Source organism: Caretta caretta, chromosome 13, assembly GCF_965140235.1.
Source record: "Caretta caretta isolate rCarCar2 chromosome 13, rCarCar1.hap1, whole genome shotgun sequence".
NCBI classification, from domain to species: domain Eukaryota; kingdom Metazoa; phylum Chordata; order Testudines; family Cheloniidae; genus Caretta; species Caretta caretta.
The window spans coordinates 10,454,200-10,742,557 of record NC_134218.1 but is presented as its reverse complement, the minus strand read 5'-3'; the positions used below and the strand labels follow the sequence as shown (position 1 = coordinate 10,742,557).

General features: G+C 41.4%; 2 protein-coding genes across 10 annotated transcripts; one reads left to right on the top strand and one right to left on the bottom strand.

Moving 5' to 3' along the window:
* The first annotated feature begins 49,616 nt into the window (after positions 1-49,616).
* Positions 49,617-216,745, top strand: PHACTR3 (phosphatase and actin regulator 3). Of its 5 annotated transcripts, XM_075118742.1 has the most exons (14): positions 49,954-50,069; positions 56,723-56,784; positions 140,162-140,323; positions 143,470-143,547; positions 148,172-148,351; positions 154,370-154,570; positions 160,028-160,295; positions 161,805-162,052; positions 170,725-170,878; positions 198,374-198,429; positions 202,962-203,023; positions 204,295-204,435; positions 207,458-207,534; positions 212,645-216,745. In XM_075118742.1, the coding sequence occupies exons 3-14, from the start codon at positions 140,167-140,169 to the stop codon at positions 212,658-212,660; spliced, it is 1,638 nt and encodes a 545-aa protein (XP_074974843.1). In that variant the 5' UTR covers positions 49,954-50,069; positions 56,723-56,784; positions 140,162-140,166; the 3' UTR covers positions 212,661-216,745. The 5 variants fall into 5 exon arrangements, with proteins under 5 accessions (XP_048676166.2, XP_048676169.2, XP_048676165.2 ...); XM_048820209.2 differs by lacking the exon at positions 56,723-56,784 and having other exon boundaries at positions 49,617-50,069; positions 160,031-160,295; XM_048820212.2 differs by lacking the exon at positions 56,723-56,784 and having other exon boundaries at positions 49,618-50,069; positions 160,121-160,295.
* A 6,716-nt stretch (positions 216,746-223,461) lies between these two features.
* Positions 223,462-284,460, bottom strand: SYCP2 (synaptonemal complex protein 2). Of its 5 annotated transcripts, XM_048820504.2 has the most exons (46): positions 284,374-284,460; positions 283,006-283,051; positions 280,857-280,997; positions 278,515-278,643; positions 277,372-277,476; positions 275,718-275,742; positions 273,140-273,225; positions 272,107-272,195; positions 270,858-270,892; positions 270,005-270,147; positions 269,875-269,927; positions 267,753-267,798; positions 267,419-267,514; positions 264,125-264,185; positions 262,932-263,080; positions 261,356-261,430; positions 259,905-260,060; positions 258,185-258,284; positions 256,665-256,840; positions 254,968-255,063; positions 254,780-254,858; positions 254,605-254,662; positions 254,202-254,338; positions 253,708-254,084; positions 252,882-253,006; positions 251,271-251,307; positions 250,503-250,576; positions 250,341-250,398; positions 249,450-249,505; positions 248,868-248,916; positions 248,328-248,502; positions 243,133-243,200; positions 241,528-241,710; positions 238,072-238,273; positions 236,812-237,065; positions 233,944-234,129; positions 233,181-233,271; positions 232,064-232,216; positions 230,718-230,798; positions 229,375-229,502; positions 227,669-227,763; positions 227,486-227,585; positions 226,397-226,455; positions 225,958-226,036; positions 224,283-224,339; positions 223,462-223,910 (listed from the first exon to the last, which is right to left on the bottom strand). In XM_048820504.2, the coding sequence occupies exons 2-46, from the start codon at positions 283,027-283,029 to the stop codon at positions 223,839-223,841; spliced, it is 4,818 nt and encodes a 1,605-aa protein (XP_048676461.1). In that variant the 5' UTR covers positions 283,030-283,051; positions 284,374-284,460; the 3' UTR covers positions 223,462-223,838. The 5 variants fall into 5 exon arrangements, with proteins under 5 accessions (XP_048676461.1, XP_074974838.1, XP_074974839.1 ...); XM_075118737.1 differs by lacking the exons at positions 250,503-250,576; positions 251,271-251,307; positions 273,140-273,225; ... (2 more) ...; positions 283,006-283,051; positions 284,374-284,460 and having other exon boundaries at positions 277,372-277,457; XM_075118738.1 differs by lacking the exons at positions 250,503-250,576; positions 251,271-251,307; positions 273,140-273,225; ... (2 more) ...; positions 283,006-283,051; positions 284,374-284,460 and having other exon boundaries at positions 254,780-254,855; positions 277,372-277,457.
* Between the last annotated feature and the right edge of the window lie 3,898 nt (positions 284,461-288,358).

The window sequence follows — 288,358 nt, the reverse complement described above, 5'->3', positions numbered from 1 at the left end:
TATAGTTGGATAGGTTAACAATATTGCTGGGTGGGTTGAGGGAACCATTGCTGTGGCCCCTTGTGGCATGTAGTAGTTTATAAAGTTTAGTGTCCTTTTTCTTTTGTAGAGAAGCAAAGTGTGTGTTGTAAATGGCTTGTCTAAATGGCCCAAATTGATTATCATGCACATTGTAAGGAGAGTGATCACTTTAGATAAGCTATTACCAGCAGGAGAGTGGGGTGGGAGGAGGTATTTTTTCATGCTTTGTGTGTATATAAAAAGATCTTCTACACTTTCCACAGTATGCATCCGATGAAGTGAGCTGTAGCTCACGAAAGCTTATGCTCAAATAAATTGGTTAGTCTCTAAGGTGCCACAAGTACTCCTTTTCTTTTTGAGAACTGGACACAGTATTCCAGCAGTGGTTGCATCAGTGCCAAATACAGAAGAAGAATAACTTCTTTACTCTTACTTGAGATTCCCCTCTTTGTGCATACAAGGATGATATTAGCCCCTTTGGCCACATCTCATTGCACTGGGAGCTCATGCACAACTGATTATCCACCACGACCCCCAAATCTTTTTCAGAGTCACTGCTTCCCATGGTGGAGTCCCCCATCCGATAAGCATGGCCTACATTCTTTGATCTTGGGTGCAAATACAGTGCAGTACTGTGTTAAACGTAAACTACTAAAAAATAAAGGGAAACCTGCATTTTTCTTCCGCATAGTAATGTTTCAAAGCTGTATTAAGTCAATGTTCAGTTGTAAACTTTTGAAAGAACAACTATAGCGTTTTGTTCAGAGTTACAAACATTTCAGAGTTACGAACAAACTCCATTCCCGAGGTGTTCATAACTCTGAGGTTCTACTTTATTAAACAAACGCCTTTAAATGACATGGGTACATCCAAAGGAAAGTACAACTGTGTGTGTCTGAGAACTGTAGGTCTCCTAATAACTTGTCTTGCTTATTCACCACAGGCCAGATCCTCAGCTAGTGTAAAGTGAACTAGCACTAAGCTCAGAGTAGCTGAGGATCTAGCCCATTTGAATTTCCCATATAGAATAATACCACACACACGGACACACAGCAAAATACATCAGTGCACACCCACAGTAGATCCTCTCTAATCCAGAGCAACGATTGGACAAGCCACTGCAGGTTATACAAATATTTTCAAATTAGCTAGTTTGTGAATAAATGCTATTATAAAAAAATCATGGATACTGCATTGCACAAGGTACTGTTTTTAATTTATTCTGAAAAGCGTAGTTTGGTTTTAATTATTTAGAATCATACTTCACAGTGGAGTAGTAACTCTACTGTAGCAGATTTTGTATAAAAAATCTCCCCAGTATGAGACCTCAGGACAGCTATTTCCTATCATGATTGCTGAGAAATGGGGCAAGTTTCTTTTTAAAAGAGAATGATCCATTTTGCAAACGGAAATTTGAAATTTTCTGGAATTTGATTTCTCAGTGAAACTTTTCAACACAAGTTTTTCTTTTTCACTGAAACAATTCACCAAAATCAAACACACATTCATGAATGTTTCGGTTGACCATAGCCTGTATTTTCAGTGAAAAAACAATTAGGGCTGAAAATGCCACCCAGCTGTTTCTTACAGAAGCCATGTCCCTAGTGGCTTATTTCTAAGGCTGGAGCAAGAATATTTTGTGTCCTAGGTGAAACTTCCACCTTATGCCCTCCCTCCCCTTGCACTGCTTCATTACGGTACAAAGTGGCAATGACAATATCAATATGACAAATTTCAACAACCTACACACGCATATCTGCACATAAATACATACACTCAAATACTTAACGTACACACACAATTGACACAAAGTATTAGCGAAATGATGCAGCAGCACTTGCCAGTGTCTTAGATCTGAAACAACTCAACAACAATAGTTAGCTTCAGTCGACAACCTCCGAAAAGTAGTAAACTTAGCATTATAAACAGCCTGTCAGAACGGATAACGGCTGCACGCGATGCGAAAAATGACGTCACACACACACGCACCCACGCACACATTCTGGGTATACAGAGGGGGAGGTTTCCATGTTTGGTAACTATAATGCCTCATGATGCCTGCTTGTCTCTGCATTGACCAGCTGTGGCTCCAGGTGAGCACTTCCCATAGAAATCCTGAGATGGGTAAACTGCCCCAGGAAATTTAAAAATGTCCTGGGCCAAATGTAGAATAAGGGGGGCAGGCAGGGGTCTCCGAGGCTGCTCACTATGGGGAGCTGGGACACCAGCGGGAAGGCTGCGGGGGGTATGGGGGGGCCCACAGGCAGAGGCAGCGGCAGGTACCCAGGTATCCTCAGACTTTGGGCAAGGAGTCCCGCTCCATCCCCCTAGCGCTCACCTGCAGCTCCCTTCTGGTCTCGCCATGGCCCTGCTCAGCGAAGAGTCCCGCCTTTGGGGGACGAGCCTGGCCCACCTCGTGGGCCCGCGGGGGCTGTGCTGCGCCCCAGAGCAGGCCAGGCCCCATGCTCCCCTCCCCTGAGGGGGCCAGCCTGGCTCCCCCCAGGGCCAGATTAACTTTTTGTGGGCCCAGCACCAAACATATTTGTGAGCCCCCTGAGGAATGAAGAGGCCAGGGGCAAGAGCACGGCGGGCAGGGTGGATTTGATTTAAATCATTACTTAAATCACTAGTTAGGAAGACTTGATTTAATCATGGATTTTCTACATAAAAGTGCATTCTTGTTGGTTGTTACAACCTTAACACATATTCTTCACAACTTAGATATGGATGTAGCTTTCATTTTTAGAAGGTACACACTGCACATTGTTAAACCGTGATTTATTTTGAAAACTTTTCAGATAAGTTTTACAGCTATATCAGAAAATGAATGATTGTTTAGTTATTTCATTTATCAAAGATAATTGAAGCAGATATTTATGAAGTCACTGGGAGGTGAACTATCTCCAATTCAAGAGGTTAATCATTAATATTTGGAGGATTTTCTTGCCAGGCTGTATTAGGAGGAGAACACCACCAGACAGACATTTAAATTGTTTTACTTAACTAAAACAACAACGTTAAGTATTCTGGATTTTTTTCTTCAACAGCAAACATAATATTTTAACAAAAAAGCATATGTCCCTCACTTCTCACATGTATCTCCAGACTTCTTCTCCTTGGCCAGATCTATTCTGCCCCCAACAATCTTTTATTCATTGAACTTTCTGAAACTTTTCACTTTTAAAGAGAGGTAAGGGGTTGACCCTGTGTACACAAATTTGCAGAGGGACAATAGATTTGAGGTCTGTTATTTCTCACCTCTATACATTATTTATTTATTTAAAAACATTTTTGCTATTAACAAGCATGTTACCTCTGGAGACACAAATCCACAGTTTGAGAACTGCAAAACTAAGCATCTCTGATGGTATCTTCTAGACTGAGCACTGAGTCCCATTGGGTAGATAGAAAAATTAACCTAAATAATCTATACAGAAGCCTGTGGAACCCCATAAAATTGGGTCCGTAATCCATGAACTATTAGAACTCATTTACAAAACTTTTCTTAAACATTACATGAATATATTGTCTCATACTATAGAATTAGAATTTATAATCCCTATTCCATGATATAATGTATCTTAATTAAAACTATCTTTAGATAGTTTTCTCCCCCTCAAAAATCTGATTTAAATTAAAAAAAATCCACTTTTTTTAAAGTCATTGATTTTATTTCACCCTGATAGCTGGGCATGGTGGGGGGGAAGGATTGGTCCCCAGCTGAAGCGAGGCAGGGGGCCAGGGGCAAGATGAGCACACTGGGTCATGGGGGGAGGATTAGTCCCTGCTGATTGGAGCAAGGCAGGGGCTGGGGGCAAAAGCACAGCAGGGTGGGAGTTAGGGTTGGTCCTTGGAGCAAGGGAGGGGCCGGGAGTAAACTGCAAGCGCAGCAGGGCTGTGGAGGGGATAAACAGGATCCCCCCCTCACCCCTGCCCACATAGAGCGGGTACCTACCTTCTCCCTGGTTCTAGCCCATTCTCTTCGTCTCTCTCTGCACCAAGGTGAGGGTGGGGGTGCAGGGTCTGGGAGTTAGGGTGCAGGTGCAGACTGGGGGTTGGGGTGCAGGGTCTGGCCAGGAACTAGAATGAGGGAGGGGGCTCAGGGTTGGGGCAGGATTTGGGTGTGGAGTGCTTGCCTGGGGCAGCTCCCCTTCGGTGCAAGAGGTGCAGGTGGGTATGGGGGGGGGTACAGGAGCTCCCATTTCATGCTCAGGGTGGCGGTGGGGATGTGCAGGAGTCAGGGCATGAGGTGGGGGGGCTGGGTATATGTGGGGGTGCAGGAGTCAGGACTGGGGGCTGGGTGTGTGTGAGGGGGTTCAGGAGTCAGGGCATGGGGGGCTGGGTATTTGTGGGGGGTGCAGGAGTCAGGGCAGAGGACTGGGAGGGTACAAAGGGGATGCAGGAGTCAGGGCTGGGGTCATGGGTGTGTGAGGGAGTGCAGGAGTCAGGTCTGGGAGGTGTGGGGGGTGCAGGAGTCAGGGCAGAGGGCTGGGGAGGTGTGAGAGGGGTGCAGGAATCAGGGCAGAGGCCTGGGGGGGTGCAGGAGTCAGGGCAGAGGCCTGGGGTTGGAGGAGTCAGGGCAGAGGGCTGGGGGTGTGGGCTAGGGTCATGGGGATGCTCCCAGCCCCCTGCCCTGAGCGGCTCAGGGAGGGAGAGGGAGTGAGAGGGGGAGGCGGGAACCCAGCCCGCTGGGGGAAGAGGCGGGGGAGGGGGAAGCTTGTCTGCCAGCATGGCCTGCCCTGTTGAAGCAGGACAGAGCCCTGGGAGCTGCAGCACTAAGCTTCTGCCCCCGCAGGGGAGAGCAGGGGATGGAGAAGAGCGGCAGCTGGGGCCCCTTCAGAGTGTGGGGCTGGTGCCATGGTAAATCTGCCCGCCGCAGTGAAAGTTGAGCCCGAGCTGGGCCCCGCCCCACCAGTCCGTCCCCCGGCTCCGTGCACTGCACGGCAGCCAGGCAGCACCCGTGCTCGTTGAAGAGAAGACAAGTTAAAATGTAAAAAAAATTTGTCACCGCTTTTTGGCACCCCCAAATCTTGGCGCCCTAGGCGATCGCCTAGTTCGCCTAATGGTTGCACCGGCCCTGCTTATTTCCCATGAAAGCAGAAATCGTCTCAAATATCACAACTGTGGCATGCTAAGAGGCTGGCTTTGGAATGATTTCCTAAAATGCAGCAACAGTGTGGTGTGCCATATGAATCAAACGTATATCTAGAAATCTCTCATACATAGAGAGTGCTGTGTTTGGCTACCATGCAAATATAAACTAGGGATCCCTCAACAAGATGTTTTACTTCTATTTATTGCTAGATTGACTGGATATAATTTGCTTCTAGCTCTTGAAATGTATTGCTTACAGCTGAAGCTGTCTTTTTCCTTTGAATTGTTAACCTGTCCTAACGCTTATTTCATTTCTGAATAAAGCCCTGCATTGGTAGTCATAAAAGAAAAGGCTGCCAGAGCAGTCACTTTTTTCACCTAGTAAACCATCTGTACACTCTGATCTGCCAGCAAAAGACCATGAAGAGCCAAAAAACTGGAATGTTGAGATTTTTAGTAACATGCTTCCACTGTCTCTTTCCAGGAGAGAATATTGCAGTCAGGGACAGATGCTCACCATGAAACTAAAAATTCATTCTTTGGTTACAGCTGGGAGCTCCTAGTGGTCTGAATACAGCTCTGAGAGCCATGAAGTCTTGAGTTCTAATTCCAGCTATGCCACTGACTTCTGTGTTCTTACCCATACCAATCAGCCTCTTTGCCTTTGTTTTCTTAACTAAACAACAGGATAACAACTTACTCCTATTATTATTATTTGTTATTGTTAATGCAGTTGCACCTAGGAGTCCCAGTCTTGGACTAGGGCCCCATGGCGCTAGGTGTTGTACACACACAGACCAAAATGACAGCCCCTGCCCCAGAGAGAGGCTTTGTGAAAACTACTCAATGTCAGTATGACACTTTGAAAATGAAAAGTGCTAGATATTTTTACTGGGTGAGCAACGTTGTAACAACAGATACTGCAATGATGATGACAAGTACAGTATAAAAACCTGAATAGAGTAGGTGAATTGTTAAAGTAATAAAAGGAAAATGATTCACACTGACTATTATCTGATATAGTATGTGAGTTTGTTAGAACATGCTTGTAGTTGAGGTGTAACATCTCTTAAACCTGGAATATTTCAGTGATAGGAAGAAAATGGATCTTCTGATAAAAAAATTTCACTGAAAAACTGAAATTCAAAAAAGCTTTCTATAATTGGTTGCATTCCACCCCCACCCCCACTTTTTCCTGTTTTTATTAACGACATGGACAATGGGAGTGGGGAGTATGCTTATAAAATTTGCCAAAGATGGGTTGCAAGCACTTTGGAGGACAGGATTAGAATTCAAAATGACCTTGACAAATTGGAGAACTGGTCTGAATCCAGCAAGATGACATTTAATACAGAGAAGTGCAAAGTACTTCACTTTGGACAGAAAAATCAAATACACAACCATGAAGTGTGGAATAACTGGCTAGGTAGCAGAACTGCTGAAAAGGATCTGGGGGTTATAGTGGATTGCAAATTGCATATGAGTCAACAATGTGATGCACCTGCAAAAAAGGCTAATATTCTGGGGTGTATTAACAGGCGTGTCATACATAAGACGTGGGAGGTAATTGTCCTGGTCTACTTGGCTCTGGTGAGACCTCAGTTGGAGTACTGTGTTCAATTCTGGGCGGACACACCCAAGAGAGTCCAGAGGAGAGCAACAAAAATGATAAAAAGTTTAGAAAACCTGGACTGTGAGGAGGGGGTTAAAAAAACGGGGCATCTTTAGTCTTGAGAAAAGGGGGACCTGGTAACAGTCTTCAAATATGTTAAGGGCTGTTAAAAAGAGGACAGTGGTCAATTATTCTCCATGTCCACTGCAGGAAGTAATGGGCTTAATCTGCAGCAGGGGGGAGATTTAGGTAAAAATCTTTTAACTATACATGGAGCTAAACTCTGGAACAAGGCTCCAAAGGAATGTGTGGAATCCCTGTCATTGGAGGTTTTTAAAAACAGGTTGGACAAAAACCTGTTAGGGATGGTCTAGGTTCACTTGGTCCTGCCGCAGTGCAGGGGGTGGACTTAATGAGTTCTCAAAGTTCCTTAGAGCTCTACATTTCTATGATTTTAGTGTCCCCCATTGTGGGGCTATTCGTGTGCTTAAAGTTAGAGATCTTTAAATGTCTTGCTGAATGCAGGATCTGAGAGATATTTGTTCTGCTATGTACTTGGCCAGAAGAGAGAACATGAGTGAAGAAATGAACTCAGCTCTCACAACTCCGCTGCACTGTTAAGAAATTTATACAGAGAGTTTCTCTCAAACAATCTATGGCCATGTTGGTTTTTCCTTTGATAAGACAGGAGTCAGACTATCACCATCAACTAGATAAAATAACACAAGAAGAACAAAGCCAGTAGGGAAGAAAATATTGCCAAAATTGTAAGAATTAATACCTGGAAGTAATTTTAATTGTTTTGCACTACACCTTTAAATATTCCATACCAAAACTGGCTAGAGGAATATCCAATCTCCGCTTTGATTCTTTCCTGACAATATACTGGTAAGCCCTTCTCCAACCCTTCTCTTACAACTGAACACTCCTTCCTGAAAACTTTAGCTTAGCCTGCAGATGTTTAGACATCTTGAAGGTCATGACCAAAGAGTTCATGCATAGTGGCAAATGCTTTATCTAAAAACTTCATTTCTAGTTCTTTACAAGGTGTTCTATGACTACAGTAATTACAAGAGAAAAGATCAGATAATAAAAACAAGAACAAGAACTTAAACATTTTATAAAGTAACTGTATTAAGCTTCATCTACTCAAACATCACCAGAAGGTTTGGTGAGATGAAGTACCTGCTGCCGATTTGAAATGTGGGATGCAGTAGCCATGGTTGCTTGTCTCATAAAAATGTGTCTAGTCTACACTATTATCTACACCAGAGGTTCTCAAACTTCATTGCACTGCGACCCCCCTTCTGATAATAAAGTTACTACATGACCTCGGGGAGGGGGGGGGGCAGAGTGTCAGAGCCTGAGCCCTGCCTCTCTGGGTGGGGGGAAGGGGGCCACAGGTCAAGCCCAGCCGCCCCAAATAGGGGGAAAGGAGGCTGTAGCCCGAGCCCCACTGCCTCAGGTGGAGGCTTCAGCTTCAGCCCTGGGTCCCAGCAAGTCTAATGGTGGCCTGGCGACCCCATTAAAATGGCGTCCCAACCCACAGTTTGAGAACCACTGGTCTACACTACTGCGCTACATGAGTCCAGCTGTGCCACTGTAGCACATCTGGTGAAGACCTGCTATGCCGATGGGAGGGTGCTCTCTCATCGACATAATTACTTCATCTCAACGAGAGGCAGAAGCCATGTTGGCAGGATGGTGTGGACACCACTTTAAGCCTGTGTAACGTACATCACTCAGGGGGTGGCTTTTTCACACCCCTCAGTGATGGTAACTTACATCGAATTAAACGGTAGTGTAGACAAGCCCTATATAAATAAAATTTCTGAGGTTGAGAAAATATATTACCTCCTCATGTCTTGTCTCAAGGGTTGCTTTTCTTCCAGTAAAGATGCTATTTTAAGATTATAATTGGACCAGGCTCCAAAGAAGTCAAGTAAAAAAACCTAGCTGATCACCTGACCAAATGAACCACAGCTCTTATTAATGAAGGTAGCCAGAGTCTGAGTTGAATCATTTATGAGGATGTTAAGAAGGCTATACAGCATGATAAAGCGATGTCCTTTAATTTGTCACTTCTAACTGTGGCCATTTCCTTGACATAGTACATACTAATGTAACATTATAGCAAGAAGTGCCAAAGGTCTGCTTTTCCCTCTGATCTGTTGTGTCAGTTGTGGAAATTCAGGTTCTTCTTTGCAATGGCGATTGTTGACTGCTGACATTAAATACTGACTGTGAACGGCGCAAGCTACATCAGAGAGAAGAAGCTTCACACTTGTTGCCAATAGTGCTTAGTGGAAAGAGGGTGTACACATTGCACAGTGCTTCAGTGACTGGTTCGCCTGCTGAAGAGAGCTTCTAGGGGTCAATGAGAAGAATGAGCTACACTTAGTTGGAAGCGAGGAAACTCGGCGCTGATAAAAAGATCCGACCAAAGAGATGCAAAGCCAGAAAGGCAAAAAGTTGGCCTTACCCTAAAATCATGACAGCATGAAGCTCTGTCTACTGAAATATAAAGACTGCTCCCACCAACAAACATTTTAAAGTGCAGTCCTCTGAAAACTGTGTAGGGAGAGAGTTAATGAAGAGAGTGGAACCCTGCAGCGCTTGTGTAACCCGGCTTACACTTGCCCTGAAATCCTACAGATCAGAGCTCCAACAGACCATCCCCTCCTGATGTGGGATAGCTCCCCACTGTATTTTTTCTAGTGCTTTGCCTAGGCCATTTTTAATTGTCCCTAATGAAAGAGCTTCTACCCCTTCCTTGCAAGACGATTCTTTAGCCTAATATGTCTCACTGTCGGGACTTTTCTTCCTGATATTCATTTTAACAGTGGGGCACATGCACCCTGGAAAGATTTATTTGGATATGTTGAAAACAGCTAGTTGGTTTTAGAACATCTGTTTACTATATAGTTCCAATCCCTGTAAAACTTGTCTGTATGAATCTGTACCATGATGGTGCTAACAACAGCAGTTATTGGTATCCTGCTCAGCAAGACGCTCTATGACCTACCCATGTTTCCTCTGAAGACTGAGAAGTGAAACAAGCTGATGGTTTAATACTAAACTGCTCTGTCTAGTGGAAGAAAAGGCAGCTTGTCTCAACGGACGATCTGCCCGTAGGTTGATAACTTCAAAGTCAGTAAGGACATCAAGCATATTTGTTAAGCATCATGCTAAAAACATAGGACCCAATCTTGCAAGGGAGCTAGGCACCATCAGGGCCATATTGTGTACATGTGACAGCCACAAACTTGGATAACTCTGGTGACTGACCTGGAGATCACCTACGCTAAAAGCATGAGTATCTACAGCTTGAATTAAATTGCCAGGCTCTGTAACCAAACTGTAACAGACCCATATCCCCTGTACATCACATAACACACACTGACCAGTCAGGGGCAGATTAAAGTCTCCTGAGACCCTGGGCCAGAGCAAGTTGGGGGACCCCGGTGCCAAAACTGTGGCCCAACCCCACTGCTTCTGCGTGCAGCCCTGCCCCCATTCTGCCTCTTCCCACGCGGCTCTACACCCATTCCACCTAAGGCCCCAACCTGTTCTGCCCCTTCTCCCACAGCCACACCCCCATTCTGCCCTCGGCCCTGCCCCATTCCACCGCTTCCCCTGCGGCCCCGCCCCTGCTGGCTCCTTTCTGCTCCTCCCCTCCGCCCCCATGGCCCTGAGGCTGGAGAAGCTCTGTGCCCCCGCCTCGGCCCTGGGTTACACATCCGAGTGGCTCAAAAAAATTGAAACATTTTGCAAAAATGTTCGTAACCATTTTCCATTTTTTTTTTAAATCACAAGGCAGTTTAGATGATAAACATTCAACTAGCTCCGTACACAGCCCATGCACCAGGCAATCCCATGCCATCCTTATGCTCTGTGTGCTGCTCTTATGACAGGCCACCCCATGCTGCCATTGAACTTGCAATGCCCTCCCCAAACCTGATCATCAAGCACCTCTCCCTCCTCCAACAACTCCCTCCTAAAAAACCTCATTTTTGCAGGCTCACCTGGGAAAAGCAATGGTGGTGGGAGGAAATGTTACAATTGCAAGGAGCAGACATATCACAACCGTCACTGACCTGGATAAGAGCTCAGTTCCGCAAAGTGCTCAGAACACTGGCCAAGCCCTTGTGCCTATGTATGTGCTTCAGTCCAAGCATGTGCTTATACACTCTGATGGGCCACCGTGACGAGCACCTTCTGTACTGAGCCATAAATGTGATTCATTATCACTGTGCCTATGTCCCCCTTTCCCATACAATTAGGGCCTCACTTCTTGTGTCCAATCAATGGCTGGGAGGCAGGGAACTTGTCTGTACTTGTATCTGTGTGGTCCTAGCAGGACATAAAAATAAATAATGGATGATGATGATAATAATAATTAAAAGAAAACTTTCTATCTGAGATTGCCCTTAAATTTTTCAGCTCTCTGGTAGCTGTGCGAACGCAGTGGGAATCAATTAGGATTTATTTTGTCTACTTTTTTAAAGTTTAGAAATCTGAATTAAATTTAGCCCCTAAAGCTGGTTTGTTTGCTCTTATATAGTCTTTCCAGGTGAGAATCTGCTGTGCTGTCCAGGATTTATCATCCCCTTCAGCTTTTATAGGCTCCTGGAGCATTTCTTGCCAAGGCACTTCATTTCAGGTCAAGACTTCCCTTGGAGATCTTACTTAACACTGCAGCGCAAACTCCTATTTCCTAATCTTCCTGGTCTTGGGCACACTGTTTTTCCTTCATGTCAAATCATTGCTACTTCTGCCACAGAATGGTCAGAGAGCCCCCAGCAAAGCCTCAGCACAAACTCACAGGTCCTGTACCCTGGCTGTGAATCTTTCTCAATCAACAGACCCCAAGAACTAGTTAAGTATGAAGAAGAATAGGCTTCAGGGTCACACAAGCTTCAAGACAGCTTTAGTGGTCTAAAGGGAAATGTATAAACACTATTTATCAAGTCCAATTAAGATTCTGGCTCCATAGGATTGGCAGAGGGAAAACAGAAAATATTTTATGACTTGCCAGAGCATGCATTGTATTATATTCTGGAGTTTATAAACAGAATTACATTAACTCTTTAAGTTCATGGGAGTCAGTTCCTCTCAGCTGAGTTTGCATTCTTACTCTTTGCAAGCAATTTCCAACACTGACGCCAGTATTCTGAATTGCTGCACAAAAATCACAAAAATACTTCTCAGCGGTTAGGATTTAACATAGTATCAGCAGAGCTCTGCTGAGATCGCGCTTCCCTTCCCCCCAGTACCCAGCCCACTATCCTTAGGATCCAGCCACACACCAGAACTGGGCTCCCAGGCAATACACAGCAAGGTGATCATATACTTACTGTTAGAAAGGATCTCACTTTGAACAGCCTATTCGAAGGATGCCACCTCTACCCACTGCTCAAGTGAGAGTTAAAGCTCCTGTGGACTTTTCAAAAAGAGGAGGGAATAACTCTGCAATTGCCTAGCCAACATTCCCTCTTGCAATAATGCAGGTAGTATGCACGTACACAAGACCAGTTTTGGCCATACATCTAGACAATTCTTCAATTTGCACACAAAACACAGCAAGTGAGCACAGCTGCATTCCTCTTTATTCTAAAAGAAACTGAAACATTTAGCACACTGTATTTATGCATGTGTGCACACACACACACGTAACAGACTTCAGAAAAACTCCTCTAAGTGGGACACTGGAAACCATCTCTCACAATGTTGCTCCAAGTCTTGTGATAAACTAGGAAAATACAATAGAACCTCAGAGTTATGAACACCAGAATTATGAACTGACCAGTCAACCAAACACCTCATTTGGAACCAGAAATATGCAATCAGGCAGCAGCAGAGAGAGAGAGAGAGAGAGAGAGAGAGAGAGAGAGAGAGAGAAAAGCAAATACAGTACAATACTGTGTTAAATGTAAACTACCAAAAAAAAAAATAAAGAGAAAGTTCAAAAAAGATTTGACAAGGTAAGGAAACTGTTTCTGTGCGTCTTTCATTTAAATTAAGATGGTTAAAAGCAGCATTTTTCTTCTGCACAGTAAAATTTCAAAGCTGTATTACAGGGGCAGGCAAACTTTTTGGCCTGAGGGCCGCATCGGATTTCAGAAATTGTACGGAGGGCTGGTTAGGGGAGACCCTGCCTCCCCAAACAGCCAGGCGTGGCCCGGCCCTCACATCTATCCAACCCCCCCTGCTTCTCACCCCCAGGACTCCTGTCCCATCCAAGCCCGCCTCCCCCCCATTGCCTGGGACCCCTACCTCTTCAATCCCCCCCCCCCGCTCTCTGTCCTCTGCCCACCCCTAAACCCCCCCCATCCAACCCTCCCTCTCCTTCCTGACTGCCCCCCTGCCCCATCCAACCACCCCTTCTCCCTATCCGCCCCCGGACCCCCTGCCCCATCCAACTCCCCCTCTCCTTCCTGACTGCCCCCCTGGGACCCCTGCCCCATCCAACCACCCCTTCTCCCAGTCCCCTGACCTCCCCCAGAACCCCCACCCCTGCCTGCCCCCTGCCGCCCCAGCCAACCCCTCCTCTCATTCCTGACTGACACCCCCCCCGGGACCCCTGCCTCATCCAACCACCCCTTCTCCCATACCACCGCCGGAACCCCTGCCCCCATTCAACCGCCCTGTTCCCCGCCGTCTGACCACCCCGAACCCCAGCCCTCTATCCAACCCCCCTCCCCGCCCCCTTACAGCGCTGCCCGGAGCACCAGTGACTGGAGGTGCAGCTGCACCAGGACAGGCAGCTGCATCACCCGGCTAGAGCCAGCCTTGCACCGTGCAGCACAGAGCACTGGGTCAAGCCAGGCTCTGCAGCTGCGGTGCTCCAGGAGCCAGCGGCACAGTGAGCTGAGGCTGCGGGGGAGGGACGACAGCCGGGGAGGGGCCGGGGGCTAGCCTCCTGGGTAAGGAGCTCAGGGGCCGGGCAGAAAGGTCCGTAGTTTGCCGACCTCTGCTGTATTAAGTTGTAACCTTTTGAAAGAACAAGCATAACGTTTTGTTCAGAGTTATGAACAACCTCCATTCCTGAGGTGTTCGTAACTCTGAAGTTCTACTGTACAACCTAGATGGAGCTACTATAAAGTGGGTTCATGAGTGTTTCGAAAACAATTCACAGAGAGCATTTATCAGTGGTTCACAGTCAAGCTGGAAGAGCATATCAAGTGAAGTCCTGCAGGGACAAGGTCTGGGTCTGGTTCTGTTCAATATCTTCATCAATGTTTTAGATAATGGCATAGAGAGAGTACACTTATAAAGTTTGTGGACAATACCATGCTGGGAGGGTTTGTAAGTGCTCCGGAGGATAGGATTATAATTCAAAATGATCTGGACAAACTGGAGAAATGGTCTGAAGTAAATAGGATGAAATTCAATAAGGACAAATGCAAAGTACTCCACTTAGGAAGGACTAATCAGTTGCACACATACAAAATGGGAACGTGCTGCCTAGGAAGGAGTACTGCAGAAAGGGATCTGGGGGTCATAGTGGATCACAAGCTAAATATGAGTCAACAGTGTAATGCTGTTGCAGAAAAAGCAAACATCGTTCTGGGATGTATTAGCAGGAGTGTTGTAAGCAAGACACAAGAAGTAGTTGTTCTGCTCTACTCTGCCCTGATTAGGCCTCATGAGACTGGGGCACTGTGTCCAGTTCTGGGCACCACATTTCAGGAAGGAGCTGGACAAATTGGAGACAGTCCAGAGAAGAGCAACAAAAATAATTAAAGGTCTAGAAAACATGACCTATGAAAAACTGGTTTTATGTAGCCTGGAAAAGAAAAGACTGAGAGGGGACATGATAACAGTTTTCAAGTATGTAAAAGGTTGTTACAAGGAGGAGGAAGAAAAATTTTTTTTCTTAATCTCTGAGGATAGGACAAGCAGCAATGGACTTAAATTGCAGCAAGGGAGGTTTAGGTTGGACATTAGGAAAAACTTGCTTACTGTGAGGGTGGTTAAGCACTGAAATAAATTGCTTATGGAGGTCGTGGAATCTCTGTCATTGGAGATTTTTAAGAGCAGGTTGGACAAACACCCATCAGGGATGGTCTAGGTAATACTTAGTTCTGCCTTGAGTGCAGGGGACTGAACTAGAGAGCTCTCGAGGTCTGTTCCAGTCCTACGATTTATGATATTTGGTGTTTTTCTTAAAGTCCCCAATCCTGGAGTTAGGTGATTATGTCAGAATCACAGCTTTCTTTCTTTTTTTTTTAAATGAAGTTTCTAGACCTCAGCGTTGTGGAGAAAAACTCCAATGCCCCCAAAACCAGAAGACAAATTTAAAAAAGAAGCCAAATTGTATTATTTTTAAAATATGATTTTGGGGGTCTGGCTCATTATTATTGAAGGTTTGGGGTTGGAAGTTCTGCTTCCCCATTTTGGATAGCAACAGTCTGAGGTAGATTCTTTTTCGATAACAACAGGCTCTGCATTCTTTACAATGTGAAAAAATAATATTCCCAGGCAACAGAAATTTTCTGAACAAGTAACTTGCAAAAAGAAAAAAAACCTGGCTGCAGTTTCTGAAGATAATAATGTTGTCAGGGGCAGGTGTTCTATTTTTGCTGTTTTAACTTTGTAGAGTTAATTGAGCTTCCCACCCATATTCCCCCCAGGTGTCTCCCTGTACTACACACTCCACATGTTTTTGCTGTTATACAACACAGCCATCTTCCCCTAAATGTGTGATAGAGAGCTCGTAAAAAAACCAAACCAAAAAAAAAAAAACACCCCAACCAACAAACCCTGGAAGTTTATGTTCTCAGAAATAGCTCAAATAGTTTTTGAGAGAGTAACTGGGAACTGTGGCACAATAATGTTTGAAATGCTGTAGCAGCAAGTCTATACTCTGAAATCCAAGCCAACACTCTAACCCTCATTCCTACTAGGACCTTATTGTCCTCTCTACCTCAGGGGACGATTATTCTCATGACATGGATGAGGAGGGTAGAATTCCACAGCAGCATGCCCTCTTGCCCCAGGCCCTGTGGAGCTTCTCTGAGGGTGCTCTACTGAGTTTAGGTTGGCCAAGGACAGAGCATCATCTCCTGCCAAACCCATGGGACTCTAGTGGTGAAGTTAATGCTGACCGTCAGTGCTGCAAGGAAGCCCATTTACACATCTTCCTGTAAGAGAAAGATGAGAAAAAGAATGTACGGCTTTTATATTTCAGAGTGGTAGCTGTTAGGATATAGATATTCAGGCCTGTCTATAAAGGCCTATACTTTAAGAATGTAGGTATATGTTTATCATTTAGCTAGTTATAGAGGTATAAAAGAAAGAATCAAAATCACTGTCTGCTTGTGTAAGGGCCTTCTCTCACTGTGACAGTCTGAGGCCCTGTTCTTAAGCTAAGGCCTTTGGCTAAGCAGCAGGAGCAGCCATAAGCTGGGAAGCGTATGGTCACATCCTCACATTCCAAACTAGTCACATTGAAATAAGGAGCTATTGGGCTGTTAGGAATACAATCCTGTCCTGAAAATGCCCATCACCTCCAGAGAAAGGGAAGAGCCTAGAAGATGTAAAAGGAAACTTAGTTTGATAGCATCCTGTCTGGCAAGAACTCACTTATCAATAGCTGGGATGTGAAATTTCTTTGTTGTTCTATCACTGTAGTCCCCAGTTCCCTATTGTTTGTCTGTATAATCTCTGTCTGGTTCCATGGTTGTTTCTGTCTGCTGTATAATTAATTTTGCTGGGTGTAAACTAATTAAGGTGGTAGGATATAACTGGTTAAATAATCATATTACAATATGTTAGGATTGGTTAGTTAAATTTCAGTAAAATGATTGGTTAAGGTATAGCTAAGCAGAGCTCAAGTTTTACTATATAGTCTGCAAAAAGAAAAGGAGTACTTGTGGCACCTTAGAGACTAACAAATTTATTTGAGCATAAGCTTTCATGGGCTAAAACTCACTTCATCGGATGCATGCAGTGGAAAATACAGTAGGACGATTATATATTTATTATATATATATGTACACACACAGAGAACATGAAAAAATGGGTGTTGCCATATCCACTATAACAAGAGCGATCAGTTAAGGTGGGCTATTATCAGCAGGAGAAAAAAAACCTTTTGTCGTGATAATCAGGATGGCCCGTTTCCAACAGTTGACAAGAAGGTGTGAGTAACAGTAGGGGGAAAAAATAAGCATGGGGAAATTCTTTTACTTTGTGTAATGACCCATCCACTTCCAGTCTTTATTCAATCCTAATTTAATGATGTCCAGTTTGCAAATTAATTCCAATTCAACAGTTTCTCGTTGGAGTCTGTTTTTGAGGTTTTGTGGTTGAAGAATTGCAGCAAGTGCTGTTTTTGCATTGCACAGCTCACAGGAACCTCACCCCCTTTGGGAATATTTTGCATGTTCCATGCTCTCATGCTCAAAGTTAGGCCCATGGGCAGGTACCTTTCAAAATCACTGCCCAAATGCGCAAACTGGTCATAGTTGCCCAGCGGCTGTGTGTGGCTACACTTCTGGAAAATCAAGGTCAGACTATTTTACCTTCCTCGGTGAACGTATGAATAGAATGTATTTATATACATGGGGAAGGTCTATCATAGAATCATAGAATCATAGAATATCAGGGTTGGAAGGGACCTCAGGAGGTCATCTAGTCCAACCCCCTGCTCAAAAGCAGGACCCATACCCAATTAAATCATCCCAGCCAGGGCTTTGTCAAGCCTGACCTTAAAAACGTCTAAGGAAGGAGATTCCACCACCTCCCTAGGCAACGCATTCCAGTGTTTCACCACCCTCCTAGTGAAAAAGTTTTTCCTAATATCCAACCTGAACCTCCCCCACTGCAACTTGAGACCATTACTCCTTGACCTGTCCTCTTCCACCACTGAGAATAGTCTAGAACCATCCTCTCTGGAACCACCTCTCAGGTAGTTGAAAGCAGCTATCAAATCCCCCCTCATTCTTCTCTTCTGCAAACAAAACAATCCCAGTTCCCTCAGCCTCTCCTCATAACTCATGTGTTCCAGACCCCTAATCATTTTTGTTGCCCTTCGCTGGACTCTCTCCAATTTATCCACATCCTTCTTGTAGTGTGGGGCCCAAAACTGGACACAGTACTCCAGATGAGGCCTCACCAATGTCGAATAGAGGGGAACGATCACGTCCCTCGATCTGCTCGCTATGCCCCTACTTATACATCCCAAAATGCCATTGGCCTTCTTGGCAACAAGGGCACACTGCTGACTCATATCCAGCTTCTCATCCACTGTCACCCCTAGGTCCTTTTCCGCAGAACTGCTGCCTAGCGATTCGGTCCCTAGTCTGTAGCTGTGCATTGGGTTCTTCCGTCCTAAGTGCAGGACCCTGCACTTATCCTTATTGAACCTCATCAGATTTCTTTTGGCCCAATCCTCCAATTTGTCTAGGTCCCTCTGTATCCTATCCCTGCCCTCCAGTGTATCTACCACTCCTCTCAGTTTAGTATCATCCGCAAATTTGCTGAGAGTGCAATCCACACCATTCTCCAGATCATTTATGAAGATATTGAACAAAACCGGCCCAGGACCGACCCCTGGGGCACTCCACTTGACACTGGCTGCCAACTGGACATGGAGCCATTGATCACTACCCGTTGAGCCCGACAATCTAGCCAACTTTCTACCCACCTTATGGTGCATTTATCCAGCCCATACTTCCTTAACTTGCTGACAAGAATACTGTGGGAGACCGTGTCAAAAGCTTTGCTAAAGTCAAGAAACAATACATCCACTGCTTTCCCTTCATCCACAGAACCAGTAATCTCATCATAGAAGACGATTAGATTAGTCAGGCATGACCTTCCCTTGGTGAATCCATGCTGACTGTTCCTGATCACTTTCCTCTCATGTAAGTGCTTCAGGATTGATTCTATGGTCTGGGTTAACACAGGAGGTCAGACTAGGTGGTCAGAATGGTCTCTTCTGGCCTTAGAATCTATTAATCTATATATGAACCTCATTTATAAAGGAAAGCAAGTATAGCTCATTGGATTTCAGTCTCGAGGCTCTAGTGTGTCTTAAGATTCATAAGACTCAGGAATCACAAATACGGATATAAACTCCACTTGTACTTTTCGACATTTCTGTCCTTTGTTCTGTTTAAGATACTGACATTTCAATGCAAGGTCTTCAAAGGGGATCCTGTCGCACTAATGATAATGAGAGTTGCGCCTCTGGCTTCAGTGGAAGTAGGATCTGGCCTCAGTTCATGCTTTGCTAGCCTGCATGCCAATTAATGCGCCCAGGCAACGCCTCACAGCCAGGGCTGCATGTGAGCCCGGCGTGTGCAAAAGTGCCTTTTGAAGACTGGGCCTCAATGCTTTTGCATTTCTTAGCTACTGTGGGAGGACATGGACTTTATTCAACTGCCCAGGCTTTGTCAATCATTAGCCGCTAACCTGAATGGTGTTTATTTTAAGTAGCTTAAATAAATTGTTCTGGGCCTTAATTTTTTTAACTTTTTGTCACTTGGTTTAAACACAAGTAACACTCTCCACATGGTAAATGACTTTCTGACTTTGGCCTTTTGGCACTGGAAAAGCAAATTTAACTGTAAACTCCCGTCAGAACATGTGCTGTAATGCAGTTTCAGCTGTCACTTTGCCCTATTATACTCTTGATGCTCTGAGTTTATTCAAAGGCCATAAATAAATAGCCAGTTTCTTTAAAGTGTGAGAGATAGGGTGCTTGGAGGGCTGGGCAGCCTAGTGGTTATTGCACCTTACCTTTTGCCCCTCCTGATCCCTTGCCTTTCTGTCAGGGAAGTAGAGGTGCCCGCTTCCTGACCCTAAGCCAGGGATCTTCTGACCTCTACTTGCATCTGGGCTTCAACCCTCAAGGAGATGTGATTGGGGGACCCAGGCCCTCCCTGTGGGAAGCCACACTGGCAGGGTCCTTCTTGCAAAGAATGTAAGTCCACTCCCCTGGGCTACTAGTTCCAACCTATATATCCCTTCGTTTAGGATGTGGCCCCTATAGTCCAAACAGTCAATCGCTCAACAAGAGTCCAAGTGAGCAGGGTCCTGCAGGACCTGCTGGTTCTCAAAGGTGGGGGGGGGGGGGTGGTTACAGGCCCTACCTGCACTGTGGGTCCCCTTCTCAGGCTCAGCCTTCCGTCTGGGTTCCCAGAAAAGGATTCATCTCTCCTACTGCCCCCTCCACCACTCTTTGCCTGGGGTTCCGAACTCCTTCTAACCCACTGCTCCAGTCAGAGCATGCTCAGCAGGCACCGGGGGTGGGGGGTGGGGTGGCGGGGCAGGCTACCTGGGCCCAGTATTGCTTTGTAATCCCTTCAGGCCCAGCACGGGGTTTGTAAAACGCACCACAGTGTGGGTCTATTCAGAGAGGCGACTACAAAAGCGGCATTGTGGGGTTCCATGCTTCCCTCTCAGCAATTCCAGGTCAAATTTGCTGAGTTCGCATGGTTTATCTAACTTCCAGACTTGCAACCTCAGTTTGGGACCTAGAAGTCAAGCTAGGTTCTTTTTATTCTGTTCTTTCTGGTTCTTATGCCATGCACGCCACCAGGGGTTCTGCTTCTAACAACACCAGCATTTTTTTTAATCAGCTAATAAAATCATCCCAAGCACAGAACTTGGTGGTGAAGGGGGGACTTCAGCTACCCAGACATCTGTTGGGAAAATAACACAGCAGGGCACAGATTATCCAATAAGTTATTGGAATGTATTGGAGACCATTTTTTATTTCAGAAGGTGGAGACTAGGCGAGACGCTGTTCTAGATTTGATTTTGACAAATAGGGAGGAACTGGCTGAGAATTTGAAAGTGGAAGGCAGCTTGGGTGAAAGTGATCACGAAATGATAGAGGTCATGATTCTAAGGAATGGTAGGAGGGAGAACAGCAAAATAAAGACAATGGATTTCAAGAAGGCAGATGTTCGCAAACTCAGGGAGTTGGTAGGTAAGATCCCATGGGAAGCAAGTCTAAGGGGAAAAACAGTAGAAGACAGTTGGCAGTTTTTCCAGAGACATTATTAAGGGCACAAGAGCAAACTACCCCACTGCATAGGAAAGATAGGCAGTATGGCAAGAGACCACCCTGGCTTAACCAGATCTTCAATGATCTAAAAATCAAAAAAGAGTCCTACAAAAAGTGGAAATTAGGTCAAATTACAAAGGATGAATATAAACAAATAACGCAAGTATGTAGGGACAAAATTAGAAAGGCCAAGGCACAAAACGAGATGAGACTAGCTATAGACATAAAGGGTAACACGAAAACATTCTACAAATATTTTAGAAGTCAGAGGAAGATCAAGGACAAGGTAGGCCCGTTACTCAATGAGGCGGAAAAAATAATAACAGAAAATTGGAAATGACAGAGGTGCTTAATGAGTCTTTGTTTTGGCTTTTACCAAGAAGGTTGGTGGTGATTACACATCTAACGTAGTGAATGCCAGTGAAAATGAGGTAGGATCAGAATAGTAGGTTGTGGAGTATCTGTCATTGGAGATTTTTAAGAGCAGGTTAGACAAACACCAGTCAGGGATGGTCTAGATCAGGGGTGAGCAAACTTTTTGGCCCGAGGGCCACATTGGGGCTGCAAAACTGTGTGGAGGGCAAGGTAGGGAAGGCTGTGCCTTTGCAAACAGCCTGGCCCCCGCCCCCTATCCAACCCCTCACATTTCCCACCCCGACTGCCCCCCTCAGAGTCCCCAAACCATCCAACCCCCCCATGCTCCTTGTCCCCTGACCACACCCTCCTGGACCCCCCAGCCCCTAACCAACCCCCAGGCCTCCACCCCCTATCCAACCCTCCCTGCTCCCCGTCCCCTGACCCCCCCCGAGAACCTCTGCACCAACCACCCCCTGCTCCCTGCCTGCCCCGACCCCTATCCAAATCCCCGCCCCCTGACAGGCCCCCAGGACTCCCACGTTTATCCACCCCCCCATGCCCCATCCCCTGACCATCCCCCCAAACTTCCATCCCATCCAACCGCCCCCTACTCCCTGTCCCATGACTGCCCCCCCCCGGGACTCCCTGCCCCTTATTCAACCCCCCAGCCCCAGCCCCCTTATCATGTCACTCAGAGCAGCATGCCTGGCCACCCAGCCGGAGCCAGACACGCTGCCGCGCTGCTCTGCAGAAGCACGCAGCCCCGCCGCCCACAGCACTGCCCGCGCAGCGGCATAGCTGTGGGAGAGGGGGAGAGTGGGGGAGGGACCAGGAGCGAGCCTCCTCAGCCGGGAGCTCAGGGGCCGGGCAGGACGGTCCCGCGGGCCAGATGTGGCCTGCGGGCTGTAGTTTGCCCACTTCTGGTCTAGATAATACTTAATCCTGCCACGAGTGCAGGGGACTGGACTAGATGACCTCCCGAGGTCCCTTCCAGTTCTATGATTCTGTGAATAGTGACATTTCTACAACTGGACCTCGGTTAAGAATTCTAAGCTGGAATAGAACCCAGTGTATCCTCCTATGGTTGCAGTACTGACAGAACTAGCAAAACCTTAGTTGAGTATAGTGCCTCTGACTACACACTGGGAGTGGAGTTACGTAAGCAGGAACCATTCTGCCATAGGCACTTTTCTGACAGTACCCACACTGAAGATCTGCTGTGACAGAGACATGTTTTAACTGCAGGTCTGATGCTGAAAAGTTTGAACTCTGTAGCTGCTCCTTATCCTTAGGAGACAGGCCCCTTATGCTAACCATTGCAGGATAGCACACTGAATGCTACAGCCTGTCCTTGATGATTTGGCATATGGAACAGTGTTGGGAGACTCTACTACACATCGTCAGCAAGTCCTCCAAATCATTCCCACAGCAGGGAATGATTTTTGCCCCCTGACAAGCAGGGAACAATTTTAAAGGGATAGGACATAAAGGTATCAAGCTCTCACTGTCTGACAGCTCCATTTTAGAAATCTGCTGGGGAAAGACAAAATAAAAAGCCACAGATTCCTCTACCAGCAACGAGAGGGGGGGAAAAGACACTTTTGGGTGACAGTGGAAAAAAGAGATGGACCCAAACTAGGATTCTCCAAGAGCTCCCCAAAATCACAATGCAAACAAGTGGGGAGAGCCCCAAAGTGCTTAGACCATGGAGTGTAGGAAGGTCTGGATCTATTCAGATAGTATTTTCTTTTTTCCTTTACCACCTCAGAGCTATCTCATGTCTTTTAAACACATCCACAGTGAATCTGTCCCTGCTCTTGCTGAATCCTTCAGATGGATTGCCATTGATTCCAATACCAGAAGGACTCAGCTTTCCATGAATTACGTTACGTAGGATGGGCAGCAAGTTGGAATCCATTGAATTTACACAAAATTTCACCTCCAAATGAGAAAACACTGTGGGTTTCACGACCCCTTCCTGTGAAGTGTAGCCCAAAGAATATTTCCCATCGCTCAGTCTTTTTGTGGAAAAGGCCTGTGTACACTTACAAAAAAGCAGCAAAGAAAACATTTGTCATTACAATGAGCTCTTTTTCTGGCTATGATACAGTTTCTTGTGAAACCCTTAGAATCAGCAAGGACAAAAATGTTGATATGCAAAGTCTTCTTCAAGGGTAACACATTTTGGTATTCATAATAAAATACCTCAATCACTTTGGCTAATTTACTACATCTTGGGCAAAATGATTCTTTCGAAATGATGTGAAGAGATCTTCCTTATTTAATTTCAAGCCTGTACCATTAACACGCCCCTGTTTGGGAAAGATACAATCAAATAGTGCCCTCTAGTGGTTTACAGTAGTATTACCCTAAAGAGTTTCCCAAGCTGTAGAAGACTGGCTCAAAAAACCAACACAAGCAGATCAAAACATTGAACCATAAGTGACTGAAACACTTGTTGGCTCAAAAATGCAAAACCACTACCACAACTGGCAATTCCTGTTCAAAGCCTCTGAATATCAACTCACTGTCCAAGATAGTCCCACCAGCTCAGAGCTGAGGCTCGTTGCCAAGGCACAGCAAGGAGTTCTGGCTTTTGAATATCTGCTCTGTGCACGTGAACCAAATACAGGGCTCCAATCTCTAGGCTTGTTGACCCTACAGCTTTCATAACCATGAACAGGATGGTCATCAAAACAGAAAGGGTTTACACTCTCTCTGAATGGAAGGAAAACAAAGATCGCGATTGAACTCTCAACAGCTACGTTGAACTTTTCGGAAAGGAAAAGAAAAATGAAGAACCTTTAATAGACGCAGTCTTATGGCTTTGAACAGAGTTCTTTAGGTGAATGGCAACTGTGCCATCTTAATGAGAAATGCTCATTAGCTCAGGCCATTGCAGTTTAGGACCTGAGCTAAGGTGCTTTTATGCCCTTACGCCCGTGCGTATCTGAGTGCATCACAATTATTAATGTATTTAACCTCACAACACTTCTGTGAGGTAGGGAAGTGCTATCATCCCCATTTTGCAGATGGGGAATCGAGGCACAGAGAGACAAGGGCACGTCTACACTACAATAAAAGCCCTGTGGCACAGCCTCAGCTGGCCTGGGTCAGCTGACTTGCACTTGAGGGGTCAAGCTGCAAGGATATCAAATTGCAGTGTAGATGTTTGGGCTTGGGCTGGAGCCTGGGCTGTGAGATCCATTGAGACAGGAGGGTCTCAAACCCCAGGCTCTAGTCCATGCCTGAACATCTACACTTCTATTTTTAGCCCTGCAGCCTGAGCCCAAGTCAGCTGACCTGGGTTCTGAGACTTGGCAAAGAGTGTTTTTTATTGCAGCGTAGCCGTAAAGTAAGTGACTTGCCCAATGGTCACACGGGATGTCATTGGAAGAGCAGGGACCTGAATATAGGTTTCTAGAGTCCCAGTCTGAATCCTTAATCACATGACCCAAAGACCACTGGAGTCAAGGGCAGGGCTTAATTTGCACCAGGGCTTGCCAGGGCTCAGCTCCGGCACCTCTGGGCTTGGCAGTTCATAGCCCCGGCACCTCTGGGCTGGGTAATTCATAGCCCCAGCACCTCTGGGCTTGCCACATCAGTTATGAAAGTAAAAAAAAAAAAATTACTTAAGCCCCGGCACCTCTTTCATTACAAATTAAGCACCGGTCAAAGGCAGCCTTTCCACTGACTTCAGGACTTTGGATCAGGCCCACAGTACACAGTCTATACAGACAGAGTGTACAGTCTGGAGAACTAGGAGTCTATGTATCCCCCTCACTTACACTGGCATAAACCTGGTGTGAGAGGGGAATCAGAGAATCCCTAAGAGAATCAGAGCTTTACTGTTCTACAAACCCGAACACTTCTTCGAAAAACAAACATGGATTGTCACTAAAGGCTCTCCAGACCCTCTAAAACATCACTCCACCTCACTCTCAAATCTGAGGTGCTCTGCTGAGAGACACGCCCAGCAGACAACTGGTTCTCTGATCAGATCCAGGCCCTTTTTCCTCTCACCTGGTCTTCCTCCCAAATGAGGCAGCCCAGGCAGCTACCTTGCCTCTGACTCAGAGCTCTCCCCAGCAGCCGCCTCTGGAGCTGTGAGACACACATCCCAGGGGTCCAGATCTAGTCCAAACTGCTGACAAGGCTATACTGCAGCCTAAATTTGCCTCTCCAGCTGCCAGCTTATGGAGGGTGAAGTGACTGCTCAAGAGAACCCTGCCCCTTTGAGGGCATTTGTCTAATGCCCATTTCAACCTTGTGCAGCCGTGGACACCGGGCTCATTCCTAGGGACGCAGTCAGGGGGCTAATGTGAACGAGGCTGGGAATTGCGCAGACCATGGTCAGTGTGTCCCTTATGCATTAATACAGCAGGCTCCTGGCTCATGGAAGGTCCTTAACAGTCTTCCAGTCAGGCCTGAAGATTAAGAGAGCAGAATGGCCCATGTGCCTGGAAATCCTGAGACCACTAAAGCTCCAGTTACATTCTAGTGCATTCAATACATAGACAGTCGTATCATGTTAACATCCAAATGCTACTGATGAACCTCCTCACTTTTGCTATGTCTGGGACAACCTCTCTGTATCTTTATGTTGGGTATCCATGGGGGACTATTTGGGAATATGGGGGACTCTCAAGGAAAGTTCAGACAACACATGCAGCTGACAGGGACCTGCACCCCCTCCCCCTGCCCACCTCAAAGGCTGAATATATTGGGGTCTAAAAATAGCAATGTTAAAAGTTCAGCTAAGTCCTTTTGTTTATTTAAAAGGGTGGTTTTGTAAAAACTTTTGTATGCAGTGATCTACTTGGCCGTATTTTGAACACTAAACTAAATTCAACTCCCAAGATATTTGTCTCCCTGTCAGTATTTCACAGTACATCCCGCTCCACCAACACAGACAGCCAAGACGTGGAAAAGAAAAATTCTGGTTAAATCCAAGACAACCTTGTTTCTAAGAGTGTTCCAGAGCGATTCTTCATTTTCACTGACTAGCCCACATTCCATTATGCTGCCAAGCCAGAATAAGAGTTTAGGAAAATGTACTCTCTGAAAAAAACTCCCTCCATTATTTTTAGAGTAATTCAACACTACAACACAAAGAAACAGGGCTTCTGCAGCCACCAACATGACACTGCCCTTAAGCCTGTGATGATAAAAGTAAAGGAACAGTGAAGTGCACGCTTTTTTATATGGACTTTTTTACATTGTTTTATCTTTTTAAAAGCTTGAAAATAAACTCTCTTTTCCTACAGTTTGCCCTTCATTATTTTTCCTCCCTTTGTTTCTACTCCCCAGCCTAGTCTTCAGGCTTTGTAAAATAAACAGACGCTTTGGAACACCTAATATGAAGAGATTTCCTTCAAAATATTTTTTAAAAAGTTTCAGTGAAAACTGGTGTTTGTTTGCGCCCCAAACCTCTCCAGTAGTGGAAACCCAAACTCCAGAGCATCCCGCTTAGAGCATGATTCCCACAATGTGAAACTGACTAGGAACCTCCCCCCACCCCCAAAATCTGAAACCAATCAAACTAATTTCATTGTTCTAGGTGACTGAAATAAAAAGGGAACAAACAGTATATAATGGGGGGGGGGACATTTTTAAAAGACTCTTTTCATTTTAATAAAGAAGGTGCTTTTAGTAACAGAAATAAGGCTTTATGTTTGGAATATGATTTTTAACTCGACTGTGCTCCATTAGAAAAAGAATTCCACAACATGCGATGCTTTCCGCTTTGTAAGTTCTTAGGTGTTGGCCCGCATTTTGGGCCTTTGAAACACATGCCGAGAGCATTTGAACATTTGGTTCCTATAGGACTGGCAGTTAAGTTTCTTCATGTCATTTATTTGTAAAATAACTGGGCTGGAGAGGCTGAGGGGAGCCGAACAAAGTTCTCACAGCTAGAGGTTAACAAAGTCATCATAACATATTTAGCAAATGAAACTGAAAACTACAGTCATATAGAGCGTGGTGGGAAGAAATACAGTCCCAAGCTGGAATGTCACGAAGTACGCATTATGAGAAGTCCCACGCAACACAACAGGACAGCTCACAGACTCACACTGCATGAGGTTAAGTGTATGCGTGAGTCTTCACAGGATCAGGGCTTAAATACTTACAGCCAGATAATGGATAGCTTTGGGAGGTAGTGTGGTCCCATGGGTAACACAAAGGGGTTAAAACCAAGAGACAGAGTTTATTCCATTCACTAACAGTGTGATCTAGGCTAACCAGTTCATCTCTAGGCCCCGTTGTTTCCCTCTTTGTAAAATGGGGATAATACAGAGGTGGGCAAACTATGGCCCACAGGCCACATCCAGCCCGTGGGACCCTCCTGCCTGGCCCCTGAGCTCCTGGCTGGGGAGGCTAGACCCTGGCCCCTCCCCCGCAGCCTCACTTCGCCGTGACACCGGCGCAATGCTCTGTGTGGTGGGGCTGCAAGCTCCTGGGGCAACGCAGTTGCAGAGCCTGGCCTGACCCGGTGCTCTGTGCTGCGCGGTGCAAGGCTGGCTCCAGCCCAGCAGCACGGCTGTAGCAGCGCCAGCCACCAGTGCTCCAGGCAGCGCAGTAGGGGGCAGGGAGCGGGGGGTTGGATAGAGGGCAGGGTAGTTTGGCAGGGTGGTCAGGGGGTGGGGGGTTGATATGAGTCAGGGCGGTCAGAAGGGGGGGAACAGGGGGGTTGAACGGGGGCAGGGGTCCCAGGGGGGCAGTCAGGAACGAGAGGAGGGGTTGGATGGGGCGGCAGGGGGCAGTCAGGGGCGGAGGTTCTGGGGGTGGTCAGGGGATGGGGTGGGGTGGATGGGGCAGGGGTCCAGGGGCGGCGCCAGGGGGCGAGAAGCAGTGGGGGATGAATGGGGGTGGGGGCCGGGCCACGTCCCCCTCCCCTAATCGGCCCTCCATACAATTTCCAAAACCCGATGCGGCCCTCCGGCCAAAAAGTTTGGCCGCCCCTAGGATAATACATACCACTTGTGGTGAAACACTGACATATGCATGAATAAACCTCATGTGCTACACACCTAAACCATAAATAAGTGCCAAGTATTGTTACTATGTAGTCTTGGGGACAGAAAAGTAGGAGATTTCATTAAGTCTCACTAAAAGGGAAAACGGACAAGGGGAGACCCAGAAGATGGTGATAATTTAGAGTGCGTGTGTGTAAAAGTGGTGGCCTGTGGTGAGGTGAAGTGAGGTTTCAGGAGGAATTGGAATGAAGAGAACATGGATGCCTAGGATAAGGGCGCAGGAAGGTTGTCCAAGACGCAGCGGGGCTGGGGGGTGGGGAGGTTCACCAGCATTTGGATGTCAGAACGTTAGGCGTGTCCATGTATCGAATGCATTAGGATACAAGCCGAGCAATAGCTTCTAGGGTTTATAGGCACATGGGTCATTCTGCTCTCTTAATAAACAACCTGCATCCTTTAACCTGACTGCCCACTGATATCTATGTTAATCTGCTGGCGCCTCTCATTGTCACCCTCCAGAGAGAGAGAGTTTATGTTTAATTCCACCCATCTTTCAATTTCACCCAAAACTATTTATTGTTATTGGCACTGTTCATTTCACTGTGTTCCAGAAGCCAGGCCCATTGCACTTAAGGAAGTGTTTTCAGTGTTTCAGGCAAATTAATACAATCTAACATCAGAAAACTGGAAAAGAAAAGAAAATCAGGACAAATGGAAGTGACCGAAATCAATGAGGGCCCTCAACATATCACAGGATTGGGCCCCATAATTTAAACTGAAAAGGCATTAGTAATACCTGTCAGGATGTGGTTTGAATCAAATAATCCCTTGAATTGTTTCCATGATACATTTTATTTTCAGGTATTAGGCAAGAAGATGGGAAAATATTGTTGTGGCATTAGACACCACTGGGAAAGGTGTGATGTAATAAACTAAGAGAGAGAATACTGTACATTTGCATAGTACATTCCTGCCAAGAACCTCGAAGAGATTCACATACATTTGTTATTTAAGCCTTACAATATTCTGGGAAGGTTTCAGAGTAACAGCCGTGTTAGTCTGTATTCGCAAAAAGAAAAGGAGGACTTGTGGCACCTTAGAGACTAACCAATTTATTTGAGCATAAGCTTTCGTGAGCTACAGCTCACTTCATCGGATGCAATATTCTGGGAAGAATTTTACAGATTGTTGATGGACGCGCTGGGAGGCTAAGCCAGCCAAGAACTGATCCCAAGAGTCTTGAACCTCTGCATGACTTGCTGCCAGGGGTTAAAGAAAGAGAGAGTGGTGGGGAATTGCATTTCCCATCCTCAAATGCTCTTCTGGTGCGAAATAGCAGCATTCCCCCCTACATCTAGCCCTCCCTCCTCCTTGTCTGCTGCAGCAAAAATTTCCCCTCCTCTTTCAGTCTACTATAACCATAGCCTGTTTCTTTCCTTCCCCTCCCTCAAACACATGCTTACAACCAGAATATTTGACAACATGATTACACTGTCCAGCACAGTTACAAGCAATCTGGTGCCAGACTCTCAGCTGGTGTCAAAGGAACTTAAGCACATGCTTACTTGCTTTATGGAATGGGGCTCTCAAGGGAAATGCTGCATCTCTTTAGCCACATGCAACATGGGCTTGGAAAATGTGCATGCATTGGAGCAGAATGAGCCCAAAGCACATGTACAAATCCTTTGGACTTTAATAGAGAATGAGAAACTTGCTACAGAAGTTTTAAGACAACCTATAGAATTTCTATGGCAAGGCTGTAATCTTTTAAATTTTACACAGTAGTTTATAGTGTATAGAAAGGATCTCATCTTCTATTAACTCCAGCAGGTTTTTAAGAGCAATTTCCGTGGAACTCTATTATCTTCATCCCTCTTAAATCAGACATGAATTTTCCATTGGGAAATTTATTACAGGCATAATTCAGATGCACAATTGTGACGACGTAACCATAAAACAATAAATTTGGGCCCTGATTCTGCAAACACACATGCCTGGCATTTCTGGAAATCCCCACCAGATATCTGCATCTTTAGGCACCTAAATACATTGCAAAATCTGGCCCGTCCTCTCTCTGGGCATCAGTTCTCCCTCTCTAATGTGGGAATAATTGCACCTCCCTGCCTCGCAGTGGTGTTGTGAGGATAGATACCTAAAAAATCATGAGATATTCAGCTACTACAGTAGTGATAGACAGACAGGTTGGTGATCTTAGAATCATAGAATATCGGGGTTGGAAGGGACCTCAGGAGGTCATCTCGTCCAACCCCCCGCTCAAGGCAGGACCAATCCCCAAAGGCACAGTATGGGCGCTTGTGTGCCAGGTTAACATAATTAGTCTAAATGAAATTAATATCCCCTACTAGCAGAGCCTGACATGGTTCCACAGCTACTGGTGCATTAATGTTTCTATTTTAAAATATCCGAGCTAAGGAAAATTAGGGTTGAATATTCACTACTTTAGATGTCTGAGATAGATAAAGGTTAGATGGCAAAATTACCTTTAGATCAATCAAACAGTTTCCCAGGGCTCCCTGATAGCCATTTCACGCATTTCCTGTGTACAAAAATGCTTCATAAATGTATGCTCATAGTTCCATCTGATACCCTGTACAAGGAAATAAAGCACAAATTGCTGTGAAGGAAGCCATTACAGAGCACTTGCAGTATCACCCATTAGCCCCACAATTTTCTTGACAGCACAAAGGACCATATTGTGTTGCTGATATTTAAGCAGAGCTTCCCATTGATTTTAAGTGGAGAGTCCCATTGATTCAAATAGTGAGCTCTGCTTTAAAAAAAAAAAAAGATCTATGATACAATATGGCCCCAAGTAATTCCGTTGCACGGAATTTTGTGAAAAAATTGCCATACAAAACCTTTAAAGCTCTATGAGGTGTTTGTATTTTGAAGTATGTACAGGCTGTCAAATTCACAGAAACTGACAGAAGGCTCCTCTATTCAAAAAGTCCAGTAGGGGGTCGCTATCAAAATTTATGAAGTAAATTCTGTATCATTCAGATGTTCAGTACATAACCTCTTTTCAAATGTAGAGAGAGATTCATTTTAACAAGTTCAGTTCATAATGCATCAATAAACAGAATTTTTACAATAGCTACAAAGCCAACGGTGGGGGAGTGGAGAGAAAGGATAAAATATAAAAATAATTCATTTCTTCTGATTCTTGAACAAACAAGAATAACTCCATTCATCCATCTAGTGGTTTCCTCCGTGCATGACATGATTAGACTTGCAGTTTTCCAAACCTGATAACATATTTAAATTATTTTTTTCTTGTAAAAAATAAGTTTGGCAATTAATTGGGGGGGAGTATAGGAGCCTGATTTTAAAAAACAAGGGGCATGCAATCACATGTGCAGTATGGGCATTCAGTCACAATAAATGTGCCCACAAATGACCGGTAAGATTTACAAGAGCCAATTTCTGTGCAGAATAGCATGCACAAGTTAGACATGCAAATTATCCCAGGTCCCTAAATCCCAGATCAAGTTATGTGAAAATGTTACATTTTAAACCAGAAGATAAAGAATTAAGACCCTGATTCTGCAACAGGACCCATGCTGCCAATTTTCAATACTGGGGCCTAAAATATTTATATCACCAAACTTATTAATTTGATTTTGATAATACTTTCCCAGTGTGTAGGCACTTAGGTACTGTGGCAATAGAACAGACAGACCGAATTCCAGTCAGATCTGTCAAATAGCACAGAATTCATGCACAGTCATGGCAATTGTTCTTACAAATTAGCTTAACAGTTTTTCCATGTGCAATACTAAATTGGGCCGAAAAGTGTAAACCTGTAGAACACCCCAAGGGCAAACATCAAAGGGCCTGATTCACAGCCCATTAAAATCAGTAGGACTCTTTCTGTGGACTTCAAAGAGCTTTAGATCTGGGCTAAGTTGGATCTCTTTTTTTCCTTGTGTAGCCAGGTCCCTTGGTTTTAACAACATTTTTGTAATCTTCCGTGTGTGGTTGCTAATGTAAATTAGCATTTCTTCTTAACCTAATACAGCCTTAAATTTTGTACAGTGTCATTCACACAATAAATGAGTTGGGTACGACTGAAATACTAAGACTTTACAATGCATGTTTTACCTGACACACTCCACTGGGACAAGTTGGGAACTATACCCCTATGTCCCTTCTTGTTCAGGCTTTGCACGAGATTATGCAATGACCACAGAATGCTGGTCACAATTGGAGCTTTCTGCATGGTAGGCTGAGAGCTCCAAGACACGTGCAATGACCTGCAGACAGATGGTTATGGATCCTCTTATTTTTATGTCTACATTTATTTTCATAAATATGTTCCTCGCTAGTGTATTTCCAGGGCATTATAGCACTTCTGAAATAGGTAAAGCTGTTTATTCTCATGTTGCAAACGTAGTGAGGAAAAGGCTTTTGCAGTTTTTACCCATGCTAGCTAGACAAGGTACACCGGAGCAGGGAGATTAAGGTTTACCTCAACCAGCTAACATGGGTTAAAACTAGAACTGCCTTGTCTTTAGGGTTGCCAAGGGTCTGATTTTCGACCAGAATGCCCAGTCGAAAAGGGATCTTGGTGGCTCCGGTCAGCACCGCTGACCAGGCCATTAAAAGTCTGGTCTGCACAGCGGGGCTAAGGCAGGCTCCCTGCCAGCCATGGCTCCGCATGGCTCCTGGGAGCAGTGGCTTGTTCCCCCTCTGGTTCCTATGCATAGGGACAGCCAGGGGGCTCTGCATGCTGCCCCCACCCAAAGCGCTGGTTCCACAGCTCCCATTGGCTGGGAACCATGGGCAACTGGAGTTGCGTGGGCGGCACCTGTGGATGGGGCAGTGCGCAGAGCCGCCTGGCCACACCTCCGTGTAGGAGCTGGAGTGGGGACATGTAATCACGATTGGGAATTGGATATTCGACAAGCAGATTGGAAATCAAACTCCCAGTATCATAACTTGCATCTTTATTCTGACATGGTTATTTTTAGTGCAGGAAGGGGCTTTGTATTGACCACATGAGTTTAGCTCATAGTTCCCAAAACAATAGGGGTCTGTCAGGCAAGAAATGCTTCTTGTCCTTGCATAATACATACAGGTCTCTTGACACCATCAGCAGCATTAGATCACAGCATCTAGAAACATCACTTCTCCAGCACCCTCCACCAAAGTACTTTACAGACATTAATGCACTAAGGACCACAACCTCACCCCATGAGCAATGTGTCTCTCTTTACCAACAGAAGTTGGTCCAATAAAAGATATTACCTCACCCACCTTGTCTCTCCAATACCCTGGGACCGACACAGCTACAACAGCAGCACTTCAGGGTAACAGCCGTGTTAGTCTGTATTCGCAAAAAGAAAAGGAGGACTTGTGGCACCTTAGAGACTAACCAATTTATTTGAGCATAAGCTTTCGTGAGCTACAGCTCACTTCATCCGATGGTGCCACAAGTACTCCTTTTCTTTTAACAGCAGCACTGTATAGCATCCTCACTTAGCAGCAGTGGAATTGAGACACAAAAAGAGATAAAGTTACTTGCCAAAGGAAACATTGGCAAAGCTAAGAGCAGAACTTGAGTCTCTTGTGTTTTTAGGTATAAAACCAAATCCTGAAGAACACTGTGTTTCTGCTACTTTTCAGCACACGAGAATCAAAATTTTACCTCTTTTTCTGAAGCAATGGAAGTCTTTCCCTGAAAGGTTTTTGCACCATGGCATCTTGCAGACCTCACCGGAGGCAGCTCCTACCACTCTCACTGGGGACAAATAGCCCCTTGAATAGCCCCAATAGCTGCACTGACAAGGTCACTAGAGAGCTGCATCCAGTCATCCTGAGCTAAAGGGAGAGATATGTCAATACACAAGGGGAGAGATTTAGAAGTGGGGATTGCCAGAGATTCAAAAGGCTTCACATGTACCAGAATGGAATTTCAGACAATCATCATCATGATTTATGCTTTGGGGGGGCTGGAAATCACTTCACCCATAAAATGCTGCCAATTAGAATGCTTAGCATATTCTGTGCTGTGTGACCTCCCTGAATCTTCCTTGTCTGCATCTTGTTCCATCGCTAAGGCTATTCTTTTTCTGAGTACATTACGTACCATGCAAGACAGCATGAAAGAATTACTGTATGCATTTCCCCTGCAGCCACTTAAAGGACACCCCGATATGTCAAAGTATTGAAATGGCTTTAAAAAAACATACCAACGGTTGGCTCAGTGACAGATATTGGCCAGTTGTGTGTCATATTTCATGTCCCTCTGCAGAAGGAAGTTACATAATATTATATTTTTATTAATTATTAGTTATTATTAATTATTATTATAGCATTCTAGACTTCCCTGAGAAGGAGAACAAAAGAGAGGAGTCAGAAAACAGAAGCTTGGGGGTGTTTATCTCCCATAGCATAGGCACAAATAGACTGACGCAGTGTGTTACCTATATCAAATACAAATTATGATTACCATAGCTCTGTTAAAAAACAGAAGCCAGCACCTTTATTGGTTTACTAGTCACATGGGGCTTTGGGAAACTTATGCATTTGCTGACGGGATTAAGACATTTTGGCTGTGTGTGTGTGTGCACGTGTGTGCATGCATGTGTGTGTGTCTCTCTCTCTCATGTAATCATGATTGGGAATTGGATATTTGACAAGCAGATTGGAAATCAAACTCCCAGTATAACAACTTGCATCTTTATTCTGACATAGTTATCTTCAGCGCGGGAAGGGGGTTTGTATTGACCACATGAGTTTAGCTCACATGAGTTTAGCTCACACACCCCAAAACAATAGGGGTCTGTCAGGCAAGAAATGCCTCTTGTCCTTGCTGCTGATAGTGTCAAGAGACCTGTATGTTTTATGCATGAAATCACAGCATCTAGAAATACAACAATGTAACCTGAAAGTGTTTGCCTAACTGATTAGAGTCAGGTCTGTTGTCACAAAGCCTTCTCTGACACAGGGGTGCGTCTAACAACAGAACTGTTGTATGGATGATTTCAAGATAATTGAACTATTATGACTCCCCTTTCAGTCATGCTACAGTCCCCAGCTTTGGAGCTGTTGATTGGGGGACTCCGCTGATTCCATTTGGAACCAACCCAAACCTTTGTAGGTTTGAAATTTACTCTTGGAGGAAAAGCTGTTCCACAAACATGTTTCCTTTAACCTGCAGATGAAGCCCAGCTTTCCAAGTAACATGGCCGTATGGCCTCAGCACCACCAAAAAACCAAGCACATTTAACTGAAACACACTAAACTAGCAGAATTCTCTTTTAAAGGAAGTATGTTGTCGTGGCAACATACACATCAACTGTCCTTACACTATTAGCAAATATGGTACCTTTAAAAAATAATTGAGTTCAGTGGGTTTCTGTTAAGTCCAAAAGCATGCTTGTTTCCAAATGAGAAGTAACTATGAATTGTAAAGAGCCAGCAATACTTACTTTTACTCACTGTCCCAATCCTCCTGTGCATGCTCCTTATGTGGTTATGTTCCACTAAAGGAGACTTTATCAGCTTTATGACTCTGGAGAGTAGTGGCGATTAGTAGGTACGGAATTCAGTCCCTACCTGCTTTAAAACTAAACTGGAAATGTTTAAAAGTTATTGTTAACTACTCCCCTTCCACCATCAGCTGTCGCACGAGGGATGGGGAGTGGGAGCTGGAGCTGGTTAAATAGTGGGAACCAATTTGAGGTCTGTCCCCTCTCCACAGGTCTGCAAAGGTAGATCAGGAGCAGAAACCACCAGACAGAGAAGAGGCAGGAATGGCAATGCTAGCCCTGAGATTTAGTGTTAAAGACTCTCCCTGTTATAACAGACACAATAGGCATCATTCTTCTCTTACAACAGATTTGTACAAGATTATCTCCATTAACTCCACTGTGTTACCATTCAACTGAGTAGAGAATCGGATCAGGTCCTTCTAGGAAGTCATTTTAAAAACATACTAGTAAACTGATGGCAGACAGGCTGCTGGTTTAATCCTTGTTAAGAATTCTGCTCTGTTCTTATACTTTTGGTCACCAGTGAGCTGTACAGATTTCCCACCTTTGCTTCCATGAATTTAGACCTCACTAAGAACCCAGTCCTGTAAGGTACTGAGTGCCTCTTTCCTGTGAGGTGCTGAGAAACTCCCACTCCCATGGTCTTAATGGGATGTGAGTCTGCTTAGCATCTTGCAGGATCAGGATCCCAGAAGCCCCAACGTCAGATCCTGCTCCCACTGAGATCAAAGGAAACGTTGCCATTGAGTTCCCTAGGCACTAGATCAGGTTCCCAGGGAGGTCTGACTCTAAGAACTTCTAAGTTACTGGGCTCAATGCAGGAATAGCAAGGTGGAGTTCTGTGGTCTCTGTTAAAATATATGAGTGAAATCCTGACTGACCCCACTGAAGTGGGGAGCAAAACTCCTACTAACTTCAATGGTGCCAGGATCCTATGAATCTATGAATGTTGTATCGTAAATTCTACAGCATCCCTCTAAGTAGCACAGAGCACCAAGTTTTTCCTTCCCACATGTGATGACAATCAACTGACCTTTTCTGGATTTAATCTGAAAGAGATATAGGTTAGAATTAAACCAGACTTGATGGCAACGAGATGTCAATCCGCAAGCATTGTATAAACATTACAAATAATAAAAAGAGAGCAAAAAAGGACAAATCTGATCAGGGTATAAATGCCCACTTATCAAAACTGTGTCCTACGAAAATGTGAAATATGTTATTTCTGCAAAAATATAAACACTTCTAACATAAAGCATCAGCAAAACAAAGTTCATTTTAGTCCTTTTGTGTGTATGTTGTATTTCCAAATCAAAGTTACATGCTCAAAAATAGTTACTCAAAAAACTGGAACGTCTCTTTTATAAGTCAGCTTACCACTTGCAACCGGAAATCAAACATCCCTGCTATAATTACAATATGTTTCTGTCTCTCTGTCTTTCACCAGGTGCACATAGCAGATGGAATGTCAGACCTGCTGTCATACATGTGTGTGTGTGTGAGAGAGAGAGTGGACGTGTCACCAACTAGTGACAGCAGCTTGCATACAACAAACTAATATTACTGCACAAATAGAGCTGTTTGAACTATGGTGAAAATCTCTTGTGCTAATGTTAACATTTCAAATTTTCAGAAACAAAAAGTCAACCAGCTCTACATACCAGCAGGAGTGTTTGACTGGTTATCACTAGTTAAAATGTATTTTTATGTATCTGATTTCCTGAGCTACTCACCATTCTGCATTATAAGATACCCTCTTTGTTCCACAGTACACAGAGTAAAATGGAGACGGTCAAAATAATAAAGGGTTAGATCGCATCCATAAGTATTCTAGATGATGAAAAAGTATGTTTTCCATTTCAGCTAGCTCAGCAGAATGATCTTAATACGATTGAAAAGTTCCTTAACACCCACATAAATATAGTAACACATTCACAATCATGTTTAGCTGGTCATGTTGTAGCCCAGAAAGGAGCTCTCCTCCTCTTCTTTTCCAAGTCACAAATGTTTTCCAGTACAGAGCATTCACACATCAGCGTATCCTGGGATAGAACATTCACACACCAACCCTTAATCTAGTGCAAAATAAATAACAAACCAAACAAGATTTATTTCAGTGATATAAGACTCATATTTCTCTTTAACCAGTGAGGATATCTGATCATTCCACATTGCAGACATTCAACAAATCACTTTAATTTCTCCTTGATTGGAATGTTTAAAAGACCAAATTGCAATGTGTAGGAATTAACTCTCTAATGAACATAATGAACAGGGCTACATTCAACAATTGTCAGATGAAATTTGTGCTTAAATTCCAAGGATGATTATTAAAACTGGGCAGACTAATATATTTCTTTGATACATCAAGCAATATGTATAACTCGTAAACGACAAGACCACATCATGTCAGTGTTCCTTAATCATATTGAAGAATGTAGACATATATTATCATAGTAGCTTTTGTAAGAATAGTAGAGAGATTAATTCTTTGCAAGGTATTCAGTATGCCTGCCTGATAAGTTCCAGGCTCTAGATGTTCATCTGCACATAAATAGGATATATTTGAAAATGTCAAGTATTTTTTAAATCAAATTTCCATGTAAAGCAATATAAGATTTTGACCAAAACAGCCACATTTATCGGCGGATAAAAGCAGGAGAAAGTTCATCCTTAAATATTATACAAAACTTGATCTTCTTTCTGCAGCTCTTAGTGCGGAAGTCTATTGATGTTTTAAATTGATTTACTAACTACCACCAATGTCATTTCAGCTGCCTACATGAAAATGTTTGCTGAGTTGCAACAACTCAGAAGATTGCCGAGAGTTATAAAAAACAAAGGCCTAATAAGGAACCCAATATAAGCATTAGTCAAATGACTTTGGGAGGGGGGAAAATCAACTGCTTTCAGTTTTCTTAACATTGCTTACTTACAAACTTGAGAGTACTTTGTTGATTTCCATTTCCTAGATGGAAATTACCTGAGTGATGGTAACAAAAGCGTAAAGGCAATGACACCACGAGTTGATGCTTAGAAGAAGATAAGTACAAGGGGCTTCAAGAACCTAAGAAATTAAGAGCGGGTGGTAGTTTAAAACCAATAGTCATTGGCATTATTGATATCCTGTGATGACTATTCCAGAATCTTTGGCCCTGTGACATTGGAATGACTCTGTACCTCCATTTTACCTTGAAAAATTTAAAGTAAGCCCCCCTCCCAAAACATTTATTACTAGTTATTCGCAGCACTGTCTTGTTCCCATTGAAGCTAATGGGACTCTTGCCAACAACTTCAAGAGGAGCAGAAACAGACCTGTTTGCAGTTAACTTGAACATTTGCGAAGTGAGCATCACATAAATGACGGTGGTTCAGACTATCAAGAGTAACATTTTGTACGTGCCTTGCACATGTGAGAGTCGGACACATACAAAATGGCACCTTGGAAAATCTGAGCCAAAATCATGTGGAAAAGAAACATTTATGTAAAGGCTAATGTAGTATCTGGGATGAATGTCCCCTAGGATGCAGGGCCACAACCTATCCCCTGTCCCCAGGCCTGTATCTATCAATCTGGCCCTCACTCTTTAATAGGCTACTCATTTGTTTAGTGGAGCACTGAAGTGCATTACAAATTGAAAGCCTTAAACTGAACCGGTCTTCTTATTACTAGCAAGGTTCATATAGACCCTCTTTTTCTAATTCCAACATAATTAGCAACATAATTAGTAGTCAAAAACTCCCATGGGACTTGAATTATATGCTCTCCGCTTTACAGGGATGCAGTGCAGGTAGGGGAACTGTAAAAAAAATGGAAGACCAGGGAGGTGGTTCACAGGAAACCTTGAGAAACGTTCCCCCTGGGAGCTCCACTCAGCAGAGACAGCTGGAATGTTATGCTGCCCAAGGCTATTTGGCTGTTTTTGAGCTCCTAAAAGCCTCCACTGACTGGGAGAAGGTTCCGTTTACTGTACTGTAAGGATCTTTAACTATCCCAGTGTTTTACCCAGACATCAGTCCTTGCAGGACAGGGAAAACAGCTGCCTTTCTGTGCATGCGGAAAACTAAAGTGCCTACAGGCTGCACTATTAGCATGCCTATGAACAGAACTTTATGATTTTTCCATGCCATGTGCTGGATAGCTTGTGTTTGGAACAAAGGAATAAAGGAAGCACAAGCTACATGGCAAAAGGATTATAAAAGGCAGCTGCATCATCTCCATTTTGTCTTCAGTTCTGCTTCTTACCTCTGGAGGAACTTTGCTACACTGAAGCTCTGAACAAAGGACTGAATGACCCATCCAAGCTGTGGATGTACTTCAGAGACGTAACTTAAGCCAGCAGTTTATTCCATCACTGCTACAAGCCTGAACCGAGACTCGTCCCCTAATGCCCCTACTCTACTTGCACTATATTGATGACATCTTCATCATCTGGACCCATGGAAAAGAAGCCCTTGAGGAATTCCACCATGATTTCAACAATTTCCATCCCAACATCAACCTCAGCCTGGACCAGTCCACACAAGAGATCCACTTCCTGGACACTACGGTGCTAATAAGCAATGGTCACATAAACACCACCCTATACCGGAAACCTACTGACCGCTATTCCTACCTACATGCCTCCAGCTTTCACCCAGACCAGACCACACCACACGATCCATCGTCTACAGCCAAGCTCTACGATACAACCGCATTTGCTCCAACCCCTCAGACAGAGAAAAACACCTACAAGATCTCTATCAAGCATTCTTACAACGACCCATCACTCTCACAAATCTTGGGAGACAGGCCAGTCCTTGCCTACAGACAGCCCACCAACCTGAAGCAAATACTCACCAGCAACCACACACCACACAACAGAACCACTAACCCAGGAACCTATCCTTGCAACAAAGCCAGTTGCCAACTGTGTCCACATATCTATTCAGGGGACATCATCATAGGGCCTAGTCACATCAGCCACACTATCAGAGGCTCGTTCACCTGCACATCTACCAATGTGATATATGCCATCATGTGCCAGCCATGCCCCTCTGCCATGTACATTGGTCAAACTGGACAGTCTCTACGTAAAAGAATAAATGGACACAAGTCAGATGTCAAGAATTATAACATTCATAAACCAGTCGGAGAACACTTCAATCTCTCTGGTCACTCGATTACAGACCTAAAGGTCGCAATATTACAACAAAAAGACTTCAAAAACAGACTCCAACGAGAGACTGCTGAATTGGAATTAATTTGCAAATTGGATACAATTAACTTAGGCTTGAATAGAGACTGGGAGTGGATGGGTCATTACACAAAGTAAAACTATTTCCCCATGTTTATTCCCCCTCCCCACCCCCCACTGTTCCTCAGAGGTTCCTGTTAACTGCTGGAAATGCACCTTGATTATCACTACAAAAGGTTTTCTCCCTCCCGCTCTCCTGCTGGTAATAGCTCATCTTAAGTGATCACTCTCCTTACAGTGTGTATGATAACACCCATTTCTTCATGTTGTGTGTGTATATAAATCTCCTCACTGTATTTTCCACTGAATGCATCCGATGAAGTGAGCTGTAGCTCACGAAAGCTTATGCTCAAATAAATTGGTTAGTCTCTAAGGTGCCATTAGCACTCCTTTTCTTTTTGCGAATACAGACTAACACGGCTGCTACTCTGAAATTTGCCATTACTGTATGCAATTGATTCCATTTAACCAATTTTAACTCTCATCTATATTTCTTTCTCTTCATGAATAAACCTTTATATTTTTTATTCTAAAGGATTGGCAACAGCGTGATTTATGGGTAAGATCTGACTTGTATATTGACCTGGATCTGGGGCTTGGTCCTTTGGGATCAGGAGAACCTTTTTTTCTTTTACTGTGGTATTGGTTTTCATAACCACTCATCCCCATAAGGAGTAGCGCTAGTGGTGATACTGGGAAACTGGAGTGTCTGAGGGAATTGCTTGTATGACTTCTGGTTAGCCAGTGGAGTAAAACCAAAGTCCTCTCTGTTTAGCTGGTTTGGTGTGCAAAGGACCCCCAGCCTTGGGCTGTAACTTCCCTGCTCTAAGCAATTTATCCTGAATTGATACTCTCAGTAGTGTCCCGCCAAAGGCCGCTTCGTTACAGAAGGTAAAAAAAGAGAATGTGACTAAAGGAGGACGGGATAAAGAGAGAGTGGCTGGAATATACACATGGGCCAAATCTGGCAACCTTTACTCTGGTAAAACTTCCAGTGGCATCAATCCTGCACCTTCCTCATAACTCTCATTGAATTCAATGGGAGCAAGACGACAACCTTCACATGGTGCTCCTGTTAAATGTTGGTGCTTTTTGTACTCTCTGAAATCTGTGCAAATTCACTAACATACCAATGTCGTCAAGTGGCCCTGGGACTTCGCATTGCTGATCTCCCAGCGCAAGTAGCATCGAGTCAGTGGGAGTTTTCCTGACTAAAAACTGTGGGATTTAGACCACATGCGACAAAAGGACAATGAATTAATTTTAATTACTGATAGAGCCTGCTCATATTTGCTTGATGTAGCTAATATTAGAAATTATTTTACTTTATCCAGGTTCTTATATCTCAATGGTGCTATGGGAATTGAAAATCACTGGTGGCCTGATACAGAGCCCACTGAAATCAGTAGGAATCTTTCTGTTGTTTTCAATGGGTTTAGATCAGGCCCTAATCCTTGAGTACTGTGCAAATATTTGTGGTGGAATTTTCATAGAATCATAGAATATCAGGGTTGGAAGGGAGGTCAGCAGGAGGTCATCTAGTCCAACCCCCTGCTCAAAGCAGGACCAATCCCCGACTAAATCATCCCAGCCGGGGCTTTGTCAAGCCTGACCTTAAAAATATCTAAGGAAGGAGATTCCACCACCTCCCTATGTAACACATTCCAGTGTTTCACCACCCTTCTAGTGAAAAAGTTTTTCCTAATATCCAAACTAAACCTCCCCCACTGCAACTTGAGACCATTACTTCTTGTTCTGTCATCAGCTACCACTAAGAACAGTCTAGATCCATCCTCTTTGGAACCCCCTTTCAGGTAGTTGAAAGCAGCTATCAAATCCCCCCTCATTCTTCTCTTCCGCAGACTAAACAATTCCAGGTCCCTCAGCCTCTCCTCATAAGTCATGTGTTCCAGTCCCCTAATCATTTTTGTTGCCCTCCACTGGACGTTTTCCAATTTTTCCACATCCTTCTTGTAGTGTGGGGCCCAAAACTGGACACAGTACTCCAGATGAGGCCTCACCAATGTTGAATAGAGGGGAACGATCACGTCCCTCGATCTGCTGACAATGCCCCTACGTATACATCCCAAACTGCCATTGGCCTTCTTGGCAACAAGTGCGCACTGTTGACTCATATCCAGCTTCTTGTCCACTGTAACCCCTAGGTCCTTTTCCGCAGAGCTGCTGCCGAGCCATTCGGCCCCTAGTCTGTAGCGGTGCATGGGGTTCTTCGATCCTAAGTGCAGGACTCTGCACTTGTCCTTGTTGAACCTCATCAGATTTCTTTTGGCCCAATCCTCTAATTTGTCTAGGTCCCTCTGTATCCTATCCCTACCCTCCAGCGTATCTACCTCTCCTCCCAGTTTAGTGTCATCTGCAAAGTTTAGTGTCATCTGCATTTATTATTATTTATGCAGTTAATCTCTGCACATCCATGTGTCTTCCCTATAGTAACAGAAAAAGTTATTTATAGTGTTTAATGTAAAATATTTGTTCCATTAGAAGATTTTTCTTTGTGCAACTCCATGCTGTGTATCTACAGATAAGCCCAGTTCTTTTTATCTATGGTCTGTTCTCAAAAGTCATGCATTCAGTGCAGTAGAACACAGAGTTTGTTACAATGAAAGAGACACCTTGGATACATACACGGAATTCCTACTGATTGTAATAGGAGCTGTGTGCATGTATCGGAGGGAGTTTGACCTAGAGAGTTTATAATAACCTAATTAATTAGTTAATGTTCCCACAGTGTTTTGAAGATGAAATGTGCAATTTAAATCCTATTATTATTGCTTCAGCAGAATGATGAATTACATTGCAGTAGCCTGATCAAGATAAAGCTTATGAAGAAGGAATGTTGTATTGCAGTAATGGCTATAGGGCTTGGAATAATTTCTGGGTATGTTCTTGCCCTGGGGCTGAAGCTGTTTTTGCCTGAGCCCTGAAGCCAAAGTTCTCTCTGAATGTCTGAACTTGCTTCCTGCTTGAAGTCAGCTTTCCTCTGAAGCCTGAATCATGCCTCGGATCTGAACCTTTGAGCTGTATCATCTGCAGCAGACACCAGGACTTAAAAATATTTTGTTGGCCCACCGCCAGGTTTCCAGGGCACTACACACACTGGACTGGTTGGGCTGGTTGAGAATTGTTTAACTTTGATTTCTAATGAAATGGACTTGGGGGGCGGGGGGGGAGGGACGACAATTTTTGTCAGAAAACTTTAAACCTCAGAGCTTAAACCTGAAAATATTTCTATAAAAATGTTGATCAAATTGTTTTAATGGGGTGGGGGGAAAATACACATACATAGAAAACGGAACGAAATTGGGGCAGGGGACCAGAACAAACAGGACTGATTGGCTAAAACACATACTGGATGGAGCCAAGGGATTAGAGATCTGGAGTGGAATCCTGACCCCAGTGAAGTTAATGGCAGCTCCCGTTGGTTTCAGTGGAGCCAGAATTTCATCCCTGGTGTCTAGCTCTAGGAGCTTAGGGCTCGTTAGACCTCAGTTTAGGGCTTTCAGCTAAAAACTTTGTCTTATCCTGAAAAATGAGATTCATGAAGGGCTGATTATTTCACATGGATGTTGGAACATGAAGTCCATGTATTTTTTAATGGGATCTTAAACTAAAAGTCCCTTATGTTTGATATTTACAATGGACTGGTGCTTTCTTTGTGGAAGGATGGTCCAGTGGTTAGGGAACTATCCTAGAAGATGCAGGTTCAATTCCCAGGTCTGTTACAGACTTTCTATGTGACCTTAGGTAAATCACTTTGGCCCAGATCCTTGCAGGGACCCAAATACCACTGTGATCCACAAAACTCCTGCTGGGCTGCTGCCTAATCCTGTAGGCATCTAAACTTACTTGGCACTTCACTTGCTAATGTAAAAGTCCCTTAGGTGTCTAAGTTTTTGCCTCTGGGGATACATGCTGCTGCCTCATTCTAGGCACCCAGACACTTATTTACTGCCTATTCCCCACTGCAATCCCAGCAAAAATAAGTGTTTGCCCACCGATGAGGGGCCCAATCTAGTAGATGTGCTCTGAGAACAAATACCATGTCAGGCCCCGTTCAAAAATCCAGCCAGTGTTAGGGGTGCACACACTATACATTTTAGCTTTGTGGTTAGAGCACTCATCTGTGATGTAGGAGTCTCAGGTTAAATTCCCTCTTCCACCTGAGGGAGAAAAAAAATGAATCCACATCTCCCACAAGAGGGCCCTAACCACTGAGTTCTGGGATATACTGATGCAGGGCTCCCTCAGTCTCTCCTACTGAAGCTGTTCCACTCTGTGACATTCAGTCTCAGGCAGAGAATTGAACGTAGGTCTCCCAGTGGCTGCTGTAACCATTGGGATACAAGTTATAAGGTGAGCGGTGGCAGCACCTCCCCTTTCAGCTGCTTTTCATGGAGTGCGGCAGGCACCTAATTAATTCACACAGGAATAATTTAGACATGTAAGATGCTGACTCCCGGAGTAGGCTGCCGGTTGCACAAGCAGAGATAGGTGCCTCCTTGCAGCCCAGTTTACATGCCTACCTCTGAGAGAGGGGCGGGGCTTAGGACACACTCCTCTCATTAGCATCTCCCATTGGGTAGCCTAGGCAGCTCCTGCCCAGCATGTCGGCTTTTGTGGATCTGCTTTCTCCCCATTCATTGTATAGGAAGTCTAGGCACGTAACTCAGGCTTTGCAGATCCTGTTATAGTTTCAGTGGTTTTCTAGGCACCTGAAAGTTAGGCGTTGCAATGCCTAAGTCCCTTAGCCTTTCTGTGCCTCAGTTCCCCATCTGTAAAGTGGGGATAATAGTATTTGCCTACCTCACAGGCGTGTTGTGAGGATAAGTACATTAAAGATTGTGAAGTGCTTTGATATCTGTTGAGGAAAAAGTACTATGTATTACTACTTGCTTTCCCCCTCGTTTCTTTCTCCTTGAGTCAACTGTAACGTGCAATCATTTCACCAGCTTTTGCAGCCTTAATTATTATTCTTTTACACCGAGCGTTGAACTATGTGGTTTGATGTCACTGTGAGTCCTCTTTTGGCTATATGGCTTTCAGGTCCCTAAATCATCACTGATGTACCCCAATCTATCTCAGATTATGAAATATTTTGGAGCTAAAAGTGGACACAACAGGTGTCTTTCAATCCAGTTATTTAAAATTGATCCTCCTTCTAGAGTTTATGCTTTGCCAAATAATATGACTGGGCCATGTAAGGGATGCCCATGCTCAAAAGAGAACGGGACAAGAAAGAAGACACAGCCCCAAAACAACAAGTGCTCCTTTCTCCCCAAATATTTTAAAAGCTTGGAGTAAATTGGGTGTGGAAGCCAGACAAGACTTACCTCCAGGACCTTCAACTTGCACAAATCAATATTTACTCGGCATGTCACCTCAGATCTGATTTTATAACATTGCAGAAGTCATATGTATTTTCCTCGGGGGGCGGAAATCTCGGAGATCCCCACACACCAGTCCATTTGGGCTTAAACCCACCATAAAGACTGCAGAACCCTCATAAAATAATCTCATGAAAGGTGCAATTGGATTCACTATTAATTATTGTTATGAGGATAACTGAGAGATGTTTCATGCAAACCTGCATCTTTTGCAAAATATGAAATGTGTTGTGCTACATGGTCAATGTTTAAATAACAGAACACAATTATTATTCCTAGCCTCCCCACCACAGATGATGCCAGTGCACTGAAAAATAACAAAGTGGCCTAAGGGCAGCTGTGGCACAAAATACCTTTGACTGATTCCCAGCCTGTTTCTTGCTGCTTGGATTGGCAGGGACCAAAGCAAATATAGAGGCAATTGACTCAGCCGTAAGAAAGGAAGGGATCCAAGCACTGCTTTCCTCAAACAACTCCAAAAGAAACTCTATAACTTCAACTCCCACAAACCCACCCTAAGGACCTTGTACATGCTTCTCACAATACGCAGACAAAGAACACATCATATCTAGCCATTGCACTCTTACAGAAGGAACATCAGAACTCTGAAACCAACCTCAAACCACCGACCACACAAAGGGCCAGTTTCCTCCAGGACAGAACCATCTTCCTCCAGAAACTCTACATTAACGACCTCCCTCAGGATGCCACTTGTCACTGTGAATGACACCTCCCTATACACCAACATAGCATCACTGCCTGCCTCAAATATCTACAAGGCAATAAAACACTCAGATATCCACACTAAACACACTGCCAAACTCAGTCGTTTCATCCTCACCGAGAGCAACTTTACATTCATCAAGCACTTTGTCCAAACTATGGGAACAGTCATGGGTACGGGGATGGCTCCCCAGTATGCCAATCTCTTTATGAACCACCTTAAGAAAGATTTTCTGGACAAACGCACCATGAAACCAATGATAAACCTGAGATACATCAATGATCTTTTCATCCTGTGGACAGATGACAAACTCCCTCACAGATGTCCACCACAACTTCAGTAACCGTCACCCATGCATCATACTCTCTCTAGAACACTCCCACACCAGCATCAACTTCCTGAATGCCGATCAGCTTCAACAATGGAACCCTATGACAACTATGAACAAGAAATTCATGGATCACCACACTTACTTCAACAGGTCCAGTAACCAACCTAGACACACTAAGAAAACTATTATCTACAGCCAGGCATTCAGATATCAGAGAATATGCTCCAAGGAGAAAGTCTGGGATACACACTTTAACCCACTTAAAACCACCTTCGCCAAACAAGGACACTCCACCAGAGAAGTAGATCACATCATGGAACAGCCCACCCAAATCCCCCCCCACTTCCATACAGAAAAAAACCCCACAGACTGCATGCCCCTCGTAGTCACCTACCACCCCATGGTGGAACTCATGAGGGGTATCATTAAACAATTACAACCCATACTTGATGAGGACCACAGCCTCAAAGAAATCTTTCCCGAACCCCCTTTTCTGGCCTTTAAACAACATATTTGCTGGAATTAAAAAAAAAATCATCCTGGAGCAGACACCTATGATGGACAATTTCAGCCCAAATGGTTTGTTTCACAAAGTTATAAGCAACTGAACACAGTCTTATAAGAGAACGTGTCCAGCAACCTTAAGTATAGGTGTTGCTAACAGCTATGCCTGTAACATGTACACGTGAGTGTGCAAACCCCCAGCCCTTACACCTTACTTCTGTGTCAAGGGTGTATTACATACAATGCCAACAGCAGCTGCACCACTGGGGAGTGCTCTGTACAGGTAAATGTGTGGGACCGAGACCACTGTGTACTCTGTGCAAGGCCTGCATGGACAAATTCAATGCTTCTCCACTAACAGCGGTGCCCACAAAAGGTCTCTGCTTCTCTAACTGAGACATCCATCAGTTAAAGTTTTAACAGGGAAGAAATCAAACAGAGGATTGGCACATATGCTGCTGCCAAGCAATCCACCCTGGTCATAGTTCTGGACAGAATCTGTTTTTTTTTTATTCCTGGGAAATGCCACATATTTGGGGGGAAAACATCCATTCAAGAAGAGAATGAAAACAAAAACAAAAAAACTTTTGAAATTTCCTCTAAAAGTGAAATTCCAAAGAAAACCATCATTTGGGGTCAATTTAAATGTTTTGTACCAGTTTTGACTTTTTATTATTCTTTTGTTTTAATGTACAATAGAAAAGAAATTCCAAAAAAAAAACAAAAAAACCAACTTTGGAAAATTCCTGACCAGCTCTACCCGACAGCCATAGAAAAGCAGCCTGCTCTGATTGTTCCAGTCCAAGGTGAAGCCACCTTGTCCCTGAAAGCAGGCTGTTAAGGAAAGCACGGATAGCACCACTGATTAACACACGCACTCATACCCCAACAGGGTCAGGGCAGCTAGTGCCTGGCAAACTGGAAGCTGCCCACAGCTTTTAGAGGGCTGAGTTTTAGGCAGATCGTCAGCTGACATGGGCAGCAGCAGCTCGCTGGGTTTCTCCCGTCACCTGTTCTTTCTCCGCTTCTCGGGGAACGGAGTCAGGAGAGGCTGGGCCGGGGAAGCAAAGCGGGGGCCCCGCGACACAGGCAAAGGGGACACAGGCCAACGAAAGGGAGCCACGCTGCACCCGCTAACACGCCCGCTGCGCCCACACAGCGCACAGGGCAGGCGCCCACGTACAAGGCAACACGCTTGACCCGCGCTCTACGCACACAGTGCACACGCGGACACACTGTGCACACACGCTCCACGTGCAGGCTGGCACACTAGCCTGCTGCCCACACGCGGCGCGCTTTGCGGACTCTGAGCTGGCCGGAGCCAGGCGAGTCCTGCAGCTGCTCCCGCCACGGGCAGGGGGGAAGAAGGGGCCAGGCTCGCTGGGATCCCCCCCATTCACACGCACCCGGATAGACCCTGCTGGGCGGATCTGATTGGTCACATGATAGCAGCCAGGGGCTGCTCCTGACTCGCAGCCGAGGGGTGGGGGGAGCTGTGTCGGTGGGGGGGAGGGGAGATGGGGGGTTGAAATGCAAACAGCGGCAGATTAACAGTAGGACCCCCAGCTTCCTTCACCTCCCCCCCCACAGGGTCCCCCTAGCCACGCGCACCTGCTGCTGCCGCCCCCTCTTTGTGCAGTGCAGGTGTCCCCTCTCCCAGGCCCCCACCCCACTGTGATGTCACACTGCCTCTCGCGGGGCATGATGGGAGAATCCCAATGTTTTCCAACAGATGCTCTAAGAAGAGCAGCAGATTAAAGCAATTGCAGGAGCGAAGATTTTGTTATTGGGTGGCAGGGGGCAGGGAGGGGGGGCAAGGGGGAGGGGAGAGCCCAGCCCCAGCTCCTGCCAGCCCCCCACGGAGCAGCATGAAAGCAGCCCCCCTGAGCTGCACCGAGAGAAAGTTCGCCCATGAGTGGCCATAGGAGCCCAGGGCATTAGGGGCATCTCTGCGGCTGCTGGATGGTGCAGGTGGGGAGCACTGACGGGAGCTGGCGGAAGGAGGCCGGGGAAGATGCTGCCCCGGCTGGGGCTGCCTGGCTGAAGCTGCTGGCGCTCGGGACTCCAGCCCCCGCTTCCCCATTGTGACCTTGGCTGCCTCCCCTTCCATGAGCGCCTCGTCCTCCCCTCGCCTCTGAGCCCCCCACCCATGGCTGCGGCGGAAGACGGGACTGGCTGTTTTCTCCCCAGAGGCAGGTCTCAGAGTGACCCCAGCATCCTCACGGACTGCGCTGCCCGCGCTGCCCCTGAAGCCGGAGAGAACCCAGGTAACACCCCCCACCCCACCCCCTACAGCGGAGCCGGGGGAAGAGGGGAGGGGAAAGAGACTGGGGGGGGGGGGCGCCGCAGAGGGGTCCCCTCTGCCATCTGCTGCAACCCCGCCCGCCCAGGCACGGCAGGAAATTAGGGGCATAATCCCCGCCGTAAATCCCGACGGGGGCTTTATAGCTGCAAACAGGATTGCCTCCGAGAGCCTCCCTGGTGCTTGGCGAGACCGCGACTGCCTGCCTGCAAACTCGGCGCGCACCCGGGAGGGGAGGAGCGGGGCTGAGATCAGAGCTCCCACCCCCCACCTGGAGCCCAGCCTCGGCTGCGGGCGGGCAGGCGTTTCTCAGCCCCATAGCGGCCCTGGTGGGGACCAACGCAGGCGGGAGCCTTGCGGGGACCTGCTTTAGCGCGGGGGGGGGGGGGGTTGGACAGTCTCCCCACCCCCCCAGCCCGTCCTCTGGCCCCGGGGCGAGCAGGGCAGGGATCCAAGCGAGACTCAAGTTCGTGCACCCAGGGAGAGGCCCTGGAGGGAGGAAGGCAGAGTGGCTGGATTTAGAAGCTACAGTACTAAACGCTGTGGGCACTGCTCCTACCTAGGCCAGTGATTAATACTGTGATTCAGGGTTAGGCAGAGCTGATTTATTACTGGGGGGGTGGGAGGTCCAATACAACAGAAGGGAACAGGCTGTTTGGGGGGGATCACCATGGAGACAGGAAGAGGCAGAGTAATAATTAAAATCCCCTCCCCCCCCGGTTATTTTCACTTCATAAAGAGAAGTATAATCTTCTTATGAAGTGCAGTGGCAGAGGGGACTGAGGCACTCCTATCCAATCACACTATTCTATTTATAAATGAAAATGAATTATTTCACCAGCACCACTAACAAATATTTTCAGCTTAGCTTCACTTCGAAGAATAATTCTTCCATTAAAGAGCGATGTCTTTAGTGGTGACTGTATAATTTCAAATTGCCAATATCAAAATGATGATGATCCTTTGGAATAAAGAAAAGGTTGGCTTTGTTGGGTGAAGATTTCCTCTAGTCAGCTCAAAACCTCCACATAGCTTGAATGTGATGTGACTGCAAGGAAAGGCCTAGGCCATGCTCCAGATTACCCTGGCTTTATATAAACAATAGACCATTTATGAGCTGTAAGGTTTCTTTGTGAGGGTTATTGACACACGGAAGGATTAAACAAAACAGCGTAAGCTGTGTGGTTTCTACCATCATGAGACAATGAAAGATGTGTAAATCCTAGCGGCCCAATATATTGAATTCTAAACATAGAACTCAAAGCTAAAGGAAGTCAGTGGAGAGGTGCCTCTTGAGTTAAATGGGTTTTAGATCAGACCTTAGTTCCTCTTCTGCAGATTGCGATTAAACACTCCTAGCCTTCTTTGATTGGTCTGCTTGCCAAAATCATTCCCAGAGAAGCAGAATATACGTTAATAATTATGGCAAAGAGTCCTGGGGCATCTTATAGACTAACAGATGTATTGGAACATAAGCTTTTGTGGGTGAATACCCACCATACATGCATCCGACAAAGTGGATATTCACCCACGAAAGCTTATGTTCCAATACATCTGTTAGTCTATAAGGTGCCACAGGACTCTTTGCTGCTTTTACAGATCCAGACTAATACGGCTACTCCTCTGATAGTTAATTACGACAATTTTAAGTTTTCCTTATCAAATGATTCTGAACATCTTTGTAGCTCTCAACTAGATAAAACAATGAAATTAATGGACATGATAGAGGATTTCTCAGATGCCCAATTGTGGTTGTACCCCATGTAAAGGGAACAAAGGAAGCCTCTAACATGAAGTGCTAGACTTTCTGCTTAAGGGACAATACTGACTGAAAGAGAGGAATGTATGCTTCTGCTATTTGATTTCTGAATGAAAAATTGTATGCATGCTATCTAATTTCAGCCGCTTCTTGTATATTTCAAAACAAATCAATCAATATGGGAAACAGCAAATGCAACAATCTAATTTTTAAAATCTTTTTGATATAAGGGAAAATAAACACACTTTTTTTGAAAAGAGGTACTGTTAGAGCACATTTTCTTCAATGAAAATTCCATAATTTAAGACCAAACATCCCAGTGGCATGGCAGCTGCTGCACAAAGTATGCAAAAAACCTCCCCCCTCCAAAAAATATACTGCAACAGCATTATAAAAGCAAACAAAAGGCAACAATACCTACAGCCTGTGTATAGTGTTGCATTATGTAGATTAAGGAAACCCTACATAAATTTGTTTTACTTTTCCATGTAATTTACAGGTATGGATTTTGTTACAAACAGTTACATTGTTTGGTAAACATCTGATGTTTTCAGTATTAGTATTACTTTACCTGCAAAATTACATTTTTTTGCCATCTAATTTGTGGACAAATTGTTTTTGTCTCTGTGTTTCAAAGATTTAAGCATAATTTATGCCAGGCTATGAATTAGCTGTCATCCTACATAGTTACGTTTTCATCTTACTTCCTTACTAATAAAAAGAATAATAATTTGATTTTATGTTTATTTCTCAAATCAAACACACATCTATGGACACAGTCAAAATAATGTTTAGACCTGATCATTCTACAGTGTAATGCTCACATTTACATCCCAGTCCTGCTTCCATTTAAGCCTTGCTTTAGACATTTCAACTTCTAGGTTTCTGAACTGTATTTAAAAGTAGTTTCCTAGTTCCTAGTTTAAAAGTAGTGGCCTAGTTAAAAACTCAGGCCAAAAGAGACATTATTTATACTTCAAGTTATACAGACAAATGTGCCAATAGCAAGGTAAAATTCTACAAAATGATTTACAATGTTTACATAAATATGATTTTTAAGATATACATGGAAAACTTTAGCATCACAACATAAATCATGTACACAAAAACTAATTAGCATGGGTGTGAAGTACTCTTGAATGAATTAGGGGGGTTGTGATCTAATAAGAGTTAGAGGATGATGCTTAAAAAGAGCATTTATCCATGTAATTGGGCAGTTAACCTAACCAAATGGCTTTTATAAAGGAAGATAACCCCTATCACATCACTGACCTTGGCAAAAGCACAAGGGTAACATTTATTCAAGGATGAATTGTGGAAAAAAAAATCCAATATGTTAGGCACAGACAGGCTTTCCATCAGCATCTGGCATACAAATTTGTTCTTGGATCAAACCCTGATTGAGGTCAGTACTGAAACACTGTCACTCTGACCTTGTGCTCATGTTCCAGTTTTTTCCTTGGTGGGGGGGAAACAGTGAGTATTCAGATTTTTTAATTTTTTTTTTTGGCCACAAAGACTTGGATTTAATTGAACAACTGGAGGACTGAGCGGCCTTCTGCTCCAACGTTTACTTGACTGTGCCTACGCTGGGAAAATGTATCATGATAGAAAATGTGGCAACAGATATTAGTTAACATGTTTTCTAGAGTTTCATTTCCCCCGTGTAGCCATGGCCTTTGTTTAAAAAAGTTGCATATCCCTCCTCTTGATCTATGAAGTCCCAGTATGAGTGTTTTTTGGCCCCATCATTAGCCATGAGTATGTGCAGTGACACTGACATCAGAAGATGCAGAGACAATATTCTTTAATTTTCCATCCATCCATCCATACAGGAGAGCTCAGTTCTGGGGCACTATCAGATTTTCAGTGAGCTCCTGCTTTTTACCCAATTTTACAGCCAAGTTGAATGAGGCACAGCAAGATTATATACTTGCCCAAGTCACATAGCGAATCAGTGACTCAGCTGGGACGAGAGCCCAGAATGCTTCAGGTAATCACTAGACTAGATCTCCTTCTGGCTGATTTGGACAAGTCAAATAGCAGATTCAGGGACTTTCCTATGAACAGATTGTGCTGAAAGTCTTTTGCCCTATGTTAGAAAACCGTCTAGTTGGAACTGAAGTCTGTCTTTTTGGGCTGGGATACTACTTGGAGCCAAATCCTCCAAAAGATTTCCCCAGGTCTGGGATAAGTTATCCTTTTTTTCTTTATGTGGTTAAAAAACAAGCTCCTTCTTCCTGTGTGAGGAAGGGACGTCTAAAGTACCTAACTGGCCAGACTCAATGCAGATACTAGGAGAACCTGTTTGTGCAAATAGTTTCAGGGCTTGATTTTCAGAAATGCTGAGCACCCACAATTCTGACTGATGCCATTCGGAGCTGCAATTGCTCATATCTCTGACAAAAATCAGGCCCATATTTATAGTGTGTGTTTTTTTTAAATACAGTATTCTCTGTACAAATGAAAAGTTATTACCTTGATTTACTACAGAATTACAGCAAATGCACAGGCCAGTGCTAAATTCCATTCCAAAATCTGCTTTGTAAAATTGTTTTTAAAATATGTTAACAGCATATTATAAAATGTTCCTACAGCAAACAAAATACATGATCAGTACATGTAGACAACAGATTTAACAGTAACATATGTTACTAAATAACAGGCCTACAAATCTGCTGATAATTAGACCCTTCACATGCCTTTAATAAATAACAGCTCCTTGCAGTGATCTTTTAGCATATGGCAGCTGTGGTCTGAGAATGAAATGTAGGTTTTGTCTGCAATGGGCATCATTACCAAGTGGACATTTCCCAGCTATAGTAGTTCTTTTAACAAGTTTAAATGTAAGGAGTTCTGCAAGTAGTGTTGGTAAAGTGATAGATTGGGTTTTTTTAAGTGGAGCCATCTGTATTTGAATTTCCTTTTTCATGATAAAATACGTGCATTTTGGGCTGAGATTCCGTAAACTCTTGTACCATCAGTGAGCTCAAGTGACTAGGTTCTTGAAAGCTGGTGAGTTTTCTGCCCTGGTGAGAATGAATACAATATTGCAAATGTAGGGCCTGATCTGTCAATCTTCACTCAGCCATGTCTGGGGCATGGGTCACTTGCTGGTTTGTACTAGAGTAACTGGTGGATTCTTTGCAACTTGAAGACTTTCGGTCAAGATTGGAGGACTTCAGTAACTCAGCCAGACCTTATGAACCTATTGCATGTGTGGGTGGGTGGGGTTCTGTGGCCTGCAACATGCAGGTGGTCAGACTGATAGACTTTAAGGCCAGAAGGGACCACCATGGTTATGAGTCTATGTTGTCCCATTAAGATAGGTGGGACTTTTTTGCTGAGTAAGGAGTGAAAGGGCTCAGGTGATTAGGAGCACATTCTAAACTTGAGAGGCCCATAGAAATTCCTCTAACTACACATGGAGCTTCCTTACACTAAGATGCTTGGGATCCAGTCCAGCCCATTAATCTTATGTACGGAACACATCTGCACCATGATCTCATTCAGAAAGAGAATTTTGTTTGTAAGTGCAGCATGCTCAGTGCTGGAGCAGTGCATCAGATAGAGGAGGACTACCCCCACCAACACTACCCATTAGGTGAGGATCTGAAAACCTGACAGGTGCTTTCAAACATAGGACCAGTCGATGTTTAAACAGGGCACAATTCTACAAAAGTGTTTAGGACATCAAGCAAAAACTACATATCCTATTGCAACTTCAGGGGCATTTAAGTAGACAGCATTTAATTATAACCTAAGTTGAAAGCTGGCAAGAACACTATGGTTAAACACCCTGGCTCAAGAGAAGATAAATGGTGAGGGAAATTTGATTCGAGTCACAGAAGACAGAATTACACAGGGAAAGATGGTGACAACAGAGACTCTGAAGCAATCCTATAAGTCATTTTATGTGGCTTACACCCATCTCCCACCACCCCCAAAAAAAAATGTTTGGAAGAAAGAGGCCATAGAAGAAGAAGTCTGGAATTTAAGAGACAAACCAGATCTTAAGATCCTGCAACTGTCTCTCAAACAGATGGTGAAGCTGAAATAGCTCCTTCATTGTACATTTCCAGCAATCAAAGGGAATAGGAGAGACTGGTAGCCTCATTTGGGTCTTAGATCATTAAAAAATGGAACTTCACAGAAAAAGAGAGCAAATTAATGACAGAGCTTAACTAGCGAAGAAAGACAGACAACTATAATAAAATGAGAGTCTACCCACCCAACAATTTAGATGCTGGAACTATGGGTCCTAGAGAATGAAAGAAACCTAATTTGTAGAAGGGCACTATTATGCCAGGCACCACTTACAAAACTACCAAGCTAAAGAATTTTTTTTCAGAATAGACACAATGTTCTTCTTCAGTAACAGATACTCTTGATCCACCCTACTAACGGTCCATTGTACCTTACCCTTCCTCCAGTGGAAAACCAAGGAGCTATTGTGGAATTAACCATAGTGTTGGATCTCTCAGCTTCTGTATCAGCTGAGCGCATCAGATTCCTAAGTTCTAGGTGTAGAAGACAGATATGCCTCATACAAGTCAGCATAAAACAGTGCCGTAAGCTCAAGCACTGGGCCTGTTGAAGACTCTTAGTCAGTACACATGGTGAATTCTTTCAGTTGCACAATAACTCATGCTGATGTGCCCAAAATCTCACTATATATGGAACATCTGTGTTCCAGATACACACAAATGTGTGCATGCCAAAAGTTGATCCAGCCACAAATAAAAGCAACTAATTGGATGAACATTAAGGCTGGGATTAGAGGGAAAGCCATTAGAAAGTCTACAATACAACCTCTTGTACCCCTCATTGTTTTTCCTTTATCACCTGTCATCATTCAGAAGATGCTGTGACAAGAGACCTTGGTGAAGTTAGGCAGTCACTTTGCCAGACTGCTCAAAAGGTGAGAGAAACTAGATTTTTTGCTCCTTTTATGTTGTCTCTTTTGGAAGAGGGAGGCATTTATTATTGCTCAGTACAGCACAATGCAAAAAACATTAGGACACCAGCTATAACTCAACCAAACTCTTCAGGGAAAGTCATGAGGAAATAACAGCCAGTACAGAAGTATTCTTCATCTGTCTGTCTGTTTTTATAGGCATAACATACACTGGATATGCCGTTGCACTTCCTTTGACAACCCTACTGTGGATTCCTCTGGCCTCTTCTGGGTTGATGTAGAGTGCTCAGGTTTTAGGTTAACGTTCATTGCTGTTCTGATTTGTTCCTCCAAATTCATTTTGATGAGTCTGGTAGCATTGGAGAACATTTTAGGTAAACGTTAAACATGTGCTGAAGACCTATTAAAATCTATGGAAGGGTGAGTGTGTCAGGGATGGGAAATTAGTGCATGGTGCTGTGCCAGATCTGTGGCTGGCAGGACAGTCCCTTACACCAGGGACCATTTAGGTCTAATTCTGATCTGTCCAATATGTCAAGTAGATTTTCAAATAGATTAAAACGGTCATGAATCTCAGCTAATTTAGAGTTTAAATACTTTAGTTGCCTTCTCCCAAGCCGAATGATCCCTGTTTCATTAGGTCTCCATGAGCCAGTGCATTCTATTACTTCTGTTTCTTTGCCCTGTGTTGTACTCCTTTCACTTTGTCTATATTTTTCATCAATTAAGTTGGCACAAACTGGGCCCTTTACTCCAAATGTGGACAAACCAGAGGCCTGTAAAGATAGTTTCTTTGGAAAGCAACATGCCCTTCAATATAGGCCAGCATTTTAGCCTTCTTCATTGTCACTGTCCACTGAACTGAAAATGCCCCCGTCAACAGATGTAGATCCTTTCCCTCGAGTTACTAACTAATTAATTTCCATCTAAATTAAACTGCTTGGGCAGCATCTTTACTTCAGTTTATTGGCACACAATTAATTCTTAGATGTGTGAAATGTCATGATTCAACTCAGAGTTCTTTCACCTAGACTATGAATGTTCTTCTGGAACTCACCCACAGGCCCATGTGTTTTAACCATACCACTGAGTTTAGGGACCACACCTACAAAGATTTTCTACTGCACCTCTCTTATTTCTGCATTTGAAGCTAGTGGAACTATGTCCAGAAGTACAAACCTTCATGGGGTTTCCACATGAGTAAAAATATGCATGATAGTAATTTATCTGCATATTTAATAATCACATATTCCCTCTGCATCTAGCGCATTAATACAACAGTTTTAAAATCCAGCTCCCACTAGAGAACCCTGAAGAGCTCCTCCTTGCTGGTTTGCATGAATAGATGCCCTTAACTCAAGACCTCTGCTTTCTTCGCACTATCCAGTTTTTATCATCCTCACCTAACCCATACTTAAGTCAGAACGTGGTGGAAGCTGTAGACTTTGAAGTCTTAATGCTGCTTTTACAGCAGTGGAATGAGATTCATGAATATATATATTATTCATGGGGTTTGTTATTTTAAAACTTATCCATGCCGGGACGGGTTTCCGGAGTTGGGACATTAGGCAGCTAGCCAGATATTAGAGAAGTCTAGTGTTCTGTAAGTGAAATATAGAACTGCATGTAAGAAATGTGTTTTACATTTCTCTTTTATTCTAATCCCAAATTCACCAGTAGTTTGAATGTTACAGAGTAGCTATTTAATACATTTAAAACTGGATATCCAAGATGTGGAAATACTGTATCATATCATTGCTGGTAATCAGAGTTTCACACGTTAGCTCAGCACACACAATAGCCTCATGAAAATAGTTGTAATATTGTTTTAGGATTTGTTTGCTTCTGTGGAGCTTCTGCATCCCTAGTGACTCATGAGGACCCTCTATTTTCACTCACCCCCCAAACCCCCCTCCTTTCCTTTATATCACAACCACATTTTTTGTAACAGAAGGAAGACTGGACAGAATTCCTCTTTGGAGCCTGGCAGCATTTCTCTTAAATTGACACAGGGTGCTGCTGAAAGCATGCATTCCCTCCCTCCCACCCCACGCAGGCGCTGAGCATGCTGTTTCTTGGCTCAAGTACCTCCACTTTGACCATCCTCTTGCAAGCAAAGCACGTGGAGCACAGGATTGGGTCCAAATGCGGGTGTCTAAGGTTAGACTAGATAGCTCAATCCAGGCCTATCACATAGGGGTGAAAAAACATTGTTTCTAGGCAACTGGGCTAGCACTTTGAGCTGTAACATCATTTGTTTCCTTTGTTGGTTCAGATTTGATTTTGGCAAATAACTAGTGCGAGTGCCTTTTGAATATTTCATCTCTCCTTGTTCCAATTGCTGCCTTCTCCATGCACCATAAGAATGAACTCAGTCATGGGCATACAAGTGGCTTTCTTTTCCTTTACCTCTCAGCTGCAGCTTCAATATTATGGCATTGATGCCAAAGGCAGCACGGATGGCATTACACACTGTGAAAACAATGCATGGTGTTTTCAAAGGCAGTCAGCGATGACAAAGAGGAACAGAGGATGTCTAGCTACTACATTTACATGTTTCAATGAAAATAAGTTCTTAACCCAAATCTTAACAGACAAGCTTCAAAATGAATATCAAATAAAAGCCGCTTTTCTTTCAAAGCTGCAATAATCACATACACCACACAAGGAATTACTGGCCTCTCCTGTGTAGTCCTCTACAAAGAGCATTTCTGTCTGTTCCCCTACTTGAACACTTCAAAGGTGTCCATGCATCATAACAGGGAATGGACAGAGCTGCAAAAATCAGATGATTTGGGGCCACATCTCGCAGACACAATTACTCTCATTGGTGGTGTTAATTATATTACACTAATGCCTCAATTGAGAGAAGACTGATTGTGCCAGGCACTGAACAAACACATAATAAGAGAGAGTCCCTGCCGTAAGTAGTTTGCAATCTAAAGACAGCCCAAAGGGTGGAATAAAGAAAGTCATTCCCCCATTTTACAGATGGGGAACTGAGTTCCAGAGAGATTAAGACTTTGCCCAAGGTCTCACAGGCAGTCTGTAGTAGAGCTGGGAAAGGAAGCCTGGTTTCCCGAGTCTTAGTACAGTGCCTGAACCCCAAGATCATCCTCACACCGAATGGGATACTCACACGAGGAAAGTTAATGACTTGCTTAGGTGTCTGATGACTGGTCTATGTTTGCAACTCACAAATACATAACTTGTAAGAGAGAAATGGTGCCGAGGGGGAGGAGTGAGGAGGAGAAAAGAAAAAACACCCAAGATTGAAATAAATATATATTATTACACACACATACACATTCAACATTTTCTGGTTCTGTGGTTTCCTGCATGAGTGATAAAAGGTCTAGAAGTTTTGATTAGTTAGGAAAGAAGAATTTATGGCATTCTGCTCCCAAGAGTCTGATTCAGCATCAGAGAAGTCTATCAATATTCATGGGCAGGTATGTTTGTGAACAAGTCACGGATCCCACACCACAAGTAAAGTTAAAGCTGGAAAAAGCCAACTGCAAACTTTTCTATTTGTTAAAACTCTTGATCTACAGATTCAGCCTCTGCTCAATAGTATTGCATCTGCTTGAAAACAAGGAACCAGCAAGCACTATTGATAACATAGTAAGAGCTGCCATTCAAAGGGCATTGGATCAGTCCCATGCAAAGTATCTCAGGATCAGATCCAATGTGAGAGAACATAACAGAATGGAAGTTTCACCCTGAGCTGCAAGGGAGCTGTATCAGTTTGTGAAATGTGTTTGTATTAAAAACAAAACAAAACAACATTCCCTAAAGCTGCTCTTTACATTGCATTTTTAACCCCTTAAAATACCTGACTCCATGATATTTTAAATAGATTTTTTTTTAAGTTATACATTTTAATCCTGATTTTCATTTGATGACATATATAGGGCATATAAGTCAAAAATAAAAGTTAGAATAAATTGAGTTTTGAAGGGCAGATGATTAGAAACAGGAATTTTAAATGGCCAATGGGGAAAAAAAGCTTTAATAAGTGTCTAAAATTCCAAGTACCATGTTTCTGTAAATGTGTGTGTATATATGTTTGTACAGCACCTAGCACAATGGGATCCTGGTCCATAACTGGGGCTACTACACACTACTGCAATACAATAATATATTATATACAGGACCAAGTTTTCCCCAGGGGACTCCATCATCTAATGTTGTTGCTGATGTTTTTGTTTTCCCCTCTCAGAACCACCTTTGCAAATTCTATTTTGTAAACTACTCGATCATTTCTTACACCTGGAGGGTAAGAAGGGCAGAGCTGACCATTTGCTGAGACAAGGTGCCTGAAATTTAAGCATTTTTTCATCCTCATATCTGTATTCTGTTAAACACCTACTAACTTAAACAAGAATACATTTTATTGCTGTAAAGAGGAGTTCTGCTGAGTAATTTAAATTCCTCTCAATATAATTAGCAATTGTGTTCTTATGACCATATATTGGGCATAATCCATGTGAGGTTCAACCACTGATTAAGGTAGATACATGGCTCATTAACAAGACACGGCCAGAATCTGGCCCTACATCTTGGGTTTGACATCACTTATTAGATTTAAGTATATGACAAGATTTTGTATTTCAGTTTCAGAGATCTGATCCAACAGTGGTTTAATACAATTATGTACAAACACCAGTTGATTAATTCGAACACTTTTGCAATTAGAAACTCATTTTAACAGAGCCTCTTCTGCACAACAATCCAGCTCCAGTTTTCAATCACAGGCCACCTAATGGTGGTAAAAAATTGCCATGAATCATTTAGGATGCAGACATATATATAGCATACTTGAACCTATATGGAAAGCATTACAAAACATGTAATTAAAGTGAAACACTTGCTGGAGTGCAAGATGCTGCTTACCTTGACTTTAGAAGCAAAGGAGACTGAGTGATCAGCATTGATCTCACATACGGATATTAACTGGGTTAGACTGTAGAGGGCTTGAGGATTCATTTGTCTCTTCTGGAATTTTACTATTTGAAATCTTTATATAGGAACAAGTTATAGAAAAATTAAACATCAGGAGCCTGGCTTTTAAACAAGTTAGGCACAAAGCCTTGTTGCACAAACGGTGCACAAACCCACACTTAAATTGCAAAGGCATAGTCGTTTGATTTCATATACAAATTAGATTCATCACATGCCTAATATTTAAAAATCAGGCTCCAAATATAAATGAAGATGTTTTAGGATTAGTGGGTCAATTATTATTTGTGCAGTACTTTGAGCATGTAATGAGTTATATATGAGATTTTTTCTAGGAGTTACTAACTGTTTACTTTTGTCATTAGTTAAGTGACTATAATAATTTTCCACAACCTTTAGCTTTGAGAGCTTGTTCCAGATTGGTCTATTAATGCTGCAGTTAATGGGTTACACGATTTATTTATTTAGAGCATTCAGTCAGTTGTTCCTTGCCAGATTGTGGTGTTTCAAAGTGCAAGGTAATATCTAGAATTAATAACCCTGCCTTCTCTAATCACGTCCGCCTTATAAATACCAAGAAGTAAGTAAAGCAAAATGTGAGGGCCTCATATTGCTTCTTATCTAGCTAGAGGTTAAATAATAATGCAGTGGATCCTCTGTGCCCATTAAATCCAGAGACTTGGTCTCTGAAATCCACGATGATTTATTGTCTGTAATGTATACACAATTTACACATGCCCTAGGGAGCACATAGACTAACCACAGGAAGCAGGTCAATAGCTTGATGCTTAAGTCTACATAAATATTTCAATGAGATCTTAATCAAAGAGTATCTGATCTTGCTTTTTGGAGTGCACTGTTATTAATTTAACAGATGTAGCTCAAACATGTAACCATAGAAACATATATAAGCAATACAGGTCCCCATGCAGAAAGGGCTGCATGGTGATTACATTTAAAGAAGATATGCTACATAGCTAGGTTGGTCTGCAAAGGCGGATTAGATAACCCTTCCCCTGTTCCATTCATGTGAGCACCCTCAATCCGTTCTGCTGCTGTATAACCAGCAACTGGACTAGCTTGCAGTGGTGCAGTGCCCTGGGCCAGGCCTGTTCCTCCATTTCTCTCTTCCCTCCCCACCCCCGACATCAGATCCCTCTGGTCACCTGCGCTCCACCTCTGCCTTGCCCCTATTTATTTATTGTGAATGTGTCTGGTTTCATCCTGCTTCCCACTGTGTCCAGGCCTCTTACTTTTAGCCTGCACTGAACCTTGTCCTTGTTGCTGTGACACAACTTGAAAGCAGAGCAAAGGCAGCCCTGGGCTACAACCACTGAAAGCAAACACTCAGTCTCGCATCTCAACACTCCCCTCCCTGTACAAGTTCATTCACCCACAGGACCAGCCCTGCTAACTCAGAGGCATGCAGACCAATGTCAGGCGAAGCCAGTGCTTCGAGAAAGTTTCCTGGCTCGTGCAAGTGATTTAGTTTTAATCAAATGAAGAGAACCTTTATGGGATAGTTAAGAACTTTGGGCCAGACTCTCAATCAGAAAGGGACAGTTCAGGCAGAGAAAAACTGCCCTAACGAGGACAGCTAGGTAATCTCCTGATGTAGGGGAATTCCTACAGGGCATAAAGCCAGCCAGGCTAGCTCTGTCACAACAATCTTTCCTTCAACCAAAGCCTGCAGTCAGGGCCAGATTTAGGGGTAGGTGACCGCCTAGGATGCTGGGCTTGGGGTGCTCTTTTTATTGTTAGCCACCAAAGGGAAAATAGAATGTTTGAAGTAAAAGGATTCAGGTATTTCATATGTGGATTCATTTTTCACTAACCTCCTAGAACGTTCTGGACCTTTGTAGAATCTCATGTACTTCTCAAAGTCTGGAAAGTTCCATTTTCCTTGAACCTCCTAGAATGTTGTCAGCCATGACCTCGTGGGTACATAAGGGGCAGGACATCGCCAGACAGTCAGTGAGATATAAGAACAAATTGAAATGAAGTGAGAGCCCAGCTGCGATATTGTGAACCTTGTGTTATTGTTCAATTGTGAAAGTGTACTTGTGTTTTAAGACTTGAAGAGTGTAAGCAGCAACTAATAAAGGACATATTTAATGAGATGCCAGAGATAGCTATCAAAACCCTATCTACGCAACAATATAAAAATACTGCTACTTCTTTTGCCATGCTTAACACGTGATGTTTGATGACTTTCTAAGACTGCGGAACATAGACTTTTGCTCTCCCTATTACTGCCGCGCCCCCTCACCCCCTAGAAAATAAAAGATGTACCTGAAGAAGCCTTCTGGAGCTCAGTATAGGAAACGAAAAGCTCAATTGCAATCTAGTTTGCAGCAAAAGGGGCAAATTTGAAGTACAGGACAGGGTTAACATTCTAAGATAGTCACCTACTGTCACACTATTTAGTGCTGGTCTACCCAATGTTGGTGCACAGTTCAATTTCTTGATGTTAGTACATTGCAGTTACTCTTAAAATTCAAAAATCTCTTAGAGGAAAATAATTTTTGTATTTGCTTATATATGGCATGAATACATACAGATTTACAGATCCTAGCATGAAAATGTAGCCTTATGGGACAGGGATAAATCATTCATGTAAATTGTGCATCGAAGACGTGAAATGGGCTGCAAATGCAATAAAAAATAAGGTATTCAAAAAAGTTTAACAAATGGGGAGGGGCACCAAAGATGCTCTTTGCCTGGGATGCCATTTGGTCTAGGGCCAGCCCTGCTTGTAGCATAGGGGCTGTGCTGGGGTTGGTCCACAGGAGCAGTTGCCATGGCCAGAATACTTTATGCTTTAGCAAGCCTCGGCTACCAGAACTGTCCCTAGGAACTCTTGGGATGTTTTGAGTTATGCTGGGGGAACTGGCCCCAGGATCAGAGGACCAGAAAGGTAGCAAAGAGGCACCTTGCCATCCCAACCCCCAGGGTCCTGCTGGGTACAGTTTGGCTGGACTTGAAGAGCTGGCCTGTTAGGAATGTGCAGGGCTTGGGATCTAGAACAGTTTCCCTTCAAGTAGTTCAACTGCACATTGTGGGCAGCTAGATCGCAGTCCCTGCCATCCACTCAAGGGGCTGCTATATTATTCTACATCTTGTAACTACAGCTTTTGTGTTTTAAAACTCAGTGAACTGAGTGGTTGCAAAACTGCTAGGTGGACAGTCCCCGAGTCAGACAGCCCCAGTTTGTCCACCACGCAGTGCAAAGGACTCATCACCCCAGCATTGTGCATCAGCCACCTCCAAGGATGAGAAAGTAGTTCAGACATTCAGTGGGATCTTCAGATGTGCCTAGGCGACTTTCAGTGGCACTTGAGCACTTGGAAATTCCACCCATCAGCAAACACACTGGCTTTGGCCAAAATTTATCAAACCTGGGTGCCAAGAATGAGGCATCACTTGTGGGATTTCCAGAGAAACTCATGGGAGCTAGGCACTCAGTATCCATTGAAAATCAAATGGAACAACACCCTTGGATGCTTTTGAAAATCCCACCTCAATTAAGTGGTCCAATTTTCACAGCTGTCAGAGCAAACATACATGTGTACGCTTGGCAAGTCACATACTGAGGAGGTTAGTGTTCCATAGGAGGGGGTGTTACAATTGCACACACTCCTAAACAGTGAATGCAGAGTCTCACTCTGCATGCTGCACTTCTAGGCTTTGTGACAAGGACTATCCTTTAGCCCAACACGTAAAGTGTGGCATTTTAGAGCTCCTGCACTTTGTGTCATAAGACAGTTATTTACATGAGTGTCAAAGTGCAATACAGCTCTGCTTTTGAGAGCTTCCTGACATGACATGGAGCTGTAGAACTGAGATACCACCACACACACCCCCAGGATGCTCTAGGACTTGTAGCATATTTCTAGTTCGGGGGTTATATTTTTCTGTCATTTTCTGGGTATTTTCCAGTTATTTTCTTAGGGTCTGATCCAGCAATCACTGAGGTCAATAGGGGTCTTTTCTTCACAGCCTAAACCTGCGGGAGATTCAGTGTGGGCTGACACCTGCGCCAGAGCAGAACCCATTGAAGACAGTGGGTCTCCATGTGGTATAGAACTCTGCATACATGAAGTCCATTGCAGTATCGGGCCTGAAAGAGTCTAATACCAGGACCTGGGTCTTTGTGTGTGTATATGTTCAGTGTCTAACATAATAGGATCTTGACTGGGGCCTCTGGGAGCTTAGATCATAAATTCTTTCCTATCCTCTGCTCCATATTCAGTAGCTACCAGGTCTAGCATTATACCCTGTAGCTAGCAGAGTTAAGAGAAATTCTACTAGCATGGCTAGCAATAGCTCTCCCTGCTGAATGCCACTGTTTCTCTGTATTGCTGACTCTCCCTATTAATGTACAATGCAGGCTTGATAACAGCTGTTTTAGCTTAATTGGATTTCTCCAAAGTTTGTATTTTTTAGATTGTCCTTTTTGACTTGTATGAAGTTTGCATTTATAACGGTGGAAGACACATTCACTTGACTTCAATTTGATTTTGGTATAACAGCTATGCAGATTTGGGGTACTAGCTTCCCAGGATCACAGAGGTTTTTAGGAGAGAATGAAATATGTAGAATAGATTCTCAGACATGGAAACTCAGAATAGATTTGCTAGGAATGGTCTTTCTGTCACAATTGCTCGTTTGATTTTGCTGTGGCTATTCAACCATGTCTGAACACTGGGAACTTAATTTCCAGCACTGACTAATACTAGAGTATCTGCTCTGCAGAGGATCCCCAGGCAAGAGACAAGGTGGCCTGATTCTTCATTCATACCAATTCTCCATTCACTTAGAACGGTCTTCACTGGAGTTACTTGTGATTTACAGTGGTGCAAAGGAATGGAGAATAAGACCCAAAGTCACCTCTCTAGATGACTTTAAAGCCACTGGACTCACGTGAAAAGTATAGCTGTAGGGAATCTAGCATCTTGTTGCTAGTGCACCTGCAAGTAGTGAATGAAAGCAAGAGTATCACCATCCGGGATTCCCCTAGCATTAACACATGCTGCACTGGTCCTGGAGAATGAACTATTTTACTGTGAATGACTGAGAATAGTCCAAAGCTAAATGGACTAAGCTCTTGCAGGATACACAAAAATTTAAATCTCAACTGAAAATAGTGACACTGCTACATCTCTGACAGCATACAAAAATCAACCACTGCCTAAGGCTAGTTTGCTTGAACCCTCAAACTAGCTGTTAATGTAGCAGATGCTGAAATGTAAGAAATGCTTATTTTCTTAAGGCAAACACAGGGTATGTGAGCTGCAGCTGTCAGGACTCATAACAAACACGTACATTCTTCATTGGTGCCGTGGTACACGTCTCCGATCATGTTCCAACCAGAAGCATCAGCTACAATGAAGCCCAGTGAAAGTATACATACCAGCAAGCCAATGCATGCAGCAAAGGAGGCCTTAGAAATCCTGAATACTGTCCCTGAATGGGTTTTTCAGCCACTGTTTTTTTTTTAAAAAAAAATGCCATTCACTGAAATCTAGCCCAATTTTACCTTCCGGATCCCAGGAAGGTATCTACTTAAATATCAATATTTGATGTAACCTACTGTTAAGGATAATCCATACAAATATTGCTGCAGTATTCATTCAGCAATGGAGGCCGCCTATACTCCAGTAGCTGTACTGTGATAACCCAGTGGTGTCCATCTCAAGTCCCCTTGAGGTGGACCAGTGGCTATATCCACTCTTCCCATTCTCTTGTGCAGTAGCCTAGCGTGGCTGCACCTCTTCACCTATTTTCAGTCCATTTTCTTGCCATTCCCCCTCCCATCTTTTCTCTCCCACTCTCTACCTCCTTAGTTTTTCTCCTCTTTTTGCTTCTGGCTTTGCATTCCACTCACTCTCCCACAGCACTGTTCCCTGTAGGCTGACTTCTGCTATATAGGACAGCAGACAATATCAGCAGCGAGCTGTGGAACGAATGAGAGGCTGGTGGTAGCAGCCCAGCTGTTCCCCATGACCAGGGAGGTGGGCAACACAACCCTATTGGAGAGTTTGGCACTGCTCCAAAGAGTGTCACCTCACAGGTTAGAAATCAGGTAGTAAGCTACAACCATAGGGTCCAGTAGTGCAGAATATGAAAGCATAAAAATGAAGGCAAGCACCAGGCTTGCTGTTAGCCAGATGGGAAGAGCCTGTGCCCATGCAGGATCATAGCCTGCTCCCATTTCCGTACATCGAGTCACATGGTAGATCAGATCTAGGCCAAAGCAATTACTACTATTACGAAAACAAAACACATTGCTGGACTCATGACCGAGGGAGGTGTGCAGCTGTCATGGCAGGTCAGTATATAGGCTTTAAATATGTCCCTTGAACAATATATCAAGTCAGCACTTAGCCTGCTGGCAAACACAGCTGAAAGACGGGGTTATATATAGTGTGCATGGCTGTGGACATTGAGATTTCTTGTTATCTCTGAGGTGCTATCTGTACTAGGCAAAAGGCAGAAACTCTTCAGAGTCAGAGGTCCAAATGCTACACTCAGCTATACCCCTTTTACCATACTGTTGACAGAGGTGTGGCAGAGGGCAGAATATGAGACTTAATCCAGACAGTTGGAAAGGCCCAGGGAATCACAACTCCTGGGCTCTGTTCCTTCTCAGCCACTAACCATGTGTCCTTAGGCAAGCCACTAACCTCCATTCTCCAGGTTTTTTCCATCTGTAAATTAGGACAAAAGCCTTGCCTGGGTGTCGATAAGGTGGATACATTGATAAAGGAGAGCTTGAAGACCCTCAGATGAAGAACTGAAGAGGGGCAAAAACATCTAGTTTTATGATGTGGAAAATCATGGACATAGGGAGGAAAAAGAAAATCTAAGGCAGGGGTTGGTTCACAGTGCCGGTGTGTAGACCGAGCACATAGCATGGACTGGGAAGCCATCCTCAGCCCCACTTTGCAGCAGCAGCCACTGTGGCTATCCCTGCTATGTGTACAAGCAGAGAGAAAGGTCTGAGAAAAGATGGTTCTTGGAGGCACATTCGGTTCCCTAACAACAGCGATGCCCATAACCAAGCGGGATCATGGCTTTGGGATGGGCCAGTGAGGCAGGTGCTGGAAAGTTTGATGGCGTGTATTTCTCTGAAAGCTCTAGATAATACTTAGTCCTGCTATGAGTGCAGGGGACTGGACTAGATGACCTCTCAGGGCCCCTTCCAGTCCTATGAGTCTATGAAGTACAGAGCTTAGAGGAGATCTCTGCACCTGGCAGCTGGCAAGGAGTCTAGAGGCCCTTTAACACCATTAGATCGTAAGGCTCCTGTACTTGGGCAGGGCTGGGTCAAATAACGTAAGGTTCCCTGTAGAGTTATGGGCCCATATTCAATGTGGCCTGCCTCCACCTGCCCCAAACTCCTCCACCATGCAACCTTCAGCGGGCTGTGCCCTTTAGGGGCTGAGAGGAGACGAGAATGAAACAATGATGTGTCCAGAATTGGTGCATGTGTTTGTGGAGAGAATCAATGGAGTAGCAGAAGGATATTTCCTGTTAAACAGTGGGGAGTCTCTGATGTGACCCCCCATGTCTGTGAGATTTCCACAGGGGCTCAAATCACTGTCCCTATAGAGCGGTCAGCAAGCATGAAGCAGCTCGCACCCAGTACCATATAGCACTGTAGCACCAGGAGCAATGATCCCACTAACGTCTGTTGAGCACCCTCATGAGTGCAGCTGCATTTTCCTTCCTCCACTCCCTAATCTCCCTTCTCTCTTCTCCTCTGATGGTTTTCCCCCTGCCAATGACACTTGCTCCTTTTCTGCTTCTCTATTTTCCTCCATTTCTCCATCACACTCTGACACCTGCAGAGAACAAAGTCTATAAAGGGGATAGGTAGGCCAGTACCTTCAACAATTGTGACGGGCTGTTATTGCCTGGCTCCAGTCACATGACAACCGTCAGAGTTCCAAAAGATTATATCTGTCAGGTGTCCGGGGCCAGTTTGGGCTCCAGTAGTTACGATGACGATACCTTAGTCAGAGTTGGTAACTCTAGAGCCTTGTTTCCACCTCACATTAAAGACTCCCCTGACCAAGACTCAAGTGGCAATTAGAAAGCTCCAGAGAGCTGTGATCAGATCTGACCCACAACCAAATACAACATGAACCTGGCTTGGTGTCTAGGGTGTGTTTGGATGGGGACTATGAGTAGAGCTGAGAAAAATCATACACACACACACCCTGTGTAGTTTTCAGTGTCTTGGTGCGCCACATATATTTTTTCACTTTTGCTGTTTGACCACTATTATTAGTAGTGGTTTGGTCTCGATTCTTATTAATGTGATTTTTAGACTGATGATGTCTCTTTAAATTGTAAGAAACAGCCTCAGGACCTACTTTTATGGCAGAAAGAGGCAAATCTAAGCACATTTGGGCTGACAGGAATGCATGCAGTTTTGGGATTTTGTTGTTATAGATTATAATATTTTCATTTTTTCAAGAAAGATTACGGAAGTGTGGGATAGGTTTATTTTGTCTGACATTGTAAAGAAAGACAGACTTAAAGGATTAGCCTTGATAACTTAGCTGTTCCCTTGCAACATATTGTGATGTAATATGAAGTAATGCAATGTGCATCCTGAACATAAAGAAATAGCCTCTGGCAAGGGCCTTGCAAATGCCAAAAATGATTTAAAATTGTCCCAGAAATGGCAACACAAGATGACACCTCTGGTTCCTATATTGTGTAAGGACCTATTATGTGTGCAATTAATAGACCACAACTCAACTAATTCCTAAAGATTAATTTCCCTTTTCATCATTACAAATCTGAGGACAGTGTAAAAGAGCCGGATTAGGTCTTGGAAGAAAGCCACTGTTTTTGTAGGGAGTGAAACCATTGTAATGATTTAATTAGCATTGGTGCTGGGAAAAGGGGAAGCCACATGATGGATAGCACATGTTTTCTTTGAACTGGTTTTTATTCAAGGTACGCTAACAAGTAATTGCATGCCTAATTTGCAAATTTAATGGGCCTATGCAGTCATAGTCATTGCATAACTTTGCCCACAAATTACCGAAATGAATCATTTGCACACACACAGTTGCTGGACTTACCTAATCACCACAACTGCTTGTGTGTGTAATTGATTATAAAAATTGTTTAACAATCAGCCCCCTCGCCCCCTTCAAGGTCAACATAGCTATAGTAAGGGACCCTTCTTTCTAAAAACTGCTCTGTTTGACATGGTTATTGCAAGTTGTCTCACCACTTTGATCCTTCCTTTCCAGTATACAATACTCAAGGACTATGGCATTCCGTTGAGATTAGATAAAACTGGTGGGCACTTGAACTTAACATTTCTGGAGCAAATGTTCAAGAGTTAAGGTAATGTAGAGGAAATCAGGTGAATTCAGAGTCTGACCATCTTTAGGCAAAGTTGCAAAACCTTCCTCTTAGAGAAAATCTTTCCACTGTAAGTAAGGCTCACAATACAAACCCGTTCTAGTCTCAAATCCCTACCAGGCTTCTAATCCCTCCCCAAATTTAAAGCCCCCACACCAAGCAGACCCCAAAAAGGGAAAGTGCCAGAGACTCCATGAAGTCTTCTAGGACTTTGCTACTGCTATTGATTTTGCCTGAAAGGGCTCAGATGCCATGCTGATATGAGTCTCTGTCAAACCCCTCAAACAGTCTCAGAGCACCCAAGAATTTGGCATGGAGAAGGCCCTTTATGTCAGGGATGAAGCACATCAACAGGACAAAACAAGGGGCTTTAATAGCTTCTACAGATGAAATACCTGTGGACAAAGGACTTCAGTCTCTGAGACTGTCGTTTAGGAATCTTCTGTGAACGTTACATTCACTTTGCATTTTATTAATTTATACTGTGCACTTTAGTGCTTTTATAAAGCAAGTGAAACGGCCTGGAAATTAAAGCACAATTTTTCAAAGGCATGCATAACTTGGTAGCTAATTTACATGTCCTCCCTCCCCGCTGTAGCCCCAGGGCAGCCTGCACCCCAAACCCCTCATCCCCAGCCCCATCCCAGAGCCTGCACCCCCAGCCAGAGCCCTCACCCCAACCCTCTGCCCCAACCCTGAGTCCCCTCCCACACTCTGAACCCCTCAGCCCCAGCCCCACCACATAAATTTTATGTGCACCATCAACTCCATATTGGTACACATAACAAAATTCATTCCGCACATGTGAGAGAAAAATTAGAGGGAACACTGCTCTCTTACCATCTCCATCAACTGATCTAATTCTTTTTGAACATAGTTATACTTTTGGTCTTCACAGCATCCCCTGTGCAAAGAGTTCCATAGGTTGACTGTATGTGTAAAGAAGTACTTCCTTTTGTATGTTTTAACCCTGTTGCCTATTAATTTCATTGGTTTTTTTGTCATGTGAAGAAGTAAATAACAATTCTTTATGCACTTTCTCCTCACTATTCATGGTTTTATAGACCTCTATCATATTTATCCCACTCCCCCCCCCCCCCCGTTGTCTCTTTTCTAAGCTGAACAGTCCCAGTGGTTTTTGCTCTCTCCTCAAATGGAAGATCTTTCATACCGTAATCATTTTTGTTCCCATTCTCTGTACTGTTTCCAATTCTAATATATCACTTTTGAGATGGGGCAACCAGAACTGTGTTCAGCATTCAAGGTTTGGGCATACCATGGATTTATGCAGTAAGTGGCATTATATTTTTGATCTTATTATCTGTCCCTTTGCTAATGGTTCCAACATTGCTTGCTTTTTTGATTGCTGCTGCACACTGAGCAGATGTTTTCAGAGAACTATATAGAATGACCCCAAGATCTCTTTCTTGAGTGGTAACAACTAATTTATGTATTGTTGAGATTATGTTTTCTAATGTGTTTCAACATTGAATTTTCTCTGCCGTTTTGTTGCTCAGTCACCCAGTTTTGTGAGATCCCTTTGTAACTCTTCATAGTCTTCTTTGGACTTAACTAACTTGAGTAATTTTGCATCATCTGCAAATTTTACCACCTCACTGTTTACCCCTTTTTCCAGATCATTTATGTTGAACAGAACTGGGCCCAGTACAGATCCTTAGGGGATCCTACTATTTTCCTCTCTCCACTGTGAAAACTGACTATTTATTCTTACCCTTTGTTTCCCATCTTTTAACCAGTTACTAATCCCTAAGAGGACCTTCCCTCTTATCCCATGACTACCTATTTTGTTTAAGAGTCTTTGGTGAGGGACCTTGTCAAAGGGCCTTGTCTGAAAGTCCAAATACACTATATCCACTGAATCAGCCTTGTCTACACGTTTGTTGGCACCATCAAAGAAGTCTCATAGATTAGTGAGGCATGATTTCTCTTTACAAAAGGTACGTTGATTCTTTCCCAACAAATCGTGTTCATCTAGGTGTCTGATAATTTTGTTCTTTACTACAGTTTCAACCAGTTTGCCTGGTACTGAAGTTAGTCTCACTGGCCTGTAATTGTTAGGATCACCTCTGGAACCTTTTTCAAAAAAATCAGCATCACATTAGCTATCTGCCAGTCACATGGTACCGAGACTGATTTAAGTGGCAATTTCATAAATTTGTCAAATCCTGGGTCAAGAGTACAGAATGACCCTGGTGTGCGACTCCTATTGACAGCAGCAGAAATTGAGTCAATAGGTGGAGAGTGTGACATTGCTCTTATAATTCAGATGAAAGGTGATGAAGTTGTATCCTTGGATGCAGATTCTCAAACAGATTGTCCTCTTCCTGGTTCTCAAACTGCTAGAAAATCCTGCAAGGGAGTTCTGAACCCCAGACAACCTGTCAGGAAGGATACTATTACTTTTCATAATGCAATATTTATGTGTTACCACTCCCACCTCTTATGCACAGCAATGAGACAGACGGCCAATCTCGTAATGGAGAGGAAAACCTGTGCAAACTGTAGATATGAGTTTGTCCTCTACTTGCTTCTTACTGTATCTATATTGCAAATATTTGCTATATTCACCTGAAAGTGGTAGCAGAAAATAGCAACTTTTTGCTTGTGTTATTACATTGTGGCTCTTGATAGGATCACTCACGAGGTATTGCAATAAGTGATACCCACATTAGCCTACATCTGTAACAAATGCTGTTAGAAAAACAACCAAGCATCATTTTTAGCCTGTTAATATTTAGCACCATGTAGGATAAATCTAGAAAGCCATGAGAATTAATTTCCAGCCAAGAATCTCAGAGAGTACATTTTTGGTACTATGTGCACCGCTGATGGCTCCCATTGCATTACAAATCCTTCTATTATGCCTTTAGAAAATTCAGATAACACTGCCTACAGTATATACTGCATATGAAGGTCAATACTGAATAATACATTTACACTTAAAATGTGAACAGTTCATTTATTCATTTATTAAATCATGGGCAAATCTCCTAAATTCGGAGAACAAGCTTATGTAGCAGGAGAACATAAGAAAGTTTATAGCGATATTGATTACATGGTTCTGCAGTTTCCTACTGCAGCTGGGCTTTTTCGGTTAGAGAAATGACTCACTGCAGGAAAGACAAGGACTGTCAATGGCCAGAGAGATCTAGATGCCTTGTAGTGTACAAAGTATCAATCCATTATATTCTGCTCTCATTTTATTAAAGTCCTTCATTTGCCCAGGCACAATCAATTAAACCTCTGTAGAAATTCTTACTGTGTCCCTAATTCCCTTTGCTGACCATAAAGGTATCTATCCCTGATTAAAACCACTCTAATAATTCAGTCCTTTTAAGGATCCAAAACAGATTGTCCTCTACAAGCATCACCTAAGGCTTTGATGCTATCATTAAAAAGTTCTCCAGCGGACAATGAGCGACCTACTACAGTACTCACTCTTTAGTCCTCTGTGATCCTATTCCAAATTAATAATTGCTACCGGCCAATCCAGATCAATCCTCCAAATTGTCTCACTTCTCACTATGCACTCAAAATTGAACATACTGAGTCAGACTGAGCTGAAGTTAAGTGAGTATTAAAAATTGGTATTGACACATGATTATCTTAATCACAAAACTATTTTTCTTAAGAAAGTGGTAGGTTAAAATTTCAGAGCATTATATGGTGATATAGCAGGGCAAGTGTCATCAATACCAATTACCATCTTGGTTTAGGAATGCATCCCAGCACACTGCTGAAGATGTATCCCCATATTTCCACTACTGGATCAACTTCTCCTCTTAGTTACACTGCTGCAATCCCATAGAACCAATATTGTGAAATACCCATGGAAAGCAAGTTTTGAATGTGTAAACATGAATCTTGTACTGGAAACCTGATCTAAAGGAGTTGTACTCAGCCCTTGAGGAAAACAAAACACCACTTGACGCATGTATTAAATTAGAGCTACATTCAAACTGTGTTGGCTGGCTATTGAAGTCACTTACGCAATCTAGAGAGCAAACATTTGTGGCAGAAATAATCTGAAAAATGCTTTTGAACATAAATTCAAGAAAACTAAGCCGTTCATGGCATGGAACAACTTGCAAACAGAAAATAAGGCAAAATTCCGTCAAATAAATTATTCATTAGGAATTATTTGCCCAGTTGTAATGAAGAGCAGTGTGTCCATTACATAAAACTATGAATGCTTTAAAAATCCATGTACTATAGATCAGTGCTTCTCAAGCTATCTGATGTGGGGGACCGGCAATTTTTTCCCCAATGGCTCGCGGACCACCACTTTGAGTAGCACTGCTATATATAAATGTTAACAAATCAATTTTAAATACAGTAGTCACAGTAATAACGAATATTGGCAGTTTTAATGCCAATTAGTAATTTACCTCCTGACCACGCAAACAAAGACCACATTCATGGAGCGGCCCCACTGAATTGTATAGCCATCAGAGAAGACTGCATTAAAACATTTCAAGGCAGCATCAGTAACCGGAACAAATTCTATTTCTCTCAAAAAGAGATGCAAAAAATAGATAACCAAAAAGTGAGATCCCAGAAAGAAAACACTCTCTTTATGACTTTCATAATCCTAGGTTGACAGTCATGCGCAGCAGCAGATCTCAGGTACTATCTATTAGATCATTTTTAGCTCTACCTATTATCTGAGCTGGGTTGGGGGAGGAAAAAGCTAATGGGTATTTTAAGATAAAAGTAAAACAAGAAAACAACATTTGGAATGTGTGCCAACATCTGCATCAGTGACATTATGGGCCAACAACATTCACAGCCAACCAACACAGAGCCTGTATTCAGAGCCTGATCCATTATGGCAGGAAGTGCCAGATTTAATGTATGCAGCTGTTGTTTAGTCTCAGTGGTAGAGTTGGAAGATTGGCAGTGGTGCATCCAAGCCTCCAGTGATTCATTCTGCTGTCCAAATTACACTAGTTTCCACCAATCACAACAGTCCAGTGGTATATTTTTATGTTTGAAACAGTAAAGTGTCCTGTTGTGACAGCATTGCCAGTATTCAAACATTAAATGTCTGCCATCTGTGGACTCTAATGGCCAGATCCTCAGCTGATGGAAATCGGTGGAACTGTACTGAAGTTAGTGAGGTTATGTCGATTAACATAGGCTGAGGATCTGGCTAGAACATGAGGAACATTTATTTTTTCAAATCTATTTTAACTGCTTACATCTGGGGAGAGAGAAAGGAGGAGAGAAGTCAGCATCTTGTAAAATTAATTGTTTCATGTTATATTTAAACTGAGCTGAAAGGCCTATCTACCTCCATATTTAGAAATCAAATCTTGGTTCTGTTACTAAAAGACGACAAGTTGGAAAATCATGTACCATAATCACGCACTGTCAACCTCTGGAACTCCTTGCCAGAGGGTATTGTGAAGGCCAATACTATTTTGGGGTTCAAAAGGGAGCTAGATAGATTCATGGAAGATAGGTCCATCAATGGCTATTAGCAAGGATGGGCAGGAATGGTGTCCCTAGGCTCTGTTTGCCAGAAGCTGGGATTGGGTGAAAGGGCATGGATCACTTCATGATAACCTGTCTGTTCATTCCCTTTGGGGCACCTGCCATTGGTTACTGTCAGAGGAGAGGATACTGGGCTTGATGGACCTTTGGTCTGACTCAGTATGGCCATTCTTATTTTCTTATAAATACAAATGAAACAGAAATGGAGTGGTATGCAGGAAGGCTGCTAGCCTGTTACCTTTACAGAGGGCCATTAATTGTGTTCTAAAAATAAGCAGGATTATATTCATATCTAGGTTTGCTGGTGCAACCATTATCTGCTACAACCCCTGCTGCATTGTGGGATACGAAGGTGGTCTTCTGCAGTTAGTGCTTGTTAGTACAAGCTCCTGGCCAGCAGGGAGTGTCCACGTCAAAAACAAAACACTAATTACAATTGATTAGGTCAGATGCTCAGCTGCTGTAAATCAGAGCTGACATCAATAGCATGATGCCAATACACACTATATAAGGATCTGGCCCATTAGTCCCAAAGTCAAGACTTATTTATGGTGGGACTACTTCAGTTGTTTAGGTGTTATAGAAACAGTACCTGATGTACTAAAACCACAAGTTGTGCCAGAGAAAAATCCAGTTTTCCTTCTTGAGCAATAGGCTGTTTTGCTGAGGAACATATTAAAGCATTTCTTTTTACTTTGAATTTAAAGTGAATGTGGATTGTTCAAAAGCATTATGTAAAGCTTCCTTTGCACACCTTAATCAGTGGCATTTGCATTTCCCTAAACTTTAAGGCCTAAAGGGATATGTTAAGGACTGACAAAAATCAAAGGCTGCATGAAGAATTGTAATTATCTCTTGAAGAATGATGAAAATATTATTTTGATTTAGAATAAATCACTAATATGGGCTCATCATTGTTATTAACTAATTAGTCTTTAATGGAGAGTTACAGAAAATATCATATACATTTAGAATGCGTCACTCTGAACAAATACATGAAACCTTGACAAAATATTTTTTTATAAAAAAAATAAGTTACCCCATCAAACACAAACTTTAATAATTTACTTTGGCATTTTAATTTTCTGCTTGTTAAAGGGAGCAACTGACAACCCAGGCTAGAGCCAGGCACAGTGAAGAATCTTCCAAAAGCCCAACTAATCCACTCATCAGAACTATATCCTGGGGGGTCTCCAAATTGAGGTTACTAGTTGTACCAGATTATGGAGTGGTTTTGTGCAGTGGACAAATGTCCACTCAGGTCTAGAGTGGAGATCACACTCACTGTCACGTTTGATTTATCAGACTTCAAACCTCCAAGAAGTGGAAACCTAGCAACATCAGTCGCTTAACTCCTTGTGCTACCTATCCCCTCTGGAAGCCAGATGACACCACAGCATATATTTGTGTGGTCTTTCTAGAGCACCAGTGTCCATAAGGAGCGCCTGAAGCAGCGTCAGACATTATTACTGGTGTGTCAGTGAAGGCTGCATACTCCCCACAGTCAGGTGTGTAGGAGTTAGAGACAGACACACAGACACACTAGTGGGGAAGGTTCAACCAGAGCCCTACACCTTGTGGTAATTGGGTTGCTAGGCTGACTCCATGTTTGTGACTGTTTGGGTCCTGAACAGAAGAGACATGTGGGGTGGGGGGCATGCAGCAGCAGACATGGGAGACATGCAGGGTCATGTGCCCCCCCCCTGATTTGCTGCTTGGCTTATACTGAGCAAGCTCACATGAACTTAGCATGCTCAGTAACACTGCTGAAGCCGGCTGCCCTCACTCTGCCCCTCCCCCATCATCGGCAGGCATGGGTCGTTTCTGGTCCTGGACCACACCTTTTAGAATAGAATCATAGGACTGGAAAGGACCTTGAGAGGTCATCTAGTCCAGTCCCCTGCACTCATGGCAGGACTAAGTATTCAGACCCCCATTCCTGACAGGTGTTTGTCTAACCTGCTCTTAAAAACCACCAGTGATGGAGATTCCACAACCTCCTTAGGCAATTTATTCCAGTGCTTAACCACCCTGACAGTTAGGAATTTTTTCCTAATGTCCAGCCTAAACCTCATTTTGAATTTTAATCCTATCCTCCAGAGCACTTACAATCCCCTGCAGCTTGGTATCATCCACAAACTTTATAAGTGTACTCTCTATGCCATTATCTAACTCATTGATAAAGATATTGAAGAGAACCTTACCCAGAACTGATCCCTGTGGGACCCCACTCATTATGTTCTTCCAGCATGACTATGAACCACTGATAACTACTCTCTGGGAACAGTTTTCCAACCAGTTTTGCACCTACCTTAGAGTAGCTCCATCTAGGTTGCATTTCCTTTGGCCACTAGTCCTCCATCTTTTCTAATGGTGGGAAGCCTATTTCATATGGGCTGGACAATGTTAATTAAGCCACATGCAGAATTAAGCCACAATGATAGGATCAGGCCCAGAATCAGATTTCTGTTTTTAAAACATTTTAGAATAGAAAGATTCAGGGGACAGTATAATCTACAACCTGTTTTCATATCACAGCCCCGAAGAGCCACATACATGCAGTGTTTTGCATATAGCATCAAAGAATACAAAGGGCTAGATTTATCAGCTCATGCAAATTGGCGTCTGACATCATCGGAGCTGCACCTGTTTACACCAACTGAGGATCTGGCCCCAAACTTCCAAGGAAAGGTTATATAACCGGTTTATATAGTTGAGAGTAAGAATTTTTGAAGAGAGCAGAGACAGTTTGAGCATCCCCCATGCCTAAAAGTGAACCAAAATAGAATGCTCTTGAAATAGCAATGTAATAGCAAGCTTACGCTCTCACAGTGAAAGACTCCCAGGCTGAAACTCCTCCGTGTGAAGCGCTACGTCAGTTTGATCATTTAGGGAATAAGTATGTTTTACTTTTCTAACTGCTGGATGGAAAACTATTTTTGCAACACTTTTAGAAAATCTTAGGTCATGCGAGTTTCACATCTGAAGCTGCACATTAAGAGCCACCTGCACCTAAATGAGAAGCTATTCAGGGCACAAGCTAACCTCACTGTAGTGATCGCACTTCTCCTAGAGTCCTCTACCAACCTAACGCAATTATTTTACAGTCTGCAGAGAAGCCGTGCATTGGGCTGATGGTGTAAGGTTTTATGCTGTGGCTTCCAAAGCTTTCTTAGCCAGTGGCTGCCACAGCATAAAACCTTACACAAGGTTTGAATTCTGTCAATGTTCCCCCTTTGCCTCAAGATACCACTCCTGTACAAACACAGCACTATTTGGCATGACATTTAATAGGTCATATTGGACCTCATGTGTCACTTTTCAGATATGGAAAATGCATAAAGACTTGGGTCCCTTGTATATTGCACTTCACTCCAATTGAGATGGATTGACTTGAGCCAAAAAAAGTAACACACTTACTAGTTCCTCCCCCAGAATGGGTAGCTATGGAGTAGGCAAAGGGAAGTGGGAACAAGCCAAGGTTCTGCCCCCCAAAACACACTGTTCTGTGCATCTGTGCAATCACAGGCATGTTGTAATTTGCTGCCATTGTAGGCCAGCCACAAATTACTATCCCCAATCCCACAAAGCAAGGGGGAGCAAAGAGGGAGTTGTGCTTTGGAGGGATGTTTAACACCTCTTCTGGGATGGTGCAGCTGAGACTCCAGCCCTTGCTCAGCGTCACGCCTAGAGGTACAATCTAGCCTAAAGTTTGTATATGTTCATATTCCAAGGAATAATTCAAAGAGTCATTCGGGGTCCAATTCTGCCACCCTTTCTCCTGCCAAGTATTACCTTTACTAGGCACACTCCTGTTGTGCAGTGAGGCACTGCTAGTGTCATTATAGCTGAGTGTAGCTCAAAGAAAGTACATCTTGTATTGCATTGCACTGAAGTATTGTATTCCCTTCCAAAGGGGAGTATGATGTGCGTACACAATTCAGGCCATTATCTAATATCTGTAAAGTCGCCCACAATAGAATTGTTTTGTTCCACCAATAGTTACCCACTTCCAAATGATGAAAAGCATTGCCTTTTAATCAATTTAGAGTCTGTTAAAGACAGTATGATTCTGAGCTGGCCTTGGTGCTGAATATAGGGCCGTTCTTTTATTAAAGGGTAGCATAAAACACTGACAAGCCCTCTCAGTATGAATTGAAGGAGACCCCCATGTTAGTGCTCATATTATATTGATACATTTCAATCTTGTTACCCAATACGTTCAATTCCACACTCCAACATCTCGCTGGGATTTTTGTGTAAGGGCTCCAAGAAGCGCCATTATGCAGTTAATTATAAAAGCCCGATAGTGGGAAAACTGGACGATTTCTGTCAACCAGGCTTGGATGTATCTGTACACTTATTTTAGAATCAGTCAATCATGCATAATTGCAATAATTCTCACAGCTTTTAATTTTCATAGCAATTGAAATGTTTCACAGACTACATTCCATGAAACAAAATAATTTCCTGTGCTCAGTTGTACAGTGATCTACATTGAGGCCCAGATTTTCACAACTGCATGAACATGATTTCAAGCACCAACTGATTTCTAACTGGTTGTTTTCTTGCTCTCTCACTGCAGTTCCATGTGAAAAATGCAGTAAATGCACATGTGAATTATGCACACAGACAAGGGCCAGTTTTTACATATGTACATACAAAAACCCCTCCTCCTGCTGAAGTCAAAGGCAGTTGTATAAAGCCCTGTGCTGGACAGGTAAAGTGAGCCTCAAGGATGTTGTAGGTTACACTAGCTGTAGTGAAGGCTATTAGAAATAAGGAGCTTCTTGTAGGATTTTGAAGGATAGAGGAGAAACACAGCATTATAACAGTTAAACCCTAACCTTTCAGGTATAGTCTAACAATGATACAAATCCACCCCAAGAACCTGGTTAAAGCATATTGTTGGTCACCAGGCACTGAAAATCATTACTGTTCTGTATGTGCTCTTATTATTCCTGGCATTCAGTCAAAATGGATCTGGTTTTGCTATTTCTTGGTTTACATAAGTCATTCTACCAGCCTTAAATGCATAGTCGATAATTCATGGACTTTTAATCTTTTCAAACTTAGGTCAAGTGGGATTTCTTTGTGTGCTTGAAGGTTTCTGCTTGAAGGTCAAAAGCATACATTTGGGACATCTGTCAAAATACAGATGAATAATTGATGGATGAGGATATATATTTTATTTGTACGGGTTACATAAAAAGATGCAAAGGTTCCTAGTAAGGGAATTGAGATTTTGATTTTTGCTTTTGTTGAAGTCGATGATAGTAATATAAAGCCTTGAGTGTTATATCTTTGCCTTATTACAGAACATAAGAATTACTTGCATGTAGTTAATTTAGGGCCAGATTGTTCCACCCTCTCTCAAATTAAGTAATACCTTATTCTATAATCCCACTAAATCAGTGGAACTATATGCAGAGCAAGATACAACTCAATGTAAGCAAGGCTGGCAGAATCTGACTCTTCTATTAATTACAGCCCTACTCCAAAAATACCCGTGTTAGAAAAACATTAAGGTTGCAAACTCAACTTCTCAAAAGTGAAGAAATAACACAAGGCTGCCTGTGCAATCTTAATTTGCCCCTTTGTATGTATGCATTATGACAGTGATTATATGATCACATATTTCCTCTCACCCCCCAAACTTCTAAATTTTGGGGCAATCTGTGAACTGTAGCATTCACAGCGTGTAGCTATTGCTAATACATTACTTCCTGCCCATTGTATTCATTTTGGATTACAGAAGTGACTGATTGCAAACAATGCCACAGATTTGATTTCCTGACAAGATTACTGGGCCTTATTGTCTCTCACTCACACCAGATAAGAGTTGGGTGCGACTCTACTTAACAGCTCAACATAATGGCAATATGGCCTGACAGAGGGGTTGCATTATGAAGTACAAGCCAGTGAATGGAATGGACAATAGGCTATTATTTAAACAGGTACTTTAGCAATGTCAGACAGACAGACGAAGAATGTTGTGCCTTAGAATCTGAGCATACTGTGGAGCTTTGAGGGCTTGGAGTGACATTTAAGCACCAACCTCTTTCCCCTTGCCTCCAAAGATAACATGAAAAAAGGTTCTCACATCCACTTCTGGGTTTAATTATTTTAATGGGAGTTTTGCATGAGTGCAGAATGCAGGGTTTGGAATTATAAAGCATGCTAACACTATAAACAATTTTTGAGTGCCATGTTGGATGATCCACATGAAAGCTAATGTGGGGCTTTTGGTCTACCTTGCTATGAACAGCATCTACATGGGCTTCACTGACCCTTTGGTTCCAGCCCTATGTAAGGGATGTTGCATAGTTGTGGCATGTTAGCAAAGGAGCATGACCCCCTGCTTCTCTACTCTTGTTGTTGGAGTAATATATTACCGCCCCCGACTATGGGCTGTTTACAACACCTTCCAGGCTGGCTCAGCTATGCTGGTGAGTATGGTTGGAGCGTAGCCAAGATTCCACCTGCACAGGATGCATCAGCCAAACAACCCTTCCTTTTCTCCTAGTCCCAAGAGGCCACTCACTTACCCCAGCTCAATTGTTACTTTAGATATTATACCAAGACAACACTGGTAGCCAATTCTAGAGTAAACTAAAGATTTATTAGCTAAGAAAAAGAAAATTATTGAGATGTTAAAGCAAGTAAACTATATGTACAGATGTAATTCCAAATGGTGGCAGTGATGTAATAAACTGCCAGCTTCCCAAAAGTCATTTCAGGGTCCCCAGATTGTCTCTGGGGATCTCTGCTTTGCATCTGGTACTCTTCCATGTCTAAACAGTCCCGAGATGAAGGATCTTTCCCTGAATCCATATTTATAGCTTCTTCTGACAGAAACCAAGCCGACAATGTCTCTGCCCATGTGGGCTTTTCCTTCCACTTCCAGTGAGGAATGCACTTTGAGTCTTTGACCTTTGGCCATCACATACAGTGGCCACTTGCTTTGAAATTAGCACTTTTCTATTAGAGCCCTTAAGTCCTTCATTAGCATTTCACAAGGTTTCTTTGATGGGTTTAGTTAGTTATGGGGTATACACAATGTAAATGTTTGCTGCCGCATTAAACAGGATACAGATAAGGGGAAACGATGCAAGTAATGGCCCATTAGTTTTATGAAGGCTAAACACCAAATACACTCTTCCACTTTCAACAATCACTTTGATCTATACTAATGCACAAGTGAATTGGCTTGAATACACTCTGGCATGACCTCGTCTGCCAGCGTCACATACCCCACACTGCCAGTGGCAATAGGAGGAGGCTGCATAGTGGTCTACTTTTTCCTCATGTTCCTGCACAGCCATATCTGGCCAGATGTTGGCATGGCCTAAGTCAGAGTCCACCAAGAACTTTCACACCGTATAACAGGCAATAGCAAGGGACAGGCTAGAATGCAGGTGGTTATATTTGGTGCGACTTTTTTTATGAGTAAGTACTGTGTGCAGTGCCCACTATAGAAACTCATGCAATTTTTTTAACACTATTTGCATATCTGAAAACTTTCATTCTCTCCTTCTTATGGTGATTGTTAAGCCTGGAGAAGAGTCTTCATGATTAAGTTGCCTAATGACCATGTTAGTGATCCACGGCAATTGCCTAAATGTATAGCAAATTTGTAAGACATACCAGAAAATAAAAGATCCAAGAAGAAACAAGCATTATTGAAAAAGTGAGGCTATAGGGGGTGGAGCCATATGATTTGTGTACAGTATGGAGTCCTTTAAGATGTTTTCAGGAATACATTGGTGGAATATCAGAATTACATCTGATCCCTTTTTCCATTAACTACTACATACATTTTTCTAATTTGGAAGGAATAAGTGTTCATTACTGAAGTAGCTAACATAACAGTCCACACACTATCAGTGCACCCAAATGAAAAAGCTTTTGGAAAACAGAAATGTCTCTTCAGGTTGGTGACAATCAGAGAACAAAGCTTTTTTTATTCTTCAGTCTAAGAGTAATCTCACAGATAACTACCAATTTTGAGGGATTTCTCAAATGCCAAATTTTCCTCAGCCTTAATATGTTTTTTAAAGAAGTGTCCTGCTTTCTATTTTAGGCATTCTAAAGGTGTGTTTTATTGTAAAAAGATGGTACTCAAACAGTGTACACACACACATCTGATGGCACATGCATCATTTTGGTTCTAAACAATCTGTATTGACAGATGCCAATCAGGCAGTTGGGAACCTCTCAAAAAAAAACAACAACCCCAAAATCCAAACACAGTCCTGCAAATCAGGCCTCTGAACATCTAAATTGGGTGCATACACACAACAAGCTGTTTGTGCAAAAGAGTGTAAGATCTGAGACTGAGGCGGATTTTATCTCTCTAGAATGTAGTATTTGACTGCAAATTAACTAGAGCAAAAAGAAAAGGAGTACTTGTGGCACCTTAGAGACTAACCAATTTATTTGAGCATGAGCTTTCGTGAGCTACAGCTCACTTCATCAGATGTATACCGTGGAAACTTTTGCAACCTGACTTTCCTTTCTAAGGGCCTTTTTTCTATTTCCTGATAAGTGTTCTTTGGTGTAGTTGTGAGGAACACTGCTTGACTACAATGGAGGCTCAGACATTTGCACCAGCAACAGTTTTGACTGCTTATACCTTAGATACAATCCAAAGAAACATCCACTATCTGCCAAAAGATTTGCCTCAGGTGTCCAACCCAGAAATCCTTTAGTGGATTAGGTGCCCATCCCCAAGTGAAAAGTTTACATGAAGGATATTTGTTTCCTGGCACTTCAGTAAACTCACTCAAAATATATTTTCACAGAACATCTAAGCAAAAACTTTATTCCCCAGTACTGTAAAGTTCCTTAGTAAGAAAGAAAAGCTATAACATATCATGGAATTTCAGTTTAAGACCTTTTAGGGTATGAACTTAGAAATGATTTATCCCATTTAATGCATGTAAAATTGCCAGAGGTACTGTAAAGATGGAAACGCATACCTTACACAGTTCTAAATCTCCGGCAAAACCCAAAACTAAAAAGCCTGGTTTCGGTTAATGGTGGAAAGTTCTCTTTTATTTAATTTGCTATCATGGAAAACCTAACACTAAACAAGTCCAAATCATTTAGGAGTTTCGCTCATCATCATCAGCAGGTACTCAAAAAATATGGATTTAGGCCCCAGATCAGCAAAGCACTTGAGCACATGGGGAGTCCTATTGATTTTAATTAGACTACTGACATGATTAAAAATAAGCATATGCTTAAGCACTTTGCTGTGTCGGGGTCTTCATTGCCCAAATACAGATGGGGTGCTTAAACTTCAGGCAACTACATTTGAAAACTGGGCCTTCACATTCCATATGATTTCTCAAGACAGATCAGTACAAGAGAAAGCTATGTGCATATTACACACAGGAGGGACAAACAGAGATATATACTACATTTTAATAAGACCATTTAAAAATATTTTGGAAGATGGCCAATATCTTAAATCTATTAACAGAACACATGCTTTTAACTTGCACATCCCGGGAGTAAAGCCCTGGCTGGGATGATTTAACTGGGAATTGGTCCTGCTTCGAGCAGGGGGTTGGACTAGATGACCTTCTGGGGTCCCTTCCAACCTTGATATTCTATGATTCTATGAGTAGCAGCACTCTCGCTTCCACCTGTCTTTCCACTATCCCCTGCCTTAGTGAATCACCCACTATTATGACCTAAGGCTCAACCACTAGGCCAGTTGCAGCCTCCCTCCATTCAGGAATTATCGATTTGGCAGCCAGCTCTGCAAAGAGAGGAGCCTTGTAAAATGGCTCTCCAGCCTTCTTTCCCTGAGATCCATAACAGACCAGGAAGCCCTAAACTCAGCAGTATGTGCTTGGGAGATTATAACAGAGTACAGTATTTACTGAGTAGCAGGTTAGATCAGTGGCCTGAAAGAAGTGGCAATTGATAACCTGAACAACAAGATTATCTCATCACACGAACAAGCTGTGAAATAAGGGAGAAGGATCACATTCAAAAGCACACACCTTCTTTGAAATTGCCTGGAAAAAAATAATCTGTCATTGCATTTATTCCTCAAGGCACTTTATTTCTTCTATGGGAGAGTAGTAAAGTTGTATTAACAAAAAACAAAAACAAAAAAACCCGTGACCATACTAAAAATGACACTCCCAAGTTTCAGTGTAAACTACACCTATATGAGGGGGAATTAGGTGTGTAAAGATGCAAAGATCATACCTGAAAAATACAAGTGTCATCAACTGGGCATCACCTTTGTGTAACACTCACTTAAGGCATGGTCCAAAGCCCATTGAAGTCAATGGAAACTCTCCAATGGACTTCAAAGGGCTTTGTACCATGCTGCTCCTTAGTGGCACTCCCAGTGAGTAAGAAGCAGGCTGTTCATTAATGGATTTGTTCAAGTAGTTGGGGTTTATGGTTCTGAAAAGGATAGAATCCATGATTGCCACTGATCGGAGGTGTCTGTAGCTATTTGGCTGTGGCTTGTTATGCATGCATGTTCCTCGCACACCCCAAAAATGTAGTTAAGCAATATTTGCATCATCGATGTGATCCTTGCAGTTTTATCAGAATGGGTGATTTGTCAGTATCAACACAGTCAACCAGCCTGTACACAGTCACTGCCCAATGGGACAGTTTTCATTGTCACTAAGTTACTATGGACAACAAAAGGAGGAAGTTTTAGAAAAGGCACCAAGGACTCTGAAGAACCTTGGAAAAATTTACATGTTCAGCTAGAGAAGGCCTATGCACACCTATCTCAGAGTGAGCATAATGATGGTGGTTTATTTTAGGCCTGGGATAAAATTTTCCAAGAGCACTCAAGGAACTGAGACACTTAGCAAATTTTATCCTTAGACTTTGGAAATGCATTTATATTAATAGTTCCAGTGTGCTAATCTGCTTGAGTTGTCTTGCAATTTCTTGTTGCTCTAAATTGCAGATCTTTTCCAGAACTGTTTGAAGTACTACATTTTGATTATTGCATATAATCGGTGAAATATGTTCACAGTCTATTGAACTTGATGCTAAAATATTTAGGCATCTTCCTTTATATAAAATTAAAAAATCAAAATCAAAGAAACATACAGGTTGTGGTTTAGAAAACAGATACTTTCCTCTGTCACTTTGACAGATGCCAGTAGCGGAGGATACTGAATAGAGCTGGTCAGAAAGTGTGCCTGCTCCCCCCACCTCCCACCGAAGACAAATTTCTACAAAAACTAAAAAAAAAAAAAAAAAAAAAAAAAGGTTTTCAAAGCTTTCCATGGAAATTTCAACTTTTATTTGAAAAGAATCTAGCTCACAGACTGTAAAGGCTCTTAGAAAACTGTAAAGGAACTCAGTCCAGATGTGGGGAGGAGGAATTATGAAAAATGTCTAGCTTGCGCTTTTTCAGCCTGTATTGATAGTGTTTTTGTTGATCTGGTTAACAAAATTTACCCAAGATATTTTTATCCCATTTTCCCCACCATAATTTATTCTCTTCCAAGTGTCCCACCTTGTATATAGGGGATTTTAAAGTGAAAAAAATGTCATCTTGAACACATGGAGCAAGTATCCAATATTTCCTCTCCACTAACACATTCAAGAGAAAGGTGCTCATTAATAGGAACACAATCTTTTGTGGACAGTCTGTAGGGAGCTGGAGCAGCTGGTAGAATTAGATGTCAGCAGAGAAAAATGAATATTGATTAATCCCATAAAGTGCACAAGAATTCCTGTAGCTCTCTCTTTGGCTGATTCTGTATCGACACCTTGCAAGCACATACATCGTCCAACCAGAAGGTTGTGGGTTTACCCATTTGTACTTATTTTCTGTGTTGGAGCAGTAGAAAGAACAGAGCAGGTCAGTGGTTGTGGTTTCAGTCTGCATTTGCCCTAGTGCAGGGATAAAGCAGTGATTTTAAATTTAGATGGTAATACATCCCCAGTGACAAAACAATGTGCAAAACTGTTCTAGTATATTGCTTGCTTGAAGCACAGAGCTGTGCAGCTGTTCACAGGGCGTCTTCCTTTTTTTCTGCTTCTTTGCTCTAATGCTGTAGCATGTGCCTTTCCAAAACATTTTAATGTCAAATCTCCCTAAAGAAGGCATTTAAGATTTGAAGAGGAAAGCAAAGCTTTGTTTCCGTACATTGCAGGGAGCTTGGTGAATGTCGCATGGGGAGTATGATCAAATTTAAGTATTCTAGGGGGGAAAAAACAAGCACGATGCCTTGAGCGGGCTTTCACTACTGTAATTTAGGCTGGAATCCTTTCGAACAGTGGCTGCAGCAGTTTGCTGACAGTGCTATAAAACTAAATTGCCTAGGGAGAAGGGAATCATGGGTTTAACGTGGGAGCTGAGTGACAGCTACTGTGGGGTTGACAGAGGCACCTTAGTGAGCTGTAATATATGTAGGGGGTATGGTTTCAGCACTAAGATGGTTCTGGGCCTTTCAATACCCTCCTTTTCTTCTTCAACGTCTCCAGTTAAAAAGCTTTGTGGAATAAACAGTGACTTTCAGCTTCTTCTACAGGATGAAGACAAGTTGACTTGCAGATTTTCATCAGGTCCTCCATTTAGAAAAGCAAGCTTGATTTTGAACATTGCATAGGATTTTACAGTCACACAGTATACTATAAATGATCCAGGCAGCTGTCAGCAAGGATGTGATTTTCCTGGTTAAAATAGGAAATGCATTCATTCTTTGTACATAATGTAAACAGAATCTGTCTAGACCCTGAAGGGGTCTGCCATTATATTTTTATGTGACTTGAAAAGAAGAGGTGAAGAAATTTCAAATGATAACAATAAGAAAGGCTGAAAGGAAACTAATCATTTTCCTCCTTGGATCAAGCTGCTGAATTCAATGTGCTCTGAGCCAGAGGCAGCTCTCAGGGGTGAGTAACAAGGAATATAAGAAATGAAAGGAAGGTCACTAAATGTTTACTCCATGTTATTGGTGCCATTTCTTTTAAAGATACTATAGATTATTTTGTAAATATGCTAGCCTAGGTTAATCAGCAGTTTTAATGGAGGTAGACATTGTAGAAATGCTCAAGATTTTACATTAGATATTTTATCCTTGTGTTTATACTGAACATGTAAACAAAAGTATAAACTGTCAGACAATGTACTGTACCTGGGGTGTGGAGCTGGCTTTTAGTGATTTTTTTAAAAAGCATCCATAAGAAATTTGGAATATTTACTTGATGTGTAACTTGTTCTGATATTTTCCTTACCAGTAGAGATCATAGGAGATAGAAGAGACCTATTAGGTTATTCTGCCCATCCCCCTGCTAATAATTCAGGATTGTTTTTCTCAGCTTGTGCTGCACAAGTAAAGAAAGGTTTTTTAGTTAAAGAACGTTTCTCTCCAAAACTGCAAATATCTAACGTGTTAGATTCATTGTGGAACTGTTTGTTGCATGTGTTTGGCTTCACTGTTATTGGCCAGGCAGCAAAAATAGTGTATATTTAAAGTTACAGTGCAGACCACCTCAGGACAACAAGGAACATTGATTTACTGATATTTGGGAAATCAAGTTCTTTCAGATATAAGTGTTGCAGGGCTTTTCAGTTCAGTGTTGTGTCAGTGTAGCATTGGGCAGCAAGTTTCTCGATTTGGAGCATTGATGGGGAAGTGGTTGCCTGATTTCCAGCATCAGTCCTCTTATTTCTAGAAAAACCTTTTAATGTATTTTGCGTAATGTAGCAGTTGTCCAGCATTTGCGTGAATGCATTTTGCATAATGTTGTAAGGATGAAGCATGAAAATGATGACATTCAGTAACAAAGATGAGAAACACCTGTTCAATCCAAACCTAAAATCAATTAGAAAAACAAAGGAATTTCCTATACTGTACATGCAGACCTTTTCAATTGCATATGATGAAATGTTGAGACATTCAGTAGGAGTGTTCCTTTCATTTATAATTTGGACACACATTGCCAAAATCAAACACAAATAAAATGAAATGCACACACTAAAAAAAGAAATTGATTCTTTCCCACCCCTACTCCTCCGAGATATTATTCATCTGGTATATGAAAAGCTGTTCTGAAATCTGTCTGTAGCTTCCACACACAGGCAGAGCAAAAGAGAAACTTAAGATGTTTTAGTTAAATAGCTATTCTTTCTGACCTTTTCTAAACACTTAGTGCTGTATTTTGAGAATACATCACATAGTCTTACATAAGTATGTATTACACACAAATGTACAGGCAACCTTAATTCTGACATTTCTTAACTTTTGGGTCCTTGATTTTGAAACCTTAATGAACTTTTAACATAGTATTTTTGTGTTTAAATTCCTTGGTTTATAAAAAGCAAACTAAAATTCACATTTCACCATGTGGTATCTCATTGACACCCACATGAGTTGTCAGCATGGTTGGACACTTTAGCCTCGCCTCGCAGGCCTCTGTCACTTGAACTAACGGAGTAACCAATAGCAGTAGAAAGTCGTCATTCTATATGCGAGCCAGCACCAGAGGTGGGATGGGACGGGGCACATTTTGCTGGTCAGTTTCACGGCATTTGCTTACAGCAGAGAAATGGTGAAACTCTGGAATCTTGAGTTCCATTCCTGACTCTGGAGAGGGGTGTGTGCTCCAGTTGGTACAGACTCTTGTTCTCCCCAAGCTCGACCCCTTTTGCCCCATCCCCTCCAACCTGTCTGCCCCAGTCCTGTCTCTTCCCCACTCCTGGGTCCATGTCTCCCTGTCCCACCCTTCTTAACCTTCCCAGTTTCCACTCTTCAGGCTTCTCATCCCAGTCCCCTTGCCTAGCCCAATGCTCAACTCCTCTTCTGGGATCACTGTCTGAGAAGCAATCTTCTCCCCTCCCCACACTCAGTCCCAATCTCCTTGCCTAGATCACCCCATGCCATACCCCAGGTCTTTGTAGGATCCATCACTTCTCCCCTCTCCCCATTTCCCCCAAAATGGTATGCAGTCTCTGTCTTTCCCTTCCCCCCAGCACCTCATCCTCACAAACCAACTGGCTCCCAGTCCCTGCCCCCGATTTCCCTCACCAGCTCCCAGTCTCCCCCTTCTACAGATTCTAGTACCAGTCTGTTTGCTCAGCAAGTCCCAGCTTCCCCCTCCAACTCCCGGTCAGTTCCCTCCCCCAATACCAGTCTCTCCAGACTCCTTGATCCAGTCTACTCCTTTCCATCCCTCAGTCCCCAACGCAGCTTTTTGTCTTCTCTGCGTTAGAATCAGATGGCTTCCTCCTCTATGCTGCCTGGGTGCCAGCTTAGGGGCCAGTAAGAGCACAGGAGAGACAGGCTCCTTACTCTCAGTTCCAATGCCAGCCCCATCCTGGCCAGGAGCCGTTGGGAGCAGCCATTATAAGGAAAGTCCTTCTGAGCCCTTGTAGCCTTGGGCTGAAGCATGCATCAGTTGCTTTCTGGGGATGGTGGACTATAGAAGCTGTGAGGGGTTGGAATGTGCATAGTCACTCTGGGAGGATGGTGCATGTGCTGTCCGGTCAGCATTAGAAGCTGTGAGAGGCTCAAACATGCTCAGTGAAGGCACAGTCTTCAGAGATTTTAGCTGCTAAAATGGAGCAGTCTGGGCATGTGCAAACTGCCGTTCTCCAAAGGCTTAGAACTTGGCCAGATTTGGGCAGATTTTCACAGGGATGGCAAAAGGACACCCTCCTAGCAAACTGTGGGTCCCTGCTCCAGAGCACAGGGGTGCTAGAGCATTTCAAAGAAAAAGGTTTCCAGAGTGCATGTTTATTTTCACATGGGCACAACGTATTTTCCCTAGTCTCATTTTCAGATGGCTGATCCATTTTGTCTTTTTCTGGGAGTGGGAATTTCAGCCAAACACCAGTCTGAGACAGATACCTGGTATGGAAAATTTCAGCCCAAATTGTTAAAGTTTGCTAAAATTATAAGCAACTGAAAATAGGATCTTATCATGGGAAGTGTCAGGCAACCTTAATAGGTGATGGTACCAGCCCCACCTATAGAATACATTCTGTGCAGCCAGAAGTGTAGGTTTGCACGCCAAAGGGTAAAGTATGGTTTCAGTGGTTCTGGTGGAGAGCTTCTTGGTTACAAGGGTAAATATAGATAAAATAGTGCAGGCCTCATTAGCAAGCAATTGAAGGTTTCAAAATTAGACTTTTAGTGCATAGTCAATATGCATAACAAATACAGCTGGTAGTCATGTTAATCCACATCGCATCATACATTCTCATAACGCTGCTGCAATCATTATGGTTCATGCTAGAAATGTATATTAAGAATAATATAGCAGAGGCCAATACATCAAAATCAATTAATCTATTTGTTCTCAACTCTGAAGAAGTCTTGCACCTCACAGGATCAGAAGGACATTTCTCTCCCCTATATAAATTGTTTCATGATATACACAAAGCTATGTTCAAATAACATACATGGTCTTCCTTAACAAAAGGTCAGAGTTTCAGCTGGGTCACTCCACCTGCCTTGCTGTGAGTGAGCGAGCAGTGATTTGACGCATATCTTAGCGTGGGTAAGATGGATTTTCAGCTTTGCCTTAGAATTTTCTTGCCTTGTGGCTTTGAGCCAGGCACTTAACATAGATTTTTGTGGTTTATAGAGTTAGTGACGGTGAATAGCTGGTTGGAGAAGGAAGAGATCTGCTAACCTGAAGGATATAAATGCCTCTCTTAATGAATGGGCACTGTGAAATCTAACTAACAGACTGTGCAGTGTTTCATGGAAATCCCAGAGGCCCCGGTGGTAGATTGGGTTAGTTCATTATTTAATTTGTTCCTAGAATCAGTTCACATTTTGTTATTTTGATTTACTTTTTATCTTTGAATTCTAAGGACAATTTTGTGTGTGTCTGTGTGGAGGTGGGAAAGCACTGGCAGGGGGAGGGGACTGGGCAGTGGGAATGAGCGTCTCCTGCCCTCACTTTTTGTTGTAGGAAAGAGTATTCTGCCTTCCTCTGAAGCAGCTGGTACCCACAGCTGGAGAAAAGAGACTACATGGACAACTAGTCTGATCCAGTCTGGCAAGTCTTACGTATGCCTGAGGTTTTTCAGAAGGAGCAAGGTAGAATGAAAGAATCTGTCCTCAGAGTAAAACATTCAGTATGGAACTTGGCGTTTGAGTTAGAGAGCTAGGCTTCCTACCACCTTTTTGCCCAACTTCAGATTCCTTGTGAACACAAATCCTGTAAGTGAAGGCTTAGTGGATGCCTAGATCTTATGCAAGGCTTCCACAACTTCTTCTGCAGTGCACAAGGATTGCTGTCACACACACACCTGCCATGAAGGATTTTAGAAGGTTCAGGATACCAAGTCAATGCATCACCATCTGAGCTGAAAGCACAAGAGTGAAGTGAATACCTTCACTCCTAGATTCCCCCTTCTCTTCTGCCCATAGCACAAAGCTTGGATTCATTTTATACAGAAATCTCAGGAGTAACATCTCAACATTGATTGTAATAATACAATCATGAAACATGCAAATACACCAGACATGTGTACTGTACTGTATTTTCTTACAGTACTTCCCCCTTGCTTCCCAACTTCAGTCGATGTTAATACTCTCTGGAGTAGATAAGCCATGGAGTGAGTGTTGGGTAGTGATGTTTTTAAAAGCCTCTATTTCTTTGATTCCCGATGATGCATCTCTTTGAGGCATGGAAAATACTATAAGATTAGCTTAGGACCTTCCCCATAAAGATTGCTCTTTGAAGTACTTAATTCTCTGACAGGGACAATGTCTTGTAGTTAAAACACTGGATTGGGATGCAGAAGATCTGGCTTCAATACCTGGCTCGGCAAAACTTCTTGTAACACTTTGGACAAGTCATGAAGTCTGTGCCTCATTTTCCCCTACTAATAAAATGGCGATACTAGGCTTTCTGCCACCCTTTTATTTGACTGGCCTATTTAGATTGTAATACTTGAGGGCAGAGACTCGCTTACTGCGTGTCTGTGCAGCACCAATACAAGGGGGCCGCAATCTCAGCTATAGCTTCTGGCACTACTGCAATACAAATAGGGTGTTTTCAGAGTAGCAGCCGTGTTAGTCTGTATTCGCAAAAAGAACAGGAGTACTAGTGGTAAATTGGTTAGTCTCTAAGGTGCCACTAGTACTCCTTTTCTTTTTACAAATAGGGTGGTATTTTCATAAGCACATAAGGAAATTGGGTGGATAACTCCCTCAGCTACCTATAAAAATCCCTTGCATAAATACTAACAATGACAGCAATTTCACCCTTTGAAATATTAATGCTGAATAAATTTCACCGACAGAGATGTCCTCTATTCTCCCCCTTGTCCTAACTTTATTTAGCAAACATTTTTTGGCTACTTTTCTAGTCTGTCCTTAAGAAGCTGTTTTACTAACTAGCCATACTGTTAGTGCTCTCATTTTTTATTTTTTTTTAAAAGAAAGATTTTGAAACACTAAGGCATGTGGAAAATCCAAAAGCGGCGGCTGCAGACCATACCACTTTCTGTTTGGTATGTTTGTGGGGACATGTACCTTTCAAAGATAAAAGCTGTACTGTATGTAAATGGGCTTTGTGCTTTTCTGTGAAGGTAGATTGCAACAATATTGTCATCCACGCAAAACTAAAACTAGAATGGAGATGTCAGAGCTATCCAATACCACATGTAAATTTGATCCTAAAACAGAGTATATTTGGTATGGTTTTTAGTGGTTTATTCCCACAGTTGCTAATTAGAAAGCAATATTATACAAAGTTTGTGGGTAAATGAGTTGTCGGTTTTTGTTGGCCTTGGGGGCTATAAGGCAAGATTGAGGGGTAGTTTCTTTATGTGGTCACTCTTTGTAGCCATGTATAAATGCATTATTAGTATTTGCAGAATTATCGGAATGAGTAAAAGAACAATTTACTTAGATGCCCCATGGACCTCTTCTCTCTTCACAAAGGAATCTGAGAATCCACAGTATTGTCAGCCCCAAGCATTGAACAATCATGAATCTAGGCCCCCAAAATTAGGAGAATGGTTTAAAATTTATGAGACTTTAAAAAAAATAATCTTGTTCTTTATTTGCCTTCTGGTTATTGAGTCTTTAGAATTCACGTTAAACTCTCTCTGTAAAGAGGAGGGGTAGCTCTTTTTTTTAAAATGAAAGCTGAGATTCTCACATGACTCCAGGAGCTGGGGTTTTAAGGAAAAATACCAAATATCATGAGACTCAAAATGTCAAGTTGCCAAAACTGGGTATTTCACACAGATAATGTCTGAATATTACATGGAGTCAGGTGAATGACTGTTCAAGAGACCTATTCTAGAGAGAGTTTCTGCTAGGGAGCTACAGACTTCAATACTGTCAGGTCATGTTGCCAGTCCATAGTGGCTGAGGAAAAATCATCAGAGACAGTGGTCCAGGTAGGCAATTATCTAGTACTTTATGCAGCACACACCCTACAGTCATGAACCTCCTCTCCATGTGGAACAGCATCCTACAGAGCCATTCTCCTACTCAATAGCTCTTGGTCAAGAGTACACTCAGAAATGAACTACCTACAAAAGTTTTAAAATGCCAAGAACACAACATACAGGGAGATTTGCTTCAGAATATTCTTCAGACACCCACTACTGGGAAAGTGCTGGCCATGCATCAAAGTTATTGTAACACAAATGGGGAAACCGAGGCCCAGAAGGCACCAGAAGTTGCTCAAGGTGATAGAGAAAGTCCACGACAGAACCATGTTGAGAATTCAGGCGTTTCACACTTTTTAAGTGCGAATGGGGTATAGAAGTGTTACAGCCTGTGTCTAATAGTCATTGGTCTGCGGAACACTCTTGGATCAATGCAGAGCAGGCCATCATCCCATAATGGCATAAACAGAACAGCCTCCAAACAGTGCATTAGCTTGGGAAGATGAATAACTTTGACAAAGTTCAGGACCTGGATTTCAAAGGATGCTCTTTATGTGGTGCCTAGCCTTTTGTGATCCATACTCAGTAAGGATCTGATCAAGTGCTTCTTAGTAGCTAACGAGCCTGTTTTTGGGCAACAACTGTGCAAAGGATCATACACCATGATACAAATATGATTTTGTACCAGATGGAGCAGCTGCTATTGTTACAGAAGGGTGATTGGTGTAGCGGAAGTTCAAAGAGTCGCCCTTCACAGAGCACTCCATGCAGGTCTCTGATGATCTGAGCAGAAAGCTGCCTGCTGTAGCTGAGACCAGCTTTTGGTTTGTGTGCTGGTAGGTGGAAATTCTAACAAAGTGACTCATTTTATCACAGGTTTCAGAGGAACAGCCGTGTTAGTCTGTCTTCGCAAAAAGAAAAGGAGGACTTGTGGCACCTTAGAGACTAACCAATTTATTTGAGCATGAGCTTTCGTGAGCTACAGCTCACTTCATCGGATGTGTACCGTGGAAACTGCAGCAGACTTTATATACACACAGAGAATATGAAACAATACCTCCTCCCACCCCACTGTCCTGCTGGTAATAGCTTATCTAAAGTGATCAACAGGTGGGCCATTTCCAGCACAAATCCAGGTTTTCTCACCCTCCACCCCCCCACACAAATTCACTCTCCTGCTGGTGCTAGCCCATCCAAAGTGACAACTCTTTACATAATCAAGTCGGGCTATTTCCTGCATAGATCCAGGTTTTCTCACATCCCCCCCACCCCCATACACACACAAACTCACTCTCCTGCTGGTAATAGCTCATCTAAACTGACCACTCTCCAAGTTTAAATCCAAGTTAAACCAGAACATCTGGGGGGGGGGGTAGGAAAAAACAAGAGGAAACAGGCTACCTTGCATAATGACTTAGCCACTCCCAGTCTCTATTTAAGCCTAAATTAATAGTATCCAATTTGCAAATGAATTCCAATTCAGCAGTTTCTCGCTGGAGTCTGGATTTGAAGTTTTTTTGTTTTAAGATAGCGACCTTCATGTCTGTGATTGCGTGACCAGAGAGATTGAAGTGTTCTCCGACTGGTTTATGAATGTTATAATTCTTGACATCTGATTTGTGCCTTAGTATGGCTAATACACCATGGATGAAACATTGTGAGGTGCTGTTCCATTAAAATTAGACTGTCTAGGGCTGGTTGAAATTTTTCATCAGGAGTCTGATGGAAAATTTGGTTTGACAGAATTGTGTGTGTGAAGAGTGACTGTTTTCTGTCAAAAATGTTTCCTTTTAATTGAAAATCAAAATATTTCAATTTTATTTGATGCACCCTGGTCAGGGACACCTATGATGCATCACAGTGGCTCAGTAAGACTGTGGTGAATTAGGGGAGATGTAGACTGTCTTAGGAGCCTGAGCCATAGAAGACAACAGGGGCAAGAGGCTCCTGAACAATAAGCCCAATAAGGCACCACAGTGGCATTTCAGAATTGAAATTTAAGCTTTCAGCTGTAAGATTTTTGGCTGAAAGGTTTTCATTTTTCCACCAAACCCTCCCAAGTTTTGGGGAGGAACAAAAATATTTTCTAACCAATTGTGTCCGTCCCCTATTTCATAGATGCTGAGGCCATAAGTGACCATTGTGATTGTCTAGTCTGACCTGTATAACAGGCCACAGGACGTCCCCAAAATAATTCCCAGAGCAGATCTTTTAGAAAAATAACCAAGCTTGATTTAAAATTGTTAGTGATAGAGAATCCACCACAGACTTTAGTAAATTTTTCTAATGTTAAATTATGTTAAAAAATTACACCCTATTTGCAGTCTGAATTTGTCTAGCTTGAACTTCCAGCCATTAGATCATGTTATACCTTTCTCTGATAGAGGGAAAAGCCCATTATTAAATACTTTTTCTCCTTGCGGGTACTTAGACTAATCAAGTCACTCCTTAACCTGCTCTTTGTAATGCTAGATAGATTGAGCTCTTTGAGTCTCTCACTATAAAGCAAGTTTTCTAATCATTTAATCATTCTTGGGGCTCGTCTCTTAATCCGCTCTAGTTTTTCAACATCCTTCTTGAATTGTGGACACCAGAACTGGACACAGAATTCCCACAGTGGTTGCTCTGGTGCCAAATGCAGAGGTTAAATACTCTCTACTCCTATTAAGATTCCCCTATTTATGCATCCGGGATTGCATTAGCCCCTTTGGGCTCAGTGTCACACTGGGAGCTCGTGTTCAGATTATCCACCACAAACCCCAAATCTTTTTTCAGAGTTACTGCTTCTCCGGACAGAGTCCCCCATCTTGTAAGCATGGCCTGCAGTTTTTGTTCCTAAATGTATGCATTTACATTTAGCCGTATTAAAAAACATTATTGTTAGTAAAAAGAAAAGGAGTACTTGTGGCACCTTAGAGACTAACCAATTTATTTGAGCATGAGCTTTCGTGAGCTGTGGCTCACGAAAGCTCATGCTCAAATAAATTGGTTAGTCTCTAAGGTGCCACAAGTACTCCTTTTCTTTTTGCGAATACAGACTAACACGGCTGTTCCTCTGAAACCTGTCATTATTGTTAGTGTGCGCCCAGCAAACCAAAGGATCCTGATCACTCTGGATCAGTGACCTGTCCTCTGCATTATTTACCATTCCCCCAATTTTGGGGTCAGCTGCAAATTTTCAGTGATGATTTTATGTTTTTTTCCCATGTCATTAATAAAAAATGTTAAATAGCATAAGGCCAAGAACCGATCCCTGCAGGAACCCAGTAGAAATATACCCTCTCAATGATCATTCCCGGTTTACAATTACATTTTGAAACCTATCAGTTAGCCAGCTTCTAATCCATTTAATGCATGCTATATTAATTTTATATCTTCCTAGTTTTTTAAACAAAATGTCATTGTATATTACATCAGCACTATTATCTTTATCAACCAAACCTGTAAGCTCACCAAAGAGATTGTTAGTTTGACAGCATCTATTTTCCATAAACCCATGTTGATTGGCATTAATTATATTACCCTCCTTTAATTCTTTATTAAAAGAGTCCCAAATCAGCTGCTCCATTGTCTTGCCCAGTGTTGATGTCAGGGTGACTGGCGTTTCATTATCTGGATCATCCCATTTACCCCTTTTAAATATTGGCACAACATTAGCTTTCTTCAAGCCCTCTGGAACTTCCCCATTGTTATTGAAGACTTATTGAAAATCAGCATTAACGGTCCAAAGAGCTCCTCAACCAGCTCTTTTAAAACTCTTGGATGCAAGCTGTCTGGACCTGCTGATTTAAACATGTCTGGCTTCAGCAGCTGCTGTTTAAGATCCTCCTGTAATACTAGTGGAAAGAAAAAGGTAATAGGATATGACTACATTTGTTTTTATTCCTAAATACAAAACAGGAATATTTACTGAACACTTCTGCCTTTTCTACATGATTATTGATAATTCTACCCATTTCCAACTAGGAATGGACCAGCACCACTGTCAGGATTCCTTTTGTTGCTAATATACTTAGAAAACTCTCTCTCAGTGTCCTTAGCTCTGCTGGTCATAAGTTTCTCCTTGTGCCCCTTTGCTTCCCAAATCAATTTTCTACAGTTCTTAGCTTCTGATTTAAATTCGTTACTATCAACTTCCCCTTTCTTCCATTTGTTATACATTTTTTATAGCAACCTTCACTTCCCCTCTAAACCAGTTCCGCGTTTTTAACCAATACTGTCTTATTCCTCAGTTGTGGCTTTCAGGTATCTAGTAAAGTATTCTTAAACAATGCCCAACCATCATTCACATTTTTCGGATTAAATTGTTCCTCCCAGTTGATCTGGCTCATACATAGACAGCATACAGATAGATGCAGGTCCATACTGTATTCTATATATGAAACCAGCAGTGCAAGTAGGGCAGTACGGTACAGTACGTCATACCAGCAAGATATCTATAGCTAGTACGGCGTACTGGAAAGAGGAGCAGCAGAAGGTACCGCTCCCAGCCCTTCCATGCAAGGTCTGCTCCCTGCTGGAGGACAGGGCTGGGTGTGGGGCTGGGGGCAGTACAGCTGCGCCAGAGGAGCTGCGGGCGTGGGGAAGCCCGGTAGCCCCATGTTTTGCTCCTTTCCCTGCTGCGGTTCCCGGGATTGCCCTGTGGTTCAGAATGCCCCGCCCCGCCCGCTGCCCTTCCACAGAGCTGTCTCCCCTCTGGCTCCCAGCAGCAGCCCTGCCGGAGGACATGGATGGGGGCAGAGCAGGGGGCGGTACAGGCACCGGAGGAGCTGCCGGCGTTCTGCTCCTTTCCTAGGAATGGGGGGGCTCTGTCCTCCTCCTGCTGTGCCTTCAGAACATGGGGAGGGGCTGGGGAGAACATGGGGGGCCCAGCCCCTGGCGGGGAGGAGTCATGTGGAGGGTCATGTGAGGAAGTCACGCGCCCCCTAACCGGTAAGAAATGGATTTCACTTGCACCTCTGTATGACAAGCCACAAAGAGTTGGGTTCCAATCTCTGGATACCCAGAGCCAGATGTTCGAAAAAGCTAGGCCCCACTTGCACATTTCCAATTTGTACATACAGCTGTGTGCCTAACATGTGGACGCAATTCTGACAGTTATGTACACAAATTATATCACTGAAACAGCAAAAGTATCTCATTAGACACTTGTATTTGCAGTTTTGCATGTAAAATTAGTGTATATATTGAATATATACTCTCCCCTTTCTAAACATTATTACCGCACATGCAGGATGTATTGTGGTACACAATTAGTGTTGTGAGACTTCTGAAAAGTTACACAAGTTCATAGCATGGAAATAGCAGAAGTCAAACAGTGGAGAAAATCAAATACAGGCGACTGCCATTGAAGTCAACATTACATTTCTATTACCACCATATTGGAGTTTTGACCTGCAGAGGATTGCAAGTGTGTGATCTCCCACCAGTTAAGAACATTAGCTCAGAAGCCCTTCTCCAGCCGTTATTGGTTTGCTATCCACTGCCCTCCAAGTGCATTTAAATTTTAAAAAAGTTTATCTGGGCTTCTTTAAATTATTATTAAGTACGAGCTGGAAAAAATGTTGATTTATTTAGATTCTGAAGCTTTATTTTGGACATCTCTGCCTCTAGTTAGCTCTTAAATGTTTTAAGAGAGCAGCTTTATTTCTCGTGGCCTCTGGGAAGTGGGATTTTAATTTATTTATTTGGATGTGGTGCTTTTTCCCCACCTCTGTTGCCATTAAGTGTCGCCAGCCCCTTCTTCTTTTCAAGAAAAGACTGGCTTTTACCTAGAATATGCACATCAAGAACGTAGGGAAAGATTCACTGGCCCTCACACCTTCACAGTGTGATCCAGGCTTCCAGTACCGTAGGGACTTACCTAACAAATACCTGTTAGAGGAATTAATTTGTCATGCCCAATATCAATCAGGAGCTTATTTCATGGAATACATGGCCACATGGTGCACATTTATCAGGGTCTATTTCCAGTATAGCCAAAAGGTAAAATTCATTGAGTCAGCTTTCTGCTGTAAGTATGGATCTTTCAAACACCCCCTCAGTTAATTATAAAGCACTTAAATGCTCAACCACATACTATCTTTCCTAGCTCTTCAGCCAGCTGAATGTATGTGTGTAATGTGATATCTAGCATGTAATATATTTAACATAACAGTCCATTCCCAACTCTCTGCTTAATCTGTTTATTTGGTAGAAAACTCTCTTTTTAAAAAAATATTACTTACAGTCAATTCAAGGTTTAAGTCACAGCCTGGAGTATCTTTTGAGTGCGCCATATTAATCATGGCACCCAGTTTCTTTCCTTCTCGACTGTCAATGCTGGCATTCTCCCAGTTTTTGCCAGAAAACAGCCATTTTATTTTACTTTCCCAGTTCTTCCCCAGTCTTAAATTTGTCACGACAACCTTGCTGACACTGTTCCCCAAGCATTCCAAAATCATGAGTCAGGCCCCCAAATCTCAAGTTTTATAAAAATGAGCCATGTTGGTTTTTTTTCCTTTCTGTTTTTGGGAGCCTTTAGGGCCGTAGTTCCCAACCTATTTGCCATTGTGGGCTGCATATGCATCCCACAATGTGTTATGTGGGCCGCATCCAATACTACCTGCGTAGCTCTGAGGAGGTCACAGGGGCCGCAGCTCTGTGCTGATTGGGCCACAGGTTGAGAACCACAGCTTTAGGGATTCCCGTTTTCAAGCTCTTCGCTGCAACCTTGAGGGCTAGAACTTTATTTTGGTTTTTTTGGTATTTTAAACGAAAGCTGAGATTCTCACATTCACATGACTGCAGAAGTTAGAGCTTTCACAAGAAATACCAAATAGCACAACACTGCAAATGAGACCTCATAGTAGATGTTCCACACACTTGTTAACAAATACAAGCTATCTTAAACTTCATTATTTGGTGAATACTTTCAATTTTTCACTAGAAAAACTCTCTATAAACAGAATTCACTATACTGTTGTTAGCAACTCCCACAATTTTATCATGAGTCTCAATATTTGGTGTTTTTCCTCAGAGCCACAGGTGTAATGGACCTGAGAATTTCAATTTTTTTTCCCTTCTCTAAAAAAGTAAAGGATAAGTTTCTAGCCCTCACTGTTGTGGAGAAAAAAAGTTTGACCCAAGTGCATCCTAAAGGCTTAAATAACCAGAGAGAAGAGAATAAGAACCTTAGATTTTTATTATATATATATTTAGAGAGTCTCATGATAATTTTGTGTAACAATGAGCCTTGAGTTTACATTGTAACACCATTGAACTTTGTTTGCCTGGTTACACCCAGCACTGCCAATTCTTTTAATTTTATCACCAGTCTTACAGTATCTGGCATTTCTCTTAAAATCATATGATTACATAAGAATTTGAACTTTCACTTGAAGTTTCTAGCCCTCATAAATTACAGAGAAAAGCTTGAAAATGCAAACTCTAATGACAGAAAGCAAATACCCCTCCCCCTACATGTATTATTTTTTAAATCTCATGATTTTTGGGAAACGGATGACTCATGATTTAAAACTTGGGGTTGACAATACCCATAACCTGCCAAATAGGTAGAAACGTATGGACTATTTCACAACCTTAACGTCTAAAGCAAGTACAACCATGGCTGCTATATATTCAATTTGCATGAGGAAGTGAATATTATGTGGCAAATAGCTGAACCAAGTACATTACATTTATTATGCACCTTTGACCATTTCACCAGATATATAGTCACCGCTTTCCTTGTTCATATTCACGGTTTGCACTACACAGCTCCACTGGTTTCTGGCCACCAATTGCATTGACTTAACTGCTTGCATTGAAATCAATGGGAGTTTTACCAAAAACTAAGGGTATGTCTACCTGGCGCACAGAAACCTGCAGCAGCGAGTCTCAGAGCCTGGGTCTACAAAAGCCAGTTTGTGCTATGGTGCTAAAAACAGCTGGGTCGAATTTTGGGCTTGGGCTGGCACCCGGGCTCTGAAACCCAGGATAGGCTCCAGAGCCTCAGACCGAATGTGTACACAGCTATTTTTAAAGCAGTGGTGCAGGCCCAAGTCGGTAGACCCAGGCTCTGAGATTTGCGGCTACAGATTTGTGCTTGCCATGTAGATGTACCTTAAATGTTTTAGCAAATCTCTCCCTTAATAACCCCACCTTTTCAGCAGGAAAAGAGAACTGATTTTCTCATTAAACAAAAATTAATGGTCATTCGATGGAATTCATTTTGTAGGGCAGCAAAACCTTGCAGGACATATGGATTTGTAAGGGTTCAGGTCTGAATATAAATACAGCGGCAGAATGTGTCCACAACCTGAGTACATTCTGGCCTATGTTGTTCTCACATTCTTCCCCTTAAATTAATGCTCATTTTTACTAACCCTCCGTATTTAGCTGGAAATAAAGTAGGGCCATAAAAAGCGAAGGAACAACTTTCCTCCCTTCCCCTGAAAACTAAAGCCCAGTTTATTTAAAGAGGAAAGTCCCAAGAAAATTGCATTCCTTTCCACAGTGTACTTGAACATTTCAACAGCAGTTGTCTGACTGAAATATTGAAAGTGGGTCTAAAATGAACTCTGGTTATTTGAAAGGAATAATGAATAAAGAAAATTAGCATTATTGTAAATGGCAAAGGGGACCATTAATTTTTCATGTCTATGCTCGTTAAGAGTGTGACTAAATGGGAGCAGGCAAGATGACAGGGACCATATGTCATATTTCCACTCAAGACATATAGCAATATCAAATCGCTTCAAAATGGATTCCCCAGAATCTGTAAGTGGACGGATGTTATTGCATAACTAAAGGGGCTGTCCTATCTGTGCCTTGACACCCCTCCCCATCTCCAAAAAATTAACGCTTTTAGAAAAAACAAGGCCAGGGAAATTATGCTTGTATATAATGTAAAACATCACAAACCTGAAAAAGGCATCTACCCACCAGCCCTTGCCTGTGTTATTAGATGTTTATACATGCATGGTCAGAACTGGCCATTTGTACAGCCAGTTATCAGATTCGTACGTACAGCTTCAGCAACTGTGAATGCAGATTAGACCCACAATTATGCATATACTTGTTGTGCAGCTGCATACTAAACTCTGAAAATATGTTTCTCTGTAACTAACTACCTGGCTGCAAACACAGTTGCCATATGCATATGATTTGCACAGATTACATATGGCCCAGGTCATGGTGACAAGACTGCGCTACGGAATTCTTCATGCGTTGTCACAAGTCGATATATCTTGTCCCACCAGAGAGGAACTCCATCACACTGACACATTACTGCAGTTAGAATTCCCAGGATTAAGGGTCTGGCCTAATGTAGCTACTGAAAGATATACAAGATACTGAGACGTTTTCATGAGTTAGGTCAGGAAGTGGGTTCTTGTCACCACTATGTGCACGTTATAGTTTACAGAAGAAATTGGCAAGGATTCTTTACCATAATGCTTTATAGATCTTTGGCTGGCTTAAAAAAAAAAAAAAAAGAAAGAAAAGCTACCTCAATGATGGGTTCTTTGGTAAAGTTTGTTTTTTCCGGAATACCAGAGGGCTCAGCTGAGTATTATTTCCCTTCTTAAGTGGCTGAAACATACGTTAAAGCTGCCTTCAGGCAGGCCCAGTGCACCCTGCGGCCTTGCTGGAACGCTTTCAACGAATAAGCAAAGTTTGCACATTTGAAACAGAAAGATTTGTTTTTCAGCTGACTTCACCAGTTTTTTGGCTCCGGGAGTCACACAGGCTACAGTTAGGTTTTCGCATTTAGAGGAAAGGAAGTTGACTCAATACCAAAAAAATATTGCCCTGTTCCCACAGCCCCTGTGCCAACTCCACGAGAAACCTGCATAGAACTAGGGAAAACAGTGGGTAAAAAGGTAGAGACTACTTAAATATGAATTTTCAGTTCAACTTCATTCACAACCCTTTCCCCCTGGGTTTGAGCAGTTGAGCGTTAGGAACAGCAACAGTCACAGAGCAGTGCTTTAATTGCTGCCAAAATTTGATTTCTAATTTTTATCTTTGATTGTACTATTTGAAAACTCAGGATGTGCACTGACGGGACGAGTTAAATCCATAATCCAATAAAGGGCAGGAAGCAGTGTGGCTGAGCTTTTCAGTGTCTTGTAGACACACAGTCAGAATGCGCACCCAAATACCTGTGTCACTGGGCACTACAGGTGGGACATGAAGGGACTTAGGCATTGCAGTGCTGAGCGTTTAGGTGCCTAAACATTAGGCACCACGAAAAATCACAGGAACACCACTCCGAGCCACAAAGCCTGAGTTAGGCACTGCCCCCCCCTCCCCCCAGCTCCCACTGGCTATGGGTCCCGGCCAATGGGAGTGCGGAGCTGGTGCTCAGGGTGGGTGGCCCCCCTGCCTAGGAGCCAGACCTGCTGGCTGCTTCCGGGGTGCAGCGCAGTGCCAGGACAGGTAGGGACTAGCCTGCCTTAGACCCTCAGCACCGCCAACTGGAATTAACGGCCCGGTCGGTGGTGCAGACCAGAGCCACCAGGGTCCCTTTTCGACCGGGGATTCTAGTTGAAAACTGGATGCCTGGCAACCCTAGATGGGCACTTAAATCCAGGCAGCAAAGAAGCACCTGGTTCTGCTTGGGATCCACAAACTGGGCAGAAAATAGTCATTTTGACACCTAAGGTGCTTGCAGGTCCTGAAACAAAATTGATTGGGGGGGGGGGGGGGGGGCGGGGGAGGAGGTGGGGAGAAGAAGAGAAAGCCCTCCCTTATAATCTTTAGCCTAGTGGATGGGATACTCACCCAAGGCATGGGAGACTCCGCCTCCGGTTTAAATAACAGAGAAGGGATTTGAATGGGGATCAGCCACCTCAGGTGAATGCCTGAGCCCCTGGGCTATGGAATCAGTCTAATTCATAGAATCATAGAATATCAGGGTTGGAAGGGACCTCAGGAGGTCATCTAGTCCAACCCCCTGCTCAAAAGCAGGACCCAGTCTCACTGGCCTAATTTAATTTAATTTTAATTTAATTTAATTTTCTCACTGGCCTAATTTAATTAATTATTCAATTGTTTAACTAAAGTGGAACAACTTTAACAGGAGTGTGAGGGAGCCCCACATCAGAATACTCCATAGCCCCTGGCAGTTTTGTGTGAACTCCCCTGAGGGGCCTGATCCGGTAGGCGTGCTCAGAGACCTCTGACCAAATCAGGCCCCGGCACGTGACTTGAGTGGCTGAATGCTTATCTTTCCTGGTTTGCGAATTGCTCTGGGGCTTAGGCAGGAGCTGGGCATCTTGCATGCTCAAGCAGGAAATAGGTGCCTCGAGTAAGGCTGCAATATGCATGCCCAGATGAAAAAATTTTAGGCGCCAGCTGAGATTAGGCACCTCTAGGGTTAGGTAGCAGCCAAGCAGGAGTTCTGTGGATTGCAGAGGTGCCTAAAAACTGGACTCACGAACCCAAGTACTTTTGTGGATCACAGGCATGCACAGAAGCATGCATTTGAAAATGTGGCCCCATGTCTATCAGGTGTTTTGGATATGGGTGAACCAGGAAGAACCTGCAGTACTGAACTGAAACCAAATAACTAGCTTAATTGTGACCTCCTGTCTTCATATGAATAATGGGAGCTCAGGGACCTGTTTCATGTTTAATTCCATTTAAAAATTATCACTGTTTGTATGTTTCTGAGAGGCAATAACAGCCTTGCATAAAAGCACAGACCCATCCCTTTAGCCTGAGCTACTGTAGCTTGTCCACATTGTGGAAGGTTTTCTGAATGGTTTTTAATAATAGTTTCCAAAGATGAAAACACTTTGTACAACTCAGTTGAATCTGGTGGGGTACTAGCTTAAGTTTTCAAAGCAGCTGCATTCTCTCCTTCACAGGCTAGGATCCTGGTCCCATAGAAGTCAATAGGAATTTTGCAAGAAAGACACCTTGCCCCCAGAAAGTTATAAAAAAAATACTTTCAACCCTGTAACCTACATGAAAGAGAAAAGAAAGAAAGGCAAGAGGAAGGTATAGGAACATATGTATGTCTCATGGTTGAAGCAAATCCCCACTGAGAGCCTTTTACACTGCCCACTGACAGAACACACGTAATTTAAAAAACACTCCAGACCTTTATACCTGGATCAATACTCTGACCTCCTTGAACTCTGTGCAGCAGTCTCCTCTGCCTCCCAGAATGCAGCCCTTTATCAAGGGACTAGAACTCTCACTCTAGCCAAGACCCTGTGTGATCTTCAGTATGTCATTTCACCAGCCTGTTCCTCAGTTAATACACCTTCAAATCAAGTATAAGAATACTGACCTACCTCACAGCGAAGTCTGCAGCACACCTTGCAATCCTTGACTGAAAGGCAGAATATTTGTGACAGGGCAGCTAATCTCATCCCAGCAGAAAGTGAGGGAAATTAAGGAATCCCTGCAAATGGCCCACAGTCTTCTGCTGGCAGTTATGAAGTTTATTGGGGTTTTCAGGCAATTTGTGTGCTGTGATTTGACCCTCCAGCCAAAGCAAGCTCCTCTCCTTTCAGGATAACAAGGAGTCCAAACAAGACAGACATTTTGCCCTCTTCAGGTTGAACAGTTCAAGAGTCATTTCCCCAAGGTCCACACAAGTCTCCCTTAGTGCAGGGGAGGGATAGCAGGCTGCCCCCAGTTCTCTCTGGAAGACACAGCCTAAGGCTCCTAAACAAGTGTAAGCACTGGGGTGCACCATTACAGGGTTTGCCATTATGTGTAGCCTTTTCCTTTCACTTGCTCCTGTAACCAGCCACCTCCCAGGTACTTCCTTGGGACTCCAATAACCTTCCCCCCCAAAAAATCACACCCACACTGCTGACTGGCACTGCTTTTACAGCTTAAACCCCTACTCCCAAGAGGCCCTGCTGTAGCTACAATCACATGACCCCACAAGGAAACTACAAATCCCAGAATGCTTGTTCTTAAAGGGCTAGCACTTGGAGCTTGGGTGGGCTTGGCTGGACCCTTTGACAAAGTTTTTCTGAATCCTGCCTATGGACAGGCACAAACCCCAAGTCTGTAGCAAATAGTTCAGGTTTGGGGTTGTTTCAATAGATGGCAGAGACCAACTTAGTTGAACTGCTTGGCCAACACATAACACGTTTAAATAATCAGGAGTTTGAATAAGCCAGGGGGAGTCAATAGACCAATAGACTGGTAACCAGTAGAACAGGACAGTTCTTGAGAATGGGAGACTGAGACAGAGGAAAGTCTGAATAATTGGGAATGTATTTTTTGTCTCTGTTCATTGTTTAAATTCACCACATATAGACCCTGTAAAGGAGATGTGTTCTCCCTGGCATAATGTTAATGTTTTCATTGCGTTGGAAAATTCTCTGAAGATGATGTTTCCTTTAAATGAACATTCTAAGCCAAGGGTATAGTGTATTGCCAACCGCATGTTTTTAAAAATTATGACGCTGGCCTCCAAAATCATGAGACTAGCTTAAAAATCATGGGATTTTAGAAATAAATACATCTGAAATTCTTTTTATTTGCCTTCTGGGTTTTGATCCTTTAAGCTTCACATTCTCAAGGCCTCTGTACAATAATAAAGGCTTTTTATTATTATTATTAATAATAAAAACAGACTTTTTGTTTTAAATGAAAGTTATGTAATAACAGGATTCCAGCAGCTGGGGCTTTTAAAAAAAAAGCTAGATATCATGATACTCACAATAAAATCATGAGAGTTGGCAACACTGGTAAAAATCCAGAGAAATTCTGTTGACTAAATTGAAGCTACCTTTGAATTATACTCACATATAATTGAGAACAGAATAGCACCTACTTCTTTGTTTCTCTCTCTAAAATATTCTGGAAAGCAAAGGCAAAGACGAAGCCAAAACATATTAATATTGTTTGAGGTCAAGATTTTCAAACTGAGGTGCCCAAAGTTCCTAAATCCCTATGTACAAACATAAATAGGGATGACCTTATACCGCACATGTTGACAGTGTTTTGGAGTAGGGCAGGAATATCACTTGCTCAGAGATAGCATAATATGTCACGCAAGGTGACTTTCATAACTACTTAGAATGTCTCTAAACTGACATCTAGGAGACTGAAAATACAGCCTTAGAAAGAAAACAACCTGTCAGAGTATCAGATGACCCTGGATGTTCCCTCTCATTTATTACAGACCTGAAGGACTTCTGGAACACCAGCAAGCTACGCATGACTAAGCAAGCAGAAATGAGATAGTCTAACAGATGTACTGAGCCGCACTCACTGGAATCTGGTAGACATGAGACTAGTGTTATCCAATACATATCCATCTATCTTCTTATATGGCCCATCACCATGGCATTGGGGTACCTCCCAAGTGCATAAAAATACAAATAAATTCTTCCTGTCTTCCTTCCCAGCCTGTAGGAGAAAAAGCTTGATTTATTCATAGACATTTGTTTACTGATGTGTGTGCGCACACACGCAAAGAAACTGAGGAACGTGAATGTGAAGAAATGAGTTTCACATTGTGTTATGAAAGTGAGCCGTTCTGTGGTCACCCTTACATCTTGCAGCCTGGACTTGCATAGCTTAGGTTCAGCTCCTGCAACCATTGTCTCCGGTGTTCTTGAACCTCTCCCAACTGGCAAATAGCTTTACGTTCCAGTGGAAAGTAATTGTTATTGAACGTCTTGGTCACGGAGGGGAGATGATCTCTGAAGTAGCTACAGTCAAAACACCATCACGCTCCTTTCCAGCCCCATTATGCCCTTTAGGCTAGGAGCTGTGATTACAGCCATTCCTGTAGTCCTGTACATTATGCAGAGAAGCCCCTCCTCCCCCTTATGACAATGGGTTTCTACAATGGTATGGAGGGGTCGCAGAGTGAGGCAGAATCTGTCCCTTTGTGGCTTTCTAATTTGTTTGTATTTGTAACTTCCAAGTGACATTTCCCTTAGTAAATAAAACAAAGCATCAAATAACCAGACCATGACACACAGCTGGGTTTGAGCTATGAGAATCCGATCTAAGTCGCTGTAGGAATTACCTGATTTTATTGTGAATCAGATGTTTTTGTGATTTACACATTTTTAAAAAAACATGATCTACAAAAAACTTCCATCAGGAATACATGTGCCATATGAATTACACAGGTGAAATAGCCAAACTGCACATGGAACATATGGTCAACGTGTACAATCATTGACTTTCAGCCCATGTCAGTTGAATACGGCATGATAGCTCAGGTGACTGGTGTCCTATTTAAACTGATGTCTTGTGTGACATTGTTCATCTTAGTCTAGTGTCCACATCACATAAAATATAATCATAGCTACTACTAATTTCATACCCCTTAGGAACCTCTGCGTGAAGACCAAAGACTGAATGGGCCCATGGAGACTGAATAACACTGTCACCACTAAGCATGGTGGCTTTAGGTCAGGATCAAGGACCAGTGACAAGCAGCATGGGAAAGCTTGCACTACGATGTCATTAGTGGATGAAGGAGGTGTCCATGTCTGCAGCTAAACGAACACGAGTGTTATCAATGCTGCCAATCTGGCATTTTTTATTATCACTTGTTGGTTTAAAAGGGAAACTATAAAAAAGGGGAGGGAGGAAATTGGGTGAACCTATTATTTCCTCCAACTCAAGCTGGGTTACACATTCCCACAAACAAAGTTGTGGCAGAAGAAAAACGGACACCTGCTTCTTCCACTAATAATGCAGCAGTGCAAGCTTCCCCATGCTTCTTGTTGGAGGTCCTTGACCCTGACCTAAAATGACCCTGATTAGTGGTGACAGTGTTATTCAGTATCCATGGTCCCATTCGGTCTTCCTGCAGAGGTTCCTAAGAGGTGTGAAATTGGTAGACCAAGATAAACAATGTATATCACACAGGACATCAGACAGTAACTCCTCTCAATCCCCATCAGTTTAAACAGGACATCAGTGATTAGAAAACTTGGGAGAACTGCACTGAAGTTGACTTCTTGCAGCCCTGTAATCTCTTTTTTCCTTAGTGCCCTATAAGGTTCCCTTATGTTTTATTTATTCTTCAGCTGCTTTTCCCTTCTTGAATGAGAACAATGTGGAATCCCTCATAAACTTGTTTGTTTGCAGCATTTCCTAAGACTTAGCAACATCTTTTCCCATTTTCCTGCTGAGAATCACTGCCAGAAGCACACTTCCCTGTGCTGTGAATCACCTGGCATTGCTGCATGTTCAGGGCTATACATTTATTGAGATCATTTGCTACTGAAATAAACACATTTATTTTAGACCTACTGAATAATATAGTAATTCAAAAGGCAATTCAAATAGGCAAATATCAGGCTCATATTTTTTATTTTTTCAATCCATCCCATTGTAAACTGCTTTAAACAGAAGAAAAGATCACCAGAAGAGGAGTTTTTCCATAGAGACAGGCCCTGCTATTAATAAAATTACAAGATGGTTTCAGCACATGAAAAGAATGAGAAATTACATCTATTTTTGTCTCCCTTGAATATTCCATATTACTTTATTGCCAAGGGGATAGAGCCTGCCTTCAGAGTTGCATGTAACATTGAATTGTTAGGGACAATTCTCTCTTTCTTCCCTTCTGTGTGAGATACAAAAAGCAAGTACCATACACAAAACTATATGAAATGACCTAAAATAAATGTTGTTTTCAAACAGTCTGGACATACATGTCAGTTCCTCTCTTGTGCTTTGGAGCAAGCTCTGTTTAGTTGTGACAGATTTATATAGATCACATGGGAGGCTTGATGGTGGTTGGGAGGCATTTGTGTTATCCAGTGCAGTCAACTGGAAATACTGGGCCAAATTTTGAGATCAGGTACAAAGGTGAAACCCTAATAGCCCTCCTCATTATATGGCAATAACAGAGAACAGAGCAGAATTTGACCAACTGCATTTCCCTTGAACCACTGGGTCTTGATCTTATCTGTCTAATATTTAACTGCACTCTGGGTTCAGAGAAAAAAAAGGGATGCCTCAAGCACCCCTGCATCTTCCAAATAAACTTTGTTATCCTCTTATGTAAAAAACTAAGAGGATCCTCCAAGTGGCAAAGAGCTTTATATGCTGCTTCACTTAAAAGCAGAGATGTAAAACATTGTTTTGTTCTGTGGTCACAGACAATTCAGTCATTTGTTGCAATGAATGGGCAATGTCAAGGCAGCCTATGGTATTTTTAACTTTGCTTCATTACCCAATGTGATAAACCAATTCTGAGCACTTGTAACATCTAAATGCTTCCTTTAAAGAAAGGACTTTCCTCCACAGTCTTGATTAAGTCGGCTTTCATGGCCCAGAGGCTCAATAAGTGGTCCTGAGCAGGCAGAAGACTATGGGTAGGAGTTGGATATTCAGATCTGCAAGTATAGTGAAGTATGGGAGGTAGCAAAGGTTGTAATAGGAGTGAAAACCTGCATACTTACATAGGAGAAGGATGGATTCATGGATAGGGCACTAGCCTGGATTTGGGAGGCTCTGGATTCAGTTGTCTGCTGTACTATAGACTTTCTGTGTGACCTTATCTATATGCACTTAGGGCAGAAACTTCATGCTAGAAGGAGGTAAGCTTGAGACGACAAGAAAATCTAGTTTCCTTAAACTGTGATTAATACAGAACAAGGTGAGGCATAGCAATATGTGCCTGTGGGTATAGTGTAGCCATCCGACAAACATGAGTGATACTTGATATATTTTCCTTCTTGGTTACGTCTCACTACATTTTTTTTATTCCTATATTTGCCATATGTATCTATTTGACCTGTCTGTGAACTCAGCTTATCTCACGTTTGACTAAATTGACCTTGTTTTTATTCCTACCATTGTTGCAAGAAACCCTTGACCTGGATTCATACTCTCTTCAGTCTAGACTTAAACTGAAATGCTAGGGGCTTGGTTTGTAGTGAACAAAGCCAGGACACTGAGAACAAAGGATGGGATTCTGCCCTGAACCTGCCCTGCCATCCCTACATACTATACTGTAGGCAGCTCCAAACAGCAGGTGATTTTACATACCATTTATGCTGCAAGAATAAATCATTGGGGTTGAATTAGTGACAGCATTTAAACCTTAACTTGAAATACCATCTATTAACCTCAGGCACAGTCTCGCAAGGCACTAAAGCCTTCATAATTTGAGGTCACTCAGCACCTCATAAGATCAGGTCCAAATGATGCCTAAGACAAATAAGCACATATGCCATGATACATAAAATCACTACAATTTTGAAGTCTCTACAAATGCCTAGATGCAATGGAATGAAGCTAAGGACACAGTGGCAGTATAATTCCTGACTATTTTAGCTTTAGTTATTTTAGTAAGTAATCAGTTGTTACCTGTCCAATATTATCATTTTAATAGCATACCCTCTCCTAGTTCTCATTTCAGGTTACTGGTACGGAGTAGCTTCTTACTGTTTTATGCTTTGTGCACATCAATTGGAGGGGTGGGGGAAGGGTTATTATCTTTTTTTATGTACAGAACATTCCCAGTGTTCCTCATGAGAAAGCATCTATTATGGATATTGTGGGGGTCTTTTGTTTCCAGCTTTTAATGACTCATTCAAAGAGCAAGAGCACAGCTAAAATCTGACAATCTAAAGGAAAATGAGAGCAAGAGAGAAAGGGGGGGAAGCAGTTTTTCTGCTTCACCTTCTTTTTAAAGAATTTAAAATTACATCCTTTGGGTCAGTCATGCTCAAAGTATTCCACACCCATTTCCCTCCCTGCCCCACTCCCACCCCCACCCCCGCCAAGCCCCCCTTACAGGAGACACTGAGAGACTTCTCAAATGGAGTCGTGGTAGGACAAGAATCTACTTGCCTTCACACCTGTTTGATAAAACACCTTCCTATTGGGATAGAAATTCAATGTGTGTTCTCTGGCCTCTTAAAATGTAAGTGTTGTCAGAGATCTAGTCATCTCTTTTGCAGTCAAAGAAAAAGCCTAAGAGAAGGAAAAAACAGAAAAAGCCCCAATATTCCTGCTGATGAAAGTGAAATGCCATAGAAAAAATTATGAGATGCTTCGTTCCCCAAACCTGACCTTTTGGATGAAAACCATGAGCTATTTGGAACTAACAAACCAACTGTCCTGGATGGGGAGTGTTTGCTTTTTTAACACCTTTGAGTTTCTTCTCACCTAACACAGACGCACAGCTGTCACTAATGTTAATGGAAGTTATATATGCATAGAAAGGATACTAGAACCCTTCTCTTAACATAATATTAAAGTCAAAAGGACATATTGTTCTTTCTTTTTCTTGATCTTTTAATCCTTTTCTACAGCCACTGTCACCAGCAAACTGCAAACACATAGAATAGAACCTTCAGTATTGCTGAAGCTCCCTGAATTTTACATACTATTGCATTATAGATTAAAGCCCACAACTCTGGGACTGGCATATTCTTACCAGCTGAACCATAATATACATAGCAGGATTTTAATGGGCAAGAGAATTCCAAAACCTCACAGTGTCTGTACTTATTGTGTTTCAAATGCAACAAGGGCCTGATTCTCCCAAATGCTTTATACTGCTCCACCACCACCACCACAAAGCTGCCTTAAAGCTACTGGATGATTCCCCCAGCAACTGGAAATCCTTGGAGGGCACAGAGCTGCCATAGCATCTTCTACACCGTCCATAGGCTGATCTGTGGGTGCTGGAGTGGCCCGTTGGGACACTAGGCAGCTGGTGTAAATTACAGCAACCTCCATGTTGCTCCAGCTCAGTCCTGGGGACTGGACTGCCATCAGAACAGCCCCTCAGCTTCAGCTTAGCATATAGGCTGGGGATTTTGGATCTGATCCTTTTCTTTGTCAAATATTGGTGTAAATCAGAAGTAAGTAGAGCTACACTCTTCTAAAACTGGTGAATAAGGAGAATCAGGCCTAAGCTCTTTTTTTTTTTTTGCTAAATTACCTATGTGTATTGACCAGAATCTAAGAAAAGGGACAATTTAATGTTATTGCATGGTCAATAAAATTGACTCAATCAAATATGAGTCACTACAATACAACTATTGTGTTCCCTGTGAGTCCACCCTGAATGGTGTAACTATAGAAAAACAGATCAGTTAAATATTACAGAGGGAAGTGTGAGGTACAGGAGGACGTTAACAGAACAATGCATTGTGTGCATTCACTGGGGAGAACAACAGAATACTTTTTATGAGCTGGTATTATGAAAGTCGTGGGGCTTCTATCAGCAGTGGCAGTGAACCTCTGAAGTTGCCTTCAGGGAGTCTCACAGATGGAGCGCCAATTTGTTCCTTCTCACTGCTTCTATGCTGGATGTTGTTGACTTGTGCTCTCAATGCTGCCAATTGTGTTAGCAGCCAGACATGATAGGAAGAAAGCATGTTAGGCTGGACAGGAGATCTTCTGTAGCAAGAGATTTTTACATGTAAAAGTCAGTCAAATTCCATGGAAGCTCCTGACCAGATTACTACTTCAACAGTGTGTGTAGGTGCTGTATTTAGAGAAATATTTTGTCTGGGACTTTTTTTATTTTTGCGCATTCCTGCGGAATTCTTTTCTTTTTATTAATTTGCGTTACTTTTCTGGAAATATTTGAGCTGCACTTTGTTGCTTGCCTTTTGTTTTTCAGCTGTAATCCTAGGTTAATTAACCTTTACTGTTGCTGGTAATTAGCAGGCATTTGAAATATAAAGGAAGACATTTCTCAGCATTCATAATTTCCATTTTAATTCAGCTCTAGAGATACTGTGCATACTTTGAATACTTTTATTTGCTATCTCCTTTTACCTCTGGTAACCCTGTACTTGTACTTTAGTTTAAGGCCAAATTACCAAAGGAGATGGCAGCACATGCCCAGGTATCCACCATAGTAATAAAAATCCATATTTGTGTACACTATTAGTTTTTTGTACACAGTTAGTCTAATCAAATCACTGTCTGCACACACAACTGCAGAGGTTCCCAGTTATTACAGGTGCATGTGAATTTTTGCAGGTGCACCCATTCACTGCACTATCCCTTGAAAATCCAGTCCCAATCATTGTTTTGGAAAACTGAGTGTCTTAGTAGAAATAGTATAAATAAACTTTTCAAACACTTTAGGTACACAATTGCATGTGCAATTTTATTTGTAATTTCCAGTGTAAACTCTGTGATTGAAAGCACACATTTTCATGCATATTGTGCATGCTTTACATTTACAATCATGATAATCGTCTGTGCCAATTAGATACACAATTGGGCATGTTTCAGAGTAGCAGCCGTGTTAGTCTGTATTCTCAAAAAGAAAAAGGAGACTTGTGGCACCTTAGAGACTAACCGATTTATTTGAGCATAAGCTTTCGTGAGCTACAGCTCACTTGCACCTAGCCTACTGGATAAGTCCTATGATACTAAAATTTCCACTACCATGGAGGGCTGCACAACCAAACTTCAAACAATAATTCAGATGTAAACGGCTGTCTAAAAATGATATAATAATTACTACTTTGAAATTCTATAACACCTTTTCGCAAAGGGTCTGAAAACTCTGTATGCACATCAGCAATTTAAAACTTGCAGCACTGCTGTGAAGTAGGCTAAGTATTATCAACAATTCAAATGAGGATATAAACCACCTGTAGGTTCAAGAGACATGCCCAATATCAGATTAAATCGATGCCAGTCCTGACTCCTCAATCAAATAATTTGACAGTGCTTTCTCCCCTTGCCCTTCACCCCCCACCTTCAACTTGGAATTAGAACCTACAGGTCCCAAAGAAGTTATTGCTCATTATGGGGGCAAAAATTCAGAAGACCTCTTAAAACAGGCTCACTCCTGAACACTGAGACTTGCCAATATAAATATATGCATCCACAAATAATATAGGCATCTTATTGGAGCCCAGATGAACATTTGGCTTTCTGAGTATGAGAGAGAGAGTGTGTGTGTTTGTATTGCAATCTTATACATTTAAAATTATTAAAATAAATTAATAATTTTGAAAAAGGATACATTCAAAATTAAATTCAACTCCCTGCTCGAGGTTTCAACTTATAGCACTTTTTTAAAAAATGGTTCATTTAAAGGCCTCTAAAAATATGCTTATGTCAGGATAAGCTTAACATACAGAAGTAGCAGAGGACACTGGGACCAGAACATATCAATTTCTATGAAATTTTAATGTGTATGTACAGTAGAATGAGGGGTTTTTAAAAATTGAATTAGGATGCAATGCTTTGTAGCACCAGGCTAATAAATTAATAATACCGTATCCCCACTGGTCTGCCTGCTTGGCTCAGGGCCCACTCAGTGGAAATTAATGTTTCTATTACTTGTAATCATCATTATAGGGAAATACCTGCATTTCAGATTTGACTTCTCAGGCATCTCTGTTGCTAATGGGCATGCAAAATAGTTTGTTAAGACACACAGAGCTGACTTTGTTATTACAAGATGTTGTAAGGATACGTCTAGTGTTTTGGAAGTGAGAAGTCATTGCTAGAGGCATGTGAATCTGAAATATTCAATCTAATTTTGGTGGGGGAGGGGTGGAGAGGGTTGATTTTAATATGGACTCCCCTTCCCTCCACCAGAGTTCAACCTTTGAAATAGATTTTACTTGAACAAAATTAACAAATAGAGTAATTTCTCTTGTGGGATTATCATTTAAAGAACATTATTATTTAATATGCAGCCTTTCATGTTGTCCATTACTCCATTTGAATCCTGAAATGGAACACAGAATGTGCTGCGATGCTTGGTTTTAGAACACTTCAAGACCCCAGCATAAAACCCTATATGTCTGGTTAGCTTTATCAAAGTACATTGTTTGTTCCATATTTCCTTTGATGTGCAGCTTCCTTAAGGCTTTTGAAAATAATTATACCGCTTCAAAGCCCTTTGGAAAAAAACCAGCTGCGAAGTACCCACAAAGTGGTCTGCTTTCATGAGCATGAGCCAGCCACTGCGCCTGTCCCATGGAGCTCTTTGTGTGTTTCTGATGGAAGGAGATCACGATTTATTTCCGTTTGTCTCCTTTCCCCTGTTTTCCATAAAGTCACTGAGGATTGCATGTATTTATTACTGTTTCTGTGTTTGCTCCCAAATCAATGCACAGCTGGTATTCTTGTCGCTGTCATTTTATTATTATTATAATTACTCATTGTTTCTTAAGTGTTGACAGTGTGCTTGTATCAGTACAAAAACATAACCAAAGTCATTATCCCTGCTCTATGGATATTCTTAATTGGCACACAAGGACAGTCAGAGAAATGTCCTCAGAATGCTCTAGCTAATTTAACTTAAGATTCTATTTACAGTAGTTCTAAAAGGTTATTTTAAGGTGTATGTAACAGAACGTCTGATGTATCTGTTGTCCTATGTTAGTGTCAACTCAGATTACATTCATCTAGTACAACCATCTACCTAGTTACCTGTCTGACTCTCAGCACAGGGCAGTGTCTCAGGGTCTGAGCTCGCAACACGTAAGTTAATAGGAGTTTTGCCATTGATTTAAATGGGAGAAAGACTGTGTCCTGAGACCTCTACGTACCTTCTTCCTGAGGTATGCTTTGCTGGCTGACGCTAATGTGTACGTTCTTTGTTTCGCATAGCACTGGGGTAGCTTTTATTTTACAGCTGTAAGCTACCTGGGGCAGCTCCCATATTTTTCTTAAACATTTGTACAATGCTAACACAGTGAAGCCGAGGTCCTGAGGGCTACTGCAGTACAAATAGCACATAACAGTAGCAACCACCATTTGAATACTAGCCCTGTTTACTGACACATGGAAGCCATAAGTTCAATTCCTAGTACTGGCCTTACACACCCCAGAGGGGCAAGTGGTTCAGAGACACAGGGACCAAATTCTACTTTCATGTCCAGGTGCCCTATTATGCTGCTTCAAAGCAATCTGAAAAAATCAGCTGTAACATACCAACATCAGGGTTTGTTTTCATGGGTTTCTCTGTGTTTCTGATGGAGGACAATCAAGATTTACTGCCAGGTTTAGAGTCTCTGTGCTTTGATAGAACCCTCACTGACGATTACGTACGTGTATTACTGTCTCCCTATAATGAATGTAACTGACAGCAGAATTTGGCCGAGAGCATTCAGGTCCCAGCTGGGGTTAACAGAACTTTTTGCATTGCTCTTAGTGACCCCCCCACTGAGACCTTAAGGACTGGCACTGAGGCGCTCTGAAGGGAGTCTCAGTTACCCTCACTTACCCTCAAAGATGGTAGGGAGGATTTAAGACCTCAGTGGTGGCACCAAGTTGAAGCATGGATACATTTATTAAGGGATCTTCTTGGTTTGTCTAAGAAGCAGAGGACCCTGGGTAGGAAAAAAAAGAGACAAGGTTACAATTCCCGTGTAAGAAAGCCTCAGACATATGCAAACAAGGGTTGGTAAATGCTACAAAAAGCCACTGTACTGAAGTTGCTTGAACACAGGCTATTCAGGAGAAGCTGCATACTGATGATCCCGCACCATTACAGCCAATGAACTCTGTGCCGCATGCCATTCAGGTACACATTTGGAGCCTTCACAAAAGCAGAGAGCTCGTTGTTAGTCTCATTCCCTTAGTGGACAGGAAAGGAGATGATGTTTGTGCCTGGGAGCAGAGAGCTCCCCAGAGGCACTTTGCTTTGTTGCTGTATATAACTCTCCTTCCATAAATTCATCTGCTTGGTTGTGCAGCAAAATTGAAATTTGTTTATGCTCATTCCAAGCAGTGATGAAAACCATATAAAATTACACAACGGAGATTGGACTGAAAGCTTTTATTGGTTAGACATGCTCTCTCCTCCTGAGACCTTCATGGGATATAACTACAGTAGTGACACTGGTGACTCGTCAAAACTCAACAGTTGCTTTCGATAACAGAATAAGTATTTGCAGTTATAATAACCTCACCCTGAATACTGCAGGTTCTGTTTCCCATTGCAAACACAGGGGAACACGAGGGAATGTCACCAATACTTGGATTCTTTATTTAAGGTTAGTTAACTAGCACCTTGTTACGGCTATGCCTGTAGACTTATGTCATACACATCAGCATTTGTAATACTGTCAACATAACAATTTACAATCAAGTGGTTAAGTAACTGCTACAGTTTTTACTTGGTCACAAACATCTACAGAATAAAGGATGCTGGTTTGGGCAGTTCCTAACCAGCATTCTACATTGAATTTAGAACTATTCATTACAGGATTCTTGAAATATGATACAAAGAAAAGGAGTACTTGTGGCACCTTAGAGACTAACCAATTTATTTGAGCATAAGCTTTCGTGAGCTACAGCTCACTTCATCGGATGCAAGTGAGCAGTAGCTCACGAAAGCTTATGCTCAAATAAATTGGTTAGTCTCTAAGGTGCCACAAGTACTCCTTTTCTTTTTGCGAATACAGACTAACACGGCTGTTACTCTGAAACTTGAAATATGATGTGATCTTTGCAGCAGTTCACATATTGCTAGGCATCAAACACATAACTAGCCCCAAAAGAGGATTTTCCCTAAAAAAGTAACGTGAATATTAAATGTTTTAAAAAAAACTTTTTTCCATTTATTTTAAACATAATCTTTTAAAAATACAGAGGACCACAGTAATAGTCACTGATGAGTTTGCTGATTTGCCTTAAATTGTGGATAATTGTTGAACAAGAAACTCTGATGATGTTTTATGAAGCGAGAAATTAATAACAACTAAGGCCCTGATCCTGCAACAAACTCCTTAAGGGAAGACCCCAAATAAAAGCCAATAGGGCTTTGTTTAGGTGCAGACCTCCATTCTCACAGAGCTCAATGCAGATCAAAGCCAAAAAGAGAAGAAGATAAATGCATTTTGTCAGACTCCCCCTCACTCCCCCGCCATTCCACAAAAACAACAATACTTAATACAAGGCATTACATTGGCTTGTAAATAAAGTGCTAAATGGCAATCTATTTAATCGCCATGTGTTGACAAGTAAGTCATTTCACACTTTTGTTTTCCAGTTAGATGATCTGGAATGGCAAAATTTAGAAGCCAATAATATTTTAGCAAACTTAACTATGGGAAGTCCTAAGGAGTCGTTAATGGCATTTTGAATGATCCTTTTCAGTAGACTTGCTACATTCTATTCTCATGTGGCCTTCAAATTGTGCTAGAACTATAGACAGATGAAGGTTCCTTATTCTGGAAAGCATCCCTGTTCAGCAAGAGGGCTTAAGCAGGTCATGGGGACTTAAGCACATATTTAAAAGTTAAGCATGCGTTTAAGTGCTTTTCTGAATTGAGGCCTATGTGGAGAAAGGCATTCAGTAAGGAAAATCTGCCTGTAACATACAGCTATGGGCAAAAAGAAAAGGAGTACTTGTGGCACCTTAGAGACTAACCAATTTATTTGAGCATGAGCTTTCGTGAGCTACAGCTCACTTGGGCTTCCTTTTCTAAAATACTGCATCATCATTCCCTGCTGATGTTAAAACTCGTCTGTTATCCATCATGCGGATGGTACATGTTCCCCCCAGCACAACACAATGACAATGTTCAAAATATTGGCCCGAAAAAGGCTCTGTAATTTAAGGCTTTTTACTCTTCTGCTTCATAAATCGCTGTTATTTTCTGCTAGTTAAATAAGTGTAATTCAAGATATACTCTTTTCTCTAGCTGAGCAAAAATGACAGGGATTCTTCGTTTACTTTTTGGAAAAAGGTTCCGTCTTTCTCCCCCTCCCCCACCATGATGATAATCTTTTTTCCTTGGCTTTCAGAAAAGAAACAAACTATTCAGTGTCAGGTTAGACTCAGCTGCCATCAGAGCAGTAATCATGCTGGCCTAGAAAGAGACTGCTTATATGCATTTCCTGGTATGGTACTCTGTGCCGCACATAGGCATCTAAGGGAAGCATTGGTTAAATACGTTTGACATCCAGGGATGAAACTCTTTCCTGGGGCTGGGACTGGAGAAGTGGAATTGTGTACAGACCATTTGAGTAGAATTTCCTTTGATAGACAGAATCAGCCTGTATTACTGTCTCTTTTTCTGCTTCCTAGTCTGTTCAGGTAAGAGCTGTTCAGAGGCTGGAAAATTAGCCACCAGCCCTTCATCTTTCTCAACATCTTTCTCAAGAGCAGTTACTTTCTTGGCTGTTCTCTCTGCTTGGCTGATGGGTGACACAGAAGCTAAGGATTACGGAACTTTGACATTCTCCTCTTGCTAATTTATCATTTCCTTGTATGGCGAGTAGCACTTTATCTCCACTTCAGGACCACGATTATATCTACGTAGTTGTTTCTTCCCACTAATTGTAAAAGAAACGCAAGCACCCTCTTGTGTAGAGGTTGTGAGACCTGCATGAGAAACATTTTACATAGCTTAATATTTTGTGAATATTTTCTGTTTTCATTCTTTGTGTTTGAGTGGTCCCTACCATTCCCATAAGAAACATACTGTGCATTTTTGATCAAAAAGCAATCATTAGCACAATAAACTGATATGCACCTGCAAGTTGTTCTAATCTCAGTCATCAGTGGTTGAAATGTTCAAAAGCACCTAAGTGCCTTAGGATCTATGAAAACATTGCACAAACATGCATAGATTTTGGCAACAGCAGCCAAAAGATTGGTCTTGGAATCTCCATTTTCAGAATACAGGCCACTAGGAATTTTCATTCATATTTGAACACAGTCAGGTCAGTGTTTAAGCTTAGGGATATTACAGTTCAATTAGACTAGTGCTTTCAAGCTGATCTGAGCCTCAAGATACTGCCAAGCTAAAGTGTAGAAACTGTGAACTTTACATTAGATGTGACAGCTGAGTATTACCACAGCCCCTTGGGAACCGTGCACTGTCTGAGATATTCTATTCTCTCTCTCTTTTTTTTTTTTTTTGGTGGGGGGAGGGAGGATAGGGGAAAAGGAGGGCTAGGAGGAGAGCAGTGGGTCATCCTGACTGTTTACTGAGTCCTGAAGAGCATTTCTGAAGATTATTGTAATTGCTGCTTCAGAAAACAAACACTCTCAGACTTGAAGTAATAGGGCAACCTGACAAATCAACCATTTTTAAATTGCCTCACTTCTGGAAGTATTTTCCATGCATGCCCATCTTACTCCGTACACACAGCATTATACAACCTATTTACGGCAGGCCCTCTAGTAAGGGTCTTTATTCAAGTGGAAGAATTGGTCCTAGCAGAAAGGATTTCAGCAGGGTTTACATACAACCAAATGCAGGAGTATCAGAGGGCCCCTCTGAAGGGATCAGCCACCTCCTAAGCATTCCTTTGTGACCTAAGATTACTGCAGGTCGTCTGCCTCAGTTCTCCACTTCTCAGGGTTCTCTCAAAGAAGCCCTCTCCTCTTTGGGGCTGGATTTATTTAAATAATAAACTCATTCCCAAAAGAACGTTCTCAAATCTCCATCAAGTCCATACTCCCTGTCTTTCTTGCTAAGGGCTCCCAGGCTTTCCCTCTCTGGAAATTTTTCTCTCATACCTACAGGTTCTCTGCTGGAGTCCACTTTCTCCCAGCAGCGATTCCCTGCCTTGGCAAGGCACCACTAAACTCTTTCACTCTAGCTTCACCCTGGTTCTCTTCCCCCACATCCTAGCTACTCTTTACAGGGGAATCAGCACCTCCATCCCCAGCTGGATCTACTGATTAAACCCCACACCCATCCCAGGTGTGGCAGCCAGGGCTAATTGGAACAGGGCTCACTGGCTCTGGCCCTTGAAGGGACCCAGCACCTCATTACACCCACAAAGGGTCACATTCTATTCTAGATTAGATGGGTGCATTCCCACTAGAAGGAGAGTCGAATTGGTCTATTATATCCATTTTCATGCACCTTTTTCAATCATTGCTCTATTTTATCGTGTGTCTTATTTTTGCACTCAAATATTTCCACTATCTCCAAGGCCCTGGTGTCCTCTAAAAAGACATGACATCTAAAATATGCACCAATGATGCTTGATTTGTGCCCATTTATGGATATAAATTGGCAACAGAGGCAGGGGAGTTGTGGCACAGGAGGGCCCAGTAGAGTAGAGAATAAGGATGGTCAATTTTGACGTCTGGCAGGCAGGCACATTTTTATAGCAGGTGCAGCAACAGTGTAGTGGTGAAGTGGTGCAGCACAAATAGGGAACTGAGAAAAGAAGGGAATTGTGCCGTAAAGTGCATGGGCACAAAATTGCACAGAAGAAAGGTCCTTGGTTATCACTCTGATTTACAGGTTTGGATTGAATATAAAATTGAGAGCTGACCATATGTCTGGCAGACATTGGTTCCCATTGGCAGAATGAGAAAGGCAACACTAGACAGATGGGTTTCTGGGTGATGAATTTTGTTCCCTTTTTCAAGGAAAATAAGACAAAAATCATTTTAATAACAACTCCACTCCCAATTTGCTATTGAGCGTGGGACTTTTAGATTAAAGGTCACCCTCTTCTGTAAGATGCACGTGGTATCATGAATAAACATCTCTGCAGTAGTTTGGAGAGACCCTTTATGAAGGTAACACAGGATATGTACATACTGCAGTTACAATCCCATGGCTGGCCCATGCCAGCTGGCTGGGGCTCACAGGGCTTGGGCTATGGGGCTGCTTAATTCTAGGGTAGACATCCGGGTTCAGGCAGGAGGGGAGAGATCCCAGCGCTCGGGCTGCAGCCTGAGCCAGAATGTGTACACCTCAATTAAACAGCCCCGCAGCCTGAGCCCCGTGAGCCCGAGCCCGGTGGCGCAGGCCAGCCGTGGGTATCTAGCTGCAGTGTAGACATACCCACCGTAAGAAAGGAATGCTGCGTAGGGGTTGCAGATTCCCTTATGGGGCCACGCATGCAGCATTGCAGCAGCGGTGGTGCCTGACTACTGCTGGCTCTGCCAGTGCAGCTATTACAATACCCCGTCTCCCATCGCACCCAGTTATCTGCTCCACTTTCTTCATCACGAGGAAGGCAGGGAACTGAACCACCCAGTGTAGGCCCTGGCATTAAGAAAGCTTCTCTGGCAACATTTTTTAATTTATTTTTGTAATAAAGGTATCCAGTTAATGGTTTCTGGTACAAACAGGGTGATTAGGGGAATTAATGCTAACCTCAAGTCCTTAGTCATGGAGTGCCAGGAGGACAGGTTTTTGAGGGGAAGCTGCATACGGAGTCTGTAATGCCTGTGTGGCATGGAGTCCTCTTTGGGGAAACCCCATAGGGCAGGGGGGAGGAGCTGGCAGTGGTTGTCCTACAGTGTAGTCTCCAGTCCTCTATTCCACAAGGTGGGTATGAGGGGAGCAGCAAGCCATGCCAGTCTGTTAAGCTATTTGTTTTTTCTCCTGGGAACCACAGCTCTGGCTGGCCAGATTCTTGCTGGGTGGTGCAGTACATGTAAATGCTTCACCTGTCAAAACAAGGCATTGCACATGTGGAGATAACTGAATTAGCCTTGATTATATAATGATCCTTCAGCGGTTTAATTTTCTTACTGTCAGTAAAAAGAAAAGGAGTACTTGTGGCACCTTAGAGACTAACCAATTTATTTGAGCATGAGCTTTCGTGAGCTACAGCTCACTTCATCAGATGTATACCGTGGAAACTGCAGCAGACTTTATATACACACAGAGAATATGAAACAATACCTCCTCCCACCCCACTGTCCTGCTGGTAATAGCTTATCTAAAGTGATCAACAGGTGGGCCATTTCCAGCACAAATCCAGGTTTTCTCACCCTCCACCCCCCCACACAAATTCACTCTCCTGCTGGTGCTAGCCCATCCAAAGTGACAACTCTTTACATAATCAAGTCGGGCTATTTCCTGCATAGATCCAGGTTTTCTCACATCCCCCCCACCCCCATACACACACAAACTCACTCTCCTGCTGGTAATAGCTCATCTAAACTGACCACTCTCCAAGTTTAAATCCAAGTTAAACCAGAACATCTGGGGGGGGGGGGTAGGAAAAAACAAGAGGAAACAGGCTACCTTGCATAATGACTTAGCCACTCCCAGTCTCTATTTAAGCCTAAATTAATAGTATCCAATTTGCAAATGAATTCCAATTCAGCAGTTTCTCGCTGGAGTCTGGATTTGAAGTTTTTTTGTTTTAAGATAGCGACCTTCATGTCTGTGATTGCGTGACCAGAGAGATTGAAGTGTTCTCCGACTGGTTTATGAATGTTATAATTCTTGACATCTGATTTGTGTCCATTTATTCTTTTACGTAGAGACTGTCCAGTTTGACCAATGTACATGGCAGAGGGGCATTGCTGGCACATGATGGCATATATCACATTGGTGGATGTGCAGGTGAACGAGCCTCTGATAGTGTGGCTGATGTTATTAGGCCCTGTGATGGTGTCCCCTGAATAGATATGTGGGCACAATTGGCAACGGGCTTTGTTGCAAGGATAAGTTCCTGGGTTAGTGGTTCTGTTGTGTGGTATGTGGTTGTTGGTGAGTATTTGCTTCAGGTTGCGGGGCTGTCTGTAGGCAAGGACTGGCCTGTCTCCCAAGACTTGTGAGAGTGTTGGGTCATCCTTTAGGATAGGTTGTAGATCCTTAATAATGCGTTGGAGGGGTTTTAGTTGGGGGCTGAAGGTGACCGCTAGTGGCGTTCTGTTATTTTCTTTGTTAGGCCTGTCCTGTAAGTAGGTAACTTCTGGGAACTCTTCTGGCTCTATCAATCTGTTTCTTTACTTCTGCAGGTGGGTATTGTAGTTGTAAGAAAGCTTGACAGAGATCTTGTAGGTGTTTGTCTCTGTCTGAGGGGTTGGAGCAAATCCGGTTGTATTGCAGAGCTTGGCTGTAGACGATGGATCGTGTGGTGTGGTCAGGGTGAAAGCTGGAGGCATGCAGGTAGGAATAGCGGTCAGTAGGTTTCCGGTATAGGGTGGTGTTTATGTGGCCATTGTTTATTAGCACTGTAGTGTCCAGGAAGTGGATCTCTTGTGTGGACTGGACCAGGCTGAGGTTGGTGGTGGGATGGAAATTGTTGAAATCATGGTGGAATTCCTCAAGGGCTTCTTTTCCATGGGTCCAGATGATGAAGATGTCATCAATATAGCGCAAGTAGAGTAGGGGCTTTAGGGGACGAGAGCTGAGGAAGCGTTGTTCTAAATCAGCCATAAAAATGTTGGCATACTGTGGGGCCATGTGGGTACCCATAGCAGTGCCGCTGATCTGAAGGTATACATTGTCCCCAAATGTGAAATAGTTATGGGTAAGGACAAAGTCACAAAGTTCAGCCACCAGGTTAGCCGTGACATTATCGGGGATAGTGTTCTTGACGGCTTGTAGTCCATCTTTGTGTGGAATGTTGGTGTAGAGGGCTTCTACATCCATAGTAGCCAGGATGGTGTTATCAGGAAGATCACCGATGGATTGAAGTTTCCTCAGGAAGTCAGTGGTGTCTCGAAGGTAGCTGGGAGTGCTGGTAGCATAGGGCCTGAGGAGGGAGTCTACATAGCCAGACAATCCTGCTGTCAGGGTGCCAATGCCTGAGATGATGGGGCGCCCAGGATTTCCAGGTTTATGGATCTTGGGTAGTAGATAGAATATCCCAGGTCGGGGTTCCAGGGGTGTGTCTGTGCGGATTTGATCTTGTGCTTTTTCAGGAAGTTTCTTGAGCAAATGCTGTAGTTGCTTTTGGTAACTCTCAGTGGGATCATAGGGTAATGGCTTGTAGAAACTCGTGTTGGAGAGCTGCCGAGCAGCCTCTTGTTCATATTCCGACCTATTCATGATGACAACAGCACCTCCTTTGTCAGCCTTTTTGATTATGATGTCAGAGTTGTTTCTGAGGCTGTGGATGGCATTGCGTTCCGCATGGCTGAGGTTATGGGGCAAGTGATGCTGCTTTTCCACAATTTCAGCCCGTGCACGTCGGCGAAAGCACTCTATGTAGAAGTCCAGTCTGCTGTTTCGACCTTCAGGAGGAGTCCATCTAGAATCCCTCTTTCTGTAGTGTTGGCAGGGAGACCTCTGTGGATTAGTATGTTGTTCAGAGGTATTTTGGAAATATTCCTTGAGACGGAGACGTCGAAAATAGGATTCGAGGTCACCACAGAACTGTATCATGTTCATGGGGGTGGAGGGGCAGAAGGAGAGGCCCCGAGATAGAACAGCTGCTTCTGCTGGGCTGAGAGTATAGTTGGATAGGTTAACAATATTGCTAGGTGGGGTGAGGGAACCATTGCTGTGGCCCCTTGTAGCATGTAGTAGTTTAGAAAGTTTAGTGTCCTTTTTCTTTTGTAGAGAAGCAAAGTGTGCGTTGTAAATGGCTTGTCTAGTTTTAGTAAAATCCAGCCACGAGGAAGTTTGTGTGGAAGGTTGGTTCTTTATGAGAGTATCCATTTTTGAGAGCTCATTCTTAATCTTTCCCTGTTTGCTGTAGAGGATCTTGATCAGGTGATTCCGCAGTTTCTTTGAGAGCGTGAGACACAAGCTGTCAGCATAGTCTGTGTGGTATGTAGATTGTAATGGATTTTTTACCTTCAGTCCTTTTGGTACGATGTCCATCTGTTTGCATTATTAAGGATCTACAACCTATCCTAAAGGATGACCCAACACTCTCACAAGTCTTGGGAGACAGGCCAGTCCTTGCCTACAGACAGCCCCGCAACCTGAAGCAAATACTCACCAACAACCACATACCACACAACAGAACCACTAACCCAGGATCTTATCCTTGCAACAAAGCCCGTTGCCAATTGTGCCCACATATCTATTCAGGGGACACCATCACAGGGCCTAATAACATCAGCCACACTATCAGAGGCTCGTTCACCTGCACATCCACCAATGTGATATATGCCATCATGTGCCAGCAATGCCCCTCTGCCATGTACATTGGTCAAACTGGACAGTCTCTACGTAAAAGAATAAATGGACACAAATCAGATGTCAAGAATTATAACATTCATAAACCAGTCGGAGAACACTTCAATCTCTCTGGTCACGCAATCACAGACATGAAGGTCGCTATCTTAAAACAAAAAAACTTCAAATCCAGACTCCAGCGAGAAACTGCTGAATTGGAATTCATTTGCAAATTGGATACTATTAATTTAGGCTTAAATAGAGACTGGGAGTGGCTAAGTCATTATGCAAGGTAGCCTGTTTCCTCTTGTTTTTTCCTACCCCCCCCCCCCCCCCCAGATATTCTGGTTTAACTTGGATTTAAACTTGGAGAGTGGTCAGTTTAGATGAGCTATTACCAGCAGGAGAGTGAGTTTGTGTGTGTATGGGGGTGGGGGGGATGTGAGAAAACCTGGATCTATGCAGGAAATAGCCCGACTTGATTATGTAAAGAGTTGTCACTTTGGATGGGCTAGCACCAGCAGGAGAGTGAATTTGTGTGGGGGGGTGGAGGGTGAGAAAACCTGGATTTGTGCTGGAAATGGCCCACCTGTTGATCACTTTAGATAAGCTATTACCAGCAGGACAGTGGGGTGGGAGGAGGTATTGTTTCATATTCTCTGTGTGTATATAAAGTCTGCTGCAGTTTCCACGGTATACATCTGATGAAGTGAGCTGTAGCTCACGAAAGCTCATGCTCAAATAAATTGGTTAGTCTCTAAGGTGCCACAAGTATTCCTTTTCTTTTTGTGATTACTGTCAGTAGGTTTCCTTCTTCTCCAGGTAAAGGAGAGGAAACCAAATTTTGGATTCCTTTACACCAGAGGTAATCAATTATTTTTTGTCAAAAGTTTCTTGGTCAAGGTATAGTCAGGGTCCAGACTCCAGAGAAAATTCTAAAAAAATAATGACAATAAGTAAATAAAAAGATTTTGGAGCCCTTTCAAAAGCATCTGACGATCCGGATTTGGCCCACAGTCTGCCTATCGAGTACCCCTGCTTTATGCAAACATTGTAAAACTTATTTTGTTAATGAACCACTAGTGTCAGACCATGTATTATAAATGATAAGAAGTGTTACCGGGACTTGACACGCTGATTCAAAAGGCATGAAAGGTTCCCGATTAATTTCTTTGCACCTCTGCGCCTACTAAAGTAATGCTGTTAAGTGATATGTCAACTTCCTGAAGGAATGTTTTCTGAAAGAAATCACAAGCCTCAAATATATATATAGTATATTTATGTCACTGAGATTTAGCTCGAGTTGCCACTCACATATTCTCTTTTCTTTGATGAGAGTAATCTGTTCCTTCGTTATTTCAGCTAAAGCCGTTTTTGAAATTCAAATACTTTGAAGGGAAGCTCAGCATGACAGAATGGAAATAAACTTTCCTGACAAGAGCAGCCCCCTCCCATCAGCCACAGGTTTTTTCCCCTCTCCTTCAGTTCAAAAATAAGAATAAGGAGGAAATCCTTAATTTAGTACAGTAAAGATGGGTGGAAATTTTCAAATAGGGATAGGTGGAAAAATTAGATTTTGGTCCAATGTAGCTTTGGTAGCCCCACCTCAGAGGTAGAGCTGGGAAAATAAAAAAGAAAATCGGGTTATTTGGTGGTTTTTGGGTTTTTTCTCTCTCTCTGGGAGCTCAAGGGGCGGGGGGGAAATATTCCACGACAACCAAAACTGAAAATTCCAATTTTTTTTTTTTGGCAAATCTTAAAAAGTTGACAAAAACATCCTTTTGGTTTAAACAAAATGTTTTATTCAATCTGAAATGACCCATTTCATTTCTAGTTCTAGGCAATTTTAAAATAAAAGCAAAGGAAATGGATGCAGGAGGAGGAGCTGCTGCTGGAGTCACCTCCCTTATAACTTTCAGCCCATTGGTTAGGACATTTACTTGACATGGGGAGACCCAGGTTTCATGGGAGAGATTGAGAGCGCCCTGCCTCATAGTGCCGTGGGTTAGGGCACTCTCCTACTACATCAGGCAGAGGAGCAATTGAACTTGGGTCTCCGATACCCCAGGTGGGTGCCCTAACCACTGGGCTAAAAGTCAAGGGCAGTAGCTCCTGTCCTAGTCATTTTCAGAAAGGTGCCCCAGCCCCAAGAAATGTTTTGGGTCAGAATGATTTGGCAAATGAATATCAAATTTGCAAATAGTTTCAGGTCAGCCAAACCCGGTAAATCAACTATTTGTTGAAAATATTTCACCCAGCTTTACTCAGGAGACTTGCTAACAAGTAGCAAGGCAAGGAGTCCTGGTAACTCCTAGCACTTACACCTACCTGCCAGCCAACACATATACCCTGCCCACTGATATGACAAAATTTAAGATGTAGTTGATACCTGAATTTGGATCTTGATGCAGCTATCTGCTGTTCCCTAGTTTGAATATTTTTCTGATGTGCCAAATGGGGTCTGTCAGAGCATCAGCCTACCTCATCCCAGCATCTGATTATCCAGGCCTCAGTTTACCATCTTGCTCAACAACGCCTTATACACACCACATGCTGCAAATAAGCACAGTTGGGCAGGAACTGGATTTTCTCCTTCATGGAAAATTTCTGCCCTTTTGAAACATGGTTCCCATTCTGAAACAAAACAGAAAACAAAACAAAACTGAAATTGTCTACCAAACAAAATCCAAAAATAATTCCCGGTTTTGGGTCAATCAAAATGGTTCATTTTGATAAAATCAAAGTGTTTAATTCCAATTTTGACCTTTTAAATGTTATAACATTTTTTTGAAACAAAAGGTCATTTCGAAAAACACCACAAACATTCCATTCCAAAAAGGGCAAAACAGATTATTTACCATAACATTCTGTTCCATTTTTCCCCCTAAACAAAAAGTCATCAAAACTCACATTTCTGCACAACATTTTGCTTTTGACCAATCAGAATTTTCTGACCATTTACAATTTCTGGAAAATTTACAATCAGACCTTCAAATAAGCTTTCCTGATTTGGGGGCTGGTTAATTGGAACATAAAACAAATAGTTTACCTGGCTGTCCCAGGCACAAATATTTCCTCCCCGATCAGCAGGGTTCAAAATCTGTGCAACCTTTCAGGCCTACCGGCTTAGTCCTTCCTGTTCCTGGGACACCAAGTTCAGTTCCTAGGTTCCTTCTCTCATCTCTACCACCAGCTGGCTCTCCCCCAGCCAAGCACAGTCCTCACCCCACACCCAGACCACTTCCCAGCATTCCGGGCCCCCTACAGGTCATTCCCACTGGTTGGGAAGCAACTCCTCTTATAATTGTACTACTGCTGTCATATGACTCTTGAACACCCGATTCGTGCACCATTCCTAGTCAGCTGTGGACATTAACCCTTTACAGGCCCAGTTTGCTCTGAGACGGAATCCTCCTTAGCATTATTTTTAGTTCGACACTGAGACTTCAGTGCTGATAAAGAGGACTCTACCAGTAACAATGGAAAGCTATGTCTGTATCAGAAGCCTAGGGTCATTAAAATTCTTCCCACAGTGTCTTTGGCCCAAGGGTCAGCTCATTTCAGAGAGAACCTCCTCTTCCATTTTTAACTCTGTGGCTGAGGTGCAAACACAGATGCAACGACAATAAAGGAGAGAGACCCCAGAGCTGCATTACAAACCGATTCATCAGAAAGCAGAGCATGCCTTGCCTCACAAATTTGCCTGCAGTTTTTGTCTGTTGCATTATTTTTCAACTGTTTTCAGGTTGCATATTTTCAGGGGTTCCTCTTGCAGTGATGCAGAGATTTGTTCAGGCATGACTCCACTTATCATTAATGGAAGTTACCTAAATGCCCAACAAGTTGACAGACTCTAGACCCCTGGGCAATTGCATAAACTCCACAGGGTGACTTCCCTGTGGCCACTTTGAATATTCACAAGAGTACTTTCAAGGGCTCTTACAGCTCCTCTCTGCAGCAAGGCTGGCATATCTCAGCTCTGGTTCCTGATGTGCCTACCGGCCATACAGATTCCACACTGTGAATTACAGCAGTTGCTGTAATCAGCAGTCTGGACATCAAACTATAGTCTCTTTGGCTCAATAGGAAAAATCCAAAAATGTAAGAGCCAACCTGCAGAACCCAGACACTCTCACAACTTAGTTAACACCTGAGACAATAAAAATCTGCAGGATGTCTGTGTTGAGAAATAGCCAGTCCTTACCCTCTCTAAGTGGAGATGTCCCCCAAGCAGAGCAGCTGGACATCTCACCAGGAAATCCCACAGGATTGTGGATGGGCAGGAATAAGAGTTTATTTGCTTCAACCCCAGCCAACAAGATTTTAAATGACAAAGGAATAAGACAAGGGGGGACCTACTCTATTGGATCTGATTTGCAGAGGTGCTGAGCACCTCCAACACCAGCTGAAGTCAAGCGGAACTGCAGGCACTTAGCACCTCTGGAATATCAGGCCCCAGCGAAAACAACGAGGAGTCCTTGTGGCACCTTAGAGACTAACAAATGTATTTGGGCAAAAGCTTTTGTGGGCTAGAACCCACTTCATCAGATGCATGGACTCCTTGTAGTTTTTGCTGATACAGACTAACACAGCTATCACTCTGAAACCAGGCCCCAGTAGTTCTCTCTTAATTCAACTAACGTAATTGTTCTGATCTGATCTCCCATTAGAAGCTTTTTTCTTCAAAATGGTTTTCTCCCCTCTTGCCTGGTTTATTCTGTGACACCACTGGTCACAGAATCCCTTCCCTGGCTTTGAGTTGACATATCCTGGATCTTGGACTGCTGCCACTGACGACTGAACGACTCAATCTCTACTGTACTTAAAGCACCAATCGCCATTGCACCTTCCTCTGAAGTATTTGGAACAGACCACTTGCCGTGACAGGATACTGGCCTAAGATGACTATTGGCCCGATCTAGTCTGAAAATGTCTATTTTCCTCACAAGCACACTCACAATGTACCACACATATATAAAGGATAAATGACAGTGAAAGGTGTGAAAGTTTACTGATGGGATAACCATCGAACAGTCCAAGCAGCAACTGTGTTCATTTTAAACCATTCTGGGTTGTGGTACCTTCATTAACAGAGTTCTGGAAATCAAATTGTAACAGCCTTATCCAGTCCATGTTTCTGGTGCAAGTGTATCATTTCCAGAATCCAGAAGCACCACTGTTGGGACCATTACTTCTGGGAGTGGTGTCAAAGGGCCATGTGCTGGCCACGGAGAAGCTGCCAGATGTCTCTAGGTGGAGGGTTGCAGATTTGACTGTCTTGCCTAGTTGTGACTTGCAGAACAGCAACCAGCCCCACTTGTGTTAAGTCCCTGCTATGAGCTAAGCTTGTGCTTACATGCCCTTGTGTAAAGGTTCTCTCATGTCCTTCCATGCTGGAATGCTCTTCAAGCTGTTGCTCATGGTCACCTTTCCTGATGATGAGAATCTGATCTGGCTTCCAGTTGTTTACATTTCCTGTGCATCTTTTACATAATCACGCAGACCAGCCCCAGGCAATCAGACTCAAAAAAAGAGAAATAACCACATTATATTTAACATAATTAAAATATTAACTGCAGATCCAAAAATGTGCTGAATGCTTCAGAAAATGGTTGGAGAGTTGGCAAGCCCGGGCAGCTTGCTGGCTGCAGGATCTGGCTGATATTTAGATGTGCGTGCCACTTCAGTAGTTGCTGCAGCATGTGGGAACTGCTTACATTCTGTGCAGTAGTCTTCTTATCTCCCAAATAGCCAACCCACAAAAAAGAAAAAAAGGATTTGAGTAAAGATGAACTCTGAGGGGTTTCACATGGTTCTTATTGCCAGGAAGACCATTCCCTTGATATGACTTCAGGACATCTGTCTTACATTGTTTCCATTTTTATTTTTCTCCTTCTCAGTCGGACGGTGCAAAACCTGAGAACTGCATACAGTAAGAAAATGTTAGACAATTAAATCAGTTTCCTTAGAACTGTATGTGCCTTGTTACAAATTTTTATATCAATAAAGTTAGAAGACATACCAAAGTCTGCAGTGGAGGATTGGTCTTACCCGCCTTAAAATTAGTCTTCCCTTTCCAGCCTTCATCCTCTGTGTCCATATTTCAGGGAGTTTTAACTTAAATTTAAAGGACTAAATCTTGAGTCTGGATAAGCGGTGCCGAGTACAGGACCTGAGGGAAGATGCCACCTTTATACCCCCCATTCCTGGTGGACAGGCAGGCTCCAGTGCAACCCCAGCATAATTTTGGGCAGTCTCAAGGCTGCTCTAAATTATGTCAGCTGGAATGGCCTCCTAGGGGCTGCTACATTTTCCCATAAAAGAAAATAAACAATGGAGTTAACTCTCTGCCCTCCCTGCATTGTCAAAGTTTCCTCAAATCCAAGGCAAAGTCAAGCTCACAGTACAGACTTCCCTGTCTCAGTTTGTTCTTCTCTTGCTCCTGTTGCTCATCAGTCCTCATCTCCTGCCCTTTTTTGGACCAAGCTCTCCAATTCCATTTCACTACTGCACCTTTGCCTTTGCCAGTGCCAGCTGTTTTTTGACAGCAGCCCTCTATATAACTATTGTCTATAACTTTGCTTTTACTTCCCCCCACTAAGCATACTTATTTCTTCTAATTATTCTTCAAAATTAAAATGAACTGAAACTCACCCCATGTGCTGAGCTAAGAACCAGACGATAAGACATAGTTATCAAGTTAAGTCAATTCAATACCCTTTGGAGACCTCAAGGTGGTAGAGTGGATGCCTCATTACCCCATCCAAGCTTAACACTTTGTCAAACATAGAACACCTCTTTTCCTTCCTTGCTAGACCCACCTCCTGCTTCTTCATTAGAGAAATATAAGTGGGGTCTGAACACTGGAACTGTTCCTTCTGGCTACCATTAATTAAAATGCCCAAGAGTAACAGGCAAGAGTAAATAGGGACATTGCAAATAACTTTGGAGGAACACCATCAACTGCACAACTCCTAATAGCTACTGGTGCCCCTTTCTGACAGTCTTTGTAAACTCCTCTGCTGTCGGCTTTGAAGACAATCCCAGGGGAGTAAGTAAACTTTGCTAGAGATGCACCGAATTTGGGATGAGGTTTATTTCCTAGGCATGCCTTGATTTCCTGGTTTCAGACAAAGATGCTACAGTGATGTTAAGCTAGAGTTGGTCAATGAAACATGTGAGCGATGCTTAAACTACTTTGCAGATGTCTGAATCCTGAATGAAAGGTAGTGGGGTGAGCAACCTGTCAAGACATCCTCTAAAATCAGCTGGCTCATCTAATCTCCACTTACATGTTTGAAAAACTCGCAGGACAATGGGAATTGCTTAAGCAGCGGTGCATAAGAATGTAGGCAAGCACAGGGATAGCTTGTTGGAGATTGCCCTGACCCCCACAGTAGCTTCCATTCTACCACTGGGGATCTGATTTGCAGCCTTAGGAATGAGAGAGACTAATTTCATAAATGTTCACGTTCCCATTACAATGGCTGTCACGAGGAAGGACGAAATGCCATTTTCTGCTGCATCTGTTATAGCTTTAAAATAATCATAATAGCAGATCCACGGTGTGTCATTTTCTGTTATCATTGCTGTCTCAATAATAAGGAAAAGTTGCAATGCCTCACAGTTTCATTTTCAGCATACTTCTTATTTTCAAATATATAATTGGGAAAAAAAAAAACACAGCTCAGGAGATTCCTGCATTCTAGTGGCAGTTAAAAGGTTGCCATTCTGCAGTTCCCCTCAGGTGCTATGCCCCATTGCTGTTTCCTGGTCTTCATTCAGTATATACTTCTGAAAGTACCAGACTGAAATTCACAAAGTCTATCTTTTCTAGACAACATAAGAATGGCCATACTGGGTCAGACCAAAGGTCCATCCAGTCCAGTATTCTGTCTTCCGACAGTGGCCAGTGCCAGGTACCCCAGAAGGAATGAACAGAACACGTAATCATCAAGTGATCCATTCCCTGTTGCATCCATTGTTCAGTTCTGCTAACTAATGTGACAAAGTATTTAACTTTTCTCTGTTTAATAGTTCATCAGTAATATCAATATTTAATACCAATATTTTCTAAATTAAATGAAAGGAGAATGACTTCTTCCCCCCACTGTGTTTAATATTTTTTTCAAAATTATTTCCTGTTTTCTTGGAAACCCCCACCTTTACACTAAGATTTATGTATTTGCACCCTGTCAATTTAAAAAAAAACAACCCATTAAAATACCATATTTAGTTTTCTTCTCCACTATTCACAAAACAAATGATTGTCATTTTAGTTTCCAGAGGCCAATGGCTCAGAAATGTTTATATACTCATTGCTCCACACTGCTCATTTAAATTGTAATGGATTGTTGAAAAAGATATGCAAATCGTTTTATAATTTTCACTCTCATGACATGGCTGGGTGACAGATAGAAGCATCACTCTTGGGCATTAGCGTATGCGTGTCCAAAAACACATCTCAACAGTGTCATCAATATCCTTGTTTATGGAGCTGTGCTATCTTTCATGGTAATGGCTGGCAGAAGCCTGTCATTATTCAGTCTTTATTGTTCCATGCGAAGCTTGGCTATAAACAAAATGAAGAGTCATGTGAAGACAAAATATTGAAAATGTCTGAACCAGTTGTCCACCTGAAGCATTACCTGTGTGCTTCTGTGGTTTTGCTGGATGAAATGCCTTCGAATTTTCCCATCTTCCCCAATTTCCTTAAGGAACATATCAGTGTAATAGCTGTTTGTGGTTTTGCTTAAGTACTACATACTAAACAATCTATCCTCATACGTAAATTCTGAGCCAGTTCATAGAAATAGATGTGTTCTATAGTAGTTATGTGATGACAGTTCATTTTCAGGAGACTATTTTATTAATTAATTATTACTATTATTATTAATTTGCATTAGCATTGCACCTAGGAGCCCCACCCATTGTGCTAGGCGCTGTACAAATGCAGAGCACAAAGACAGTCCCTCCCTGTGGTTTGAGCACAGAATTGGGAACCAGGAAGTCCCCTCCTGGGAGCTCATCCTAGCTATGTCACTAACTTCCTCTCTGACTTTCAGCAAGCCTCTTAGACTTAAATATTCCAAAATGGCCAATAGTTTTACGTGCTTAACTTGACACCACGTGGGCCTGATTCACACAAAAGTGCTGCATACCTAGCATGCCTGCTAAAGTCATTAGGGGCTGCAGCTGCTCAGCACCTGTGAAAGTCAGTCCCAAGATGTCTCACGTTGGGCACCCAAAAATCAGTGGTCACTTGTACAAATATCTCTTTTCACCTTTCTGTGCCTCGATTTCCACACTGGTAGAATGGAACTAATACTCACCTACCACACAGGTGTGGCATAAATTAATCAGTTTTTATAAACCACTTTAAAGCTGGAAAGAGCTGTGTAAGTGTTAGGTGTTGCTGCAGCAGTTATTATTACTGTCTACCGGCCTCGAGTACATATGTGGCCTTCATTACACTAGCATTTGAGCACTTATTCCACACAATAGCCCACGTGAGGTAGAGAAGTGCGATCATCTCCAGAGGTAACAAGCACAGAGAGACAGTGACTTGCCCAATGTCACACTGGAAACGTGACAGAGCAGGGAACTGAACCTCTGTCTCGTATGTTATGGGCTAGTGACCCCACCCCTGGGCCATCCTTACTAACTCAGCCTGTGACTAACAATTCTTGTGGGTTGTTAGCACAAGGCTCCTTCCTTTCATTTCACTTCCAGTTTGATCCCTTCATAGGCCAAGGCAGAAAGTGAGCTCCCAAGTCCAACATTACATTTAAAGCTACAACGTCCCCCTCTCTCACACAGGGCCACATTCATCTGGTGCTTTTGTTGGAGTAAGAGTCTGGCAGAGGATTCTCTCATTGAGGAAGCATGAGATAGTCTGTTGTGGAGGGAATGGGAGTTACAAAGCCAACACCACCCTTGGGCTGGGGAGGGCTGTAGGGAATCATGCCAAAAAGTGAGCATCACTGGCCAAGATGGGAGCATGGTCAGGGCAGACTGGGAATGCACAAATTCTCCTCCACCGGAGCTCAAACTCCTTGGACCTAGCCCCCAATGGACTCCTTGAGGGAGGCTGCAATAGAGTCACTCAGATACCAGGTGCTTGGAGTCAGTGGTGATGAATGAGATACAAAGCCAAGAAAGGTCCCCCTGGCAGTACAAAAAGCCATGTCGGCACATACCTCCCTGCTCAGCATCCATGGATCTGGTCCCCCTACTTTAAGGGCTCCAGTGACTTCATTTCCCTGTCTTGCACTACATTGCTTGGTGACTAAACCGAATGCTCTTTTAGCTGGAATAACCACCATACTTTCCCCGCCCCCGCCGCCTTACTAAGCCTCTTCTGAAATACTTGGTCTTATTTTCTTTTAACGAGCAGCTTTGTTCTGTTTTTGCCTCTCAGATGAGATGGAGCAGTCCCCTGCAATGCATTCTGAATATCTGGTCTCAGGGATTAGAACGCCGCCTGTGAGAAGGAACAGCAAGCTGGCAACATTGGGCAGGATCTTCAAACCATGGAAGTGGAGGAAAAAGAAAAACGAAAAACTAAAGCAAACATCAGCAGGTATGGGAAGAGCAACAGCTTGATTCAGTGCAAGGCAAAGTCCACCCTGTGAAGAAAAATGAGCAGAGTTTGCCGAAGTAGGGCAGGTTATTGATGAGCTGTTTCTAAATGGAAGTGTAAGAATCTGGCCTGTCATAGATTTCAGACATTTTAAGGTCAGAAGGAACCATTATGATTTGACCTCTTGGCCACAAAATTTCAAAGACCAGGATTTCTACCAATCCAGTCAGCAAAGAGCAAAATCTAAAGCTCGATTTATCAGGTTGTCCGCCATCTCACCTCCCCATTTTTGCCCTTCACTGCTCTTTGTAAGGGATGAAGATGCCGCAGCATTATCTGGGGCTGCTAATTTAAAGGCCAGACTGTGATACCTTATGTTGAATAGTACCTTAGATATGAATAGTGCCATTGAAGTCAGAGGACCACTCGTGGAGTAAGGTGCTACTGAAAATGAGGGAGGGTATCAAAGTCTAGCCCTTCTGGTAAAGCCGAGTGTAGGAGAGATTTCATTACTATTCCTTCCAATCTACTTAAAATCCCAAGAAAGGCTAAAAGAACATTCCATGACTACTTGGAATTAGCTCCTCATCCATGTGTCTCAAAGTAATTACCAGCTGAGGGGCTCTTAGTGGCCTTTGTGAAATAAGTCAATGGTATCAATCCAGGTCTTAGTGGGGACCTTAGGATGGGTGTCTACAGTGCCAAAAAAGAAAAAGAAAAAAAAGAAGCCACAACTTCATAACTGATCCCTGTGTTGGCACTTAGCAGAGAGGTGATGGACTGACATGAATTCAGGTATTTCCAAGAGATACATTCTCCAGGTCAGGGTTAATGCACATCAGAGGGACAGTGTAAGGCAGCTTGCACTGCAATAGCTCTGTGGCTATATGGTGGTGCTAATCTGGCCCCTTGCATTCAGAATAAAAACAAGAATACTAGGTCAAATACTGAGAAAAATGGATTAATCAGATAAATTACTTAACAAAAATATTAAAATGCATTAAATAATGACTCTGAGTAATAGTATATGACCAGCTCTACTTCCTATAGTTTAGTGACATCTCCCAAAGCTTCACATCTAAATAGTAGCCATACACCACATAATTGAGGTTTCTGGTTGCTGGTGGTGATTTTTTCAATTTTCTAAACATGTATTTTTGTACATGTATATTGTATTTAATCTTATTTTTAAATTCTTGTTTTTGGGCAGGGAATTTTTATCAGGAACTCTAAACATAGCATATTATTCAACTGTATTAGTCACCAGTGACAGATATAATGGAAAATGAATGTTATGATCAGAAAGAGAAAACACAGTTATCCTGTTTCAGCCAAAGCAAAACACCCAGAGCATCTTTTGACCCAGACACCCTTAGTTTATTACCAACAGGGCATAGGAATTAATCCTAGCAATTCTTGATACAACTAATTCAGTAAATTCAGTGGCAGTCAAACTACTACAGGGTGTCTTCTCTGTACCGTGCAAACTTAAATGAAGTTTGCAGTCATCATTTCACTCCTCAGGAACTTTCTCTGCATGAGAACAGTTGCTAGAAACATGACTCCATATATTGTTCTGACTTTTTGAGGAGGTCACGCTAACATTATGGAAAATGACAAGAGGGAGCTACTCTGACTGGTAGGGCTGGACTCTTAACCAGAACACTCTACAGAATGTAGACATTCCTTCCTGAAAGTGTCAGCCACTGTGTTAAAGATGTGCCCAGCAGACCACAGTGTGAGGGAGAGCATCTGCGCTCTTGAATCTCTGAAGACACCCCCAGAGTACAGCACTCAGAAACAAGAGTCACTTGTCTTTTCCTGAGATTCTAAGGAGTGACTCCTTGTACCTGTGCATGGGCTGATGCAAACTGACTGGGCACATGGGTGCTCTGTGGGGATCATGTAAGAAGGAACACACTCTGCAAGGCTGCTCTATACGTGCTACTGCACCATCGAGAGTATAGTACCTACCACATGATGTACATCCCTGCTCCTTGGTAGCAATGACTGCTGCATCTTGGTAGCCTTGAATCCACTTGCCAGCCTTTGACTCATCCTCTGACATACCTTTCTACTCTAAGACATGGGGAACCTCTTCTCTGTGGACTTGGGAGCATGAATCCCTGGTGTGAAATGTTGCACACTCCCCGTGTGGGCTCCCAGCATCTCTCTTCCCACACTGTGCATAGCAGAACCATTCTAGTTCCATTGCATGAGGGCTCTACTTCTTCTTGCCCCTGACCATGGAAGCTAGAGTGCTATCAGGAGAGAGAACACAGTGATATTGCCACCATTCTCAACACCATGCAGCTGCATTTCTCTGGTGGTTTGATAACTCACAGGGTTTCCTTTTCTAGATTTAAATCAGATTCACTCTTCTCTTAAACTTGGCAAATTCCTCTGATACACAGAAGGGGTTCATTCACAGAATGGAAGGTAGTTAGAGATGTAAGAAAAAGGAAGAGAGAGATTGGAAACCCCCTTTTTTCATTCTGTGAATGGAATTAGCTGGTGATTTACTAGACAAATTCCTACGCAAGGAGGACACATAAAGGCCTAGCCTTGTGGATGAAGATCAAGCAGGTGCAATAACATATTCAACAAATAATACAAAATACATGGTTTAAGAGAGGCACACATTGGTTAGTGGGCAAGAAAGCCTGGTGGGGATGGTTTCATTGTCTTCCCCCTGCAAATCAGTCACACACATTAACTTTTTTTTTCTACTGCCTTGTACAGAGAGGTCTGAATCCAAACTAGGACCTGAACATCTCATGAACTTGGGGAAAGTTTAGACTGAAAACCAGATAGCTGGGACCTACGTGTAATGGGTCCAATCAAAGACCCAGTCTGCAACACCCTTGAACTTTGGATCTGGATATGAACATGATTGTTCAGACCCCTTTTGGAAACTTTGATCTTTTCAGTATCCTGCACCTTGGCTAGCATTACTACCACTGGTCTAGCAATGAAAACACACTGAACTGGCCTCTAAAATTCCAACTGTGTAGTCCTCCTCTGGTCAGCTCACTACGTGTGGGACTAGAGAACCCACCTGTTGCAGCTTTCATATTGAGTTGTCTTATGTGTCTACTTCCATCCATTGTTTGCTGATTTTCTATGTTATACTATCATTTTTGCAGTGTTAGAGAAGAAGATTACTGCAAGGCCAGGTCGGGATGAACTCATTAAGAAAGGTCTTCTGGAGATGATGGAACAAGGCAAGTAAAACCTATCTTTGTTTTTTATTGTTGTCCTTCACATGAGGGCTGGAAACACGTGACAGCAAGAAATGATAAGAACCCACAGTCGGGAAAAAAAACAAAAAAACAGTGACTAGTTTGAACAATCATTGGATCAGTTTCATACCTGGAGTCACTCAACATATCCAGTTGGTTTATGGTGTAACTCCATCTTGGGTGCCATTCCACTGTCAGGAAATTTACACAGGACATGAATTCAACCATATTTTTTGCAACTGCCATAAACCCTTCTACTCAGATTGCCAAGAAAGTCAGTAAAGCTTATGTGAACTCAGCTATACAGAAGTATTCAGTAATGAAGCTAGCAAGTACAATCCATGAATTCAGATCTCATAGAATGATATTAATCCGTATTTTCTGCTGTCTTTCTGGTAAACCAAGTTTAGTACAAGGTGTCTTCTAATTACATGAGTTCTTCATTCCTACAGAAGAGAGAGGCATTTAGTACTGTTATTTTTAAAAGCTTACCTGAATACATAACAAGTGTGAAGCAATGACTGAATGCAAGATTATAACTTGCCATACATATGCAGGAAGGTTTGTGATTCTGTATGTTACTCGTCTAAGGCCCCCAAACAGCTGCTTCTAAATGAACAAAAGACCGGTTCCTGAAAGAGTTTAGCATTCTTCCAGGTTTGGTGTGTTCCCAGCATCACAGACCCAACTTCTGACAGCCATTTTTTTTCTAAAGATAGCTTTAAAAAAAAAAAAAGCCTTTCCCCCTTGAGGCTGAGAACTTTGTAACAAATGGTGTTATGAGGGAAGAGGGGCCGGCTGAGTCAGTCCAATTGGAGAGGTGGAATATTTTATTGAAACTAATAGGAGCAATAATTATATTGCCTCATTTAAAACAAAATTCCAAATCTATAAATAACCCTCATAATGACACTTGATGAGGCAATGATGGAGAGTAACTGAACAGAAAGTGAGCATTTTAAACAGAGAAGCCTGTCATAACTGCAGAAAAGCTATATGTATGTATCTTAAGTACAAGCTATAAACCTACATGGCCAACTTATTTTAAAATAGAAGTTTTTCATATTTTTGGCTGTTAAATATGATGAGTTTTTCATTGAACTCTTTTGCTCTTTATTCTAGACCAATATTTGGTCTGGTAGCATATTGGTACTACTAGATAGATAAATCGAAGTCTGAGAGCTTCTCTACATGGTGCTTTACGGGGCTCTGATTTCTAAAGCACACTAACATATTGCGCATTAATTGTTCCATGTAGACTCCACAGGTGTGCACGAAAGATTCCCTAGCGCGCTTTCATGTAGTACTGAGCACTTTCATATAGTATGTTAAAGTGCAGCAGCACAATTGACCAATTAACGTGCAACACGTTAGTGCACTTTCAAAATTACACTCCTGTGCAGCGCACTACCCCACCGCATAACCAAGCCCTGAGAAATGTATGTGGACACACACACACACACACACACACACACACATGTAGTGTGTGTGTGTCTATCTAGTAGACTTCTCAGGACTTGTCTCCATGGTTTTCAGTGATCTCTGAATTTGAAGACATGGGTAGTTATGGGTTTTTAAGAGAGCAGTACAGACAAGTGATATAGAGCACATCAAAGCCAATTTTAGCAGTAGGATTGGATCAGCTTTTCACTTGTCACTGAGACCTGGTTGAATAGGGGCTATGTATTAAAACAATTTTAGCAAAAAACAGATAAGCCTAGTTTAATAAACAGCGACCAATGGGAATAGGGTTTTTAAAAGGTCAGTTGGAAATGGACTGGCTGGGTATTTCCCGCCCCATACACTCCCCCTTTTTTTAAAAAAAAACTTCTCTATGTTACAGTTACATGGAGTCTATAAAACCATCAGGCAAATTTACAATGCCACACAGGTGTCTAGACAGGAGTGTGTGAGTTATGGGCAACCAAAGGACAATATAATATGCTCCATGTTATTTCCTTCCAAAGACAATGGATGTTTTGAATCTCAGACGCTATTTTATGGCTTTATTAACATATGCAGTTTATTAACTGCTGTTAAAAATTGACCAGAATCTCTTTTAATAACTGATGAGAAGCCTACTCAGACGACGATAATGCTGTGGCAGCGGCATTCTAATCTTTTCAGAGTCAATCCTTTTTTTAATGGACACTCACAGCAATAAACTGCAATTGTCAGAGCAGCAGCATTGTGCTGAGCACACCACAATAAATGTCTAAATCCCTTGTTTCTCTTTTGGACTCTGCTCTCCTGCTGAGCATCTGGGGAGGGATTCATGAAGGTATTTAGGTGCCTATCCCCGCACCCCGGTACCTGCTGACATCGGTAAAATAATCCAACAGTGAGAGATGGAGATCAAGTCTGAGAAACCTGCTAACCCGCCGTCACCGCTTTACAGCAGCAGGGACACACTCCATCCGTACAGGGTGCCCCTCTGCTAACTCACATACTGCACTACACCAGGCTGCAGAAACTGAGCAGCATCCCTAACAGGGCCATTCGGGCCAGCTCTGGGTAAGGTCCGGTGCAGGAGCTGCTTCAATGCAAGAGCAGCCTAGGGAGGAACTATCCATCAGAGCCTCTACCTGCCTTGCTCTGCAGACAGGTGGTAAGTTACCACCTGCCTTCTCAAAGTGAAGTTTACTGTCGTCCTACTTCTGGCCACGGCCAAAGCCCACTTACGCTTAGCAGGGAATAGCCAGCAAGCATCCCCTGCTCACCCCTGTCCCATGGCTGGTGCCACAATGTGAGCAGTCTCACTCCCCTTTCCTCCCCGGCGTGGCTGAGTCCAGGCTAGGGACAATGTAGCCCAATGGGCACGACTGGAAATGATGCAGCAGCTTTCATTAACCATAGGTTGCTGTCTCCTGTTAACTCTGCCCGACCTGTGCCACTTCTGAGGATTTCCTTCATCACTGGGGGACGCACATCACCCCAGGGCTTCTAGAGTGGCAGGAGCAAGTTAATGATAAGGTTGTTCCTTGACTGCATTGCACAGTAATGGGCTGATTATTCCAGCATGGAAGAGCATTGCTTCTTCCCGAGATCACTTTCCGTGGCATTCTGGTGGTGTAGATTCTCTCATGTTTTCCTCATCCATGAGTATAAAGTTACCCTCTTTCCCCCCACCCTTGCTCAAAAATCTATGGGGTCAGTATCACCCCTGCAAATCAATGCACTTGCTTCCAGCTCCAGCCACATCTCTACAGTGCTCTGAGGATGTGGTGTCCAACTCTGACCAGGGACCTCATAGTTCTCAGTCTTAGACACTCCTCATTAGAAGGTCATCGACAGGACTGTCTTATTTCATGAGTCATTACAGTTTCCTTAGGCAATGATTTAAAGGAGCTAACATTCTGTCTCAGTATCTTTATTATTGTGGTGCAGCCTTTGGTGGCTTGCCAAAGCAGCAGCTATCTCTTGGAGAACACAGGGCACTTACAAAGCAGAGCCACCCATTCTGCTCCTGGGAAACATTCATGGAGTTTTTCCCTTTTCGCTGTGAAGCGTAGATTTGATCAAATGTAAAATGTTTTATAGCACATGGAAGAAAAGCTCTGTCTTACAAATAGTGCAGACAGCTGTTAACGTGCCAGTGATTCTGTATAGGCTGGCTTCACGATCAGCTGAAACATAGGCAATGAACTCCCCCCCCCCCGCCCCTTTCCTTGTATCATAGCAACTGTGCTACTGCAGGGGCTATTTTAAGAACAGTAACTTTTCACCAAACGTGATTATGAGGCAGATTGGATGAGATCAGCCTATAAAAATATTGCATTAGCTCTGCAGCATTTGTAGGCTGACTTCTGATACCCTCACTCAAATGAGCAGAAACGTACTCTGCAAATGGTCTCGATATTAAAAAATAAAAAGCGGTCTGTGACTGTTAACGCCTTTAAATCACTGTTTAAGAAACTTGTAATGAAATCATTCCAAGGAGAAGACAGCCTTGTTATGAACTTCTAATGAGGTGCGTCTAGGACTGAGAAATATAAGTTATCTTGTGAGAGGTGGACAGTGTACATACACATCATTGGAGAGAGCTGGCCCAAGCTGGAAGTAATTGCTTGATTTGCAATGGTAGTGTTGAGCCTGTACTTGCTGAGAGAGGATCAGGGAAGCGAGAGACAGCATAGTTTGTATTCCCACTGAGGAATGTTCCCTGCATTGGAAAATACTTAGGAAGCTAAAAAGGTGTCAGAGTGCTTACAGCTGTTGGGATTATTGGCAGAGGACCTCACTCCTCAGTGGGAGAGTATCAGAATCTGGCCCTATGTCAAGAGAGGTTTGGATTTCAGTTGTGCCCAAATATTTAATCCAACATTTTGAAAGGTGGGTGTCTAAAATGGAGCCCCTACATGCACACTGAGGCACCCAGATATCAGTGGCCAGTGCAGAGCACCTACAAGGCCTGCTGGATGTCATTGGGAGCTGCAGGCACCCAGCACCTCTGAAAATGACACATGCTGCCAAAGCGAGCTCTTGCAAGGAATGCTGCAGGATAAGTGATAGGCTCTCTGTGCCTACGCTAATGAAAGAGAATGGCAAGATGTTTTCACTTTTGCAGCTGGTGACTTAATTAAGATTAAGTGATGTGGTGTTTTAGATGCTGGAGGCAAAGCAGGCGCTGCTGATGGTGCCACCAGATCAATGCAGAGTGACCCTTCATCCCCCGTATGCCAGGCACTTACCTCAGAAGAGATGCAGCAGGAAAGTACAGCAGTAACAACAAATGCAACCTCACTTGGCGAGGATCTGCACTCAGAGGAGCTAAAAGAGGATGCAGGTATTGGATATAACATGCTAAAGTGCTTCTATTGAGCTGCCATGCAATGAGTCCAATGAATTGGTGCATCAGAGAGCCAGAGCTCTGTGTTCAGTTCAGTCCCCTCCAGACCAGGTTAGCAATCAATCAGTCCTGTAAGAATAGTGATTTTTGAGATGTCCATTTTACTGAGGGACACACAAAGCCAGGAGTATTGGGATGAGTTGTGCACACAAACCATGACACCATGCCATGTTGGTATTAGGAGAGTTCTTCCCTATACCAAGAATCTGACTGCATGTCAGGGGATGGGTAGCAGTAAAATGGCATGCGGACTGAAAGAGGCACCAGACCATCTTCCTTTAGATGCATGTCTGTGCATGAGCAGGCACACGCATTTATATTGTCACCCCAGCTGGAATCAGGGGACAATATTTACAAGGTATTTCCATTACTACAACGAACAGGCCTGTATCAATAGTACAGATAAACACAAACTGAGTTCCCTCCATCTAAACACCGATATATTTTGACCCAGATCAGAATATAAACCTGGATTTGGACCTGGTTAAGTCTGCTTTGCATTGTTCTAGCAGTGTAGGTTGAATGTTGTTCTAGCATTGAAAAGCTGATGTAAAGCTTACCTAAGTGGCTGGCTGAGGATATCTTTTGGGTTAGGGGAATCTTTCATTGGCATAATTCTGCCTGAATTCTGACATTTCTTAAATGTCAAGTGTGTGACTTTGCCAACATAATGTTCTTTTTAACATAGTGTTTTATATATAGTTTCTTAAGCTTTTATAAGAAACAAAATGAAAAAAAAACAAAACACAAAAACCAGAAATTTCATCCTGCAGAACCATAACAACTAGGGTGTCCAGATGTCCCGATTTTATAGGGACAGTCTCAATTTTTGGGACTTTTTCTTATATAGGCTCCTATTACCTCCACCTCCTGTCCTGATTTTTCACACTTGCTGCCTGGTCACCCTAATAACGGACTCAGCAGGGTTAAAACCTTTAGAGCCACCACACAGACCTTGGCCACTTGAGCTAACAGAGTAACTGGTAGCAGTAGGTTGTCATCTCTATGTGGGTCAACCACCAGGAGACGACGAGGTGCACATTTTGCCAGTGGATTGCAGTTAGTTGCTGACAGGAGAAGAATGTTGATATTCAGGAATCCCGTGTTCTATTCCCGATCCTGAGGGGAGTGGTTGTAGACCCTTCTGCCTTTGTCTCTTTCAGGCTGCCCGATTCCCAGTCTCCTGCCAAATCCTAGGCTCCTCAGCCCACTTCTCATACCAGGCCTCTCATTCCAGACCCTCACCCACCGCTTTCCTTGGCTCCTTGTCCCAGCCCCTCTCCTTTACCCCACTGCAGCTCTAAATACAACTCCATCCCCCTTACATCTCCCTGTTGATTTGATCAGAATTTGATTTATTTCTGTTGTCTAAGCATTGCTCTGAAGGGTTTTCCATTTCTGTCTTTTATACATTCCCAGCTCTCTCTTCCTCTCTGGTCTATTCTCCAGAATCACTGTTTTGCGTTTTTCATGACTATCAGATTGTTCCTCTGGTGCTTGTGGTAACTCCACTCCACCACAAATTGTTTCCCCTCAGGTATTTCATCCCTTCTCCTACTTGCCCACAGCAGACAACAGATGACTTTTGTGCTATTGTATCAACCCATTTCTTTAAACCTAGCTTATCTTCTCTATTTCAACACGGTGTCTTATTTCATCATGAATGGTCCCAAAACAGATTTGTTATTCATGGGGCATCTAATATTTGTGCTTTCCCCCTTCTGTGTATCTTACAATGAAAACTAAACAAACAAAGACTCAAAACACTCTAGCCCTGCATATAGTCGGCTTACATTAACTCACGCTCTTATTGCTGTTTTCCCCCCCTCCTGTGGCCATTCCTACTGTGTTATTTTATCCACTGATGTGTCTTCTCTTGAATGAGAATGCACGCTTGGTAGGGTAGGGACTGTCCATTTCTCTGTGTTTGAACAGTGCCTAGTACAAAGGAGTCTCAGTCCTAATTGGGGTCCTCCAGGCACTACTGTGATTAATAATAAACTTCCTCTGTTAGACTATGGCGTGTCTATTCATCTGTTTCTCATCACTGTTTCCTTCACAATTGAAATCCCATTTGCAGAGTCCTAGTTTCTTGAATCGTTTCCATCTCATTTCTGAATTGTGGATGTCTCTATTAATTTCTTCCCAGATCTTCCCTATTTCCAGTGACCCTTACTAATGCCAGTTCTGTTCACCATCTGTCTGGCCTAACCTTTACTGTCGTCTGAATTTCTTTTTCTTCCCTTGGGGTATGTATCAGTTCTCCAGCCTCAACACACTGAAAGGTGGGATTTAATTTTCCCAAACAGCATACTTCCTATGCAGCAATACCCACTCCTGTTTGTTCTATGTCCTATTAGTTCCTCTTTACCAACCTCTGGCAAATCCTCCATTCTAGATCCTATCCTGTTTCCACTGAAGTTAGCGTATTGGAGAAAGCCTCCTGCATTGGCTTGAATTGGAGTGTTGGAAATTCAAGAAATAATATGGTCCACACCTGTCCATGTGTATATATTTCACCATTGTGTGTATTCAATTTTATGTTATATAGATAAAGGTCTACTGTGTGTATATATATATATATATATGTATATATAAAGGAGAACAGGCCAGCAACACAGGATTCCATTTAAAATTTTTAAACTTGTCTAATTTGCTGGAGTTCAGATGAAAAGTTAAACTCAAACAAACAAACAAACCAACCAAAAAAAAAAAAAAGAAAGAAACCCAGACACACACACCCAAATAGCAAAACTTGGAATTTCCATGGTGTATTCTGAATGTTTCTGCGTTTCTAAACATGTAGTATTCAGACAGAAATGTGTTCTTCTGGTTTATCAGCAGACAGTTTTTCATGGCAGTATCACCCAAAGGTTCCCAGCCAGTGGAAAACGGAAAAACTTTGGTTTTGAAAATTATATTCTGGGAATTTTGTCATGGTCTCAAGGCCAGAGCCCAGAATGAGGAATCTGGAGTTCTAGATTCTAGTCCCTCCTCTGCCACTGCTTTGCTTTGCAACATCATAGAATCAGAGAATTCAAGGTTGGAAGGGACCTTAGGAGGTCATCTAGTCCAACCCCCTGCTATCAATATCCAACTAAATCATCCCAATATCCAACTAAATCATCCCAGCCAGGGCTTTGTCAAGCCTGACCTTAAAAACTTCTAAGGAAGAAGATTCTACCACCTCCCTAGGTAACCCATTCCAGTGCTTCACCTCCCTCCTAGTGAAAAAGTTTTTCCTAATATCCAACCTAAACCTCCCCCACTGCAACTTGAGACCATTACTCCTTGTTCTGTCATCTGCTAACACGGAGAACAGCCTAGAGCCATACTCTTTTGAACCCCCTTTCAGGTAGTTGAAAGCAGCTATCAAATCCCCCCTCATTCTTCTCTTCTGCAAACTAAACAATCCCAGTTCCCTCAGCCTCTCCTCATAAGTCATGTGTTCCAGTCCCCTAATCAGTTTCGTTGCCTTCGGCTGGACGTTTTCCAATTTTTCCACATCCTTCTTGTAGTGTGGGGCCCAAACTGGACACAGTACTCCAGATGAGGCCTCACCAATGCCAAATAGAGGGGAATGATCATGTCCCTCGATCTGCTGGCAATGCTCCTACTTATACAGCCCAAAATGTCGTTAGCCTTCTTGGCAACAAGGGCACACTGTTGACTCATATCCAGCTTCTCATCCACTGTAACCCCTAGGTCCTTTTCCGCAGAACTGCTGCCGAGCCATTCGGCCCCTAGTCTGTAGCAGTGCATGGGATTTTTCCGTCCTAAGTGCAGAACTCTGCACTTGTCCTTGATGAACCTCATCAGATTTCTTTTGGCCCAGTCCTCTAATGTGTCTAGGTCCCTCTGTATCCTATCCCTACCCTCCAATGTATCTACCTCTCCCCGCAGCTTAGTGTCATCTGCAAACTTGCTGAGGGTGCAGTCCATGCCATCCTCCAGATCATTAATGAAGATATTGAACAAAACAGTTATGGACAGGACAGTTACGTCCTGCTATTGCTAAGCTGCTTGGTGCATAGTTCACACCTAAGCCCTGGCAGGATACTTGCACTAAGAGTTCCCCTGGTTATCTCATCTGCTGGGCCTCATCTGGAAGGTGTGCTCAGAGCACACCTAACCCACACAAAACATTGTACCCAATAGCTCAGTGGTTAGAACACTCACACAGGATGCAGGAAGCCCCAGTTCAAGTCACTGCTTCAAATAAGGCAGAGTGGAAATTTGAACCTACATCTTCCACATCTCAGAGGAATACTCTAACCACTAGTCTGTTGGCTATAAGGGGTGGGAGAGGGAATGACCACCACTGCTGTTTTTTGCAAAAAAATGTTGGACTTGTCTTAGGCACCTAACTCCAGGAGCGGGTTCACGACCGTGAATCCCGAGTGGAGTTTGGTGGTAACTACTTTTGGAAGGTGGGGCTAGTTTCAGCAGCTCCTTCCTCACCTTGCTGGCTTTCTGGGTCTCCCATAGTAGCACCTAACTCTCCCCATTTATTGTAGAGGGAGCATGGACACCTAACTTGGGACTGAGGATTCCACTAGGTGGCAGGGCGCCTGGAGTTAGGTCTTGCACTTCTGAGCCTCAGTCTTCTTTGTGGATCTAGCCCAATTGACTAGCAACACCCTCCCTGTTCTCCCTCTCACAGCTGCAGCATTCCTGGGTTCCCTGCATTGAAACTCTATTGTCTTGATCCATTGCATTTCCTGGTTCTTGACTAATACTCAGATTTTACCCCTTCAGGGATACCTAACATCACTCATGAGTGGCTTCCTTTTGCTCTACTCCAGGTGGCTTAAGTGGTCATCAAATAAAGGATTGTTCTGCTTTCACCTTAGCATTTGGCCCCTGCTGTATAAATAGCAAATGATCTATGAGGGCAACCATCACAAAATATCAATTTAAAAAAAAGCAAACAAAAAAAAATAGAGTGATTGCAATGACTTCCTTGAAAACTGAGGTGATTATTTCCCAATCACTCAACTCTGTTTGTCAACAAATTAAACGCTATTATCTTGCCAAGGCTATAGTGTCCGACTACCTCACTGCTTTGGAGCCTTCTGGTTCCATTCTAAAAGCAAGGATGCAAATTGTTTGGACAGAGGCTGAGTGCTTCAGCACTTACTGACTTCCTTGGAATGGAGTGCACTCAACACCATTCAGGAGGCATTCCACAGCTTGTAGCGTCAGCCCCTTCGAGATGGCGAAGCTCATCCCATCTGCCCTACGTCCCAATGTCTATTCCCCGTTCTAGCATTGTTATTGTTATCCAAGGGAAGGTCTTCTTATATCAGGTTGTTTCAATCTTGGTTCCTAACATCATCCCCAAGAAAGACTGAGCCCCCCGGCATCAGATGGAATAGAGAGGAACCGGACTGCAAGTTGAAGTCACATTTTAATAGGATTAAAATAAAAATTGCCAGGAAATCCTGCAGAGAGCAATCATAGAAAGATCTTTGAGGCTAAATTAAAAGTTAATCATTCCTTACCCTTCATTTGTGTTCCTAGCAAGGAAAAGTGCTCACATGGTAACTCTAAATCATTGCAGCTGGATTCTACAAGTTAATCAACTGCAGTTCTCAAAAGCCACTATACCCTGCTGCCCTCATTATAGAAAAGAACATAAGACATTTTTTTGGGGAGGGAGGGAGGAAATGAGTAAAGGCCATTTGGCCCTTCAAGGCTCATCAGTTTCCTTAGGAACATAGTATCTAACTGTTTCTTCAGTTACTCCAGTGTGTTTTATTTTTACCTCAACACCCGTGGCTGGTAGGCTACTGCACACATTCGTTATTTTCACCGTGGGAAAAAACATGCTGCTAGCTGTATGCCACGAATTCCATTTTCCTGAATCTTTCTGGGATGGCCCCTTGGTTTATTGTCATTGTCATCATTAATCTCATGTCTCATTAAGTCTACTGCTTCTGATCCTTTTCCTAGCCAAGAAACCTTCCGTGTCCACTGAAGAACTAGAAGATGCCCACCTGCCAGTAACCGAAGAGACTCCACAAGCCTTACTTATTTCTGAATCCACAGATTCCCCACAGAAACCAATGGAAAGAAACCTAGCACAGCTCCCCAGCCCCCCTTCACTTCCACTTCCACCACCTAAGGCAATCTCCAAAATCAAGAGTGTAACAGGTTAGTCGTGTTGGTCAATAAAGTCTCTTTCATCCCATCGACATTGTCCTCTCCTTGTATATCATTTTGCTCCTATATATATGTATTTTGGGTCAGTTACCTAGTTGGTGTAAATCAATGTCATACCATTGATGTGAATGGAGCGTTAATGATTTACACCAGCTGAGGACCTTGACCCTGATCTAGAAGCACTAAGTCTTTGCATGTTGCACATATATCTTACCTGTCCCGATTTGTTTATTGCAGGAGGCTCCAGTAAGTCTACCTGCACTAATCCATGTAAAGCAGATGACACTGACAGCAACCATTTACCAAATCAGCAGCTTGTGTATGACTTGCCACAAGTCGCTAGGAAACACAAGGAAGGTTTAAGTGCTTTTTGCTATACAGAATCACAGTGTGATAACAGTACAGAAGCAGTGAACGCAGCTGTCAACTGCAGAGCTCAAGTCAATAGGTCCTTCAAAGCTTTCTGCCTGAAGGATTTGCTCATTAGGGTAGGTCTAAATTAGAGCTGTGCAAGCTCCTCTAACGACATATGAACCGTTCACCCAAACTTTCACAACCCACTCCTGCATCTCAGGTTTCACTCTGAATTTCAGGTTCAAACACACTCAGCCTGATTATCTAATGTGCCACCACAGTGATCTTACACTTTTCACCACTTCCAGCAGTGCAAAGGAGTTTAAAGTGAGTATAACAGTGATTTATTCCCACTAAAAGGCTCCTTTACACTGCCAGAGTACACCCATAATCAGGCATTTTAAACTGCTAACTGACAACCATTGTTCCTGCAATCATTTGCATTCCCAACTTACTGGTACAAAAAAAGAGGCCCCGTTTGCAAGGTCGCCATGAAGCAGAAGATCATAGGGTGCTGCTCTAATGACTAAGACTGGTTGAAAGTTTTCTGTCTCAGCTGTTTTTCAATGGAAAATTGGGTTTTCACCAACATTATTTTTCTTGCTAAAAGTGTCTGCTTTTCATGGAAAACTTTTTAAAAAACAAAATATAATGGCCAAAACCAAAAAATTGTGTGTTTTCAGCTGAAAACTGAAATATTTCAATTCAAAATGGTGCTTCATGAGAGTTGCAGTTCGGATGCCTTTTGTTTCCATTCTTCTCTATGGGCCAGGCTCTCTGGCCAGACTACAGCTCCCATGATGCACCAAGACCCAGGACTACTATGACTCATTATCCTCTTCCCTTCATCATCATCACATGGGAGATAAAGTCCTTCCTGAGAGCTCAACTCATACAGAAGAATGGGAGCATATGGCACCCAAAGTACAACTCCCATGAGGCACTTTGCAACACCATTTTGAATAGAAATGTTGTTGTTTGCCAAAAAATATTTCATTTTTAGGTGAAATATTTCCATTTTGATATTTCATTTTTGTCTAAATTTTCTTCGGGGAAAAGCTATTTTTCAGCCAGCTCTAATAATGGCACACCTTCTTCAGTTCTGCTTCTGGGAGTGGGTGGAATTAAAAGCCCACATTGAACAAGTATCATCAGTGGGGTGGAGGTGGGGAGAGGGGGAAGAGAGTGACATGAGAGAAAAAATAGAGGGGGTTGGAAAGCCCTTTATTTTATTTTTTTCCCCTAACAGCGTTGGAGGTGCTGATGGTGGGGGGAGGAGAGGGGAATAAGCAAAGCACTAATTAATCGCAAAAGGGGGTGGGGAATGGCAAGATACAAAATACCATTTTGTAAGATTATTCCCTGAACAGCTCTCATTAGGACAAACGAAGTGCCATTAACAAAAAAAGTGCTCAACGTTAACTTCAGCGACATCCAGGCTGAACTGGCCCCAGTGGGGCTCCAGGATCAAGGTAGCATAAAGGTGACAGTACAGTCCACCAACCCCTCAGCAGCTTGGCTAGACCAGAGTATCCTTCCCTATTGCACAGAGATAGAGTATGAATTAGGAGGTGTTGTGTGGCCTTCAAGCTGTGATTCAGTGGAGAGTGGAATGATCATAAATATCCATTGTGTGTTTCCACGGTGGCACATAATCAAAATCTCCTTGAGCTCAGATACATGTCTCCTGGTAGCTGAGGCTCTCTGCCCTCTGGGTATGGAGAGAGCATGCTGATCAGTTAAAAGGGAAGGAATTTAGATGCCACTGCTCTGTGGCAGTGTACTTTGCCTACTAGACAATCCAGTAGATGCTCCTATGCTTTAAAGTGTTCCAGGTTTGAGGAAGTAGATCACCTATGTGGATTTGATTCACTCTTTCAGCTGTAAGTATACATGCATACAGAGAGAAGAAGGATTGCCCTGTTGTTAGGGCATTGGCATGGGAGACATGGGTTTGATTCCCTGCTCTAACTCAGACTTTGTGTGACCCTTCCCAAGTCACTTAGCCTCTTTGTGCCTCCATTTCCCATCTGTAAAACGTAGCACTGTCTTCCCTCAGCATGGGGAGGGAAGTGTTATGAGGATAAATACAATGAAGATTGTAAGGTGCTCATATATCAGTGCTAGAGATAGTATACATTTTGTCTCGTTAAATTACACACCGGGGCCTGATTGACAATCTGAGGTTTCCACTTGGGTGCGCGCACACACACACCCCAGCAAACATCTCTCTGAGCACTAGACCAACACTAACAGCGGCACGTGCACAGGTGTCGTGTTTTGAAGGTGCAACACGCATTTCCTGGGCGCAAATGCTTGCACATGCCGGTACTGGAGTTTTAAAAGAGCACCGCATAATTTTTGTGCCTGCAAAGGGCAGGCCCATGAACATCCTTTCCCACATATGGACTCTGGGTAGAAACCCAACTCAAAATTTAGCTCAAAATGCCATAGAATTTCAGCAGGTATCAGAGTTTTTGTATATTGTTATGTTGCATGTTAGTAACTAACCACATATTTCAAACAATCAGTTTCCACTAACTTATTCAGGATTTCATTTTACACTCTTGATTTTCTATCTAATACACCGGACCCTCACTAGAACACGCTTCTATATAGCACGAATTCCATGGATCCCAAATTTAATTACTTTAATTGCAATTCATTTTAATGTGGTACCTCACATGGATCCCAAATCCCGCGTTCTAGCGAGGGTCCAGTGTAATCTGTACTATAATTCGATACTTTAGTAATTTTGTTTATTATTTTTAATTTGAAACTTGAAAAATATTTGATCCTTAAAAAAAAAAAGTCTACTCAAATATATGCCCACTGGACAAAATCCTGCCCTGGATTTACATCGTTGACTTTGTGGGTTGTGCCAGATTTTCACCAGTGTCCATGAGAGCAGGGTTTGGATACCTGTAAGGAGACCTACAGCACAATTGTCCTGGAAGGAAATATCTTGATAACCTGTGTTTATTATTATCCTTAAAGTGCTAGACCTCATTTTGAACATCTCCTGTTTTCTCTTGCAAGTTACTGGGCTAACCAAGAGCCAACTCTTGAAATCCTTGCACAGAAATGTCAGGATACCACTGATAGCAGTGGGAGTTTTGGCTGGATAAGGGCAACAGAATTTACCTCACAGAAAATTAGAATGGTAAGGAAGGCCTGTAGAAAGACAAGGTTGGGAGGTAACATCTATTATTGGATCAGCTTCTGTGGGTGAAGGAGACAAGCTTTCAAGCTACACAGGTCATACCTGAAGAAGAGCTCTGTGCAGTTTGGAGGGTCTCTCTTTCACCAGCAGAAGTTGGTCTAATAAAAGATATTACCTCACCCAGCTTGTGTCTCTAATATCCTGGAACCAACATAGCTACCACTGCAATGAAAAAGGGTATGTGTCAGTTTAAATTCTTATTATCAACACTAGGTGGCAACGAGAGAAAAGGAATAGCCTTCTACACAATCCAACCAAAAAGATCTCCTGCACTGGTGTGTCTCCAGTGTAGAAAGTACCACAACCCCGTACAGATATGTGGCCAGCAAAGTGCAATGAAAAGAATAAGAGAACTGCAGAAGAGAAAAAGTGAAGCAACATCTCTCTCAAACAAGGCTATTACCCCAGCACCCCTCATGCAGTCTTAACCGGGGGGGGGGGGGGAATATCAGAGGCACAGCAATAGAAGAGGCAGGTGTTTGTTGCACTGGGGCAATAGATATGAGTGATGGGATGGAATTGGAGAGGAGAACGTCAGGGACGGGCTGTTCAGAAAAGAGAACAATCACTTCAGCCCAGAATTTAAAAGGAGACCGGCTATAAAGATTTTAGTGTAAGATTTCCAAGCTGCATTAGGGGTTTGGATGCCCAATTCCCACTAAAAATCAATCCAAATCCCCTAAGTGGCTTCAAAAAAAGTTATCTCAGTTTTGGGTACAAAAAGCATCAGTTAAACATCCCCCCCACTCCTCTTCCCACTCCTTGGTACTCAACCCCACTTCGTTCTTACCTGAAATGCTTTTGGAACACATCAGCTCTGGCAAGTTTGGCTGAACTAGCTAATATCACCATATCTCACAAGCTCTGGTGTTTCCCTATATGGGGTGAGAGGCTGGGGTCCATTATGGGGTAGGGGTAGAAGGGCAGAGAATGGATTTTGGCACATTTTGACCTCAGCGAAGACCAGATTGTGTAAATTTAAATCAATCATCTAGAGCTCAGCAGAGAAAGTGCAAGATTGGAAAGCCTGGCTGGTAGCCATCAGGGTTTATTAGGGATCAGGGAGAGGGGGTTTGGGAGTAGTGTTCCCTCTAATTTTTATGTCCAAGAGCGGAATGAATTTTGTTATGTGCACCAATATGGAGGTGGTGTGTGGCAGGGGTGGGACCAAGGGGTTCTGGGTGCGGGAGGGGGCTCAGGACTGGAGCAGAGGGTTGGGTGCAGGAGGTGAGGGCTCTGGCTGGGGGTGAAGGCTCTGGGGTGGTGCCAGAGATAAGGGGTTCAGGTTGCAGAAGGGGGCTCAGGGCTGGGGTGTGAGGACTCTGGCTGGGGATGTGGGCTCTGGGGTGGGGCCAGGAATTCAGGCTGCCCCAGGGCTGTGGCGGGGAGAGACGACTCTCCCCAACCCTCTTTTGCCGCAGCAGCTCGGGGCCGAGGGAGAGGCTCCTGGCCATGGCAGCTCCAGCTGTGGGAGGGGTGCCTCTCCGCCACCATGGCAACTCCTGTGGGGTTGGGCTGGGCCAGGCTGGACCGGGGTAGGGGCACTTCTCCCTGCCTGCGTGGCCCTTTATAGCCTACTGCATGGCCGCACAGCTTCGAGGGAACTTAGGTTGGGAGTCAGGCATGGATTGGTGAGTTTGGGCAGAAAGAAAGAAGAATCCAATTGGGAGAGGGGAGATTATTCATTTTTCCAGGCTAAATCTTTGCAGCATCCGTCCTTTGGCTTCAGATTGTTTGAGTATATAAATCTCACCACACAAGCCACATTCCCACTTTGCAATGGCACAACGACGACACCATTTTTACCTGTCCAGCATGTAGAATCAACCTCAACCGAGGCTCAGTGTGACTTTTTATCACTTTATTTTCAGCAGCAGGATGTGAAGTAGATGAGCCAGCAGGGAAATCCCCTCCTTCCACTATCCTGAAGAATTATGTCATTGTTGGTTCCTCCCAAATCTCAGGACAAGCTGCCCTCTTCCATACACCAGGCCAGAAAGGTTCTGATCCCCATGTCAGAGGCCAGCTACCAACACCGACTGGTTCCCCTCATCCAGCTGCTGTCCACCTGCCTTTACCTCCCAGCAGAGTCATTGAGGAGCTCCACAGGGCTCTGGCCACTAAACATCGGCAGGATAGGTAAGTATAGCACATAGAGGCACAGTGAATACCAGGAAACAGTATCCTTTCAATGAAAGTATTTTTCATAATACAAATTCCCGGTCAGAAAATATTTTTGCCTGTCGTTAACACTCCACCCGTTTAGTCTGATTAAAATCAGGTTGGTTCTGTCTGCACACTGCTTGGTGGCTCTATTTCGGGCAGCGATCCCTGGTTAAAATGGACGTGTCAGCTGTTACTTTATAATACGCTACTTTTATGACAGGGAAGCTACTGCAACATGGAAATAAGAGATCAAAGAGGTGGAATCATTTGCTAATCCTCAGCCCCAGAGGTGGCTCACCACAGAAGCAGGATATCAAAATTTAGTAATTTAGATAGTGAAGTCCTCCTGAAAGAACTGCACCCTTTCAGACCACACACACACACACCACTTTCATCCTGTTGGAGAGGAACTGATGTGAGGTCAAATGTTCAAAACTGCACAACGACGCATGACTACTGTGCAGGCAAAATCCCAAGGTTGCATGCACAAACCAGGCAATTGCACCCGCAAATGGCCAGTTCTGATCACTGGTGTGCAAAATTACCAGATCTGAAAAATTACCTGATTTTGCTAGAAATAGCCATGGCCTTCTCTAACCTCCTGAAGCTTTCCAGATCATAGCTTTGCTGTCAGCCCATGGCTTCTCTGAATTGTTCCTCTGCTGTGCTCCCCCAAGTCCTCTTGATCTCTTCTGTCTGTCCCCTTTATTAATTGATGCTATAACTTTATAAGCATAAACAGATCTACCAATGAGATGATCCTCTTCCCAATTAAAGACCTGAACCAACACAAGGAAAGGGGTCGGTTTCCCCATCTGCAAAGTGAATTGAAGAATAACCTACCCCAGAAGATTAACTGGTTACTGCTTACTGTAGCCCTGTGAAGATGCTATACAAGTGCTCAGTATTATAACTGTAGTGACTCTTGGCTTCTACATGAGCATATACTGTCCCTTGTTTTGCAATACACATGGCTACATAGGAGTGTGTTGGGGACATTGTCTGGTTTTCATTAGAAACCCTCCACTGCAGCAGTAGAGAAAGACAAAGGTAATTCCTAAGCTATATGGTTGGTAACATTTCTCAATGCCACAACAATCTTTCTCACAGGAAATGGCCCTTTCCAGGCCCTGTTAAATCCTTGTCAGGATCACAAACTTTTAGAAGGGCAATTCTTCATACAATGCATGTTTTACATTAGAAGCACATGCTGTGTTCTTTCAAAAGGTCAGCATGGTACAGCACACAACTATAATAAAAAAACACATTAATTATTCCCCTCCTGTACCGTATTCTTGTGACTCCGATTGAATAGTGGAATAGCCCCAGACATTCTCATGGCGATTCTGAGAATGCAGTCCAATGATGTCCCTTGTACATCACACTGAGGACATGATGCCTGTGTTCATCTAATGCTAGGTTTTTACTATGGCTTTAAAATGGACCTGTCTGACAACCCAGTTGTGTGCCTTCCATCCACAGCTTTCATGGCAGAGAAAGCAAAGGGTCTCCCAAAAAAAGAGTGGATGTCCGTCCATCCAGAACATCTAGCATTGAGGGCAACAAAGAAAAGGAGAATGCACTGAGCCACAGTAATGAGCCGGAGCACAAGCGGAACTCAGTCAAAGAGTCAGATGAAAACAAAGAAAACCTGATCATGAACTCAGAACTCAAGGACAACTTGGTTTTCTATCAGGATGAAGAGGTGTTGAATGACTCCATCATTTCTGGTAAGGAAAGTTAATTTAATATCCTTTTGAAAATATACCACTTCAGTAGACAGGAATGGTCCATGAAGTGGGCTGTAGCCCACGAAAGCTTATGCTCTAATAAATTTGTTAGTCTCTAAGGTGCCACAAGTCCTCCTGTCCTTCTTGCGGATACAGACTAACACGGCTGCTACTCTGAAACCTGTCAAAATACATCAGTGTACGAGTGTGAAAATGCACTGTTATGGCACATTTTTTGTGCATGGATTCTCAGTGAATAGATAGTGCTAAAGTTATGCCTGAACGATGCGGTTTGTGCTCATGTCTGTCTTGGTAACTACAGCACACCAAAAATGGCATTTAGAGTTACATAGATAATTAAAAAAAAAAAAAGGAGGACTTGTGGCACCTTAGAGACTAACAAATTTATTTGAGCATAAGCTTTCGTGAGCTACAGCTCACTTCATTGGATGCATACTGTGGAAAATACAGTGGGGAGATTTATATACACAGAGAACAAGAAACAATGGGTGTTACCATACACACTGTAACGAGAGTGATCAGGTAAGGAGAGCAGAGGGAAAAAGACCTTTTGTAGTGATAATCAAGGTGGGCCATTTCCAGCAGTTGACAAGAATATCTGAGGAATGGGGGGGGGAGGGAGGGGGAGAAATAAACATGCGGAAATAGTTTTACTTTGTGTAATGACCCATCCACTCCCAGTCTTTATTCAAGCCTAAATTAATTGCAGATTAATTCCAATTCAGCAGTCTCTCGTTGGAAACAACAGACTGGACTTCTACATAGAGTGCTTCCGCCGACGTGCACAGGCTGAAATTGTGGAAAAGCAGCATCACTTGCCCCATAACCTCAGCCATGTAGAACACAATGCCATCCATAGCCTCAGAAACAACGCTGACATCATAATCAAAAAGGCTGACAAAGGAGGTGCTGTTGTCATCATGAATAGGTCGGAATATGAACAAGAGGCTGCTAGGCAGCTCTCCAACACCACTTTCTACAAGCCATTACCCTATGATCCCACTGAGGGTTACCAAAAGAAACTACAGCATTTGCTCAAGAAACTCCCTGAAAAAGCACAAGAACAAATCTGCACAGACACACCCCTGGAACTCTGACCAGGGGTATTCTATCTGCCACCCAAGATCCATAAACCTGGAAATCCTGGACGCCCCATCATCTCAGGCATTGGCACCCTGACAGCAGGATTGTTTGGCTATGTAGACTCCCTCCTCAGGCCCTATGCTACCAGCACTCCCAGCTATCTTCGAGACATCACTGACTTCCTGAGGAAAGTACAATCCATCGGTGATCTTCCAGAAAACACCATCCTAGCCACCATGGATGTAGAAGCCCTCTACACCAACATTCCACACAAAGATGGACTACAAGCTGTCAAGAACACTATCCCCGAGAATGTCACGGCAAACCTGGTGGCTGAACTTTGTGACTTTGTCCTCACCCATAACTATTTCACATTTGAGGACAATGTATACCTTCAGATCAGCGGCACTGCTATGGGTACCCGCATGGCCCCACAGTATGCCAACATTTTTATGGCTGACTTGGAACAACGCTTCCTCAGCTCTTGTCCCCTAAAGCCCCTACTCTACTTGCACTACATTGATGACATCTTCGTCATCTGGACCCATGGAAGAGAAGCCCTTGAGGAATTCCACCATGATTTCAACAATTTCCATCCCGCCATCAACCTCAGCCTGGACCAGTCCACACAAGAGATCCACTTCCTGGACACTACGGTGCTAATAAGCGATGGTCACATAAACACCACCCTATACCGGAAACCTACTGACTGCTATGCCTACCTACATGCCTCCAGCTTTCATGCAGACAACACCACATGATCCATTCTCTACAGCCAAGCTCTACGATACAACTGCATCTGCTCCAACCCCTCAGACAGAGACAAACACCTACAAGATCTCTATCAAGCGTTCTTACAACTACAATACCCACCTGCTGAAGTGAAGAAACAGATTGACAGAGCCAGAAGAGTATCCAGAAGTTACCTACTACAGGACAGGCCCAACAAAGAAAATAACAGAACGCCACTAGCCATCACCTTCAGCCCCCAATTAAAACCTCTCCAATGCATCATCAAGGATCTACAACCTATCCTGAAGGACGACCCATCACTCGCACAGATCTTGGGAGACAGGCCAGTCCTTGCTTACAGACAGCCCGCAAACTTAAGCAACCACACACCACACAACAGAACCACTAACCCAGGAACCTATCCTTGCAACAAAGCCCGTTGCCAACTGTGTCCATATATCTATTCAGGGGACACCATCATAGGGCCTAATCACATCAGCCACACTATCAGAGGCTCGTTCACCTGCACATCTACCAATGTGATATATGCCATCATGTGCCAGCGATGCCCCTCTGCCATGTACATTGGTCAAACTGGACAGTCTCTACGTAAAAGAATAAATAGACATAAATCAGATGTCAAGAATTATAACATTCATAAACCAGTCAGAGAACACTTCAATCTCTTTGGTCACTCGATTACAGACCTAAAAGTGGCAATTCTTCATCAAAAAAAACTTCAAAAACAGACTCCAATGAGAGACTGCTGAATTGGAATTAATTTGCAAACTGGATACAATTAACTTATGCTTGAATAAAGACTGGGAGTGGATGGGTCATTACACAAAGTAAAACTATTCCACTCCACCCCCACCCCCACCCCTCCCGCTGTTCCTCAGACGTTCTTGTCAACTGCTGGAAATGGCCCACCTTGATTATCACTACAAAAGGTCTTTTTCCCTCTGCTCTCCTTACCTGATCACTCTCGTTACAGTGTGTATGGTAACACCCATTGTTTCATGTTCTCTGTGTATATAAATCTTCCCACTGTATTTTCCACCGAATGCATCTGATGAAGTGAGCTGTAGCTCACGAAAGCTTATGCTCAAATACATTTGTTTGTCTCTAGGGTGCCACAAGTCCTCCTTTTCTTTTTGCGAATACAGACTAACACAGCTGCTACTCTGAAACCTGTCATAGATAATTCAATAGGCTCTGTCCTTTCAGTTCTGCCCACACCACTTTGTACCATCTCACCTGAATGGCAGAGCTTCCAGAAGGGGCATCGCATCAGCAGTGAATGAGGATTTCAGAGAGACTGGTGCTGATATATCACTTTTGGAAATGCCCCATTCTGGAAAAAATGCAGTATAGGAGTATGCAGTATAGGAGGCTATTTGGCAATGAGTAGCCGACCTATCTTGGAGGGACATGTGTCCATAGGCTGGGATCTGAAGAACTGAACCCCAGCTCCCCTGAAGATGTATTAGTGAATCTGACAACTCAGTGAATTCATTCTACCCATCTTCCAAGTTGTGTCTGTACTGTATTACATTGTTGAACTCTCTACAGCTCTGGTATGCCTACAACACACAAAAATGTGTCTCCCTTTGGGAGGTTTTGGAAGGGGTAATTTATTTACTCCTTCATTTATGAAGTTAGGTCATAGATTAAATTTTCTCTTGGAAGCACTGCTCTGTACTTATCTGAACCATATGACCTCTTAGCAAAATATTATGGGAACAATTATTATTATCCAGGCCAATTGTTTTATTGAGCTGAGCCACTGGGGCTCTCTGATGTTTGGAGAAATCATATTTCAATCAAGTTTGTATAGTATTGGCCAGTTCAGCAGGACCACATTCTATTTTAAATGAGTTTCAGTAGATTGGAACAGGACAGGCTTAGAGACAGCCCACTGCAAAAGTAATTAGTGTAGCAGTGTAGTGTAGCAGATTGAGAAGGAATTTAAAAAGGAAATGTATCTAATGATAAGTATAGAACTCAGAGTCAGGATTATTGGGTTCTGATCCTAGCTCTGCTGCTGACTCTGGTATCTTATTGAAGTATTATTGTAGCCATGTTGGTCCTAGAGAGACAAGATTGGTGAGGTAATATCTTTTGTTTTTTGATCTAATCAAAGATATTACCTCACCCACCTTGTCTCTGTTGTATCTTATGTTAGCAAGTAATAAAACACAAAGAGATAAGGTAGAAGAGAAAATAAAAGATAAATCTTTTGCAGGATTTCCCTGCATTTAAGTTAAAATTCTCTTTTTAAAAAAACAAACAAACAAATCTCCAGATAACATTTTTCCACATCTCCCAGGGAATATCTATTGTCCCTAATTATAAGAAGTTCACTGAGTTTGGTGTAAATTCTTGTACATTACTTTGTCTAACACAGACCATGCAGTCCTCCTGTAACACAAATAAAAGTGTTTATTCTACCATTGAAGATGTGTGTCATATATTTATTTAATTAGACATTGCTAGTGTGTTCTATTGCATCTTAGAATACAGGGCTATGGGCCAGATCCTCAGCTGGTGTGAAATGATGCAATCCCATTGACCTTAAAGCCTGACTCTTTACAAAGGGATCCAAGCCTTTAACTGTATAGAGAGAGATTTCAGCTAGTCCTGAATGACCTCATGAGATGGGGGACAAGCACCAAAAGAGCCCTGATCCCACCTGTAAGGGAACAGCATCAGGATGGTGCGAGTTACAGCACTGCCCACAGTTGTACACACCCCAAAGATCATGGGAAGGGGTTATTGTTCTACTTTCTGCACCAGCTACCACTTCAGCCACTGGTCGGGGGGAATGATACTGCACCTGCAGAATGGGTGTTAGATCTGCTCCCACTGCTGCCGGATGTAACTCTGCCTGCGCACATGGTGTGTAGATAGAATGCTCCACGTGGTGCAGTGGCCCTCTGCATCCACCCGCACCATGGCTGTGCTTAAAAAGCCATGACAGAACCCAAAGGGTTTGGTTTAGTAATCAGAGCATGTCATGCAGGAGGCATGTTTCCAGTTTGGACACTTACTTGTGTGACTTCAGGCAACTGACTTTGCCACTTTGGGCCTCATTTTACCAGGTTTAAAATAGTTAAACAAATACTTAACATTGCACATGTGTGCTGTGAGGATTCATTAATTTATATTTGCAAAGCACTTTGAGATTACTTTGAGTGAAAGAGTCAGTGTATTATTATAGTGTGTCTGCAGTCAGATTCCGGTTGGGGAGGGTTGGTTTGATCACAGTTTCAGAAAGCTCTAATTTTGCAGCTGTCAGGGACTCATGGTGTGATCTTAGGCAAGTCACTCACCTGCTCTTCCTCAGTTTCCCTACCTGTATGCCAGGGATAATGCTGTTGACCCTCCTTTATAAAGCACTTGGAGATCAGCAAGTGAGTAGTGTCCTAAAAGAGACATCCTAAAGGTGAACCTATTATTTACAGGTAGCAGATTTACTGGGGCATGCCAACCTGTACAGCACCCTTTTACAAAACAGCCTTTATTCACACCTCTAATGCCAGACAAAAATGACCTAAAAATCTAACTTCAGTCTTCTTTAAAAGGACTGAAGGAGAGATCAAGTTTTAAAATAAACAGGCTCCCTTATGATTTTTACCGCTCACTATAAATTCAGTAGAATACTCCAAGACAAGTAGATACACAAATTTATCTGTACTTCTTGTGTAGCCAGACAGCAGTTCACCTTCTGTCTTAAGGGGACTATTGCACACTGATTGGGCACTCAAAACTCCCACCTAACTTAACTTCTGGGTAGGACATTAACTATACTTAATGAGTGTATTAACAAGCATGTCAAATGGAAGACATGGAAGGTAATTGTCCTGCTCTGCTGAGCATTGGTAAGACTTCAGCAAAAGTTTTCTGTCCAGTTTTGGGCACTGCACTTTAAGAAAAATATGGATAAAATGGAGAAAGTCCAGAAAAGAGCAATAAAAATGATAAAAGGTTTAGAAAATCTGACAGATGAGGAAAGATTACAGAAACAGGGCATGTTTAGTCTTGAGAAAAGAAGACTGAGGGAAGACATGATAACAGTCTTCAAATATGTTAAGGGCTATTATAAATAGGATGGTGATCAATTGTTCTCCATGTTCACTAAAAGTAGGACAAAATGTATTGGCCTAAATCTACAGCAAGGGAGATTTAGGTTAGATATTGGGAAAACCTCTTTCACTGTATGAATTGTTCAGTCTGAGTCTGGTTGATGATCTAAAAACCTGACATAAACTTGATAACAAGGGGGCAAACCCAATTGTGAGTTTGAAAAACTGACACCTACCAATGCTCTAGGTTGGAGTTGGTGTGTGTGTGTGTGTGGGGTATCATATCTGTTAAGCTTTTCACTTGTGGGTAGGTTCTTTTATTGGTATTTTTAAAATAGGTTTTATCTGTAATGCTTTTACCTTAAGAATAAATGTGCTTGCTTAGAAACAGCTGTGTAGAAACTTGTACACTGCGGGCAATGGTCTGTGCATAGCCCTTGGAGAGAAAGCACAGCCCAGGTACAGGCCTTGAGGCAGATTGGTTGGCTGGAGATATTATAGCGTAAGGCAGGGAGCAGACTTAAAACCCCCAGTGGGACAAGGGCTCCTACCCAGATACAGGTGATGGCAGAAGACCTGAGACCTGACTGGGAACTCCTGGAGCGGACCCTGGAGAGGGGGTTACAGATCAGTTACCCTGAAACTGCAACACCTGTCACTAGAGGTTTTTAGGAATGAGTTGACAAACACCTGCCAGGGATGGTCTAGGTTTACTTGGTCCTGCCTCAGCTCAGGGGGATGGACTATACGACCTCTCGAGGTCCCTTCCAGTCCTACATTTCTATGACTTTATACAAGGAAGCTATGCGGTATAACGGCCACATGTTACAGTAAACTTGTTACAGGATTGCTCATTATAGAAAGAGATTCAGAAAAGAGAAGCTCTAACTCAAACCAATGAAACGGGTGAGCCAGACAGAGACTGCTGTGCTTTTCTTCTAGCAACTCAACCTCAAGCAACCTGGGGATTTCCCATCTATGACTCTCATTCTACATTTTACTGTCGGTTAAAAAAAAAAAAAGTACAGTGAAAGATGTTGGGTTTTCCACTCTGTAAGCCGTTTAAATTTAGAAACCTTATTACCATATACCTTCCAGTTAGCATTGCAAAATGGCTTAATCAGTGAAGGAGCCAATTTCAACCCTTCACTGAGCCCACTGAAGTCATGGAGTTACTCCAAAGATGCATTTGACCCCATGGCGTTTTCTCAGAGGGAAAGGTTATTTCAAATGCCGTTGGAGAGGACGGCCTCAGAAGAGAGGACAGCCAATACACTCAAGAGCAGCGAAATACTACTAGAACAGTTGCTGCACTTTTCCTTATGGGAATTCCTCTTGTAAACATCACCAACAATATTTCAGGCCAGATTTTCCTGCATTTGCATGTTTTGCAGTTACCACAGTAGATCATGCGATTGTGAGAAATATGCATACCTCCCACTGCCAAAATATCTTAGCAAATTACCACCATTGCACACATCATTCTGAAAATCTGACCCTTTATTTCATTCCTTGAAGTCTCTCCATAGGGGAAACCCTGAATACAGGGTTGCAATTGTATGTACACCATGCCAAACAAAATTTTACCGTGGCACTAAGACAACTTAATGGGGTAGATTTGTCAATAATGGCTCATATCTTGTGACCCATATGTACTCTACAGGCTGCCTATTCCTGGTTCTCCATCTTTTGACTTGTGTTTGTTCAAAATGGAGGGCAATGTTCAAAAAAGTTTAATGTGCATATTCAGAAGCCTGCAAATTTGGGCCAACGGCATCTATAATAACCACACTTAACTTGGAACTATTGCATGTGTGAGAGGCTAACTTAAAGTTATCCGTGCTGGACTGTCAGTCCTGGACATTAAGAATGGGATTTTCAAAAGTGTTCAGCATCAGTCTGATTCTCTTTACACTGAACCAAAGGGTAAAACTCCCATTGATTTCAAGGGGGAATAAAGCTCAGCATTTTTCCAAATTCCTCTGCTGTCCACAGAATGGCATAGGAAACATCAGCAAACGTGTCCCACATCTCCTCACCAGCTGCACCTTAAAACCCTGTTGTGGAGATATCATACAAGGGTAAGACTAAAGTGCAGTCTGCAAAGCCAATTCATTCCTTGGCTTCTTTGCTAAACTGTTCACAAGGGTGCCAATGAGTGCTATTGTTTGTTATACTCTGTCAGCTAACCGCTGGGTTGAGACCATCTGTAGTACACCTTTCAGCAACTACCAACCGGCCTGGATTTAAGCTGGTAACCCAGAGGGGAAAGGATCTCCATGCCAGCCATTCCCCTGAACTGCCTAGTCCTACTACAAAGTGCTCCAGGATGTAGCTTTGCTTTGGGACATGAGATGGCTCAGAGGACTGCTGATGTGCACCCCCTTTGACTCCTAGATTAGTGGTTTGAACCTTGCCTCAGCTGATAGTTACCAAGAGTCATTGCTCTCTGAGAGCATTATCCTGGTCTACAACAGTACAAATGAGATGATAATTTCAAGCATTTCCGAATGGGCCATTATCCACAGCTGTGTGGGCAATCTCCGCCCTAGCACCACTTTTATTAATAAGTACAAAGCTGCCTGTCCCATACATGTGCAGATTTCACAGCCATACCTTAGGTTTGATCCTCCGGTGCCCACTCCTTCCTAGCCCATTTCTGATCTTATAAATAAAAATAAATAAATAAATAAATAGGCAGGAACTCCAAGCTCTCCTTCTGACATTTTTTCATTTCAATGCGTGTCCCAGGTACCTTGCCAAGAAAATGCAAGAAAGAGCTGCTGGCAGTAAAGCTACGGAACAGGCCAAGCAAGCAGGAACTGGAAGACAGGAACATTTTCCCAAGGAGGACGGATGAGGAACGACAGGAAATCCGGCAGCAAATTGAAATGAAACTCTCAAAGTAAGTCAGTTTAAGAGACGGAAGGAGACAGTCTTTATAGTGAAGTTTCTTCTGTACCTCACCTCACTATACACTTGTCCCTTAGCCCATTTCCTATGGAGAGTCATGCAGAAAAGGACATCATCAACAGCAGCCTTGGCTTCAGGGCCATGCTTTGCTTTTGATCTCTGAGCTCACACACTTCGTGTTGTGGGCTGGTCACTTGATCTCCTCCTTGAATCAGGCTATTCCAGCCTAAAATAAAAAGCAAAACTCAGTGCAGTGATTTAGATCCCAGGCCTGGAATTTATGCTTGCACCTCTCATTGAAGTCAATTGATTGTTCTAGTTCCTATCTTTTGATTAACCACCAAACTTTTCAGCTTTGTCCATACACTGATGGCTGCAATCAAGGATAAAGGCAAGTATCTGCAAACCCCCATTATAGGCAGTGAAAGCTGCAATGTGCACTGGTGGGGGTTAACTGACCCTGTTTCAAGTAAGGGTCAGCTTCAGCAGGGCTTTCTTTGCCAGGGCTAGAGATTTGCAGAGGTGCAGCTCCACAGATGGCTGAAATCTGGGCTAATTGCAAGGGTAGGAAAGTCCTGTGGTTTTTTGTTGTTGTTGTTGTTGGTTTTTTTTTTTTTTTTTTTTTTTTTTTTTGAGTAAATGGCTTAAAAACACTTAACCAGGCAGGGCATGAGGGCTCAGCTGTATAGGAGAAATTTGTACTGCAGTTAGATAGTGTAAGCAAAGATTTACAGAAACCATTAGATTCAAATTGCATTGGTTTAAAAAAAATAGCTAAATGTAGATAATTTGCAAACCTGAATGTTTTAGTTGTGACAAATTGGATTGTTAAATAATCTGTGCTGTGCACTCCCACGCTAGAATAGGCTGTTCTGAATGGCTGCCAAAATGGTTGAAATCCAACTGTGAAAGCGGAACAGGAGTTCATGCTGGAGGCTTTTTAAATATTAATAATTGGAATTTGCTTTTTCAAGAAACAGTTGCTGTTATTCAAGCAAGAACTGGGCCAGCTCTTCAGTCTGTACCTTTAATAAACTTTTGTTTTAGAGGGTTGGGAATGAGGTTGATAGATCAGAGTGCAATTCCTAATGGACCAGTGTCTACACCATAAAACACACCATCATGTTTGGCCCCTCTGCTGGCAATCTCAGCTAAAAAAAGACCAGTGTTTGAACATTAAGAATAAAATATCTCAAAGTACTTTACAAATGTTAGTTAAGCTTCATAGTACCCCGGGATGCTGATAATGGATAGAGAGGATTCATTTTACTTCGTCTTTGTTTATTATCTTTGTTTAATATTTGTATTACGGTAGCGCTTAGAAGCCAACAGATAATGGGACCATATTGTACTGGGCACTGCACAAACAGAGTGAAACACAGACAATGGATTTAACATGCAGGTAGAGTGAACAATGTGATGGTTGACAATCACCACGTTCAGGGCTTTGGAGCTGTGCTCCGGCTCCACTCCAGCTCCAGGCAAAAACCTGCAGCTCCGCGCTCCAGCTCTGGGCTCTGCTCCAAAGCCCTGACCACGTTAGCGCCAAGATGTGAAGCCATCTTTGGGAGTGGATCATGGGGGACGTTCCACCATATATAACTGTCCTGACAACAGCTTAGGACAGAAAGTGAAGAATATATGGGCCTGATCCTGTAAGCCCTGCACATGTGAAATGTCCATTTGCCTTCCTGAGCTATTGGAAGCGTAGGTGCATTTTAGGCAGGCAGAAGTCCCTGACTTGCAATTTGGCCAAGCTACTGGGCTTAACAGTCTTATAGGCTTCTGCAAAATTACGATGTGATCTGTAGTAGGAGGTCAGGAGCCTGATTTTACAACTCATCTGAAACACTTGGAAAAGTGCCTCCCGATGCTAGCCTGGGACATTTGTACAGTCTTCACCGAAGCGTGAAGGGTGTCATCTAGTGAATCTCCAACATCTCTTCCTGCTGCAACAGTTGGGTGCTCCTTGGAGGTCTCCTGTCTAACTACCAGCTCAGCCTAACCCTAGTTTGCTTGTGAGAGCTAGCAGAATCTCACCACAACATAGGATGGCTACAGGCCATTCCCCTTTCTTTGTGGGTACCATTTAGCCACTTTGTGGTGGAAAAGGAAAATAAGGTTAAGAAATTATGCCTGAAATTTAGTGTCAATATAAGGACTTACATCATAAATGCCTACCAGAGGAGCATAATGCATGATCATGACTGGAAGTTGTGGAGGGCAAGGTTTGGTGTACAGATATAAAGAAGACAGACAGCTGATGAGGAGCAGTCTATGATGTAAGTTATTAATCTGGTAGGTAATGTCTACAGATGGCTGAAAGGGCATGCTCATTTAGTGTAATTGAAGACATGCTTTCATTTACCTCCTCCTTATTCCCAGAACTCAGCAGGCCGAGTGCCACTCATGAAACAGAAGGTGCAGAGATTGCTAGAATAGCCTGCCATGCAAAACAGATCGGAGCTAGTCCCCTGCATAATTTCTGAGCAGATATGAGCACTGGGACAGCTTGCTCTTTGTTCATCAACCAGAATAGAGCATGACGATGCAAACAAGCTCGGCCAGCAGATAAATCATGGGAAGATATTTTCACGATGAAAGCCGCGCACATGTCAAAGATAAGCCCATTTTGAAAATACAGAAATAAGTAGTGTCCTGGGGATATCCCCTCTGAATGTCTGACTCACTTTGGGGAGAGCCACAGAAAAAACTGACTTCTCCCCAAAAGTCCATACCATGTTTTACACTAAACTCAGTGCATACTTGGACAGGAGTTTGTAAGTTTAGTTAAGGTGGTGGAGATGCCTATGCAGTACAAACCCAAGTTGAGATTTTCAAATACCTTAAATCCATTTCAGTGGGAGAGTGTGGCTAAATCCCTTAGTTGGCTTTGAAAATCTCAATGGTGATCAATGAAGCTTATACAGGGCTTAAATTCTTATAGAACATTTCCCTGATCTGTCCCCTCCCCGCCATGCTATAAAAACTACAGAGGGTTGGAAAATATTTACCTGACCTCTGCTCTGGACAACTCCGGCTGAATTTAAGCCCTCAGTTTATAGATGTGGAACCCACTAGTGAGTTCTCAGATTTAAGGAACTCTCTTTATCTTAGGATCCAGCATCTGGTTCCAGTGGAAATTGCTAATCTCTGTGTGATCTGACCACCATGTAGATGGATTTCAGCGCACGGCAGCTACTGTTCCAAAGATAGCATTGTGATGATAAATGCTGAGTGGGACTTACTCAACTACGAATCCAAATGTACAATCCAATTACAAACCTGTCCTCTACACGCTAAGGCTGTGTCTAGAGATGTGATTCCCAGCTTGCACATGTAACCCTTCTGCCCATCAGAGTTGGCAGCAACAAGGGCCGGGTTCAGTATCTAGGGGATCCATTCCAATAACACAATGCAAACCGGCTCGAGCCCCCACCCAGTGACCTGGGACAAATATATACCACCCCCGCTGGGCGCCTCCAAGAGGCAATACTTCCCCTCTCGCAAGCACATAGTCTGAGTGTAGCAAAAAGCCTTTTAATAACAGAGAGAAACAATGTGGCATTATGTTGGGGAAACACCACCAACAGGATTCATAACACAACCCATGAGCAAAAAAAAACCCACCCCAAGCAAATTGGGGCATGCCCCTTTCCCTTTGGTTCTTGAGTCCAGCAACCCCAAATCACCCAAAGTCCCAAAAGTCCAATGACCCAAAAGTCTCTGTCCCTGGTCAGGGCAGCCCCAGAGTTCGAAAGTTTATCTGCGGAGCTTTTTACCTCCCAACCTGGGTGGAGATGGGACGGGGGTAAGAGGCACCTTACATGATCTGAAGCTGACCGCCCCACAGCTCCATAGGCCTTCGCTCCACTCCGCCAGCCGCCCCACGAACTCCTTCGTTCAGCTCTGCTCCGCGGCCCACAAGCAGCTCCCACCGTCCCACGAACTGCTCCACGTCCCACCAGCAGCTCCTGCTGTCCTATGAACTGCTCCACCAGCCTGTCCACAAGGCACTCCAGCCCTCCCGCAAACTGCTCCACAATATATCTTCAGGCTCCCCCACTACTTAACACAACGCTCAGTGATTTCAGCTCTTAGTCAGTTCAGCTCTTTGGTGAATTCAGCTTGTAGTAGGGGAGCCTCAGTGCTGGTACACTGTTAGCCCAAAGTGAGCTCAGCAGCCTGTAACTAGACTCCTAATGGAATCAAAATTAGCTCTGATATTCCACAGTGGAGAGAGGAGGAAGTGCAATTAGCATGTAAGGCCCTCACCAAGGGGCCCATGCCTCCAAGTATTAATACTTGTCCCCAGCCTCTCTGAACCCATGACCCTTGCCTAGCGAGTGCCACTTAGTTGATGGTGAGTCCCTCCATCATAACAAAAGGCCAAATACAGTTCCAAGCACAGTTCCCATAATCAGGGTAATAACAATTTATTCTTCCTGCCCCAATAACAGAGACACTGGGGATCCCACAGCAGCCAAAGTGACCATTTAGGCAGCTATGGCCTCATTCTAGGCAGGGTGGGTGTGCCTATGCAAATGAGATCAGCCTCTGAAGTTCTTTTCCACAACTTGCCACACCTCACCACCAGATGTCAGGGTGGAGCTCATCCTGACACTGCTTACACACAGACATACCTATGCTAGCTCTCACTGAGCGAGTGCACTAAAAATAGTAGTTTAGCCACAGTAGCACAGGCAATTGGCACAGGTTAGCTGCCCCCAGTACATACCATGGGGTCCAGGCAGGTTTGTATTCAGGCCGGCTTGGCCATGCGGTCGCTTGCTGCTGCCTGTGTTACCACGGCTACACTGTTATTTTTAGCACTCTAGCATGATGAGAGCTAGTGTGAGTATGTCTACACTCCTAGCTCTAGCTATAGCCTAGGAGATGAGATAGAACTGGGAGACTCATTGTTCAATAGCTGACTGAATCTTGATAAACTAGCCAGTAGACAGGCAGCCATGTTCCAGATTTGTTGTTTACCAGCTGTATCCTCATGGATTTGAAGAAGTTCTAGGGTAGCTAGCGAAGTCCTTCTGTAACACCGACAGACCACGGTTGTCGCAGGCGGGATCAAACCTGGAACCTATGGAGCTTGGTGCATGAGCCTCTCCTGCATGAGCTAAAGGCCAACTGGCTGTTAGCTAAGGCTGTAAAGCAAACTCATTAATCTCTCTCTCTAAGTGGTCTCGGTGCCACTAGATGGGACAGAACACCACACCCAAGCGGTGTGTGGGTTACACTTCCATCCTATCTTTAAATCACTAGTTTTACATGACACAATGTTCTGCCGGATGGAAGGAGAGCCATACTTAAATATTTTATGAACATAATGAAATCATTATTGTACAGTTAGTCAAAAAATGGGAAAACTCTTCATGAAAAACGGGTCCCGTTGCTTCACCAAAAAAAATGTCAACATTTAAAGATTCTGGATCAATTCTAACTGATAGATATAATAGCTGGAGAGAAAGTGGACGCTCAACTTTTGCACTGATAAATAGTTACACAGCCAGACCCACAGCACCCCTTCCTCACTCCAACTTATCAGGCGACCTCCTCATTCCCCATCAGTACCGAATCCTGAAAACTCCTTAAGCAGATTCTGCTTATTCCAGTATAAATCCATTGACTTCAGTGAAGTTGCTCCTGTCTGACATCAGTGTAAGTGGGGGCAGAATCCACCACTTGCTTTCTTTGTGTTATTTACTAGATTTATTTTATCTCTCTCCTTTCTCCCTATTTCTAATCAAATAAGTCAGAGGTTCTCAAACTGGGGGTTGGGCCCCTCAGGGGTGTGTGAGATTATTACACGGGGAGTCGTGAGCTGTCAGCCTTCACCCCAAACCCCACTTTGCCTCCAGCATTTATAATGGTGTTAAATATATTAAAAAGTGTTTTTAATTTATAAGTGGGGGGTCGCACTCGGAGGCTTGCGATGTGAAAGGGGTCACCAGTACAAAAGTTTGAGAATCACTGAAACAAGTCAACCACTTGTTGCTATGGAAATGTGCCCCTCCCCAAATAGCAGTATTCCATATTTCCCCAGATTGTCTCATTCAGTACTATTCATCTCTTACTAATTTATCTGTCCCTGATGCTTCAGGCCATGATAGACACTGGTAATAATCTATTGTGCGCTAGACCACTGCGGTTCTGATGAGCCAGGCTCCTGACATTCCTTATTCGCCTTCACTATGTGTTCTGAGTGCAGATAATAAGACCTCAGTGGCATTAAATGAATTGAGCCCATTATGTCAAGAGGTTAAAAAAAATTTGCAAATATGATTATTTGCAATAACTGCTCTCTGTATGACGGACTTCCTTCATTCTATAAGGGATTTAAGCGGAAACCCAGAGGAACAAAATGATCTTTAGAACAAAGAGCAATGCGTAGAAAGGCTGTTTAATTAATTTAGGACATTATTGAGACTCTTTTGAAAGTTAATATCCGAACTGCCAGGGTGGCTGTTACTTCCATAGTACGCCTTGTACAGGCACACTCAGAAACACTCCTTTATTGCTTAATGTCTCAATGAAAACATGAATTCCTAGAACAAATTATACTTGTAATTTTCACTTCATGTTCCGCTTTGCTTCCTCGGGTGTTTGCATAAGTAGACATGATGCATTAAGCAGTATTCAGTAGAGATGTGCAGAAACAGGAGCTCAGCTGGTATGGTGCTGAGGGCTATATAAGGACTTATTAAAACAGACAGCCATGGATATTCACTGGCCCCAAAAATTCCATATGTGGGTGCTTAGCACTAAGCAGCCCCAATCTGGAAATTCTGGCGGTGGTACACTGCGGCATGCTGAGAGCATTTCTCATCAATGCAAACTCTGGAAGGCAGTTTTCCTTATGCATTTGTGTGTGGTGCCAGGAACTTTGTAGTTCCAGGGCTGTCCTGTGGTTCCTGGAAGTGCGCCTCTGAGTGGGGTGGCACAAAATATCCCTCATCCAGCCATGAGGTGACAGCTGTCACAAACTGCTCACCCTTGCCCCCGGTTGGTTTGTACCACTGTATCATTCATGGCACTACACAATAGTGAAAAGATGACAAACCAGTAACAACAGCTTGGAGTCTGAAGACAAAGAGCAAGCACAGAGGGCCAAATTCTCCTCATGCTTACACCATGCCATCGGCAGTAAAAATAGCAGTAGCTTACACTGAGAATCAAGCCCACAGTGCCTAATTTATCTGATCTTAACTGTATTGTGACAGGGGCTAGGATGAAATCATGGAATTGGGCCAGAGGAGATTTCCCTGGAAAATTGTGCTAATCCACCAAACAAAGGCTGTGATTGCTTTCCCAAAACTGCACACACCACCTGAGGAGACACTTGAGAGAGGAAACCACAACACCGCCTGGCACAAAGACATAGATCTTTTGAGGAGACAAACTTTGGGAAACATGGATTCCATTTTCCCCTCAGTGTGCATACAAGAAGTTTTTATCATGTACCTGGGGCATCATGCTCCATGCTGCGAGAGAATTGAGAAACCCCATCACATTAGACCTCCACACTGCCACTTGCCTATTTTCATGGCTGATAACTTTTTGTTTGTTTGGAAAACATTCAAAGTCTTCCAGGGTCTATAAAGTTACATCCCATCTTGAATGTGAAACAGCAGAGAAGGTGGGGCCACAGCATCAGTGTTCCAGCTTCTCCCTGGCAGAAGCATCAGATTTGATTTGGGAGGTGTGTAGCTACGTGGGTTTGATCAAGGCTTCAGGTGACTGTTTTCTTTGGTTTCAATCAGACAAGGTTCTGAGTTACTACAGCTCTGATGTCAGACTGAACTTACCCACATGCTTAGCTTTAAACATGTGCTTTAAGCATCCTTGGGATACTTTCTTGAACTGGGCACTCCGTTTGGAAATCGGCCCAGGTTCAAATGGATTTTAGTGAGCCTTTTGAGAAGCCTCATCCGATTCCCAGGCTCGCTGCAAAGAGAACTGGGTGGATGGATTCCCTCCACCCCCGCCTGCACAGAATTTCACTGATTTCAAGCCACACAGGTATTCAGGTGGTTTGTGATTTTGTTGGGAACATTTAGCATTGAGCTTTGCTCTCGAGAGAGAGAAAGAGAGAGGCATAAACACTGAGATTTACTGTCACAGCTCCTTATCTATGTACAATGGGACAAAGGGTGTCCTTATTCGGTAGAAGTTATCTTCAGGTAAGCGTGTCACTGATGCTAAAAATAATCAGTCAGAGAGTGCAGCGTGGGTGTCTGTGCAATTTCATGCTTTTCACCCAGGCAGCAAGAGCTATCTATAGGGCTGCAATTTAACTCCGTAGGAGCGCACGTAAATTAATAGAGGCTCCCCTTCTTCTTGTTCCGCGCTGACTCAGGCATTTCTAATGAAGATATTTATTTGTGGTTGCTTTATTTATTGCACAATGTTTTGGTTGGTTGCTATATTTTATTAAGGGTTTGTGCAGTATCTCAAGTGCTTTGGCAGGCTGGTGCTTTATACACCACCTTTATTATTCGTGTATTATTCTAAAACCTGTCAACCTTTATTGTTATTATTTATGTTTTACTGTCGCTCTTTCATGATGGAGAACTGAGCCTGAAAAGGAGATGAGGAGAGGGAAGTTAGGACTGAGATTTTTCAAAGCTACCTGAAGGATTTAGATGTAAGTGTCCTGTAAATGTTAACGTTCTACCTGTGTTCTGCTCGATGGTGGTAGACTACCAGGCAGTAGCATATTCCATCCATAGGTGTGGGGGCTGCCGCACCCCCTGGCTTGAAGTGGTTTCCATCATAGACAAGGTTTACAGGTTGGTTCAATGGCTCTCAGCACCCCCACTCTACAAATTGTTCCAGCACCCCTGATTCCATCCAGCAGTGTCCAGAGTCCCTTTCAGGAAGAAAGCTGCATGCATGTCTAAGTTCATGGAGACTGGCTTGTTCTCAGAGGCTGTCTCACTAGAACACGGGAGGGTAGTGTTGAAACTGGTACTGCTTCTCTGGATAAATGGAAGTGTGTTCTCCAGGGCTGTCAATCTCATAATTCTGCAAGCTCTAAACTCCCTTAGCTCTTGTATTTAGTACAGTAAAAGGAGGGACAAGGCACACTTTCAAACCAGCATTTTAATGTATGGCCAATGAATTAGCACATGAACCCATTTGCACATGCAAACAGGTGCACAAGCAATTTTGAGAAGGCATAATTCAAGCGGCTACTTTGTAAATATGGCCCAGTGTATTCTAGTGTTATAATTAATAGAACACAATCACCATACCAAGAGCACAACTTTACATAAGTAAACAGAGTTACGAAGTTAACCCTGAAACTTAGGAGATTCCTATAGTGAAAGTGAACACGTCGGAGATTGTGCAAATAAATCAGATCACAAAGGCTGGGATGTTGGTTCTCACCCTGATAAACTGAATCCAAAATGCACTTTTGCATATTTCAATGATTTACCAGCAGTTCTATAGACAAGCCCAGGAGCCCATGGAAAATTGCACATGCCTGGATGTGCCTAATTTGCTCATAGTTTGTTATGTAGATAAGATAGTTGTAGATGCAAAATAGCCCATGATATTCCTAACTTCCTAGGACTCAAGCCAGGTGAGATCTTTTCCAGCTCCAACATAGGCTTCCTGAGCGACTTTGAGGAAGTCGCCTACTCTGTGCCACTATTCCCCCATCTGTTAAATGGGGATAAAAATACTTCTGGATCAAAAGAGAGAAGGCTCAACTGTGTTTCATGGCTATGTAACTGACACGTCACCTTAGGCCCCAGTTTGTGGCTCCTCTCAGATCTGATGAAGCTACAAATGAATTAGAAAAGAATATACTGTATGTTGCTCTTCTGGCTCCACGTATACATGACACACACGGACCAGCTTCTCTCTTTTTTAAGAGGCAGAGAACCGTTTGTGAGGAGCAGATCTTACTCCCTTTAGTTCAATCAGAATGCTATTCTATTACCCAAACCATCTCTGACTGTATAATGATGATCTCCTGTGAACATAAATTGTGCTTTGGGCTCTCCAGACGCTAGTAATCTGCAAGCAGAAGTGCATGCGTGCGTCCCTAATGGACTACACTTCATATGTTAATTAATTAATTTTGAAGCATACTGGCAGTTCTAGGTGAGAACTGTGATCTCAGATTCCACAGAGGGTCTGCTCCATTGCTCCACTAAAAGAGCGGATCACCAGCTCAGGCCAGCCTGCGGAGCGTCCGATAGCCTGAACTCAAACCTCCTTCCACGTACACCAGTACATTTATAGGCTGCACCCATGTGAAAGGGTGAAAGATGGGGAGAGCCTAACCTTGTGAATTTCCTATTGGAGCATATGGCTCCAGTCTGCTTCCACAGCATGCCTGCAGCTGTAGAAATTTTGAGATGTAGATACAGTATAGACACCTGTGGTACCCCATACAGTGAGAGGCAGCCATGAATTATGTATTACTCCCGCAGTGGGTGTATGTTATTACTGATTTACCGGGCAAGATATCATGGAGTGAATCACCCACCCTTTTGGCTGCAGAAATATGGTGTTTCCTTGGTGTTCTCCTCTCTAAGAATTGGCCAAGACTAACTGTTCATCTCATGAGATCCGATTAGATCCCAGCCTGAGCTGGTAGGACTGGTAGCCATCAATAAATACTGTAAGTAGTACAACCTCCTCCTTCCGCAACACAGATCATGACTCTACCATTGCATTTCATGCAGACTCAAAGACAGAATCTTATTTCCCCAAGGCTCTGGCTTCCCTGCTGCAAAACTGAGTCAATGCAAAAAAGCACAGTTTCTACTATACGGAAGTTACCTTAGGGATGCTGGGGAATGAAAGGAGAAAATAACTATTTAGGAAAAAGAATTTGGAGAGAAAAACGAACAGAAAAAAAATACAAGGCACTTCTTGCTTTAAATAGAACAATATTTAATAAATGTTTGTACGGGCTTGCAAATCATTGATATAGTTCTAGCTAAATCTGCTTTATTCCATTCCCTTTTCCACCCTGGCAAATTGTATTGGGTATAATCGTGCCTTCTTGTTTTCTTTACTTAAAAGCAGCTTAGGTCAAATACAGGGCACAGCTATTTTCTATTGATTGTTCACCTTTCAGTGACCTCTCTCTTGACCCCTTGGTGCTAGGTAGAAGTTAGGTTTGGTGTCTCTTGGGAGGTATGTTTGCTGATGCAGATTATGTATCAAGAGGTCAAAAGGAATCCCTGGATTTATAAATACACGGTGAAGGATTTATTTAGTGAAATGAAAAAAAAAATACCAAGTGAACTGTAATGTTGAAATCTGACAGGGAAGCACTTGTATTAAACAGCAAGTAGGTGGTTTAGTGTAAATTGTGCCATATTAAAAGGACTCCAGGATGGTTTAATTTTTCAAAAGACAGTTATAGTCAGGCTGTATGATGGAATTGCCCAGAGGAGAAAGAGTCATTGCCTTCTGAGGCTGGAGCCAATACTCCATGCAAAAATCCAGCTTTTCAGCCGACTGTATCCAGGCAACCAGAAAACATGTCAGCTTGCAAAATCAGCATGCTGGTAAAATCTGAGTCTTAAATTGCATTGCAATGAGGTCCATCCGTTCTAGCTCAACTGATATGCTGCAAAGAGGTGAGATTTGCTTTTGTCCTTAAAGAAAATGAAGAAAATCATTCTGCCAAGATGCAAACTGTAAAAGACAATCTAGTGACTCAGTCTAGAAACCATTCTCTGTAAGAGCTAACAGATCTTGAGCTGCCCTGGGTTTGCTTGGTATGGTTTTATTAATTTAAAAAAAAAATGAAATTTTAGAATGGTTAATATTTTGTTTTACAGCAGTCATGTACCGAGAAAAAACCTACTCTGTATAAATAGCCAGCAGTGTGTTGCAAAGAGAAAAGGCTAATCCATTAGCAACCTGTAAATGCCTTATATCAGACAGGATCTCTCTCGAATAAGAATGCTCCTGTATATCATATAAAGTGGCCAGACTTCTTCAAAATAACAGCCATTAAAGGAAGAGAAGAATTATCCTCTTTCTGAAAAAAAATATTAAAGTGAAACACCCCATACCATTGCAAGGAAAAATGACATTTTTTACCCACCATTTAGTTAACTGCACTTTAAAAAAGTGTTGGCAGCCTGTTTCTAATCCAAAGAATATAATGTAGAGTGTGATTAATGTACCCAGGGTTTTTAGTGTACTCTTGATTAGAACTGGACTAGGTGGGTGAGGTTCTGTGGCCTGCAATGTGCAGGTGATCATGATGGTCCCCTCTGGCCTTAACGTCTATGAGTCTGGAGGCCAGGACTCCTGGCTTCCAGTCTCATTTTTACTAATGAGACCTTAAGCACATTGCTTAGCTTCACTGCACCACATTTTACTCATGGCTGCTCCTGTACCCAGAGTGGGGTGGGGATGGGGGTCACATCCTAATAGATAGAGCAAATTGATGCCCACAGTGCACCAGCCCCTCTCCACAGACTGGGTGGGAGCAGACGGAGTAGGGTAAGGGAAGGGCTGTAGCCTCTGTTCTTCCCAACCCCCATTCTGGCAATTTGTTCACTGTTAGGAGGAGGAGCGGATATCCCCATTGATGGGCTGCTCTTGTGCTCTGCCCTACTGTCAGCCACATAAGGTGTGTTGCGGGAGAGGCTCTGGGTGTGTTCCCACTCACCAAGCACATGCACACTTATGCATGGGCTGATCACAGCCTAGCCCTGTATGTGTGTGAAAGGAACATACCCCCGAGAGGCCACATCTGCAGCACTGGGACTAGCATGGGGCTTAAACTTGCAGCTGCTTGATGGAGTGACAGATCACGGGAGGATGTGCTTTAAAGAAATGACATAGCATTGCTTTTTCTAGCTTTGCTGAGGAACTACCGGGGGTGGTGAGGTGGTTGGGGTTAGTCAGGCTTTCACTGCTCTGCTTAGCTCTTCTGTGGGGTTTGGTTTTGTGTGTCATAGGAGCGGGCCTGAATACTGATGAAACTGAAACACATTTGGTCCAATCAGGCAGTTGTATTATAGGCTATATCTTTGCATACCAAACACATGTGGCCAGATCCTCAGCTGGCACTAGTCAGCATAGCCCCACTGACTTCAGTGGAGCCATGCCAATTTACACCACCTGAGATTATGCCGCCCCCTGACCTTTCCTGGAAAGGCAATGGACCAGGTGAACCAAAGGGCATTCTGGTACACATGGAGTTTCTGAGCACAGTAGATATTCTTCAGCATGCATACTTCTCCATTTGGAACCCCTTGGATCCTAAAAGGGCCAAGGACTTTTCCTGGATGTTGATCTTTGAGCCAATCTCAAAGATATCAGTGCAGCTGTCAATTATTCAGAAGGCACAGAGCCTAGCTAAAGGGACAGTTATTCTTTTTGATGAAAGTGACATGAAGGAGGACACGTTGCTTTGCAAAGGTTCAGTTAAGCTCCCACGTGGTATTCCTGTGGTGAGACATATGACCTATAACAAAATACATTTGACAGTTTGTCAGGCTGGTGTTGGGGAACAAGCATTAAACGGTTTGTCCTGTCTCAGTTGTAAGACCTGGGTTTGTCACAATTGCAAGAGCTTTAAAACAGGACAGACAACTAAGAACAAAGCTGGATTCTAGCTAAAGCAATGGAGGTTTTAAGCAAAGTACTTTTACAGCCTCATATGGTAACAGAAGGGGCAGTAAGGCTGATTTATTTTGAAAGAGCACAAAGGTTACAAACAGGTTTTCAAGAAAGTCTCTCCCTATGTTGAAAATATAAAGGTCAGATTCTGATCATAGCTATAAATCTAGAACACCACCATTGAAGTCAGTGGCTGAATTCTCATTGTGCAGCCATAGCATCAAGGGCCCCTAGTGTCAAAGTGATCTTAAAGGGAGTGTAAATTACATTTATGTATGCTATACACTGCCCAAGTAATGTAGAGGGGAGATAACAATGAGGCCCAGTTACTCCAGACTAGTGCTGGTCAAGACTTTTCTGCTGGAACAGTTCTCCATCAGAAAATATTGATTCAACGACATTGAAACATTTCCTGAGAACGTATCAAGTTCACCAAAGTTTTTGACAGGACATTAGAAAATGAAACATTTCAACCTTATTGAAATGATCCATATTGACAATGAGTCAAGGTGATTCAGTCAAAACTGAGCGTTCAGATAAGGTCAAACAAAATATTTTGGTACATCTGTGCTGTGAAAATTCGAGGTTTCAACTTTTCAACCTGACTCAGGGTGAAACCAAGTTTCCAAAAGACTGGAATGCCCCACAAGACAGAAATTCCATTCTTTTACCTGCTATATTTTAGACTTACACCACCATAACTGAGCTCAGACTCTGGCCCAAAAATGTAGATCCAAGAGATGATGTGTACTGAACAGCACGGGGTGAATAGCTCACATTTAAATTCAGATCCATTTAGAGGGGACCTAGTCATAATGATCTAAATTCTGATACGCTGGGTGGTACATCATGTGGTGAGTAACAGTCTCATTTACTTAATGGAACTATCTGAGTACAACAGTACTAAACAGGAGTCAGGGTGGCAGAATCTTGAATTCTGGCCACGTCACAACCTTGAGTTCTCTGTGGAACTCCTTAGGGAGCTCTATGCAGAGTCCCACACACACGCTGATGGCAGGGTGTACTCCAAATACACCGTAATAAGCGAGTGTTACATTAAGAGAGACAGGTCTTTCTAAGCGCAGGCCACATAACAGATTGGAGTGCTGTGCCACTTTTAAAGAGAGCCACAATGCACTGTCAGAACCTGTTATCTGGGGGCATGGGGTGGAGTGGATGGCTCAGGTCTGCTTTGCATCCTGCTGATACTAATTGAGCAGTGAGCTAGCATTGCCCAGGAGGAAAACCGTGTCTGTGAGAGAAGGAGAAAGCAGTGCAGCGTAAGCATGTCACCAGCTGGGTGGCAAGAGCAATCTGCAAGCAGGGATACCCCCATCCTTTGGGAATGCTGTGTGGGTGGATGAAGGGAGAGGCCTGGGAGGGTTTTGGTTACAAAGGAGAATTCGCCCAGAAAGATCTTTGCAGTTCTAACCAATGTGTGATTGTACGTATGGCAGGAAGTGGGGCTATTTGTTCCAGAAGTGTCTGCAGTTTTAGGGATCACGTCTCGTTTCGTGCTTTGCTTTAGGGATTATACAAAAACATAATAACATGTTTTCATAGACTTACTTCTGACTGAGAAAGTTTGTATTTGGCAGAGAAACGGACACCCCAGCCAGCATGCAGTGTATAGGCACATGCTGTCTCCACCTAGGATTTGAGATGGCTGGGTTAGCTGGATCATTTGTGTAGAGACCATAGGTTGGCTGTTCCTTCAAGCCACCAGTGCTGTAACGTCTCACTGGCTATAATTACAGAGATGCTTCTAAAACTTCAAAGGCTTTGCAGATTGCCAAGGGCTCCCTTTATAAATAGTTCAACTCATTGGGGGAAGACAATACTTCTCTTGAGAGCTTGCATCACGCAGGGAAATTCTCAGCATTTTGCATCAGTGAAAAGAATGGTCATCCTCAAAGATTTTTGCATTAATTGAAAAGAGCAGGGGAAGGAGATTTTTGCAGATGCTTGTTAACTCAGCTTGGTGAGCAGTGCTTCTCAGCATCTTCTTCAACTGACCAATCAAGCCGTGGTTTCTTGCTGTATCCCAAATCTCACTCCGGGGCACCTGGACCACTGTTTGTGGGTTAAGTGTGCAGAATTTCAGGATCTCAAAACTAGCCGTAGTGCTAGCCGTGCATCCTAGCTGAATTTGAACAGACTTTAGTGTTCATGCAAGCCAGGACAGTGGCTGCTGAGTTTTCTCCGTGAATGAGGAATCAATTCCACAGCCTGTTTACACAGGCAAAATTCACCCTTATACAGCTCATTAAACCTAGAAGGCCCTTCTGTGGCCTAGGCCCTTAAAGAGACATTGACAGTCAGTAACCCACAAATACATTCAGAATCCCTCTTGCCTAATTGCAAGATAACCCTATGTGGCTTTGCTGGAAAGCCCAACCACTGCAGCCACTTGCTACCACTCTGCTCATGCTACGTGTGCTGGATTTGAACCCAAGGAGCAGAGTTTCCAAAGTGGTTAACAGAGAGGCTGCTCCTAGCAGTCTGCTGCACTCTAGAGGCAGAGGCCTCCAAGGGATGTAGAGCACATTGGCCAGAGCATTTGAAAGCTCGTTAAATACCAAGGAGAGAGAAACGGAGAAACAAATGGAGTTTGCTCCCCTCTCTGTACCCTCCAATTCCCTCCTGTTTGGGAACAGATTCTATGTTATGCTTTTTGCTTTCTCACTCATTACTGTGCACATTGCCTGGTGTGTTTAATGGTTTTTCTCTCGGTTGTTTTTCCTGCTGTTTCAGTGACAGATGTCTCTATGTTAAAATCCAACATATTCTGCAGTAAGAATTAATCCCTGGGATTTCCATCGCAGGCGTTTGTTTGCTCAGAAGCACCAACCTGCTTACATTTTAGACATGCTGGTAACTGGTCTGAAACATTTGTTCGTTCTCCTCTTCTTGGGCATGCTGGGCTTCCAGTTTTTCCCGCAGCTTCAAAGCGAGGACTAGCATTTCATGGCTAAGCAAGTTGCCCTCTTTTGTCCGCCTGCAAGCGGAGGACAGACTCAGAGAGGAGCTCCTGATATGCGTGTACTGTACAGAGCTCAGCATGGTGCTATCTTAAGTCGTTCACTGGTTCACTTTCTTCCCACAGGCTGATCAGACGTTTTAATGAAAATCCTGGGCCTCGTGCTAGGAGGTGCTGAATGCCTTCAATGTTCGCTGGGGGTTCAACCTGTGTCTGTAGTTGAATGTTTGTTCAGTTGTGGTTTAATACGTGAATTAACATGACTGTAAATTCCAGATTGAACAAACATTATTTGCTAGTTGTGTTTAAGCCTAGGCTGGGAGCAGAGATGTGTGTCCTGAAACAGATGTTTATATTGACTATACCGGAATTTATAGTCATGTTAGCCAACATGTAATCATTAAAACACAATTAACAATTAAAGCATAGTCATAACCTAGGGGCCTTTGAAAACTGGGCCTGATATTGGGGAGATCCTGCAACCTTCATTGAATTCAGTGCTCAGAACCTCTTAACACCAGGCCATTGGTGCCAGCAAGGACTTTTTGCCCTAAAAATCATGCAAACTGTTTCCTTTTCATGATGGCAAACTAGCAATTATGTGGCTACAAAGTGCCAAACTCAGGTTTGCTAAAGTAAAAAGACATTATTAGCCTCTAGGTTTAAAGAGGAGCATCATCCCAGTACAAGCTCCAAGAGGAATCTATGGCTAGTCAGAAAAAAAAAATACTCAGAGTGGTTAAAATTCAGATGAGTCAGTCACTCCCTTTCTGGAAACTCTTACCCACGGATGCTATACACAGCCCTCCTTAGTACTGCTTCATGCTTCTGCTTTGCAGATGAAAATATCCCACTAACTGCACAACAATAGGGATGAGAGCAAGACTGGATCAGACAAATCAGGTCACAGCTGCCTCGGCATCCTAGTTGCAGAATGTTATTGCGCCACGCAGGGCACTTTGGATTCTCTCTTCCCGAGGCTGGCAAAGACTGAACATTTGGGGGACTACACATGTGGAGGCATGAGCCAAGCCCAACCAAGTCAATGGGAAGACTTCCACGGGCTTTGGATTGGGGCCTTGGAGTGCAGAGGTAGAGAGAGAGCTGTTGCTCAGCTGCTCTGAGCAGCCTTCCCTTCTGACAGATCTAGGGAACTTCTGATCTCAATGGTCAAGTACTCTAGGGTTTTCACATGGGAGAAAACAGTGATTAGCTTGTAGCATTCTCCATCTGAATCCTCCCACCTAATTAGACAGTGGTGCTCTGACTGTGTATTTCAGCCCCCACACAGGAGATCTTTATATAATACTGTGCAACAACAGACCAGCCTAAGGACTCTGTCAGTCATTCAGGGAGGATGGGTTGCAGTGTGTGGATGGCAGATATCTAGCTAGGGTTTTTATTCTGCACTCATCTGTAGTATCTGAGCACCATCCTGTGGTGCTTCTATGTGATTGGGATCATAGTGGCGGTGAACTGTAACTCAGCAGTGGGGGGAGTGGGATGGGCACATAATCAAACACATACATTGGGCCAAACACCACACTGATTTACAGCCTTGGGGAGTCAGGACAGAATTTGGGATGGTGTCCTAAATTGGACAAAAAGATCTGTAATTTAGGTTAGTCATATGGCATTTGTATAAGGGTTTGATGGATTGGATTTATGAGATATAGATTGGTAACACCAGAATGGCTCCTTCGCTCTGGAAATAGTAGGTATACTGTATCATGGGCCATGTCATAATGTACAGTTTGAAACCTACCGTGTGTTACAGCCCTACATTATGTAAGAGTTGCATAGTGCTGTTAGCATGACGTATTTTGAAAATTCTTTTATTTAGTAAAGTAGCCAAAGGCTCGATTTTTTTTTTTTTTGAGTTAGGCATGTAGGGCTTATGGCTCAGTTACACCAACCTCATCTTCAGCACAGCTGCAGCTGGGGAGGCAAAGGTGGCTCTGAGCTACTTTCCTGGCTCCCCTTATCCTGGTGCTAGGCCATAATGTTATTCTAGTTTAGGATAGTGTAACAACTCACTGGCTATGGCTCCTCCATCTCAGGATCATTGTAGCACGATGCATTCATGGCAGAACCCCCCTAGGGAATGTCCCCCATGTGGAACTGGGGTACAGTCGGTGGTATAAGATTGGTGTCTCTAGAGTTCTCTCATTAGGGCAATGAGAAGTTCTGGTACACTGCTGGATCAGCACAAAAAAGAGCGACCCTAGGCTGAGGTTCTGGCCCATGGTCACCATGATTGCAACACCAATCAGAAATCGCACATCCAGTGACTAATTAGGGTTATCTGTGCACACATGTCTAAATTGCACTACAAGTGCAATTTAGGCTCAGGTTTTGCATGAACAGTTGCATACTTTAAAAAACAACCCCTCCCCCCCCCCCCCCCCAATTTTTTCAAAATCAAAATGCATTTAATCTGCCTGTGCAGTTTTTCTAGTCCCTTTACTAATTTTGTTACACATGGACTGTTATTCAAGTGCCACTTTTAAGCATAGGCATAGCGTGACTTCTATATTTGAGGGGCAGCATCAGTCAGGCCAGTGGGGCCACATGTGGGGTGGGGGCAAATTCCACACCTGCTGGAGGCTTGCAGTTTGAGGCAGCAACGCCCTCCTCCCCCAACCACGCCCATGCTTTTAAGCCGTTTGCATAACTTACTCTGTTTGACAAGCAAATAGACTAGCAGTGGCCACATTTAAAATCTTCTCTTTCCAAATACCCTGACTTACATGTTTCATGTTTCTGCCAGGATCCACACCCACCACATAGCCTCAGTATGTCATGTGCTTTAAAAATATAGCCCAGTTAATTCAATCTGCAGTCACAACTGTTAGATGACTAAGGCGACATGGCAGAACATACAGTAACATTCACCCTCTTCCTTCTGCTCTTTAGCCTACTGTGTTGTCACAGAACAGCAGTAGTTGCTCGTCTAGCTTTTTCAATAACAAGATATGTTACCCACACACCACTTTATACATGCTCCTAGATTACCCAAGGAAAAACAAGCTCATGTCTTTGGTGCCCACCTTCTAATTTTGCATACAAGCTTCTACTAACAGGCAAGCAACTCCCACCAAACATTTACCACTACCCATAATTATACATTGAAAACAGTACTTCAGCGCCTGTCGCAGTGAAATACATGGATGACTCAAAGGCCTGGCATGCACCCTCTTTACAGCTACTAATAGAAAGGATGAAAATAAACTCCTTGTTGAGTTGTGCTTGATGTTCTGATAATAGAGATGCCCATTTAAGATTCAGGCATTTCCTTCTGATGTTCAGCGTTGGCACATGTCTCACAGGAGCAACAGCCCTCTTCTGCTTTATGTTGACATACTGAACTCACACTTCACTTTTTATACATTCTAGCACACAGGTTTTTTTCCCCTAGCACAAAATAAGAATTTTACACAAGGGTGGAATCATGGACACACCCAAATGAGCCCCTCTTAACCCCACTGAGAAATCCACTTTACAACACTTATCACACCACCAAAAAATACATGATTGTTTGACACAGGTTGCTCATGCAAAGCCAGAGTCATCTCTCCTTGTCAATCTAGAGTAAGTGTAATGAAATCAGTGGCGTTCACTCTCAGTTTACATTGGTGTAAAATGAATGCAGAATTTGGCTCCATGGTCTTTATGGAAGATATTAGGGTAACTTTTAAAATCTTCAGAAAATTCTTGCAAGAGCAATTATTGTTAGATCCTTGTACTTAAGAAATACCGATTTCCTGTTTGCCTCATGCAGGTGAGGAAGACCTACCCTGGTGAAACAGCTGACATGGGTGTCATGATGCCCAATGTGTTTCCTGCAAAGGCTATCCCAACTTTGCTAGCTTCCCTTAAACTCTAGCTCCTACTCCTGGATGACATTTGCACATGCACCCCCCCACCCACCCACAGCTGTGCAAATGTCTCTTTCTTTCAGATTCCCAGCTACAGGGGCATATTTGTAAGAAACGGGGGGAGGGGAAGATTCAAAATTGTATTCTCCACAATTCAGTAAAAACCAGACATCAATCCGTTTCTAGGAAAAATCTGGCTATATCATGCAAATTTCTCAACTGAAATGTTGCAAAAACAAACTCAGAGTGCAGGTGAGAAATCAGATGACATGGAACAGCTGATGTTTTTACACCAAACTTTGCAAAACCAAAAATGTGGGGGGCTGCCAGGCTCTGTGTTCTGGCTCTGCCCGTCTCCAACACCTGCAGCAGCAGCTTTCAACAGCTCCATTTGCTACAGTGACTTAGGAACAGAAGGCCAGCTCTTCAGCTGGTGTAAATCACTGTCGCACCATTGGTTTCAACTGAGCTCTGCCTATTTATGCCAGATGAGGATCTGGCCCACACTTTAACATGCCTTCTGCGCATGCAGCTGCTATGCCCCAGATCATGTCATAATCAAGTGTCCAAAGATCCTAGCCAGGATACATATCCTGCAGATGGATGGTGCAGATCCTGTGAAGAACTCCATTGAGGGAGCACAAAGGAAAGTGCACAAGCCAATTTCTGCCCAGGTCTGAAACACGCTGACTCCAGTCTCTCATAACTCCTGCCTGAAAGTAGATTCAAAATAACCAGCAAATCCCTGGAGTGCTCTGGATGTTTATCACTCTGTCTGATTGATCTGTAGCAGCACAAGGTCATTCACTTTGATAGAGAACTAGTCCTCAGGTTAATTCCCTGAAATGTGAAGAGACAATCGGTGTGTGTGAAGTAAGTATTGACCTATTGATTGAGACACACATGCACTTACGTGTGTTCTGCCGAACCGACCAACATGTGACCTGGCACTAGAGGAGACAGTCAATTAGTGATTTCCCCTCCAAGCTGGATCCAGTGATTGTACATGTGTGTTTGTCCTGTGACTCCTGCACATTACCTTAGCTGGGACTCAAACTGGGAATCTCGTTGTAAAAAGCAGAGACAGCTCTACCAGGTCAGCTCTCACTGGCCGAGCCAGTAGGAGCTATGGTAATTGTCTGCATAGGCAGCCTGGTCTTGCATGGCTGATGCCATCAACACATCAAGAGAAACAGAGCAGACAAGAGAGAATAAGTGTTTCCCTCTCACTGTCAGCAAGGGGCTCCTAGGAACCTCACAGGATTCACATGTGCACATTAAGGGGAGAACAGCTCAGAGCCACCTCCAAATTCTCATAACTTAGCACAAGAGCTGTATGATTGACTGATTTGTTTAGTTCGCTGGCTGCTCAAAGAAAAGAAAACATTTTTTCAACTAAATGAACAGTGGAAAAAAATTCTTTTGGGTCAAACTAAACATTTGTTTCATTTGAATTTCTAATTAAAAAAATAAAACTGAAGTAAATTTCAAGACAAAGTTGTTTTGAATTAAAAATATCAAAAACATTTTGTTTTGAAAATGTGAATTTTTTCCCCCTTTTTGAGTTTTTAAGGCTCCTATCGCCAACCAAAACAATTTGGTGAAATCAACACAAATTCATAAAATGTTGCAAGTCTGCATTTTTCAGTGAAAAGAATTTCAGCTGGGAAGTCTCACCATCTCTATTTAGCACCTGAATTACACAATTGCACAGTGCTCGTGCGCATTGGCCCATGCAGAGTGGGCCGTTGTGCAGGCCAATTTGTAATGACACGTTTGGCACCAATCAGGGTCCCCTTACTCACATGCACAGCCCCACTGGCTTCAGTGGAAATACGTCTGAGAGTAAGCAAAGGACTTGGCCACGGGCGGGCACAAACATTTGCTTATGCAATTAACTTACTGTTGGCTAGTGCAATTTTGCTTCGTTTTTATGAAAATGTGGCCCTCAGCATTAAAATTGGATTTTGGTAAATAGAAGAACATCTGGGTTTTGATGGTTCACATTAACCTGGCACGGGGCAAAGTGAGTTTTATAACCTATTCTGAGCTTTGGAAAAAATCATAGTTTTCTCATAATGGGGGGTGAAAGAATAACATGAAGTGCTTGCATTTTGGATCAGATTATTTGGTCTTTATTAAATGGGAGTTAATTACCTACAGATGCCCAGCCAGATTTGCTATGGTGTTCACGTGTGATTTACAAGGAAATACCACTAGAGCCTTGCACATTCTGCTCAGTGTTTCATATGGTAGCTGCATTTTGCTAAAATAAAGTACATGGGCTGAATGCTGCCTCACTCACACTGGTGACAGCCCTTGAGATGCTCATTGGTGAATGTCAGGAAAGAATTTGACTCTCTGAGCTAGATCCTCAGCTGGTGTGAATCACCATAAGCACTTCAATGAGACTACACCACTTTACACCAGCTGAGGATGAAGCTCAATAGAGGTTACTTGCCTGCAAGTTTATGACAGCTTTCATGAAAGCTAACTGTACATCAGAAATTGCTTGCTATGTACGGTACCTAGAGCAAAGAGAGGCGTCAGTCCCTGCATAATTCAAAATACTGACACTAAGATTTCAGTACATTTACAGTATATGATGGGCCCAGATTGGATGCTCATTCTGGTGGCCAGAAATAGGTAGGTGTCTAAACTTAACTAATCAATGTGAAAAATTGTATCAACAAGGACAGTAGTTCTTCCATCCTTTACAAATCAATTGAGCTCTTAAAATATGGCTTTTTACCCTTTCAGGGAGAGCTTGCAGAGACAGTACAGTTAGTCTGGCTGAGTCCACTAGCTGCTCAGTTTCAGCCCTCTTTGTAGGCTTCGACTTAGTTGCCATCCATCTTGTCCTCCAAAATTACAAAGCAAGGGCTCCCCAGCTGTGGCCTGAAATCTGCTTTTAGCCTTTAAACTGCTGGAGATGTTAAAGCACACAGAGGATTTTACTGTTTCCTGCAACAAATCCTCATCTTTGACAGCACCTGCTCCACGATCTGCTCCCTCTAAGAGTGGGTGAAAAAAAAAACCCAAATCCCCAAGAGAAGTCATTTCTCTTGCCAAGTTACACTTGATTACCTTGCACAGAGAGGAGAGTCTAAGGCAGTAATGCTGCCATCCTGAGGCTTGAGCTGATCTCTTTTCGGGGAGGTTCACAGAGCTCAGGGAAAATGGGAAGGTTTTTTTTGTTTGTTTGTTTGTTTTTTAAAAGGCTGAGGGGAAAATCCAGAGAGTGCCATTGAGTTCTCAGCATGGACTACCAAGTAGGGAAGGGATAGCTCCCTGCTTACAGAGGCTGAAGTGGAATTCTCCCCAGCAGAGATGTTAACAGGTTCAAAACACAGATCTAGGGTTGCCAACTTTGGTTGGACAAATTCCTGGAGATTTCATCACATGACAATCTTTAATTCAAGATTAATCTTTAATTCCTAGTGACTCCAGGACAATCCTGGATGGTTGGCAACCCTACAGACAGCTAAAATACACCATTAAAATAGAAACACACTGCTCTGACCAAGGCGCATCCTCAGCTCTCTGCACACCACGCCAAGTCACTGACAGTGGAGGTGCCTGGAGTTCAGAGCCACAGTTGTGCCTTGTTTACTCTTAGTCCCACTAAGGTGAAACAAGGCAGAAGGCCTCAGGCAGGGGCACTCTTGCCAAGGGGAGGCCGCAGTGGTGAAAGATAGCTGCAACCCCTCCTTTGGGGAAATAGGGTGCTGCTGGCTGGGTTAGGGGCATGGCCAGCATGGCTGAAAGATTAGCTGATTTGGTAGGGGCCTACAGAGTACCTAGGGGAAACTTCTGGGGGTCCCCCTGGGACAGGGCAGGCTGTACTTACACAGCTGAGGTGAATGTAGTCCTCACTACTGAGAAAGCTACTGCAGTTTCTTGGCACTGGGAATGGCCAAGTGCTGTGCAGGAGGCCCGGGACATATGCCGAGCCAGGAAGTTGTCTGCTCACCCCCAACTTTGTGTTTCAAAGCAGAAAAGTCCCCTCCTGCAGAAGACCTAGTGAAACATTTCAGTAAAGAGAAAAGGGACTAAGTCCTAGTACTCACAGATACAGACTTTCTCCAGAGCAGCCTACAACACGCACCAGGAAGCAGTTCAGCCCTTTGAAAAACCTCTCAGCTAGGAAAGCCTTTCTCTCTCCAATCACTCCACCTTTCTGAAGAGGGCTTCTATATTTGGAGATACAAAGATGCCCTGTTCTCCCTGACTGGGCTACCCGCAGCTGCCTTCTCTTCTTTCCAATCAGAGGGAAGGGAGGGAAGCAGCTGGACCCGTTAACCTTTGCTGGCTGATTGTGCTTCTCCCATATGTGTGTGAGTGCAGCTGTAGTGAAAGAGGCCTTTACATTCCACTGTATGGTCAGAAACCATGAAAGTGCTCACATACCACAGTGATGGAGGACAAATAAAGATACATAACCCACCTGAGCAGTACATATAACTGTTGCATGGAATTACACCAGGGTACTCATACATCAATAATGTTAACATCTCTCACAATGTTATTATAAGGGTCTGGATATATGGTTTTTTTCTTAAGGCCCCAGCTTCTGGAATCATGTCATTTTGTGAGACTTTCACCTTTTGTTTTAAGAACAAGTGAGTTTGTAGCACTCATGGCTGTGGAGAAAAGCTTGCGAATTTGGTCCAAGTGCATCCTAAGGGCTCAAAATCAAGAAGGCAAATACAAATATTTTTAAAAGACACATTTTTAAGCCAATTTCATGATTTTTTGTGTGTGTGTGGGGGGAGAGGGCCTGACTGAATATTTGAGGTTGTCAATACTGTATAAAGGGCTTGTTAGCTGCCTCTCTGGTTATGTCCATGTATATTTACCATGTGCAGTTTCTGTAATTACATATGCCGCTATGGTATGTGTGCACACAGCTGTGAAAATCTGGTCCTGCATCATGTGCTAGTGACTTTAGGCACTCGTGTTTTGAAGAAAACTGGTTTCAATTGTCTGATTGTCAATGGAGACTTGACTCTTTCACCAACAAATTTTTTTTCGGTGAGAGAGTTACAGGTTTTATTTGTGGGTGCAGAAAAATGGAGGGTGGATTTTAAAACATCAGGGATTACCATAACACACAAATATACAAAGCATCAATATTCATAAGCACTCAGAACACTGCTTTAATTGCTTTGATATTCTTGGTTAGATTTTTTTAATCCTCTAGTTTAAAGGTCCTTCAGAATCTAATGTACAGTTCCTAGGAGAATCTATAAACATCACATGGACGTGGTGTAATTAAAAATGGTTTGATAGAGAGGTATTTGAACAGCAGGTCTGGTGGCCCTTTGATTTACGGATAAACTCACAGAGTAAGTCACTCTTCCCTGATCTGGATTGTGAAGAGCATATTAATCGCTTTGAAACAAAACATCCTCAGGGAATTGTATCAGTGCTGAGATATACTGTGATGGGATGCGGGGGAGGGAGGCGAGGAGGGACAATATGAATTAAAAACATGTGGCCACATTCACAAGTGGTGCATTTCTGCATAGCTCCATTCACTTCAGTAGAATTAGGCTGAGGTATAGAACATGCTCCACTAAGTCTAAGGAGAAATCCAGACACCCACAAAAAATCCTTGGGGGAGACAGGCAGGTGGTAGAAGGAAGAATGGCTGGAGCTGGGTACAGGGGTTGTACTAAAGCTCAGGGGGCCATATCTTGCTACCATTTACATTGGTGTAAATCAGGAGTAGCTATACCGAGCTCAGTGGAGTTGCTCCACATTTATACCAGTGATACTGAGAGTAGATTTGGCCCTGTCATTGGTTTTAGGGGGATTAATAAACAAAAAGGAAAGGAGGTGCATTCATGAAGGTGGCCAGGGTTCATTTTGTGCTTGAATCCTGATGCTGCCAGGCAAATCCAAGAAACTGATTTCTGTAGTGAATTTGATCAGGTGACAAATGCTGGAGGGAAACCTAGCGTCAGAGATGTTAATTCATCATTTTAGCATCTGTTCTCTTTTGTATTTGACACAGTGCAATGTTATAAGATCATTTTAGAATTCTGCTCTTTATTTACAGTGATACTAGGATCACTCTCATGGTACCTGTGAGTCTCCGGGTTAGCCCGTTGCTGTCAATCACATTGTCTTTGGAACCTCCAGACTCCTACTGTGTAACATCTATTTCAGGCAGGAAGCGAGGATCCTTAATATTGCCAGGAATCAGTAGAAACCCTTTTATATCTCTGCTGGCTGGATTATTGTTTGAAAGCTAGCAACTGCAGGAACTATAAATGCTTGTGTGTGGGTGTTCAATTACCTGAGATTCTCTGCAGATATTAGCAGCATCTCTTGGGGAAGTCTCATTGGGTATGCAAGATAAAATCGCTCTGGCACTGATCATATGATTTGAAGACTCAAGCCCGAGGCAGCACTACTGAAAGGGGAGGTGAAGCTGCATAAGACACTCGCTTGGTTCAGACAGCAGGAAGCTGTGAGCAGGACATGAATTTTATTCACCGGGGACTAGTAAAGCTAGTGGACTGCTCTGTCGTATCCGTAACCAGGAAACCACCCTGCATAGAGAGGCTTTATTTCTAGCAAGGCTATGTTTTTTCAGGATGTATCATTGTTGATGTTAGAAAAAGGGCATCCATTGCTACATGAGTGGAGACAGTAATTGCTGCAGAAGATTTCTAAGAACCTCATTTGATTCTCAGGATACATGCCTCCTTGAGAATGAATTTAACTGTAGTGGGGCACTATTTTCAGCTGACTTGGTTTGGGATATAGGATGAAAAGAATGTATATGTCAGGGAAGGATTACACTGATCGCAGAGCAAACTAGAGGAAAACTTCCACCTGCACTGCTGGCATCGGGGAAGAATAAAAGGACTAAATATCCTTCCTTCACTGACCGGAGATGGTTTTCTGAGGAAAACCCCAAACCTGCACTCAGCCCAGTACAGACTTTTGCAAGAACAGACATGGTACAAAATATGATTTTGGTGTTTTTCCGCAGGCGCCTGAGCCAAAGACCTGCTGTCGAGGAGCTCGAAAGAAGGAATATACTTAAACGTGAGTACTTAAAAAAATTATAGCATATTGTATGTGTGTTTTGAAACTACTGAATACATTTCTGAGAGCCATTTCTCCGCTGTAGACAAGTTCATGCCCACCCTCTGGGAATGGATTTTTAACCAGTGGAGTTTTCACTGGGGTGCGTGCTGGTGTCTAATATGTGTACTTGTCGGAAGGTATACCACTTAATGCAGAAAAAAGGAATAATACAAATCTAGATTTTCAAATAATTCCTGCTGTTATGGCTGCATGAGGAAGGAAGCATGGTCTTGGTTTGACTCAGTTTAGCAATCACCTCGATTATCATTTTACATAGAGACTCAGGACACACTGTCAATTAAAATCCATCAATGCCAAAGTGAAGCACACAGGCATCCTTGGAGAACAGTGACTTTTCTAGCAAATAAGTTGCATCAGATCCATTCCTGACCTTTCTAATTTAAAAGGAAAATGAATTAAAGACAGCAAGCTGAGACAGTGCAAGGGTATCAAAATCCTTGCCTTTTACTGTTGTCTGAGCTGCTGGAGACATTTGCTGAACTTCCTTTAGATGGCTGGGGAATCCCCAAAATGAGGAGAACAGGGGAATCCTGAAAATTGTTTCTGTTGTCACATGGGTAATCTGGATGGAACAGGTGGAGTTCTATTGCTTTAAGGAAAAGTATAATACACTCTGCTGCATTCATGGTGTATCTTAGCACCAATAATGTAAAAGACATTATTATGTGAAAAATAACCGATTACTTCTTCAAACAAGCTTGAACAACTTAATGGAATACATGTTTGCATTCTATGAAAGCAATGCTGTCTTTGGCTTTTAAATCAGATCTAAGCATTTAGAGGGTTGTATTTCACTAGTACAGAAAATTGCCTAAATAATTTGCCTGCTTTAGTCACAATTTCATGTCGCAAGGCTGAGCCTGATGTTCTAATCTGATGATTTGTTCAGGTGTTTGACAGATTCATTTTCTTGCTTAAACTGAAGAAAGAAGTCCCCGTGAGAGTGGGGGACATTAGTTTTCCAGAATGGTTTAGATTTAGGAAGTTTCTTCTTTACAAAGTTAAATTGTGCATCCCAATTTTTCTCCTGAAGGAGAAAACTAGAAATGTCTAGGAAAATTATACTAACAAAGAGGAAACCAGCAGCATGGCCGCACAGATCACAGTGTCACCTTAATTTGGGAGGGTTTGGATTGCATGCTGCTTTTTCTTTCTTATCAGTTGATACAAGAGGGCCTGATGCTCCTCTCATTGAAGGCAATAGGATTTGGAGACAGAGGGAACTGAAGGGGACTCCTTCGTCATCTTTGGTTGGTTCAGCTATTCAAGTACATCAAACCATTTACTTTGTAAATAGTTCTTGTGACATGTAAATTAATTACCCATTCAACGCATACACAGATTCATTTACACATATTCAAATTACAAACAACACATAACACAAATTCTTGTGACCTGTATACATATTAACCCAGTTTAACCTCAAACCTCAGCTATCAGAAGGAAAATCAATTGAGCTAAAATTTCTGTATCAGATGGGACCAGATTTGCAAAAGAGTGGAACACTCTGCATCTGCCATTGAAAACCAGCTCCCTTCATTCTCTGGTCTAAATCCAAGATGAGCTCCTCTGAGAATCTGGTCCTTCATGTTTGTTACTTTCTGGGGTACACTGGCTACATCCTTAATCTAGATTAAATTGACCAGTTTTAATATTAAAAAAACATTGTGTTACATTCATATAATGAGCTTACAGAGGGAGCTAAAGCAGAACAGAAGATGAAGCAGAATTAAAGATATGTCCTCCATGCCAGCTAAACATACTGCGTTAGATTTACTGCACATAGATCTGGAATAACTCTGTCAGCTTCAGTGCAGTTACTTTGGATTTGCACAGGGTTCATCTTGGATTAGAAGCTGCACAATTCTACTTACATTACCTTTTTGATTACATATAAATGTCAGCTACATTGCAAAGAACCCAGGTCATCACTGAGCCAGCAGGGACCTTAGAACGTGTGAAAAAGAAGGGTAAATAATTTGACAGCAGCTGCTAAAAAGTCAGTGTTCAAGTTAGTGGCAGAGATATGGACACTTTTCCCAATGACTTTAACGAGAGCATGATTGGATCTGATCTTGCCAAACCATGATTATGTTAGTACCCCCATTGAAATCAATGTGACCTCATGAGTTGTAAGTGCTATTATGAGGTTATTTTTTTAAAGTATTCATGAGATGAAGAGAAATAATTTTTTTTACTCTCCCTCATGGAGGCGACTCTGGGATAAGAGAGGTACTTAAAAAAACCCCAACACTTACTTATAATCTTATTGATTTTATTCATTCCTATATTTTTAAATATAGAAAAACACTGCTTGTTCAGTACAGGGCATGACTGCCACAGTAACTGTGTGTTCAAACCAAAAAATCAGTCCCAGGAGTTCAGATGGGTTTTCTATTATATTCTGAGGGCAAGCCATTGATATTCATATTCAAGAGGCAGCTCCTCTTACACGGATTGTACAATCCCTGCTTCATTCTTAACACGGGTGATTGCTCCTGCGTCATGCATAGTTTAGAATTCCCTGCATAACTCACACAGAGCAAGGGTGTGAGTTATACAGTGTCACATGCAGTAGTGGAACAGGAGTATTACTCCACTGAGATGTGTAGTGTTAAAGTCAGCCATTTAATAATGAATGGATCCAAATATAGGCAATGTGAGGTTGCTGTGAAAACCTCTCCAGTTCTTCTCTGTAGTAATATTTGCATTCTGTAATGTCCCTGCTGACATTTCCTTCCACCAAACAGGGAAAGTTTACCAAGATCTTGCATTTGCTTCCTGATGAATTACTTTTCATACTCCCACAATTGTTAAGCAAAACAAGTTTAACTTTACCTAAATCTAGATGTGCCATTATCGATACGGACCATGATGTGTGCTTAGCATTTCAAAACGACAAAAAGCAATCTTCTGACTGCATAGGCATATTCGTGTTTCCATCTTAGAAAACCACCCAGTGCCCATGTGGAATGCATCATGACTATATCCCAATGGACATTTAGATAGATGTAGAAGAGCCTTTTTTAAAAAGTGAAAATACAACCACAAAGGTCTAGTCAAAAAGTGGTTAATAAATAGTGAATGAGGCATATTAGTTACTTTCTGGGGGCATCTTGCCATTGCATAGCATGTCCAATTTTTTTTAAAGCTATTTTTCCCAATTTTTTCATATTTCCTCCTCAGGTACTGCAGACAATTGCCACCTAAATCTTTGGTCATCTCACTGACGCTTCTGAAACACGGCCATATCATCAGTCTCATGTATTCTACTTTAAAGTTATATGCAGCACCACTATAGCGTACTGGGTGATTTTAGGTTCTCTAATTTACATTTTCTGTTTACCTAGTTGCACATATATTGCTACAGTGCTTCTTTAAATAGATCCACGTGTCTGTATTTCAACGTAAACTAAAGAATACAGAAAAAGGGGAGGGGCAAGAAAAAGGCTCATTTCCAAAAATAGCTTTTGCTTGACTGACAGACAATGAGAACACTGCTATCTACAGCCGTGGTTTTCAACCTGTGGTCCACGGAGCCCTGGGGGTCTGCAGACCATGTGCAAGATTTCCAAAGGAGTCTGCATCTCCATACAAATTTTCTTAGCAAATGAAAAAAGGTTGAAAACCACTGATCTCTAGGCTCACTGAATGGTTAAACATCTTTCCCCTAGGTCTCTAGCATTGTTTAGGTCATGGACTTGAGTCTAAATTTAGTAACAGATAGCACTAGAAATAGAAAATCCATTAAGTGGTATCCTAAGGCAAAGGATATATTTCACACAACAGTACAGGACTCAAGTCTATTTTTAGATCCAGTGTGTAGGAGTTACTGCGGCTTGAATGTTAATAGAATACACAAAAGCAAACTGGCTTAGCACAGAATATCACATAAGAAAACCTGTGAGTATAAAGAGGCTCTAACACAACTGCCATATCTTGAATAGTAGAGGGAAAAGGATAGCGGGTAAGTCAAGGCTGAATATTGTAGCAATGTGACCAACTAAATATGAAGCCTGAGAGCATAAGCTCACGAGGTACATGGTTTCCCTGAAGTACGTACAGGAAAAAGTTTCAGCATCTTAATTCAAGTATGACAGGACTCTAACAAAGACATGGCATAACAAACTATCATTCATAATTTTAAAGGTATTGCTTTTCCCTCCAAAAGTTTATCTAGCTGAAGAATTGGACTGGCTGCTTTAAGTTTATGAAAGCTTATTGTAACTGGAGGTTATGTCACAGGAAAAACTGACATTGGCATACGTGCTTCTGTGTCCTCATTGAAAGGTAGCTGTGTATTCTGGCAATGCCCCCAACAGGCATAGTAAGGACTGAGCTAGCAATTCAGAAGGACTAAGGAACTGCACCACGCTTCTTCATATTTTAACTTTTATTGCCTGGATGTACTGGAAACAACTGATCTTCCTACATGAGGAAAGTCATCTCTCTTTTTATATTTTCTGCAGAGAGAAATGATCAAACAGAGCAGGAGGAAAGAAGGGAAATCAAGCAGAGGCTGACGAGAAAGGTAAAATCTTGAAATGTTTTCAGTGACATTTAAAGAGCTTAATGCAAACTAATAACAAAGAGCCCAGAGTAAAAACAGTATCTAATTTTTTTAAATCATATAAAAGACAAACGGCCATGGTGGTCACCATTAAAAAAATAACATGTATACACAATGATATGTGAGACAGTTGTATTTAATAACTAGAACAGAAAATAACTACAATATCTCAGGTAATTATCCACAGATGTTGGCTCTTTAAATGGCACTCACTGTATTTGAGAGGCTAATGGAAAATTTGCACAAGAACCTAAAATCAGCTCATCTGAGATCATTTGCCTCATACTGCATATTTTGCAACTATATTGCGAGGAAAGCAGTTCCTTTCCACTGTTCGTAGCAATGAGAATCCCAGAGTAAGCTGACTCCTTGCTGAGCACCAGGTGCATTCCTGCCTGAAATATCTCTTTGCAGACCTTTTCATTTTAAGGTCTATCAGATTCTTGGCCTGATCCTGTCATTGCTCTGTTTGCAGAAGTCCCTGTGGGAGTCAATGGTAACACAGTGCAATATTCAAAAGCTCATTGTGATGACAGTTTGCTAAGCCTTGGGTCTGTAGTTCTTACACTGGGCCCAATCCAGAAGCCCTTACTCATTTTGCAAGATTGAGCCCTTACATTGTAATTCATTGTGGTTATTTGAAATATATTGCAAGTTCAGCTTTATAAAGCTGTGTGTGACAAGATATTCCATTATAAAGCCACTGTACACTAGCCCTCTGCTCCGTTTATCCGATTATTACTGTTATAACAATAATACTCAGAAGTGTTTCAGTAGCTCCTTGAGATAAAGGCACATGGAGAGAGAAGCCTTCTAGTTAATAGAAAAATGCCTTTATAGAAAGACTAAAGATAGCATAATATTAAAATTATTTTCCTTTACAAAAACTATCCTAATGTTTCTAATGATAGATAAGTTTCACTCACTGACTGTAGGACAGATTCTGAATCCAGTTATAACACTGTGAATCTGGAATGATGGCATTACCCATGTAAATGAGATCAGAATCTGGCTGTATATCTCAATGTTTCTGTGCATTTAAGACGAATTAATCAATTTCAAATCTTTTCAGTTTAAATAGATATATATTTTATATACATAAATATACAATATACAAAATAAAGATGGGGAATAAAAATGCATGTGATTCCATTTTTGTTCCGTTGAATGTATGTCTCAGTTTTATTTCCTATTCATATTGATATACTTCTTCACAAAACTTATTGATACAGCTCAATCAGAGACCTACAGTCGATGAACTAAGAGACAGAAAAATTTTAATTCGATTCAGCGATTATGTAGAGGTGGCAAAAGCACAGGACTACGACAGACGTGCAGACAAACCATGGACAAGACTATCAGCAGCTGATAAGGTACAGACATACTTAAAAATATAATTAAGATGACTACTGTCTTTTTCAAAAAAAGAAAAGGAGGACTTGTGGCACCTTAGAGACTAACCAATTTATTTGAGCATAAGCTTTCGTGAGCTACAGCTCACTTTTTTGTTTGCTTTGCTTGTAAGTAGTACATCAGGCCATGTAAACAGTGGTATTACTAAACAAGTCTCGATATTCTAAGGAAATACATCTTGGAGTAAGTGGCTGCTCTTGGTGAAAGTGACACTCAATACTCCCCATGAGCCAAATTTTGTACTCTGAGGTCACACAAACACACACACACGCACCAGAATAGGCTCTAAAGACAGTTGACAATGAAGTACTAATAGCTGATGCAGATTTAAGTACTTTAAACATTCCTGCATTTTCAGCAAACAGAAGCCACACCGACCACAGGATGTAAAACATACCTTTAAATAGTGAAAAGGCTTCTTAAATAAACAAACAAACAAACTTAATAGAAAAAGTATGGCGTGCAGTACACTACACAATCTATCATAGATCTTTGCCACCCATTTCTGTAGTGTATGAGAAATCTAGAACCAAACTTTATACCAAAAAGTTACTCAGTACAAAATCTTTGTTACAAATACGTACACATCACTACTTTATTCTCTACTGATGAACTCCCAAAGAAAGCACTTTTTCGCTAGCCCTGAGAGTGGCCAATCTAAAGTACACACATTTTCACTTTATTACATGATTACCATATATTTGATTTTTTTGCTGTGTTGCTGTGGCCCTGTTGGTCCCAGGATATGAGAGAAAAGGTGGGTAAGGTAATATCTTTTATTGGCCCAACTTCTGTTGGTGGAAAGGACAAGCTCTGTGAAGCTCAAAAGCTTGTCCCTTCCACCAAAAGAAGTTGGGCCAATAAAAGATATTACCTCACCCACCTTGTTTCTCTCATATATTTGATTTACAGTATTAAATGATCCTAGACTTTATACTTAAGTGGCTGGGTAGGAAGGAAATGGCTTACAATGAATCAGGCTAGAATGCTTGTTGAACAAGGTTTTAGAGCATGTCTACACTTACCTCCAGAGTGATCGATCCAGCAGGGGTCAATTTATCGCATCTAGTGAAAACGTGATAAATCGACTGCCGAGTGCTCTCCCGTCGACTCTGGTACTCCACCAGAGCGAGAAGCGCAGGCAGAGTTGACAGGGGAGCATCAGCAATCTACCTACTGCAGCAAAGACACCGCGGTGAGTAGATCTAAGTACATCGACTTCAGCTACGTTATTCACATAGCTGAAGTTGCGTAACTTAGATTGATCCCCCCCCAGCGTAGACCAGGCCTTAAAGTTTTGGCTCAAGATTGCAGGAGGCTGGGAGAACAACTGGGGACGTTGGGCTAATTATTGGATACAGTGGCAAATATAGGACTGGATTGCTCACTGCTTGATGCTGGGCTATGGAAATCAGACATGCCTTTCTCATTCTCACATGTGCTGAAGAGTTTCCCAACAAGAAGGTAGAAAATATATGAATAGTGTAATAAATGGTATAAGAGAACTCTAACCTAATTTAGGATTTATTTTTATTTGCCATCTTTGTCTTAGTTGTCTTCCTGAATTCATTTAAAAGTGCTTATAGTGAGTATTATTTTGCAAGGTATTATGTGATAATCAATGCTGTAAAGCAGAAGTTTTATTAGTAGTATGGGATAATCAACATCCAGGTCTAGGAGTTTGCTAGTCGTACAGATTTGAGGCTGAAGGGATCTCATACCAGTGTGTGTGTGTGTAGCATTTTTAAAGTGGGAGCAGACCAAAAGGCTATTGTGTTTTGTTGTGCTTTTGCTAAAGACACTTGTCAAAATATATATGACATATTTGCTTTCTAACAGAACTCCCGCTCATTGGGTTACATCCCCTGCACACACAATTATTCTACAAGGTACTAACTGAAATTGGAGCTGAGAGTAATAAGAATTTAAGCTGGATTTCACCCTTAGATGTATACTGCAGCCCACTGAATCCAAGAGTGGATTTTGTGTCAATCATTAAGCCAAACTGAATCATGGTGTAAATGCTGCATCTCCATAGAAATCAGCAATGTTGCACCCACTCACTCTAGTTCTTAATCTGGTGTGAAACATGAGAGTCATTGTCTGACCCTTTCAAGCAACCCTTTGTCCTGGCCTGCGAGCTATTAATTTTAAAGTAAGCATACAATTAAACTTTTAGCTCTCTCATTCACTTGACAAACTTGCATTCACATCTCAGGGGCTGAAAAAATCCATTTATTTCTGGGCAAAAATTATATTACTTTCCCCCACATTTTTATTTCTTCCAATAAACCACATCTCTGATTTGACACATGCCTGTGTATTAGAGCTTCACAAGTTTAGGTAGCTAAATTACATAGTAGTAGTATGTATGAATTTGCAAAAGCACTCCAGTCTGATCCAGGCCAGTAACAGTAGTCATTTGGGGAAAGGAAACAAATCAATTTACACCTGCTTTGGATTTTATGGTGTGTAATGTATCAAGAGGGAAAATTTTCCCCTCACATATAATTGTGCAACGCCACACACGTAAATGACTAACATCTGGTCCATTATTTGCATATTGTGACAATGCGGTCTGATTTTTATTTTGAAATGGGCCAGTACTGAAATTCTCCACATTTCAACTGTCCAGTTGCTGGAGGAGGAACCTCTGCTTCTGCTCACTAACTTAACCAGAATGTCATTAAGTGTTGGGGAGTGAGCATTATGATTTTATGTTCCTCTCAGGACTGCTTCTAATGATAGTGTTTATGTCAATATCTTTAAAAGACAGTGATCAGTATACATGGAGAGAAGCTAAATATTGGCTCTCCTCAATATTGGCTGGCCACATGTCCTTTGTTTGTAGCCTCCCACACTCTTTACATGGAATTTGCTGTTTTGATTATTTTTAAGGGCTCTTATTTGCTTATTTAAAAAAAAAAAGGTTTACAAATTCAAAATGATTTTTTTAACCTTGCTTCCATTTTCAATTCCTAGGCAGCAATTCGTAAAGAGCTAAATGAATACAAAAGTAATGAAATGGAGGTCCATGCATCAAGCAAGCATTTGACAAGGTCAGTCATCCAGATACTTGTTCATTTTTCCTTTACCTGCAGTATCCATTTTTTTGAGCTCTGAATCTGCAGAATATATTGTTCCTGCCCGGCTCTGAAATCTGCAGGAAAAGCTTTACCTTGGGGGGAGGGGGGGGAATAAAAGTGCTCCTGCTTCATCTCAGAGTATATGTGCTGTGAGATTACCATCTGTTGACCAGCAACTCCCTCCCCAAACCCCCAGACCTCAAAATGCATTGTTTGTACCTGTGATTTAAAAGGCCATCCCTGAAGGACCACAGGATGTATTGCACGGAGAACGTGACCTGTGATATAAGGCAGATGAATAGGCAAAGTATTTAAGTTTGCAGTCTCATCATTCAGCTGTAACACCAATGTTGAACAATAAGAAGACGAAGTGTTTGTATTATAGAACATAATAAAGAACACACAAAGGATTCACTCTGCTGGATTTTAAAAGAAAAAGCTCTGCTTAAAAGGTTTCAGTATTATTCACGCACTCAGGGTCTTGCCAGCTTTTTCAATAGAAAGTAGAAGTTTCAGTGACTTGTGTAAAATATTTAGTGGGTCTCAGTCCAGTTACTAGTGGAAGGGAGTCAGCATCATAAAACACACCATCACAATAATCCTGAACTGGTAACTCTGTGGCAACTCAGCAGAGAAGCCAAGGATCAGATAATATGGGCATAGGCCCCAAATTACTGTTTCACTCCTAGAGAGAGAGAGGATAGAAGCAGAATGGTGAGGCAGTGTGAGGATGTTTGCACTGCCAATGCCTGTAAGCACATATACTCTGCTGACACAGAAGAGTCCTCACTCGCCAGCACTGTTAATCTAGCACCATTCACAGTTACTATATTCACATGAAGAAAAGGAGGACTTGTAGCACCTTAGGGACGAACAAATTTATTTGAGCATAAGCTTTTGTGAGCTACAGCTCACTTCATAGGATGCATTCAGCGGAAAATACAGTGGGGAGATTTCTATACATAGAGAACATGAAACAATGGGTATTACCATACACACTGTAATGAGAGTGATAACTTAAGGTGAGCTATTACCAGCAGGAGAGCAGGGGGGATACTGTTCCTGATGGCTTGTTGTCCATCTTTGTGTGGAATGTTGATGTAGAAGGCTTCTACATCCATAGTGGCTAGGATGGTGTTTTCAGGAAGATCACCGATGGATTGTACTTTCCTCAGGAAGTCAGTGGTGTCTCAAAGATACCTGGGAGTGCTGGTAGCGTAGGGCATGAGGAGTCTACATAGCCAGACAATCCTGTTGTCAGGGTGCCAATGCCTGAGATGATGGGGCGTCCAGGTTTATGGATCTTGGGTAGCAGATAGAATACCCCTGGTCGGAGTTCCAGGGGTGTGTCTGTGCGGATTTGTTCTTGTGCTTTTTCAGGGAGTTTCTTGAGCAAATGCAGTAGTTTCTTTTTGGTAAACCTCAGTGGGATCAGAGGGTAATGTAGAAAGTGGTGTTGGAGAGCTGCCTAGCAGCCTCCTGTTCATATTCCGACCTATTCATGATGACGACAGCACCCCTTGTCAGCCTTTTTGATTATGATGTCAGAGTTGTTTCTGAGGCTGTGGATGGCATTGTGTTCTGCACGGCTGAGGTTATGAGGCAAGTGGTGCTGCTTTTCCATTCTTACAACTACAATACCCACCTGCTGAAGTGAAGAAACAGATTGACAGAGCCAGAAGAGTACCCAGAAGTTACCTACTACAGGACAGGCCCAACAAAGAAAATAACAGAACGCCACTAGCAATCACCTTCAGCCCCCAACTAAAACCTCTCCAACGCATCATCAAGGATCTACAACCTATCTTGAAGGACAACCCATCACTCTCACAGATCTTGGGAGACAGGCCAGTCCTTGCTTACAGACAGCCCCCCAACCTGAAGCAAATACTCACCAGCAACCACACACCACACAACAGAACGACTAACCCAGGAACCTATCCTTGCAACAAAGCCCGTTGCCAACTGTGTCCACATATCTATTCAGGGGACACCATCATGGGGCCTAATCACATCAGACACACTATCAGAGGCTCGTTCACCTGCACATCTACCAATGTGATATATGCCATCATGTGCCAGCAATGCCCCTCTGCCATGTACATTGGTCAAACTAGACAGTCTCTATGTAAAAGAATAAACGGACACAAATCAGACGTCAAGAATTATAACATTCAAAAACCAGTCGGAGAACACTTCAATCTCTTTGGTCACTCGATTACAGACCTAAAAGTGGCAATTCTTCAACAAAAAAACTTCAAAAACAGACTCCAACGAGAGACTGCTTAATTGGAATTAATTTGCAAACTGGATTCCCCCCCCCTGCACTTTTCCTCAGACGTTCTTGTCAACTGCTGGAAATGACCCACCTTGATTATCACTGCAAAAGGTCACCCCCCTCACCTGCTGGTAGTAGCTCACCTTAAGTGATCACTCTCGTTACAGTGTGTATGGTAACACCCATTGTTTCATGTTCTCTATGTATAGAAATCTCCCCACTGTATTTTCCACTGAATGCATCCGATGAAGTGAACTGTAGCTCACAAAAGCTTATGCTCAAATAAATGTGTAAGTCTTTAAGGTGCCACAAGTACTCCTTTTCTTTTTGCGGATACAGACTAGTATGGTTGCTACTCTGAAATATATTCACATGGAAATTTAAATGCATGTGCAGCTCTATATCAATTAGAAAGTAAAAATTAAAAGACAAGGCACTTGCTGATAGGTGCTACTGAAATCTACTCCTCACCATCTGGTTAAAAACGGGATTTACAGGTACGGAAAGTGGCAAGAGGTAGTGGTCCAGTAGGTGAGAAGGAAGAGGCAGAATGTTACCTGCAATGACGATATTGGAGGAAAGTCACTTTAATGAATAGCAACAGTAATGCCCAAATTCTGCCCTTTGATTTCTATTAGCATCTCATTGGCTCTCAAATGGGACACATCTGAGGGATGAAACTGATCCAGTTTTATATTAACGTTAGATAATTCCAGACTGCATGTACAGAGCTGGGAATTTGTCACAGTTTTTGTGACATTACAGAACCTGAGCTTTAGCCATGTGGTTTATGTCACTGGCTTCTGGCAAAATAATATCTACAATGGGAAGGCTGTAGCTTAGGTCTGGCAGCAAAGGATATTTTATTTAATTGAAGCTACTTGGTGAGTTTAATTAGGCAGATTAAAATGAAACATTTTGAAATGTGGCCAGGACACCAGGGTTAAATACTCCAAACTACTTTCAGCTAATGCCATCATGCCACTAGTGTTTAGGACTTTATTTTTACATCTCATCCAAGAGAAGAACTGTCCAATGCCTCAGGGTATTTCTTCTGTACAGATTCAAAAGAAAAAGAGTGCCACCTACTATATCAACAATACCTCTACTGGCAGTACCTGATTGTTTGGGGTTTTTTTTTTTTTAAAGGTGCCCATCAAAGTACCAACTCAATGTTGCTTATTTTGTGAAAGCTGACAGGATCACAGTATATCATGGTATATTATTAGCAACAAACAAAATTATGGCCCATATCTTTAAAAAAATTCATGCACAATTGTGTTTGCATGCTCAAATAATTATACACGCAAATGATTTTTCAGATAGCTAATTGATGACTTTTGCATGCAGTTACTGTGTCTGGCCATGCAACCATGGCAGATGCACACACAATGTGCACATATTTTCAAAAACACACACACTTTTCTGTAGGCTATCAACAGAGGGATCAGCCTGACCACTATTCTAGCTTGTTCACATTTTGAGGAAGCATATGCCATTATTGTAGGAGTTAAAATAGCAAACAGGTGTGGTAAAACAATCACGTATAACATCCGTTAGGTACTTTTGAGGTACACAAGTCAAAGGGGATCAGAACATATGAAGATATATAATTTCACTACCACACCTCCTAAAAAGGCATTAATAAAAAGGTTTTGAATAACCTCCTCATGATAGATTTTAAAATAATTCTATGCATTTTAACAAGTATTGCTTGCTGTGGATTACTGTCGCTATCACATCCCCTTGCTATGTATATTCAGGCATATGGCATTTACCAATTATGATTTGAACAGTTAAACCTGGAAGATTGTGTCTCTACTAGCATAATTTTCATATGTAATGGGTAGGCCCAAAATGATATTCTAATTAACTCATAATCATGCTGAAAACATCAAGTCTGATACTGTAAACTGCTTGTTACCCTCATTAAAACCCTTTTAAAGATGTCACTTCAGTTCTACAACCACAATAATGTACTACAAACATGCTGGAATGAGTCAGGTGTTTTGCTACTATTGTCATGTGAAAATTACATTCTGCCTATCTATTATTACTATTTAAATAATGGTAGCAGCCAAACTGTGGCAGGCACTTTGCAAAGCCACTGGAAGACTGGCTCACAGCCTCAGAGGTATTTAGCTAACTCGTATTTAAGTCAATCAGTTAGATGCCTAAATATCTTTGAAGATATGCACCACAGTCATTGTTTCAGAGGGTACATTCTAAAAAAGGCAGACAGAGAAAGAATGAAGTAAAGAGAAGCAATTAACATACAAGCAAAGTGGTCAGGGTGATGATAGGCACATCCTATGAGTTTTCTTTTCAAAGTTAAACCACTGAAGAATCCCTTTCTTCACAGCTCAGCCCCCTAGTTTTTCCCCCACACCAATTCCCAGCCTCACTTCCATCCTCCTTATTGCAAATAGGTGATGGGGAGATTTGGAAGTGGGAGTCAATGAGGAATGAAAAGAACATAATAGAACTCAAGGAAGGGAGAATTTGTAGTTGAGGAAGCCCGTATGCAGAGAGAACTTTTGCCAGAGGCACTCAGTGGCACAGGACCAAAACCAAAGGGATAAAATGCTATGAACCTTGGCATATTTTTAGTCATATTGGCCTTATATGTAGAACATGTTGGGGATCTTTCATGAAAAAGATGCTCTAGAAATGTGATTCAATGGTATTAAACAGAATGGACACAATTTTAAATAGTATTATTTCTTATTGCAATAATATATTTAATTTTTAAAAATGCTGTTATAAAGTGATTTTTAAAGTGTCTCTTTTTTTATAACCTTCTAGATTTCACAGGCCATAGAGATTTTCTTCTGAGAAGAATTTGTCTTTACTTTTGATACTGCTGCTGAACACACATCAGGGAATGTATAAAGGTCTTTCCCTGAAGTTCAGTTCACAATACCCTGACGTTTGTGTGAGAGGAGGACTGTGCAGGTGAAATCTCTGCAGCACGTACACACAGGAGCTACCAGAGGACGTACTTCACTCTTTGATGCCAGAAGAGTGATGGCCTGTCGGGTGGGAGGATCAGTTGAAAACGAATGAAGTAAAGCTACTGGAAGGAACTTACTGCTCTCCTTTAACACTTGTTTTAAACTGTTTTGCAGCATATCTTGGAAAAGGAGATGTTGTGCATGTACAGGCTTTACCATTCCAGGGCCTCTGACATAATGGACATGACGCACTGTCATTCAGTATTATGTTGACAAGACATTTTGAACTAATCACAATTAGTTTGTAAAACACTTACGTTCATGTTATACAAAATGATTTAATGTATTATAATTTCTTTCTTTTTTATATAATGTCTAACGAAAACACAGCTGCAACATTTTTGATTCCTGTTAATTTTGTTCTTTAATTAAATGACTACTTATTGCAGGAAATGAGCGCACTTCTTTTAAATTGCTTTTTTCCAGGTGAGGTTGAAGGGGAGGAGATTTGTAATTATTATGGGCAGATTTCCTGCACCACAAAAGTCAGCACACGGTCTGGGAGACCATGAACAGTGGAATTTAGATAATGGGCTTCCCACCTTGTGGAGGAAAGATATTGGACCAGATCCTTACAACTGGAGTAATTCTACAACAGCTGAGGATCTGGTCCTTTGTAAGAAATGTAGTCTGTCACTACAGTAAAAAACTACTAAGGTTTGGCAAATTTAAACATGACATAGGTAAACTGTTAAATACCCTTTATTGACTATCAAACTATTATAGTTGTATTCTTTTTCTAGTAAAATGTACGTGAGATTTGATAACTTCCTGATGAGGAAAAAAGATACTTCTACTAATAAATAATTACTAAAAACAAACCTAACAGAAATGATTATGAAAAACTATAAGCAAGATAGGCCACAATGTTTAACAAAATCCAGAAACAATGAGAAGATTTGCCTAAGTAAGAAATGCAGGATTTGGCTAAAAATCATAAATATGTAAGCGATAATGTTAACAGTAGGTAATATTGATGAAAACATGAGTGATAGTTGCATAAGATATTCTGTTTCTTTATATCAGAGAGGTAGCTGTGTTTGTTTTTCTGTTTCTTCAGTGACTGTAACAGAAGTGGTGCATATGCATACAAGGCAAAATTTTGTCCATAGATGTTTCAAGTTCTACCCTTTGTAAAAGTTTTAAAAGAGTAAAAAATTTAGGGTAGGACATGTCAACCCCAAGCCAGCAGAAACAACCCTAACGAAGACATGAAAACAAAAAAGCAAACAGATAAAAGGTAAAGGGAATTATGGATATAGACTCCTGATAAATGACTGCAGGATGGTGTGCAGAATTAATGCATTTAATGGATGTACTAATAGCTGTTGGTTCTCCGGTTATCAGCACTGGAGTGAAATGTCTCATTTAAATAGAATGATATATTGTACTCCCTCCACAATAATAGGAGTTATGAATGTACAAAACATACTGAAAATATATTTAGTTGCAGCCATTGCTAGAAGCCATTTGTGGATCTTTGCAGGGCATGTGTCCAAGGCATGACTAAGCACGTGCTGAACAGTTCAGCTTAATGTCTAGCTAGATTTAATTTTGTATAACCTTATAAATATTGGTCACACAGATCTAAGTCTAAGTGCCTGAGTAACCATCATGATTTAATCCAATGATTTGTCTCTTTAATTACCTGATTTTAGAACTTGGTAGCTTCATCATGGAAATCTATATCATCATACTAACTGGTATTTTAACATTTTTATTAGAATAATCCAAACACAAGTTCTGATATTTGACGGTCATAATATAATGAATGAAAATTCAGGAGTGATACAGGGAAAGAGTGAAAACACCACTAAAGAAACACCTCTCAGTAAGAAATACTTTTTCTAATTTGACAGGGAACATAGATGAGCCTTGCAGTATAAACAAGCATCATGGGTTGTACACTTTTATTATTATTATTATTTGTATTATCATCATGCCTCAGAGCCCTAGTCAGGGACCATGACTTCATCGTGCTAGGTGCTGTACAAACAGAGCAAAAAGACAATCTTTGCCTCAAAGTGCTTGCAATCTAGGTATCAGTTTGGAGTTGAGCAAAACATTTTAGTTTAGCAGTGATTTACCTTCCAACTAAGCCCTCATTAATAAATACTACTTTGATAAGAAAATGGTTCTGAAAAATATAATATTATAAGCTCAAAGGAATATTAACGATACATTAGTAAGAGCAGCTTTTTTAAAAAAATGCACCTACATTTGTATTATTTTTTACAACATACAGATGCAAAGTAAAAAAAGCATTTGTATTTTATACATTCTTCAAAACCTTGCAAATTCATCAAAGAAAATATTCATTAGTTTCACATATTCTTGAATAATTCAATGATGCTGGTAAGAAATCTTTGACTCATATCAGGAGGTCCACCTAGTGGAAATGACAAGTAGTCACATATTAGATCAGAGAGAATTTACCAGTTGATTTATGACTTACTCGTAACTTCTATAATCAATGGAGATAGATATCAATCAAAATTTGTTAAGCTACACTGACAACCATGAACTAAGTTTCAAGATCAATCAGATAACCTGCAAAGAATTTTCAAAAAATTTGGCTTCTGCATTTTTTTCTTCTTCTTTATTATACTTAAAGAACTACTGAAAAGATGACATCACAAGAGCTAAGAAAGTGAAAGCTGAGTATCTAAGAGGGAAAGGAATTTTTAATTGGACTGTTTACAGCTCTTTTTTATTAATTCTCAGTTAACTTTAATAACTAATATTTTGGATAAAATAATCCTTTGCAAAATACTTGATATTTTGACTTAATTCTTTAGCTCACAGTAGACTTCCCTGAGACATCCCCAAATTCCTCTAGCTAAAAGGGAGGACCATACTTGTCACTCCTGATATACTTATGTCAAAACGCAAGCAATTGCCTCCCTCAAATTTTTCGTCTTTTTATATACATACTAAAGACGCAAATACCAGCACAATCCCATTTTTTAATAAATACTCGATTGGTCACCTTTTAAGAACTACTCTGGTTCCCCACAAGGATGTATCAGACAAAACAAGCTTCCTAAAAGCATTAAACCTGTGCATGTGCTGAGAGAGGCAGAATGATTAGGGACAAGTAAGGGGATAACAGAATTTTTCACTTCTAGGTCACTGGTGAAAATCCAGGCCTGGGTCTTCCAGGACTAACAGTTATCATTTGATCTTTGTTTGGTGGCCCATGTGATGCAGAGACTTGGTGGCTTCAGTCCAGTTCCTTTTAGAGAGGTATCCATGTTAACACCTCTACACAATCTAGAACCCTTTCTAACAGACTCAACAAAATAGCCCAGTACTGAATAGGCATGAGAACCAAAGTGCCTTGGCCCTGCAGGTCAGGATTGAAATATATTGTGTTGGTTGGGGAGAGGAACAGAGTGCATGGGGAAACTTACATTGCCCGTGTCCATGATATACATGTTCTGTGGACAAACAAACATTAAAAAACAACAACCCCAAACTCTTGAATAGATATTTCTAGACATGGTTGATTGGGGGGCCAAACCACACTCCGAACATCAAGAAAACCAAGACGTATTTTAACACAGTTTAGTTTACTGTGCTCTTCACAACAATCATGTGATTTAACAACTTTAAGAGAGAGACACAGAGTTAGAAATACATGCACAGTGAAATTGTATAAGTAAGACTTTACTCAACAAAGTAAAAAATAGATGAGCCAAATCCTTCATTCCACGTTGAAGTCAGAGATTTGCATGAATAAAGACTGCAGGATTTGAGAAAACCTACACAGATAGATGTAGGTTTACACAAATTTTTATGATAAACAATAAAACTATATTTTAAAAGTTAAATTATTTGATGAATAATTGCACACTGCTGCATGTAATCTAATAAAAACCAATGAACAGTCCTAATTTTTTCTGTTTGTCTGTAAAATCCCTACTCTAATCACATGCCTTGCATTTGGCACAGCATTTGGATCCTGGTAAGAAAATGCCCTGAGTCAAACTGCTACTATAGAAAGAACATATCTGTTATTAAGAGAGTGTAACACCACCACCAAGTATATTCAAAGCTCAAAGATTAAATATTACAAGTGAATAGCCATATCTTGTGAACTGCTGAGCACTCAACTCTCATGAACTTCTGTGGGAGACAACAGCTCAGCACCTTAAAGGATCAGACCTATAATCAATTTATTCATATATCTATTCAAAATAAAGAAGCAAACATAACACCAAGTAAGTAATACAAAATTAGTAGCAGCTAGTGGAAGGCACAGCACCTTAATGAAGTTGGTATTTATTGATGTGACCACCAATGCAAAATTTACTGAAACTGAATGAGTTAACAAATATAAAGAATGGAATCAGTACTGATTTTGGAACAGAAAGCAGCTTCACATAAGTGTAACCAAGCACCATAAATCAATAAACACAGTACATGCAGTGAAAGTTCAACAAAACCAGAGTGGAACAATAATACAGAAGTGTAGATTACAGGAAAGGTAATAGTTATTCAGGAATTATCTGATTGGGATGATCTCAATAATTGTGAATTGAAATAAACAAACCAAATTATTTGCTGGAGTAACTAAAATTTAGTAAATGGAGTTATGCTAGAAGAAGAAAGTGTAACTCACCATGTGTAGTAACAGTAGTTCTTCAATATGTGTCATCTTATGGGTGCTCTACTGCAGGTGCACATGCACTTTTGAGAAGAGATTTTAGGTAGCAGTGCTTGTTCAGTACACACACGAACCCTACACAACCCCACGCGCCACACCAAGGCTACATAGAGCTGCATGGGCAAACTACCCCCAGTTGCTTCTCTACTGCAAAGTTCCATAGCAGAAACTCCAAAGCAGAGGGGAAGGAGGGCAGGTAGTGAGCACCCACAGGGACACACATCTCAAAGAACTACAGTTACTGCACTTCTCCTTCTTTGAGTAGTGTCCTCGTGGGTACTCCACTTCAGGTGACTACTGAGCAACACCCTCTAGCAGAATGGGAATAGACTTTGGAATAGAGTCCAAAAGTGAAGATAGTACAGTACAGCCAAACACAGCATCTGAAGCTGAGTATGAGTTACTGCCCAATGCTTAGAAAAAGTGCATATGGAGGTCCAAGTTGCAGCTCTACAGAGCTCAGTAATGAGGACATTAAGAAAGGCTGCTGAAGCAGAAAGAGATCTAGTACTTTAGGAGGAGGTTGGAGACCATTAGAATGATAACAAAAGATAATGCAACCAGATATTCATACAGCGTTTTTGATTGGAAACTGGGGATTCCTTGGACCTGTCAGCAACAGACAAACAATGTGGGAGATTTTCTAAATGTCTCAGTCCTGTCCAGGTAAAAAGCTAATGTCCTCTTGACAAGATGTATAGTCTGGTTAATGTGGAAGTCAGATGACACATTCGGTAAGAATTTGGGGTGTGATGATAGCATAACCTTGTCCTTGAAGAATACTGTGAATGGGGAGATATGCCATCAGAACCCTGATCACTCCAATTTTTTGAGTAGAAGTAATGGCTACCAGGAAGGCTATTTTAAATTGATAAATTAAGTAGAGAATAGCTCACCATTGGCTCAAAATGAGGTCTTCTAAGGCATCTAAGCACCAAGTTAAGGTCCCAGATGTAGCATGTTCAAATTCCCAAAGCCCTTGAGAAATCTCACCATCACTGGATGTGTGAACACTGAAAAGTGTTTGACTGGAATGGAAGGTTGTAATGGCTGCCAAATGTAACCTAATAGAGTTCAAAGACAATCCTGTCTTTTTCAATTCTAAAATATAATCTAGGATACCTAACAGTGACAAGGATGCAGGTGAAAAATGCCTTAGCCCACACCAGTGGCTGAATCCATTTATATAGATAAGTATTATGAGTAGACTGCTTTCTACTACATAACAATACTTACTTCACTTCCTCAGAACAGGTTGTTTCTAATCCTGCAAACCATCAACAAGCCATGAACTCTGAAGCTGGGGTGAAGAATTTGACCAGCATTCTGAGAAAGAAGCTAAAGGACAGTTTGGAGGATGATTAGTTGACAAATTGCCAACTGGATGAGGTAAGGAAACCATGTTTGTCTCGGCCATGTCAGACCTACCAGTATAAGTCTTCATCTTGTATTTCCTTATCTTTATCAACATTTTGATAATAGAGGTGCTGGAGGAACGCATACAACAGACCCAACGTCTAATGAAGGAGAAGGGCATCTCCCAGGGAGAGACAACCCAGTCCCCATCTTGAGTACGACTGGCAACATTTCCTGTTCTTAGCAGTGGCAATGAGGTCTATCTGTAGAACACCCCAACATTGAGAAACATTTGCTGAGGGTGTATGCAGTTGTGGAAGATGTGCTGCCAAGATGTGGGTTTGATTGCATACACCCCAATACAAAAGTCTCACTGCTTTGACACAGAGGGAGGGTGACCTTGCTCCCACTTGCAGGTTGATTCATGTCATATTGTCCATCATCTTTGCATATTTTCCCATGATCAATGGCATAAAATGGAGGCAGGCATAACTGATTGTCCTGACTTCCAATAAACTGATGTGTAGAGTGGTGTCATGAGGGCGTGTGTGTGGGCCAAACGGACACTGCTATCTAAAATCTCCGATTAGAGGCACAGGGGCGCAGATACACCTACAGTGGAACACCCACAGGGATACTACTTGAAGAAGAACTTTCAGTTTAGTGGTATTACTAGTATGTAAAGAACCTGCAGCTTCATTGGTACCGACTCGGCAACCAGTGGTGCATCAATGTAGATGTCTCAATTGGCAACTTAAGTTTCTTTGAAGCAGATTCCCATCCTGGGGAACCTGAACTCTTTTTCTGAGAGTCCTTCTGAAAGGATTCTTGAGTTTTCCTTTTAAAAGATCTGGGAGAGTGCTACACTCGATTTACATGGAGACCGGTGTGCACTTTTGGGGTGTGTGTGATTCCCCAAGGCAACAGGCACACTTGGAGTGCCCATCGCTCACTGGAATAGCCTCTGGCAAGAAAGGAAATGTTTAAATCCCAGAGCTGGGCATACCCGACTAGTGAAGGGAAGCAATGGAAAGAACAATGGTCCTTACAAACTATTTTTTAAACTATCTAGTACTAACAACTACTAACTATTACTATATCTAACTCAAGTAAGTAAACTATGCAAAGAAATAAGTTGAGGTAAGCTCAGCTCTGGCACTGCTGAGGCTCTGTCTCTGGTCAAGGTCATGGAAAAAGAACTGAGGGCAGTTTGCCTGCGCAGCTCTACAAAGCCTCGGTGTGGTAAGTGAAGGTGTGAGATACACATGTATGAGCTGAATGGGCACTCCTACCTAAAATCTCCACTCAAAGGTCAATGGGGCGCACACACATCTTAAGTTGAGAACCCAGTTCTCCACAATAGCTCATTCCTCATCAATGAAGAAGAAAAGTAATTATTATAGGTCCAATCCTGCATCTCAGTTGTAGTACTTACATACTCCCAATTCCTATTGAATCAATGGAAGTTTTGCATGCTGAAGGATTGAAGGCTTGAGCCATATGACCTCAGTTTCTGAATGTAAGAGGCTCCTTTCTGGAAATGGGATTTTGAGACAAAGCATCATGCAGTGTGCTCTTCTTCATATGACAGGTTTCAGAGTAACAGCCGTGTTAGTCTGTATTCGCAAAAAGAAAAGGAGTACTTGTGGCACCTTAGAGACTAACCAATTTATTTGAGCATAAGCTTTCGTGAGCTACAGCTCACTTCATCGGATGCATACTGTGGAAAGTGTAGAAGATCTTTTTATATACACACAAAGCATGAAAAAATACCTCCTCCCACCCCACTCTCCTGCTGGTAATAGCTTATCTAAAGTGACCACTCTCCTTACAATGTGTATGATAATCAAGGTGGGCCATTTCCAGCACAAATCCAGGGTTTAACAAGAACGTATGAGGGGAGGGGGGTAGGAAAAAACAAGGGGAAATAGGTTACCTTGCATAATGACGTAGCCATTCCCAGTCTCTATTCAAGCCTAAGTTAATTGTATCCAATTTGCAAATGAATTCTAATTCAACAGTTTCTTGCTGGAGTCTGGATTTGAAGTTTTTTTGTTGTAATATAGCAACTTTCATGTCTGTAATCGCGTGACCAGAGAGATTGAAGTGTTTTCCGACTGGTCTATGAATGTTATAATTCTTGACATCTGATTTGTGTCCATTTACTCTTTTACGTAGAGACTGTCCAGTTTGACCAATGTACATGGCAGAGGGGCATGCTGGCACATGATGGCATATATCACATTGGTGGATGTGCAGGTGAACGAGCCTCTGATAGTGTGGCTGATATTATTAGGCCCTGTGATGGTGTCCCCTGAATAGATATGCGGGCACAGTTGGCAACGGGCTTTGTTGCAAGGATAGGTTCCTGGGTTAGTGGTTCTGTTGTGTGGTATGTGGTTGCTGGTAAGTATTTGCTTCAGGTTGGGGGGCTGTCTGTAGGCAAGGACTGGCCTGACTCCCAAGATTTGAGAGAGTGTTGGGTCATCCTTCTGGATAGGTTGTAGATCCTTAATAATGCGTTGGAGGGGTTTTAGTTGGGGGCTGAAGGTGACGGCTAATGGCGTTCTGTTATTTTCTTTGTTAGGCCTGTCCTGTAGTAGGTGACTTCTGGGAACTCTTCTGGCTCTATCAATCTGTTTCTTCACTTCCGCAGGTGGGTATTGTAGTTGTAAGAATGCTTGATAGAGATCTTGTAGGTGTTTGTCTCTGTCTGAGGGGTTGGAGCAAATGCGGTTGTATCGCAGAGCTTGGCTGTAGATGATGGATCGTGTGGTGTGGTCAGGGTGAACGCTGGATTACAGATTTTTCCATTCCCTTAATTTAAAGGCACATTTCTCCTTTAGTAATTGTTATTTAATGTATCTCAAACCAGAAAGATACAATAACAGTACTTTCTAGAAAGGTAGTAGAAGTTTCCCTCTACTTCAAGGAACTCTATCAAGGATGTTAAGCCTTAAAATTGCAGGAAGTTTTCCATATTGTAAGCCTTGTCTTAGAGAGCAGTTTTCTTTGGAAAGAGAGACTATAAAATAGCATCATGAGATTCCATGTTTGTTGTCATGAGTAATGGTGGGGACGTTGAGGATCTAGAAGTGGGTAGGGGGGTTGGAGACCCTGGAGAGTTATGTCAAAGAAGAGAAAATGGAATTTGATAAACATTAAGGAAGACACAGAGGATGGTGAGATTCAGCAGGGAACATCTATTGTTAAGTGGCAAAATTGGTTTTGAAAAAAAAGGACAACGTCCTGTGCAGAAGAGTCCGCAGGGTTTGGATGCGTAAGAATCCTATCAATGCAAAGCAAAACCAAGACAACTCCTAAAAATTAGGAAATCAATGAATTCAGACTTTCACCAATAATGCTGCTTAATAAAAATAAATTATAATAATAATAGCAGCATAACACAATAGTATGGGGCAGGAATGGGGGCATTGGAAATGAGGGAAAGGAAATGTTGTGGTTAAAAGATTGGAAAAAGTGGTATGAGAAGCAAATGTAAGAGACAAGTGGAGCTGAAAGTAAAGGTCATGGTGTCACCAGGGAACAAATCTAGGGAGGAAGAGAGGTATCTGAGGGCAACAGAAAAAAAAAATCAGAGGCTGACAGGGTAATGAAATAAGTGACAGTGAAGAGAATGTGTGATGCTGCAGACAGCAAATGGAGATCAGTGTGTTAATTTTGAGACAGAATATGATGAAAATAGTTTGGAAAATACCAGATTTACAGAATAACTAAAATGGTGAAAGGGAAAGTTAGCTCTAAGTTGGACAACATATTAACAATCTTCAGAGAGAGGTTTGGGCCCTCTAAGGTATGTAGAATTTATGAATTATTTTCCATATCCACTTCTTTTTGGCAACCTGGTGATATGCTTAACTTCAGTTTCCTTCAAGAGCTACTGACGAAATGGGAAATACTATAGTTACAAATCCATTATTCTCAAAAAGTTTACAATCTAAACTGAGTATGACAAGAGAAAATCCTGGGAGCGATCACAGAGGCAAGGATGTTGGTAGAAGGAACTCAAAGAGCCCTATAAATGTTATAGGTTTACTTGAGTAATATGCCTGTTAGTTACTGTTTTTTGTTAAATTTAAAAGGAAAGCATTGGTTGAAAGATTGTGGAAAAAAGACAGGGTGGCTATGAGCATCTGAAGGAGAAGAGAGGTTGCATGGCATATAAATTCAGGGAGAATATTGTAGACACTGAATAGCAGCATGGGGGAAAAGTCAATTATAATCCATCATGATACATAGAAATCTCATTTTGGTTATGGACATGCATAACTATTACAGGATGTATTTCTATATAAAGGGCAGGCCATCCTGGATGATCTGTTTTAGAGAGCTTTACCAACCACAGATTTACAAAGACTCCGAGTTCAAAATGGCCTAAAATATGCACCAGTTTGCTTAGGCCTTGTGATAATGCCGCAAATTTGTAAATATGAAAAAAGACTCAAAGTATATTTTTTCTGAAATGTTTAATACACATTTTCAATATGGTTAAAACATATATATATTTTTACAAAATATTTTTAGTCAATGACTAATTCCAACTGAAAGCTAATACCATAAGTAAATAGGATACAACTTTCAAAAATGCCATTTGATCTCCTTTTCATGTGCTAAAGAATGTATGGTCAAATTCTGTGTCTGGTTGTGTACAACACAGCTCCTATTAATTGCAATAGAAGTCCTATGTACACATACAAATCCAAAACATGACGCTTACTTCAGTTTTAATTGAAAATTACTCCTTTTTTCTATGTCAATTAAATAAACCTTTTAAAATGACCCCTTGTTAATAAATATTCCTAATTTATTATGTGAAGATCCTTTTAAAATAGCACTTCTTTAAAAAGCTCTCAGTAAATATGCAATTGTCAAAACTTCCCATTAGTGAAAAGTAATCTAAATATAAACAAAAGTTTTCAAAATATATGAATTTACAATATTAGAATTTTCTCCCTTCTGACAGAAAGAGTGTCTGCAATCCTCTGCGAACATTAAACAGCTCCTCTTCATGCTATGGTAGAACAGTATCACATTTATTATACACTTTAAAACAAACTTTTTAAAACTATCACAGAATTCAGGCAGATATTGCAACATTAGAATGGTCTTTTTCCTTCTCGTGCTAATATTAACTCTATTAAAACACAAATGAGGCACTACATAAGCATAAAACTAAAAGAGTATATACATACATATCACTTTTTATGTATTAAAAATTAAGCATTGTTTTAATGATATTTATTATAATTTCCTTTTTGCTTCAAATGACAGTATACTAGAAATTGCATCTTGAAAGGAACTTTTTAAAAAGCGAATGTGCAGATAATTATGTTCTTTTAGGAAAACATACAAAAACAAATTGAGACAAAATAACTTTATTTACCATTTCTTTAAGAAGCTTCTCTTGAAGCCCTTTCATGTCTTCTTTCATTAGATGCATCTATAAAAATTGACAACATAGGTCATATACATACGTTTTCTTTTCACAATTGACAATACATTTTAATGAAGACAATTTATGTCCTCAAATTAAATGTAAAATCAGATTGTACTAATGCTCAGTCTTCCCATAGTTCAAAATAAGGCTGTCCAGGAAACTGGTGGGAAATATTAATCTTTTTAGGGCAGAACCAACTAAGTACTATGGCATCTACTCCAAATTCTGACATTAGCATCAGCTTGGGTGCCACAAGTATGCAAACAACATGAAATTTTACATCTTTTCTCTACTGCACTCAGACAATTTTTCCCCTCAGATTGGCTGAGACAGGGGTTTAGGAATTGATCCTGCAAGGAGCAGGCGTTTATGCAACAAAGTACTTAAGCAACTACTTAATTTTAAATACGTAAGTAGTTCCACTTACTTCAATGGGATTACATACATGAGTAAAGATAAGCACATGCTTAAGTGTTTTCAAGATCAGGGCCCTAGATATGACAGAATTGGTTGAGACTCAATCTACATATAGCAAAGATGTTGGATAAAGGGAAACATCTAGAGATCCTTCTTGATTGAGGAAGCATAGCGGCCCTTTGTCAAAGGAGTTAACAACTTAAAGGTAACTCTGGATCTTTCATTATTTCGGAGACCTTGTGTGACCTTTGTAGCCACAAGTGACATTTTTTCATCTGTTTGTGAGTACCCATTTCTCTCCGATATGGACATTGTCATTTATGATTTTCATATTAGATTATTGTAATGGTCTCTATACAGACTTCAAGATTAGCCCCACTCAGGAGATACACCTAGTGCACAATGCAGTGTCCTGTTCACTGAGCAGTGCTGGTTACAAGGAACATATTACACCAGTACTCCAAAGACTGCAACTATTTCCTGTTTCAGAGTAACAGCCGTGTTAGTCTGTATTCGCAAAAAGAAAAGGAGTACTTGTAGCACCTTAGAGACTAACCAATTTATTTGAGCATGAGCTTTCGTGAGCTACAGCTCACTTCATCAGATGTATACCGTGGAAACTGCAGCAGACTTTATATACACACAGAGATCATGAAACAATACCTCCTCCCACCCCACTGTCCTGCTGGTAATAGCTTATCTAAAGTGATCATCAGGTGGGCTCGCTCACTCCCTGGTGAAATTCAAGATATTAATAATATTCCCCAAAGAACTACAAGTTTGGGTGCCTGAAAGGTAGCACTTAAGCTAGAGGTGCTTGATGTTTTCTTAATTGCGAGGCAGGAAAAAACTTGAGGAAGAGAGAAAAATTGAGAGGACAGTTGCCATACTGCTTGTTTCTAATTGGCTCTTTCCTGCATAACTGAAACACTGGTGAGTAAAGCTGCAGAATATAATATAAACTATGCTGCATGGCCATGAAATTTCTGCCATGATTATCAAATTAGGTGTTCATCTCTTCTAAAAGGGTAATATTAAGTCCTTAACATTGCACAAGTTATGGTCAAATTAAGGAAAAACGTTATTAAAAAGTATCTAGAGGATATTAGTATAATGCTGGCGGTAAAGACTTGGCCTATAAAGAAGTAATCAGGTGACATAATGTAAGAAATAAAAACAAAACTAAAGAGAACAAATGTCATACCTCAGAAGTAAAAATATTTTCCTCATAGTTAACACTGTGGGAGATGTGCTTTTCAAATGAAGTTTTAAGAATCTGAATCCTAACAACAAAAATGCAAATTAATGATCTTTGCCATATATGAAAATACAACAAAGATCTTGAATAGGGCAATTCAATTTTTAGTCTAACATACTATTGAAAAACATTGATGACCATTATTATCCGTATTAATGTAATATTCCACTAGACTCTGGCAGAAATTTATGTGGATAACAACATTATTTATTAATGTTTTCATATACAGCGCTTTTCATCCATAGATTTCAATATGTTTTACATACAGATGATGAAACGAAGGTGTAGAGCATTAAGTTACTTGGCTCAAAGTCATATATTGAGTCAACTGCAGAGTCATGAACGGAATCCAGGTCTCATAACAACATTAACAAACCCCACTAACCTCCGCTGTTCATTTTTCTTGCATGCACTAAACGTAAGTGCATGTTTTTTCCAAAAGTTCTAAAAAGAAATAAAATAATTAACTGAACCAGTAAGAAGTTAATCCACGGAATGTAGGACTTTTTTAAAAAAAATAGGTTTCAGAGTAGCAGCCATGTTAGTCTGTATCCGCAAAAAGAAAAGGAGCACTTGCGGCCCCTTAGAGGCTAACAAATTTATCCGATGAAATGGGCTGTAGCTCACGAAAGCTTACGCTCAAATAAATTTGTTAGTCTCTAAGGTGCCACAAGTACTCCGTTTCTTTTTTTTTTAAAAGGTAGGTTTCTCCTGTTCCCAAATAACCTATAATGACAGACTAAGAACAGAATGATTAGGCATTCTACAAGAGCCCATCATATCCTCAGGTGTTTTAAAAAATTAAAGGCTCAGTGGGGCAGGATCAAACTGTAAAGCACTCACCTTTAACTCAACCAGCAATTTCAGCCCATATTTCCCAAAATCTATCGTGAATGGCTGTTTCCCCTACTGGCAAACAGAAAGCCCAAGACACTTTGATCAGACAATCCAAACAGAGTTCAATGTGGTTAAAATTAGACTAAATTTGTTCCAATGTTTTATTTTAAGCTCTTTCCAGAGTAAAAACCTAGTGTACTAATCCACTGTCTTCACCTTTATATTAATATTCTTATTGTTAATTTTACATTAAAGCCAGCAGCAGACTCACCAAAGTCCAAGGTGAGCCATTTGGATACTAAATAAGAAGTTTACCTCTGAGTTAACTAAGGCCTATGGAGGCTAGGAGTCTTATTTAGAATACACAATAAATCAATTTCAAAGGCTGGATTTGTTTGCCTGAAACATCCTAACCACTTAGTAGTTTCTCTGAAAATAAAAATAAAGCCAAATGCCAGGAAGATGGTAAATTTTTGACTTTATGCAAAATGTGTAGCTCTTTTTTATAGCAAGTTACAAAACACATCTTCTCAGAGCCAGTAGTAATGGTCCACAGATAAATGCCATACTAAAAAAAGAGAAAAATCCAATATTTTTAGAAAACAGATTTTTTCCATTAAATAATTTAAATACAAACCAATAATTCTTTCTCCATATTTTTCAAAGATTGGGAATCTTTTTCAAAACTCTCAAGCTCCTCTACGATGGTGAAATGAAATTTGTCCAGTTGCTTTATCCTACCAAAACAGAAATAAACTAAAAATAAAAAAGCATTTATGTCATTCAAATTAAGTTTTTGAATAAGTATTCTGCTACAGACCTGCATTCATGCAACTGACAATTCATTGTTGTCAAATGCTGCTGAGCTGTTTTCAAGGATTGCTTGGTAAAGTGGTCCATTCTTCTTGAGCGGCTCTAGAAAGATAATTGTTTAATTGACTGAGAAAAGAATGATAAAATACTGTATTATAAAACGTAACCACAGTAGTTACTTATAAAAGATCACAGGTTACAGTGGACAAAAGTCAACATTAACCCTCAGATCAGGGACATTCCTTTTGCTTTCCCTTGAAAATCCACCAAAATGTAGTTGAATTATAAGTCTCTGAAAAATCACTGTTTACATATACTTACTAGAAGTTAGTTAGAGATGGATAGCAAAATTCTACAAGCGTCCTGTCTTTACTGAGCATGCTCCACCTCCAGAGAGCTCACTGAGCATGCTGTAGCCTAGACTGAACAGGTCTTTTTTTCTGTTTGTTCATGTCAGGGGCTGCTGCATACCAGACTTGAGAGCAGGAAGACTACCTCTCCTGTGCTCTCAGCGTTCCCTGCAGTGCCCAAGTGAGTGAAAAACGAGGAAGTAGCAGAACTTGAATGCAGAGAAGGCGCTACAGGACAGGAGAAGGTTGGAATTGGAGGAGGAAGAAAGACAGGCTGGGAAGGGACAAGAGCAGAGAGGGACAGACACATGGGACACAAGCTGTAGGAAGACATACTAGGGGACACAGGGACAAAAGGGTCTAACCACTGGAACATACCCCCTCTAGAACCCAGAATGGAAGTCAGGATTCAGTCTTAACATTCCTCTGTTGTCAGCAAACACTGTGAAACTCACTGGCAAAGTGTCTCTCATTTCCCTCAAGTAACTACCAACTACTCCATAACTCACAGAGGTCTTTGCTGTGGATTTAATGGTTCCAAATCTGTTGACGGACCCATATGTAGGGTAAACACAGTTCTGCATAATGGAATTTGTTTTATCATTTTGTGTTTTTGAAAAACTAGCAAATTATATCGAAAAAAATCACTATGTAACTTGAACATCGTTTTATCGAAGTCAAGTCATGCCAGAATTGAGATTTCCTGACCAACCCTAATTTATCTCTCCTATGCGTATATATTATGATTATAGTCTTTATTACATGATCACATACAATTTTTTCCACAGGACCCATGCTTCATTCAATGCACAGGATGAACAGAACTCAGGCAGTGAAACAAGGTTGTTGTCTATATGGACAACTATCCATCAATCTCCCTTCAGCATATTGGGGATAATAACATTACCTCAGCCAGGTGTGTTGTGAAGATAAATGCATAAATGTTTCTGAGGCACTCAGATGCAACAGTGATAAGTGCCCCCCCCCCCCAAAAAAAAAGAAGAAGAAAAAAACAGATCCTGAGGAAATTAATAATTCTGTATACTGGGCAGGGTTTGACTGGTATGTAGTAAATGTAACATGGGGCCACCACTGAAGGATAAAAAGAAATACTGAAGAATTGCCTCAATCCTTGAGCAGAGTCCGACCTGTGCACTGAATGAGGCAGAGGTCCTGAGGTATGATCATGTAATTAAAAGAATGCATCATAATGCATATGCAAAAAGGGTACCATATAAAGGTTGCGCAGACAACCTTTATTCTGGAATTAGTTACTAACTTCTCAGTCTTTGACATGGCAACCTTATATGAGAATGAATGAAAGAAACACAGTATTTTTTCTACACACACATATATAGCTTACCTGAATTTTCCTAGTAAATTCCTTATGGAGCTTCTGACCTATCCCTACACTTGAACAACCAGGGTCCCAGACCTCTCCATCCAAAACAGACAACTCATTTACAGACACAGTAGATATGCTCTCGGACACTGAAAATTTGTAAAAGATCATATGTAACATTAGAGAATTAGGAACATACTAATGTATCATCTGTACAGTATAAGTTATTTCAGTTCTGAGGCCTGGGTTTATAAATCCCAAGACTAGGGCTCATGTCAACTTCAATTGCATCCAGTTTAATTTCAGAAATTAAACTTTTCACCTTCTTCTATACTATTCTTATACTATTACTATACATTGATTTTCAAATGTGCAGAGATTTCCCAGCAATATAGACTGAATAGGCTGAACGGGAACAATATGGGGCTGACTGTGCCACCCTGACTCAAGTTAGTGGGGACTTACTCAGGGGAGTAGTTTCAGTGACTTAGTGGGACTATTCCCCCTAAGTAAGTGCTCCGCAGGCTGAGTAAGAGTCATACAATCTGACCCCTTGCATATAATTTTGGTATAAAAACAGGGTAAGTCCGTTGAGGAAAGCGTAATGTAATCCTTATTGGGTTAGTGTAATGTAATATGTATACTAACCCCTTTCCGGCTTTAACAGATTTCATTTGTATATGGTTGATTTGTTTCTTTCTAATTTTTTTTAAATATGTCAAATGTTTTGCATGAGACATTATTTATCAGGGATTTGAAATCTATAATTGTTAAATATAGTACACTATTTAGAAATTCGGTAAAAAGCCTATTATCCACCCAGTCACTAAAACATCTCCAGAGATTTATCAAGTACACATGTATTACACACACACTCTCTCTCCCTTATCTCTTCAGTTTACAGGGGCAACACCACTCTAAATACATAAATGACATTATATCAGAACTTTAAAAAGTTGAGCATGAAAAAAGCAGGCCAATATTAGACGTTTTGAAAATCTGCCCCAAAACATTGCACACACAAATTTGGCATGTCATTGCATACTTAATGTTTGAAAATTAGGACTCAAATGGGTAGATCTCTCAGAAGGTAAAATGTTATGTCTAAAGGAGATATCCTGAAGTCCTTACGCAGGCTATGACCCAACCATACCTTGAATTTGCATACCATCTTTACTACTAAAGGATTTCAAAATGCTTAAAAAATTTAAACATATACCAATACAAAGATAAAACAGACATTGTTATTTCCACCAAAGAGATTGCAACGACTTCTTGAATGAAATTTAGCTACTATTATACCACACACAACAATTTAACATATAGCAATTTAGTAAAGAAAGTGATGACAGATGATTTCTTACCAGTTATTTCGTTTGTTGCAGCCCACTTCTTCCCTTTTCTGGAAAATGAATGAGTTCTTGCACACTGCGTTATGGATTTCCCTAGCAGGAAGCAAGGACACAACAAATTCTATGAGCCAGCCGAGGTTTAAAAGTGCCCTCCCCAAGTCTAAGACTTCTTTGCCTCGACTCTTATTGCAAGCATTGAATCCATGCTTCAGCTAACTCCCCTAATTTCGCGTCTTCTTCTTCAGGTCTGATGAAAGATGGTAAGGAGGAGGAAAGAAGAAAAGACAAGAAAAAGCAAGAAAGGAGAAAAAAAGGACAGAGGAGCTAGAGTGTCATCCAGCTCTAGTTCCCAGAATTCAGGACTTTCAGTTGTGTCTCTCTACAGCACTTTGGGGTGGGAGTGAGACCTATTGGGAATGAGGTCTTCTACCAGAGTATCTTATGTCCATGGGCTTGACCCCTAAGTATTCTCAAAGTTAACTCCTCTTCTTCTAGGAGCCCTAGGTGAAGCTCATGATCAGCCCTGCTGTCCCAGGCCACCAGTTTCACTGTTGTACTGCTGAGCATGATGCGGCCTTTTATCTTCTACTACGTTTCTCCTTCTAGTCAGTGCTCCTCTCCCTATCCCCAGCGAGTCTCATGCCAAGGAACCGGTTGAGGGAAGTATATATCAGAGTAGGGGACACTCGTTTATCTGATATACCTGCAGTGACTCCGAATTATTTGCCTCCTTACTTCCTAATAGATAGAGACATAACAGTCTATGGAGAATGTATTCCTGTTTCAGTAAGAGAAAGAAGTGATCTCAGACAACACCTTATCCAACTGGTAAACTATTGCAAATTTAGGTAGGCAAAATATAAATATTCAGATTCCAATTTGGAGAGAATACTGGGATGCATCTCATGTGAAACATGCAATTAGTCTTTACTGACCATAAGTGATCAAACTTCTGTTTGTTTATTCATCTGAATGATAAGAAGTCGACTGCTGTGTTTCTTGAACATTTATGTTATTAGTTAAGGAAAGAAAATTTTCCACAACATTCTGTATCAATGTCTTAGAGAAGAGCAGGTAATTCTCTTTTCTTAAATGTCTGCAATAAAAATGGAGCTTATTAAGAGGTCCTAAAGTAGGGTGACCAGATAGCAAGTATGAAAAATCAGGACAAGGGGTGGTGGGTAGCAGGCGCCTATTTAAGAAAAAGCTCCAAATATTAGGACTGTTCATATAAAATCGGAACATCTGGTCACCCTATCCTAAGGGTTTTAATTAGAATTCCAATATTACTGTTCATAGTTAATACTTCAAGCAGTTTTCTGGTTTACATTTTTTGTATGACTATAGCTCCAGCTAACCTTTATACACAGTATCATCATCTGCTTTAAATAATTTTCTAGGGAGCAGCTTTGTTTTTCTCTCTTCTTCTTCCTCCCTCGTTTCTACTTCATCAGAATCACTTTCTGCATCATTGTGGTACATTCGTTTGAGATTCACTTGTACTGTAGGCCCTTTAAAGTATGACAAACATATTTAATTTCAGAGCTATAGAGAAATCAATGAATGTTGCATTTGCAAGAGGACTTGTGCACAGCCCTGACTGTTTGGTGCATGTCAATATAAGGGGCTGCTGCCCCAATCACCTTCAGTGTCCTTAGGCCATATACCATGCAAGGACTCCAATGAAGCAGAAAAGGATGGATGATACGAATAGTGTGGGTCTGCTGACATAATATACTTACAGAACATCTGTTAAAATAAATATGCTTCCTTTTTTCACTGGGAATTGCTTCTGCAGATCCCTTACTCCTGAAAGACTCATGGGCAGAAAAACCCTCTGGAGAAAAGTTGGGTACTTAATTAAATCAAGATGAAGGGACTATTCTTTCAAAAAGCACTTAATTTGGCTCCTAAATTAAGTGTGGCAATGGGGCTCCAAGGGATGTAATAGCCTCCATGGCCCTCGCAGAATTGTGGATCCATAGCTATAATCACGCATCTCTATCGAACCACATTCTCCAAACAGGCCAATTTAGCGTCTTACCTGTAAATTTGTCCTCTCACATACCCAGTCTAGCAATCCTGGGAGTGCTAAAAAGTTCCACTTACCATTATTTTCATGAAGGCAGACCTCTAGAGGCTTTTTCGAGTTAAATTCTCAGTTTATATAGGCAGGGGTGCCTAAACAGACTCCCAATTGATGCTTCTAAGCTTAAGTGAAAAACATTCACATCTAACAGTAGCTTCCTATCAATAACAACAAAGATTAACACTAACTTTAGGAACAGAATAAACTGAGTATATATGAAAAGACAAATATACTGGTAAAAAATACTAAATAAAGTTTATAGGAGTTCCATTTCCACGTGTAGGGCTTGAAGAATCAGGCCATATTTTTGTATCTTAGACATGCTTTTCATTAACTATTTATAGATATTCAAAGAAAGTGCTTTTTCATAAGAGACACTTACATACCAGATTCATGTATAATGCCACAGGGATCTTCACACCATGACTGTTCTCTGCTTCCACTAGAAGTGCACAATTGAGATGGAGGTACAGATTCCTAAAAAAAAAAAAATATATAAAAAATTATATATTAACCTCCAGAACAGTGAACTAATTTAGATAGTCTTCATCATAAATGAACATTTACATGTTTATTTAAAAACTAGAAATATAAATATCAAAATACTAAGGTACAGTCACAGCAAACAAATCAGTCTGCACATACTAGTTTTGTCAAAGTATTTTGGTTCGGTGGCAAAATTTTTAATAATTATTAATTCTTCAGGACTTCTATTAATAGCCTAAGGCTAAAAGTAGAAGAAACTACCTAATTTTATTTTATAAGTTTTTGTATGCAGAAGTGACAAGTCATTTTCTTCTTGAAATTTTTTTCCATTTTAAAAAAATTCAAGGCAAAAGCAAAAGATATGTTTTGTGTTCTTTGTTAAAATACAAATCATCAGTGCTATTGCTGGGATGAGAGATTATTTCCTTAGAGTCATAACACAGGCAAAGTCTGAATTAAGATAGTTTCTAACAATGACATCCAAGACAACACTGTTTTTATACTAAACTGAAATATGCAGGCAATATTACAAGAAAACGTTTGAAAACAATGTTAAAAATGTAAAGCAATAAACATACATTTTCCCCTAATGCCACCAACTGTAAAATAAACAAACATACAACGCTGCAGCTTTTCAAATGGGATAGATGGTCTATATCATACCTCTCCTCTGTTTTTCATATTTTTAGTGAGATCTTTCAGTTCTGTGTCAGTGGAGAGTTTGTCTGAAAGGTAATTTGTAACATTCACTGCCTCACTAATATCACATATTTCCACCTCAGGTTCAGTAACCTCTATGTCTTTTCCACTCATGACAGCTTTGTCCATAGTTACTGGAGTCAGACTAGGCTACACAAAAGAAAATAATAAAACTATTGTTAAAAATGGATATTCAAATGTACTAATTTTATAGCCCTTGTGTACTCTGTAGCTGAATACTGTGCATTGGAGAAGTAGCCATACTTGACTTGTTGATGTCCAACTAAACACTGCAATGTGGTGCCTCACTGGAACCCTCACATTGACCCAACACCTTGGCTGCCAGTGCTGTTGCACATTGCTCCCCCGTATGTTTGCTGTGATGCCACAACCCTTTGGGAATTCCAGCGGATCATGGAAAATGAACATCTTCCCTACACCAGGACCTTAACAACATCCCTCACCACTGCGTGAAGTGGTGTAAGCCCTTTTGGACCCACGCATTTAACCTTCAACAATGCAACTTCAACCCTGATGAAGCATGGAAAGCTGAATGGAGTTCACAAGAAGTCACAAACACCTCATGAAAGACCCGATGCAGAAGATCCCTGGCTTCTATCTCCCACGAAGCTCATGGACAACCCTAAACTGTATCCACACAAACCATGGCAGATGCGGATACTTGTTGTACAAATGGAAAATTAAAGACTCTCCAGTGTGTGACTGGTCACCCAGAACAGATCGTGGAACAACTCAATGCCCGGTTCACAGATACAAAGGAGGCATCACAGCAATACACTATGCTACTCCAGATGCAATTATCTGGCTTAACCATCTAAATGTAAAATTATAATTGTTGCTCTACATTTACATCAGTCATATCATAAGAAGAAGATTTTATCAGTTTATAGAAAATCTAAACAGAAGTTTAAAAAAAATCTCAGCACATAGCAGGATGCATAATTAAAATAAAAGTGACTGTAAACATGTTCATAATCCTATGAAAGTGTAAGATAAAGATGAACTAGTTGTCTCTACTTTTCTAATAATTAAGGGACAGATCATAACCTAAGTGTCTACAAATGAAGAGGACAGAGATCCAAGAAGTCAGAGACTCAGACTTGAGGTGGGGACATAGAAGAAGAAAGTGTATACTCTGTGATATTCCCATCTCCCCACCTCAACACCCCTCTCAGAGAGTGTACTCCAGGGACTGAAATCTATGACAAGGGAACACTTTCCACAGAGTTCACCTCTTCAACCATGCAGGAATCCTCTGACTGAGTTAATGCTGACCTAAGCTCTTTTGAAAATCCCACCATAAGTGATTTAGAAACACAGGTGTCATTGAAAGTCATTGGGATTCGTGTTTCTAAGTCAGCATTTTTGAAAATTCCACCTATAGTCTATTAATTTAAATGTGTTCCCTTTCATGATCTGAAATCTCTAAAGCAGGACTTGGAGAAAGTGGCTAGTGTGGGGTACCCCTGGAAACATGGAACTCTGAGCTTTGCTGCCAAGAGGATGAGAGGACAGCCAAGAAGTGGGAGGCAGTTTGAAGGCACTTTAAGATAGTCCTGGCCTCCACTGATCTAACAATCTACATGGAATTTAATGGCTTCATGGGTTATGTGGGCCCAACCTACTGCCAAGTAAACAGGACTTCCAAAAACTGCATGAGTGAAAATGTAGAGTTGTCATGCTCCCACATGAGTATAATACATACTTGTGAGAATCTAGACTGAGCAATTTGGAATGTGTTTGTGGATTAGGGAAAACCTCAAATTCATGTCCCCAGCTGGAGATACAGAAAAGTACACATACAGGAGGATATTTTCATTGGCACCTCTCTGTTGAAATGGACATGTGCAACTGAATGATAACTCTGATTAATACAAATATATAAATACATTGTGCTGGAAGATATTCAGTTTTATTTCTCTTGGGGAAATCAGTGTTTGTTTCTTCTGACCAATGAATAAACAGAGATGTGAGGGAGAAGAAAGGATGGTCTCGTGGGTAAGGCACTGGCCAGAGTCTCAGGAGTTCTGAGGGCAGGTCCCAACTCTGCCACAGACTTCCTGTGTGACCTTGAGCAACTCACTTAATTTCTCGCTGCCTCAGTTCCTCATCTGTAAAATGGGAATAATATTTCTTTTCTCCCATCCTTTGTCTTGTCTATTTAGAAGGCAAATTCTTTGAAGTTGGGGCTATTTCTTACTATGTATACATAAAGCAGTTAAAAGAAGGGGGCTGGCCCCAATCTTGGTTGGGACCTCTTAGCAATATTACTTTTTGCATTGTTGTAAATTTTGATATATACTGTAGTTAATGCCTCCCATGATTATTACACTAGTATTCCTGATTACAACAGCCTATTTCACTACCTGGTTTTCTTGATTATGCATCTGTCCTAATCATGACACCAAGTAAAAAAGAGACAATACAACAAATCTTCAAGTTAAATACTTGAACTGCATAAATATAAAATAATATAAATTATATTTATCATATCTGTGCTTTAATGTTCCATCTTTTAAACCTCTTTTTGGATAGTTCTGTTTTGAAAAAGAGCATGGAATTTTGCACTTACAAAAGCACCTGGTTGAATACAATTTAAACACCTTCTACAGGCCTGATTTTTTGTTAGAATGGTCTACTAGTTCTATTCCTATTAAACAGAATTAATTCTCATTTACTATAAACAGACATCCGTTCCCCTGAAAACACCCAAATGAAGAAGCTGTTCCAATTAATTAATGAATACTGTATACTTTACTTAAGATAATGCAGACATTGATAGAATTGTAAAGAGTAACTTTAAATTCTTACCAAAGAAAGTGGACTTAAAACTGGTGATAAACTTTCATTTCCAAATACCAACTTTCTGACATTTTCAGATGATTGCTTTGGATGTATACTTTGATTATTCTTTTTTGTTGTATAAAGCTTGTTAGCTGAAATTCCTTTCACAATGCTTAAGGATTCCCTCTTTTCTGGTGTTGAGTCCTGAAGATAGGATGATGTTGATCTTTTCAAGGAAACATGTTCCTGGGTAAATGCTTCCTCTGGTACTTTTTCAGCACCTAGTAAGTATGAACACTTAATTGAGGATATTAGGCCATAACACCTTCTTTTTCTTTTATACCTCATATCACAAGTCTTCTCTGTGTACAGAATTCCTACTGATGTCATTGTGAGTTCCATGGAAGGATGGACACAAAGTCATGTTGCGGGCTTTCAAGGGGTTGTCTTGCATGTCTTTGAGCATCTGCAATTCCAGTTACCTTGAACAGGAGTTGTGGGTGCTCAATGGTCCAGATTTGACCTAAGAACTATAATACTATTTAGAAAATACAATCCATAGTGTTAGGAAAAAAAAAACAATTGCAAACTGAATGGACTGGGATATCACCATGAAAATCCGATCCTTTAATAAGACATACTTCATATTAAAAACTGCCTTTGAAACTGAATAAGCAGTCAAGTAAAATACATACTGGAACTTCTTTGTTGACCATATAAAGAAAAAACATGTATTTGCCCATGACCATAAAATATTTGGGTTTTGTAATAAAATGCTATACCTTTCATATGGAACAGCTGGATATTTAGAAATATATTTTCATATCACAACTGAGTTACTCTCATGCAAGTGCTTTGTCCTTAAAGTCTACACAACAAGAAATAAATTGCTTTTACTTAGCATTGCTCATCATTATAGTATATTTTAATAGCAAGTAAATTACCAACTGTTCTTTTCACTGATATATTGTATTTCTATTACACTCTGGTATGAAATATCAACCATAATATCTATCAGGTTTCAGAATGGTAGCTGCGTTAGTCTGTATCAGCAAAAATAACGAGGAGTCCATTGTTATATATCTATAACAATGATGACAGCACACCTATGTATTTTCTGCATTTTAACATATAACGTTGTACATTAAATGGATGTAAAGAAGATATAGTATGTATATTTTAAAGCAATTATTTGGAATGAATTGATATTAGAGAGAGACATTAATTAATTCATATCCAAAACTGGAGCTGACAACTTTAAAAATGAAAATACAAAATAATACACACATCTCATCGTCTCAACAGATGCTGGGCTTTCAGGTGAGGCTACTGGTGACATTTCTAATTTTCTCTGTTTCATAGGATCTTTTGATTTAGTAAACATTTTCTGTTGATTTCTTGATATTCCCTTTTTTGGCTCGGTAGAAATATTGTTCTGTAGTTCCTTGTGTTGATTCACAGCTTTGTTTTGGCCATTTTTGTGTTCTTGCTAGAGGTACACAAATCTACATAAGCATTACATTTAAACACACTAGATATTACACACGTGTATATATAGATAAGTATACAGTACAATATATCTAAAGTTTCTCCTTTAGTCCTAAGGACCAGATTTATAAAGGTATTTAGGTGCCTAAAGATCCAGATAGGCACCTAATGGGATTTTCAAACACACCTAGGTGTCTTCAACTCCCATGGACTTCACTGGGATTTGAGTGTATTTGTCACGTTGCAGAAATTGTTTATTCCAGTATATAAATTTTACTTGAGGTAATATTAAAATTATTTAAAAAAAATGAAATCTCTTTCAGTTTGTCAGTACTTTATTAAAACATACCATTGCTTAATTGATCCTGAACTGGTTTAGGCATTCAACAAATATATTAATATATGCTTCTTTTTAGGGCTGTCAAGCGATTACAAAAATTAACCGTGATTAATCGCACTGTTAAACAATAATAGAATACCATTTATTTGAATATTTATGGATGTTTTCTACATTTTCAAATATATTGATTTCAATTACAACACAGAATACAAAATGTACAGTGCTTACTTTATATTTATTTTTGATTACAAGTATTTGCACTGTAAAAATACAAAAGAAATAGCATTTTTCAATTCACCTAATACAAGTACTGTAGTGCAATCCCTTTATCATGAAAGCTGAACTTACAAATGTAGAATTATGTACAAAACCCCTGCATTCTAAAATAAAACAATGTAGAATTTTAGAGCCTGCAAGTCCACACAGTCCTGTGTGTTCAGCCAGTCGCTCAGACAAACAAGCTTGTTTACATTTGCAGGAGATAATGCTGCCCACTTCTTGTTTACAATGTCACCTGAAAGTGAGAACAGGTGTTCACATGGCACTGTTGTAGCCGGTGTTGCAAGATATTTATGTGCCAGATGCGCTAAAGATTCATATGTCCCTTCGTGCTTCAACCACCATTCCAGAGGCCATGCGTCGATGCTGATGACAGGTTCTGCTCGATAACAATCCAAAGCAGCAGATGCCAACAGCAGAAGATTGATTTTCTTTTTTGGTGGTTCGGGTTCTGTAGTTTCTGCATTCGGAATGTTGCTCTTTTAAGACTTCTGAAAGCATGTTCCACACCTCGTCCATGTCAGATTTTGGAAGGCACTCTTAAACCTTGGGTCAAGTGCTGTAGCTATCTTTAGAAATCTCATATTAGTACCTTCTTTGCGTTTTGTCAAATCTGCAGTGAAAGTGGTCTTAAAATGAAGAACATGTTCTGGGTCACCATCCAAGACTGCTATAACATGAAATATATGGCAGAATGCTGGTAAAACAGAGCAGAGGACATACAATTCTCCCTCAAGGGGTTCAGTGACAAATTTAATTAATGCATTATTTTTTTAACAAGCGTCATAAGCATGGAAGAATGTCCTCTGGAATGGTGGCTGAAGCATGAAGGAGCATAGCAATGTTTAGCATATCTGGCACGTAAATACCTTGCAATGATGGCTACAAAAGTGCCATGCAAATGCCTGTTCTCACTTTTTGGTAGGGTGACCAGATAGCAACTGAAAAAATGGGAGAGGGGGTGTGGGGTAATAGGCGCCTATATAAGAAAACGTCCCCAAAAATGGGACTGTCCCAATAAAAACGGGACATCTGGTCACCCTACTTTCTGGTGACATTGTAAATAGAAGAGGGCAGCATTATCTCCTGTAAATGTAAACAAACTTATTTATCTCAGTAATTGGCTGAACAAGAAGTAGGGCTAAGTGGAAGGACTTATAGGCTCTGAAGTTTTACATTGTTTTGTTTTTGAGTGCAATTATGTAACAAAAAAAATCTACATTTGTAAATTGCACTTTCAGTCAAAGAGACTGCACTACAGTACTTGTATGAGGCGAACTGAAAAATACAATTTCTTTTATCATATTTACAGAGTAAATATTTATAATAAAAAATAATATACACTTTGATTTAAATTACAACACAGAATACAATATATATGAAAATGTAGAAAAACACCCAAAATATTTAATAAATTTCATTTGGTATTCTATTGTTTAACAGGGCAATTAAAACTGCGATTAATCGTGAATTTTTTTTTTAAGTTAATCGCATGAGTTAACTGTGATTAATCGACAGCCCTACCTCTTTTATGAGGTCAACATATTTTCTGTTTTAAAGAGACTAATGTTAAAATTTCAAAAGTGTCTAAGTCATTTAAAAGAGCCTACTCAGGGACTTCGGTGCTTTTAAAGCTTAGGTGCTTTTAAAAGAAAAAAAAAACACTAAAACATGTTTTTGGAGCATAGAAGGTTCTCTTTATATAAATCTATGTACTACTTTAGAGTAGGAAAAAAAGAAATAGGGAATAATTTCCACAGGGTCTGAGCACACACAATTCCAGTTGAAGTCAATGGAAAGTACAGGTGCTTCAGAAAATCAAGCTCAAGCATGGGCGGCGGGTGAACCCCTGCTTTCGGGAAGCTAGCTCGTTGGCCCCACCCCTTGTACCCAAGGCCCCGCTCCCTGCATGCCAGAGCCCTGAAACCCCCCTCCCACCCCATAAAAGGAGAAGCTCTGACTCTGAGGAACCTCTGCGACTGGGGGAACCCTGGCCCACCCACCTCGGGCTGAGCTGCAGCCATGGCCCCTCTACCCCGCCCAAGTGCCACGTTGAGCCGCTGCCCCTCCCCCCAGCTGCTGACACCTCCCCACCCGCCAGAGTCAGGCTGGCCCCAACACTGGGCTGAGCAGCCGGCTTCCCCCAGCACTAGGTAGACACACTGGCCTCCCAGAGCACCAGGTCGAGTCGCCGTCTCCCTGGCCTCCAAGTGCCTGCCGGGCCGCCGTCCTCCCCACCAGAGTTGGGCCAGGCCGAACTGCCATCACCCTAGTGCCAGCTCCTTGGGCCCCTGAAGGCCCCACCCCCTGCCACGCTGCCAGCCCCAGCCTCTTTAGTCTGCCGGCTCTCCACATCCCTCCTCCCTCCCCTGTCCAGAGGAGGAGGAATGCGGCAAGCAGTGAGGACCTGGGAAGTGGGTGGAGTGGAGGAGGCAGTTGGAGGTCTCATGGAAGGGCCAGGTTCACCATGGCCCAGGTGTCCGGCAGTGGGTCGGCAGAAGTGCCTATTACACCCGCCGCCCAGGTTCTCCAACTTGGGCAATCAAAATTTGAGGCACCTAAAATCAGTGGCCACTTTTGAAAATTAGGGCCCTAGTTTCATAAAGATGCTGCAGAAGATCAATAATACAGTTTACCTGTACTCTTAATTTTTCTTTCTTACATAAGCACTGTGACGATTCCTGTTCACTCTCGGACTCTGAATTTGAGTAATCCTTATAACTTTTTTTTGCTAATGCTGCTCTTCGAGGCCATTTTGGTCTGGTTGTCGGTTTTATTCTTTCATCAGCCTTTGCATTTTGTTTTTTACTAACAGGTAGCTTTGGAAGAAATAATGTTGATGTAAGTTGAAGATTCTAATGACAAGAACTATGTAAAAGAACAAATTGCACTGCACCATGGTGTATGTACCAGGAACTAGCTACAGTACTTTGGAAAAAGGAAGCACATATTAGCCTTAGAATTTTACATGTTCATTCTATAGAACATAGAGCCAATAATACTGCTGATGTAGCTCCAATGACTTCAGTAGACTCATATTAGAGATGAATTTAGCAAGTAATCTTTAATGGTAGTTTAGCACTGGCCAAGACAAAACCTGAAAGGTTGACAAGCTAAAGGATAATTACTCATTGAAAAGGTTTCCTCTTCCCCATTCTCCGGGGTAGAAAAGGATCAAAATATACTTATTGAACTGGACAACCTAGAAGTTCCATGGACTTGTAAATGGAACAGAGGAAAATGTAAGTTGTGATAACTGAAGGTTAATGATCTTCTGCTAGGTGTCATGAGTAAAAAGAAGAGCCTAGAAAAGCAAGAGAAGACTTCAGGATGGGGGTAGAGTGAATGTTTCCTCCATCCTCCTCCTTAGTTATGATATGGGATATAGTTTCTATAGGCCTGATACTCCTGTCCTGATCTATATCAAAAGGACTGAAGCTTATGACTGACATAAAATAGCCATAAAAATACAAACCCTCCATTTAATTTTGTATTATTAAATGCACACACAGAGCTATCACATTATTTTTATTTGTCACACTTTATATTCAGTGTATGCTTATAAATAGTTTATGAAGGCTTAATAATTAATAGAGGTTTTAATAACCAGTTTAATCAATTGTTATAAAGTCTAGCAGGTCAATAGATTGCTTTGAACCATGGCTTATAAACATCTATATGTTGTCCACTAATATGGTTATAACCATCTATACTCATGTCTAACATATTTATAACATCTTGTAATAATTTATTAATGATTATAAACTCTTTATAAATGTAACTTCAAGTGTGACTTTTCCAGTTTATAGCTTTTATACTTAGTTAGGTTTATCATTTTTCTAAATAATCTTACAAACAATTCAGAGGTATTATAAATAATGCAGTAAATCTTAACTAAACCAATCACTGAAAAAGTGAATCATTTGAATAAAATGGTTTGTCTTGCCATTAACCAGTAACTAGTTATTGCGAAAAAAATTATACATCATCTTAGAAAACAAAACGCAAGCATCAAAATGCCATAATCATTCCAACTCTCAGCTAGTATTATTAGGGAATAGGAATTGTAACTGGCTCTGTTGTATTATTAGAGCAGTCAGAATCATTTTTAGTGGCTGTGAATTTGAAAGGATTCTGTTGAAAGTTAACAGTGCATTAATACAAATATTTAAAAAAAATCCTATGGTCAGTTAAAATAGATTAAAAATAGCGATTAAAATTAAGTTGCAATTTTACTTTACCTTTTTATTTTTTGTTTTTTTCCCTTCAGATATATCCATCAGACATGCAGGGTCAGGGAAAGTATCTGCTGTTAAAATCAATAACATTTAGAAAACTAGCTTAATATCCAAAAAACGTTGACCATCTACAATTTTAATTGTCAGTACAAGGTATGACAAGATAACTAGCTCTGTGGGAAAAGCAATGGAGGGGAAAGCAGTGGACTTGTTGTTCCTGGACTTCAGCTTTTCCAGATCTTTATCAATGCATTAAACTGCCTTCAGATTACTATTTGGACAGTAGTAGTTTTGTTAAAAAGAATTCTTTTTGTCCTAAATAAACACTTTTTTACAAAATTCACCTTCACAAATACTGAGGATAAGCACATTTCAAAGTCCATAGGTTATGGAAGGTAGCAGAACAAAAACATACTGTACATTGTGTGACAGATATGGTAATTTCCTGCCATATCTTCAGGAGATCGTATTTAATTAAATTTAAATATCTTTGAAGTCTATTGTATTTCATGTATAATTGTGGGCTAGAACTATATGTAACCTCTCAAGTGGGGAGAGAGGACAGATGTGAAGATTTCCTGGACAGATGTCAGGATATGCTTCTACGGGCACAATGTTCTGAAGATTAAGAGCAGGCCGCACAGTGGGGACAGGAGGACGGTGAAGAAATTTGGCAGCATGTGACCTCCAGAAGAAGAAAGGGGAGAGTCCATGTACCAGCAGCGCAGATACAGGTAAGCAACCATTTTCATGTTCTCTCCACAGGTACTAATGTGGAGAGTGGACTAGATGATACATCTGGGGGAAGGGAACAGAAGGAGACTCCGCTGATTGGAAGGCATGAGATGCACTGTCATAGGGATGGGGGTTCCATGACCACCGCTCCAAAGAGGAGGCAGCAGGTGGTGGTGGTCGGGGACTCTCTCCTCAGGGGGACTGAGTCATCTATCTGCCGCCCTGACCGGGAAAACCGAGAAGTCTGCTGCTTGCCAGGAGCTAGGATTCATGATGAGACGGAGAGACTGCCAAGACTCATCAAGCCCTCGGATTGCTACCCCTTCCTGCTTCTCCACGTGCGCACCAATGATACTGCCAAAAATGACCCTGAGTGGATCACTGCGGACTACGTGGCTCTGGGAAAAAAGGATAAAGGAGTTTGAGGCGCAAGTGGTGTTTTCGTCCATCCTCCCCGTAGAAGGAAAAGGCCTGGGTAGAGACTGTCGAATCGTGGAAGTCAACGAATGGCTACGCAGGTGGTGTTGGAGAGAAGGCTTTGGATTCTTTAATCATGGGATGGTGTTCCAAGAAGGAGGAATGCTAGGCAGAGACGGGCTCCACCTAATGAAGAGAGGGAAGAGCATCTTCGGAAGTAGGCTGGCTAACCTAGTGAGGAGGGCTTTAAACTAGGTTTATCAGGGGAAGGAGACCAAAGCCCTGAGGTAAGTGGGGACGTGGGATACTGGGAGGAAGCACGAGCAGGAGAACGCAAAAGGGGAGGGCTCCTGCCTCATACTAAGAAAGCAGGACAAACAGCGAGTTATCTCAAGTATCTATACACAAATGCAAAAAGCCTGGGAAACAAGCAGGGAGAACTGGAAGTCCTGGCACAGTCAAGGAATTATGATGTGATTGGAATAACAGAGACTTGGTGGGATAACTCACGTGACTGGAGTACCGTCATGGATGTATATAAACTGTTCAGGAAGGACAGGCAGGGCAGAAAAGGTGGGGGAGTTGCATTGTCTGTAAGAGAGCGGTATGACTGCTCAGAGCTCCGGTATGAAACTGCAGAAAAACCTGAGTGTCTCTGGATTAAGTTTAGAAGTGTGAGCAACAAGGGTGATGTCATGGTGGGAGTCTGCTATAGACAACCAGATCAGGGGGATGAGGTGGACGAGGCTTTATTCCGGCAACTAACGGAAGTTACTAGATCGCAGGCCCTGGTTCTCATGGGAGACTTCAGTCACCCTGATATCTGCTGGGAGAGCAATACAGCGGTGCACAGATAATCCAGGAAGTTTTTGGAAAATGTAGGGGACAATTTCCTGGTGCAAGTGCTGGAGGAACCAATTAGGGGCAGAGCTCTTCTTGACCTGCTGCTCACAAACCAGGAAGAATTAGTAGGGGAAGCAAAAGTGGATGGGAACCTGGGAGGCAGTGACCATGAGATGGTCGAGTTCAGGATCCTGACACAGGGAAGAAAGGAGAGCAGCAGAATACGGACCCTGGACTTCAGAAAAGCAGACTTTGACAACCTCAGGGAACTGATGGGCAGGGAGAATAACATGAGGGGGAAAGGAGTCCAGGAGAGCTGGGTGTATTTTAAAGAATCCCTGATGAGGTTACAGGGACAAACCATCCTGACGTCTAGAAAGAATAGTAAATATGGCAGGTGACCAGCTTGGCTTAACAGTGAAATCCTTGCTGATCTTAAACACAAAAAAGAAGCTTACAAGAAGTGAAAGATTGGACCAGGGAAGAATATAAAAATATTGCTCAGGCATGCAGAAGTGAAATCAGGAAGGCCAAATCACACCTGGAGGTGCAGCTAGCAAGAGATGTTAAGAGTAACAAGAAGGGTTTCTTCAGGTATATTAGCAACAAGAAGAAAGTCAAGGGAAGTGTGGGCCCCTTACTGAACGAGGGAGGCAACCTAGTGACAGAGGATGTGGAAAAAGCTAATGTACTCAATGCTTTTTTTACATCTGTCTTCACGAACAAGGTCAGCTCTCAGACTGCTGCACTGGGCAGCACAGCATGCGGAGGAGGTGACTAGCCCTCTCTGAAGAAAGAAGTGGTTTGGGACTATTTAGAAAAGCTGGATGAGTACCAGTCCATGGGGCCGGATGCGCTGCATCCGAGAGTGCTAAAGGAGTTGGCAGATGTGATTGCAGAGCCATGGGCCATTATCTTTGAAAACTCATGGCGATCGGGGGAGGTCCCAGACGACTGGAAAAAGGCTAATGTAGTGCCCATCTTTAAAAAAAGAAAGGAGGAGGATCCTGGGAACTACAGGCCAGTCAGCCTCACCTCAGTCCCTGGAAAAATCATGGAGCAGGTCCTCAAGGAATCAATTCTGAAGCACTTAGAGGAGAGGAAAGTGATCAAGAACAGGTAGCTTGGATTCATCAAGGGCAAGTCATGCCTGACTAATCTAATTGCCTTCTATGACAAGATAACTAGCTCTGTGGATGAGGGGAAAGTAGTGGACGTGTTGTTCCTGGACTTTAGCAAAGCTTTTGACACGGTCTCCCACAGTATTCTTGCCAGCAAGTTAAAGAAGTATGGGCTGGATGAATGGACAAGATGGATAGAAAGCTGGCTAGATTGTCAGGCTCAACGGGTAATGATCAATGGCTCCATGTCTAGTTGGCAGCCGGTATCAAGTGGAGTGCCCCAAGGGTCGGTCCTCGGGCCGGTTTTGTTCAATATCTTCATTAATGATCTGGAGGATGGTGTGGATTGCACCCTCAGCAAGTTTGCAGATGACACTAAACTGGGAGGAGAGGTAGATACGCTGGAGGGTACGGATAGGATACAGAGGGCCCTAGACAAATTAGAGGATTGGGCAAAAGAAATCTGATGAGGTTCAACAAGGACAAGTGCAGAGTCCTGCACTTAGGACGGAAGAATCCCATGCACCGCTACAGACTAGGGACTGAAAGGCTAGGCAGCAGTTCTGCAGAAAAGGACCTAACGGTTATAGTGGATGAGAAGCTGGATATGAGTCAACATTGTGCCCTTGTTGCCAAGAAGGCCAATAGCATTTTGGGATGTATAAGTAGGGGCATTGCCAGCAGATGGAGGGACGTGATCGATCCCCTCTATTCAACATTAGTGAGGCCTCATCTGGAGTACTGTGTCCAGTTTTGGACCCCACACTACAAGAAGGATGTGGAAAAATTGGAAAACGTCCAGCAGAGGGCAACAAAAATGATTAGGGGACTGGAACACATGACTTATGAGGAAAGGCTGAGGGAACTGGGATTGTTTAGTCTGCGGAAGAGAAGAATGAGGGGGGATTTGATAGCTGCTTTCAACTGCCTGAAAGGGGGTTCCAAAGAGGATGGATCTAGACTGGTCTCAGTGGTAGCGGATGACAGAACAAGGAGTAATGGTTTCAAGTTGCAGTGGGGGAGGTTTAGGTTGGATATTAGGAAAAACTTTTTCACTAGGAGGGTGGTGAAACACTGGAATGGGTTACCTAGGGAGGTGGTGGAATCTCCTTCCTTAGAAGTTTTTAAGGTCAGGCTTGACAAAGCCCTGGCTGGGATAATTTAGTTGGGGGTTGGTCCTGCTTTGAGCAGGGGGTTGGACTAGATGACCTCCTGAGGTCCCTTCCAACCCTGATATTCTATGATTCTATTCTATGTGAGACCTGCGGGTTCAAAGGATTATTTGAAACAAGGTACCCTACAAGAATGGACTTCTTGAACAAAAAATATTAAGTGGTTTTCTTGGAGGATATCTAAGGGGAGGTGAATGCAAATTATCCACTTCCAGTTATGCAAAAACACAGCCTTTAGAAGCTACACCCTGAGGAGAGAGACATTGTCTGCTGATCCCTTTACATAAGGCCAACATCAAAAGCCCAAGCTGTACAAAGGAATGACTGAACTATTCATGATTGTTCTGGTTCTGAATCTGAGACAAATTATGTATTTGTAACCTCAGGAAAACCCAGTTGTGGATTCTAAGGACTGGCACCTACCAGAACCCCATGTTGGAGTTGGGTAACCTCTAGTAAACTTTTGAGCATGTGTATATTTCTTTTATTGTTTTTAGTATGTTTTTTCTGTAATGCTTCCACCTGATGAACGAATGTGCTTGCTTATAAAGAGCTGTGTGGTAACTTATAACTACGGGCAATACACTGGGCAGAGACTGTGAAGAGAAAGCATAGTGCAGACGGTGGTCTTTTAGGCAGTCTGGACTGCTGGGAATATAGCGAAGGCAGGGAATGTGCAGTCTTTAAAGATCCCTTGGTCAGGAAGGAGAAACTGTTGGTCTCTGCCGAGGAGAGGCGGCGGCTGAGGAGCTGGGAGCCTAGAGTGGCTGCCCTCAAGGGACAGTTACCATGAACTGTGACACACTGCACACAACATACATTATGCATGGCAAATATAATTAAATAATTTAAAAACTATTTACAGGCAAGTGAAACACAGTCCCTAAATGTTCAACAATTAGTTTCTTACTTGCTTCTATACTTTTAGATTTCTTCAGATTTTTAGTTCTGCTGTAGTCTACTAGTTGGGGTTTAGGTTTTCTGTTAGACTCTCGTAGCCAACTGATATCTGTCTTGCTGTCATCACCTCTGCATTCTGTGTCAGTGTCACTAAAGAGATGCTTCATGTTTTTATTAGTTTTATTCTACAAAACAAACAAACAAACAAAAATGCTTACAGGTCATTTATTTTTGTTTCGATTTATAATACAGTTTTTACCTGAAAGTATGTGGGATTTCTAGAGATAAGAAGCATTTGAGCTACAAAACCCAAGTCTAAAGGCCTATCCTTACAAAAGTTTTCACAGTATTAAATTCAGTAACTTCAGGCTGCTTTAAGTTACGTCAAGGGGCAGTTCCACCTCCATTCAAATAAAGGACCATGTGAGTGGAAAGATGGCTTAGAGTTTTTTATAATTCTTTGTATCATTTTAAGGGGAAAAAATGGTTATTTTCCATATTGAAATTTTGGTCTTTTTCATATCAGTTTCCCTGAATTTAAGAAACTTACTTTATTATCTACTTTTTTCTGGAGGATACTTTTGCTTTCATCAGGATTCCTTAAACAAAGAGATATTTACATTAATAAATACATCCAAAGCGGAAGACATCTGCTGGGGTTATTGTCATCTTTCGGCTATTGGTATGTATGTGAGTGTGTGGGAGGGGAATTATGAGGCACATGCACTTGATCTCTTTTTGGCAAGTTTGGAAACCACAGTTCACTTTCAAACACTAAACTAGTAATCTGATGAAAATGAAAGGATTAGGAAGAAATTTGCCAAAAGGAAAACAGTAAAACAATCAAACAAACAAAAAACAACAACGAAATGCAGCTGAGGAAGCCATTGGAGCTGCCTTTACCTGCTGAAGAAAGGAAAATAAATGATGAAGTTACGCCAGCCCACTTTACAGGGAAAGTGAGACAACAAGAGTGTTTTCTTCCTGTTTATATCTTTAGAAGGACTTGCACCTGCTATCTTGATTGGCATAGGGGGATGTTGGAGAATGCAAACAAAACTATTCATTATTACCATCCTTAAGAAAAAAAATGTTTTTTTTACATTAGTATAATACAATGTAACATTCTTACATTTTTTCTGTGAGATTTGTAGTAGCTTTCAGGTTGGTAACATGTAATTCTTGGACCTAAAATGTAAGTACAAATAAATTAAAAATAATTGCAAATGTATCTTCATGATATATATAAAATATATTAGTTATTCATGCAAAGAGTAACACTAAGCCTTTTTTACGCCAAAATTTCTTGTTTGCAATAATTTACAATGATCACTTTACACATTAGAGAATATTTCACATCTTTTCTTTGAATATTTTAGTACAAACTTCCCAGATTTCACATAAATAATGTTACTCTTTTTAGATGCATATTTTAAGCTTTTTCTTAAGAGTTATAAATTGGCCCATATTCTCCAATTTGTACTTAGAAAAGTTTCAGATGTGTGGCTTGTATGCTACTACATCATAGTTTATGCTAAAGACAGAGCTGGTAGCAGAGTGGAAAAGCTAGAGGATGGATCTGCCAGATTTCATGGAACTGAGAACTAGTTTCCATGAATTTCCACTCTTCTCCCTTTCAAAAGGCTTAGAGCATGTCTAAACCCATAAAATATATAGAGAGGAGGAGGTGGTGCTCCCCCTTATAACTTTCAGCCCATTGTTTAAAAAGCATTCACCCGGGATGTGGAAGACCTAGATTCAATTTCCTACATTTGCCTAATGTGCAGCAAAGGCGTGAACCCATATCTTCCACCTTCTATGTGAGTGCCCTAACCACTGTGCTGTTAGGTATTTTGGGTTGAGTCTTTCTCAGGACTTGTTTATATTGCCCTACAATTCGGACTACAAGGATGTGAACAGCAGTGCACACCACTGTGCTATGCTGTAACTCCTGTATGTGGATGCTGTGGGCACGAACTAAAAGGTTCCCAGTTTACATTAATGTAGACTGCTGGAATCTTACTCCAAGCTTTATCGTAGGTTCATCAAATCCACTTAAGTTAAAATTGTAGACATCATCCCTGTCAAAACAGATACAAATAAAGTTTTAGTTCTTGAATCAAGGAATATTCTTAACATAATTGGATAATTAAAACATTTTAAAACAAAATTACTAGATACTTACACAATATGTCCTGTAGTCATATTAAGCACAGCTGTAGTTTTTACGTTTCTACAGCTTCTATTCTGAACTTTTCCCTACATATTCACAAGAAGAGTTACACAGGTCTAATGTTCAAAACATGGTCATCTATAGTCATCAATACATCAGCAAGTTCTTTAACAGAAGCACGGGTGATAAATTAGTTGCTTTTGAATCTAAACCTCACTTAACTTACAATATTCAAATATGGTATTAGGGGTCAGGGGCTGCTGGAAGAGAAATATTTTGAGATGTAAAATACAAGTCCTCATCATCTGTGGCCCTTAAAAATCTCATGGTACTTATTCCAAAAATAACAGTGTTGGTTTCTGTACCATGCTCAAATTCCATTTGAGCAATGTGTGTTCCTACCTATTCTCATATATTTAGATCTAGATGAAGTATTCTTAACTGTATCTTTTAAACTGCTATATAATGTTGCTATGCATATCATGGAACAATGAACTTCACTCATAAATTAAATGATCCCGTTATATGCTATATGGTAAGGGCTTGTCTACATGAACATTTAGTTCATGTCGAGAAGGGTATGAATCTACCCCGCACAAGCCTGCTGCATACTAACTGTCCATGAAGACCCTACTAGTCACACTAATCATTCCTTAGTGAGCTTTGATCACCCCCTTTTCAAAACAAGGTAGATCAAAGCACACTAAGGAAAAAATTACAACCAGTAATTTGATTATATCAATTTTCTATGTTAAAAAAACCAAAAAACAGTAAACGTACCTTATTGACTTTGAAACCAGACTTATTTAAACGTGACCTAAAAATTTTGTATCAAACACCATCAAATGCATACCAAAAATGTGTTCAATATATTACTAATATAAATGAAAACCTTAACAAGATAAGAAAATATTTGCTTGTATAATGTATCACAGAGTTCTTCAATAACAGATTCTAAGATAACATATGACTTTATATAGTAAAAATAGGTCTTAAAATTCTAGTAACTTAGAACTTAGTCTACAAAAAAACTGCACAATTATAAGCCAAATCCAGACAACTTCATTTTTTTTCCCAATAGGCCCAAATTCTCATTACTGCACAAAGCTCAAAAGGTAAAATTATAAAAAGAGCCTAAGTGACTTAAGCCTCAGTCTCATTTTCAAAAGTGAATTAGACCATAAGGGTCAAAGTCCCATTGACTCTCAATACTTTGGAATAAATTTTTAAACTAAGCGATTTAGGAGCCTAAAAGTAAAATTTCCATGGTGCTTAAGTGTCAGATTTTTAAAGGTATTTAAGTGCCTAGATATACATAGGGGCCTAGAGGGATTTTCAGACACAGCTAGGTGCCAGACTCCCATTGATTTCAGTGTGTTAGGTTCTTTTAAAATTTTTACCCTAAGTCGCTGTTCTTTGTGTAGGTTTGCTGCACTAGAAACAAAGGGCCCAATTCTCTGCCAGTGTAAGCTGATACAGTAGCAGGGAGCTACATCCATTTAAACTGGCAAAAAAACTGTCCCAGAATCCTTCATCCCCAGGCAGCAACATCTGCACCCCTAACATACTGGGATAGGTAGTACTGAAAATCTGTGTAGTCACTATACATCCCAACCCCCAAAATTCCTTCCACTATTGTTGGAGCTCCTAGCATTCTCCATTTCTGCATAACAGAAGAGAACCAATTCCAGGGACAGCTGGGCAGGAACTGCCTGCAAACAAATAGTAGTTAGAGTGAACTAAGTTACAAACCCGTAACTGCCAAATATCACGAGTTACGCTGCAAACATAAACTCAAGTTATTTTGTGTTACTGTTTTCGTTTTTCAAAATAATTTTCATAACCAATTTTACAACATATATTGATGCATTTGTTCACAATTAGAGAAATATAAAAATTATTTAAATTGTGATTGATGACCTGATTCTCAAAGGTGCTGAGAAACAACTGCTCCCACCAATCAATCGAAGACGCAGGTGTTAAGCATCACTAAAGATCACACCTTTATGTGATTAAGTTTACATACAACCAAATTATTGTAGCCTTTAAAGGAACTTTGAGCATCACAGTTCCTCTGCTAGTGCTCTAAAAATAGTAGTACAGGCAGCACTTTAAAGTTGTAGCTCGTGCTCTGTCTATACAGCTATTTTTAGAGCCCTACAGCGAGCCCAAGTCTATCAGCCTGGGCTGGGAGGCTTGCTTCAAAATCCTTACTCACAAACTGGGCTTAGCTGAGCTTGTCCTCCACCTTCTCACACAGATTTATGATCTGGATAAACCAAACTAGGCTGCATAGGGGCTTTATGTGCTCTTTCTTCTTTGCAAGTGCACAAGGAAGTAAGTCACAATCAAGCTGTTCAAACTATTATAAGAAAACAATTTATACCATACCTGTTATTAGCTAAAAATTCTCCTGCTTTTCTTGTATGTTCGATATCATCCTTTTGTTTATATCTGTCACTGATTTTACTTATTATTGATTCTATTGTTTCAGCCATTTCTTTAGATTTTGCTTTCTGTAACAACAGACTTTGTAAATAACCTGTTAACTCTGACAGTAAACTTTGTACAATAAAAGGGTAGAGCGGCAGTTTGGGTACAAAGACTCCATGTAGTTGGCACTCAACACCCATGGATCCCTCAGGATCACCAGGCTTGAGGGCAGCTTTTCCACAGGAAGAAAATCACACCCCTCTACTTGAACAATGTAAGGAAGCCTTCACAGAAATTTCCCCACAAAATTACCACAGCTTTCGATGCAAGTGGCAACAATCTGGACATTTTTATCAGTAAACCAGCTCCATTTAATGGACAGTTTAAAATCCTGTCTCTGACCCAATATTTAAATACGGTTGGGCTTGCATTGGGATATTTCATCAGGGATCTTGATTTAAATTGTAACAGTCACAAGTGCCACCAGAACAAAGGACTGGTTCATATTTTTAAACAAAAGGAACCTCCTGAAATTAAAATAGATAAATATTTTAAATTTTCAGCACAAAACATATATAAAAATGAGTTACATTTGAAAATATGGTGGACCCCTTATTCTTCTGCATTAGTGTAAACTAAATGATAAACAAATTTAGAAATAAGCAGAATCAAAAATATGCTATTGAGGCTATACTGAAATATTGAAAATATGGTGGAAAGAACACTGAAACTACACCATTCCCTTTACTGCTAAGTCAGAGAAACCAAGATGAAAATCTATCACCTTCTCAGATTTTTTATGATTTGTAGTCCCTTTTCTAAAAGAAACATCAACTTCCTCCATGGAATTTCTGGTCAACACTAATTTTGTTGAAGATCCCAGAGATTTCTCAGTCATTTTACTTGGATAAACTGATTTAAAAGATGTTTCAGGTGTGCTGGGAACTTCTTTTGCCTCTGTACTTAGTATTTTCTGTTCTAAATGCTTAGAACTGTTTAGCGTTTGTCCTCTGTGTCTTACACAGTTTTCTTCTGGTTTTTTGGTTTCCTTTTGTTGCTTCTTTGATATTTTTCTACTCTGAGCTTGTTGTTTTGGAGAAGTACTTTCAAATATTGAATAGAAAGCTTTTTGTTTGGCAGCTCTTTCACTGAGAACAGGAACTAATGCAAACAAGAAAATAAAATCTTTTTAAGATAAAAATTTATTAAAAAGTTTGAACATAAAAAATATAATTTTCCATTCACAAATACTTATTAGTAACAGGGCATAAACTTAACCTTTTTGGAATGTATGTCCTGATGATGTACTTCTCTTCTGCTTGTCACACTTCGTTATAAGCTTCTCAGGTACAGAGCATGCCTGTTTTTTCCAGATTTTATTTTTATCAGCAGAACTTTCCAAAAGACCAGGCAATCTACAAAAATAATCTTATTTTATTTACACTAAATTGCAGAAATTTGGTCATTATTGCTAAATGTAACAGGTTTACAAATAAAAACACTGCTGGTTAATTAAAATTAATATCATGGAAATGCAGAGCTGAAAGAGATCTCTGGAGATCATTATCAAAATCTCAGAAGCACTGTCTTTGGCAATACTTGCACATACAGCTTTCAAAAGTTTTTTTTTTTTTTTTAAGATAAAACCAACAGTTATTTAGGGTGGTTTTCTAATACTTACAAAGGTTTGTCATTTCTGCCTACTGGCTGAGAATCAGGAACAATATCTAATAGTTCATCTAAATGAAACATATTAAATTTGATATTAAACATTAAATTTTCTCAGTTTCTTTTGTAAAAATATGAAAACAGAATGATTTTAAAAGAGTATTGTCAAAATTTGCAAAAGTGCTCACGTAGTGTTTCTTTTTGGCTGGTCTCACTGTCTGCCTCATTTTGCATCATTTCCAAAACTTTTTCAGCTGACATATGCTGCTGAAAAATTACAAAAAATATATTGGAGTGGAGATATACATTGTTACATACAAAAATACATTTAGAATAGAAGTTTTTTTTAATGTTAGAAAATAATGGCTCCCAAAACCTTTTCAGATAGTTTTGCCTCATTTCTGATTCTTGTTTTGCTGGTATTCTGCTGAGTCTCGCAAAATACATTGTCCAGTACAGAGCCATCTCTACCCTAAAAAGCAAAAGTCAGTAATGTTAAGTAAGGAAGTAATTTTACTATTAAAGAATAAATTTTGGAAAACGATTTTTGTGATTCTTACAAAATGTTTTTCAGACAGTGTGGTTCTACCCTGAAAAATTGTTTTGGAATCCCAAAATATCATTTTTACATATTCATTGTGTCTCAGTAATTTCTAATGACATTTGTTCAAATTGAAGTAAAAAGATGTTTTTCCACCTCCAAACCCTACAAACTCAACATGGTTCTGACAGTCAAACTGAGATCTTTTCATCTCACACCAGTAAGAGAGATTCTTCCTCAGCTACACCAGTGCAAAACCAGTGTCTTCAGGTTAAATACTCAAGTGACATCTGCGCAACCCCATTAACCTTTAGTCTGAGGGTCTGATCTGAAGCACAATGAAGTAAACAGGAGTACTTCCATTGACTTCAACGGGCTTTGGGTCAGGCCATCAGTTTGCAGAAATGTCAGTAATACCATAATTTGGACACAATGGCATTTCACAGATGTAGATGATGGTATTGTTTGTTCCTTAACATATTTCATAATGACAATGGAATTTTAATAAAGTTGAGCAGTTCAAGAGATGGTTTTCCAGAGAATTAGGTGCACAATTAAATTACATGCACAAAATATGCTCATTCAAACTCAGGGATTGTGTATAGAAACAAGCCTAATCCATTTGATCATGCAACTATCTGATTTCCCCAAACATCTGTAGTAATTGTGTTCACAAAGTAGAAACACAATCGGACAATTAAACTGTCTAAAAATTTGGCACTAAAAATCTTTGGTTGTTGTGTTTTGATAGCACTGCAGAGGTAGAGGCTGGTTATAAATAGGCCACACCTTTATCTTCTCCATTTCTTTAGATTCGCATTGTCCTTGAAACTTTGCAGTAAAAATGTGATCACTTCAAAAAAAGTCTGTTTTGCAATTTAAAAATTAATGCATGTAAATGTTTTCTGTATTAAATGTCAGTAACGTAGAACTATCCTATTAGTCAAAAAAAGCTCATTAACCCTTGAACACTATAGCATATAGGGACTATTATGCTGAGTGAACTGGAGATTCCAATGGATAAAAAATTGACAGATTGTGTATGAGGATGGGAAAGGAATAAGCAAGTTTGCCAGAGGGTGAGAGTAGGTATGGTCAGCCTTGAGGGATAAAATGCAGATCTTAGAATAATTTTACAGATGGAAGGTGGGTGAGGTATTCCCTCACGCATCTTGTCTCTCTAATATCCAGGGACCAATACAGATATAATTGCAAATACAATTTTATAGGTATCCTTGTTTGCCAGTAGGAGTCCTGTTCAGTTTTATCCAGCTGAAAGCTTGAATCTGAAATAAGGCAGGATTTAGAAAAAAAAAGGATATAGAGGGGAAAAAAATAGAGATCTGTAAGACCACTTTTGTATCAGCACAAAACCTGATGAGATCAGTAAGTATTATGAAGAAAATAAAAGATGAAAATGGATTATTCTTTTCTAAAAAGTGAAGTATTGATTACAAACACAATGAGATCACAAACACAAGCTTGCTAAAGTATGAATTAGGAAGAACAGATAGTATAAATATGTTAATTACTTTTTCTGCAGCAACATTACGCCTTTTAAGAGAGTCAGCTATAGAAGATATATGTGGTCCAGTATGCTCTAGATCCAAATTCTTTGTTCCACTCTCAGTTATTCTGTTAATGTTATTTTTTTCAGAAGAGCTCATCATTTGCAAAGGCAGTTTAAAGCGGGCCTTGCGGGGAGTTGCTGAAAACAAACCAAAGACTTTTTAACTTTACTTTTTCCCAATGGCATCACAACATTTAAAGGCTGTTTCTCATCACTACATTCATTTAATAAAGTTTTAAACAATTTTAACCTATTCTGATATCACACAAGTGAAAATCAAAAATTATGCCAGTGAAATTACAGAAGCTACACTACTGGATAAGAAGATAGGGATTCTGTGTACTGAAAGAGGCATGAGTCCTGTGAAAAAGAGTATGTGATCATGAAATTAAAGTCTTTATCATAATGCATATGCACAGAGAAGTCAACTAAAGGTAGCATAGGCAACCTTAATTCTGGCATTTCCTAACTTTAGAATGCTTGGCTTTGCAACTTTATTATGCTTTTAAAACTTAGCTTTGTATGTTATACATAGTATGAGGATACTGTGCATTTGAGGGGATTTTGTGAGAAAGCTACATCAATGAATGTTCCTCAATCACCCTCTCCTCTCATTTCTCCTGTCACCCTCTCCTGTCCCTAACCCTCTCCTGTCACATTTGAGCTCTTACTGTCCTTTCTCCTAAGCAGCTTCTGTGTAGAGGGAAAGGAGCAAGTGATGGGAGCCTGCTAAAGTGGGTTTGCCAGTGAGAAGATGATGGTGGTGAGCCAGGAGTGACTGGGGAAAGGTTCTCCTGCACTTCCTCCTCTATCAGCGATTCTCTTCTGAAGAGAATGTAAGCAGTTCTAGACCTGGTTTCCTCTGCCCAGACCTGCAGTTCTCCCGCACCTCCTCAGTCAGCAAGATAGTCAGATTGTTCTTGAAGAGACAAACAAAAAGTGCGAGGGAAAAGGTGCTACTGAATGACTCTCACAAAGCTGGTCATGTGCCTTGTCAAGAAGACAAGAGTAAAGTTTGGTTGATTGGTGTACAAATGGGGAAGAACAGAAGTTTCACTGTGATTGCTGTAGATATTGTAAACACTGTGATTCCTGAGAATGCTGCCCAATATTATTTATGAAATGCCACTTATTTATATTTGAGTTTCCTGAAAATGATACTTAATATGCCAATGAAGGTGGAAGAGTTCCTTACAATTTTCACTTCAGAATCTCTTCAGGGCTTTGAGTAGTATGGCATAGAAATTTAAGGACTATGCATTTGCTGGGGAGATCCCATGAATAACATTTTAGCCTTGTTTCCATCTCCACAAACATATCATAGTTCATGCCTGATTGTGGTAACATAATGCAAGTTTTTCTATAGGAAGTGTTAAATACCAGTACATAATGCCTCAGGTAAAGAAATTAGTTTAAATTACAAGTAAAGTACAAAAACTATTTTAAACTTATTTTTAACATTAAACATAAATATCAACTTACACGTATTGACAAATACCAATGGGCTCCTCAGAGGCAATCCACCGGTACCTGGGACAATCACTGATGCTTCAGACACTTTCCTTTTAATCGGTGTAGTAAACTTGAAATACATAAAAAAGGCAAACAATACATTTTAATACCACAGCTTAGGACATCATGGGTTTTTTTTTATATTTCTGAAGTCAGTCAATATTTTAACTATCAGTGACTCAATTTTTGCACCCTGTGCTGATGGCAATGCGTAAAGTTTTACTTCTCAAATATTAAGAGAATGTGACATAAAATAATGAGTTTTAATTAGCATGTAATTTGTAACTGAGAACAGCAGTTGGGATTTTCTGAAGTAATTCAGCAAGGGCCAAATCCTCTTCTCAATACATAACACAAGCACATCCATAAGTAACTGGATGACTACAAGGAGTTCCACTGGTGTCAGAATCCATCAAGTAGGCTGTGATGCAGCAGTAGAGCCACTCAGTTGCTATATTTGTAACTTTAAGGCTGCAGAACCACTGTGTGGAATAATGACTAGTGAACCCATGTACTCACAAATTCACTGATTCTGTTCCTCCCATGGCCTAGCTTACAGTATCCCCTATGCACAGGAAGATACACACAGAGTTGTGCTCTGAGTACACAAGGGATGCAGAGCCTCTTTACAGACTTCTCACATCCTCACCTAGAGCTGCATTCTGTGTGTGGGTGTATGCGTGCACAAGTGTATGTGTGTGAGAGAGAGAGACCTGACTCTAGTGAGAAATGTTAATACTGAGGGTTTTTAACAGACCAGCAAGGGGTTAAAATATACTTAGACCTCCATCTACCACAGGAGACCCAAATATACAAAAAAAATTAAGAAAGCATTCTAAAGATCCTTCTCAGAGTTGCAGGGGGCCTATTTAAAAATAACATTTTATATTTTATTAATTTTTAAACCAAAAAGCTAAAAATTCAGAAAGATAGTTAACCTTCAGTTATATAGCCTAGTGATAATTAGTATTAAGTTAAGTGCCCATGTTGGCATGAGAACAAATGAATATAAACTGGCATCAACAAGTTTAGGCTTGAAATTAGATGAAGGTTTCTAACTGTCAGAGGAGTGAAGTTGTGGAACAGCCTTCAAAGGCTGTGAGGGCAAAAAACCTAAGTGGTTTCGAAACTTAGATTGATAAGTTTTTAAGTCACATGGCCATTTTGCAACTGCTAGTAGCAAATATCCCCAACACCTGGAGATTGGACACTAGATGGGGAGGGTTCTGAGTTACTACAGTGAATTCCTTCCCAGGTGTCCAGCTGGTGGTCTTGCCAACATGCTCAGAGTCTAACTGACTGTCTTATTTACGGTTGGGAAGGAATTTTCCCCCAGGTCAGATTGACAGAGACTGTGGGGTTTGGGTTTTTTTGCTTTCCTCTACAGCATGGGTCACTTGCTGGTTTAAAGTTGAGTAAATGGTGGATTCTCTTTAAGTTGAATCCTTTAAATCATGATTTGAGATTTTCAGTAACTCACCCAGAGGTTATGAGTCTATTACAGGAGTGGGTGGGTGAGGTTCTCTGACCTGCAAAGTGCAGGAGGTCAGAGTAGATGATCATGACTGTTTTGTCTAACCTTGAAGTCTATGAACTGCAGTGTAACTACAATATATTAATCATGACTCTATAACCGAGAATTTAATTTAATTTTTATTTATGCTATTTCTGTTTTGATAAACATACTTACCTTAGATTGAATATTTTTGCAGTTCTCTTGGTTAGTTTTTTTATTCTGATTCCTTTGTTGTACAGGAAGTTTTTGTTTTACAGACTTATTGGATTTCCCTTCCATTCCTGATTTTTCTTTCAAGCAAGGTGACAATTGACTTTCCGGTACAAGAACCTACTCAGTATTTTGGGAAAAATGACATCACATGTCATTTTAATATATTATTTTAAAATAAATAAAAAGCGCACAATTCCACAAAACCTTACTTAAATAGTAGCCCTGTTAACGTCTGTTAAACTTTTCACATGCAGTATGACTAGACAAGTGGGAGAGTTTGCAAGAACAGGCCCTAAATAATACTGCTGGGTTCATCACTGCTTACAATCTTTTGTATGTAACTCTGGTCCACCACTGCAGCTTCTCTCATGACTGTCTTCCTGCTTGCAAGGTGAGTAGGGGTTTATGTGGAACATGGCACGAAAAGGTGAGGGGAAAAATACAGAATGAATTGTAGGAAGGAAATGGGGCACTAAAAACTCTACTCAGATTGGTTTGCTTTCAAAGTTCCTGACTTAGAATGTTTTAATGATTTCCTCTGTAGCTCCCCCCACCCCCCACATTCACTACATCTGTGTATTTTGGCCTTGTCTATTCTAAATGTTCCTCCTAAAATTTCCCAGTGACGTAGGTCCACTCATAGTAGCAGCAGCTACTACAAATAATGCACTGGGATCTGCGAGTGGTACCCACCATATTTGAATATACCTGCTATAAAAGTGTTAGACAACCTAGTTGTTAAAATGCCAGCTGCTTCTTGGAGCCCCGTCTATAGCATAACTCCCATCATTGCTGCCACTGGAGGGAAATTTAAGGAGTGTGGAAGACTAGTGGCTCCAATTCTGGAAAACACTTAAACATGTGCTTAAGTGCATTCCTATTCAGGAAAACGTCTAAGCGCTATCCTGAATATGGTTATGTATAAAGTTTCCTGAATCATATTAATTGTTATCATAGCTACTCAGTGAGTTTTCTTTGCATAGATTTTGTCTAAATAGCTTTATGATTTGTATGTTGCTGGAGCTTTTTGAAAAAATAAATACAAGATTTCTATTTAAGAAAACAAAATAAAAAAAGTTTGTTATGTTAGTTATTTATCTATCTTCCAACCATTTACTATCTGCCTTAAAAGCCCATCTGTTCTTATCATGATTTGTAACAACCAAACTGGCTCATAAGCAAGAGAATTGCTGGCTATTGGAGAACATCAACATAAGAGAAATACCATGTTAAATGTCTTTAGGTTTGATCATGATGACTACAACCAATAGAGAAATCCATCTAACAAAATGCATCATTTATGACAGCCTGTCTCCTCTCTCAACTGTGTAAGGCCCCTGAAAAGACACATGATTTGGGGCTGAAAATCCCCATGATTAAAATAATTTTCCAATCAGAACTATGTAACGTACCTGTGATCCACTTTCATCAAAAATTATATGAACTGATGTTTTGGCAACTGATGTGGCTTGCTTCTTGGTAAATCCCTACAAAACACAAATAATTAATGTAAAATATACATTTGTTCTATCTTCTAATCTTTCTCGTCTTTTTCTATATGAATCACAAATAAAACATTAAGTTAATGGGGTTATATAGTCCTCAACTCAGGTTACTCCCACATAGGGGAAAATATTTCAACTTTGCACCAGATGAGTTTATTATGAATTCTTCCATAAGATGGAGTTTAGGGAAGAGCAGTTTGCTAATCCACACAAGTAACAGGGAGTTAAGTTCTTCAAACCAGCAAATCTTAGGATATCCAGAGGCACATGGTCATCTATGTGGAGTCCCACAATGGCTCTGGGTCACAGAAACTTCTGGCTTCCTGGGAGCAAATTCTCCTGCCGTAGTGCAGTCAGTGATTCCTCTGGAAGCCACTGGTACTAGAATTCCCCTTATGGGATGTTCCACATCATGGAGGCGGGTGAGGTTTATTAATGTCCTACTAAAGAATGCACTATTATGTTCCCAGAAAGCCCGCTACTTTATGGGAGAGGTGATGTAGGCAACATCTGTCGTACCATTCTTTCTCTTTCCCAACTCAAGGAACCCAAATCCTACAGAGAGACTTTTGCAAGGTTGAGAGGGAGCCACCAAAGCAGCAGTGTTTCCTACCGAGGCTCCCCCCACCAGGATTTGACTGCTTTCTTTCCCTCCATCTGCAGAGAAGGATGGGACAATATGGTCCATGATTTGTATGGCAAGATTGTTGGTCTACATTCACTTGTAAGAAATGTGGTACACTGAAATACATGACAATGAAAAGAATGAGAATGAAATTCAGAAGGAATCTCGGGAATCTTTAGAAAGGCCTTTTCTTATCTAAGAAAGAATAAAACAAAAATGGACAAAAAATTTTCACCACAGGAATTCCAAATTCTTGTTTGTATTTAAATAGTCTGTACAGTCTATGAAGCCGATTAGGCAAGTTAGACAGGAGGCGGCCCTGTTACATACTGATTTCAACTAATTGTTTGGTTTAACATTAATTCATGCCCAGATTAATAGAATGGAAAAAGGTCCCTCCCTGTTCAAAAACCACACACATTTATTTACCAAGTTGCTAGTTTGCATGCACAATTACTGGGGTTGTGCTCATAACAGTGGTAAATGCATGGCAAATACACAGTTAAATGTCCATGTGCATGCATTCGCTGCCTTTGCGTGCATCCAATAATTGCACATACATTTTTTCAGACACACAATACTATAAATCTTCGTCTCAACCTCTATCATGTCCAATTAAACACCAATTATAAATAGCCCACTAAACTCAATTGCAGTATATTTTAAAAGCTGTTAACCCTTAACAGAAAAGCTTATAATAGAAATGCTGGAGCATCTATTGTGAAAACGTTAGTAAGCATCTCAATACATAACAATATCAATAAAGAAACCATCTTAAAATAACAGATCCACAGTGAAATCATTTTTTTTTTCAGTTGGACAGAAAATGCTGAAAAAGGAAGAAAATTTAAGTCTTACCTTACATTTATTTGCACCATAAACTTTTCGGACCACTTCCATGATTTTCAAGACAGGATCAAAATATAGGAACATTTGCTCCCCTTCTTGATTACCCACAGTTACTGGATTTTTTAGAATTATTGTTAGTAACTTCTTTGACTCTTTTTCTGCACAAAGATGAAGCATTCATTAGTCTTCAAACACTTCTTGTTTAGCACTTGAAAGAACATGAAACTCAGTTGAATTCTAGAGTTATCAATTTGCCTACCTGCTGCTCTCTAATCAAAACTAAATTGGATTATATTTAAATGAAACAATTCAAAGTTCAACTGTATGAAAAATAATTATTTTTCTAAAAAATAAAGTACTTTAAAAGATATTTACTGTGTTTTCAGGCTAATTAATAAGTACTGTAGAACGTATGGTTTAATTCTTTACATTTTTTATAATTTTCTGGAAAACGGGCCAGATTCTTCACTGCCTTGCAGTTTGTGTAGTTGGTAACACCTGGGTAAAATGACAAGTGGGTGTAAAATACTGACAGTGTTGTACATGAGTACAGATTTCCAATCTGATAGCGTTTTGCACCCGTTTTGTAAAGGTTTAAGTGACTACAAGGCACTGAAGAAATCAAGCCCAATAATATTTATATTCCCTGTCACAACAATTATAATAGCAGAACAAGTTAATTTTATTCTCCCAATAAAATTCTTGCAATACCATTATATTTTCCAAAATTTTGCAATAATTTCATAAATCAGGATTCGAAGAGTTTTATAAATTATAATGCATCACTCTTTCATGCTGTGGGCTTTTCCTTAATATATGTTTATAAATAATTTTATAACATTTTAAAATAAGTCAAAACTGTATATTTAATGTGCATGTCCAAATATAATTAATTATGCAAATCAGGTAGATGCAAAGAAATCATAATTAGCCACTTGTGAACAGTCACCCAAAATATGTATGCAGCTGTGGTAACTGCACAAGGAAATTAAGCATGCATTTTGCAGAGCAACTGCGCAACTAACAAATCCATATAAATGCATAGGTTTGAAGTTCTTGAAAGCAATGAGAATTCTGCTCATTTAAGAACTGAGTAAGGACTTTAGGATTTCATCCAAAGTAACTCAGAATATCAAATTAATTTATAGTTAGGTAGACAGAATAATTTAGGAGTAAAAGAATACATTCATGTGTGTCAGTACCTTCAAGACTGTACATTTCTACCTCTTCTTCAGGTATGCTGACTGTTTCCCATTGTTGATCCTCAAACAAAAAACAAGATGTTTTGAAAATAAAAACTCATATTAAATGATAAATCAATTAAATGTAAATATGCATTATTACAATTATTCTTTAACAATAATATCCTGAACCATCAAGACATTTGTGACACAAAAATTTTTATAGATATTTCAAATCCATCAATTCAGAACAAACTGGAATGGATGTAAAGAATGTATTCTGAATGAAGGAGCTGAAATGCAGAAACTAAAATTCTATAAAAGGAAAGGTATTTCTCACATCTGAACTCTCAGACTCACCAGTACAAAAACTTATGATATCTGGCAACAGTGTGAGATAGTATGGGGCAAAGGACAATAAAAGAATAAGTTCAAGAGAGTTCAAAGTCTCAACAGTAACACATCTAGTGGCTGCTGAAACAGAATAGCTAACCTCTAACAGAGAATAAATGAACAAACGGAATTCTAAAAAGTACTCTTAGGATGGGCTCTCCCTTTTCTGTCCAGGAAGCAATCATAGCCCTACTTGTGGAAAATAGCTTATCTCTTCAGCATGGTATGCCTCTGAAATACAATACTCAGTCCTCGTAGCAATGAAGGATTCCCACATTTTCCAAAAATTCTAATACAAATATATGTGACCTGCCAACATTTTACAAACTCTTGCACTAAAATGGAAACATCTGTCTAATATGAAAAGAATGCCATACAGTGTAGAAAGCACTCTCCTCCATCTGTGCATAAGAGCAAAGAAGAAGTATGCTAAGTGAGTCAAAATACATGCAGTATTCCTTAAAGATCACTCATCTGTCAATATTAATCTCAGCCTATGCCTCATCAATAAAGCTAAACTGCCCACCCCCGGGGTCCTACTTGGAGTACTGCAGATGTGCAGAAGAAGTGAATGACAAAATTCGTGAAGCGCATGGAAACTAAGGATTTGAGCGCAATCCTATTACTCTGGAAATTAGGGGCAATCCTATGAGGAACAACATCTTTATCTTGCAAATGAAGAACAGATCGCTTGTCCAATGACATATACCTTAATACTTCAGCTGTATCTTTCCCAGACAGATGATCACTTTAAATAGGCAAATAAATAAAACTAGTATTTCAAGGAAGGTCTGAACAAAACACTTTTCTGGACACATTCACCATCATATGACAAACTGCATGAACCCTATGTGGAATTGTCAGAAAAAAGAGGCATGTTGCAAAGACAGTGGGTATGTTTACACTGCAACGAAAAACCTGCAGCTGGCCTATGACAGCTGACTCAGGCTCCCGGGACTTCGGCAGTATAGACTTCCAGGCTCAGGCAAGAGCAGAGGCTCCAGCACCTTGTGAGGTGTGAGGTTCCCAGAACTTGGGTGCCAGCCCAGGCCCGGGATCTGGTACCCTCCCACCACACAGGGTCCTAGAGCCCAGGCTCCAGACTGAGCCCAGAAGTTTATGCTGCAATGAAACAGCCTTGCAGCCAGAGCCCTGCAAGCCCGAGCCAGCTGGCATTGGCCAGCCACGGCTGCCTAATTGCATCGTAGACATACCATGTGAGATTTGATCAGGACCACCTCAGTTCAGAAAAATAAAAACTGGCAGCTTAAACAGAGAAATTAAAATCTATGTTGAAAGTCCTATCATACTTCCATCAAGAGGTGCTAACCATATTGCCATATCAAAGGCAGAGATGACTTGGTTCGTGGGAAGAAGTTGCAATTACTGGGTCAACTTTAGGGTCAGACCATTATGGTGCTTTTGGGCAGTTATACAGTTTAGAAGGAAGGTGGATAAAAAATAAATTGCTATTTTGAAATAGGAGTAAATCAAAGATAAATTCAACTCCTACTATCAGTAGATTTATCCACATTTTCTTTCTTTTGAAATAAAGTTAGATTGTCATTCACCTTTTTTCAAGGAAAAAAGAATAACTGAGTGTACTGGTCATATGCCTATTCACCTAGAGAAAATCTTGAACTTCCTAAATTCAGAAGCCCCATAATATAAAAAATGACTTCTGATGAAAACACTAACTAAAGCAGCAATTTGAGTTTTCCATCATATAAAGGGCTTCTTGTATACCTAAAGCAATAGGTGAGAGGATTAAAGCTATCAATGAAAGAATATGGTTGCTAATTTATTATCTCCAGGATATGCTGACTTTCATTTGAATGTTAGGAACCCTGTGGATCAGCACTTGAAGAGCAGAAGTGCCCACTCTGACTCCTTTGGTGTGAAAGATGAAATTAGAACATTTGATGCAGACCCACTCAGCAATGAACAGCTGCAAATTAGATTCAGAAGGGAAATTCTTAGTTTTAACAGCCTGTAATTTTTACTATGTTGAAGTTGTACACATCTGATGTGAAAAAACATGTAAGGGATTTAGCAAATGAAAGAATCTCAACTGAAGTTGAACTGATGTGTTATGGCTGATCGATCAGTAATGCCACTGCCTATCTGAAGGAGAACACATAAAACAGATTGTCAAACAACTTAGGCATAGAACTACACAGGAAATTGTGTGTATAAACATATTACAAAATGTGGGACACAATTTCCAAGTATGTAAAAACCTCATGGAATAATGCTGTAAATTGGTACTTGCCATCCATTTGCTCTTAATATTTATGTTTTAAGAATAAGTGAGATACCATCTATGTACATCTTTGGTTTCCAAAGATGAAATTAGAACATTTGATGCAGACCCACTCAGCAATGAACAGCTGCAAATTAGATTCAGAAGGGAAATTCTTAGTTTTAACAGCCTGTAATTTTTACTATGTTGAAGTTGTACACATCTGATGTGAAAAAACATGTAAGGGATTTAGCAAATGAAAGAATCTCAACTGAAGTTGAACTGATGTGTTATGGCTGATCGATCAGTAATGCCACTGCCTATCTGAAGGAGAACACATAAAACAGATTGTCAAACAACTTAGGCATAGAACTACACAGGAAATTGTGTGTATAAACATATTACAAAATGTGGGACACAATTTCCAAGTATGTAAAAACCTCATGGAATAATGCTGTAAATTGGTACTTGCCATCCATTTGCTCTTAATATTTATGTTTTAAGAATAAGTGAGATACCATCTATGTATTTCCACTTAGCACTTATTTTAAAATGAACTGTACTGGTTTGCAATACACTCTCCAATTTCACAGTAGTGCTGAGAATGTCCCTTTCCGGGCTAATTGTTTTCTTTGAAAAAAAAAATTTTTTTTCCATATGATCAGGGAAAGTGAGCTTACTTCATCATCTGCTGCAACATAGAAGGATATACTTCGGCTACCAACATTAAAATCAATCCAAAATTCTTCAAGATTTTCATCCAAAGGTATCTGTAGCTAAAATATATAAAAAATTAACTTAGAAGGAACAGGAGGTTCCCAAAATAATGTATTATAACACAAAAGTAGGTAATTTAAACAAACCTTAAATACATACAAGATGTCTGTACAGCACTTTAAAATAATCTTTGTTTTACTCTCTGTGTATTCCAATTGTTCTCTACTTACAGACAGAACTATACATTAGTTGTATTAAGGGAAAATCTATACAATTCACAATAAAGTTGTAATTTACCTCATGTTTATCAAGGATTGCTGACAAACAAGGATATGTAAAAACCCTATAAGAAAAATACTTAGTAAATCTTTTTGAAAAATTATGTACATTACTTTATGCCTAGACTAGAACAACATAAAAATAATGGGTTAGTTCCCCTCCCCGCTGCCAAAAAATTCTACTTCAGAGAAAAAGAGTTGAAAGCAATCAGTGCGACAGTCAAGGAAGGTGGACTATCCAAAAGTTGCCCTCTAAAAAGTAAAAAAATTACATGTATGCATGTCACAGTCACTGGGTTGGCTGCTGTTGCGGAGATCCTTTCTTTCCCTCTCCCCCAAGTGCATCTCTAGTGCCTCCACTTCTCTTTAGGATGGGGTCCCATGGCCCAACCACTCTCTGACATTGTCTTTGGGTTACATCCTGCCGCTGGTTGCTAACCATATTACTTAGCTGGCCCAGTGGGCTTGGCATCTGGAAGGGTTTTCCTCTGGCAGCCTCTGGATAACAACACTATGTAGTGACACAGAAGCAGCTTCTCCAAAACAAAGTATGATTTATTTTGCCACAATAGGTACACAATGCTTAGAGAAGAGGACTAAAGTAACAAACGGCCCTGCTTTGAGCAGGGGGTTGGACTAGATGACCTCCTGAGGTCTCTTCCAACCCTGATATTCTATGATTCTATGAACAAAAAGACCTATATACATTGTCTTATCCATGCTTGCCATTCCCCTTGAGCCCCTAGGTAGACATGACTTAGCTTTGGTGTCTCCCATTCTCTTGGAGATCAGATTGTAGCCTGCTTTCTGTTTGGGGAAGGAGGGAGGTGGACTAGATGACCTCTTGAGGTCCCTTCCAGCCCTACATTTTTAAGGTTCTATGACCCTGGCTCGCAATCGGTCTCTGCCAGTCTGCAGAACAAACTCTTTGTGTCAACTTCATGGCATGCTGACCACTCCCTCAACCCTTGCAGTGGAACCTTTTCAAGTGGTCAGGTCTTTTGATCTTCCAGGGTCTTTGCCTTGGCAAACAGCCCAGTTGCCAGAGTCGGATCTGAAGAGTCCCTCTTCATGGCTATAAATCTGGCTATTGCATTTGAGAAGCAGCTCCTCGCTGAAGCCATTGTTTTATCTTTCCTGCCTGGTTTCCTTAACAACTCCTTTCATCTAACTATGCATTCAGGCAGGATACTATGACACAGATACACTGAAGGGCATATGATAGTTATAAAAATATAACTACTTTCCAGTTTTCCACAATGCACCCTCACAATTTAAGCAAAAACAGAATTGGGCTGCAATAATTTTAAAATAAGAACTGAATAGACCCTTGATGTGAGTGCATATCACATAATCACTGAACTATCCTGCCAACTCATAAGACTAAAATGACATGTGGAGTACCCTCAACATATATATATTTCTTCACCTCTGCTAGGTCCAACCTCTCCAACAGGTATCATCCTGGACTAGTGCATTATCTCAGTCTAAAGATAGCCTAAATAAAAGGAATCATGGGATAAGTGATATATAGCCATAGCCTCAGCTGATGTAAATTGGTGTAAGTCTATTGGAATCAATGATAATCTGACCCACAGTACTTGAGAGCCACCTTCTTCCAGGACTAGAAAGTCTAAGGATCTTGCAATGGAGACATAAAGAATGTGATTGCAGACAATGCATGTATGACCTTGTTTCCATTCATCTTGCGCCAAAGAGAGAGAACTGAACATTTCTGTTTCTTATTTCTTAGTTATTTTTAAAAACTGTAATACTCTTTGTATGTATTTCTTGTAATAGTTATTCCCTAACAATCCTAACTTTAAGTTATCTTTTTTTAAACACACACGTGGGAATTTTATAAACCCAGCATCTAGTTATAAAAGATAACAGATATATAAAAGAACATATGCCAAACCCCTCAGCATTTCTCATTATATTTGCTATTTATTGACTCTAAAATGTTATAGTTGTGCATGGCACTTTTGCTGTTTTTGCAACAGAGCAGCATCCTGTTCTTCTGCTAATATTATTATAGCTCAGAATTCATTAAAAAAGGGGGGAGGTTTCAGACTTTTTGTTTCTGAATAGTCATTCGATTCCAAACAGAAAACTTCTTTCCTTTAGCAATACTCATTTACCTTCTTTTGTCTCCAAGCATTCCATTCACCTGGTTAAGAAATTTTCTGCAGTCCTATTAAGAAGCAGAGCACCTTTAAGTAATGCAACATTTTCTCTCTCTGAAAATAATTAGTGCTTTTTTTGACTTACTGTTTCAAACTCGGAGTCCTTAATTCCTTTAAATGCATTGGTCACAAACTCCATAGAAAACCACTGGCATGCCAGTTCTCCTCTTTGTTTTTCTGATGTCATTCTGCATAAAGCTTCAGTAATGGCTACTTGCAAGTCATAGTCTATAATACATTTTACAGGAACAGCACTATTAAACAGAATGCCAAGCTTAAAAGTTTATATGTAGGAAACAGATACTAATATTGTTGAACATAAGGTCTTATATAAAAAAATCAAAGCTATTTCAACTTAAAAAGAAACTAAAGTACACTTTAGAAGTTCTTACATTGATATTAAATAAAATGCCACCATATAATGCAGTGATGTCCTACAAAAAATGGCTATAAAGCTGTTAAAGAAACTACGATTCAAAAATAAGTATTACAGGCTAGATCCCCAGGTGCACCAGAACAGCACTCACACATGGAAGGTGAGAACGTCATAGGTGGCTATATACCAGCTTACTGTCCACCAGAAGTTGTTGGGAGACAAACTAACTCTCAAGGCTGCTCTAACCTGTGCTGGCAGATAATGGTCCTCAAAGGTCCACACTATATCAATTCATTTTGGAACTTCTATGGTGGAGAAGGCCAGGAGGGACTGATGGAGCATTACATATATTCCTAAAATACTCCAAATGCTTTAAAATTTCTAAATGTATATTAATATTGCATATGTGCCATTTTAAACTGCCATTCTGAAAAATACATTTTTCAGATGACTGAATACTGCTAGTCTTGTCTTTTTTTATTGCCAGGCTTTTTAATGGGTATATAACATCAAAATAATTACAGTTTAATAATGAACCTTTTAAGTGAGGTTCTGTGCTTACCTCCAGCATCTAAAATTCTCTTTCCCATATCATTCCTGTGAAATAAACAATGTAGAAGATTCAGTTTGACCCAAATAAAATGGCAATGTAAAAGTACATAAGAAAAGCTTATATTGGCATCAGAGAGTTTAACTTTCAAAATATGGAGTGAAATCCTGGTTCCACTGAACTTATTGGTAGTTTTGCTATTGACTTCAATGGGGCCAATATATATTCTATGAAACAGCAGTGTTTTTGGCTCAGGATAAATTAGTAATTTTAAAATATAGGAATTTACTGGCCAAATGTGTAGTGAGCATCCTTAACTGTGTGTGAAAGACCTGCAGATGCACCTGTTTTGTTCTAAGTCTTTGGGGATGGTGGTGGTGGTGAAGAACTCTAGAACTCTCCATGCCTCCCCCTTCCCACTCCACACATGGTGTTACTCCCTGTCCTGTTTGAGAACCTGGATTGTGCAGAAGATTTAGATTTTCAATCCAAACCTCTTCCTCTGCCATGCTGCTGGGGCTCTGCAAAAAAAACTTTAGAGCCACTGTAAATTTCCAACCCCATGTCCACCAGAGGAAACTGGGAGAAGTCCCACATGCTGGAGATTTTTTTAAAAACAGAAACAAGAAGAAAACCTGTAGTTGAGGGAAGAAATGAAAGGCAACTCATTTCAAATCCACTTGGGGAAAGTGGGGGGGTGGAGGTGACCCAATATAGCAGTACCATCCCTCCCCATGGAGAGGGTCTTCTCATATGAAAAAGGTGCTAGTAGCTTCCTTCTCTCTTCCTCATTCCACCCCTCTGAAATCACAATATTTTTTCCACCGACTCCATGCATCTTTCTTCAAGGATGACAGTTCCACTTCTGTTTCTGACCTGTCAGCCTGGAGATTTCTCTTTTGGCTATGCAGACCTTTCAAGACATTTCCCTGGATGAACAATCTACCCTCCAATCAGTGCATTCATAAAGACTCCTAAGTGATTCCCAAGAACCAATTATTTTAGGACAATCAGGTGAGGTGGACCCTAACTATGACTGAGAGAAGGGCAGATTTGAGCATCCAAGGAAGGATTACCTGCATAGACTAAAGTGCAATCTCCATCTGCTACGTAGTGATAAAGGCAATCACGGATTGAATAGAGCCTATATTTGTACAGTTATAAATGGCTCCAATAAAATAGTCAGGTGTAAAAAGTTTTCTTCACAACTACGTAAACAATATATTCATGTCAAAAAGTATATTAAAGATTAATTAATTACATGACAAGCAACATTTCCTTCGTGGAAATAATTTTTTTTCTGGCTTCTCGAGGCATGGTATCAAGCATTGAATTAAGTTTTCTTACAGCCTAAAGATAGGGGGAAAAAGAATATGTTTACAAAGAAACACACTATTAAACTTTTTTAATAGGTTTTTAAATTATTCTCTCTTTACATTGTGGGCTTACAGTGATGTAGGTTTATAACATATGAAGTAGAAAAGAACATGTTTAAATAACTAAAGTTGTGACACAACGCAAAATAAAAGAGTGACAGGTGCTGATCTTAGTTAAACTAGTGTAAATTCAAAGCAACACAATCGGACTTCAATTAATTACATTAACACGGACACTAATGTAAGTACTTAAAAGGCCAACATCCTGACCTGTTGATGTAAATCAGGGTGCCTATAATTCATTGCGGGAGCAAAAATTACCTGCAATTTTTATGGATGCAACAAATGTGGGCAATATGAATCCATAAAAAAGGATGGACTTTTGAAAATTTAGTCCTTAATGAAGTGTGTCTTTCTATAAAAGGTAATGATTTTATAAGAGTTTCATACCCAAGGAATGAAATCCTGGCCCTATTAAATTCAATGGGAAAACTCCCATTGATTTCAATAGGGGCACGATTTCACCCAAGATATTTTATTGACATGAACGCATACTAAGTATAATACTGTATACTACAGACACAATTTATTAACCATTTTTCATTAACAGACTTTGAAGAAAGATACTTCTGGCAATTTCAATATAGCATATTATTTTATATGCTTGTATATGCTTATCACTATAGTATTTGTATAACAAATAGCATATGCTTTGTACTTTATTGCCTAAAATGGAAATTTTAGTCTAGGCAAGTAAACTTTCGTACATTCTTAGAGAGATGGCAGGATCATTAAATGTTTCTACAAATATTTTGTTCTTCCCCTTTTCACAGTATATGTCTAGCTAAATTACTAAGGAAATTCACAACCTTCTGTTAAATGCCTACTAATAAAAATGTTGGTTAAATTTTTTTTTACCTCTTGCTGAATATAAATATTGATTCTTACATCAGCAACAAGGGTACATATTCTCAGTACAAAGCTTTCTAATGTTTGTATTTTACCTAATCAATTAAGAAAAAAAAGTTAAAAAGCAGTTTATCCATGAACTGAGAGGTTTTGCACACATTAGTTTTTCAACAATATTCACAAGTCTAGCATTATTATATATCCAATAAAAATGTTTTTATTTACAAATGAAACTATCCATATTAATCATTCCTTTCCAAAGTCACACAAGACCGCTGATATTTAGTGTACCGACATCCTAAATTCCATATATTGCAGTTAAAATGCACAAAGAGCTGCTGCTTACCTTATAGATGAGGTTCTTTGAGATGTCATCTGTGTGGATTCAACTCTAGATATGCACGTGCCCCACAAACATGAGCTCAGAACCTTTTAAATAGTAGTGGGTCAGGCCTGCACTATGCATTACCTTGACCCGTGGGCATAAATGGCAGAGTTACCATAACCCAGAATATTTTAAATGCAGAATAGAGTCCAGGGTCTTTGAAGTAAGGGCCTTCACCATGTCAAGACTGTATTGAGCTGTCCAGATTAAATATCTTTTCCATTTACAGGAATAAGTTTTCCTTGTGGAAAGCGTCCTACTTTGCAGTAGGATCTTTTGTACTGGAAGTGGTATAGGAGGCTGAATAGACATGTGGAGAAAATAACTAGCATGGTTTCAGACAACATGGAGACATCAGGATTAGTATAATTACATCCTGCCTGATCTTGTACACCACTCTTGGAATCAAGGGGATTGGAAAGGTATACACCTTGATCTCATGGTATGAGGAAGGTTCTTTTGTTCAAGGGCTCATGCTTGCCCTAGAACGAAAGGCTGGACATTCTACATTGTCACTGCTACCAAACCGGACTATTATTGAATGGCCTCACTGGTGAAATATTGGCTTGATGATGGAGCTCTTCAGATATCCTTTGCAGTTGGTCATGGATTGTCTATTAAGAAAGTCTCCTAGATTGTTGTTGACTCCTGGGAGATGAAGAGTTCTTGAGGTTATCCCATGTTGTTGACATCACATCCATAATCTGATAACCTGCTGACACAGAGGTGATGAGCAGCACCTCCTTGCTTGCTTACAGAGTACTCTGCAGATGTGTTGTCCGTGAGAATCTGCATTGTGGAATTCCACAGGACAGGATAGAATGCCATGCAAGCTACTCTGATTACTCTTAACTTCAGAACATGTATGTGAAGAGTCATATCCTTTTGAGAACAGGTTCCTGGTATTTAGAAGTGGCAAGATGCATGTCCCAACCTGTCCCCAATGCATCCATGATCAGTGTCTTTGTAGGAGAAAGACCTCTCTCTGAAATGTCTGGAGGTCAGAGAGAGGTGTTCAGTTCAGAGATCAAAGACTGTGTGATGAAACAACAATCTGCATACACATTTGATGTCTCATAGGGCAATACCCCAATCTTAACTAAGCTTGTAATAGATGATGGTAAAGCCTGGCAAGCAACATCAAGTACAGGCTGACAGGTGACCTAAAGTCTGAGATAGTTCCGTACTATAGTTGCTGGATTCAATTTGATACTGGTGATTATCAACTGAAGAAATAAATCAGAAACATATGACTTTGCCAGTTAGGAGTTGCATTCAGCTCCCATGAATTCTATTGTCTGTGAGGGAATGAGAGATGATTTTTTATAGTTAACTATGAGGCCCAGCTGAGTGAATGACTGATGGACATAGTTCAAGGCTGCAGCATGGGATCTGCAGCAATGCTCCTGATGGGATGTGCCTTTGATCAGACAGGAAAAATTTAGGAAATCTGGGGGTGGAGGATTGGGGTTGTTTTGTTTTTTTCATCTGAATCAGAAAAACAAAACAATAAAGGAGAAGTATTTAGGGAAACTTAACTGTAAGTAGATAACTACTGGTAGAAGAGAAATCTTCTAAAGGGTAGCAGGCACACACCACTAGTTCCCTTTCACTGCCATGGGCAGTAAGAGGAAACAAAAACAGTTGCAGCCACTCTGCCATGATCTTGGGTGGGGGGCACGAGGACCTGTGTGGCCCAATGGACACTTATTTGAAAGATTATGACTTCGCCCATATAGTGTGAGATCCTCATGGACACATACTTGAAAAAGAGAGTGCTTATTAGTTGCTACAGCAATTTAACAAATGTCACACTTCTTTGGCAAAACACAATTCTGTATGCACATAGTTCAGTCATGATCACATAGGAGAAGTGCTTCAACATACTGTGGGAACACTTTCTGCTAGCTTCACACTGGCATCTGCAAGTGAGGAGCTTTAATTTCTCAAGGACTTAAAAGCTTATTTGTTTGAGCTCTTATGTTTCTAGGTAGCTCCACAAATGCTTGTTTGTTTGGGGATTTCCATAGTAGATCAAATATCCAAGACTTTCCAGAATACACATGGTACCAAAGGTCATTGATTTTGACTAGATCAGATCCTTTGCCATTAATATAAAGAAGCTATTTCATTAGTGATCAATCAAAAAGTGGATAGGATTAGCAAACTAATAGTAACTTAAATACTGATTTTTGTACATACCTTCACTGTTGGTATCATGTACAAGCTATAATAAAATGAGAATATGAATACATTTTAAATACTTTACATATTAAGATGCAGAATAATTTACTTTGTGTCCATATACCTAAAAATATTTGGTCAATGTTCAGATTTTACATTTCTCTCCCACAACTAAAACATGTATATTATTTTAATATATCTGTCATAAGAACGACCATACTGGGTCAGACCAAAGGTCCATCTAGCCGGTATCCTGTCTTCCGACAGCGGCCAATGCCAGGTGCTTCATAGGGAATGAACAGAACACGTAATCATCAAGTGATCCATCCCCTGTCACCCATTCCCAGCTTCTGGCACACAGAGGCTAGGTACACCATCCCTGTCCATCCTGGCTAACAGCCATAGGTGGACCTATCCTCCACAAATTTATCTAGTTCTTTTTTGAACCCTGTTATACTCTTGGCCTTCACAACATCCTCTGGCAGAGTTCCACAGGTTGACTGTGCATTGTGTGAAGAAATACTTTCTTTTGTTTATTTTATATCTGCTGCCTATTAATTTCATTTGGTGACCCCTAGTTCCTGTATTATGAGGAGTAAATAACTTTTCCTTATTTATTTTCTCCACACCAGTCATGATTTTACAGACCTCTATCGTATCCCCCTAGTTGTCTCTTTTCCAAGCTGAAACGTCCCAGTCTTATTAATGTCTCCTCATATGGAAGCTGTCCCATACCCCTAATCATTTTTGTTGCCCTTTTCTGAACCTATCCTACTGCTGATGTCTACCCATCAAAGTGATGACTTCTGTAACTGCGTACCCTACTGCATGATTTCTGAACCTTTGCCAATTCCAATATAGAATATACATGTCAATAATTAAATCCTTAATGGTGCAAACATTTATGCACACACTTAATTTTATGAACATGAGTAGTGCCAATGACTGCATAAAGTTATATGGAGTGATGTTGTAGCTGTGTCAGTCCTATGAAATTAGAGACAAGATGCATAAGGTAATATCTTTTATGGAACCAACTTCTGTTGGTGAGATACAAGCTTTTGAGCTACAAAGAGCTTTTCTTTAGGTCTCGGAAAAGGTACTCAGTGTCACAGCTTGAATGTGCGCTAATTACTTATGCTAAACGATCTGTTTGATCTTGTATTTAGCTATGACATTCCGAGTACCTTTCCCTGACCAGAGGGCGAGCTCTGGATAGCTTGATAGCTTGTCTCGCTCACCAACAGAGGTTGGTCCAATAAAGATATTACCTCACCTACCTCGTCTCTCTTCATAAATTTAGGCACGTATGTAAACTGGTTGCATGATCAGGGCCTCGAAGACTTAATAGACATGCACTGCTACTACTTTTTGGATAAACTAATAGGATAAGGTAGGAAATTTTGTGCACTAAGCACCTGCATGGTCAGGTCTTTTATTAGTAGGCAGTATTTCCTGTACATATGGAATAATTAAGTCTGAATGCAAGTATAGTATTTTTTAACAAAATAAGCTTCTAATCTATTTTTGTAAAAAACTGCATCAGTGCAACATTAGGTGAAAAAGAAAATTAAGTAGGAAAAGAATGTTTGAAAATGTCTTTTGCTGTTAAATCACTGTTTTTATAAATACATGCTTAATATTTTATAAAATGGTTTATGAAATATTTTACCATCAAAACATCGAAGAAATCTTCAATTAGACTTGTAAGTGCTTCATTTTTTTCATTTCCTCTAAATATCAGAATTTCTTTTGCCTTTTCAAACCAACTAACCATGTAAATGGAAAAACATTACTTTTATTATTAAACATGAAGCAAACTAGCAATATTTTGTAGTATACATTTCCAGATTATTCTATTTTTAAAAGTGTCCAGATTTCTTTGAGTAGATTACAACCGCAGCCTCCAATTTTGCATATATACTTGAAAATACAGCTGATTTCTACCCATCAAAGTGATCACTTCTGTAACTACATACCCTACTGCATGATTTGTACTCACAGTAACTATGTGCCCAGTTTTGTGACTGCTATTGTTTACACAAAAAAGTGGGAGAGGGTACAAGGCTGGCTGAAAATTTGTCTATAGATGTGAATAGAGTCATGCAATTATCACCCATCTTGTCATTTTTCTATTTTTTCTGAAAGCAACTGAGAAACAAGCCAGCGGCAAACATTTTTCTAAGGCTACCACTGTTAATTCTATTCAGCGAAACAGATACTGAATGTAAGCTGGAAGTGGTCTATATAGTATCAGTATGAATATACAGGTTTGAGTCATGGATTGGTGCACATATTGTAAAGGTTGATTTGGTAGTAATTAACTGAAATTGTATGTTAACCCTTTGAAGGTGCTAGATCTGAGGCGCCTATTGCTAGCTCTAATGCAAAATTTATTAACACATTGCACCAGGAAATTCCAGCTTTTGGCACTAATGCAGTATTTTATGAAAACCTAAAACAGAACTTTTCTCTTCTCTCTCTTTTTCAAAAATACAAAAGGTTCCTAATTTAGCCAGGAACAAAGCTCATATGAAATATCTATCATCATTGTTATTACAATAATTACTAGAATATCTTAATTCTTTACACCTTACATTATTTATGAAGACTTCACTGTGCTGTATCAGCATCTCTTTACAAGATATAATTTGTTGTATAATATTTAGAACTGATTAATCAGTTATTCTGGTCTTCAATTATTTCTGAATTAACAAAATTTCTGACAATCTTGAAAAAAATGTTTGCTTATTAAACTACCCATAGCATTATATATGCTTTATAGTGCAATACGTATGATTTTTGTTATACTTATCTTTTCAACAAGACCATATTTTATCATTGCTGGAAAACCGTCTCCACCTGGTATGATGATATTTTTACCATATTTCTGAAGAGAATTTAGCAACGTTGAAACATTCTTGACTTCTTGTTTGTCAAGTTCCTAAAATTGAAATACCAATAGAAGCTTCAGTGTACAATATAAAGCAATCTGTACTTCATTTAGCAAAATAAATGTTTTTTTGTTCTCATAAATTATTACATATGCTTGGATAATATTTCTCTTTCAAGCAGTTGGAGAGAGAGAGAGAGAATTGCTGTTAAATGTTGGAGCGGTGCCTCAATGATTCAGTTGTAATCTATACGCTTTCATTACAACTCTTTACCACTGGAGGTCACTAGAGATATCTAATTTTAGTGTCAAAGAAAGTAAAACCAAATAAAATCTAAAGCTTTCATTCAAAATTGCATATTTTCAAGCAGTATGTTGAGGTTTATTCTTGAAAAATTAGAGGTAACTAATCAATTTATGTATACATGAAAATGTTTTTCTGCCTGGGGAGAGAATCACCTTACCTCAGGAACAAACGAACAATCTCAAGATGAACAAGTAAACAAGTAAAACTTTCAAAAATAAAAATGCATTTGTTTAAAATAGAAAAAAAACCTGTCACAATAATTGTTAAAACACCTCAAGACACTTAAAAAAATTGTCTTTTCTGTAATTAGTTAGATAGATTCCTGACATTCTTCTAAATACCCTGTAACTCAATTAGAAGTTTAAATCACATTTAATTATGTTTAAATTTGTATAATTAACATATATTAAAATGAAATGTGTTTTTTCTAAATTAGTGTTTCTAACACAGGACTACTGAATAACTGTACATGCGGAATATTGATATTAAAGTGATACATACAAGAAAGCACTGCAATGCCACTGTAAACTCCTCTGAATGTAACACTGAAAGATATGACTGCTATGGAATTTATTTGGTGCTTTAGAATGGTCAAGTAAGAAGTAGGTCACCATTACAGAGGAAAAGTAATATAATGTAGTGTGATTGATTCAAATATCCCAAAGTATACTGAGATCATAAAGGAAGATCTTTTTGAAGAAAAAACGCTAGTGGCATGAACAAGACTTTTTTTGCTAGGTTGCTGGCTATATACAAGCATAGCATTGCAGCTAAAAACTCTTCTATATTCTTGTAGCAATACAGATCGTACAGACAATATAATTGTGAAATTTCTTCTCAATGGCTCAGACAAACATAAAACTTTTGTATAAATTACCTGAAAGATTAATTAGTAGCCTTAGAACCAGCAGACTTCTAGTGTTGTAATTAATCAGAGTTAAATTGTGGCATTAAGGCAGTCAAGTGTTGGGAACAATGTGGAATCTACTGCCCTTGAGGGAGGTCAGGGAAATGCAGTATCTCCTGGCGCTCAGAGGAGGGCAGACACTGCGTCATCCTTAAAGGTGAACCAAGTGTTCCTTTCTGCACCACACTCTGCCCCAAATTCCTCTCAGATATCTCTGTAGACTAGAGGCAGGAGCAAACAGAAGCACTAGCCCAGTAAGAGTGCAAGAACTTTCATTGTGGCTGGCCTCTGTATAGGGATTATGATGGAGGAGAAGCTCTCAACAACCTCTCTTTGCACATACACACTGAGTTTTCGATGCAAAAGAAATGCATGACTGAGCCTTAAGTGGGCAGAGATCACATGAGTCTAAGGGGCCAAATGTTTAAAAGAACGCACCAAACAACAGCTCCCGTTTAGGCACCTAAATAATTGGGCAGATTATTCAAAAATACTTTGCACCAAGCAGTTCCCATTGAATAAGATGAATAAGTATATTCTCGGTGAGAGCTTCTGGGTGCTGAGCTCTTTTGGAAGATGGTCCTACCTATGAAGGCAGAGGACTTTTGAAAATCTAACCCATGGTTCTTTGTTGAAAGGAAGTGAAAAGGGAACAGAATGATCTCTGTGGGAACTTGGGGTGGGCAAGGAGCACAGGAAGGTGCCCTTAGATAAATTGAGATGGTGGAAGAGTATTAAGAAAATTAGTACAGATAGAAAAGTGATACTTTACCAGCCAAATGTGAAAAATGACAAAGCACCGAAGGTCAGTGTATTGAAATAACAGAAATTTGAGCAGTAGATAATAGTAGATATTTAGTAACGAATATTTCATTCTCTGAAAGAAATACTAATTTAAGAACCCTATCAAACCCTGAGTTTTGATGTCTCTATTATTTTTCAGCTCTCCAGTGAATTGCTGATGTAATCCAGACCATCCCACATAATGTTTTTTGCAATATTCCACAAGCAATAATAGCCTGGAAATTTTTGAAACAAAAAGCGAATTACCCGACATATAAGTTTGTCAAATTTGTTGAAAAACTGTTTGCTGCACTTATGAGAGATAATGTCACAGTCTTCTGTTTGCAGAAATTGTTCTAATAACTGGAAGTTATTTTTTCTTGTGGCATCATCTATGCATTTTTCCAACTGCCAAAGAAAACAAAAAAATAACTACATTACTATATGTTGAGATTTTATATTACTTTAACAAGGTTTGATACAAAAAAATTTCAACACATTCCTCTTCAGGATCCTTAGCTAACAATGTGGTGCTTTTCCATATAAATATGACAATATTGAAAGTATGTGGAAAAGTGCATTATAGAACACTGGCACTTTGCAAGATCAGATGTCTAAGTGAAGAGAAAAAGACAGCAGTTGATAGACACTGGTTATTGTCACTTCTTATTAGCCTGGCATCAACTAAAATCAAACAAAAAATATTATTATTATTTTTTAAATAAGCAACGGCCTGCTCCTTGTCCAACTGAAGTCAATAGCAAACTTCCACTGATTTCAATTGCAGCAAGACCGGGACTCACACTGTCCTACTTCCTTACAGTTATTCTTTGAAAATATAATCTAAAATTATAAGTGTTAAACACAGTTAGCCTTAACTGTTAGTAACATTCATATAGTACAATGTTAGCACTTCAACTACTTGGACAGTGCTAAAAAGCTACCTCTCAGCGTTATGCCATAGAACTAATTATGCAGTATCTTTAATATCAAATATAGGGCCCAATACTGCTAACACCAGAACACATGAGCAATTTTACACTTGTGAGTAATCTCATTGAGTTCTACCATACCATTGTTTAAAAGGAAAGCTGAACATGTAAAGAAAAATGCATTTTTCCAAGTATTCCAAAACTACATAGAATTCACTTCACTACTCACATGACTAAAGTTACTCATGTACTTACTGCAGGATCAGGCCTATAGAATCATTGGACTGCATAAATACGACATTCTATCTTTAATATTAGTTACTTACTTAGTACCATCAAAATTCTGTCTACTGTACAATTATATATGACACGCCAAAACACATGATGGTTCTGAATTTAAAATAGTGATTTCACAAAAAATTGTTTCAAGCTGAAAATAAAATTCCCAAAAAGTTTGCAAAATTAATACAACTTTTTAAAACATTGTATACAATGTTATTATAACTGTGTTGGTCCTAGGATATTAGAGAGACAAGGAGAGTGAGGTAATATTTTATTGGACCAACTTCTATTAGTGAGAGAAACAAGGTGGGTGCTTTTGAGCTACACAGAGCTCTTCCTCAGGAAACCTTGTCTCTCACCCACCTCATCTCTTTTTTTAAACAGTAACATTACAGCACCTTATTCATTTCAAAGTGTATACCTGTCCTTTAAAATAAAAAGGTTTGGAAGAAATATATCTTATTTCTGTGGTATTTTCTTAATTTTCTAGTTTACCTAATAATTAGAGCCCTGCAAATTGCTGGATATCTGCTTTACAGCCACAGATATCCAAATCCGTGGACTATTTTTGCAGATCGTGGATGGATGCGGATCCAAATTTTATATCTAAAGCCCTGCAAATCTGCAGATATCTGCTTTATATTCATGGATCATATTTCATGGACCTGATGCGCATACAAATTTTCTATCCATGCAGGGCTCTATTAATAATACAGGTTGGTATGCTTTGTCCCGTTCCTAGGATCACTCAGAGATTGTGTAGTCTGTCCAGCATTTCATAGCTTTTTTATTATTGTGATGAAAAGCTATCGTTTGAAAATGAACAAGAACAATATATAGTGATACAAGCTCCCTTCAACATCTCAGATGTCAATGAATACCTGATTTTCTTACATTCTTCAATTTTCCAAACTGTCTAATTTGTCACATTGTAAAATCCTTGGGGAAAGGAACTAGAATTCTTGACCTAGTATTCCTATATTTTTCTACATCAATAAGCACACAATTCTGCTCAAGTGTTAAATAATAAACCTATAGCAAAATATTTTTTAAAAATCTGTAGAATTTGGGAGTTAATGAGAGTTAAATACTTAAATCTTTACTTATAACTAAGGACTAGAAAAGGTAGTAAATTAATTAATTTAAACCAACAACTAACCAATACACAGTAAACACCGTTTTCCTACCTTACAAATACATACCTGCACCTCACGTCTAGCTGGCATTTTGGCAACTTCACATAATCAGCTGTACAACAAAGGAGCAAAATATCAGAAAAAAATACAGATGACTAAAATGGGTTTTCCAGTACAGTTTACAATTGATTTGACAAGCATGGTTTAATTTTTAGTCAAAGAAATGTAAGAAAGTACATTAGAATTTCTAAAAATTTGAGTGGGGCACTACAAGAAGTATTATGTTTTGTTCAAAGAGACCAACCATGCACCCAATTAAGTCAATGGAAAAAACTCCTTTTGATGTCAATGGGCATAAGATCAAGCCCTAAGACTTCACCTAAAGCCTAGATTATTTTTAGCATTCAAGCAATTCTTTGCTTTATCTTAATGAATTTTCAACTAGTTTCAACAGTTCCATTTTAGTTTTAGAAACCTTACACTCAATAAGAGGTCTTTATTAGCATCTGATAATTCTGTGCTTGTGAAAAAGAGCCAATGTATTTGACAGCTGGTATGGATCAGTAAAGCCCAGCAAAAAAACAAAAGATCCACACACCCCCCCCCCCCTTAGGTGGCAGAGGGGTGAGTAGCCAGATATCAACAGATATGAGGAGACAAAACATTAAAAAAAAAAAAAAAAAAAACAGGGGCAGATTTGTAGGTGAGAGGATCAAAACAAGTGATTCAGAGGAGACACCAAGCAGAGAACTCCACAACAATGTGCTAGGCTCCAAGGAATATTTTGGCAATTTAAGCCCTTCCTCTCTTTTTTTCCCACCGGAACAGCAGACAGCACGAACGCAATCTTCCGTGTACTGCCCTGCTAATATGCCTCAAACATGCCCTCTCCGAGGTGTCAAACGCCTCCTGCAGGAGATGGGTTCTGCAACCATTGCTGTACAGTTTTGAAGCAATGGCATACCATTGCATTGAAATGATCCTGCTCATTCAATCCTTCAGCTCCCTGCTGAGATTGTCAAAAATGGTGGCAATTGGAGGGCCACAGCAAATTTATTTTGCATAGGAACCACCTTCTTTGTTACCTCAGTGGTGAGCCTGAGGATCCACATATGCTAGAAAAGGGGTGGAAGAATTCAAGCCCTCATGGATTCATGACACATATTTGATGCCTGCTGAGGCCTGTAGACTCTAAAAGCCATCGTCCCCTCCCCATACCTAGCTACTGAAAGGCCCTCCTGCCTCTAGTCATTGAGGGGCTACGTATATTCCCTAGAACCACCTCCAGACCTAGTTAGCCAGGAGCGGGACTTTGCCCCCCACCCCATTCACTGAGGTGAGAAATCTGATCCCTAGCCCCATGGACAACTCCTTAAGCGACCTTTCCTCCATACGCCCACCATAGTGACCGAAAATCTGCCCCTCCCCGGTCACCTGGCCAGTCCCCAGCGCCGGGGAGGCCCTGAAGGGACGGACGGTGAACGCAGCACTCTACTTGTCCTCTTACGGACTCACACACCCCGCCGCCACCAGAGCAAAAAGGGCGCCAGACCTCTCAGCCAATCACCTTCTCGTAATAAGGGGAAGGGCTCTTAGCCAATCACCGCCCACGAGCGCAGCGCTGCGTCTCGGCAGCCAATCACCTCCTGAGCGCTGTGTTTGCGTGATCGCGCCGCTCCCTGTCCTGCGGTGTACGGCTACTCCGCCTTTTAGCCAATCAGCGACTGTCGAGAAGGCGGGTTTTCCTCTTTGACCGTTGGGCGCCCGCCGGGCGGGAGGTGAAAACCCCCTCAGACTACCCCGTTCTCGTGACCCTAGCCTGTCCCTGCACAGGCTTCCCCCGAGACTCCAGTACTGCCCCTCTTCGTCTGCTTCCGCCCTCGCAGACTCCTGTCCGTGAACCCATACTCTGCATGTCCTAAGCCTCCAACTGCCAGAAGCAGCCTATTTAGATCCTTCCCTCCGAAGCATCTGGGACCACCCCACTAGGATGCTGGGCTAGACGACTCATTGGTCTGACCCAGTATGGCCGTTCTTACGTTCTTCACCCTCCCCTCCTCACAAGCCCCCTCCCATTACATCCCTCTTTGTGTCTCCCCCTCCCTCCTTTTCTTTTGTGCCTCCATGACACCCCTTCTAGTGTGATACCCCACCATGAACCCCCTTTCCTCCTGTACCCCGTGAACCTCCTCGTATGCCGTTCCCCTACCACGACACCCTTTCCTCTAGTGACCCCACCAGGACTCCCCCTACTTCACTTCCACATCACTGGTTTCTCCTTGTCATCTCTGAATCTAAAGGGCTTAATATGTTTTGCAGATGCCATTCCCCAAAATGTCAAAAATTATGCACCAATCTTGTTGCCCGTCCTAAAGACACTAGCAGGCACCTGTATGTAGAATAACTGCCTTCCCTCCTAGCATCCTGATACTGTCTTCCATTACAATGGACCCTTTACCTTACTGAAATATGTTTCTGCCTGCTGTGAGTGAAAAGTCAAATTAAGGTGGCGTTCTATGTAGCATGGATTAAGTGAGAGAATAAGTAGCATTAGAAGGCTATTTCAGCAGGACTCAAACCGGTTTGTAAGAAGCTGGCTGGTCTCAGGTTGCTGACTCATTTCCCTTGTTTTCAGGTGTTAATTAGCAATAAAGATTGCTAAGATATATTAAATATTTCCTTAGTGTTTTCTATAGAAACAGCTGCTGTAATTGCTTCAGCAATGTTATGTGATTGTGAATGGGAAGAGAGGTGATCTACATGATTGCAAAGGAGAGGGAAAGTGCTCCATGGGATGATTTTATTAATGTTGCAGCACATACAAATTTTTTTTTTTAAAATGTGACTACACTTTTAGGCCTGTAGATTGTATAAAAATTTGAAGGATAATGTTAAGATCAAAAAAATTGTGAACAAAGTTTGACTGTTTGACAGTATAACAGAAAAGCCTTTGCAAAACAAATCCTTATGCAAGTGTTGAGTTCTGAGTATAATACTGTGAAAAAAGGATTTGTAGATTTTGTTCTTCCTACTCTAGTACTTCATGATCTTAAATATTCTAATGAGGAGTCAGCTCTACTGATGTGGAAAGACCTTATGAAAGGGCAAAGGTGTCTATGCCAAAAAGGTCCAGTATCAGGTGTCATATTGAATTACCTTAACAGAAATAGTTGTGGGTCTGAGATCATAGGCAGAATAGCTAATCAGGGAAGAAGCTGGTTCTAACATTAGACTTGTGTTGACAAGTTTAGCCTTGCCCTTTTTCGTCTTTGTTTTTAACAAGTGAATCTGGAAAGTATGTATAGTAAGATAAGAGACCTGATACACTGATTATGCTCTAAAATAAGTATGGATATAACTGCCTCTTTATGAATTATTACTAAAAGCTAACAATTTTATTTCTCTTTTAAAGAAAAATAAAGGCAAATAAAGACAACGGGTTGGTAATTCAACGTAAAAGAATAACAGAAATATGTTTAGAACTATAAAACTACCACTGAAATAAAGCAGAAGGCTAGATTTTTACTTTATTGAAACATGAAGTCAGTGACTTAGAAAAACAGCTAATCTTAATGTTCTTGATACCTTTATAGCTCATTAACTGGAGCTATAAAACAGTGAGGCAACATAAATAGCATGGATCAATTTTTCAGTAAAAATAGAGCACTAAGGGCTGCAAAGGGATTACAGTTACACACAATTAGCGTTTACATTGATCTTTCAGAGCCAAAATACAGAAGTAAATAGCTTCTCTCTGCTTAGACAGATATTGTCATTTTATCAGCAAAGCTATGCTGCCATTTTATCACTCCTTAACCGTATGATATCCTAAGCAACAAAATTGATTAAACTTGTGACTGATTTTACCATTGCTTATTATTTCTGCAAAGTACTAGAATACATGTGAAAAGTGCTATATGAAATCTGTGGACAAAAATCTGTTGTCTGGAATCACTTCATGGACACTTCGTGGACTTTAATAGCATTACTTTAGCTTTACATGAGTGTAACAGTGCAGAAATTGGCCATATGTATAAAAACTATGGGTGATATATGTCTGTGCAACTACCACATCCAGTCCCATCTCATTTCATCCAACAGATTTGCAGTATGCACATAATTTAAAGGAGCCCAGTAGAGGGAAAGGGGTAAAGTGCATTCTGGTTTCATGTGAGCACTAAATAATGAGTTGTTTTTAGGGTAGTAGCATAGGAAAAGGGGAAGAGGAGAGTCATACAGACAGCATTATAATACTATGTATTTCTAAAAGCACTCTACTTTACATCCCCCCACCTTCAATGCAAATTTTTGTATGACAATTGCAAAGTGAAACTGACATTCTTAAACAAACTAGAATAATGTAAATACTATCATTTATTTAGTCTGTCATTTGTAATGTTTTCTTTTCCAAATAAATTTGACAATGCAATGTCATATTAATGCTGATTAAAATGTATATTGATGATATACATCACAATTAATTTCAGGTTGTTCTTTTGCATTGCAAGAAGCCCTGCAATTGATGGGTCAAATATTTAATTATATCTACATACACACCTGACATATCTGAAATAAGTGTTTGCTCAGTGTTGAGGAAAAGGCATTTCAGATACAAGATAAATCTGAATTTGCATTTAATAATTACTACAGTTTTAAAGTAATCACTGTGCATATTAAGAGTATCTTAACATACCCTAGGTGGACAGATATTGAAGAACCATGTGACAGAAAACAATATGCTATGAGATGAGAAATACTGTATTTTAACCAGGATAACGTTTTTAAGGGTTTCAGGCAAATTTGAACCCTCACGTGACCTTAAAAGATAAAAAAGCCAGTACACTAACCCTCCCAAAAGATTTTTTTTAAAATATAGTATAACTTCATAAAACTGATGTAAAATGTATGCAACTTACATGGGCCAAATTCTGTCCTCATTAACATCAGTTGCAAAACTCTCACTGGCTTCAATGGGACAGGGATTTAGCTCACTACATCTTGCTTCTATTATTTTACTGTTCTGCTTTATCACAGTGGGGGTAGTTCTGTTTATTAGTGTAGAAACAAGATTCCTCCATCTGTATAAGTTCTTATTCACAAACACTACATCAAATAATATTTAAGGCCTGGAATATAAACTAACATATCATGGAAATTGTTAACGGCAGAATATCCTCTGATAGTTAGGCACAAAGAGTATACCAAGAGATAAATATTACACAAAAAATAATTGACATGCCTTCCCTGTTGTGTATAGGTTTATGAGGATATTATTGTACAATTCTCCCATAATACAGTGCAATTTTTCCTTAACTGAAATTAATGTAATTAGTATGTGTAATACGAACAGAACTTGAGATGATGTCTATTAAGGTAAAGCAGTTTAAGAAACCATAGTGCCACATTGAAATAAAAAAGA

Coding starts and splice junctions, on each gene's coding strand:
- SYCP2 (XM_048820504.2), bottom strand. CDS start 283,029: ATGCCAGCTAGACGTGAGGTGCAG. Junction 256,841..258,184: donor ATTGGTATTTGTCAATACGT/GTAAGTTGATAT, acceptor GTTTGTTTTCAG/CAACTCCCCGCAAGGCCCGC. Junction 254,663..254,779: donor CAGCCAAAAAGAAACACTAC/GTGAGCACTTTT, acceptor TGTTTCATTTAG/ATGAACTATTAGATATTGTT.
- PHACTR3 (XM_048820208.2), top strand. CDS start 49,952: ATGGCTGCGGCGGAAGACGGGACTGGCTGTTTTCTCCCCAGAGGCAGG. Junction 50,070..140,161: donor TGAAGCCGGAGAGAACCCAG/GTAACACCCCCC, acceptor TTTGCCTCTCAG/ATGAGATGGAGCAGTCCCCT. Junction 154,571..160,027: donor CAAAATCAAGAGTGTAACAG/GTTAGTCGTGTT, acceptor CTTTATTTTCAG/CAGCAGGATGTGAAGTAGAT.